Source organism: Apteryx mantelli, chromosome 8 (genome assembly GCF_036417845.1).
Source record: "Apteryx mantelli isolate bAptMan1 chromosome 8, bAptMan1.hap1, whole genome shotgun sequence".
NCBI lineage: Eukaryota > Metazoa > Chordata > Aves > Apterygiformes > Apterygidae > Apteryx > Apteryx mantelli.
In genome coordinates this window covers 16,213,066-16,472,597 of record NC_089985.1, presented here as the reverse complement: position 1 = coordinate 16,472,597, position 259,532 = coordinate 16,213,066, and the positions used below count along the sequence as shown (strand labels likewise).

Sequence of the window (259,532 nt, the reverse complement as noted above, 5' to 3'; positions counted from 1 at the left end):
AATAATTTCAGTTGGTAGAGGCCTGTCGAGGTTATCTGGTACAGCACCCTGCTCAAAGGAGGGCTAGTCTACATCAGGTTGCTCAGGGCCTTGTCTGGTTGAGTTTGGAATATCTCCAAGGATATTCTCTAACCTCTCTGGCTAACCTGTTCCAATGTCTGACTACCCTCATGGTCAATTTTTTTTTTCCTGATATCTAATTGGAATTCTTTTCACAGCATCTTTGTGTCTGTTGCATCTTGTCCTGTCACTGTGCACCTCAGAGAAGAGTCTGGCTCCGACTTCTGTGTACTCTCCCCTTAGGAAGATTGGCACTATTTAACCATAAACCTGTACACTGGTGCATCCTGAGGTGAAATTTCAACAGTTTATATTGGCTTTAAAATGTTCCATGCAGTGAAGCTGGTGGGTCCAGTATGAAGCCGAATTTGTTGCTTCTGAGGAGCTCTGAATGAAGCACAGAATGTAAATGTAAAAGGATCCTTCTCTTTAAAGAGCAGAACAGGGGAAAAATCAGGGAAGGAAATTAAAATTAGTCTCTAGAACATGTGTTGGGAATAGAATTCAGAGCAATTTGCTAAGCTTTAAGAGGTGGTGGTTTACTTTCTGAAATCCTGACATGAAATTGCTAGGTTGTAAAGTCAGTCAGGTACCATGGGCCTTGAATAAAATATCTCATATCACAAAGTGTGAAGCTAGTTGTCTCAGGGGAATTCTGGGTGAAGTGGATGCAACACTCAGTGACATATAATCTAAAATTTATTTACTAAGCAGGTTGGGTAGAGCAGGAGAATAGCAATTTTTATTGTAAGCTTTCTTCTAGTCTCTCTCTCTCTTTCTCTCTCATACACACACAGAAGTAAAGGCCCCTCTTCCTCTGGTTCATGTTAAACTGACACCATGGACCCAGGACAACAGGCCAGCCACTCCTGATGTGTGAGGTGCTGGCTGATGGTCTGGCCCCTGCACACTGTGGACTTAGACTTCTACATGGTGTTGGACATTTGCGTATGGAGTTCCCCCTCCCATGCCCAAAGAAGCTGTCGTTTTCAATCTAAATTAGGCTGTCAGTATAAGTGGCCACTGGCCTCATTAATCATGTAGATCCAAGTGACTCTCTTGATTTTCTCTTAGATTCACTTCATATAAAGGCCAGTTAATGATTGTCACCAGAATCTCCACCAACCTCTGGTCTACCACCCCAACTATGTTACCAAACTGTGAAGCTGACAGGAGTTATGTAACAAAGTTCATCTATCACTTCTTTGTTTCCCAGCTCATATCAGGTTAATCTAGTCAGAGCTGGGCAGAGGTAGTTGAGCTCTCACTTCTCTGAGCAATGCTTTCAGGTAGGCATCAACCCATGGCACTAATACAGAAGGCTGGCCTTGCTGAGCATCGTCCTATATTAAGGCCATGCCAAAGTGATTGTATGCACTGAGTATAGTCCTCTTCTACCTTTGTGTGGAGATCAGATCTTTTAAACAGCACCTGTATTTGTCAGTATTTGAAATCTGTTGCCTGATCAACAATTGCTGTTTTAGAAAAGATAACTCAGTGTTTTTCAGGGACTGAGTTACAAACACTGCCAAAATTTAGTGGCCTTTTCCTATATAGAGGAATGGGAATGTTCTCAGATAATGTGGGCATTTGTTTTCTTTTAGTTCACCTGTTTTGTTCCTCTTAGTGCTATACTAAAAATAGAACAAATTCCTCTGTGATAGACCAGTCTTTCTGAAGCACAGGAGACTTAGAAGGTGAGGAGGAGCTGGTAGGCAGACAGATGGACTCAGAGTGAAATCCAGCCTGCTTTGTTATATACCATTTGTGGGATGTGGGATTTTTTAGGTTGTAAGCCTGTCTAAACTCCATAAATAATAGTTAGTGCTTAGAGTAATGTTAGACAAGTATATAAGAACTTAAAATACAAATAAATGCTATGTGCTTTTAGAAATATTATTCATGTGTTTAGATTGCTGGGTTTTTCCAAGGAACATGCCATTGTTGCTTAAAAATTGGTTAGTATAGATGCTGATATTGGACATTTGTTAACTTGCATTTAGAAAAAAACCATTTCTGTAAAAGTGTTTCGAAGTTCTTTATGAACTGGAACATCAATGATAATGAAATTCAGTTAGTATATATAGTAATAACAGTATCTTTTGTTTCTCAGCTGGATGTCATCATTCAGTAAACAGAAGCAATGCCATGCATTTTTTGGGGGGGGAGGGGGGTAGAAAACACCTCAAAGTGGATTGCTATGCTAGTTGATCTTGTATCTTACAATAGTTCCTAGCAGCAAGTGCTTCAGAAGAGATGAGAAAGTCACAAGAAAGAAGATTATGTAGGAAACTTCACAGAAAGTAATCTTGAGTGTAGTATTATTGCATGAAGGTGGAGCTCAGTGCAGCCAAATTTGTCCTGCTGGTGCAGTCCCATAAACATGACTTTTGCCATTACTAGTAAAAGCGCACAGACTCTGTATTGACTTGACAATGCAGGGTCTCTAGGCTTGCCTCACTTGGCTTGGCTTGAGCTGATTTTAACTTGTTTAGCTGTGACAGCAGTTGTTTAGCAATCACCTTAGTGGTTGTTTAAATTTGTTTTAGTTTACCTTTAATTTATACTGGTAGCAAGCAGTTGTTGAACTATCTATGACTCCAGAATAAAATGTGGCGTGGCAAAGGGCAGACATAATGATGATAGCGGAGGTCCAAGACTATGAAAGGAAATCACAAGGGTCAAGCAGTGGCCACAGCAGGAGTGCAACTTGGTCTTGTCTAGGTACAACCAATTTTAGAGGTAAGAAAGAGAAAAGAGAAACTGAATAACTGGGATCCAGTAAAGGGAAGCGTGTAAGTGGGCTTCATTAAGAAAACGCAGAAAAGTACAAACAAGCAGGCCCCAGTGCTCAGGAGGGAGGGACGCCTGCCACAGTGTTACAGGTAAACGCAACAAACTGACAACCACTCGGGCCGGGTTGCATAAATTCCAATTTAATAAAATAATTGAGCAAGTCACAAGTAAGCAAAACAGCGCTGGGCGGCCGGGGAGTCTCCTGCTCCACCAACGGCACGCGCAATCCCCCCCTCACAGTCTCCTTATATGCAATTCCAGCTCCGGGTATATGTGGCACTTCCTGTAACTTCTGTGGTTGCGCCGGCTGTTGCTAGGGGGTCTTCTTCAGCCCTCTGCATTGTGAGTGGTGACCCTCAGGTCACGCATATATTTTACAACTTTCGAAGTCGTGCTACATTTCACAGTTGTGTGACATCGCCATCACCATATTAGGCTATCTAAACTAACATTGCCGCTTCCCTATCTCAACTCTCTTATCTCAGGCAGGGTACATGCCCCCACCACAGGATGTAGGATGTTCCCACAGATGTTCCCAAGGCTGTTTCTTACTTTGATGTAACCAATTAGCACACATCACAGTCCAGGATGTTTCAAGGCTGTTTCTCAATTTGATGTAACAAATCAGCACATATCACAACAGCACTGAACTCCTCCTGACGAAGACCTTGGGGCACCAAGGGCTCACTGCGACATTCCCCTCCTGTCTCACCTCTCTCCTTGAGAAACACTGGTGCTGTCAATCAGAGGAGCAGGGGAAGGGTAAGCATAACACCAGGGAAAGTGGCTAGGTAATATAGTATTGGCTCCACATATAAGGTGTTTTTTTTCCCCATAACAAGATTTTAGGTGTAACACTTTAAAAGCTAAGTGCACCATTTTGTGGTTTACAAATGGACCATGAGGTCTTGTTTATGGGCTTACTCATGCTCCTGTGTCAAGTTCAGTCTGAAAAGTGTTGTGGCAAGGAAAAAAAAAAAAGAAGAAGAAGAAGAAGCATTTTTGCAACAATTGCGTAATTTGTCTGTACATAGAGACTACTGTGTTGCAAGAAAATTAGGGTCAGAAGTTGCTGAACTCTGAGTAATAACCTTTGTAAGGGCAGCCTTAAAAGCTTTTGGAGTGAATACAAGTAAATGCAATTTGGAGTACAGAAAATAGAAATTTTGTTGCAGAGGACCTGTTTTATTTCTAAAGCTTGGAAATGACACTACTGAGCCTCACGACAGTGTTTCTGCTGTGGATGTGTTGTACTACACCTAAAGGTAATTTACCAAATGGAAATCTGTGCTTTTAACTGATGTGGCAGGTGACCGTCAAGAAAAATGGATTACAAAAAATTTAGCCAAACTGTATCACTTGTAATATAATTCCTTTCAGAAGTTCATAAAAAGAAATATAATTAAAAAGAATGTGTTAGAGAATTTTTGCTTTCTTTTTTCTCATATGAGCTTCTTTCTTTGCCTTGTGCTTGAACTTAATGGTACTCAGTAATGAACCTAATTGATTACAAGGCATAATGCACTCCAAATACATGAGTATATATAAATTTGTTTGTATTCCTTTTTACCTATTATTATTCTGAATACATGCTAACAAAAATGCAGAATCCTGATTTGATTTTAAGACATTATAGCTCTACAAAAACTCAGATATTTTGTTATTTAAATCAGTTATATGATACAAAATAATTTAACGTTGCCTTAAACAGATCTTCACTGAATATATGTTAAAATAACTCATTTTAAACTCAATAATCTATCTATTTAAATCTATTCTTCATCTCAAAATTGCTCTCCCCTCACCTCCCCTCACCTTCAAAAGCGCTTTCTGGTGCGTAACATTTACTTTCAAACATCCAACTTGTTTGATTTTAAAATGGTGGACTTCATTTTAGGAATCTGTGACAAAGTGCTTATTAAGCAGTACTAAAGAAGTATTAAGGTATTAAAGAAAATTAAGAATAGTGACTGCATGTGTAGAACTTACTTACTATGTTAGTATAATGATGGAAAACTATAACCTTCCTCCCTATACCCTTTTGAGAAATTCAGAAGTTTATTTACACATTCAGTGCAAATGTTTTTGGTTTAGTAAATCTTTTCAAAGCAAAAGGTGTGAAAATAATATAAAAGAAGACTATTTCTTGGAGCATGGAAATACCACTGTTTTTTAATACAGTATATTCCCAGATGTAGGGATATAGGTCATCTGAATATTATTAAAATCTTGTGTAGTGTCATTGTTTGCAGCTCTCAACACTGTTCCATGTCTACCAAATAACAAGAATTTGTCCAGAATTTTTGCAGGAGCAGCATGCAAGCACCACCTATCATTGATTTTGGAGAAATCAGTAGTGGGGATAAATCAGGATACAAGGAAAATAACAGAGTATAGTTAAATAACCAGGATCTGTGCATAGCTTCTGCCAGAGCAGCATGTGAAGACCCACCTGTCATTGATTTTGGTGAAATTGCCAGTGGGGATAAATCAGGATATGAGGAAAATGACAGAGTGCAGTACATGTGCAACAGCGGATACACTTTATCAGGCTCAGAATGGGTGACATGCCATGAAAAAGTCTGGACACCTGGACCACCAGAATGTTTGGGTAAGGACAGCTTTTATTGCTGGTTGACTTTTTAACAGTAGACAATTCTATTTGTTCTTAAAGTAGAAGTTTCAGAATTAGGTTTACATTTCTTGGTTAATTGCTATGTTTGTAATGCAATAATTAGTGTATTAAGATATCATTTCCTGTAGTTTCCTAGCTGTCCCTCATACATGGAAGTAGCACTGTGTGGTAAGCTGCTTTGCTGTCTTACTCCATTTTACTCCTTAAAACTCTTAGAGTCCTATAAAGTTCATTTTTAATCCTGGGTAATGGAGATACATATTTATTCCCACCGATACCATCAATTAATTATTTAGATGATTGCATTCTCTTGAAATCAGTGCATCTTGAGATCATCACTAATGTTTACAGTCTGTAAAGTTGTCTTTTATACATGTGAACAAGAATATGCTTTTAAGCTGTGCCATATCATTGATTATCTGTCTCATACTAAACATCCTGAATTTATTGTGATAGAGACCAAGTGTGTAAGTGACCTGTGTGTTTTATTTTTAAAATTGCTCAGGAGATGCTATATGAGCTAAAAGCCATCAAAGATTCATGCCACATCATTTTCAATTTTTCTTGTTTCCTGTAGCACCATGTTTCATTACAAAACAGCAACTGAAAGCCAGAAACCTACTACTCTCCCATGGCCGAATACGCACATTTTTGATTCAAAGTGGTCAGAAGCTGAAATTTATGTGCACGACAGGATATAAGCTCACAAGCAGTTCTGTCAGGAAGTGTATTAATGGGCACATGGATTTTCCTTCATGCATCTCTGGTAAATATGCACCATATTTGAATAATTTTGATTTTTCAGATACTTTCTTGTTTAGTTTGCAGTTGGTTATGTACATAAACTGCATCTGCCTGTATTATCAGAAACTGTTTTATCAATGGGTAGTTAATTCCCTCCACACGCCTTCCCATCAGCAAATGTAAATCTTGTGAGAAGTCACCAAAATTAGAGGTGCATAACGTGGGAGAATCTCTCTCTACCTCTTTACTTCTTAAATCAATGAAGGAAAATTGGCACTTCTGAAGTTCAGTTCATCTGTCAGTTTTGGATATCTGTATTTGAGGAGAAGAGTATGTTCTGCAATACTTATTTCTCTCCAGTGATTATGAAAGGAATCTTTCATACTTAGCTGAGATGTAAATGTCTGAAGTTTATGAGTTGAGTACAGGCCACCTGCATTCAGAAGATTGTTTCAGACATAATTTCTTCATCAAATATGTTTTATGAAGGCTTTATAACTGGAAAGCTACTTAACATTTATGTTAGTTACAAAGTGAAAAGCATTCTTATGATCAACAGCAATAACAGTGTCTTGGGCAGGACTGGTAACTGTCAAGAAACCTCTCCATGTAGGATTGTTTCTCTTAATGAAAAACCCTGTGCAGCTTCAAACAGCACTCTTCTTTACAAAGACAGATTTCAGTTTCATGCCTCCTCTTACCTTTGCTGTGTGTGTGTGAGGAAAAGTGGAGGAAGACTCTACTCTGAATGATGAGGATAGAAGGAATACTCTGTCCTCCTGTGCAATGAATGAGGCTGGTAAAGTTGCTGTGTGGTCATGTAAAGACCATGTTGTGCACCGTATACAATTGTAGTGTTGTTCTAAGGCACAAAAAGACATGACTCGGGTATCAGGAAGTAAGGAGAAAAAATTATACACTGTTGTATTTCCTATGGGCTGACTGCTTGCTATTTAGGTGTTTATGCCATTGCTGCCTATAGCCATAAGTGTCTTCTATGGTTGCTCTTCCTTAATACTTATGGAATAAACTTTTTGCAGGCCTGGACTTGCTGTTTCTATGCAGCTCCACAAAACCACAAGCTGTATCATAACAAAATACTGGCCAATTGACTCTAGCTTAAGTTGCTGACAAAGAAAGTTTTAAGCCACAATCTCAACTGGGTGAAAGACACAGCTCCAAATCAAGGGAAATATGCACAGTCTGGGGATCAGTTCTGCAATATATTTTTTGTAGATCTGCCCCATGCATAGAAACATTATAGTACAAGAAGATTCCCTCGGTAATCCTAGGAACAACTGAGTAGCAAGCAGCCATATGCAAATCTGCAATTTATATGCTAACCATTTTTAGAGAGGATGAACTTGTCATTTTTGCTTTCTCTAGAAAGCAAAAAAAATCTGTATCCATCCACCTGTCGTTGCAAATGCTTATGGAACTACATTGCCCTAAAAAGAATATGCATCTGGCTCCTTTGTGGAATATAAATGCAAAAAGTTTGATTCCATGGAAGGGAATAACAGAACTTTTTGTGACAATGGAATCTGAGCTACAGCTCCAGATTTGTTTAAGTGACAAACATACTGGGTTTTTTTTTCTTTGAAACTTGTTATTTTTAAGGAATTCCTTGTTTCTTATTCTGTCCTGTGTAAACTCACTAATACAGTGTGTTTATCTGAAATCAAATTACTGCTTTCACATCATTTCTGGGGGTTACCAAGACAACACTTACTTAGGCTTAGCTGAAATTTCAGATCCTCTGTTAGGCTCAATGCATCAGGCTTAAGCATGAAACAAAATTTTTGTTTTCCTTCTCTTTCCTCCCTGTTTGATCTCGGTGGAAGAATTGAAAACTAGATCATACAGCTGCAAGAGAGCTCAGATGATTACATCTACATAGACCGAGGTGCTTTTCTTGAGGTTGGATGCAAATCAGTTTTTTTCATAAAGAGAGCTAGACACAGGTATAAGAACAAAACACTCCAGACTTTCCATACTAGGTGCTAGAATGGAGGTGCTCTAAGACAAAAAAGCCTAATCTTACTTTCTCAGCCAAGATTATCAGAGCAGTTCAGAAATACGTAATGCCAGTTTTTATCTGGACAGCCATTAGTCTTCTCCAGGAAGAAAGAGGCTGGAGACTTCATTCGAGAGACAGCATGGGAATTTCACCAAAGGTGAAAGCTTTAATTATGTCTCTGCCTCCTTTTCAGAAAAGCCCCAGTCAGCACCATGCACAGGCTCTTCAAGAGAAAAATGGCATTTGAAGATTAAGAAATACATAAGAAATGTTTCTGCTTTTTGACCTCTGGGTCACATGCATGCATCTGCTTTCATTCACAAAAATAGATGCATGAACAAAAACAGAGTTTCTGCTCTATGTGAAAATATTCTTTCTTCAGTGGCTTGGGGACTTAGTATAGCGGTTGCTCTCTGGGATTCATTCTGTCTGATTCTTAGTTTCTACTTTATGTGACTATTTGAATATTATAAAGAGATTTGTTGTAGTAAGATCTTTTGTCGTATGGAATTCAGTGCATATACGTTCAACTTCATGTGTCAACTGATAAAACCTAATTTACAGATAACAAAAAATGCACATTATATGTAATAATTTAAATTCCCCCCACTCTACAGTAATATGAGAGGAGAAAGTATTGGGAGAGCCCTGACTCAGGACAGCTTGATAGGGATTTAATCCGCTGCAGGTGTCAGGAAGAAGTAGGTTATAATACTTCATAAGCTCTCTCCTGTGGTATTTTCATCATGTCATCAGAAAACCTCTCAGTGTTTTGGTGCAGCTTTACTAGTGGTGGAAAAAAGCAGTTTAGTTACAATTCTAGAAACTGACTTTCAGTATCCTGCGACAAGATAATGTCTCCCCTACTTCTCTGCCTGTGAAAATTCCCCTGTTCATCTTATGAAGGTTGTAATTGTGTCTCCTTGATATGAATGAGAAAATGGCTTTAAACCGGGCCAAAAAAGAGACAGAAAGCCCACATAGGAAGAAGAGAGGAATGGAGCTCTGTTGTTATTCTGTATCTTAAATATTTCTTCATCTTACTTTCAAGTTGTTAAATTTTGTTTACTTGAGGTTTTTTTCAGTTTTAGACTGCGTATGTCTTTGGAATATTAATTGCATTGTATTATTGTTCATCTTTGTTTTTTGAATTTAAAGAAAAGCCATGTTTGCCACCACAACCTGTAGAATGTGCTGAAGTTCCCAGGCTGGAAAATCAAAATTTAAGAGTGGAAAAAGAAGGGAAAACAACTTATCTGGCTGGTGCTAAATTTAAGTATGTTTCTCGTTCTGGATTCATATTAGATGGACAATCGGAGATAACTTGTTCTATGGGAAACTGGACTTCTGCTCCTACATGCACTGGTAATATCAAACAATACTTTTTTTTGAAGTGCACTTAGCAGTGAATTTGAAATTATTTTATATTGGAGCCTGAATACTAAGATACAGCAACTGCAGATTTTGCTGCAAAATCTTATCATCCCTCATGGATTTCTTCAAAGCAATCCTGATTGGGTGCAAGACTGAGTTTTTGAAGGCAGTTTAGGGTTTTTTTTTTAATATTCCTTTGGTATTCTTGCAATCTTTGTTCAGTTTCTGTCTCTGCCATATGGGTCATGGGTTAGTGCTTATAATCCAAGGATCTGTTTCCCACAAAGTCCGTTCGTTAGTGACTGGGAATTGCTTTGGTGCTTCTGTGATGGAAATCACTTTTGTGTGATTAGGGATAGAAGCCTCTACCAAAATTTCTTGACAGCAAGGAATGACATGCATGTCTAGAGATAGGATTAGAATCTTTTCAGTGATTGAAGTCCTTGTCTATTTAGAGTAATGACTTATTTAATTTTCCATATCCTACCTTTTATATTCCATATGCTACCTTTATCCACCATCAATGGGTGAGCATCCCAGTGTTAGAGAAGGCTCTGTTAAGCATGCTTTTGGTGGGAAGGTTACCCCCGTCTAGGTGTACCACATTATCAAAGTATCAAATGTGTGTATCTTTTCAGAAATGCCATGTGGAAGTATTCCAAAAGTTGCCAATGCCCAAATTGAAGGAAGAGACAAGGAAATATATGAGCCTGGTGAAACTATTCGCTACCAGTGTGATCCAGGGTTCCTGACTGTTGGCACTCCAGAAATTATTTGCAGAACAGGAAACTGGACATCACCACCCTTCTGCGAAGGTATAGGTTCTGCTTGTAAATAGTCTATGATCCTCCCTGGTCTTTGATGAAGTTAGCTAAAATAACATTGACCCATGCATGCAGGTGGGTGAGGCCAGCAGGGCCAACAGGTGACCTGCTTGGAATGACTGCCTGGAATGACTTGAAAGTCCTTGTTTCTGGCTCCTGAGAAGCAGCAAGCAAGAGAGTTCAGCAGCGATATCTATTCCCCTTCTGGACAGAAGCTTGTAGCTGCCATTGTGTGCGCTGCTAAGACAAGCAGAGAGAGGGTTATGGAGGAATGGGCGCTGGCTACAAAGAGTGAAATAACTGGCAGGATAATAGATTGTATTTTCACTTCACGGAGAAGATCAATTTTTAAAAGTAACTTCACATGGTAGACAAACCACCTCACTCTCCAGCCCTTTGACACACCATGCAATACAGCACCAGTCTGTTCATTTGGCCAATCTTTGCAACTGCTTTTCTCCTTTTAGTCACTACATGGAAAAAGTATTTTGTCTGGTGAAGCGTTGTGGAGTAAAGATCCTAGTGTCTTGAATTAGGCAAACAGTTGTTGCTCATGAAGAATAATGGTGTTCCTGAATGCAGTATTCTGTGACAAAGATGCTGCTGTGCTCCTATTCTTAAATGCACTTCTCTTTTCAGATGTTAGCTGTGGAGCCCCACCTGAAGTTCCCAGGGCTTCTATTGCCAGCAGTCAACATGAGAGGTATCTGCCTGGTGCCAGAGTGCAGTACGAATGTGAAACCAATTTCCAGATTATGGGTGTAAATTATGTCACTTGTACAAATGGACAGTGGTCACAAGCACCAACTTGCAGAGGTAGGAGGTCATACTTTCATATTGCCTGTTAGCATAGAAAGGACTGTATTTTTACCTGAATGCTTCAATGACTTTGTCTTTTTTACTGCTGCTTTCTTTGTATACCACAACTTTGTACTTGCTGTTACTCTCTTGCACAGCACTTTGGCTTAGCCAGATTGTTTGGCTTAGCCAGATTGTTTCCAGCAACACTGTAGACTTTCTCAGCAACAACAACAAAAAATCTGCCTGAGGAAACTGGGCCTGTAATTTGCCCTCTCCTACATTTGCACTCTCCTACATGGTACTATATTTCCCCAGAGGATGCCATTGTTTGGAACTTCAACAGAACGATGCGTAAGGGCTCTCCTCTTCTGTTCAAAGCTGTCTGGGAGTATGGACATGGGGGGATGTAGTAGGGGACAGAAATAGCTGTTCTTCTCCAAAGCTCCACTACGACTCCTTGCAGATCCCAGTAGAAACTCCAGAGCTAAAGTGTGTAGATGTCCTAGAGCTATGAAATGAGAAGAGCATTCCTGTGAAAAGGAATTGTGCTGTGCTCCTATCCCTGTCCCAATCTGTGGCTGCAGGGTGAGCTTAGCTGCTTAGCTTTCCTGCGCTTCCACGGAGCCGACGACACTTGCCTGTGCATGAGCAGTGCAGACTGACAAGCTCCTCCAGCGCTGCTGATGCTCCAGAGCGCTGCCATTCAGCATAGTGCCAGCTCCGCTGCCAGCTCCATGACTTTCAGGAAAGCCAGCATTCCCTGGGGAAAGACATGGGCTCCCAAGAAGGCTAATGTGGCTTGTCGTGCCGTAAGGTGGAGCTACAAAAAACAACGGGGTTTTTCTAGTAGCTCTTGCTGGTCCTGCCATGTCATGAGAGTCCCAGAAAGAGTGTTATGCTGCTGTTCTCACCCCTCCTTGTTCTCTCCATTGTGAATTCTTGGAGCTGTGACCCATTGGGGACAGCTCTCCCCACAGCAGGAGTCACAGCATGCTCACAGTAAAGAGCAGAAAGACTTCGCATACAGCATCAGTACCCTGCACTGAAAGTCCTTTCCCCTCTGAGAAGGGCAGATCAAACCTGAGGGAGTGAATGAGACATCAGAGCTGTGGCTGCTGTGGCCTTGCCATTGAGGCCTGTGGGGGAAAGTCTTGCTGAGGCACCGTGCACAAGCAGGGCACCAGGGAGGGTATGTGCTAGGCAGACAGGCAGTCAGGAAAGTTAGCATTTTCTCTCCTGTTCTGCGTCTCCTGCACCTGTGAGTCAGACAGCCTTTGTCTGGCACAAGTGGAGGCTTACCAGGGAAGCTGTGGATTTCTGAACTCTTCCTGGGCTGTAGGTCCCTTGTCCCACTGCAGCCCGGGATCCTGTTCAGAGCTCTACTGAACTCCCCTGGTTCACAGCCAGCAAGAACAGCCCTGCAAATATGTTTTCACTCCCTCCGTTTCAGGATGCTTCTCCTTGGAGTCTTCCTGTTTTAGACCCTGGAGGTAGTCTTCTGTGTGCCACAAGAAGTAGCCAGTTGATTTTACGTTAGCTACGTGCACTATCCAGTGGCTACCTGGGCGGCTGAAATTCCCAATGACGGTGGTATTATGCATATTGCAATATAGGCAGTAGGGGCTGTGGAAATTGCTGTTTCCACTGCTCTCCGGGCCAAGCTTCTTAAGACTTGTTTCCAGCTTAATTCACATTCCCTGCATTCATTTCACAGCGTTTTACCACTAACTGTCATGGCTGGGGATAAAAAGAAGAAACATATTGGGAAGACAAAAGAAGCTCTGGGCAGAAATTGCAGGGCTTGAGGAGTAACAAGACTGATTCCTCTAACTGCAGGTTATATACAGGAACACCTCAATGACTGCAAACGTGGTTTTGTCTCTTTTCAGATGTGACATGTGAACCTCCTCCAGAAATTGCTGGTGGTAAAGTTCAAGGTGTTAAAAAGTCCAGGTATTTGCCTGGGGAGAGAGCTCAGTACCAATGCTGGCAAGGTTTTCAGATGACTGGGGATTCCACTGTAGCCTGTCAGAACGGGACCTGGACAAAGCTGCCAAAATGCAGAGGTAGTTTCTCTCTCTCTCTTTATACCAAGCCTATGAAAATTCCCCTGTTCTTGTTAGGAGATTGTAGTTGCATCTCCTAGGTCTGAACAGGAGAGTGGCTCTGTTTTGGGCCAAAACCTTGTTGGGGATACTGTCATGAGGCTGGCTCGGTGGCATTTATTTCTCCAAATCTCAGTCTCCTTACTGTGCAGAAATGCCTCATCCTTGGCACACTCAGAAACAAGCAAAGAGTAGGAACTATTTCTGTCTGTCTTTGAGAACAAGGCCCACAGCTTCCCTGCTGGTTGACACTGAGAGGAGCGAACCGTACAGATGATGTGGAGGTACTTTGCTCTGTTGAAGGCCCCAGAAATAAGTCAAGTGACAGCAGGATTTCATGTGTGGGCTAACCTCATGCCGAGATAGATACCATGTTGAAACTGACTCTGTAAATCTGGTGCCTAGGACCTTTTGAACGCATTGGATACTCCCATGAGTTTTCCTCAGACAGACGGAAAGTTTCAGCCCCTGAACCAATGCAGCAGCATTTCACTGAAACAGCACCCCGCTGGGAGCTGAAAGGGGTGCAGAAAGGGCAGATGAATTAAGACCAGGCTCCACATTGTGGTTCCTGAACGTGGCGCCAAGTGAAAGGAGCATCATTAGCGGTACGGAAGGGTCTGGGTCTTCTCTGAATTTTTCCCAGTGCAAGGTCCATTGGAAGGCCAGGCTTTGCAGCAGTGCGGTGTTTGAGTGGGTTAAAAAATCTGTGAAGCCAAGATGCCTAGCTTTCAAAAGTGGTTAAAAACGCAGGCGTGATGGATTCTTGCTTGCATGTCTGGCGTTGCCCATGGCCATAAGCACCCGCAGAGCCCGAGGGCTATCCCGTTACAGCGTGCAGCAATCACCTTGGTAATAGTTCAGATCAGAGCTAACATACAGAAATGCAAGCAAGTTGCCCACAAATTGCATGCACGTAGTCTTTTCGGGCATCCACAAAGGACAGCGTGCAACTGGTGCAACTGGCGGTATTCGTGGCCAGGCCTCCATTGCAGTTGAATACTGATGGCTTTCCCTCTACTTGGAAATTTCCTTTCAGGGAGAGGTGAAAAATGTGGCCCACCTCCAGCTATTGAAAATGGAGACCTTCTTTCGTTCCCGCTGCAAGAGTATGCACCAGGTTCAACTCTGGAGTACAAGTGCCCAAGTCTCTATGTCCTGGAAGGATCTCGATATATTACATGTGCTGAGGGGCAGTGGACAAATCCCCCAGTTTGCTTAGGTATGTTAAAGCGTGTGCTGCACAGCAGAAATCGGCGGGACTTCTCCTGTTGTCTTTTTCTCAGACTCTGAGGGCCCTTCCAGTGCCGCTTGTGAAGCAGCGCTCGTGCTGGGACTGCGATGTTGACAGGGGAGAACAGCAGTGGGTTCTTCCTTTGTCCAGCAGAAAATTCCTCTTGAGGTTCACCAGCGTGGTCCCCTCTAGTGCCTGCTGTCTCTCCTCCCGAGATGGATTCAGGAGGAGGAGGAGGAGGAGGAGGAGGAGGAGGAGGAGAGTTTGGCTCAAGTGTGAGCCTGCGTGAGGGGGTCTCCATCACTGTGCAGGGCTCCTGAGCGAGCTGGAGCTGGAGGGCATGGCTGCGGTCATGTGACACAAGGCTGTGAGAGGGGAGGATGAGTCTGCGTGCCTGGCAGTCCCGGGAAACCAGAGTGGGGGCAAGTTCATTGCTGCCTGGCGATTTCCGCCACCCCTCAGCTGTGGTTGGATCCTGTCCTGTGTGACCATCAGAGTGGAAAGGCCTCTCCGTAGTTCTGCCTGGTGACTTAGGCATGGTCTTTCTTCCCTTAGGCTTTGATGTGAATAACTTTCCTGCCTGAAACAACAGAGGGTCAGAGCAATTAGCTGAAAGCATTTTGCCCCATGAAGAGTGTGCAATCAGGCTGGGCTTCTGCAGGCTCTAGGGAAGCAAATTACCAGTGGTGCCTCTCCATGAATTGACAATCTACTCTTCCCTTTTTCAAGTGGCATGTACGGCATCTGAAGAGGATATGAACAGAAACAACATTGAGCTGAAATGGGTCGCAAGAAACAAGCTGTATTCGAAATCTGGTGATTTTATTGAGTTTGAATGTAAAATAGGACATGTGCAGGACCCAGCATCTTCCCCATTCAGAGCACAGTGTGTAGAGGGGAAGCTAGAGTATCCGCACTGCAAGCCGGGAAGTAAGTCATCTCCGAGTCGGCCACTGCTTCTCTGTTGTTTTGTTGCATTTTCACTGTGGCAGCTGAGAGGAAAGCCTTAGGAAGTGTGGCTGGGGAAACAATGCGAGAGCCCCAGGGTGTGGGAGCCCCCTGTAAAGCTGCGGGCCGTGACGGGAGGTGTCCCCCAGAAGCCACCCCCCTGGAACACGTGAGCTGGCAAAACTCCTTGGAAAGGACCCAGGGGCCTAACTATTATTAACCATCAGGACTACTTGTGCTGCGCCTGTCTGGCCACTTCCAGGCAAGGCAGAAGAGCGTGTCCATTCCCTGTCGTGCTGAAGGTCCCCCACTGCTACTTCAGCAGTTTTGCAGAATCTCCTGATCTTCTTGCAGGTTTTATGTCCTCGCGTCCTCCCTGGCCACCTGTGTGTCTTGCAGGCAACTTGTGCCACGGTGGTGCACCACAAAATAGTCTGCACCTAAATGATCTCAGTAGAAGGTGGGCCTTGGGAGTCGCGAGGTCTGGCTTTGGTCTGGAGAGCTGTGTAGTATGAGACGGAAGCTTGCCTTGGCTGTGGGAGAGGTCCAGAGGATAGCCGGGCGGAGTATTTCTTGGATGCAGTGCATATTCTTTACAAAAACAGTCCTGTTGCCCTTACCATGGTGGGACTGAAGAGGAGGAGACCATTTCCTCGCTGGCTCTCCCAAGCCGGCCTCTTTACTTTTCCCCAGCGTGCTTCTGTCTGGCCTTGGCTCTCTTTTGCAGCCATGGCTGTGCCTCCTTCGCCCCCATATGGCCTTTCCAGGCCTTCCTGGGCTTCTCTGTAAGGAAGCTCACGCTTGCCTCGTCCTCGAATTTCCCCAAACCCCAATAGCTGCACAGTGCCGAAGAGCGTGAGCTGAGCAGTTGCCCTTCATCGCCTGCACCGTGTGTTAATGGAGGTGGGGGCAGTTGCGGAAGGGCCCCCCTGAGCCAGCAGTAAAGAAACCTTTTCTACCCAGGCGAGTAGGGATTGCCTGAGGCATTGGCCATGCCTGGCGTTGCCTGAGGGAAGCGTGAGGCTTTTCCTCCTGCCTGCCCTGCTTTTCTCCTCAGACTCATCTCCCAGTATTTGCCTGCCACGATCATGAGGGAAAGCAGCTAAGGATTTAAGTCTTTTGGGGAGTCAGCAGGTACCTGTAGCATCAGAGGATCAGTTGTGCAGCATGAGGTCCACAGGCAAATAATCAAAGTGCTTTCTGTTTTTCCAGAGAAGTGTACGGTGCTTGAGAGTGATATGGCGGAGAACAATATTCAGCTACAATCGAGCCTGTCAAGCACTTCCAGCTATCTCTCCAGGGAATATATTTATTTTGAATGCAGATGGTGGCACCAAAAAACTTCAAGGCCTGAGGAGTTTAGAGTACAGTGCTTGGACGGCGTTTTCAAGTATCCTAGATGCGACCGTAAGTCCTCCATGACGAGAACACTGTCAGGCTTGCTTGCCTGCCTGCCAGGCTGTGGGGTTTTTCCTTAGGCAGAAGGGCAAAGTCCATCTGAGAGAGCAGTTTTGTGCCCCTTCAGTGGCAGAGGCCTGTGGCATCCCGGTAAAAACCACCGGGCAGCGCTTAGAGGCACAGGGCGTCTGAGAAGGGCTCAGCGCCTCACTAACGCAACAGGAGCGTCAACAGAAGTGGACAACACGGTCATCCTCTTTGCAGCCTGGCCAGGTCTGTGAGTGGAGTAGCAGAAGCTCAGCTGAGCTTTGAGCTGCTGTGCTTCCACAGAGAGGTTTGGCTCCCATTCTCATCCCTGCCCTAACACCCGTGGGGCGTTTGGCCGGTCCCTCTCGTAGTGCCAGGCAGAGGGGGCGGCCCTCTCCCTCCCTCCTTCACCAGGGTCACGCTAGCTGCCTGTGGGCTACTCAGCACAGCGGCATGTGACGTACGCACCAAACGCTGTTGCTGAAGAAGGGGTAGCTTGGGTTACTTGCTGCCGGTGCTCCCATCTCCCACGCAGGAAGAGCTCTTGTCACTGACGTTCCCCACGCGCTGTGGTCGCTCTGAGCTGTTGCGTTGGCTTGCTGCGTGGTTGCCACGCAGGCCTTTGGGGAATGAGGCTTTGTGTTTGGCGGTGGGAGGAGAGGACCACAGCACTGCTGGGAGTTGTCGCAGGACACCTGCTGGCAGCAGCAGCAGCAAAGGGTCCGCAGAGGGGCAGGTTTAGGGTCCTTTTTGGCACAAGTACAGGTCTGTGTCTGTCACTGAGCTGCTCCCGTTCAGAGGACCCTGGGGCTCTTCCCTTCACCTTTCATCTAGCTGAACTCATGCAATGTGAATAGTTGGCGGCTTTGCTGAAATCCGCTGTGGTTCGTTGTGAGGAAGCACTGCTGTGTGCCAGGCTTGGTATTCACTCCTTCTCCCATTCTTTCTCTTCACTTCGCAGGGATGTGGGGATAAATGGAAGTGGCACGAAGGTGCCTGGCTGCAGAAGTGAAAGATGCCTCAACCAACCCAGTTATTAGAATTCAATCTTTCTTACACAGGATTTTCTGCTTCGCTGTGCTTTGTCAGTAGCTTAGGCAGTGTTCTGTGTTTGAATTCCTGACATTTTTTTTTTTTTCCTTTTAATATTGGCTGATTGCGTTTCCATTTCCTTTTTAAGCATTCTGTATTGATTTCATTGCCACTTTTATTAACAATTGCATCCTGAAATAGGCTGGCTTTGGTGGCCTACTGAGACAAGAATTAAAGCCTGCAAGTAATCTGATCATCAGCAAGCTGGGTGTGTTTGGCCTTGTCTGTTCCGAGCTGCTTCTCCATGCAGCTACCCGGAAATTAACCTTGCGTCGCGGCCGAGGGGAGTGCCCTGACCACCTAATGAGGACGAGAAGTGAATGGCGTCTCCTTTAAACAACTCGAGGCAGTCTCTGGGTGGCAGACGCCTATTCTTAGGGGGGGCTGTAAGCACCCTGGCACTTGGTGGAAGGGCAAGATGTGGACAGGCACGTAACTGGGATTTCTGGGAGGTGGCGGGGGGGGGGGGTGTTAGGGATAAGTTCTTGGTCCAGGTTCTGGATGGGCCGACCTGGGGCAACACACAGCTGCACCTATTGTTCGCTAACAGGAAAGAACTGGTTGGGGATGTGGTGGTCAGCGGCAGCCTTGGCTGTAGTGACCATGAAACAGTGGAGCTTGAGGCCCAGGAGGGAGTGAGGAAGGCAAGTAGCAGGGTAGAGAGCCTGGGCTTTGGGAGAGCAGGTTTCAGCTTATTCAGGAAGTGAGGCGGTGGGATTGCATGGGAGTCAGCTCTGCCGGGTAAAGGAGCTCAGGAGAGCTGGCAGGTCTTTAAGGACAGCGTCTTCCAAGCCCAAGAACATCCCATCGTGATGCTTAGGGAGACAGGCAGACGTATGCAGAGAGCGGCGATATCGGGAAACTCATGACAGGCCTCCAGGGCAGAAAAGAAGGCAGTATGCAGGAGGTTGAAGCAGGGACAGGCTGCAAGGATGAATTGTCAGTGGCATTGCCCACGCATGTAGGGACGGTGCTAGGAAAGCCAAAGCTCACCTCGAGCTGACTACTTGCAAGGGATGTCAAGGGCAACAAGAAGCTCCCCTGCCACTACACTAGCTGTAAAAGAGCAGACCAGAAAGATGTGGCCTCTGACCGAGTGGGGTAGGTGACGGGTGTCAGCAGACATGGCCGAGGCTGTGGGAGTCTGTGCCTTCTTGGCCTCAGTGTTCCCCAACAAGATCCCGCAGGCCTCTGTGCTTAGTGGCAGGGTTCAAGGGGGAGGAGGAGAAGGACCCGCAGTGGGTGAGGCTTCAGTCAGGGCTCACCTGAGGGACCTCGGCCCGTACAGACCTAAGGGGCCAGCCAGGCTGCATCTGAGGGTGCTGCGAGAACTGGCCTGCTGCTCCCTATCATCTGTGAAAGGTCGTGGAGATCCGGGGAAGGCCGTGATGAATGGACAAGGGCAAGTGTTGCACCCATCTTCAAACAAGGCCAAAAGGACAACGTGGGGAACTACAGGCCAGGCAGCCTCACTTGGGTCCCTGGGAAAAGACACAGCTGCGAGTCCCGCAGGAACGCCTTTCTGGGCACATGAAGGAGAAGAAGGTCACAGTCAGCAGAAGGACTGGTCAGAAGAAGGGAACAGCCAGCATGGGTTTGCCACGGTAAGTCCTGCCTGACCAACCTGACTGCTAAAATGACTGGATTTGTAAGCAAGGGGAGAGCAGGGGTTGCCGTTTGCCTTGACTTTAGCAAGGCTTTTGACACTGCTTCCCCCAATATAGGCTGCAGGGGTCCCTCCTGGCCTGTCCTGTTTAACGAACGTCCTCACCACGCAGAGGGGGCAAAGGAGTGGAGGAAGGGGCCGACAGGACCCCCGATGCAGGGCAGCACTGCAGACACAGTCGAGCCCCTTTGCAGTGTCTGAGCAGCGCACGCTTTTCTGACGGCCCCTCTGGGAGGCAGGGAAGGATGGGCTGGGTGTGCGGTTGCTGGTGGGGCGGTGATGAGGACAGCCAGCAGGACCGCCCAGCGCCCAGTCAGGAGCAGGCCGAGGTGGTTGTGGCCCCTCCCCAGAGGTCTGAGGAGCTTTCCTCAGCCCTGAGGCCACAGCTGTGGCTCCGGGCTGAGCTCCGGCAGGGCAGGTCTGCAGGGAGGGCAGCGCTGGGCGGCCTCCTTCAGCGGCAGCGAGCGACTCCTGGCCGGCCGGGCCGCTGCCCCTCTCCTTTTCTGTAATCCCCCAGGCTCTCCTCCGGCTGCTCACAGGGCAACGCCCGGAGCTGTGCACGCGTCCAGAGGGAGCGCAGGGGCTGAAGGGGCTGAGGGACTTGTCCAAGCTCGTGGCGAGCTGGTGCAGCTGTTTCGCTAGGGCACTGCCTTTGTTCCCAATGGCACATTGCATTCGTAGGGGAAGCACAGCATGAGCTTGTGCCCCATGTTAAGCAGAGGCCTTCGCTGATGCGTTGTTGGCGCACGCTGTGTCTTGTCTGCCAGCGGTTGTTACCTGTCTCCACAGAGACTCTCATAGAAGGGATCTGGAGATGCTGTCTTATGAGTTTCTTCATGCTGCTGTTTCATGCATCCCTTCAGGCTTCTGAGTTTCTCTTTACTGATCACAGCTTTCATCTGATGACACATTTATTTGCATATCTAGACATTTTTCCTGACATTTCCCCTGGGCTGAACTGTGACAGTGGCTGATCAATATTGTTGCTGTTGTTACATGATGAACAAATAAATAAACCATTTGTGTGTCAGATTGTTGTGGAAAACTTCCATGAGTGGCAAGCATGCACTTAGTAATGTTTTCATGGAACAGAAATTGCAATTCCAATATTTTCTAGAAGAGTTTGTGGTAGAAGTTTTTATTTATTTATTTATTTTATTAAACTGAAGGAGAATCTGGGGATAAACAGGTTGGGAGGTTTTTCATTCACAAGGAGTGGGAAGAAAACAAGTTTTCCTAAAAGACAATTCCTAAATGGGAGAAAAAGACCCAGATCACTACCTGTACTTAAGCAGTATAAACCAGTATGAAACAGAGGATCACCTTTGTTTGTAGAAAGGGAAGAAGAGAGAGAGGTTACCCAGAGAGACTGTACAGTCTCCATCCTTGCAGGTTTTCAAGACCTGCCTGGATAAAGCTCTGGGCCAATGGGGGGTGTGCTCAGAGCTGACCCTGCTTTGAGCCGGGACCAGAGCTTCCCTGAGCTTCCTTCCAGTCTGAATTATTCTGTGATTCTATATCCAGAATTGCAGGCTGTTCTCATCAAGGAAGAGACACAGGTGGAAGGAGGCGAGGAGGAGAATCTGCTTGGGTAGATTCTAAGCCTGTCCCATGTCCTCCTGTCTCTAGCTTTCTCTCCTCCTCTCCCTTCATCTGCCCTCCCCCATTTTACAGAGCACTGTCCCAGCAGAGAGCAGGTTGGCAGGCACAGCCAGTGCACAGTGCTTCTCCGAAGTCACCTTTCGTGACACAAAAACAGCCATCTTACTGACTATACAGCCACGCCAGGTGAGATGACTGCACATGTGAGGACTCTTACTAATTGCAAAAGAAGCAGCATCCTAAACCTGAGGCCCATCTTCACTTAAAAGGTCTTGTACATGTGCTGCTGGGGTCAGCTTCCTGGATTACTGCTAAGTGCAGGCTCAGTTCTCTCCAGACATGGAGCAGGTAGGGGGGGGCGTGTTGCTCCACATGGAAACCTGAGCCGCAGCAGCCCCTGCCTTGCTGCAGAGATGAGTTGAACAGCTTCCTCTGGGGCTGGGCCAGTGCTGCCTGTGGAGTGGGAGCTTCCTGGACTAGCAGCACCAGGAAAAAGAAAGAGAGCTTTTCCAAGGCCTGTGTATAGCAATAGGCTGGGCATGGACTGGAGCTTCCCTCCATCCCACAGGAGGAGATAGATAGGTTTGGTGGAGCACCCCATTACGATCTGGAAGAGAGGAACTGCCATTCTGGAGAAGGTCCTGACCTCCAGCCTTGTAAGAGGAACGTGTTGCTCTGGAGCACCAGGCTGACCCTTGCCCTTCCTGTAAAGGTTCCCGCTGTTGGGGGGGGGGGGGGGGGGGTAGCCTGTAATACACATCAAGCTAACCCTTGTGTGGCATCTGGGAAAGGTAGGACTATTGTGTACTGCTGCACTCACAGGTATCCACAGGGACAGAAAGAAGCAGGATTCCCAACTATGCCATAATAGAAATGATATAAAGTCCTGCTGTACCCAACAGGCTCAGGGCTGGCTCCACATTGCACACAGCTACCAGGATCTGCTCGCAGGTTATGCTGGGTCCATTTATAACTTACCAAGTCATCCAAAGTAAGTATTTCCTTCTCTGGCTGATGCTTCCAATGGCACTTATGTTGCCTTCCTGTATCTTAGGTTTCATTTGAAAAAAATATAAAAAGGGGGTTTTTGTTTTCTTGATGTGTGCTTGTCCCTTTTGCCTCATGAAGCAAATACTTCCTAATGAGCTGTAGGAAGGACTTTCCTGATTTTTTCTGGTGGTTGAGCCAATGATGAAATATTGCAGCTCAGGTGTGGTCACTGTGTATCTACTGGGCTTTGTAGATGGGCAGTTTCTTTTCTTGCTCTTTACTTGTCTGAGAGGTCTGAAAGCCACTGTGGGCAGTCCACTAGCACCATGCAGCATGAAGCAATTTTTCTTTAGTTTAGTGATACCTTTGTCACATAGGGTTTTCCTTCTTTAACTTCACTTAGTTAACCTTCCCTAAGCTCATGAAAATGAATCAAACCAACATGCTCCATCTGTATACAGTCAGAGGAGCCTATGCCAATATTTACGCAGGGTATTAATGTGGGTTGATGGCTCCCTAAGGAAAAGAGCAAGAAATATTTTTTGTTCTGTGTTGCTTTTGTTGGCTAATAAGGGAGCTTTCAGGACAGCTAAAGCTTTGCTTTAGCAGCCCATTAACCAAATAATCGGGCATATTTTCTTAGATTAAGATGATATGAAAAGGTTTTTTTTTTTTTTTTTTTCTTATTGTTGTTTTTCCCTCCCCTCTGTGTGGCATGAATTCTGTGGAGGTCACAGGCGGAGGAAGGTGAGAGCAGGTACTGGAAGCAGGACTGCAAAACATTGCAGCTAAGTGATGATCCTCATTTCTTTTCCTGTTACTGCCTCTCCCTTGCCCCATGCTTCACAACATGTCCATTTGTTAGATTTTTTCTTGGTTTGTGTCAGAAAAACACTGATTTTTTTTTTCCTAAGAAGAGACCACTGCTAGAGTCTGAAGCATGTCTTTTAGTTTCAAAGCAGTACATAGTGCCTTAGAGAAGGCATGCTACTAACCGTCCCTGGGACATGAAGGGTTATTTTCTCCCCTTCTTTTCCCCTAACTCCCTGCCTCCCTCCCAAAAGACCTCAGTGGTTTACTGCACTCAGTGTTGGCCTTGCTCCGAAATTTTATATGTCCTTTGGTCTCATGCCCTGCTGCCAGCCACTGGAAGCACCCCACACTTGCACAGTGCTGCTTTTTATTGGGAAAACACTGCTCTGGCTGGGCTGGGCAACAGCCAAACACATGGCCTCCCTGGCTGCTGTCTCTGAAGTGAGCAAAGGCCGGCTGACTCCCTGCGGACAACCTGTTGTGCCGGGGTGCTGGAGAGAAGGGAGTCCTCCAGCTGAAGACTGATCGACTTGATGCTGGGGAGCTATGGGAAGACACTGGCATCACTCAGGGAGGAAACTGGAGTGGACATGTAAGCTAGATGGCCTCTGAAATAAGGGATGTGGGTACCTGTCCCTGCGTGAGGAGCAGTGTTTGAGTTTTGCAGGGTAGCCCTCTCCCATGCCCCCTGGGCAGGTCATTGCTGGACAGGGCTGGTTTGCTGAGCCACAGAGAGCCTGCTTGGCCTGCCAGAAGCCTTGCAGAGCCTTGGCTTGGTACTGGGATGAGACCTACACTTTGGTAAGCTTCCCGCTGATGGCCAGAGGGGACCTGTGTGGGCAGCAATGTCTGAGCTGGGCCTGCCTGGTGCAAGGTTCATTTGCACGTTCCAGATATGCTGGGAAATAGAGCAACTGCCAATATTCAGCATTACATTTGGACTGACTGGCTTCCCAAAAGCACTGTTTGTTTTCCTGTACTTGTTATGTGTTGCTCCATATGAAGTTTTCCGCAGAGTAGCTGTGGAAACATATGTGCCCTGTGACGTCGCAGAGAGCCTGAGGAGGGGCCCACAGGCCCTGGAGCCCCCTACGGCCCTGCTGAGCGAGGTTGTCACGCTGGCGTAGGGATGGGCAGGGCTCAGCTCTGAGAGTGAGTGTGTGTGTGTGTGTGTGTGTGAGATGGGCAGGGCTCAGCTCTGAGAGTGAGTGTGTGTGTGTGTGTGTGTGTGTGTGTGAGATGGGCAGGTCTCAGCTCTGTGTGTGCGTGTGTGTGTGTATATGTGTGTGTACATACACGTGCACATAGCTTTCCCTGACACAGCCTCTCCCTTTCTTGGTCCACGTAGTAAACTGAGCCTGGCAATCATGCTGTTTGGTATTCCTTCCCCTCCCTGTGATAAATAGCGGAGGTGAAAAGCCAAGTAAGTGAACGCAAACATGATGACTTTCCCTTGAGAATTGATATGTTAGTCTACAATCTGCAGTATTTGAAAGTAGTGGATCATGATTTTCGCATACACTGTCACAAGGCAGACAGCATAGCCCAGCTTCGAGTCATCTTGGAGCATGAATCTGTGAACAACTAAACCTTCCAGTGCAGCATTATTTCTGTAGCTCAGAATTTACTGTATGTATGTGCTCCTCTTGCCATCTTGTCAGAGGAGCAGGTGATCTGTTTAGCTGTCTGGACCAGGGAAGTGGGAGAGAGATAGATGGTATATTTAAATGTTCATTTTGAAAATAATTTTTGTTTGTTTGTTTTTTTAACTTCAGTGAAGCTTCAGGTTACAAAGCCTCACCCAGTGCTAGGGAAAATACTGCCAGCACTTTCAATGGAAAGGAATAGGCTACTGTAGTACATTTATTTTGCATTCAGTTCAGCAGCGTTACAAATGTGTGGTCTGCCATCTGCTGTTGACAACAGAGACATCCGCACCAGCCTATTGCCAGGGCCCAGAGCCGGACGCCTGGTGGAAATACGAATGCACAAAGCTGTATGGAACGACAGCAAAAGAATGAGAACCAATATTAACCACTATAATGGATACAGCAATAGTGATCTGAATTCCATCTGAACATGAGGAAAAACTTCTTCACTGTGAGAGTGACAGAGCACTGGAACAGGTTGCCCAGAGAGGTTGTAGCGTCTCCTTCTCTGGAGATATTCAAAACCTGCCTGGACACGATCCTGTGCAGCATGCTCTAGGTGACCCTTCTTGAGCAGGGGGGTTGGACTAGATGATCTCCAGAGGTCCCTTCCAACCTCAACCATTCCATGATTCTGTGATCTGAATTAAATTATTTATGACCTCTGCTGCAAACTCCAAGTAAAAACTTCAAATTATACAAAAGTAAGGATTCCTTTTGGCATCTCCTGCACAGGTGCACTGAAGGGACCTTGCTGGGAATCCTCATGCTTTTAAAATGAGCCTCCCTGGCCTGGTGGGAGAGCAGCGCTCTGCCCCGCTGCCGCCTCTTTACAGCTCCATTTCATTGGAAACCAGCTGCTGCATCGTGGCTTGAAATCAGTAGTGAAAGCACATCAGAAAATGGACTATCCCTGCTCAGTAATTAAGTTAAAAAACCCCTACATTATAGAAGAAAAAGTAAAGGCCAAATAGGTTAATATTATCTTTTCTTCCTTCCTTGCAATTCCTTCCTTCTCCTTCCTTCCTTCCGTTTCCTTCCTCTTTCTTTCCTTTTTTCTTCCTTCCTTCCTTTCATTCTTTCTTTCTCTTTTGTTTTCTTTCTCCTCTCTTTTCCTTTCTTCCTTCCTTCCTACTATCTGTCTCTGACTTATCTTAAAATTTTATGGTAAATAAGGATACTTTTTCTCAGAGAACAGTGTTCAGAGGGTCAATTGCCTTATCACAAATGAATTAAAGGGTCAGGTAGACATCCTTGCTTTTGTTCAATGGCACAACTGAGTATGAAATGTGTGTGTGTGTGTGTGTGCGTGTGTGTGTGTGTGTGTGTGTGCGCATGCATGTGCATGTTTGTATAAGTTAAACGGATACAAAATATGGTGAACGTGTGGTTGACAGAGGTGAAAGCAGACCAACGGTCCTGAATCGATCTTACTATGCATCCTGCCTCCCCTCCTCTCCCACTTGCTTCTAGAATTAAAAAAATGTGCATAATGATATCATAGATTTCTTGTTTGAATAATAACAACAACAAAACCAAAAAATGGGATAACTGTACCAAGACCGCTTCTGGTTGTGCTCCCTGTAAGAAATCAGGGTGAAGCCTGAAGCCATATTGGACCTGCAGGGATTTAAGGAACCCTTATATCATCTGATGCATTATTTTAGATATATTTCTCAGTAGACTTCCCCATCACATTAGGGAACCAAATACTATTATTTGCTTACATTCTTCCAAAGATACAGTTGTATACAATAGCCTCCTTCAGAGAGAGAAATACTGCTTTGTTAACAGTTGTGCAGATGGCAAATGATAGTTCAGAAGAAATTTGCAATCACAGATGGCCATCTCAGGCTAATGTTCAGCAGCAAATGAACGCTTAGATTACATGGATCTTTGATTAACATATTTGCCATCAATTAACTGTTATGAGCAGCCATAGTGCTCCAAATGGCTCAGTCAGGTAAACAAAAGCTATGCTTATTTACATCTGGTTTCTGGTCACTTTTAGAAATAGCATGTGAAGGATTCCAGCATCCCCTGTGTCACTGAAGGAAAAGGGAGGAATAGTTATGAAGCTGGTTATTGTCAGAACCTTGTTTTGTTGTTACCAATTACATGAGAAGTAGGGAAGGGGACCATATCATTTCCTAAATGAGACAGGTCAGGCTGTGATTTACTTTCATTTTAGAGACTGTATTTCATTTTCCATAAAAATAAGAAGGGCACTGGGAAACACTAACCAGACAAATCGTACAAGGGTGACTTGCACTTATGGTAGATACTGTGAACAATTTGTTCCAGCTGTTTACAAGAAATGAGACAGAATATGGTTTAGTGAACAAACTAACTCTTATAATAACAACACTTATAAAAATTATAATGCTATGCTTGTCTGAGAAAGCCACTCTGAACAGGATGCTTGGGATTATGCACAGGTAGACAAGTGATGGGCCACACAGTTCTTTCCCAAAGCCCAAGTATTGTTTACAGCAACATGCAGTTCATAAGTCAGTGAAGAATTTCTTTTTTTTTCAGCCAAAAAAGGTCAAAATATCTGCCTGTGTCCTTTCAGTTATGATGTAGTGCGGCTACTCTTGGCATGATCACAGTATCTAGAAAGGAGAGGTACTTCTTCTGGAGAAACAAGGTGTTATAAACTCCAGCAAGATCTGGATTTAATGGGTCAAGGACAATAATTTGTAAGCATAGAAACTGGTCACAGCCACCAGAATTCAAAGGCACCTTACCTTCCACTTTTATGAATAGCCTAGGAAGAACCAACTTCTTTTATTTATTCAAAAAAAAAACCAAAAAAAAAACCCCTCAAAACCCCTCCCTTCTGTGTAATGCAAATGCATCTGTTTTTGTTAGCATTAGCACGAAAACATAATGTGCCTTTTAAACTTTTCTTGTAAAAGTCATCTGAAAATACACCCTCACTTTGTGATTTGGAGCTATCAGAGCATCTTATACGGAAAAACCCTGGAAACAAACTCCTGCCTCCCCCTTCCCCCCTTACCATCACAATGAAATGTGAAAGCCAAATGATATTAAACATGGCTCTGCACATGAGTTCTGGTCCAGCAAAGAGTATCATCATTGATTTTAAAAGGTTCCCCAACCCTTTAGGGGTTAAAGGGTTCCCACATCCCCAACCAGTTCTTTCCTGTTAGCGAACAATAGGTGCAGCTGTGTGTTGCCCCAGGTCGGCCCATCCAGAACCTGGACCAAGAACTTATCCCTAACACCCCCCCCCCCCGCCACCTCCCAGAAATCCCAGTTACGTGCCTGTCCACATCTTGCCCTTCCACCAAGTGCCAGGGTGCTTACAGCCCCCCCTAAGAATAGGCGTCTGCCACCCAGAGACTGCCTCGAGTTGTTTAAAGGAGACGCCATTCACTTCTCGTCCTCATTAGGTGGTCAGGGCACTCCCCTCGGCCGCGACGCAAGGTTAATTTCCGGGTAGCTGCATGGAGAAGCAGCTCGGAACAGACAAGGCCAAACACACCCAGCTTGCTGATGATCAGATTACTTGCAGGCTTTAATTCTTGTCTCAGTAGGCCACCAAAGCCAGCCTATTTCAGGATGCAATTGTTAATAAAAGTGGCAATGAAATCAATACAGAATGCTTAAAAAGGAAATGGAAACGCAATCAGCCAATATTAAAAGGAAAAAAAAAAAATGTCAGGAATTCAAACACAGAACACTGCCTAAGCTACTGACAAAGCACAGCGAAGCAGAAAATCCTGTGTAAGAAAGATTGAATTCTAATAACTGGGTTGGTTGAGGCATCTTTCACTTCTGCAGCCAGGCACCTTCGTGCCACTTCCATTTATCCCCACATCCCTGCGAAGTGAAGAGAAAGAATGGGAGAAGGAGTGAATACCAAGCCTGGCACACAGCAGTGCTTCCTCACAACGAACCACAGCGGATTTCAGCAAAGCCGCCAACTATTCACATTGCATGAGTTCAGCTAGATGAAAGGTGAAGGGAAGAGCCCCAGGGTCCTCTGAACGGGAGCAGCTCAGTGACAGACACAGACCTGTACTTGTGCCAAAAAGGACCCTAAACCTGCCCCTCTGCGGACCCTTTGCTGCTGCTGCTGCCAGCAGGTGTCCTGCGACAACTCCCAGCAGTGCTGTGGTCCTCTCCTCCCACCGCCAAACACAAAGCCTCATTCCCCAAAGGCCTGCGTGGCAACCACGCAGCAAGCCAACGCAACAGCTCAGAGCGACCACAGCGCGTGGGGAACGTCAGTGACAAGAGCTCTTCCTGCGTGGGAGATGGGAGCACCGGCAGCAAGTAACCCAAGCTACCCCTTCTTCAGCAACAGCGTTTGGTGCGTACGTCACATGCCGCTGTGCTGAGTAGCCCACAGGCAGCTAGCGTGACCCTGGTGAAGGAGGGAGGGAGAGGGCCGCCCCCTCTGCCTGGCACTACGAGAGGGACCGGCCAAACGCCCCACGGGTGTTAGGGCAGGGATGAGAATGGGAGCCAAACCTCTCTGTGGAAGCACAGCAGCTCAAAGCTCAGCTGAGCTTCTGCTACTCCACTCACAGACCTGGCCAGGCTGCAAAGAGGATGACCGTGTTGTCCACTTCTGTTGACGCTCCTGTTGCGTTAGTGAGGCGCTGAGCCCTTCTCAGACGCCCTGTGCCTCTAAGCGCTGCCCGGTGGTTTTTACCGGGATGCCACAGGCCTCTGCCACTGAAGGGGCACAAAACTGCTCTCTCAGATGGACTTTGCCCTTCTGCCTAAGGAAAAACCCCACAGCCTGGCAGGCAGGCAAGCAAGCCTGACAGTGTTCTCGTCATGGAGGACTTACGGTCGCATCTAGGATACTTGAAAACGCCGTCCAAGCACTGTACTCTAAACTCCTCAGGCCTTGAAGTTTTTTGGTGCCACCATCTGCATTCAAAATAAATATATTCCCTGGAGAGATAGCTGGAAGTGCTTGACAGGCTCGATTGTAGCTGAATATTGTTCTCCGCCATATCACTCTCAAGCACCGTACACTTCTCTGGAAAAACAGAAAGCACTTTGATTATTTGCCTGTGGACCTCATGCTGCACAACTGATCCTCTGATGCTACAGGTACCTGCTGACTCCCCAAAAGACTTAAATCCTTAGCTGCTTTCCCTCATGATCGTGGCAGGCAAATACTGGGAGATGAGTCTGAGGAGAAAAGCAGGGCAGGCAGGAGGAAAAGCCTCACGCTTCCCTCAGGCAACGCCAGGCATGGCCAATGCCTCAGGCAATCCCTACTCGCCTGGGTAGAAAAGGTTTCTTTACTGCTGGCTCAGGGGGGCCCTTCCGCAACTGCCCCCACCTCCATTAACACACGGTGCAGGCGATGAAGGGCAACTGCTCAGCTCACGCTCTTCGGCACTGTGCAGCTATTGGGGTTTGGGGAAATTCGAGGACGAGGCAAGCGTGAGCTTCCTTACAGAGAAGCCCAGGAAGGCCTGGAAAGGCCATATGGGGGCGAAGGAGGCACAGCCATGGCTGCAAAAGAGAGCCAAGGCCAGACAGAAGCACGCTGGGGAAAAGTAAAGAGGCCGGCTTGGGAGAGCCAGCGAGGAAATGGTCTCCTCCTCTTCAGTCCCACCATGGTAAGGGCAACAGGACTGTTTTTGTAAAGAATATGCACTGCATCCAAGAAATACTCCGCCCGGCTATCCTCTGGACCTCTCCCACAGCCAAGGCAAGCTTCCGTCTCATACTACACAGCTCTCCAGACCAAAGCCAGACCTCGCGACTCCCAAGGCCCACCTTCTACTGAGATCATTTAGGTGCAGACTATTTTGTGGTGCACCACCGTGGCACAAGTTGCCTGCAAGACACACAGGTGGCCAGGGAGGACGCGAGGACATAAAACCTGCAAGAAGATCAGGAGATTCTGCAAAACTGCTGAAGTAGCAGTGGGGGACCTTCAGCACGACAGGGAATGGACACGCTCTTCTGCCTTGCCTGGAAGTGGCCAGACAGGCGCAGCACAAGTAGTCCTGATGGTTAATAATAGTTAGGCCCCTGGGTCCTTTCCAAGGAGTTTTGCCAGCTCACGTGTTCCAGGGGGGTGGCTTCTGGGGGACACCTCCCGTCACGGCCCGCAGCTTTACAGGGGGCTCCCACACCCTGGGGCTCTCGCATTGTTTCCCCAGCCACACTTCCTAAGGCTTTCCTCTCAGCTGCCACAGTGAAAATGCAACAAAACAACAGAGAAGCAGTGGCCGACTCGGAGATGACTTACTTCCCGGCTTGCAGTGCGGATACTCTAGCTTCCCCTCTACACACTGTGCTCTGAATGGGGAAGATGCTGGGTCCTGCACATGTCCTATTTTACATTCAAACTCAATAAAATCACCAGATTTCGAATACAGCTTGTTTCTTGCGACCCATTTCAGCTCAATGTTGTTTCTGTTCATATCCTCTTCAGATGCCGTACATGCCACTTGAAAAAGGGAAGAGTAGATTGTCAATTCATGGAGAGGCACCACTGGTAATTTGCTTCCCTAGAGCCTGCAGAAGCCCAGCCTGATTGCACACTCTTCATGGGGCAAAATGCTTTCAGCTAATTGCTCTGACCCTCTGTTGTTTCAGGCAGGAAAGTTATTCACATCAAAGCCTAAGGGAAGAAAGACCATGCCTAAGTCACCAGGCAGAACTACGGAGAGGCCTTTCCACTCTGATGGTCACACAGGACAGGATCCAACCACAGCTGAGGGGTGGCGGAAATCGCCAGGCAGCAATGAACTTGCCCCCACTCTGGTTTCCCGGGACTGCCAGGCACGCAGACTCATCCTCCCCTCTCACAGCCTTGTGTCACATGACCGCAGCCATGCCCTCCAGCTCCAGCTCGCTCAGGAGCCCTGCACAGTGATGGAGACCCCCTCACGCAGGCTCACACTTGAGCCAAACTCTCCTCCTCCTCCTCCTCCTCCTCCTCCTCCTCCTCCTGAATCCATCTCGGGAGGAGAGACAGCAGGCACTAGAGGGGACCACGCTGGTGAACCTCAAGAGGAATTTTCTGCTGGACAAAGGAAGAACCCACTGCTGTTCTCCCCTGTCAACATCGCAGTCCCAGCACGAGCGCTGCTTCACAAGCGGCACTGGAAGGGCCCTCAGAGTCTGAGAAAAAGACAACAGGAGAAGTCCCGCCGATTTCTGCTGTGCAGCACACGCTTTAACATACCTAAGCAAACTGGGGGATTTGTCCACTGCCCCTCAGCACATGTAATATATCGAGATCCTTCCAGGACATAGAGACTTGGGCACTTGTACTCCAGAGTTGAACCTGGTGCATACTCTTGCAGCGGGAACGAAAGAAGGTCTCCATTTTCAATAGCTGGAGGTGGGCCACATTTTTCACCTCTCCCTGAAAGGAAATTTCCAAGTAGAGGGAAAGCCATCAGTATTCAACTGCAATGGAGGCCTGGCCACGAATACCGCCAGTTGCACCAGTTGCACGCTGTCCTTTGTGGATGCCCGAAAAGACTACGTGCATGCAATTTGTGGGCAACTTGCTTGCATTTCTGTATGTTAGCTCTGATCTGAACTATTACCAAGGTGATTGCTGCACGCTGTAACGGGATAGCCCTCGGGCTCTGCGGGTGCTTATGGCCATGGGCAACGCCAGACATGCAAGCAAGAATCCATCACGCCTGCGTTTTTAACCACTTTTGAAAGCTAGGCATCTTGGCTTCACAGATTTTTTAACCCACTCAAACACCGCACTGCTGCAAAGCCTGGCCTTCCAATGGACCTTGCACTGGGAAAAATTCAGAGAAGACCCAGACCCTTCCGTACCGCTAATGATGCTCCTTTCACTTGGCGCCACGTTCAGGAACCACAATGTGGAGCCTGGTCTTAATTCATCTGCCCTTTCTGCACCCCTTTCAGCTCCCAGCGGGGTGCTGTTTCAGTGAAATGCTGCTGCATTGGTTCAGGGGCTGAAACTTTCCGTCTGTCTGAGGAAAACTCATGGGAGTATCCAATGCGTTCAAAAGGTCCTAGGCACCAGATTTACAGAGTCAGTTTCAACATGGTATCTATCTCGGCATGAGGTTAGCCCACACATGAAATCCTGCTGTCACTTGACTTATTTCTGGGGCCTTCAACAGAGCAAAGTACCTCCACATCATCTGTACGGTTCGCTCCTCTCAGTGTCAACCAGCAGGGAAGCTGTGGGCCTTGTTCTCAAAGACAGACAGAAATAGTTCCTACTCTTTGCTTGTTTCTGAGTGTGCCAAGGATGAGGCATTTCTGCACAGTAAGGAGACTGAGATTTGGAGAAATAAATGCCACCGAGCCAGCCTCATGACAGTATCCCCAACAAGGTTTTGGCCCAAAACAGAGCCACTCTCCTGTTCAGACCTAGGAGATGCAACTACAATCTCCTAACAAGAACAGGGGAATTTTCATAGGCTTGGTATAAAGAGAGAGAGAGAAACTACCTCTGCATTTTGGCAGCTTTGTCCAGGTCCCGTTCTGACAGGCTACAGTGGAATCCCCAGTCATCTGAAAACCTTGCCAGCATTGGTACTGAGCTCTCTCCCCAGGCAAATACCTGGACTTTTTAACACCTTGAACTTTACCACCAGCAATTTCTGGAGGAGGTTCACATGTCACATCTGAAAAGAGACAAAACCACGTTTGCAGTCATTGAGGTGTTCCTGTATATAACCTGCAGTTAGAGGAATCAGTCTTGTTACTCCTCAAGCCCTGCAATTTCTGCCCAGAGCTTCTTTTGTCTTCCCAATATGTTTCTTCTTTTTATCCCCAGCCATGACAGTTAGTGGTAAAACGCTGTGAAATGAATGCAGGGAATGTGAATTAAGCTGGAAACAAGTCTTAAGAAGCTTGGCCCGGAGAGCAGTGGAAACAGCAATTTCCACAGCCCCTACTGCCTATATTGCAATATGCATAATACCACCGTCATTGGGAATTTCAGCCGCCCAGGTAGCCACTGGATAGTGCACGTAGCTAACGTAAAATCAACTGGCTACTTCTTGTGGCACACAGAAGACTACCTCCAGGGTCTAAAACAGGAAGACTCCAAGGAGAAGCATCCTGAAACGGAGGGAGTGAAAACATATTTGCAGGGCTGTTCTTGCTGGCTGTGAACCAGGGGAGTTCAGTAGAGCTCTGAACAGGATCCCGGGCTGCAGTGGGACAAGGGACCTACAGCCCAGGAAGAGTTCAGAAATCCACAGCTTCCCTGGTAAGCCTCCACTTGTGCCAGACAAAGGCTGTCTGACTCACAGGTGCAGGAGACGCAGAACAGGAGAGAAAATGCTAACTTTCCTGACTGCCTGTCTGCCTAGCACATACCCTCCCTGGTGCCCTGCTTGTGCACGGTGCCTCAGCAAGACTTTCCCCCACAGGCCTCAATGGCAAGGCCACAGCAGCCACAGCTCTGATGTCTCATTCACTCCCTCAGGTTTGATCTGCCCTTCTCAGAGGGGAAAGGACTTTCAGTGCAGGGTACTGATGCTGTATGCGAAGTCTTTCTGCTCTTTACTGTGAGCATGCTGTGACTCCTGCTGTGGGGAGAGCTGTCCCCAATGGGTCACAGCTCCAAGAATTCACAATGGAGAGAACAAGGAGGGGTGAGAACAGCAGCATAACACTCCTTCTGGGACTCTCATGACATGGCAGGACCAGCAAGAGCTACTAGAAAAACCCCGTTGTTTTTTGTAGCTCCACCTTACGGCACGACAAGCCACATTAGCCTTCTTGGGAGCCCATGTCTTTCCCCAGGGAATGCTGGCTTTCCTGAAAGTCATGGAGCTGGCAGCGGAGCTGGCACTATGCTGAATGGCAGCGCTCTGGAGCATCAGCAGCGCTGGAGGAGCTTGTCAGTCTGCACTGCTCATGCACAGGCAAGTGTCGTCGGCTCCGTGGAAGCGCAGGAAAGCTAAGCAGCTAAGCTCACCCTGCAGCCACAGATTGGGACAGGGATAGGAGCACAGCACAATTCCTTTTCACAGGAATGCTCTTCTCATTTCATAGCTCTAGGACATCTACACACTTTAGCTCTGGAGTTTCTACTGGGATCTGCAAGGAGTCGTAGTGGAGCTTTGGAGAAGAACAGCTATTTCTGTCCCCTACTACATCCCCCCATGTCCATACTCCCAGACAGCTTTGAACAGAAGAGGAGAGCCCTTACGCATCGTTCTGTTGAAGTTCCAAACAATGGCATCCTCTGGGGAAATATAGTACCATGTAGGAGAGTGCAAATGTAGGAGAGGGCAAATTACAGGCCCAGTTTCCTCAGGCAGATTTTTTGTTGTTGTTGCTGAGAAAGTCTACAGTGTTGCTGGAAACAATCTGGCTAAGCCAAACAATCTGGCTAAGCCAAAGTGCTGTGCAAGAGAGTAACAGCAAGTACAAAGTTGTGGTATACAAAGAAAGCAGCAGTAAAAAAGACAAAGTCATTGAAGCATTCAGGTAAAAATACAGTCCTTTCTATGCTAACAGGCAATATGAAAGTATGACCTCCTACCTCTGCAAGTTGGTGCTTGTGACCACTGTCCATTTGTACAAGTGACATAATTTACACCCATAATCTGGAAATTGGTTTCACATTCGTACTGCACTCTGGCACCAGGCAGATACCTCTCATGTTGACTGCTGGCAATAGAAGCCCTGGGAACTTCAGGTGGGGCTCCACAGCTAACATCTGAAAAGAGAAGTGCATTTAAGAATAGGAGCACAGCAGCATCTTTGTCACAGAATACTGCATTCAGGAACACCATTATTCTTCATGAGCAACAACTGTTTGCCTAATTCAAGACACTAGGATCTTTACTCCACAACGCTTCACCAGACAAAATACTTTTTCCATGTAGTGACTAAAAGGAGAAAAGCAGTTGCAAAGATTGGCCAAATGAACAGACTGGTGCTGTATTGCATGGTGTGTCAAAGGGCTGGAGAGTGAGGTGGTTTGTCTACCATGTGAAGTTACTTTTAAAAATTGATCTTCTCCGTGAAGTGAAAATACAATCTATTATCCTGCCAGTTATTTCACTCTTTGTAGCCAGCGCCCATTCCTCCATAACCCTCTCTCTGCTTGTCTTAGCAGCGCACACAATGGCAGCTACAAGCTTCTGTCCAGAAGGGGAATAGATATCGCTGCTGAACTCTCTTGCTTGCTGCTTCTCAGGAGCCAGAAACAAGGACTTTCAAGTCATTCCAGGCAGTCATTCCAAGCAGGTCACCTGTTGGCCCTGCTGGCCTCACCCACCTGCATGCATGGGTCAATGTTATTTTAGCTAACTTCATCAAAGACCAGGGAGGATCATAGACTATTTACAAGCAGAACCTATACCTTCGCAGAAGGGTGGTGATGTCCAGTTTCCTGTTCTGCAAATAATTTCTGGAGTGCCAACAGTCAGGAACCCTGGATCACACTGGTAGCGAATAGTTTCACCAGGCTCATATATTTCCTTGTCTCTTCCTTCAATTTGGGCATTGGCAACTTTTGGAATACTTCCACATGGCATTTCTGAAAAGATACACACATTTGATACTTTGATAATGTGGTACACCTAGACGGGGGTAACCTTCCCACCAAAAGCATGCTTAACAGAGCCTTCTCTAACACTGGGATGCTCACCCATTGATGGTGGATAAAGGTAGCATATGGAATATAAAAGGTAGGATATGGAAAATTAAATAAGTCATTACTCTAAATAGACAAGGACTTCAATCACTGAAAAGATTCTAATCCTATCTCTAGACATGCATGTCATTCCTTGCTGTCAAGAAATTTTGGTAGAGGCTTCTATCCCTAATCACACAAAAGTGATTTCCATCACAGAAGCACCAAAGCAATTCCCAGTCACTAACGAACGGACTTTGTGGGAAACAGATCCTTGGATTATAAGCACTAACCCATGACCCATATGGCAGAGACAGAAACTGAACAAAGATTGCAAGAATACCAAAGGAATATTAAAAAAAAACCCTAAACTGCCTTCAAAAACTCAGTCTTGCACCCAATCAGGATTGCTTTGAAGAAATCCATGAGGGATGATAAGATTTTGCAGCAAAATCTGCAGTTGCTGTATCTTAGTATTCAGGCTCCAATATAAAATAATTTCAAATTCACTGCTAAGTGCACTTCAAAAAAAAGTATTGTTTGATATTACCAGTGCATGTAGGAGCAGAAGTCCAGTTTCCCATAGAACAAGTTATCTCCGATTGTCCATCTAATATGAATCCAGAACGAGAAACATACTTAAATTTAGCACCAGCCAGATAAGTTGTTTTCCCTTCTTTTTCCACTCTTAAATTTTGATTTTCCAGCCTGGGAACTTCAGCACATTCTACAGGTTGTGGTGGCAAACATGGCTTTTCTTTAAATTCAAAAAACAAAGATGAACAATAATACAATGCAATTAATATTCCAAAGACATACGCAGTCTAAAACTGAAAAAAACCTCAAGTAAACAAAATTTAACAACTTGAAAGTAAGATGAAGAAATATTTAAGATACAGAATAACAACAGAGCTCCATTCCTCTCTTCTTCCTATGTGGGCTTTCTGTCTCTTTTTTGGCCCGGTTTAAAGCCATTTTCTCATTCATATCAAGGAGACACAATTACAACCTTCATAAGATGAACAGGGGAATTTTCACAGGCAGAGAAGTAGGGGAGACATTATCTTGTCGCAGGATACTGAAAGTCAGTTTCTAGAATTGTAACTAAACTGCTTTTTTCCACCACTAGTAAAGCTGCACCAAAACACTGAGAGGTTTTCTGATGACATGATGAAAATACCACAGGAGAGAGCTTATGAAGTATTATAACCTACTTCTTCCTGACACCTGCAGCGGATTAAATCCCTGTCAAGCTGTCCTGAGTCAGAGCTCTCCCAATACTTTCTCCTCTTATATTACTGTAGAGTGGGGGGAATTTAAATTATTACATATAATGTGCATTTTTTGTTATCTGTACATTAGGTTTTATCAACTGACACATCAAGTTGAAAATATATGTTTGCACTGAATTCCACAAGACAAAAGATCTCATTACTGTCAAAATTGTCCTTGTTCAGCAAGGACAGCAACTGGAATTGGGAATTTTATTTCAGTAAAATTTATTTCAAATTTAAAATTTCTGAAACTATTTATCCCCCTTATCAGCAGATATGGAGGCTCTAAAAGCAGTGAAAGAGAAGAGAAACCATGTGGTATCAGAATTTTCCAGCTTAAAAATACAGACAGGCATGGCATGTTGTGCACATCAGTCACCAGCTGGCCCCTCATTTGACCTGTGCTTATCTATCTACTACTCATTTCTGAAAATCTTTCCACCACCTCTTAATGAACTTTTGCCAACAAGATATTATTTGCATCAGTAGTATTTTATCCATTGGTTTACAGAAGGGATTCTCAGCATGCTTTAGAATAGGTGGCCAGAGTTATGCTTTATCATTTATACTCCTGTAAGAGGTAAAGGCCAGAAGAAGGCGAGAAATACAGAAATTGTCTAGGAAATAATAAAGATAAAAAAGAACTACAGTCTGCTACTGCTAGTACTAAATAATAAATACTACTAGATTTTCACCAGGATACTATTAAAGACCCCCAGTCAAAACTGAGACTCCATTCTGCAATATACTAAAGGAATAATTTAAAACACAGTTCCTGAGGGACTACCTGAAAGTTTTACATGCCACCTTAGATAAGTCTGTTTGATTAAGAAGAGTTCCTGCCCGACAGTTGGCACTTTCTTTAGCAATTTAGATACTATTGCTTTTCTGCAGTTACTTGTTCTTGACACTCTTAACAAATATAACTTTATCCTCCTGCTAGTGATGATTGCTAATTTATAGTAACATAAATTTGTAACAACACAAATAGAAAAAAAAATGCACTACTGACCAATACAGCGTGGTGGTGATTGCCATTTCCCATGTACACATGTTATTTCATTCACACCATCAAGCTGGAAATTCTTCAGACATGAAAACATTATTTTACTCCCATTCTTGTAATTTCTTTCAACTGCTATCTGTTGAGCACCAGGCAGCTGAGGTGGAGGTGGGCATGAATTCTCACCTAAGGACACATATTCATTTTATAATAGAACATAAGACAAAGTATAACAGTTCATCACAGATTACAACATTAGTAACCAAGAAAACACTGGCATTATGTAATTCTTCAGCAGCTATCTCAAGCTTTAATTAATATCATGATCATTTTGTATTGCCTCAAAAACATCTGAGCTGCCTTCAGATGCTCAGATGCTGTAAAACCCATAGAAAACACAGTCAGAAAAATACACGATCAATATATTTTTCTGTGTGTGACAATTGTAGTCCCTCCTTTCCCTAACAAACAGCCGCAAACTCTTGCCTATCTTGTGTGTTTGCCCTGGCTTTCTCTCTATGGTGAGTTACTACAGGAAAAAATGACACAGCCTCTGGGGTTCTTTGGTTTTTTTTTGTCTGTTTGTTTGTTTGTTTGTTTGTTTTTGGCAACCTTAGCTCACAGTAGAGCTAAATAAGCACCAGGAAAGGGAACAAAGAAACAAAACTGAATTTTGCCACTCCAGGAACAAGGGACTTTTCTGGCCACAGGAAACAAAAAGGGAGAGGAAAGAGGCAGATCTAGGAAGGAGGAGACCTGGAGAGCTGGATTTGTTGCTTCTAGTAGATCCAGAAAACTGGGAAAGTAGGGACATTTGGGGCATGCTCCTTCAAGCAGCTGCCACTCTGTGTACTTCTCTCACTTCTGTGCATCATTGCCCATGGATGTGGTGAAATCAAAGCATTCAATGAGGCCACGACTGTTTTTACAGCCCCAGTACTCCACTATCAAAGGCAATATCCTGCTTTGCCTAAACATAAAGCCAGTTCCACAGGCATCTGACTTTTGGTAGGTAGATAAGGACAGTCTCCTCTAGGTCTGTGCTTTGCATTGGCCAACTCAACTTCTTTCTTGTTGTTTCACTAGGAAGTAAGTGGGAAAAAAAGAAGGGAAAAAAGAACAATCAGGAATAGAAAAGCTTTGAATTTTTACAGGAAATAGAGGAACTCTGCCTGGAGCTTGAGGTATGGGCTACTCATCTGCATTAGGGTAAATCCCTTTCAAAGAACCATGCCTAAATTTATCATTGCATCTTTTCTCACATTAGAAGTAGTTGATTTTTCTGTTCCAGTTGTTAGAGATTAATAAAAGTCTGCCTCACTAAAATAGTGTGTCTCTAACTCCAGCTAACTGTTCAAATTTCAAATGATTCCCATTATTACATGACTATCCTTTAGCATATAATTAGGTATGCATACATACGTACATACACACACACACATATACACACACACACACACACACACACGAAAGCATATAAGCATTTCCCTTTCAAACTAGTGGCACAGTGATGCTAAGAAGCATTAATAATTAGCATTTAGCATTCCCGCAGAAAAAGAAGAAATTGTATGCAAATCTAAAAATATACCAATGCATTCAATCTCAGGTGACCATTTTCCAAACATACCAGTTGCTTTTTTAATATTGCTGTCATTGGATTTACATATATAATGTATAACTTTGTAGCCTCCAGTCTCCTTATTTGGCTTGGGAACATGTTCAGTATTCACTATCTCAATATCCACTGGAGATACACATGTACGAGATGGACCTAAATAAAACCCAACATAAACAGTTAAAAAATACAGTTAGTGAGGCTAATATGCAAGTATGCATTTACTGATGAAGAGGCCATCAGTTTTATAATGCATGTCCATGTGAAAATGTTTTATTTACTGTAGTCTGAAATAACTCCAAAGATTCCTAGATGACAGGAACAGAATGATTCTTTGTTCCTGCTATTTCAAGCAGAGAGTGTTCCCACTCACAGAGCAATTATTTTTAAGTAGACAGGATCCCTTTTGCTATGTGCAGTAATAGAAAAACTAAGCATTCTTTTCCTAAGTCATAACCGGCTCCTGTGTCCTTGATTTGTGCTTCTGAGAGTTGTAACACAAACTACTTGTGAAAGCTAAGCAAACTGTGTTCTGTGTCAGGTTCTAGACGTTTAATGTTCTGAGACATTGAAAAGTGAACACTGAAAGTTCAGATGTTCAGAATCTTTCACAGGAAACAGCAAAATACTATGAATGGATCTGAAGAGGACCAGTCCCTGTCCTTTTAGAAAGGAGGTTGGTAATTGTTCTTGGGAGCAAGACTAGTGTACAGAAGCTGCCCACAGAAGTGTTGGGGACTCTGATATTTTAATACATTTCCTACTAAAATAAAGTTAATAGAAGAATTACCTTTACATATTGGTGGTGATGGAAACCATCCAAAGTAATAGCACTGAGCAGAGGTAGGTCCCACTCTTCTGTAATTTTTTGCACAAGCAAATCTCACAACATCCCCATTGCGATATTTACCCTCCTTGGGGGAAACATCTCCATTGGGTAGTATCAGCATTTCACATTCTATTGCTATGAAGAAAGAAAAAACATTTCAACACATAGCATAAAACCTCCAAAAGTATATGAAATACTACTGACTAGAACAAAGCCAAAGAAAGTCTTAAATAAAAAAAGCTTCACAAAGTGTATACTGTTACACTAATTAGCAAACACACAAAAATCTTTACCAAGACACTGGGGCTCTGGAATCCATTCACCATTTATGTCACATCTTGCAGTACCAGTTGTCATATTATTTGCAGTTTGATATCCATCTGAACATGCATACTCAAGTGTATCTCCAGGCAGGAACACAGTTTTATTTGTGTGATAATTCAAAATCTCATAACGAGGTATTCTACATGGTTCTGTAGAATTAAACCAAGTTAGTACATTCTGTGAACCAGAAACAATGCCCTTTGAAACCACCATTTCTGTATGTATTTTAGTGTATGCTAGTGAACTATTCAGCATATTTAAAACAGTAAAAATTCTGCATTGCAGAATACGGGTATAGAATACCATAAGGAGTGCATTCATATTACATCTCTTGCATTAATTTTCAGAAATATGTGTCTAAAAGTAATGCCTAACATAAATATTTCTTCCTTGGATTCAATTCCTTTCCTTCTTTTGCTGTATTATGTAATATTACTACTGGTGTCACTTCACACACATTGTACCTATGTTCCCCTAGGCCATTTGAAAGGGGGTCAGAATCCCCCCCCCATAAAATCCAGCTAAAGGCAGTCTGAAATAAAAGGGCAATATAAAATACCAACTAAAATTGGTCAGTATTATGAGTCATTGTATCACAACAGTGGAAGATTAAGTCTCTTCTTTTAGTATCCCACACCTCTGTCCAGGAGAGGAAGGGAATTCTAAGATGAGAAAGGCAACAACAGTATGGAGGTATTTTCAGGAGTATCTACTCTGGTGCTTTTCACAGATGTCCTTTCAAACCACAAGGCAGGCAGTATAGCCTATTCTTTTATTTATAGTGATAACATCTTTCCAAATAATGGATCATATCTTTTACTACCTTGGTTGCATTTAAATTAAGTTCTTGACATAATTCCCAGGTTCATGGCCATTTCTTCCAAGACCTTATTCTCACTAGTGTGAAAGGTGCTCATCTTCTAGTCCACAAGAAGGGAGAACAGAGTAAATTTGGGCATATGCATTTTATAGCAGATAAGAATCACTGGGAAGGGCAGTGATTATCTACTTCATGCAACAGAGGATCCAAAAAGATGGTTTACCCAGAAGACAGTAGACATCTTCCCTCCTTACCCAATTCCCTTCTTCTTTTCTCTATTTATTTCTTTGAGCCCCAGAAAGGCCTGTCTCCGGAGGCTCAGTCCTCTACTTGAGTTTCCCTCTACCCAGCAGAGGGAGAAACTGTACTGATCTAGATGACAAAAACCAGAGTACCTAGGACATCTTGTTTGTGCCAGTAACAATGGCAGAGAGCTCTGAAGCCCTTATGCTACTCACTGATGCACTTTGGAGGAGGTGTCCAGCCATTCTCTTTACACTGTATCAGTCCTGTTTCTTGTCCTTCTGCAGTTACATAGTTAATATGACACCTATATGTCGTCTTCTCCTGTAAACGAAATGTTGCCTTTCTCATGGTGAAATAACCATTGTCAAACTCAATATTCTGGCATACTTCTAAAACAGAAAGACAGAATTTCTTCCAGATAAACATTGCTAAACCATATGCTTACAATACACATAAGAAGGAAAACAGCAGTAGGGTTTAGAACATTTTTAAGAGCACATGAATTTCTGCCTCTACATTGAGCTCTCTTCCTGAGGGAAAATTGAAAAAGTGAAAAGTTCAGTTACCAGCTGGTACAGCACAAATAGGGACAGACCAGGGCTAGGGTGTGATTTGCAGCAATCTTTTATGCTTCCTAGACTATATGTCCACATCTGGTCTCCACTAGCAATGAAATTCATGTTAGGCATGCACTATGCTGTGCATGCATAAAGACCTAAGTGCTGAAGGACCTCGTGTCCATATTGCAAGTGAGGCACTCCAGAGGTCACCCCATGGTGTTCAAATACACCCTCAGTTCTACTACTTCAGAATAATTCCAGTGGTGTACTGCAGCACATACTGCAGGACTAAAGCAAATTTGTATGAAGGGACCCTTTCTTGCACACTAAATCATTAGTGTAGATGCACTCAGTGTTGCACATGATTTCACTGTCATTTGGGATACATTGTTTAAGCCAATCTAACAGCATGGAAATCAGTCACCTTGGTTAGAGGTTATCATTTTGTACTCTGGGAGAAAACTTTTGCAGTATGTTCTTTACTATTAAGTCATTCTTTGAAGAAGTTTCTTCATTTTAGGGAATTAATATTATAACAAATAGCAATATTTGTGCATTAGAGAGTCAAATAAATAAAGACATGGAAAAACTAAGACTTTGAGAAAGACTAGGAGATGTATTTGAATGTTGGGGGTGGAGGTAACGATACTTCAGTGCAACAGCTTCAGGATTTTAAATTTCACATGTGATTTTGAATTGGTGTTTATACCAGAGATGCCCACTACTACCTAACACTTGAAATTATACAACTTTATTTTGCCTGCTCAGGACTATGTCAAATGCTCAGTGGCTGTCCAAAACATTCTCTGACAGGTATCTCTTTTGGGCTAGTATAAGTTTTCTAAAAAAGATATTTTTTACAGCTTGAGAGAAGGACGTTAGGCTGAGTTATTTCCTTTGTCTGTATTAAATTATTATCTAAAGTATTTTAAGTTTCTGTAAGAAGTTCTAGCAATTTCAGGCTTGGGAGAAGTACGGTACAAAACCTCTAAACAGAGTTAGCAGCAGTAACCTTCCTATTCTCCCTGGAATGATGCCACATGAAAATGAAGCAAGAGAAATAGGGATCAGGTGGCATAGCTAGAGGCTGAAATGAAAAGAAAAGGATAGGCTGCAGAAAGACAATGATTACTATTTACTACATTATTGCACTACTGTGCTATCCAGGATTACACGACTGAAGACAAAGAGGACATCACTCCCACCCCAGAGCTTACATTCCAGAGATCAGAATAAGTCATGTGTGAGTATTTTACAGAGTTACATCCTGCAAGTTTGTATAGCCACTGACCTCAAAAGCATGCAGGGATGTAACAAGTCAGCTGTGAGAATCACAGAACTGTGTTTTGAGTTGTAGAGCACCTGAAATTAGACTTATCTTAAGCAGTGGTGATGGATTAATGTGGCTGATGTGATGATGGATTTATTGCTTTTAGCTAGGAACCTTGACAAAACATAAGCACTACTCACTCTTACGGATACATCTTGGAGGAGGTGACCAGTCATTCTTTGTGCATGTAACTTCACCATCTTGATTTTCAGGGTTATAGTCATCACCGCAGGTATATCTAATTCTTTCACCTTCCTTGTAAACATTCTGTCTATGTAGGAAATAACCATTTTCCAGCTGTCTCACTTGACATATTTCTAAAGAAAAAAGGTAAGTACATTTAACCACTGTAATTCATACAACTAAGACTGAGGAAAATTAATCCCTAGTAGTTACTGAAAAAAGGGTCCTCCTAACACCTTTCTGCATTGTTCCATCCCCAAAAGACATCCATGTTCAAACCTAAATCAAAGCATGTTTTCTTTCACTGCCCTGAGACTAATGAATCATAGGAACAGGAGTGCAAGTGACTACACAAGCTGCTAATAAGTAGTCCAGTAAACCATATCCCTTACCTAGTGTTCAAGGTCAGCTAACTTCGGTGTATCTTGTATCATGTACACCAGCTCTGGTTTGGTCTGCTACGTCTCTAAAATCTTGATGTCTGCACTGAATCATTTTCAGCATTCACCTCCAGGAGGCTTTACCATCTCTGTGCAAATGTATCACCCTCTCACATATTATAGGTCTCTCTTTTTTTTAAAACAGAATCTGAGTATTAAAACAAAAAAAAAATCCTATAGAATACAGGCAGACAAGGTCCTCAATTTCCAGTATACATGGGAAAAACATATGTGATCGCACTGGACTAAGTCTATGTTGAGGATCATACATTGGTATTTCATAAACCCCAAACTAAGCAAAAAAAAGAGATCTAACAAGGTGATTTACATTGTACCACAAAGCAGCATTGCCATGGGACAGTCAGCATGATGACAGAGAAAAACCTGTGCTTGGAGATTGTGGAGGAAACAGATAAAAAGGAGTAGGCATGGGCTGTAATGCTTATCATTATTTATGAAGGTTCTGGTACTGTATACAAAAATAAGATAAACCTTTCCACATATAACAATGGTGTATTCCATTCCCAACACAGCTTACAACCTAAATTTAGATTTGACAAAACAGATGGTATGAGAAGAAAGCCAAATGTTTATAGCAATATGATCAGGTAGTTGCTCTAGGCAGGACTATGCAGTGGCATCAGGTAAAACTAGTATTTTTTATTTCTCATACACCAGCAGTTATAACAAACAAAGCTGCCTATTTCTAAGGCAGGACCCACCAACAGAGCATAATCTCTGTTGACTGTCACCCATACATTCCGAAGAAAGCAACCAGGCGTTTTTATGTATGTAGTTCTGTCTTAATAATTTCTAGAGATAAAATTAGGGGACCACTGGTACTGAAGTATGTAATTTTAAGTGTAGGTTAACCAATAGTCACGTGTTTTCACACATTTTTGCCAGACTAGGAAATAACATTTCTGACAAGAGAGGAAAAAGAAATGTGTGCTTAGAAAAGTGGAGTAAATGAAACCACCTTTTACACAACATTGACATACTTTTTACTGAAAAGACTTCTCTCTGCAAAGCCCAAACAGATTGCACAAGCAGTTTCCAGACCCTGCAGTGAAATCCTCATTGCTCTGAACCAATGAGATCATTTCACTAACAGTGGGACCAAGCTCTACTCCAAACCTTCCGATCATACAAGAAGTCATTCTTAATCCAAGTCAGCATTTGCCACAGATGAACCCCTCAAACCAGCTTTAGCAAGAGCTAAGCATGCTGACTCCACAGCTACTGACACTCTCAGCAGCCCAGAAACAAGGAAATGGCTGAAGGAATGCTGCATCTGTGTTGCTGTAGTAACTTGTCCTTTCCTACTGGCAGGACTCCACTCATCTCCTGTGCTGATCTCCACTCCACTGAGTGTCAATCACTTTTGTAAGCCACTTCCAAGCCCTACTGGTAGGTGTGAACTGTACTGTGACTGAAGATGTGTGTTAGAAGAGGAAGCCTCAGCTTGCTGGTTTAAATCTGCTCCCTATAGTTGTTTCATTAAACAGTGTATCTGGATCTCTTGCTGCATCCATGCTCACTCACAGTGTTTTGCAAAAGCATGCCACCTTCCCAGTTCCAAATGTTATTGAAAAGGATCAGGGAATGAATCTCTAGACAAAATCCCCAAGTCGCTGAAGAAAGAATATATTCACACAGAGTAGAAACTCTGTGCTGTGCATCTGTGTGTGTGGATGAAACTAGATGCTTGCATGTGACCCAGAAGCCAGAGGAGAAAAATTTCCTGTGCTTTCTCAACCTCATGGATAGTTTCAGGAGTATAGAATCTCCCAAATCCAAAAGAGTCACTTCAGCCTCTCTCATTTCAGAGTGAAGAGGGAATCTTCATCAAGGGACAGTTTCAGCTCTGCAGATGGCATGAGAGCCTGGCTGCAGTTCCAGGGGTCAGCTGAAGCAGTGATACTTCGACAAACTGTCCTTCCCTCCATCTTGTACTCCATCAGCACAACTTTTGCTGCATAGACCTTCACAATTATAAAAGAATTAAGCATACAGTGGAAATGTACTTACTCAGGCATTTTGGCTCTGGAAGCCAGCCCCTTGCAGAACAGACAACTCGAACCCAGTTTTCTCCACTCGGGGTTGAGTAACCACGATGACAGTGGTAATCAGCTTGCTGCCCAATCTGCGCTGGAAAATAACGGTTTCTGTAGTACTCCAGGGTTCTGCTTAACGCACCATTTTCTATAACTGGGTAGTCACACGGTTTCCCTTGAAATAGAATGTAACAGCAACAATATCAATGCGTGCACTGAAAAAAGGCACAATACACAAAATTCTTGAATATTCATTCAGATTTAATTTTGTTATGTGAGTGTTTCCTCAGACTGACAGAATTCAGGACTGTACACCTTGGCAGGTCCCAAGCAGTGCAGGAATCATATCTCTGTGGTTTTGGTGTCTCTGTCAATTTGTATATCCATGCCGGTTGCCTAAGTTTCCATTGCAGCCAATTGAAATCCAATCAATATTCTCAGTGGACTCCAAAGGCTGATTCATGAGACCACGTAAGCATTTATTTTATAATGAGACAACTATATTTTTTAGAGTGCCCTGACTAAATTGACTATAATGACCTTGATGTGAGCCCAGACAACTACCTCAGATTTAGACACTGCACTGTAGACTCTTAAAATTAAGGAGATGACTCTAGTCACAATGTTCTTTTGTAAGTGTTGGTTCCCACACCAAAAGCTCTTCCTAGCTCTTCTGCTTTAGATTTTAAAACTGTAGTGTTATTTCTTCTCAGTTCCTTGAAAGAATTGACCCTTTTCAGGGAAAATCCAGGGGTAAAAAGGGGCGACTCCTAGTGGTTTTCACTCACAGTTTTCCCAGAGCATCCCACTTGGCCGTGACAGGTAGGTTACTCCTGAAGTGCCCTGATCCAGAGCCCATATCCTGGGGGAAGGGGAGGTGGAAGAGGGATGACCCACTGAGCAGACCATGCAATAATGAGTGAAGTGGTCTCAAGAAGGTACCTGAATTTCAGCACCCACATGTACACAGAGGAAAGATTGATCTGCTAAAAATGCATTCTTCTTGAACAGCTCGAATCATCTTATCAAAAGGTCCATTCACAAGACTGATTTCTTCAGGGTTTCTCCCACCTCCTTCTGTTTTCTAAGTTTTTTTTTTTTTATTTTCAGTGAAGAAAGACCAAAGACCACCAGATTATGAAATTAATTACTAATTTCTGTTTTTATATTGTGCCCACACAGCAAAACTATCACTGCAATTCTGTGTAAATTTAATCCAGGAAAGAACTCATAAACAATCAAGAATATCTTAATTTGGTATTTGACAGATTATAGTAAGTGGAATAGACTTGTGATCATTTATAATACACTAAAACACAACTGAAAGTAAAAATCTAGAGCTGTGATAACTATGATGAAACACGCCTTCCAGCCTTCAAAGTCTTTATGTTTTGGTTTGGCTATTTTACCAGGTACTGTGTCCTCTTACCTTGGCTGGCATGCTACTCCTCAGTTGGACAGATGTAACACCACAAGTCTTCCTGTCAGAGAGCTGACTATAGCACATTTTAACATATAATCTTACAAATACAGTAATAGATAATACCTGAATTTATAAACATGATGTAGATATAAAAGACCATACCATTGCTTTTATGGCTGATTTTTCCAAAACCATCAAAGTAAGCTTTATAAGACCAAGAAACACAATGAATAAGTATCTTCTATTTCCTCTGCTGCTGAAGTTTTTCTCTTGGCCTCTTTTTTACTAAGATATTTTGAGAACAACAATTCTGCATATTTTGTCTTCACTCATGAAAGCCACTTACCAACACATTCTGGAGAAGGCACCCAGCCATTCTTGGTGCATTCAGCTGTGTTTTGGCCAGTGACTACTTTAAAATGGTATCCAGAATTACAGTGCACGGTGATTACAGCCCCTTCTTTGTATACGTCTTCTTGAGGCCCAAAGTGCCCATCAGGAATTCTTGGAGGAGAGCATACAATTTCTAAATACGAAGAGAAAAACAAGATGCTTGTCTGAAGAATATCTTTATAACTATTTTTATTGTATTAGTTCTTATCTTCACAGTATACAGACCGTAACTGCATAATATTGCCAAAAAGAGATTTCTTAGGCCAAAGAAAAGGTTACAACTCTCTCCCACTTGTGGAAGTATACTTGTCTGTAAGAATAGACTGTCTCATTGGTGTAGAAGAGAAGAGAGTGATAGATTTTACTGAGGTATTAGGAGGTTAAAACTTAATTGCAAAGGGAGTGGTTGGAGTAAGAACTAAAGGTGATCAAAACGAATTTGACTAGTCTTTTCCAGTAGGTCATGCCACAGCTGGAGCCCAAAATGCCTTATGCTGGACTCACCCACAGCTCTCTTGGGCTGATTTACGGACAGCATCCCAAAGGAGGCTAGGTTTATTGGCAGGTCCTAAAGAGAGACACAGCTATACTTAACTACAACCTCATAGTTCAAAGGCTGTATGATCAAGATCAGGGTGATGCATTGGCACTGGAAATATTTCACGTGAAAAGCTGAGAAAGGAGAAGGCGGCTATTCTGAAAGCTCATGACATCTTTATGCCTGGGGAAGCCAGGCAAACACATTCTTTAAAGACTGGAGGCTTTCTTTTGTTTTTATTATCTACTTCCAATTCAGAAAATCACACCAACACACTGAGGCCTGGAAAGGGATGACTACATGGTCACTAGAGGTTGGTCCTCCTGCGGAGTGAAGGTGGGTGAGTTAGTGGTATGCATGTACTGCTGGATCGTGTAGGTTCAAGTGATAAGTCAAGCAGGACCCACATCCACTTCATGGTGGCATAAAGCTATAGGAATGGAGCAGGAGAGAAACTGTATTTTATTTTTCTACTACCGAAGGATGTTCTTTCAGGGGACTACTATGTCTGAGCATGTCCCAGTTAACAGAGTCCAGCAGAACAGTAGTTGAAAGAATGTTTAGTTTGGCACTTCTCAAAAGCAGTACGTTGCAAAACCACAGGCAATGCATATTAATTAGTACCATTACTAATCTTAAAGCAGAAAGTTCAAGGACTGAGTGGGCACCAAGATCGACTATTATTTATTACTAAAGGAGTCTTTCTGGATGAGGTTCTGGGAGGGTGGGTGGTACATAACATCCTATGATGTTGCCCTGTTGCCAACATTTTTTTCAGTTTCAAGTGTTCTTTGGCAATTTCTTGGAGGTGTTTCAAGGCATAAATGATTTTCCCCAAATTTATATCAAACTATTTCAGCTAGAACACAACGTGCATATTTTGTTTGTGAGATCTGGAGTTCTAATTATAGTCTTTAAGGTCTGTGGCTGAAAGAAATTAAAGTTAAATCCATGACCCATACTGCTGAACAGGCACAGTCAAACAGGACTAGCCACAAAAGTCATGGATTTGTCATCTTAATTGCACAGAAGGCATTTGCAAGCTAGAAAGCATGAGAGAGTTCCAGCACTGTAAGAGATCCTCAGACAATTCCTGATTGAAAGTTTGAACAGCATGAACGCTGTGGCTGTGCAATTACAACGCTGATGACATTAAACAAGCTGCTGTCCTTACCCTAGGCTAAGAAAGCTTGGACAAGCTGTCATGGACAATGACAGCATTCAAGCAGATCACATTACTTCGGTCTGCATGGTATGCATGTTGTATACTTTGGTATATAACACTTCATGTCCAGACTGGCTTTTTGGGTTACTGAATTTCAAACTTATGCTGCACACAATTCTCAACATATTGGCTGTGTACATAATCCTATAGTTTTCAGCTTTATGTACACTCCAGCACTATACTCCCATTATAATTTTCAGTTTAGACACTTACAGCCACTGCTGGACTACTTATCCTTCTGAAAATGGACTACTTCGTGTTTGCTTATATTCCTTTGGAAATGCTTGTTTCAATCTCAGATCATTCTTCCTACAACCCTCTTTTACTGTTTCAGAAGAACTCTTGAAAGGCAGCTTACTACTTTATGTCAGAATTTTAAATTGAGGGATACTTTCATAATTTCCCAGTCATTTTTGCAAGGCTGCACAGTAAACTAACAATTTCTTTCTGAAATTCTGTCCGTGAAACAGAGATCACCTGTGAATTGTTCCTCTTTGGTTGGAACTGCTTCACCAGAGCTAGTTGTCTGGAAATTTCCAGAAAGGATATAATGATTAGCAAGCAGATGCTCAGTCTGCCAACACCATGGAAAGGCTCATCAGGACACTGAGGCAAAATGCAGACATCTGTTCAGTAGGTTAAGCAAACTTCTTAAATGTTCATACAGGGAGAGCTATTGAGTGTAATTTAACTGAACGGATAGTACTATGGTCTCAGGTACTTCAGGTCTATGAAGACCTGAAAATGCATTAACTTGGTAATGAGCTAGGACTATTTACTTCCCCCAATCCTATTTATACTGTTACAATTCACGTTATCAAATATTATTTCTTAATCCAGTTTTCTAACTGGATATAGCACAGCCATTGATTTTCACCAGCTATGCTCATGTAAACACAGTGACTTGGGCTTCACTTACAAAAGTATTGAGTCTTGATGTGAAGACACTAGGACTTAAAAAAACCATACCTTTAAGAAGCTGGTTTCAAATGTTAATTTCCCCATGTCACTACAAATTTCTGATTCCTTCTGCATTTTGAATTTGTCTGGTTTTAATGCTTTTTTTTTCTGCATGCTTTAATATTCTTTTGTGTCTGATATTTCCATTCCTTAGCTAAAACACTTTTATCGTCCTTTGTAGAAGGTAAAGAGGTTCAGCTTTAGCCACCTTATTTGTCCAAACTAGGGATTTTTTCTAATCCATTAATAATTTTTCTATATTCTCCCCACCAATAAAGAATCTTAAAAAAAACCCAGCTACTCATGCTGGATGATATATTTTAGCATCAATCTCATTTATGCAGCATACAGCAGCAATTTTATCTTCCTAGACCTATTTAACTACTCACCTGCTCAAGTAACTAAAGACTGAATTGCCTATTTTTGCTATGGCTCTACATGGAAAGCTCATATTCAGTTCTTTCATTCCTTTACTGTTCAATCCTTCCGGATTAATATCTTCATGGGATACTAGTCAGATGTATATGGAATTGTTTTTTTATGAATAAACTCAATTTGGCATTATTAATCTTTGAAAATATTACTTCTAAACACAACAGAATGTGAAAAATAACTTTAGGAAAGGCTGACCAGTGCAATAGGGGGTTGGAGTCCATCCTGATTCAGAACATTGTGCTTCAGATCTTTCACCATATCTGTATCCTTTATCACACGAAAACCGCAGTCGTTCAGACTTCTTGTAAGATGCCTTTGGAGAATGCACATATCCATGCAGAATTTCTGGCACATCACAGGTAATTTCTGAAGTTGACAAAGACAAAATTCATGTTTTTTGCATATTTTTATTCACTAAGAATAAATGCCTATTAGAACAACTTTTTTTTCATCTGACATCACAGAAATTGTATTATGTCAACCAGAACATTTGCATTTGGGAACTGTTTCGAACTTATCCGAGAACTCTTCTATGACCTGATTGTGGGTGCCAGGAAGAAAGTATGTATGGAACAGCACAGCAACAGTAGCAAATTAGTTCATAAGACAGATTTCAGGGCTTTGCTTTTTAGTGGATCTCAGCATCAGAACATAAGGTAGAGGACATTCTAAATTAATCAACTAGGCTAGCTGAAATTCTGTATTTTTCATTTTTCAGATAATTTAATTTCCTTGTAATTTCCAGCAACCAAAAGCTTTCTTGTAACCAGTACAGGATTAGTAAAATTATGGTATCAGCAGAAAGAGATTTAAAGTAACTGGAAAATTGACACTAGAATGCCTGATTACCTATACGAGAACCTCAGTATCCCCAGCTCCTGGCTAGACCCAATAAAATTATTCAGACCTTGCAGTTTCCAAAATCCCCATTTATAAGCCAGAATTCCTTTGCTGGATCTACTTATGCTTGGGATGAAATACATCTCATTGGAAGAACTGGCATTGTTTAATAAAATTCACCATATCTATTCTATAAATTTTACAAGCGCATGTGTTTAACCCCACTTTATGCTGTTCAAGTTAAAAAAAAGAGGTTTCAAAACTGCAAAACTTAGCACTGAAACTGTGAATAAACCATACATGTATATACATTCTGACATATGTAGTCTGCTCTTTAGAACATATGCTTCCTTATCAGATACAAATAGATAATCTAAGGAACTTGATGGACTGAATATTAAACAGAGTGATTGTTATAATATGCTTTCTGGGATAATTCATTCATACATACTGACAATCCAACTCCCATCAAACTCCATTTGCAAAATGGGAAAAATAACCCCTTGTACCAGCACAAGCTGGGGGTTGACTGGCTGGAAAGCAGCTTTGCAGAAAAGGACCTGAGGTTCTTCATGGACAAGAAGTTGAACACAAGCCAGCAATGGGCCCTGGCAGCAAGGAAGGCCAGCAGCGTCCTGGGCTGCATTAGGCAGAGCGCTGCCAGCAGGTTGAGGGAGGTGATCCTACCCCTCTACTCAGCACTGGCGAGACCACATCTGGAGTGCTGTGTCCAGTGCTGGGCTGCCCAGTACAGGAGAGACATGGACATACTGGAGTGAGTCCAGTAAAGGGCCATGAAGATGAGTAAGGGATTGGAAAATCTGACAGATGAGGGGAGGCTGAGAGCTGGGATTGTTTAGCCTCCAGAAGAGAAGGCCTGGGGAGAAGGGGAGTGGATCTTATCAATGTGTATAAACAGGTGATGGGGGGGAGTAAAGAAGACGGAAGCAGACTCTTCTCAGTGGTGCTGAGTGACAGGATGAGAGTCAATGGCACAAACTAAATACAGGAAATTCCACTTAACCATAAGAAAACACTTCATTACTGGGAAGATGGTCAAAAACTGGAATGGGCTGCCCACAGAGGCTGTGGTGTCTCTTGTGTAGTCTCCTTGGAGATGTTCAAAACCTGACTGGACATGGTCCTGAGCAACCTGCTTTAGTTGACCCTACTTTGAGGGACCTCCAGAGGTCCCTTCCAACCTCAGCTACTCTGTGATTCTGTAAAAACAAAATATGAATTAACCTTTTAACTTGTCCAGACATATTAGTTTGAACAAAGAAAAACCCATTGCGATTTCTTTATATTTTATGTACCTTATGAATATGAATGAATTACAATCATACTTGTTTTTTAAACTAGCTTCACATCACAAACTGTTTGTAATTACTTTGGTTAAATCAGCACTGAAGTGACTGAATCTTACACAGACATACCTAAGCCAGTTTCAATGAAATTGATCGCAGTCTAGCAACCATACAGCTTTTAATGAAAATGGGGAACAAACAGATGGTCCATTACGACCAACATTCTTTGAAATCTCTTGCTTATCCTGCTTCTTCTGCATATATGTAATGGAGATTGTTTACAGACAAACTATGCTTAATTTCTGCAGAATAAAGTGAAAGCTTTGTAGTGTCCCATACAGTAACCATTCCCTAGAAGTCTGGGAGTATAAAGCTTTTTAATCACAGATAGTAAACTCAGTAATAGTTTTCTTTTTACCTTGGCACTGAGGTGCATCACTACTCCATTTTCCATTTGAAGAGCAATGTATTTCTTTAGATCCAACAAGCTTATAATTTTCATTACATTCAAACTTTACAACCTGGCCAAAGGAAAATTCTTGGTCTAGCTCAAACACACCGGTCGTAATTCGTCCATTTTCTGGTTCTCTTACTGGCAAACACTTTGCCACTGTAAAACAAACAAACAAACAACTCCAGACATTTTAAGGTCTATTCTGTTAAGTGAATTGACACACAAAAAAGTTAAAATACAGAAAAATCACTGTAATTACCTTAAATTTTGAAAACAATATTTAGCCTTATTATGTATTCAGATATCATTTTCAACAGTCATAATGCAAAACCCTAAGCAGAAAGATAGACTGAAATGGGAGGACGCTAGTATGCTGGATCTCATTATCCTGCTTTCTGCTCTTGCAGGCTAAAGACAGTGTCCACAGAACCAGGTGACCTCCTGAGGTCCCTTCCAAGCTGAATTATGCTGTGATCTTATGAACTCTTATGGATGGTAGGTAAACCTTTACTGATATACAAGGCCATAAAACCTTGGCAAAATAGGTTCATTTGCCTTAGAGTTATGCCAAACGGAATTTGCTATAGACTAATGGTCTGGAAAAGTGCTGAGCCTTATGGATTGACTAGAACAATTCAGTTACTAGCTAAAAAAAACTAGTTAGAGATAGTAGAACAATTGCATTACTAAAGTAAATGAACACGATGTATGTCAGACATGGATTTAGACCTCTTGTATCTCATAACTGTGTAACTGCAGAAAAAGGAGGAATTTATATATGTCATCAGATATTTCTTATTAAGTGGGAAGTGACTGAGATCACAGACCATTTTTAAATGTTCACACTGATATCACTGAGAGCGTCTGAAAGTGCCTGGTGTTTTGTCTACCATAGCTCCTGCTTTTCTCTGACAATGTTCTCTATCTTATGTGCCATCTGCCTTTTCTATGAACTCATCTTCTATCATCTAGCCTCCTCACAATTACAACATTATACAGGATATGTTCTTTCATAGGCAATTGCATGTTAACCTAAAGAAAACTCCTCGGTCGTGAAGGATAAATCTTATGAGGACTTTGGAATTGCAACATCTTGGTGACATGTGACAAAAATGTTGGGAATCATTGTTCTATATTGTGCAGAGAAATATCTGTATGCCTAAAACTGAAGACACTCAAAATCCAGTAAGCTGAATGGGGAATATCTGAGAACAGCTATTAGGAAACATTAAAGCACAGATACCTAACTCAAGACAAGAGAAAGACACCTCCTTTCAATTAGTTATTCTTAACTTAGATACCCTTTCCTGAAATTAGGTGCCAAAACGCAGAGAGAAATTTCAAACCTACACACATATACTAAAATAGACAAGTGGTTAAAAATGACCTCCGGGAAGAGAGGAAGCCTCTTTTCATAATCATGCAGGTTTGAAACTGGTAAAAAGGTTTCCAAATTCAGGGCAGTATCCCAGCCACCCAGTCTGAGGACTTAGGTCCTGGGGACTGGGTCTCTTTCACTCTCATTCTTTCTTACTGAAGTTGTTCCACTGTATGCTAATAGAGAGAGGAACCTTTAATGAAATCTTAATGGCTAGGATATTCACATGAGTGAAGGGGAAACGTGTGCTATAAACACACATACATTCATACACATATTCAACGTCTCATCCCAGATGTCTTTTGTAACCATGTTTTGCTTTGTTTAACATCTACTCTATCAGGCCCTTCAGGTGAAGCAGAGCTATAAAGCAGTATGGGGGGTGACAAGCAGTTTTGTGAATGCTTTTTGATAAAATTTTGAGTGCCTACTTGATTAAAGCGGTAACTGAGCAGGCATTTTAAGAGTTTCACTGATGCATAACTTGGATTTAGATAGTTGTATGTCTGTGTGAATTAATACTTCTTAAGCTGAGTGGTTATTTACCATCACAAGCAGTCATGGTGGCTGCAGTGTTACTCATAGTCAGTAGTGAGATCACAGACTAGTTCTAGACAATATTAGACAGATAAAAAGTCAGTTTGATAAAGAATTAAATGTCAAACTCCATTTACCTTCACAGTGAGGGACGTCATTGCTCCATCCGTCTGCCTGACACTCACGGTAATTTCTTAGGCTGAGCATCCGGTATCTTACCAAATAAAAAGCAAACAGTTCTAAAATATAGCCTCATTATGTGATAGAAATAGCAGTGCTGCTGTTATTGAAGCAAAGGAAGCAGGTTTCATATGTTCTAGCATTGGCTAACGCAAAACATGACAAAAAAACAATACTTTTTCTACCTGTGTCTACCCTATTTTGTTTTTTGTACTTGCATACGGCAAAAATAGGAAAAAAAACAGAAAGTAGGAAGTAATAAAAAAGATGCCTTCTCTTTTGTAGAGGTACCAAGCTTTGTTTCATCAGCCCACATAACTAATAACCTAAGGGTGATTTACACAATTGTTGGCAAGTGGAGTAAAACTCATGTTCTTGTGCTCCAGTATGACTGAAAGCTAATGGACAGCATTGGAATATGACTTAATCGAAGACATATGTATCTTATGCTTTGATGAGTTAGTATTATCTCAGGTTTGAGGGCATTACAGTAACACTGACATGGCTTCAGGTTAGCCTGGAACGTAGTCAGAGTAAGTACAGCTAGTCTGAAATGATAGTGAAGAAATATTTAAACTGACTGCACCTATAGGTTAGGGAGAATATTGATTTTGGAACTTGAATTCATACTAGACTAGATTCATTAATATATTCACACAACACAAAGGCTGCAAAAATATGGCTAGGCCACAATATCATGCTTATGGCTGATTTGCATTTCAAGAGGAAAGAAACCAGTCATAGGCTTACTTAGCTAAGCACAATACTATATATTTGACTTGCTGCAGATTTTATTGGAGAGGATGCATAGAAGAGGCAGAGAGAATTTCTTCTAAGCAGTTAGTGAAGAGATGTTATTGAGTCTACCAGAATTTTCTTCTTCTTCTTCTTTTTTTTACAAAAAAAATTATTTAATAACTCACACAAATGATTTAAGTAGGACTTAATGCATTGTGCTCTGAATAGGTGCCTCTCTAGTATGACCTGATGAGTCCTCCAACATAACTGTACCATGACTGCCTATTAGGAGCACTGATTCCGGCATGCAAAGCTGCATTTTTATCTGAACTGTCTGGCTGGTCAAGTCATGAGGCAGCTTTACAGATAGATCACTGGTTTTGCATTCTACCCAGACAGCCATGATTTCAAGTCAGCCACAGTCTGATCCATTTAGGCACTTCGGAGGAGACTATCATGTGCACAAAGTTCAGTTACTCCAGTAGCACCAGACATGAGAAAGAGCTCTGTTTAGTATTCTTCCTGTAATTGCAACATTTAAAATTAAACAATAACTAAATATTTTTAAAATATTAGTAATCTGTAGCTGTTTTACAGACAACGAATCTATTATTGACACTTCTCTTAACACCTCATGTTAACACCCACATACTGAATATTTAAATAAATATTACCCATCATCACATCTGTACTCAACTCGGGCACCAAATACAAACTCCCTTCCATTGGTAAGTTCAAATGAACCAAACTGAATATCTCCAGGATGTCCACAGGGCTTATCTGTCCAAAAAAAAAAAGGAAACAATATTATTTACTGCATATATAAGGATGTGAAAGGTAGCACTTTTCTAGTAATTTGGAGACAGTATTTTCAAAAGTACTCTCAGCATTAGCTGACTAACTCCTTTTTTTTAAATCACTGTCTTCAATAAGAATATACTTGGATTAAGGATTTTTTTTCCTTTTTAATTTAAATAACAAATTAGGAGCTTTTATTCCTTTAAAAAGACTGATCTCGTTTTATGACAAATTTAATGGCAGGATGTAATTTCAGCTTTTCATACAACTTTCAACATAAACTAGGTACAATGGCTTCCACTCTAGAAGCCACCCATGACTGGAAATGAAATACCGTTAGTCTGATGGGGACTGTGCTGAGTAAAGAAGGAAGATCAAAGGCCGCAGGAGTCCTGTGTTCCTCAGTCCTTTTTGCTCCAAGTTCCCCATGTGACTGTTCTTGTTATCTGGCCCTAACTATTTGCACTGAATCCCCAGAAGAACTGCACAGATGAACACATCAGCTCTCTGATTCACTCACTTTTGATGTTTTTATAAGGACTGATGTTTTTATAAGGACTGTAAAATAAACTAATGTAAAAAATATAAAAAATAAGTATTAGACCTCCTCAGAATAAATCCTTCCTGGACCCAGCCAGACCAAACATTTGTATATCCTGGAGTATGCCAGCATCTGTAGTTTTTTAAGGAAGAGATGAGTGAGTAGGCTCAGTCACACATGCTTCAGTGTGACTCAGAGAAAACAGGCAATCCCATGCGGGCTAATCAATTTTGCTGTCTAGCGTGGCCTATCCTGAAAAGGGGATGAAGCCACTTAACCCATGGCAGACCATTTCCTTTCTCCTTCCGACTGAGTCTTGCCAGTGTCAGCACCTGCTTGCTGTGTGGCAGTATTTACTAAAATCTGTTACTAAAAAGAAGCACCAAATTTTGTATAATTGGAAGGATCTGTGTGCACTGATTAGTTATATAAATACATGTAAAAACAAATTTTTTTAAAAGTTAAATAAATAATAAGTTAAATAAGTTAATAAGTTAAAGTTAACATAAGTTATTATAAGTTAAATAATATGAATATGTTAAGTTAAATAAGTTAATATATATTGTTTATGTTAAAGAGGATTATGTGGAAAATAGTAACAACTTTATTAATTGATTTTTACTCATGATTTATTTTAATCTCTGTTTGAATGAAACATGGAACTTATTTTATATTACTAAACCAAACATTTGTATATTATTAGTAAAAACTTTGTACATTAGATATGTAAGAAAAATAAAAGCTAGTGTGTCTAAACTTTACAGTTATTTATTACAGAAAGGAGGTATCTGTTGACTAATAATAATAAAGTTCAATTTCTTCACTAGTGAATTCTGTATGAGGGTGAGAAATACTTCCAAACTGTTAACATGGTATACTAAAAATAGTAACAGCAGCTCTCATCCTTATCATGAAGTTTCCTTCATAGATTATAAAACAACATGGGGAAAAATGCTGTCCTACTTCTTTTAACTCCAACGAATTTTTCAACTTCCAAGAAATTATATCTTGCATAGAACTAGTTGAACTAACTAAAGAAAAGACAACATTGTCGCTTGGCTTGCATTCAAAGGCTGAGATAGTGCTTTATTCTGCTTAGACTGTAAATTTCATCCATGCAGTGGTCTTTTTTTTTTAACATCTCAGAAGCAAGCCTCTAATAACTTAATAATTTAAAGTATTTACATAGGTATTAACATAATTTGCAATAATAAGAAAAATAATTTTTAAAAATTCTGACTGTAAATGGCCAGGAAATAACAGAACTATTTTTCAATATGCCAAAAAAAAATGCTTTTTCAAACATGCAATTTGTAGGAGATAAACAGTGACTACTTATTAATTTTTATTTAATTTAAAGGCAAAAAAGTCTCTATCATCTGTTTAATAGACTTCTGTGTAGTGGTACCTTAGCTTATTGGGAGTTAATTTGTGTCCCAAATATAGTACAGTTGTATCAGCTAACCTAATCCAGAAATACAACTGCACAGGCATAGATATAATGGTACTATAACCAGAACTATCTTGGGTATCCTTAAAAAAAATTTCTATTCTCAGAGCAAATAAACAAATTAGGTTAATAAAGCTGGCCTAGTGTATGACTCTCCTATGCAAAGGGGAAAAATAAGTCTTCGGTCTGGAGAAAAGGAACTTCTAAAAATGTTTCCTTATGCATACATGCCTTTTAGGATGATATTTTAAAGGATGCTGAAATAAATAATTTACAGGTAAAGATACAACTGTAAATTCACATTGACATCATTGGCAAGGGATGTGATATGCCAGGTCAAATGTTTGCATATATATTTTGCATAAATACTTACTTCTGCATTCTGCCCATGGGAAGGGTTGTTCCCACACTCCATCTGTACACTGAAACATAATACGTCCAATTTTTATATATCCAGGCCGACACTTGTATGTTGCTTGAGTACCATGTGGATAGGGAGGTTTGTCCCATGTTTCGGTAGGCACTTCTTTAACTCTCCTAGGAGGAGGTTCTTCACAGGCTAAAAATTAAATAGGTAAAATGTTGGTGATTGAAACACATGCTACATACTCCAAAATACTTTTAGCAATAGAAAAAGTAACAAGAAGTCCTGAGGACAGTTGTGATCAAACGAGTATATCTTTCCTACTTAATCATAAAAAAAGGAAACTACTAAGTTGGCACCTCTTGTAGGAATAGAAATAGACACTTAGAAGGCCATAAAAATGGTCATGCACATGCCAAAAAAACCACACTGGGCAGAGTCATCATCCATGAAATAGAAAATAATAGCATCAGAGATTAGTGCCCAGTTCTAACCCCAGACACCTCTCACCCTTCCATCTGCAGAAGCTCCTCCATTTCAGTCCTTCCATCACCACAGAGGAGAACTCTATGCACACCAGAGATTTCCTTTCAAACTATTTTCTTTTGCAGCCACAACAGTCTCTGACTTACATTGAGTTCATGCTGCACTTGATCAAGTTCTGTCAAGTCTCCCTTAGCCTTTACATCCACTAAACTTTCTCTCCAGGCTGAGGTCACCTGATTTTCCAAAACTTATTTCCTCCTGTCCATGGGATAACTTATCATAAGATACTTGTCACAAGCTACAATTAACTCTTGGTATTCACATTGACCTTTGCTATCTTCAAAGCATGTTTCCTCAACTTGGCAAAGGGATTGTCTGATATTACTCTTTAGATCAATGTTACACAGTCTTTTTCCAAAAGCTCCTTATTGGGTCTTCTTCAGTGTCCATTAAATGTATAGCCAGGGCCATATGATTTATACAGAATGAACTTGAATTCATTTCATTAAGAAGCTGAACAGCATGAGAATGGGAAAAGCCAGACTAACAGGAAAAGAAACAAAAATCAGGAAGCTGTTAATGAAAGACTAAATGATCTTTCATATGAATCTTTTTTTTGTTTTGTTTATAAACTTTGACCTAATTTCAGTGACTAATACTCTGTGCATCTGTGACTGAAATTTACTTATTTTAAAGGTCAAAGATTTACCTACAATAACAGACTCTGGGCATTCTACCTATTTAGCCTATTTTACATCTGAACAGCAAAGGTGAGAATTCATCAAGAATAAATAACCTGTGAGAACCGAGGATCTGTGAGACCTGGGCAACCTGTGAGAAATGAAGCCTTGGAAAAGAAATGAAACTTCTGGACAGAAAAGAAATGGGAGGAAAAATATCCACCAGGGAGGGCAATTTCTTGGTGAGTGAGATACGTTGCTCTGCAGAGAGCTTGCACAAAAATCCTCTCACCAGTTAGTTGTAAGGCCACTGACATTTGAAAAAGTAGCAGTATTCTCACTGGTGCTTTCCTAAAAACTGTCCAGGTGCTGCCTGAAGGTGCAACTACAGAAAAAATATTTAGGATCTTTCCTCATGTGAGGAATGTGAAATTATGGCTTGCTGAACTTAAATGAGAAGCCCACAACCAGTGAATAGGAAGAAGAGTTTTCTAATATGTGGTGCCTGAGCTGAATAAAGCTTAATCCTTCCATATCAAAATGTGGAAAGTGAATTTTAGTTTAGTTGTACAAAGACACACTCTTGAACACTCACTATTTTTATTTCAGTCAGTGGAATGCCTACCAAATCAGAGGCATAATTTTAGAAAATTTGTTTAAAAAATTGGGAGAAATATTTATTATCCCCCAAAAAATCTGTTTAAGTGTTCTGTAGCTATGGCATTTTGAAAATATAAGGAAAGAAAGGTTTCTAGGGAGATCTAATATCTTTCTTTAGGCTGGCTTTGGTATTCAGAAAAAGCAGGCAAGCTTTTGAGGACACTGCTGAGCTGATAAAGGAAGGGTGTGCCCATAGGTTCATCTTTTTTTCAACTACTTCAACTCTTCTAAAAAGAGGTATTACATTTTTCCTACTAATGATTACATTCGAGTAAAAATTATTGTTCTCTCTCCACTAGAGGGTACTACCATACTATCAGAAAAGATAGCAGTGACTTCTGCTTTTATTAGCAAGACTCATTAAAACACATTCACATTTTAATACCTTTTTTGCAAAATGCAGGAATGAGCAAAATGAAGAATACTTCTCTAGTTGGCTTTCTCTTGCAAATGTGTTAAAAATGGAATTACAACAACATACCATGATCGAATTTGTAAAAAATTCATAAAGAAGCTACATATTATGCTTTAGATGTCTGTGATTCAAAAATCTGAACTATTATTGCTTTCAACTGCATTTGTTGCAAAATAACAAATTTTCTGCTTCATAACTCATAATTTGATCTTTTTAACTTATATTACATTTCTTCCTTACAATAAATGGTATGTGAGAATTTGGTCTATTAACTGATTTCCGTAACATAGAGTAATACTCTGCACATAGTAGTAAGTTGCTTAAATAAATCATTTGTGGAGAGTTTACTGTGACACTGTGTGCCATGGTCCAAGAAACTTTAATTTTTTAGTCTTTAGTGACATTGAATTTGAAGATTCTGTGATTTCTTTAAACTGTTAGAGATTTCATATGACAGCAACCCAATCAAGCCTAAATTGAGGATAACACAGGGTAATGTTGGATGTTCAGGTTGAATTATCTAATATTTAAAGTACCGAACACCAGCAAATCCAGTGACGGAAAATGCTTTGCTAAGACTGAACTTTCTGCTTTATGTTGTGTTCTGTTTTGTATGCTCTGCATCCTATCTTCTGCAATGATGCAAATCTGCAACAGTACACATTTTGGGTCACAGTCGGAAAGCTGAACACAGGCCACTGAGAAGAGTGAGAGTTTCTCTGTTCTACTCCTCCCTTACTTCTGAGCTGTATTGTTTTTCTTGTCTGTAATGTAGAATGGAGCCTCATAACTCCTCCTTGTTTACATTAAAAAAAAGAAAAAAGAAAAGAAAAAAGATGATCTCCTAATAGTCTCTTCACCATTACTAAGACATATTTTCTTCTGGGTTTTGTTCCAGCTCTGTGTTTGTTCTTCACCACTGCTGACCTGGTGTCAGACTATGTGATGTCTCTATAGCAAGCACTACTGTCAAGTGTCACAGCATGTATATGCATATTTCTGACTACAGCTAATTGTTCCCTTTTTCATGCAGTTTCTCAGTAGTTTGCGAAACAAATCTTCTGGCAGGGTGGACTTCAAAGCTATATTCATTACATCATGTATGATCTCCATACTCACCAAAATTTGGAATTTGATATTTTTATATTAGAAAGCATGGTCTAAATGTGTATCTTCAAATTCCTTAGTGGAAAACCAGGATAGCTGAAATTAATCAGTTAGTACTTCATATGTGATTTGATGTCAGTTAGAAATAGCTCAAGCTGCTTTCTCAGCATCATTATACCACTAGCAACATCAACAAAGGCAAGCACAAACTACAAATTCAGGCAGAAGAATTTTTCAGCCCCTGTGCAACAACCCCGATCTCAAAGAACTCACGTAGACTTTCCATATGAAGCTTGCACTACGAACCCTGTATGACTGATGGTAATAGTTGTCCCAGCTGAATCAAATATTGCTACATTCACATTCCTTTGCAATCTCTCTGATCTAAATAAAGTATTGTGAAAAGAGAGGGCAAATTTAGGCAAACTTTCTTTCCAAATTCCAGAATTTTTCTAGACTTTGCAAAAAAAGTAGACTTTAGTAATGGTGCTTTGAAACAATATGTATTATAAGTATATATTAAAAATGTAATACATTTCATTAACCTCCTGATTTTTCAAATAAAATTCTCTTTCCTATCAGCTATTTTTAAAAGAATAACTATCTTAAGGAAAGAGCCTAATTCTACAGGATTCTGAAGTAAAATCTAACAGATTTTTAAGTTATTGATTAATAAGGTCTTCATAATCTTCACATAAAATTAAAAAACAACCTGAATTGAGCAAAGACCCTTTCTCCAACAGTCCATGTATAAATCCCTGACAAAAAGCAAAGCAATTGAATTATTGAACATATAGGTTAAACAATATAAACACAGTATTATAAAAAATAAAGTTTGTGTGTCAAGGAAAAGAACTTAAACACTGAAGCAGAAAACATCAACAGCAGCCAGAACACTTGATACCTCTTTAACCACGGACAAAAGTGTATCTGTATATGCTTATCTCATTTAATGGATTAAAATAGAACAAAACAAAGATGTCACTTAACACATACGTTGTAAACACTTACTCAGTCAATCTAGTAATCATTTATTTTTCTCAGATTATTTTATAGATTATTCCGGACACAAGAAATACACATTTATTGAGTACCTGTCATTTTAGTCTACCAACTATTTATAGATATTTATGGGTTTTAGATGTTAAAATAATTAACAAACAAACAAACATAACAACAAATGAGTTATCTGGCTCTAGTTTATAGGGATAGTAATCACTAAAAAGTTGTGCAACAGTCTTTATCCAAATAAATAGGTTAAATAATACCTACGGCAGCATACTAAGTACTGAAGGTTCTACATACTGCCACAGCAAATCTCAATTATTGTTGACAGAGCTTCACTAAAATAAACTACAATCTGAACATTTCATTAAAAAAATATTTTAATAACATTTTCCCAGTATAAGAAAGTGGATTTTTTCACATTAAAAACTTACCTCTTTGTGCAGCACAGTATATCCAAAATAACAGCAGAACCATATAACCCAGGGGTGACATTCTAGTGACTCAGAAACACAGCAAACACATTTATAAAAGCAGCTAACTTTTTTGATTACTTTGCGTTATATGCACTCCTATTTTACTCAGTAACTGCTCCTGGGACTGACCTTGCAAAGCATTTATACTTTGATTTCAGCAGTCACTTCCTCTAATCCTCTTGCAACACACAACTGTTTCTTTTTTTTGCATACACATATTATGCAAACTTTGCTAAATGAATAAATAAATAAATGCCTGGTGATTTCATTTGACACCGCCCCTTCCTGTGTTCAACTAGTTTTTACATCATACCTCTTTTTTTTTCATATTAATCCCTTCCATGCTCAGATAAGCTTATTCCTTTTACTATCCAAAAGAAGTTGCTCAAATGAATTACTTTGTGATTCCCTGTGTTTTATATGCTCAGTTAAAAAAATGAATGGAATTAAAATTATTTGTGTATGAAAATGAACTTCTCCGCTATAGGAATATCATTCAAGATATATGCTGAAAAAGGCAAAGTGATTTACTAACCTATAGGTTTTTGCATAAGATAGCCAATTACCCAAAACAAAGGAAAGGTACTAAATCAAATAAACCTAGGCTATGCTGAACCATTTGTTTTGGTTTCACATTAGAAACCGTAGGGTGAAGAAGATGGGAATGAATATAATTGTAATATGGATAATGAACTGTCTTAAAAAAAATAAAGATTGCACTAAAAGAGGAACTATAGGGCAACATGGGGGGTAACAGTGAAAGTCCCCATGGCTTGATGTTAGCAGCAATTGTATTAATATTTTCATTAAAGGTCTTTGGCTTTTGTAGAGGTGAGCCACAAGTGGAAGTGTGGATTGTGCAAAGAGAATTGTTTGATTCTGAGACCTGGGGAGAAATGTAATTGTGCAAAGTGCTCTCAGGAGACAGACACAAAACAGCTGCAGACTGGATGCCCCATAGCTATGATGGCAGACTGACATGGAGCAGGCACAGATCAATCTTGTGTATGCTCCCAAAAGACTACATGAACATATCCTTAAAACCACTGGCTTAGCCAACTGAAATAAAAGAGAGTTTGTTTAGAGAACAGATCCCAAATCAAACCCCAATACCAAAGCAGTTAACTTTTTTCTTCTCAAAATGGAGCTGAAGTTAAATTATTTCTTGAATGTCTTTTTTTGTACCTGGGCTATGTTGTCAATTACCAGTGCAGAGTAAACCAGGTCTTAGTGAAAACTGACATTCAGCTTTTACACCTGCGAGAAATCTGCCAGACAGCATCACATCTCTGCTTTTCCATCCTCACTTTTCTCTTGCCATGTGACTCGTATGTGCAGACTGAACTCCTGCCCTGCTCCATGACCCTGTGATGACTGGTCTGCATCAGTTTTGAGGTTCCTGGCAGTAAAGGGTGTCTAAGCAACAAAGAGATCTTTTTGTACCTAGCTAAGTTGAATTCTTGGAAAATTGCTCATGGGAGAGAACTGATGAAGTCTGTGATCCCTTTTGTGCTGTGGTAGAGAACCATATGGTGGTACAGACAGTGGTGCTCTAAGCACACAAGGACAGTCTTGCTTGTTTGTCCTTCTCTGAAGCAATCTCATGCATGTATGTGCGTGCACATGCTTCTGTGCCAGTGGGCTGCTGAGTGCAAAAGCAAGTTTCCTTGTAGTGGGGAGGGACTGAGGATGGTTTAGCCTTTCCTGTCACAGCAAAAGTACTAACTGCTTTTCAAATGTAGCAGTGACACTGCTGCTTTCCAATTCCTCAACTGCTGTGCCAAGCTCCGGGAGCTGGAGAAATGCTGAGGCACAGTGCTGGTAGGCACTCAGGTGCCAACCAAAAGAAGGTGGCTCGAACCAATTAGCAGGAGAAATCCATGCTGTAAGCATGCCCTCATTCCATCATTTCTTCAGTTTTTAGGTGCTGTATTTTCTGACATCATGAGGCTTAAACCAGTTCTGGCTTGAACTGTACACCTAAGTAGTCGTGCAATGTCCAGGAAAGGCAGCTGGATTTTACCTATCAAAGCAGAAAGATTTTACCCATCTCCTTGCTTGGAGAATTGGTGCGAGTGCACTCAAACATTGTTCTGGTCACAACCAGACAGTCAAGATATTACCAGGTATTTCCTCTAGTAGCAAAACTGCATGTCTAGGCAGCATAGAAAAGCATATTTCCTAGCACAGGAAAATTCACGTAGAAAGGGATGTCAGGAGGGCATCTTGTCCAACCTCCTGCACAAAGAAGAGTCAGCTATGAGGTCAGACCATGTTACTCAGGGCCTTAGTCATTCCCTGCTCAATTCTGGGGGCTAAAACTAATATTCAAAGTGTTTGTTCAAACCTGAATGATTTGTTAGGAAGCCTTTTGGTGATATGAAGGCAGACCTGAGGAAGTCAGTGTCTTCCAATAGAAAACTAGTGATAGGTAATGAGGGGAGCTTAGTCACTGCTGGAACAGCATCTCTGACCACAGTGTAATTTCATTTGCACGTGACAACATGCTTGCTGTCACACTTCCAATGAGATCATTAGGGTCCATAGAATTCTAGGATCTGCCACTGAAGGGCTCAAAAAATCTTCACAAAATGGCCCTATCCCACTATCTTACTGGTAAAATTATCTTTCCATTGTCAATAGCTGTCTTTCCTCCCACTGGCAGACCACTTCTGCAATTCATAATGACACTGTACATCATGTAATATCTACAAATATAACCTAATGGTGTCACAGGGAAAAAAACTGCTCAGTTCACATAGGTTAAACCAAATCAGGATCAAACTGGTTTATTGATTTATTAATGACACACAGTAAACTGGCAATCAGTGAATAAGATCAGGATCAGTGATGCAGAATCAGTATCAGCAATACAACAGATAACATTTTGAGTCTAATATTGCGGCTTAAGAAAAAACCTTCAAAATTCTGAGCATCCCTCTATCACTAACAGCAAAAGTTCTGATCACCCAAAGTTATGGGCACCCACCCAGAGTTTTAGTATATACTCCCTCTCTCACAGGCCATGTGGGTTACAGGTCTGTTCCCCCCCCCCCCCATTCCGGGGTTGCAAGTTCCCATACTTACACCTCTTATTGAAGGGGGGGTGCTTAATGTGTTCCTGTGCTGCTCCTTACAATCTGCTAATGCACATGCTGGGAAGAAAGCACCACAGGAGGCCACATACGTGCACCCCAGGTGTAGGTCCCTACTGCTGCACCCCACAATGGCACTCCCCTAGCTGGATGCAGGTTGCTGGCAGCATTCCCCAGGGCAGATACTCTGCCTGGCAGAGGCATTATTATCCCAGTGGGGCGACTTCTGATAGTGTCAAACCAGACTGCTCTGGTTTTGACTGCTGCTCTGTTCACACTCCAAAGTCTCTCCCTCCTGTTACAAGTTTTCATGCCCCCTTTACACTTCCTTCCAAACTGAGACCTTATTTGTTTGAAAAGTCTCCCTGTAACTTCCTAGTTACTGTTTAATCTGGCTGATGGTTCTCAACCCCTTTAAGGTGAGCAGCTGGGTTATGCACTCTCTGGGGTATGCGACTGTTTTGGATGTTTGTACTCACATTCCTATCTTAACAACTGTTGTTATTGAGGCCATTTCACCAAGGGTGGGCCATGCAAGTATCCCTGCACATGGAAAAGCAGTATGGGGAATTCCTTTAGCTTATTTTAATGTAAATCAGCTAACAGCAGGTGTTCAGACAGGGCTTTGCAGAAATGATGGTAGACATATGTCCAATTCTAAAAGTATTTTGTACCACACTATCAGACTACATAGATGCTACTATGAGATCATACTTAGTATACAATGTACAGAGAAAAAAAATAGGACTGCAAGGCTTCTCCTTTTGATCATCTACTTGGTACAAAAGTGTTGTTTAAGTACCAGCTCATTCTCGTACTTTGGTGTTCTGTAGTCAAAAGCAAAGTAAAAACTACCTGAGTGTTCCTCACACAAAGATGCTCTCCTGTATAAAAGCAGCTGTCAGTATTTCTAGTTTAAATGAAGCCCTCCTACTTGCAGCCAAACCACTGGAAGGCACTGATAACTGGCACAAGTTCTCACCATTTCTCATCAGCTCCCTCTCCCCTGCTGCAGTGCTGTCATCCCTCCTGTTCCCAGTGCAGCTTTATAGTTTTTTTTCAGGTCACCACAGATGTCAGATCACTGTGCCAAGGCCAGGTGAAGTGCTGTAGTGGATGCTTTTGGATCTATGCTGTGATGGTTCAGCATATGAGTAGATGGATCAGGTCATAATGTGTGTCCGATTCCTAGAATAGCCTTAAAGGGATCATGCCTGAAGTGTAGAGTATTGCTCACAGGACTATAGTAAGCATGCCCTCTACCTGCCCTGTGAACACTGTGGCAGGCTCAATTTCCCCTCCCATCAGGACTTCCTACATTCTTGCTAACAAACAAAATGCAAATAGCAACAATTCCTACAACTGCTTCTGCTCCTGTTCTTAGCCACAATGTCAGTTTAATCAAACACATAGAAAAGTGGTGGGGTTTTTTTGTTGTTTTTGTTGTTTTCTGATCCTTTCAGAGGAATTATCAAATCAGAAAAATCCTCATATTTCTCTTTTGGTGCTAGCTTTGTAGTTTTCAGTGTCATTAAAACTCTGCCCTCACTTTGGGATATCTCAGTGTACCACTCTCGATCACTATCAAACCTTCCACTCCAGCAGAATGGTCTGCCTACTGCAGGAGCAGTTAAAAAACAAGCATTGAATGGAAAGATAGAAGGACTCCCAAGAGTGTTTTCTTCCCTGAAGTTTAAATAAACATTTTGCCTGCAGTGTTTGTAACCCAAACATTGCATCATTGTACTCTGGAAGGTGTATCAGACAGTAAAATTAAGAGGCAGGCAAAAATCAGCAGGCAAAATATACAATAAAAAGTAAATAGGATCATTAAGGCTTTCAATTTTTATAAACTGAGATATCTGAGAAAGACAAGATTTGTTTAAAAATATGTACTTCTTTTGGAACAAGCACTTGGAGTGGTTTTTGAAAAGTTTCATTATGTATTAGTAGTATCCTTCAATGGCTGTGTATTCTTGAAGGGCAATTAAAACTATTAGCAGCTATTCCTGTTAGTTCAGCACGTAACACAGCAAAGAGGTGTCGTGAGCATTTGTTTCTGTAGAAATGTAATGTAGAAACTTAGTTGACAATACAGTTATTATTCATGGTACGGTAGCACACAGACACTTCCCCCCACATGCTGTGCTGATGAACCAACAAAAAAATGGATCTTATCCCAAAAAGCTAACAATCTAATAAGCCATAACACACATACATTAAAAATATATATATGTTCACAACAACCTAACCCATTTTCAAGTTATTTTTGAGAAAAGGATGCAAAAGATCTATAGACTGGCAGTGCAGCAGTTGTTCTTTTGCAGCAAGGGAGAAATGTAGGAAAATGATGGCACTTTCAAATTATATGTTGGAACAGAGATTATCATTAGGGAAAGATGCAAGACAGAAGTAAACATCTGCCTAGGCAATGACACAGTAAGCATGGAAAAGTCAGGGCAGTCCTTGAAAGTGAAATGGAAATAAGCAGTAGACATGTAAGTAATAAAGTGTTACGGTCACAACAATGGGGAAGATAAACGACGTTGTTCTTACTCAGGTAGTAACTAAGACATAAAATTATGAACCTAAGGAGGACTGTATGTTAGATTACATGAAATAAATGTGCAAGAACTAGATATTGTGAATGTGAGGCTCTAAAATAACAATCTCAAAGTATTGTGGGCCCTGTAAATGATACAAAGTGGGCAATGTGTCCTTTGCTTCCCATCAACCTCAAGAAGCACAAGTATTGGGCAAAAGTAAAACAGAAGGCTATAACTCACACTTAAAGGTCATTTTTCCCTCTTGCCACTCAACGAGCAACACTTATCTAAAGAAAGGCCCAAGCCATAGCTGACATGCAGATCCTCAGTGAGTAGGCATCCTGGCCTGAGCATTGTCTTTGACTAGTATTATTAGTTACAGTGATGAGTAAATACATATATATATTTTAAGAGATGTATTTTAGAAGGTCAAAAGTTCAGTCAGGGAACTTAAATGTAAGAGGGCATCCCCTAGATAATCATTTCACACTGATGTAGTTTTTAGTCATATACCCCACATCACTAAATAACGGTTTGGTATCATGGTAGAGCCACTTCTGCCACCGACATGAGAAGCCAAAGCTTAATGTATCTTCCCACTCAAAATATAGGTCCCTCCTTGAAAAGGGGTAAAACGTCTAAACTTTAGAAGATTTTGAGCTGAAGATCCTAGTTCACACAGCTTCCTACAGCAGGGCTGCAAGTGGACATCTTAGTTTGCTGAAGTGGTAGGGTCCTCAAACACTTTTTTCCTATTGGCTCATTTAGCCTCGCAGCTCCACTCAGCCTGCTGGATACTGGGACTCTCAGCATAGCATACCTACTTTCTTCATATAAGGAATTTATATGTCACACTTCTGATTTGAAACTCTGCTTTTGTGAGTTGATGGGCTGAAAGCCAAGTAAAATAACACCTTGAAGTTCTCTTGTGAGCCTGAGATTTCATCTCTTTATATCGGTTTCAGATGAGTTCAACAAGAATAGTACTCTCTCTCTTTTTAATCTCGGTCTTTTTAGCCAATAATAATTACAATAAATAAAGTAGGGAAACAAGATTTCCAGTGTGATTATATAGACATATGCACAGTAGTACCTCATCAGGATTGGGGTGTTTGAGTCTTCTAAGATACAAATATTCAAAAAAAACCTTACAATCTCCACCTTTAGGCAGATGATAGAACAACAAAATTATCATAGAAAGCAACGACGGAGTGCAGAATATGAGAAATTCATAGCCATAGTCCTCTTCTCCTCTGAATTTTTCACCTATTATTTTCCTGCTTTAAAAAAAAAACACTAACAGATTTCTTAAAAATACTATTTTCTTACTGAGGAATATATCTTTTTCAAAGCTGAAACACTATTTTCTGAGACACAGAATTTATCAGAAACACAATACTTATCAGAAAAAACATTTCACTTCAAATTAGACCTAGGCATATTTAACATATAATGTCGTTATGCATTTTTTCTACAGAAGACTACACCTTTGCAAATATTTTGGAAGTGAAATTGCAGATAGAGTTAATGAAATACTATTTAAATATAGTTTACCACTCTAAACCCCAAACTACCTTGTGAACTGCGAATACTCAGAGTCCTCTAAAGATTACATTCAGCTAGCAAAGCTGTAAGACTGCCTCATGTGTGCTTTCAGATATTATCAGGACCCCATTTCTAGTCTTAATCCAAAAACCACATGTACGTACTCAAGTGAGACTTGATCACCTTGCTGAAATGTGAAAGCAGGGTCCCAAAAGTTCTCATCAGTTATAAAAACATCCAGATATTTCTTAATCTTGGGAAATAAAAAACAAACAAACAAACACACACCTAAGTGAGTACCTGAAAAAAACACTCCAAATAAGCTTGAGTTTTAGTCATTAACTTTTCAGTCAGAATCAAATTTTCCAGCCTGTCTAACCTTATGTCAGCATTAACAAATAGCAGAAAGTATGTAAAACTTGCAAAAACACCTGTGCCAATTGCTGTTTTTCACCACAGCCTAGACTACTCCTTATGGTAAGTAACTGTCTCATCATGCCCACTTCACAAGTTAACCAAATCCCCTTCAGACAAAGTTAAACTTCCTTGAAAGGACAGTAAGTACAAGTCACTCAAATTATAGAACTGTTTACAAGGGCTCAATATGCGTTTGCTTCATAAATTCCTCTTCTTTACCTTTTGTTTTAAAAGATTATCTTTCCCAGTATTCTTTCTCGACACAACCACCACCTAATACTATTATTTAAAAAAATAAAAACTAGGCTTAGGATGATAAGCTTATCAGTTGGGGAAGACACCTCTTACAGTCCCTGAGTCATGGTATACAACTAAACTGTGGAAGGAACACAAGTAAAAACTGTGTCTCAGTCCTATCTCAGCACCACAACAGAGAGGACAATCAATGCTTCTAGATGTTGAAATTCACCAGTTTATTGGGGGTGAGATTCTTCTTTAACTCTTTGCAGTCCAGGCTGGTTTTGATATCCATGAATAACTTTAGTTATCAATGCCAACAGGAAAGAATGTCCCAGGAAGTGTCAGTAATTAAGCAAAATAATATTAAATGTCCCTACAATCTTTTTGAGGCTAAAACGGAAAACTAAGCAGATAATCTGATTTAATACATCAGAGTATATAATTCAGATTTAGAAAAAGGGTTCAGAACAGCTTAAATAGAGAACTGTATTATTAACTTATTCTACATAGACTGCAACTGTCCAAAAAATAAAAAAAAAAAGTGCCAGCCTATGTTTTGTCTATATTTCACCAAAACTGAGTAACAAACTCAAAAATCTAAATACTTTTTTCTTCTTTCTGTACATCAATATGATCCAAGATTTATATAAAATCACCAGCAATAAACTAGATAATGCAGTTCCTAATCACTGCTCCATCTCTCCTGCTATAAGAGTGAACTTCAGAATCAGAGTTAACTTCCATGTAACACTTGGAAAAAGTCACCCACCCTGAAGTAGCCAGGACAAAATATTCATTAAAGTGTATTTTTGGCCCCCATGTCAGGGCTGCAGACGCTTCTGCCTGCTCTGCCTCCAGGGTCAGAATTGTCTCCTGGGAATACCTACACTTGTTCTTTGAAATAACTGAGCAGGGCTCACAGCTTTTCTTTAACACACAAGCATGGTAGAAGGAATGTCTAGCTTGAACATAATGACCTTGTATAATAGCTCATATATAATAGCACTTGTCTCCGAGTGGATGATTCAATGTCTCCTCAGCTTGAAGACTTTCAAAGCTACATTTCCCAGGTGTCTTGAGAATCTCTAATCACAGTATTGAATTTAGCTACCTAAAAATCCCAGCTCTGTTCAATTTTATATACTTAAAGCTTTTTAGAGTGGCCATGCCTCATACTGTCAGACATGCAAAAACACAGTTAATTTTATAAATGCAAAGAGTTTATATCATTTAAGAGAATAAAATTAAGTTTCTGTATAAAATGCATCACTATGGTCTCAGTTATGAATTTGCTCTGCTCAATTATTTGCCAGGTTGCCAGTTTACCAGTTAGCTAATGCCATTTTGAAATGCATCTCTGTGGTGGAAAAAAAAAAATCCAAAAGCCTTCTACAGCTATTTGTCTCCTCCAGTATAAAAATAAATGTTAAAATGATCAATTAAAATGAAAAAATTAATGAGGCTGCTATAAGACACAGTACATCGAGCACTAATTTCTCATCCAACCTATGATTCATAGACTTGAGAACAGGACAACACTTAGTCTAACCCCTATTTAACTTTTATAAAAAATCATTATAACATACAGGCTTATGCCCTCCTCCCCCCAAATGAATGGATAAGCATAGAGATCAAGGACATTTGGACAAGATAAAAAGACACCAGGGCAGACAGAGGAAACAATGTTTTTATAGAAGAGACAGCCTGTTTAACTAGAGAAGCAGCTGAGGAAGAAAGAAATTGGTTGCACATAACATTCTAAAGAAGAAAGATCCTGTTTTTTTTTTTTTTTTTTTAATTAGAAATTTAGAGACATCTGACCTCAGAATGCAGCATGATAAAACTGGCAAGGACCTGATGGCAGGGGAATTCATTGTTTTATTTATTTCTCCTGTCAGCCAAAGCAAAGAGTGACTGACCTTTGAACTCTTGCTACATATGTGCATCTGTTTTGCTTCATCTAATAAGCCTTTCTGAAAAGCAGACTATAAACTCAGAATGCAACAAGTTCTGAAAAAGGGTAAGCATCATTCATCAGTGATACCAGTGACTTAGAGGACTTGGGACACAAGATCCCATTCTCCAAAGCAACAACAAACAGAGAAGCTATGCTCAAGAACTCTGTACTAAGGAAGCAAGGGAAGATGCATTATCTGTAACAACAGCACAGATGTAATGCGGAGCAGCAGTAACTGAGTCCTGAATTAGCCAGCTTGGTTACCTGTAGAAACTCTCCCGCAGCAGGATGAGGCTCTGAGGTGGATTTTCAGCAGGGTATGTTATTATGTGGTATGCCCCAGGCTGCCATAAGTTAGGCTGATTTGTGCCAAACCAGTTTTTAAAACTACTTTAGCTCCTGCTCAGAGACCCAACTGAATGGAAAATAGAAGGCCTACTCTCCCATACAGAATATGTACGTATGCACCTAATGAAATATGTGGTATTTAAACCACACTTAGGAAATAACTTCTCATTTATCACTTACCTCCTGATCCAGCAAAGAATAAAAAAACCTCATCCACACTTAAAAACCACACCAGTGTAATTATATTGCGCATCAATGTCATTCTAGTAACGAAATACTACAACTGAAGAGCTTAAGAGAAGAGATCTAATATAGGAGGGCAAGTCATGACAAGCTGGGAAAAACGTAGCAGTGAGTATTTATTGTTTACCAAAACCACGGCTTTAGATACTAAGTATAACTATAATACATATGACAGTCTAGATTATAAAGAATCTAGAAGAGCACATCTAAGAAGTCCCTCAAGATTTTAATTTCATGACAGTGTATTCAACCAAATCATTATCATATTGGTAATAGGTACAATAGGTACTTGATCAATGACAGGAAAAAAACTCAACTACAACAACAACAACAACAACAACAAAACCTTCCTAGAGTGTCACCCCACTTTCAATCATTGTCAACAAATTTAATCTTTTGGCTTTGGTTTTCACTGTGCAATTAAGAGGCTTTAAAGGGGTACAATATGACGTAAGGCTACTTTTATTACTTGGAAACTATGATCATCCACAGACTATTTGTTCACGTTTAGCAGTATCACTCAAAAACCTTACAGTCTGATCTTTCTCAGAGATGTTACTACAGGAGAAAAGTGTTTTGCTTGGAAAAACTGCAGTTAGAACATGACTTGTATTTTTAGTCTTTGACCAAACCGCAGCTAAAAATTACAGGCTTGAACTAAAAAAAGCAAAAATAATAGTTAAAGGTGAGATTGGCAACTCAGGGAGGAGCTATGGGCTACAAATCTTTTCAGGCTTAGACCAGCTCAAATACACACCAAGTTATTAGCTTCCATGCAAAAGGAAAAGCATTGCAATGTCTGATTTCATGCCCTCAGTTGATGGTCAGATCTGCATTTAACTCAAAATACCTGAAATACAACTTTGCTCATATACATAGATATACAAGATAAAATATACAAATATTTTTTACAAGTAAAATAAATTTTGCATTTTCTAAAGTAATTTTTATATCAGTATAAGATTTCAGATGTGCAACATGTAGCCCTATCATAAAAGTATAAATGGAAAATTACACTAAAAAAGGAAGTAAACAACTGCAAAGCAAAGTGTAAGAGAACACTGATACATAACAGTAAGAAGCACTTTGCTGACATTTGTTTACGCAGTAAACTAAAGCTATAGTTTAATGAACACTTCAATGTAGCATAAGTAATTACTGCAGCTGAAAGAAGTAGGTTTTCCCCACCTTTTGACTTCTCATTACTGCCTCCATGCTGCTCAGCTGTGGCTGCACCAACTCTTTTGCCAGCACGTACCCTGAGCCTGGTTTCAGAAAACTGTCAGAAATGAAAACTAACCCAGAAAAAAAACAAAAATGATTATTTCTCAGCTGCATGAGCTCTGCAGGGTGGGAATAAGTAGCCAGGGTTGGCTGGGGGGGAGGGGTACAATGACCCATGGGGTTACAATTAACCCGGGGGGGGGGGTTAATCAGGTCCAGCTCACAAGGCTTATTAAGCTACTGTCCAAGCAATAAAATAAAACCATTTAAAAATGCTTTGAAGTGCATCCAGCACTACTCAAAAATCTCAGCTTTTCCTGTAGCACAGTAACTAATTAATATCCCTTTGCAGGGACGACACTGGAAGTGTTAAAGTAGTTTCTCCAGATTCAGAGGTCTCTCTCACTCTTCTTTTGGTAGAAGCTCAGGCTTTGGGGTGGGGTGAACCTCCTCTGCTGGCAGTCAGTAATGTTAGCACCACAACCACCTATCAAAACAATTCCACCACCTTTTCTTTTTCTTTTCTTTCTCTCCAAACAGGGCCTGCACCACTGCACCTGATAATGTAAAACCAAAAGCCCTAGTAATTGTGTACATTGACCATTAGCTTAGCACATATGCACCTGAGGTTTCACAGGAGCCGGCACCACGCAGAATCAAGAAGCCATCTGTCCAAACAGGGGCAAGTCTGATGGACTAGAGATGAGCAAGAGACAAAGTCATGAAAGGCCCGAGTAAGCCCGGATGAGCCGCCAGCAGTAACCAGGGTGTGTGCAGAGGCTAGCTAGCGATACAGCAGCCTCAGCCTAAAAAAAATTTTTTAAAGGTGTGGGGGGGGAAGGAAAATCCACCAAAGTACAACACTCCAGAAGAAGAGGCAGTACACCACTGTTTAAATTTCGGGGCCTAGGGAAAGGTATTTCTCAAGCAAGCCGCACGTGGCCCAAAACGAGGCTCCCACCTGTGGGAGGGAGGCCGGTGACCGAGCCCCCTAACGGCCCGCAAGGAAGGGCGGGGCCGGGGCCGCACGCGGAGCGCGAGGCCGCTCTTCGCCCCAGCGACCGTTTCTGCGGTCTCCGCGGGGCCCCCCTGCCCGGCGCACGAGCTCGGCTGAACCGCCGCCCGGGCAACGCGGCGCCGCAGCCGGCGGGTCGCGGCAGGCGCCGGGCTCTCCCCGCAGCGGCGGCGGCCGGGCTCGGCTCGGCTCGGCCCGGCCGCCCCCGCCCCACGCGGCGCTCCCTTAGGGGCCGGCTCCGGCCCCGCAGGAGCAGAGAAGCCCCCCGCCGTCCGCGCTATTGCCGGTGCTCCCATTGGCCGGCAGGCAGAGATTCCCGCGTCGTCACTGGAGCATGCTAATGAGCGGCTCCCCCCATTGGCTGGCCCGCCAGCGGCGGCTCCGAACAACATTTGCATGGCGGTGGACGGCTCTTTGTTGTCAACCGCGGCAGGCGGCGGGCGGTGCGCGCGCGCGCGCTGGCGCTCGCGCTGGCGCTCGCGGCGGGGTGGGTGGGTGGGGGGCGGGCGCGCGCCGCCGCCCGCCTGCACCTGCCGCCCCTGAGGGCGGGCCGCGTGGAGCCGCAGAGGCGCGCGGCGGAACTTTCAACCCGCGGTCCGTTAATCGCCGTTAGCACCCTTAGAGCCCGGGGGGAGGCAGGGGGGTCCCGTCCCTCCTCTCAGCCGCCGGGAGACCGTCCTCCCGCCGCCTTTGTGTGTGCGCGCGACCCCCGCGCTCGCCTGGGGGCAACCTGTTCCGCGCCCCTCGCCGCCCCCGGCGCGCCTGGGCTCTCTTTTCTATTATTTTATTTTATTCTGTTGTTTTTCCCTTTCTTTTGGCGGGGGGCGTCGCTGCCCTCCCAGAGGGGAGCGGCGGCGGGTCTTCCCGGCGGCGGGCAGCATGGTGGACCTGGACAGTGAGGTGCCCCCGCTGCCTCCGCGGTACCGGTTTCGGGACCTGCTGCTGGGCGACCAGGGCTGGCAGAGCGACGACAGGTGAGCGCGAGGGCCGCGGGCGCGCAGCGGCGCCCGGAGGGCAGCGGGGGCCGCGGCGGGCGGCGCCGCCGGCCCTGCGCCCGCCTGAGGGGGCGGCGCGGCGGGGCCCGGCAGCGGCGGCGGCGGCGGAGCGCGGTGTGAAGGCACGCACCTCCCGGGAGGGGGGGGGAGCCCCGCCGAAAACTTTCCCGGGGAAGCGAAGCGGTGCCGAGGCCCCGGGGGGCCGCGGCGCCGTCCCGGAGCCGGGCGGGGGGGGCAGGACCTCCCTCTTCGCTACGGTGGGAGGAAGGTCAGGAGAGGCGCGGAGCCGTCTCCAGGTGGTAACTTGAACTGGGGCAGGGGAAGCCCCCAAAATACGGTTTGGGTGCTCGTGGAAGGGCTAGCTGCCGGGGTCGTGTATGTTTTTATTATCTAATATGCATGCTCCTTTACGTGCATTTTCTCTTTATGCTAGGATATAACTACCGTTCAGTACTCCTTTATAAATTATTTTGAGGATCGCCAGCATCTTCAATTCCAAAACGATTTTTTTTAAAAAAAGGGATTTAAGTTTGTCCCAAACAAGTCAAACAGTGCCTTTAAAAGAAGGAAAAAAATGCGTAAATTTTAAGTAGCAGGCATGTGTGTTTAATTTTAAAACGCTAGATGGGCAGTACTCAACACCAGTACCATCATGGCACTCGATTTGGCCATGCAACCTAGTGTACCAATAAGTTATTGCATGATCCCATCTTGCAAAAGTATGTGCGAGATCCACTTTGTAGTAACAGCTCATTTTGGTTAAATGACAGAGAAAAATAAAATTGTCTACTGATACCTAGTAGCATGTTGGATTGATTTTAATTTATTTTATATTGTCAGAATTAATCATGTTTTAACTTGGTAATCAGAAACTTTGATTTTAATGCTGGTCTACGTTTTATAGATTTTTAGCTACTTTCCTAAAGAAAGAGTCTCATTGATTGGTAATCACACGATCATACAGATACTCAACTAATTATTACTTTAGTGTAGGAGAATATGATATATATTGAAGCAAATTATGTTTATTCTGACATTTATGAAATGGTGAATGACATCTTCAAATAATAATAAAAAATAAATGCTGTTGGTTGGAAATTACAGCATTATAAGTAAGTTGTATTAGTCAAGCATAATGGAGAGTTAAGGAATATGTTTATCAAAGCATAATTTTTATATTTAAAAATATTTTGAAACAATAAGAAGTATTTTCTGTATTCCTAATTTCTGATCACAGTATTAGTTGTGATTTTAGAATGAGTTGTCCTTAGCATTTTACACCTACATTTTATTTTTTACTGGAATAGGAAAAAACACCGAGCTTTCTTGTTTTATCAACCGTTAGCCATAAGAACCCTAACTAAAATAAACAAAATATTCTTTATACAACTCTTTGGACTGCCTGTGTGTCTTGGCACTTTTGCCAACTGTAGTTCAAACTTCAGTCAAGCACTTCCCTGATTTCAGTTCTTTGACTTTCTTAAACATAAAATTAGCTTCTATGATCTCAAATAGGAAACAATGTGTAAGAACTTGTGCAAACCATAGCATCAATGCAGCTATAGAAATTTCTGTTTCAAGACCCTGTGCACTTAATAAAATATATGTAAACAATCCTTGGAAAATATTCACAGCAGAATTCTAGCATAACAATCTTATAGGGCATGATTATTAATGGAAAATTATAGCTAAGGACTAGTGAAAAATGAATAGTTAACTTTTCACTATTTCATTAATATTGAATAAAAGCATGCAAATATTACAAGACTGACTTCTGGCCACTAAATTATTTCAACTGATACGTAAGATAGGAACTCAGGACTGGAAATGGCTGGCGGAAATGGCTTTTCAGATCTTCAGGTATTGTCCTCTGCTGGTGCTGGTCACAGTTGTGGTGTGGCTGGGAGTGCTGTGCAGTTTTTTCCCCACGACATAATCAGGACTGTGCTCTGCATGAGGCTGCGATAACAGCACTGTTCTCCTCCAGCTCTGCAAGTTACCATAGCAGTCTCTTTTGTTACTAGCTTTCCATTAACTGAACAAAGTCCATTCTTAAAAAAAAAAAAAAAAAGAAAAGAAAAAAAAAAAGGGGGGTATTGCTTTTTGTTTGCCCACCTTACAATGGAATCTTGCCTGGATTCTTGTTTTTCTGTATTGGAAGGTACCACTTTTAATACCAAAACATTAATCCAATCCCATGTCCCTGGTATTTTGCAGTTATCCATTATATCAAAAGCATATACATTCTGCGTAGAAATATTGTCAAAGGCAATATTTAGAATATTAGACATCATTTTAGGAAATATTTAATGAGAGAGACTACAGGCCTGTGGGCACTCAAAGATGAACTGCTTATTAGTAGTACTGATTAGTGACAGGAGTGATATTATACAAGTATACCGTATTTTTAATAGATTTTTTTTCTTTTTTTACAACCTTATATAAGTAGTATGAGTTTGGTTTTGATGAAGCAGATTTCTTGTGTCCTAATTAGTGTGTAATACAGATACTGCCAAAAGTATTGCTTGTACCTCATTCAATTGAACGGACATTAACAATAAATGAAATAGCTGAGCACTAAAACATGGTTGAAGTAGCCTTATAGTGTGGTCACACAGTGGCAAGTGATCAGGATAATGCATTTGAGGGATTACTGGCCCTTGACTTAGATGCTGAAACTAATTTTGTGCATATTTCAAGTTCACTGCAACTTCAAGTTGCTTTCAATTCCTTGCAGTCCAATTTATACCAAGGGTTTAAATGGAAACGTTTACGGTCCATGAGCTTCAGGTCTGTTACCACCTAAACTCTTTGTCCTCATTCTCTTTTTGATTTTCCTAGTCTGTTCATCTTTGAGGTTTCTGTTTTCTGACTGATACAGCTCTTTTCTCCCTCCACTCTGTCCTTTCTGGCAAGATGTTGGCTCCTTGCTGGCTGAAAACACAAGCAGCTGAGGAATATGTAAAGCCTCTCTCCCTTTCCTCTCGGTACCATATGCAGAGCAGTGCACAGGAGTTGCTGCAATGCAAAATTTACTGAGAAAGCCTCCCTACTTAAACCAAAATAGCTGGGTCTGGAAGAAGCTTTCATTGCTAAAGGGTAGAAGAGTTTTCACAGGGCTTATCAGCGAGGGTGGACCATGCACTTCATTGGACGGGAGGGCCCAAATCAGCTGTATCAAGATATTGGGCTTCTGACTCTTGTGCATTCAGGAAGATCGACAAATCTTCCTATATTTAAAAATACAGGTGCCCTAAGTTAGATATATTTTAAAGTTATTTAATGTACCTCACATAACCAGCTCTTGAAATACCTTCTCCTGTGAATGACCTTCCTGACTTTTTCTATCAATTTTCTATTTAAAAAAATGCTCTAATGAAAAAGTTATTCCGTTGTCCCACCAGGATGGGAAACTTCACCACAAAGTTGAAAGTTACCAAAAAGTTTGAGTGATCTGAAACCAAGGATTGTAAACCCAGAACTAGGAACTGACTGGCTATTGACATGTTGGCAAAGTGCTGCATCATTTGAAATCTCTAAACTAAAACACTGTTTCATCTTTCAGATTGCAGAGAGGATATCAGTATTTGCAAAAGCCTACATAACACAACTCTTTCCATAAATCTGTGCATTTCTTCCTCTTGGAGTCAAGTCTCCCAAGATTGAGTCTTGGTATATAAACTGTATCAGGTGTATGTATCCTCTCTATTCTTTTGGATGCCTGTTGAATCTTCAAAGTGAAGAGGAGATGTGATCATTCCTCTGATCACCCACATACTGTCCAAGGTCCTGTGTTAACAAATCTCAGTTTCAATGGCATAGTTTGCCAGAAAGTCTTATGGTAGTACTTAATAAAAAAATATGGTTGAAACTATATAGACCTCTACCTCCTCTTTTTTGCTTATAGTAAAGATATATTTCTAATGTAGTCATCTTATTCAATTTTGAGATCTTACTGGTTATGTTCTTTAGGAGGAGAATTTGATCAGCTATTTCTTTTAAATAATCCTTTTCATTTATAAAATGCATATGCAGAGTTCTGCTTACCTGAATATAGTAGGATTCTGATTCAGAAAACTTTGTTCCTAGATCCATACCTGTTTGCAGGCAGATCACTAATCTTATTTTCTCACAAGGACTTCTCTTACAGTGGAGCTTCACTCAGGCTTCTTTACCTTTTTCAGTACCTAGTTCATGGTCCATTTCTTACCTTTGCTTCTGCATTAAAGTAACATCCATTTCACTGCTTTTGCGTTTCTTTCTCAGTAAAATAACTCAACTTACATAGGCTAGTTTCCTAACCAAGCTTGTAGTTAGCCTCAGTAACAGATGGGTTCTGGGCTGGCTGTCATATTCTGCAAACCAGCAAATTGGATTGTATATTATTTTTAATAAAAGAAGTTGCTGTGTGCACAAGGACATGGTGAATCTTTGGCAAACACAATTTTTTCCAAAAAATAAATTATTTCACATAATTCATTGACATTCTTGAATTTGCTGACTTGTTTTTCCTGAAGAAAATCAAGAGTTAAAACCAATCTTGGCTTTTGGAAGGATGGATTTTCAAAGGACATGGTCCCCTTTGAAAATTGTGGAGATAAAGTTTGATGCTTATAGCACATAGGAATCCCAAATTTACTTTTTCTGATTTATAGCTGAAATTTGCAAGAGATCTCTCTTTAACTTCATAAGGTTAGATAAGGTTAACTTGATAAGGTTAGATTTCTGGGCTATTCTGAGGCAATCTTTTCACATAAACTTATCATTAGGTTATTTGCATTTTATATGGAATAATTAAATATTTACTCAGCGAGATCCTTGGGGTAGTTCTTCCTTTTGTAAGGTGAGACAACTTTGTTCCTCTTACTATGTAAAATATTTAAATATTGCCCTGATTCATGTGGAAGGCAGCAGGAGAGCATGAGAAAGATCAACCCAGTAGCTAGAGCATGTGTATGTCATATGGGTGATTTCTGCAGCAGGAAGGGGAGTGTATCAGGTTTTTTGTGGCCACATGAATATTCCAAACACTGGGCTAGAAGGAAAGAGAAGAGCAAACCTCTGACTTTTTCACTGATTTTGTAACTCATCAAAATCCCCTTTGTGAATCTCACATTTTACTTTCATTATTGAAAATATCTGAAACTGAAACAAACTATTTTGATTTGCTGAAAATTCTGAAATATTTGTTCGTTACCATCATGATACAATTTGTTTTTCAGTTTGTCTGCCTGGGAAGGGGGCAGAAAGAAAGGGGGAGCTCAGGCCCCCCTCTCCTCCCGTGCAACAAACATGTATTAATTCAGTGAGGTTTTATTCAAGCATGATCGTAACAGTAAATTATGTAATAAAACATTTCAGTTTTTGTAAGTCTTAATCTTATTAGCTATGTTGAAGAGCAACACAAAACATGTCCTACTAAGTGAAGACATGTTTGAAAAACATGACATGTTTAAAAGCTGGTAAATTGCTTCAGAGGAAGGGGTAAAAGAGAATATTTATTTTAAATTCTTGTGTAAGCTTTGGGTAGATACAATGAACAGGTTATTCACAAGAAATATTTTCTTTTGTCACCTGTACTTTAAAAAAAGCCAAGCCAGAGAATGCTAGAGGTATAAAGAAAGAATTCTAAGTTAAAAATAAAAAAGCATTTATAGGCTATGGATATCAGTGCTTTTTTGGTAAGGTCAGTCATATAAATTCAGTATCTTGCAGAGCAGAACTTATATTTCTTAAACCCTTTATGCACACGTTTAACTCCGTGTCTATTCTTTAGAAGATATAGAGGCTGCATTTGTTTTAGCAGTAAATTCAAGTGAGGCAGGAATGTTCCCCACCATTGAAACATGGCTGCTTATACTAGTAAACTCTTCAAATTTTCCTTGTTAGACTTTGGCCAGCTTCAGCTACCCAAAACTCTCTTGAACAGTTCCCAAGGATGATTTGGCGGTTTGAGTGACCCAGGAACCACTCCCTGCAGGAAGGTTGCAGATAGCGACCCTGTTTGGGAGGCTGAGACTGTTTACTGGTATACATGTAGGCTTTTTTGTGCCACTTAATATCAGTGCCTAGGCACATTCAACTTACTGGTACAGATGTAGCCAGAATGGGTCAAAGTCTATTTATTACGGAAATAACCTCTGCACTTTAACATTGTGCTGATCATTCTCCCATCCATGCTGCTAGTTCTTCTCCTTCTAGTCTCCCATATTTACTTCACAGTCAGACATTCAGATAATGCATATATGGTGGACTGTGTTGCAGGGAGCTCCATGTATAAAGCACAGACTTGTTTATGCTTGATGTCTTTCTTTCTTAAATATACAGTGTAACCCTTAAACATGGGGAATAAGTGTTTTTTGTCTTAGAGCCCTTAAAAGGATGGAAAAGAAAAAGGGAGCCTGCTGTTAAAGAACTTTAATTTATTGGAATAATCCTTTTCCCATAACATTTTAGAGAAAGAAAAAGAGAAAGAAATATATGGATGTTTTTAAAACTTGCAGAATGAGATTCACTCTTATGACCTCATAAAAACACTGTATACCTTTTACACTTTAAGTCCCTTTGGGTTTATGTAAGGTCAAGCAGTAGGTTATGGCTTTCTTTGGACCTTGCACACCAGGGTAAATTTCATCTGCAGTAAATATTTCTAACAAAATTAAGAGAGCATGAAGTACACATTATTGTGTCAAATTGCTGAAATAATACATTGTCTGTCATATGAACAAGTCATTGTACAGTCATTCATGTCCATTTTGTACTAGTATTTCATTCTATTGCCTGTTAAATTTTAGCATTAGGTTCTATATAGACCTAATATGTTCTAGAAAAATCATTAATACTGTGCCACTTCAAAATCATATATAAAAATGGAGTGAAAGCAACAGAAAGTGAACACAAAAACCCAATACATTTTTCAAAATCCCAGATAAATCAAAACCTCAGATTTCATAACTTTTCCATTTGCTGTTCCAATAATTCTTTACAGTTTTACAATCATGGAACAAAAATTTACATTTCCCAGTTCTCTATTTTTTTGTACATATGAAACAAGACATATTAGCTAGTGCTGGGAATACATTTCAAATATTGCTCCTATATTGAGGTGAAAGATTTGAGTCATTTTGCTGCAGTACATACTTTCATGATGAAACTGTAGAGCTAAATATTACCTTTGTGTGAGAACTGTACTTACATTGGCTACTTAAAGGATTAAATTAAAATTAGGTTTCCTTTCTGATGTGCTTACTACTTAAATGAACATTACCATCTATTTGAAAAGGAAAGATTCAGATGATATAGAACACCTCCGTGCATCACTTGGACAATTGTACTGCTGGATGTCATGTTGACTAGTGGCTTTCAATGAGCAACTCCCTACTGTAAATCTCAGAAGGCACTTTAACAGTCATTTGTCACAGTGTGAATTACTAAGTAAAGCTCTCCCTTTGCTTTTCCAATTGGAAATCACCTGTGATTGTTAAACTAAAAGGGGATGAAAAGCCCACACATTTCTGAATCAAGTGATTTAAAATATCTGAGTCTAGATTCAACTTGCACAAAAATTCTATTACAGTTTCCTCGAAATAAACCTCCTCCTTCCTTCTAGAAATACTTCAGTCAATTTGGCTTCCTTATTTTAGAAAATATGTTAACTTTTATGAGTTCTTCCATTTAACAGAGGCTACAAAATAAAAGGTCTTAAGCAAATATTGTCAGATTTATCTTGATTTGTCCTTGTAAGTAAATATTCAAAATTAATAAAGTGTTTTAGAAGCCTAAATTCTATTTTCAAAGCTTGATTTTGATTGAAATCGCTCAAGATTGAAACAGCCTAATTCACTAGGATATTTAGTAAGTGTTTCACGTCATCTGCAATGAGACTCTGTACAATAATAGCTGGAAAGTTTGAATTGCCCTAAAACCTGAAAAAGCTGCTGGATGTACAGGCTCAAGCCCTCCCTTACTGTATAAAGGCATCTAAATTTAAAAAAGGATCAAAAATATTATTTGTGAAACCACTGCATTAGTCACAGAAAGTGGTCAGAGTTTAGACTTTTGTGGAAGGCCAAGATGCACAGTTCCATGTAAGTAAACTGTTAATATATCCCAGAACTCATCTTCCTCCTAAGTTTGCCTTAGGATTGAGTTCCTATTATAGATAAAAGAGGGAGAATCCATTTACTTGTGTGGAAGGGAGGAAGGGAAGCAATGCCTTGTTAGCCCTCTGTCAGGGGGGACTGACAGTGGGGCCCTGTGTCAGCCTCATACTAATTTTTGTTTTAGCATCATTCTCACAAAAACAATGGAAGCAAAAATAAATCGTATCTATATTGCACTTAAAGTAGTAAACACTTGAATTGGGGGAAGGGCATGAAAAGAGAAGAGGAACACTTCAGTGCTGTTTTATCTGTATTGCAGGAAGACTTTGATGATATACTCCAGCAAAAGTTTTTTAGTGGAGAAAAGGTTTAAAATGACTAAGCACCAAAACTCCCACAGCTCAAGTAGTCTTCCTCTGGGATGGTGTGCTGCATGGTTTTTAAACATACTTGGTACTTCAGTCTTTATTTAATTATTCACTTACCACTATGGAGCTCTTATTTTTCCATCTAGAACTTGATACATGCTACTTTACATCTGGCAGATACTATAATACTCCATGGGGACCTGAAGCAATTCTGTCCCAAATGGCTTCTCTCTTAATTTTATGATTATTATTTTATCACAGCCAATGATTATGATTATTTTTTTTATAACAGTGAACTTATTTCTGTGTTAAACTGTGCATTATTCTCAGAATGACTCTTCTATAACAAATGGTAGCATTGATTCATATTGTCTCCCTTTTATCCTGTAACAAGGAAATAGATATACTATCACTTGGAGCATCAGAAATGTCCAAGTTTTCAAAATATTTCTATTATATAACAATTTTATGAACCATTTCAGTGCTACACATTCAGTTTCTAGACTTTATTCACCAGTAAAGGTGATATTTTTTACTGAATTACATGATATGTATGGTACACCCAAGAACTTGTACTGATCCACTAAATGTTTCAAAGGTGAATTATTCATATTTTTTTCAAGTAAATGAGCAAGCTAAGTCCTTCCTAGAAGCCTGGACACCGTGGTCCCACAATCTCAGTGTCATTGGAGAGAATGCCATTCAGCTGCTGCACACGTTCTGCAGCACAGAAGATTTGGTACAGAATGCCTTAAAACAGCTGTTAAAGATTTCAGCCTCCCCCGTGCAGTCATCCGCTAATTATGTTAGCAGACAACTTCCTGGTGGGAAGTAGCAGTAAAACAGAAACATTCATTAAGAGACAAAAACAGCATTTATACTCACAGAGATAAAAACAGTGATATTACTGTTTACCCAGAAGTATCTCTTGAAGGACAAATCCTGCCTCCTCTTATAGGGATGTCTGTCAGGAACTGCTGTAGTTTTGTGGTAGAAAGCAGATTGCAAAGTCTGACATCATTGTGCTTGACTTAACAAGTGGCAAGCCATGGTGGATGGGGGAGGAAGGCATTAGGCCAAAACCATGTAGGAGCAAGTTATCTACTGAGTTGGCAAAAAGAAGAAAACTTTGCCTACCCCTCTGCCTGGGCCTGTTCAAGTTTCATGCTAGCTCTAGATGTTAATAATTGCACATATCGAACAGCTAGCATGAGGATCATATGCCTGGCAGGGGCAATTACAAGATTTGAGTAACAGTCCTAGCTGTGGGTTAGCTCTGCCAGGCAAGTCCTACCCATTCTCCTAGATACTGTACTCCAAGTCAAGCCACTTTGGTGTTCGGCAAAGAAAAGAGTTTGCCCTTTAGCTATATATGAAGTTAAAATTAATAGCAGTTGACTTCCTTCAAATAATAGTTTTTAAGTTACAGAGCTTCTTCAAAGTATAGCGATTGTTAAAATATTTAATAAGGAGTAAAGACTATAAAAGAGCCTCACTCCTTTATCATTCTTAACAGCCTAAAATGTTCTAGGGGGGTTTATGTTTTTCTCACTTTATTTTCTTTCCCCCCTGTGACTAAAGAAAACAGCAGCACAGAATAAAAACAGTGTTACCAAATCCCAAACAAATACAAATGGGAAAAACAAGCTGAGTTGCAAATGGAAAACTGTGGTTATATTTGTTCCTTATTCGACAGCCCCTGTTAATACTCCCCAATATTCCCTGACTCTGCAAGGGAAGATTTAGTTTCCCATCTTTGCACCAAATTCAAAAGAAGCTAATGGCACAGGTCAGTTATCACTGTAATTCTCACTATCAAGCATAGACAGTTAAAACAGACATGGACTAAAGGCTAAGCTCTGTATTTACCTGAGTGTACCCTCATGAAAAGTAAGCAAGCTATGTTTTCACTACATACAACAATGTAGCATTTGATTACCTGCTCCAAATGGTTTAATCAGTCAAACAAACAACTTCTAAAAAGGCATTTCTGTAGATGTTCAGTTTTTAATGATCATTTTTGTTCTCTTGATACTCATTCAAAAGAGACAACACAAAGTGGAACAAAATATTCTGTAACGTGCAGACGTTGATTAATCAACTAGTTTTTATAAAGACTATCAAGCTCTCTAAGTAGCTTTTTCACCCACCTAAGAATATCATAAGAAGGATGGTAATCTCACAAGAGCAGTGCCAGATATCTAATATCTCATTACCATTGAGGAATCCAAATTTTACAAATTGAATTCAGATAGTGACCCAAATGATCATTTATTTTTGTACCAAGACTGACAATAGATTGCATGAAAGTTACAATTTAGCTAAAAAATAGTTTAAATGATACAAACCACATTCAAAATACATTGAATTAATTTTTAAAGATTTGATTAGTTTCTGCTTCCCATTTTTCCTCTTATTTGGCAGTTTATAGATCAAAGTCCAGAGTCCAGGAAAAAATAACGAAGTAAACTAAATCTGTGCTGACATTATAAACTCATTAAATACAACGAATTGTGGCAGTTACTGGTTACAAAAAACTCAAGCAATGTGATTTGCATGTGACCAGCTGAATTTGTCCTTCATCGTGGTTCTTAACAATGGAATTTTACCATGACCTTGGCGAGTATTGCACGCTGTGGGGAGAACAGGACAGGCTACTAGAAATGTTTCAGAGTACAGAGGGAGTATTTCCAAGGGGTCGGGGGGGGGGGAACTTGGGTGTGCCTGTAATAAATAGGCAGCCTTCTGACATGCAGCTAGTCTGAGACTTTTGTGGCAGGCCTTAAATTTTGCTCTTAACAATTCCAGATGGAAGTGATCTGTTATAAGATTGCCATTATCAAAATTATGAGGTGAACCTCTTCCTCCAAGGCAAAGATGACTGGCAATGTAGGGTTGTCTAGCAACCTGCTGACATTTGACTTTATGCTAAGGTGAACTGAGGGTTTAGAAATTCCTTTCCTTTCTAAGACAGCAGTGCCACTTTACGGTGACAGAAAAGGTCCTATAACGAGAAGAAAGAGCTGGAAATACTACTGTGCCTTGTGTTGCCCTAGACATTTGGCAATTGGTTATCAGAATTCCTAATATCAATACAGCCAGTCCAATCTGGTTCATAAACACAGATCTCTCCTCGTTGTATCCATGTTCCACCTAAGACTGATTAGCCTAAAATATATATATAAGGCTTCAAAAACAAGATGATGGAACAAAACCTCTCCTAGCCCACCTCACCAACACACTGTTAGCTAAACAGATCTTTAATAGTTTGACTCTCATCAGAGCCAGCAAACTCCAAACTTTGTGTTCCTTTGGGAAGTAACATTTAAGGAAAAAATAGTTTTTGCATTGAACAAGCTAATTTTGTAAAGGCATCTGCTAAATCATTTTTTAAAAAATACACAAGGCACATTATGGGAGTTGTTATCCATTACTATTTTGAAAAATTAATACCAGGCACACAATTCTACCACCCATACTACTGATGAGTAGCACTTTAACATCTGAGTACTCTGTGATGTAAGGTGCTGCTTACCATAAAAAATGATGACAGCTTTGGACTTTTAAAATTTTGACAAAATACATAATTTAACTTGTTCTTAATCTAATGCAAAGACAATTAAAGCCATGTCTTCTGAAGGACAGATTAATCAAGAAGTGTAATAGATGACTGACTAACGAGACAGAGATGTATATGAAATTTGTGGTTACATGTACTGTGTTAGCCATAAAGAATGCAGTACCAGAGAGATGACATTTTAGAGATTAGAACAACTTTTAAAATACTTGCTCTATTATGTGTTCAAAATTTTTGAATCATTACAGCTTCTTAATGAGACATGTAACATTTTTATTAAAAAAAAAGTTAAACAATAATCATATGCGATGCTTGTACAGTGCAGAAAGCTGTGTCTGAAAAGAAGAAAGCAGTTTCACACTGCAGTTAGCTATATTACAGCAGTATGCCTATGTTAAGCTGCAAGTATTAGTTTAGCAACCCTATGTATTTTATCCTCCATTTGAATGGTAATATTGAAGCCAAAGGACCTTTAAATACTAGAGAATAAAGACAAATATGTATTAATGCGCAATTATTTTAGGAGTTGGCATCAGCATATGTTAAACATATTCTTCTCTTGTTGATTTGATAGAACAAACAGAGTCTCTGATAAACTTTTCTCTGTGGGAAGCTTCAGGCAAGACACCTGCATCATTTTGGGGCTTTCGTTCTATGCCTTTTTCTGATCTTTTGCCTAAATATTCTTCTTTTTTGTATATATCTGTTAAATTATCATCTTTGTGCTTTGTATAATTGTTATAAGTGTGATTGGGGGAGACTGAAAGAACACACATCTCCCAGAATTTCAGGGGAATAATCTCAGATTCGGCTCGGTCATTACTTCTTAGAGTTGCTGGCATGCTAGTGGCAACTTTTGGTGTATTGTATAAGTGTTTACAGATTGCAAGTCTTGACTGTTTGGCTTTGTAACTTAAGAAATGACACACCTCTTTGTAGGGCTACACTGGTCATGGCAATGTGTAAAAACCATGTGCAATATCACTTTTTTTTTTTTTCTTTTTCACTTTTTAACACTTCAGCTATATTTGGAATCTCAGATAACTTCTTTCTAGGCCTGCTAAAGTATCTGTGGGAAGTTCCAGATATGTTTAGTTTTAATTTTTTTTTTTCCTCCTGCAAATCAGACACAGGTCCTACAGTAATAATTTCTTAGTCTGAAATAAACAAATATTGCTAATATAAGTAAAGCACTAAGCAAATGAGAAACTGAGCAGAGTACAGAAAAAATGAATGAAACATGTAAACTACTTTTATCATATTGCTTTGGATGTCATATTTTTGCATCCTAACCTAATATGTTGCTCTTATTAATAGAAGAAATGCAGCTTGCAGAAGAAATGTTTGCAGAAGAAAATTGTAGTTTAAACAGTCTAATGTAAAAGTTATTTCTGTGCTTCAGTCTGTTTTGTGACAGTGATCAGTACAAATTTTTGGAATACAGTCCCAAAGATAATGGCATAAAATATTTTTAGTTTCTAAAATTTCAAAAAAATAGTAAATCTAGTATAAATAGCTTTAAGAATACTGTTATAAATTAGTAGTATTTCTCCTTTATGAATACTACTGGCTATGACCAGAGTCAAGAAAAAGCTATAAAAAGCAGACTTATTGTGCATTGGATTGTTTTCCTCTTAAATGGAGTTCACATGAAGATGAAGAATGATGAGAATTAGCTGGAAATTTATTTTACAGGAAAAAGACTGTGTACATTTTACCATACAACTTGGTCAGTAAATTTCCATATTGACTTTCAGTAACAGTGAAGAGACTAATTTAATCTTTCCATCAAAAGAAACTAAAAAAATGCTAAGTTATTATTATACTAAATAGTGGTTTGATGAGAATTGGCATGAGGGTTTTATTTGGAAGACTAATTTCTTCCAAGTTGAAAAATCTTTTGCAAGTACTTTTTTATTTCTCTGGTCAAGTAAAGATTAACTGCAAAAAGATCTGTATCAACTTTTGCTTTATGTCATAGTGCAAAAAAGAAATTCCAGCATTCCCTATTATGAAAACTAACATAGATAATGTGTAAAACCTATGCACAGATGGAAATACCCCAAAACACCCACTTCATTCCTTTGCCTTCTTCTCACAGTCACCCCTTCACCTCTGACAGATTTAGAGTTGAGCCTATAGTCTGTGGAACTGAAATACCAATGTTTTGTCTGTTAGATTTCCATACCTTAAGTGGATTCATGAGGAACTCTGATCTGTGCAGCAGGACTGTAGAATACTACATTAGTATTCTAGAACACCACTGTCTTGGCCAGAGTTTCATTCCTTGTGTGTCATTTAGTATTCATGAAAATACTGTAGAAGTACTAGATACATATGAAGAACATTAGCCATTAAAAGTGTTCTGATGCATATGAGAAATTGAGGGGAAAAAACATCACTTTTTTTTTTAGTAAACTGCAGAGAGATTTTCATCTTTTTACAGTAAATATCACCTTCTACTACAATTATTCCTGTTTATTTCAATGAGAATAATTATAGGTCAGTATGCTATTTGGTATGAGTAGAAGGGATTATTTTCAGTTCTGCAGAAGGTATACCAGGCAATACAGTATAAAGCTTTATGAAGCAACTTGTCCCTTATTTACTATAACTGCACATACATTTTTTGAATGTATGGAAAAATCAGTTAGCTTCATTTCCCTTGTCACTATGATAAATATAGGCACAATAGATAAAAGAACCAAACAACCAATCTGAAGGAATGCCCTGTGAATTCACACACTGATTTTTCTTTTATCAAATGTGAAGTAATAGTTTACTGTGCTATTTTAAGTCTCAGTTTGATAAATAGTACAGGTACATGTACATTAGCACCCCATACAAAGCTGGGAGGTATCTACACGTAATAATTACTGGCCTCATTCCCTGCTACTCTAAATTGAGGTTCATGGCGCATGAGAACTCATCTCTTTTACATTTAAATAGTATATTTAAAATGGCAATGCTACCCAATACATACTATAAGGTTCAAAACTGAATATTTTGTGCGACATCTTAGCAGCCAGGATTTGTGAAACCAGCAGTCATTTTATGAAATCTAGAAATATTTTAGAAGATTGAGAGGTTCAGAAGCCATGACATAAAAAAAGTCATGTGTATCTATCAAAAAGTTTAAAATAATGTATTAATTTGTTGTTATTCAGTATGGAGATGTTTTGGGCACTTTTGAAATATTACTATTCTACATGTACAATGCTAAACAACAGGCAGATACCAAAATAGTAGCTGGGCACTGTAACACTTGGATGGCTTGTAAACCTTAGGCACCCGTTCCAAGCACTGGTGCCTCTTAGCTAGAAGAATGTAAACTGGTTAACACAGAGTAGCAGGAGTCTGTGAAATCCAGGTATGTAACGAAGTAAGGCATTCCCATGATATTCCTTGATCATGAATTTGGACTTGGAAAGTACTCCAGGCAGAAGATCACCGTGTCAAATAATAAACTGAAACTTCTAACAAAGATTTTTGGGAAAAGCTTTATACCAGAATGTAAATATCCGGCATCAGAGATTAGCTAGCATTTAAAGGAGATGGTGTTTAAGCGGCTAAGAGAAAGATTTGCTCTCCACTCGTAATACTACAAGGAAAGATCCCTAATCAAATTACTACATTGTCCTCTAGCCATATCCCGAATGCATTAAATCTTACTCTGAAGTTGAACTAAGATTTTGATTAAAAATTACCAGGATAAGTATAAAAAAAGTAAAATTACAGTGTCAAGTTGATTCTCAGAATAAACAAAAATATTATAGGGATATATGTTTTAAAATTACTTCAATACAAACTCGTTGATAGTTTGGTGATTTTCAAAGTCATGAAAGAGATTGAGTCAAAGCAGCATAGAAAATTTCCTGTTGGTATTTGATTATCTCACCCAGAATATACACGAGTAGGATTGTTAGATAAACGCTGAAATACTGGCATAAACAAACTCTATAAATGGTTTAGGAACACAAAACCATTCTGATTGAAAAAGTAAATATTCAATTATTATTACTTTCAAAAAGATTATTTTCCCCCACATACAGACATGTAAATTGAAATCCTACTTGCATTTGTGATGTGATTACAGTCTCACTCCCATTTCCAGTGGAGAGGTTGTTCGCCAGTAAACTGGAATAAAGTTACTCTATTACTCTATAAATAATTTTCTTTCCAACTGTGCAGAATTGCTGAAAAAAGTGATTCTGAGAAAAACAAAACCGAATGCTGCAGCTAGACCTACTTATTTAATCTGAGTCTAGACCACATTCAAGCAATTGCTTTCTCAACAAATTTCCCCAAACCAGTCATTATTTCACAGCTTCACTAATGATAATAAGTGTCTGGACCATTTGGGAGAGAAGGGATTTTGCAGTCAATCATTCTAAGTCAAACTGAGAGAATCCCCTTCACATTAGCCAGTGTAATGTTTATTTCACAGCACTGAGCTATGAAAGCATAATTTCATTTTATAACTTGTTTTTTTGTGGTGACATTTTAGAGCTGGAGTGCTGAAAAAAGCAAATGACCCAAGACAATGCATGAAGTCCAGGCTGAGAAAGGATTTGAACCAGGATCTCAAAGATGTGCAACAGGAGGCCATATTTTCTCTTACCTAGCCATCATTACAGCAGATGATAGCATGTTTAAAACATAGGAAGAGGGATAGCAATGGTCTCTCTGCTCTTCCAGTGCAGGTGATGAATTATAAATCCTAAGCTTTCCATTGTCATTCAGATAGTTTCTTGATCTTCCAACTGTAACAATGCAATTTTGGGCCTTTCAAATCAATCACAGAAGTACCAGGAGGGAATGATAGATACACACAGTTTGTCTGGGCAACTAGAGAGAGAGAAAAAAAACAAAACAAAACAAAAAAACCCCAGGCGTTTGGGAATCTTTGGATTTTTGAATTGTACAAACTTGGAAGCTTCATATTTCTTTTTCTTCTCCTTATTAAAAAAAAAAGTATATACCTCTGATTTCATGGCAAAAAAATTCTAGGAAAGAGTGAATGCAGTGGCATATGAGAAAAACTGACATTGGGAAGTTACCAAAATAGACTAATTCTCTTGTAATAAAAGAATGAGGGTGGAAAATTGAACACATAGCAGGGTTGTATTAACTACTCTATGCCTTATGAGGATGAAATCTTAGCCCCTATTGAGTTAAAACAGCAAAGATCTCATTTAATGGAGCAAGATTTCACTTTGCATGTTAGTATATGGGGGAAAATAATCTTTTAAAAAGTAATAATAATTGAAAATTTATTTTTTCATTCCTAATCCTACCTTAATACTTATTATGCTAAGACCACTGTTTATCATAACAACTAATGTCATGAAATTCTGTATCTTCTGTTATATATTTAGTCATAAATTTTTAATAGCAAAGACTATTCTTCTGTTCTGTGTTTCTCAGTGCAAAGTGATGTCCTCATCTACTAGAATTCATAATGTTCTGGTAAAATAAATGATAATAAAGCCATCTGAGAAGTATTTCCAGAATCAGGGCCTTAAGAAATCTTTATTCAGATGAACTGAACAATGGATAGTTAGCCTGTTTTTTTTGTCTGACTAACCACAGTATTTTTGCAGCAATCTGTTGATTGCTCTTACCTCCACCTATAAGCATACCAAATACTTTGCTTCTCACACACATTACTGATATATAAAATATAATTCACAGAGCAGACATAAATGTATTTATATTATCACTTGCATGTCAGCTGTGTGTTATTTTACCAAGGTAATAAAGATAATTAAAAAATAAGAGGTAATCACTAGCAATTATATTGTGCAGCTACATTATTTGAACACTTAATATACATGCCAAGGAATATACAAAGTTCTGACAGCCTTTTCCCACTTCTCCCCTTCACCAGTGTCAAAGTAGCCTATCCTATACCTGAAGTATGTCTGCCCCATTCGACCGCAAAGTATTTGTCTCCCTTCTGTGACCAGATGTACAGCAGTCACACAATCTGGTTAATAAATGCTTATGATCACATTTTTACCTACATGTTCAGTATATTCACACAATAGGAAAAGAGTTGAAATATACGGATTTCTAGTTCCTTGTGTTGCAACAGAATATATGTATACAGGTTGCAAAATGCTTATTCATTGTTGCTGGTCGTTGTTATTTTAGTGTGCTTATGTCTGGGCTCAAGGCAAGCAAATATTATCTTGATTAGTCTGCTTCTCCTTTATGGGTGCAACAAGCCTCTGCTTTGCTACATCTATAAGAGGTTTTCTGGCTTATTCAGTTAGGATTCTCTCTGTTCTGGCTACAGGAACATTTTATATTCCTTTACAAAAAAGGCTTTTATCTATTTTATTTTTCTTCAAGTTATATCATCTTCCTATTCAGTAGATTTTTTTTTTCTCTTTGACTTTCAAACTAATTTACTTTTATTATACTGAATAAGTAAAAAAAAGATGGTATGTTTTCTATAGACATAATGGCATTGTTACTATACATTCTTTCCTAAAGAAAGTGACTTTTGCAAGCATTGGTGCTCTGTATTATATCCACCCTGTTTATTTACTTTTGGGGTTGTTTACTTCTTTTCCTCATTATAAGTATTTGATTTTGTACCTTCAGTATCAATCTCCAGAGAACCTTTTGAAATGCCTTATAAAAATTTAAGTACATGATGTTCACTTCAGAGTTCCCCCTTATCTATCTTTTCCAATTATCTCATAATGGAGCAGAGTGCTACAGCTCATGTTCTATTTATATCTGTCATTTGCTTCATTCCTAGTTTATTCCCAGGCTAAATCCAACTTGTAGGTCTTGGCATGGGTGCCATTTATTCTTTTTCATCTCTTGTTGACATTCTAACCAGTATTTATCTTCTTATCAATCTTAATGTACTCAGGGAGAATAATTTTTGTTAGTCATTTGCCATGATGCTATTTATCCACCATTTTTAAATCTTTACTTTTATCTCTAATATTGTGGTTACAAAACACATAAATCTGTTGTCCGGCATTGTAACCTAGTCTCCATGCCTGGAAACTTTTTAGAAATATTACAAGTATAACAACTGGAATGTATAAAACTAAGCAGAATTATGATACTCGTTAAAGAACATTAGCTGTAAATCTGAGACTACTATCCCCATGCATGTTGTTCACATCCAATTAGAAAATGCACTAAGATATTTGTGCTAAGAATGTAGCTTATACAACTCCACAAAAACTGAGAACATTCCTTACTAAGGTCTGTCTCTTGTCAGTTTAAAGTATTAAGGTTCTCTCCAATTTAAGTGGCAACAGAATTGAATCCTTGAGACTACTGTATTTGAATTTTTTAATACAAAACATTCTTAGAAGTCCATAAAGACAAAAAAATTCAGGAACAAAAGAGCACTGGCAGGAAGGCACTGGGATATATAAAAATCTGCTTTTGAACCTCATATACATCTACCTTGTATATTTATTTTTAATTATGTTTGGATACAATCCAGAGACCTTGATCAAGGTCTGAACACTGCAGGAAAACATAGGAACATATCATTCCCATTTCAGAAAGAATGGAACAGAAGTCTAGCAATGTGCAGTAAGTAGATGGAACACAGGACCAGAAAATATAGATCAAATATATATTCAAACAGTGAGGAATTCAGTGTACTAAACTACCCCAATCCTGAAGGCATGCAACAGATTGATACTGGAGAGAAGAACATTTGAAGGCAGCCAAGTTGAAGATGCAAGAATGTCTGAAAGAAAAATAGACAAGGTTACAGTGGTAACTGCCTCCGTCCAGACAGAACAGTGGGTTGATAACCTTCATGTGTAGGTATCTATTTGCGCAGATAGAGTAGAATGGGGGATGCAGCTCTTGGCTGTGGGTAACTGTTGCTTCTTCAGAATCACTTTAGCACAGAAAAAAGCAATAGATAACCTATAAATTCTCCTCTTGGGAATACTGTGGTTATACATCTTCTTACTTGTACATCTCTCAAACATAACTCTATGCCTGTAAAAAGGATTAATTTTGATTTTATGAACTCAAATGGAAATGGGGACCTGTATTATGCTTCATTTTAATAAGCCAGCAGGGTAGAGCACTGTTTCAGTTGACTATAAATTTACACAGGTGAAAATTAAGATTGTAAGCTTTCTAACTCCCCTAATAAGGGTGAAAGCTCTCATCGTATTAATCTTTTGCCAGTCACTTTGCTTATCTAGGCTTTGCTTATCTAGGTTTCTTTTAAAACAGAAGAGTGGCCACACTGAGACAGAGCGTTTAGTCCATTATTCAGCAGACTAAATTGGTCTCTTTAGTCAGTTTAGCAGACCGTAGTGAGTGATAAGGGGATGTACATAAGAGCAGAACTAATACACACTGATACTTATCTTGATATAGCCTCACTCTGGTATGCTCTCTTTCCCATCTCTCTCCTCTGTCAGTACTCCTCCCATTCCCATATTCTTCTCCCTATTTTATCCTTATCATCAATACAGTTATTACTGAAACAAACCAGCAGGGTTTTTTTAGTAATACCAAAGTGTTCCTGATGTTATGTTCTGAAGTGCTGAAATGTGTTCTAGGACTTTCACATTAGTCAATTGTTACAAAATCTTATTATCAGACAGCCTAACAGAAGCAGTGTGATTAAAGGAAGACAGCAGAGGAAGAGCTGTACTATCTTAGACTGGAGTAACTTGTGTTTCTGAAATGGACTTTGATTGAATGGTTATTAGCACAATCAAGTAAGCAAGTGATACATTCTGCTTAAACTACTCCTGCAGGAGCTCTAACAGAAAAATAGTGACTGATATATGAATTTTCATAATTCACTGGGAAATATTTTAGCACCTTATGGATCAGTGTTTAAGAATTAAGCCTATAAAAGTATCACCTATTTTTATACAATTAATTATGAACACATGATAATAAATTTGTCCAGATTTTTGAAGGAGACAAAAAATGAACCAAATTAATTAGTTTTGAAATGCTGAATTTATAAATATATGTCTGCCAGTTGCAAAAATTCTGAATGGATATATAAGAGAACAATGCATTATGGATAGCATAGATACTTTACAGAATCAATGGAAGGCCTTTCCTAGAAAACACACTGACTAAAGGATCAATAATGGAAATATATATAACCAGAAAAAGTCTCGGTGGTAATGTGTACAACAATTTATTATGCTAAATCAAGATTTAATTTTAAGCATAATTATAGATAACAGCAATTTTGAACTAAAGATTAGATGACACCATAAATAACCTATGCAATCATATTTATGGATGCATTGCCATGAGTATCACACTGTACAGTTTCCAGACAAAGTATTTTTGGTTGTCATTTCCCCACCCACCCTTTCCTTCCATTATTTTCATTCTTATCTGTGATACTGAGCCACGGCCACTTAACAGAAAGAATTGATCCGTAAACTTTGTGACAGCAAATTTATGCCAAAGTAAGTCTTCTGCACCACTATGAAAGGATGGTCTAAATCACTGCAAGCCAGTCTAACACTGCAGTTCCACTGAGGTCCTGCCTTTTCCACCATTCAGGAGCATCTGCTGTTTCTTTGCATTAGTTGTGATAATCACAAAAATGAAGGTGAATCTGACTGACAAGCTGATCCAATTGAAAACTCAGTCTCCAAACAAAAAAAATATATGTATATATTCAATCAGAGCAGATCTGACTTATCTAGAAATCACCCCTTTGTAAAGGGTGACATGAATGGAGTCTCCCTTGTGGAGATCTCACATTCTTCACCTGGCTTACACTGTTCATAAAATCACATACTGACTTTACAGAGTATCACTACTGTCTGTCAACAGCACAAGTCCATCTGACATGGTTGACAGAAACAAGTTTTTGTGTTTGCATCTAATTCATACTCAAATCTGTACCACTGGTTTACCTGGTAACATGCAAATCCAGTGTTGATTGGTGAATACTGATAGATTTAATCACAGCTGGCATGAAATTGCATTGCTGAGAGTAGTAGTGAGAAACCAGTTAATTACATATTGATAAATAATCAGCTATCTATCTAGTTCATGACTCAAACAGATACTGCATTTGTAAACTAAAAACTGCCTATATGACTTTCCTGAGAACCTGAAGTAGCTGATAAATATCAAATAGATGATTCACTGAGGACATGCATTTAACTACTCTTTCGTGATTTTGCTGCTTCTGTAGAGAGATCCTAAATATACACCAGTAGAAGACTTTCTGCTCAACAACACACAACTATGTATTTTCTATATTATGTATTCACCTAGCTGCATGTTTCTCTCTTATATACCACAACCTTAAAGAGTTTAGTTAGCCCGAATTAAAACTGGTAGACCTGGAAGGACAGCCCAGGCACAGCCTCATGTCCTAGACACCTTTATGCTGCCAGGCTTCTGGTAGCAGCCCTTTCTCTGTAGTCCGAGTATTAGAAAGCTCACACCAAAACACAAGCCTTGGGCCTCTTTCAGAGGCTGCTGTTCCCTGCATTGCAAGTTGGAAAAGTAAGGAGCCATATGGAGTGACATTGTGTAAAGTAGCTACTGACTGTAGATTATAATCCTGGGCAGCTGCTTTTATTAAGCCACTTTTGACTTGTCACCTTCTACAGCTTTCTCCAACTTGCCCTTAAGCCTCATTGTGGTAGTTGCAGCCTCAAAACCTGCATCCTTCGTAACAATTGTTTCTCATGCATCCCCCCCCTCCCCTTTTTTTTTAAAATCACACCTGGCAAAGTAATCAGTCAGCCTCATCATTTGGCCTTTGTGGATTACTGTTGCAGTAGTGATTTGGACTGTTGCACTTAAACTGTATTGCACTTGCCAAATAAAGATCAAGCCATTTCTCTGAACAAATAATACCTTCTCTCACTAGTGATATTAATGTAAAAGATTTGGTAGGACTAGGTAGAGGTGTACATGAATTTACCTTTCATATAGCATAAAACTCAGCCAGCCTTTTTCCTGATATATAAAATACTGCGAGAGAGTCTGCTGCACAGAGTCCTGGCGCTTAGTCCACACTCATCATAGTCTTCTCTGGAGGGAACTGGGAGATGACAAAGCAAACCTTGGCAGCTGTAGGATGCAGGAGGAAGTTGTGAAGATTAGGGATGGAAAGAAGGGAGTAAGTGGCAATGGTGGTAGCAGAAAGTAAAATCGAGCATCCTTCTCCCTTCCCATTCCCAAACTTAAGAAACTACACCTTCTACAGTGTTTGCTGAAGAAAACACACAAGGGGTCAAATAAACAAGGAATCAGAGGTGTGTAGGCATGTACATACAGACCGCAGATAGTCTCACTGGAGACTAAAATTAACACCTACTTAATTTTGGCAAAGTAAAGGTCTAAATATTTGAGGTTATAATGTATCAAAATTCCACTGTTCAGCTTCACATGAGTTGGCAGTAAGTACCACTGATACGAGTTTCTGGAAATGTAGGTCATGCCTGGATTGCTTTTGCAGAATAAGCACAAATGAAACCATTGTGAAGTGAGTGCCAAATTTTCATTGACTGGAGACAAGTTCTACCTGCAAGAGTTTTTCCACAGCAAACAAAATTTTTTGAGGGAATTGTGTGACTGAAGTTCAGAGGCATTATATTAGTAATGTGTCATAGGATGCAGCACTTTGAAGCTGAATTTTTAGATTATTTGCAACTGCAGTATGTTCAGATGTTACTTTCTCAAGGTTATTACTTCTAGACGGGTGGGATAATTATCTGCACATCAGTTTTATAATCGTTTTAGAGCAATAGGCTAAGTTTCAGGCTTCACTTTTCCTGCAAATACTAGTAATATAGACATTTTGTGCAAAACAAATCAAGTTTTGCTTAGATTGTCTTGAAGAAAACAGCTTTAGGAAGCAGAAAAATGGAAAAATCAGGTCAGTCTGAATGGGACCAGAGAAGTCAGATTGCTTAGGGACATCTATTTAGGTGCCCATTAAAAAAAAAAAAAGTGTGATTTTAAATGTAAAGTGTACTGATGTTTAGTTTTACACTTGGAAAGAAAGTCTTCAACATTTGAAGGACAAATGCAGTGTTGTTTTCTGAAACTGCTGACTAATCCAATTCATCTGATACTTCTTATAACTTTTCCTCAGTATTTTCAGTGAAGATGACCTTATTTTTGCCATTTTTACTGCTGAACCCTGTGGAAGCTGTTAAACTGCTAGGAATCATATTATCATCTCCATGTAGTTATTTAGAAAGCAATCAAGACCATTAATTTAGAGCAGAGAAGTATGGGAAGAAGCACACAGTTCCCAAAAGAAGAATATAGAGTATAGATTACATCCCACCAAGTCAATGTGATACAAAGGACATCATAATATCTTGCATAGTAGCTATAGTTGTGCAGGAAACAATTTTAAGACTACAAAGACATAAGTAGTTTAAAAAGTCCTATTTTAATTGCACCAGAAAACCCAAGCAATCAAAAAAAATCAAACCAAAACCATTATTTGGTATGATGAAAGCATTTTCTTGGACATTTTCAGAAGATTTTCAATTTAATAAACAAAGAGGAAATACAAAATATAATTACCTTCTTTAACAAAAACAATTTGCAAAAGAAAAACAGAACTTTGTCATTTTGACATAACATGTTGACATTTCTACCTTAAAACTCAGAATATTTTGTTTCTGAAACTTCTCTACTTATGAAATGTTAATTGTCCATACAAGCATAATGTAAAATCTGCTGTTTATACTGGATGCTGTAGTTTAAGACATTTTTTCATAAACTTACATTTCGTTTTCCATTTCCCTATAATTTACTATGATTTAGGTGAAAATATAGGTTGACTTACTAAGCCCAAAAATCTCATTTTGAGACAAATCTCCAGAAATTGAATTCTGACTGGACATAATTATGCTATGCATTTTTCCAAGAAACAGTTAATAAATGTTGGTTATAATGGAACAATACCAAACATAACTAACATAGTACAATGAAAACCAAAAGCAGAAGAGCCAGCAAACAGAAGTAATAATAAAGCAAGATAGTAACAGTAAAAAGCTGTGGAACTGTATTAGAGAACAATCAATATATCTTCTGAATCTCACACTGATCTGCCAGTTTTGTGTAAAATACACTGTGGAACTGAAATAGAAAAAAAATCCCTTTTGTTTCTGTTGAAAAATAGTAATGAAATATTTGAAGCAATGAGGACGTATTCTAGTGTAAATATTCTTACTATGCATTCATTTTACCCAACTCTAAGGGAAAAGAACCTTTCTATCAGACTTGATAGGAAGCTGGCTCTGTGTTTAAGGTAACATTAATGACTCAAAATTATCTTGTACACTTGGTCAGGTGATACCTGATTGGGATTCACCCACAAGGTTTTAGGTTCTGGTTCTGGATTTTTTTTAATCCATCTGTTTTTTTTCTTTGCCTTGCTGCTCCATTTAAAAAAAATTTAAAAAAATCTTAATTCCTTATATTTCGAGTAAAAATAACAATCAGATAAGCAATCTAATCTGCAAGGATACTATACACTAACAACTCTCAGCTTTGTCCTACTTTTCTACTTCTTGCTGTTTTCAAAAAGGTGCAGTCTGGATCACTAAAAAAGAAAAAAAAATAGCTGCCATGCTTAAGTGAAGAGAACTGTTTCATCCACACATACTTATTTTCTAATATATAAGAAAGGTGGCCATGCCCATAAACAGCCATATCTAAGATGAGCATTAAGTCTAAGATTTTTATTTCTTTAATATTCTAGAGATGACAAAATGTACCAGGAGAATTTAAGACTCAGTTATTTTTCTTTTTGTATGTGAGCTAAAGGTATCAGTAGATACCTTTCTATTAGAAATTTTTATTTCCAAACAAAAATTTTTGTATAGGGCTAATTTGTCTTGACAGTTGCAGTAGTTCTGTTTCTAGAGTTTGACTAGCACTATCCCAAGGATATCAGCACCTCTCTCCCTTCTGATTGCATAATTTAGAAAAAAGCTTTGGTACTGGAGTTCAGGTTAGCTATCATCAGTTTTCTGCTTCTGACGGGTTAGACATTCAGTTTCCTATGAATCCTACTTCTCATATGGGATGACAGCCATGAAGCTCTACACATTTAAGTGAGAGAAGGTTTGTAGGAAGGGGTTATTTTTAATTAACTGGTCTAGATGGGGAGGAAAAAAAACAAAAAACAGAAACCAAAAAACAGGCAAGCTCTTGGTATTCCTGCCTTCCTCAAAGTCTGTCTGAGAACTTTTCTGTCTTTTCCTTCTATGTATGTTGGTCTAAAAATATGATCTTTTTCATGCCTTGCCTACTAAAATCTTAAATTCTTCCAGAGTTGTTAAAAAAAAAAAAAAGAGAGAGAGAGACAGCATTGTCATCCTGCTGATTTTCTCCTAACTGTTAAAATCCCTAATTCTTTGTTGAAGCAAAAGATGAGCAGTTCATCAGGAGACATGCCAGCATTTTTTAATGACCTGAACCTTGTATTTAATCAAGGATCACATGTACAGTATATACCAGAGTGTAGAGAGTACACTACACCAGATATGTAGTCTATAGAAGCATGCTTTTTCTAAGAAGTGATAGTGGATAGAGTTTTTGTGCAGGAAGGTGCAAATTCTGAGGTTCCATTTCTGATTCTGTTATGGACTCACTGTATGTTTGGGAAAAAGTTCAATCTTGTATATTGATTTTTTTCCATCTGTAAAATGGGGATATTTTGTACAGGTCTAGTTAAATTGATCTCATAAGACAACTTAGTGGCTTAATAATGGAAGAATTAATTTGGTAGACAAAAATGGGTGTTTAGTATACAAGTCAACCTGCCACACTCCTGTTAACATCCCTCCTTTTTGAGGATTATCTATTCATTCCACACAATAGCCTTATAAGAGAGATGAGTACTACCTCAATGTTACAGCTGGTGAAACTGAAGTAAAAAGACTCAGTAACTTGACACAGACCACGTGGGGAAGCACTGAAGCTTCTGATTGATTAAAAAGTAAATTAACATCACTGGGCCACACTGCTGCCTGATCACTTCAAAAAGTTTCATTGTGAGAATGAAAAACATTCAGCAACTTTAAAAAGCTGTGTTTTATAGTACAGGATAATCAATTATGATGATTCACTTTTATTCCAAAAGTTAGAAATTAAGCAGAAGCCAAATGCTATACTCCATAGCTGGAATAAAAGGCAACTCCCTTAATGAATCACAATTGCAAACAATATTTGACATGTTTTTTGGTTGCAACAATCCCTCAACAACTGTGTGATTCATTACAACCAATATATGACATCAAAAAACTACTGTAATAGGAAACACTTAAAATACAGAGAAAAGGCAAGGTAAAAAAACTCAGTTCATAAACACTTTAACCAAAGGTGAGAGGTGAAAGAAAAATAGGAAGAGAAAAATGTGACAAGTTATTTGGTAGTGATTGGGCAGTGTGCTGTTAACATGTTAACTGGAACACTGGTCTTCCTGCCTCATCAACATTTTTCTGTGTCAAGTAGCCTTGACTCAAAGGTGCTGGCCACAGATAAAAGTAAGCTCAAAGCAGCATCCTCCAAACAGTATGCATAGTAAAAATGTGGACAAAACTGTTATAGTCATATTTTGTATATATGTTTGGACTGAAGGAACAAACTGAAAGCACTTCAGCAGAACACTGAGAAGACAACTAGTATGTCCCCCAAACTACTGCCTTGAGGATCCACATTTGTACCCTTTCCAGAACTTGAATCTTCAGTATCTGATCTGAAAGAGGTAAATGGTAACAAGAGTTTGTAAGTGATAGGCAGTTGTTCCGATGGATTTTTTTTCCCCTTTGAAATTGGGTGTAACTAAAACAGATGCACATTTGTTCCTAATTGGAGATTGACAGGTATTTATTCTGTAATTGAGGGGAGGAAGATAATTTACTCAATTTAGGACTGACAGTGTTTTTGTTTTGTTTTTAACTAAACAATGATACATAAGTGATGTCTGAACATTTAATGATGCTGGAGATAAAACTAGCCACTATATAGCATTAGCTGTTCTTTAAGTGTGTTCCTTTTGATTTTCAAAGAAAATAGAGAAAATAAGATACTTGCTAGTAGCCTTCTCTGAAATACCTGTACCAAACTCCCAAAATTGTACTGCAAAGTGTAGTCTAGTTATTGAGCATTATGCCGATAGCTACTAATAAAGTTTTGCTATGTGACTTTATAGCAAAAAACTTTTTTTAACATTTCCAAGTGCTGTATTTTGCTTAGTAAAACCCCACTCTAAGTTATATGTTGTTTTCCTCATGTTTACAAAACATGATGCTATAATACAAACTTCACAAATATTTCTAAGACATTATACATTATGCTTTCATAATTTAATCCATCATGAAATATATTTTTGTAATTGTACTAGGTCAGGTTTTCTCTGCGGTTGAATGAAGCAATTATCTATTTCACACATTGCTTTCTTCTCTTTCTCATGAAATCTGTAGATAGTGCTGCAGGCACTGCCAGTGGGTTCTAACAAACCTACTGATGTCACTAGTCAAGGGAATCATTCCCGTTAATGAAAGTTAGTGGTGCTAAGAGATTTCTATTTCCCAAATCATCAGTTCTGGGCCAACAAAAAGATTATATTAGAAGCAAACAGGAGATAAGTGCAGTCTATTAATGACGTGTTTTTGTATGCTGAATATTAGCAAGTGATACTCCCTTTCTGAAGTGTTCTGTAATCAAATACACAGATATGCAATAACTAATGATCAGCACAACTTAAATCAATTTGATAATTGTGTGGTGAAAGACTATCATATATAAAATCACTTAAAGCATCCTTAAATCACTTAAATCATCCTTGTTTCTACTTTTTTTTTGGTTTGTTTCTTCAACTTAACCACTCATTTATATTCAAACCATTCATAATTTTGTCTTAAACAAGCCTGCCTAATCATTTCTGTGAACACCTGTTCCTGTCTTTGTCTGGATAATCTCCATGACAATGTCCCTCAGTGTTTAACTGCTAGCTATGTAAGAGAATGGAAAAAAAATTAAATTGGGAGCATGCAGACTGAAACCAAACTTACCAAAATAAAATCTACTGTGAAATAACATCATATTTGAAGTGTTGGAGTAGCAGTGATACAATTCTGTAATTGTCTTCCATCTATTTTGTAGCACATAGAGTGGATATTATAATACACTCTCACTGTTAAGTTTCTGTTTGCCTGAAGAAGAGATCTCTTTAAAGGGCCATATAGCACCAACAGTGTAGCACCTAAACACCCATATGACATTTATACAAAGCTGTGGAGTTCATTGAAGCCTTGATAATTGTGGGCTATCCTAATGTATAATACTGGAAGTTGGCAGAAAATTAATGAAATAACAAGAGAGGGAAGCTAGGCATCTCAAAAGGCTAAGATTTTTCAAGATCACAAAATGATGGTTTAGCAGTAGTAAAGTCAATAGATATCCATAGCACAAGCCAAGATTTTGAACACTAGGAATTCAGAAGGGAAGAAATAACTTTCAGCATTACTATTAAGCTAAAAGATAAAGTGACAAGAGAACATGGATAGTTCTGACTAGAGGTGGTGGGAATACATCAGGAAAAATGTAAAGACAAGTGGAGGTGCTGGCTTGCTGTTTCAGGACAAATCAAAGCTGAAGAAATAAATTTTGGAGTTGTCAATGAAGATACTTAATTGCTGGTGCTATGGGAGAGAATGAGTTCTTCCCGCAAAAGAGAAAGTGGATGCAAAATGAAAGAAAGACTATGACCAAAGGCAAGGAAGGTTCCAAAGGAGAACAGAAAAGACTAGCTACCAAGAAAAAGGAAATCAGAGTGCTGAGTTACAATTCCAGATGGCGAGAGTGCAAAGAAAGGAGTGTTGAAAGCAAAGGGAATGAGAACGAAGAAAAGGAACCAAAGGAGTGAGAGTGTGCCATTACCTCAATGTTTTCGAAGAAAAAAAGTGAAATTCTGCAGCAGACAGAGGAAGATGGGACAGTGTAAACTCTGCAAGGGACTGGAGTAAAGGAACTTTGGAAGAAAGGATTGGAGATGTTCTTAAAATTGGGGTGGAGGAATAAGAAAAGAAGGAGTTGGAACGAGAATGGTGAGCAAATGGTGAGCTGAGAATGGAGCAGGAGGGGAGAGTTCTCAGTGAGCCAAAGGAAGAAGAAGGAGCTAGAATGTGAAGAGATGGAGGGCCACAAGCAATTCCTAAAACAGGCTTCAGGGTCAGGGGTGGTCTTCAGTGTAGAGCTGATATATACACATGAGTCTGCTTGGGGAAGCTTACTAGGATTTTTTGAGAGGGGCAGAGGATACATTACTGGTCTTACTACCATAACGTTTCAGCAGTATTGTTACAACTGACAAGTTAGGTCAGCATTAATACATAGCTACAAACTGAGCGTTTGCAATGAGTAGCAGTAAAATATTACAGTAGAAAATTCTGTTGATGTGAAATTTTAAGCCAACAACTTAAGCTATGCTGATATTCTAAGAACAAGCCTTTATAATTTCTTCATACTATATATGTGGGGTACCCAGGCAAGCTATATCATACTGTGTATGCCTGCCTATCTCAAAGAGGATAGGGTCAACAAGCAGGAACAGTTTTGTCGTATGAGAATGATCTGCCATCTCACTTTTGCTTTAGAGCATCAACAGGTGATAGGGACATGTAGATGTGATACAGAGGAATAGAGCATGTTAGACACATGACTCCTCCTTCTCATAAGGTAGTTCATTACTCATGAATCACCAGCTGTCCTGTTGCCTATCATAGTAAGGCAACCTTTCCCTTGAAACAAAAATTAAGTGCTTGTCGAATGGTAAAGAGGAAAGTTGGTACAGAAAAATAATCTCAGTAAAACAAGAGAGAAATTATCCTGATGAACAGAAAATACATTTTGAGGAGAAACAAAATATAAAGAGATATGGTAGTCTGTGATGAGTTATTGAGATTTTCACTCCTCCAACTAATATATAGTTAATCCAGGTTGACTGTGGTCAGCATGTCTGATACGCAAAATATTTTTTCAAGTGTCTTTTTGACAAGCAGTTACTAGCATTATTAAAAACACACACATACACACACATACACACAAGTCCCCTACCCCCCCTCCCAAGAAGCAAAAAACCTAAAAACAAAAACCACAAGCCAAAAACAACCAAAAAGCACCACAAAACCCCAAAGAACAAAAACCTCCCAAAGAACACTCCTCCTCCCGCCATATTATGCACATATATTTAATTGACACAATTACACACAACTGAATAGGATCTGAAACTCATGAAGCATAGCTCATTATTCAGAGATTTTCATGGTATTCAGACTTACATAGTTAAAAAGCCTCACATAAAGGATTTACATTGCAACAGCTCTATGCTGTATATATCCTACAGGTGGAACATTTTTACCCAGAGGTTAATAAAAAAAAAAGTGATTTTCAGGTGCAATAAACTCACTTTAAAAAGTGCGTGTGTGTGCTTTTAAACCTCTCTCCTCCTCCCCCCCCCCCAGTAGTTAGGTAAAACTTGTCAAATATTTTCCTTATATAATTTTCTTGCAACATTTAGCTTACAAATACACTATTCCTTAATGCATCATTCATATTTGATGTATTAACTTTCCACCTTAGGCAACAGATTTGCAACAGAAAGTGTATTTGCAATAAAGTCAAATATATGTTATTTGTAGGGCCACTAAACTAGAGAGATTGCTTTGAGATTTCTTTTCCCCATAGTAACATCATATTTTCTGTGAAATTTTTTGAAATTTAAATGTTTCTAAAGACAAGGAATACAAGTTGCAAATTCAGTGATTGCTACTGCACCATCACACCAATGGTGTTTTTTTGTTACTGGTTTTCATGTGCGCAGGATGGAGAGGATAATTTCCTTTTTAAATTTGCATGAGGACTGCAACCATTGCAAGAGTGGATAATGGGGAATTTAAAAAGAAAAAAGTATTTTTATTTCGTAATTTCAAAATTCTGTTTGGCCTATTTTCTGGTGCTATCTTGGATTTGTTTCAATTGGAACAAACACTGCTCCTTGGAAAAAATACAATAAAATGTGTTTGAGTGCACATATGGTTCCTAAAGCATGGCATTTTTCATGCATAGTTGATCCTTTATTCTTTAACTTGTGGTAACTCAATGCATGCTATTTCTATCTCCATTATTACTGATTCAGGCAGAATTCTTATGATGACACTTGATCTCTCTATGAATCCATGAATTATGGGTAACATTTTCCAGCTACATAATCAAGTGTAGGTATGTCCAGAAAAGCTTCACTGGATTGATTAATTCAGATTTGCTGATTTAGAAACTGATTTTCAAATCAACCTTCCTGTAAAAAGAAAAGATTCTCAAATGCATATATATATATATAGCATATAGTCTTTAAGTATTAAGATGATCAAATGTGTTTTTGTTGCAGGACGGTTTAAATTTGAACTGGACCATTAGACTGCATAAGTTGTTCTAGAGTAGTATGGCAAGAATTAGTCTGTGAAAATAAGAGATAATAGGTAATACTGCTTACTGTAAAGCAATTATTAGAAGGTGTGGAAACTGTGTTCTATCAGATATACATTCACAATGTTAAATATTATAGAGCATCTACATTTTATTTTAAGTTTTCAAACTCTGAATATACATGCTTAGTCATGGAATTTAGAGTTTCAGAACATGGTAGTGGAGAAAGCATCAGCCTTTGCAATACTTTAGAACATGGCAATGCAGCGCATCAGCCAGACAGTGTCTTGCGCTGTCACATCATCAGTGTTAAGCTAATCACTCATAGGGTCCTTAGTGGGGCAGCAGCATCACAAGCTTAAGGGAGAGATGGAAAGTGCTGGAAGCCTCAGTGGCGGCTCCCCTGACAACCCTGACATACTGCTTCACCAGGAAGTGAACATGTTATCTTGTAGTTTTGTGGACATACAGAATGAAGATCAGAGAGCATGTGGGACTTTAGTCCACTTTGAGGCATAATCAGGTGTAGCCTTGATACAATTAAATGACATTGCATAATGTTATTCTAGTTTTAATCATTTTGTATTTTGGTAAATAATAGAAAATTGGATAATGCAATTAGTAGGACAATGGTTTGCAGCAATTTTGGAATCTTTAGGTGATAAGAATAAGGAACAAAATACAGATCAAAACATTAATCTTGCAGATAGTGCTTTAGAATCTTGTTTGGAGATCATTTAAACTTGGTAAAAAGCAATTCAGACTAGTCACAGCTCGGATAATAAATGAAACTTTGAAACAGAAGGCAATTACAGTTCTAAAACTGGTAAATCTGGAATAGTTAAATCGAACAGGAACACCTGGGTAATATCTTCCTTGTGTCCTATAAACATAAAAGGAAAAATGATTTGATTCACCATTGCAAGAAAATGTTTCCTTTTATAATGAGAGGAAGAATTAAGGATAATGAAGCAAATGTAGCTATTGGATCTTAATTTAAAACCTGTGCAGTTTCCAAACATGTCATTTTAGTACACTGTATTTTTATTTAGCATACTTAACAAGAGCCATAGTGGATAATGTGTCTGAGATGCACTAGCTGTTCCAGCTATGTCAGGTTGATGGTGGCACAGTAAGCAGTGGGGGCTGTAAGGAGCCCAGTGACATGGTGGAAGGCAAAAACCCAAATGGAAATGTTTCACTAGATCTTGGAACTCAATATTCTGCAGTTCTTGACAGTGAGATGAATCGATATGAGCAACATAGTACAAGACAGTATTATATGGACATAGTTCTGCAGAGCTCTTGAAAATACTTACACTTTTCATAAAAGGATATCTGTTTATTATGAGCAAACCAATAAAGACGACTACCTTAAATCTATCAGTTTTAATTATTCTACACTTATTGGAAATCATCTTTAAGAGAATGCATGGCCCTATTGCAGACATGTTAGATTGCATCAGCATAGCGCATGGCAAATAGCTCCAGTAAGGAGTTAACTTAAAAACTATGTCCTGAGGTATTCAGAAAAACATTATGGTCTTGATCTCCAGAACTCCATCATGTCATGCTCACACTGTAAGGATGGACTACTAAATTAGGAAGCTGCCAACTGCAAGAGGAATAGCATCTCTTTGTCTTTCCAAAGAGTGGGAGCAAACATGGCTCAGATAAAAAATTACTACCATTTGTTTTGGGTTACTGTCATTCAGTATGGAGAGGAAATGAAAAACCTCAGAACTTTGTTTGCTCTATGTTCATCATGACCTATGCAGCCAGAGACTGATTTCCTACCAGAAGCAAATAGAAGGCCTCCTCAAGTTAAGTGCCAGTAATGGCACTTACTGCCATTTCCTTCAGCACAAGATGAAGAAGCATCATTTGACAAACAGTCTTGCTCTGTCATATTGATTTTGATGGAACAAATAGGCCTGGAAAGTCAAATGTGTTAGCATGACCATTCCTGTGTGAAGCTCTAAACAAATCAGAGTTTTGATTCAGAGTGCTTTGAAAAGAAGAGAGCTTCTACCTAAAACAGTCATCATTAAAATACATTAATCTTATTAGAGCTATAAGAAAAAAATGTCCATTTCCTTTTTTCACTATAAAATAGGCTCAGACAAAACACTTCATTTTAACACTTCAAATGCTTCATTTTTAAGCACTTATCTACACCCTAGGTAATAAAGAAACTTTCAGTCTTTTCAGGTTTGAAATCTAACAGGATTTCACATATATTAGATCAGCAAATCTCAATTAAAAAAACAACAAAAAAAGAAAGAATATTGTGTCTATATTACAAGGCTCTTTTTCTAGGAAAAAGAGCATGGAATGCCCCTTCCCATGAAGATTTAATATATTTAAATAAACGGTTACAATTATCTTCAGGTTGGCTCCATTTGTCAAGAAATAGAGCATAGACAATTTAGCAGCTCTCAGCATGCACATAGTGAAAAATCCTACTTATATTTTGTTTGTGAAGGGATTATTTCTGCCATATCTGCTGCTTTCTTACAAAAGAAAGGCAATTTGTAGATTTGAGGGTGCAAGGAAAAATTTTTACTATAGTAAAATATGATTTAGGAGTTAGAATGATATTATAAATAGCAATGGAAAAGCGGAGGCAGAATTAGTTAAGCAACTGGAGTTTTTATTGCAGACAGATTGGCCCCAGTTGTTTACAGTCATGAGAAGAAACACTTCGCATTAGTGTCCTTGACATGAATCAGTATTTTCCCTGCTATACTTATTTTTGCATTACATTCAAATGTACTACTCCAGTTATATCCTGGACCAGTTAGTAGAGTGTAATGTATACTTGTTTTTTGGGTACTTTAAGACACTTATATTTCAAAAGATTCCACTGACATCATTGTTCTGTTAGGTTTAAAATAGAAAGGACCTCTATAAATGGTAGTTAATTTTAAAAAGAAGCTTTAAAAAAGAACAAACTATCTTTTTAAAGAGAATCAGGTGACTACAGTTGTCTTTGTCAGATGTGTATCATCCACATATTTGTGCATTTTCCAGCGAAGAAAGAATCAATAAAACATAAGACCTTTCTTTAACTTCCAAAAGCAGCTTTTCATGGAGTACTCAATACCTACTGCATAGAAAAAGTCAGAAGAGATTAACTGACCACATTCCTGTACTTGTTTTCTTTGGGGGGGAGGGGGGTGTGGCAGGGATTTCAATGTTTCTGTCCTGGTATCCATCCTGAAGGAAGTTTTTTAAGTCATCAGCTTGATTTCTTTTCTGATAAGGGAGGACTGAATTATTATGTATTGTATATTTTTTATATATATATATAAGAATATATATATTTTTTTAAACACCAAGGAGAGGAAAAGCATGAAGCACAAAAGCTATGTTTCACTTACACTAAGTAAATGGAATTAAAAAACAATCCTACTCCATAATCCAGATGATTTGCATACACTGATCTCACTGATCTGCATGTATACCATTTCATCAAAACCAAAACATTTACATTTGCTTGAAACCAAATTTCAAATAACTATTCTGTTGCAGCAAAAATACTGTTCATTCACTCATTTGAAACATCTTACTAAGTAGTGCTTAATGAGTGTGTTAATATCTGCAACACCATTAGACAGTATAATAAACAACAAAATGTTCTAAACATTATTCAACAATTATAAGCACCCACAGTATTTACAGTCATGCCACCTTAGAGCTATAGTCATAAAACTTCTCTCCTAAAACAATTTCAGCCCAGTATATAACTGAATAGAAGATTTCTAGGGAGAAACAAGAAATATGAAATGGTTAGTGATTCAGCAGATGATTTTCTTCCTTTTGAGGCTATGCTGAAGAAAGAAAGAAAAAAAAACACCACACACACACACCACACCCCAACCTCCAATGCAGACCACATGGGTCATGGTGCTTTCTAATGTGTTCTCCCTAAAGTAATGTCTGTCTTGCAGCAAGTATTCGCTATACTATCAACTATGCTAATTAGAGAGAAGAGATGCAAGGAAGGCAAGAGAAGAATCCAAGAATGTCAGGGTGTACTGGTGGGGGGGCCAGAAAGTGCTTATTTGAGCCCTCTCTAACAATATCAAGTGATTTTTTTTTAACATTGAAAGTGAGGGGCAGAATTTACTCAAGCCCCTTTCCTGAAACACTCATTTTCTAGGCTACACTTTATAAAGGAAAGAGATAGAAAAGAGCAAATATTTGAGGTAAAATTTTAATCTTTATGAGACTACAAAGATTCGAGTAGAGTGAACATTCTCCCTAGAATTAAAAAATACAGTACTAGGAAAGAAACTGTATCCAGAGGCCTCTGTCCTGATCGTTGCCAATGGCTCCTTAAGCCATTTAATTGTGTTTCTTAAAGGTTAACACTCACCTACTAGTTCACCTAGTTATATTCACCTAGTTAGTATGCACTCAGCAAAATAATCTGTCTGGTAGTCAGAGTACAATGAAAGTATACATTGATTATATGTGCATGATAATACATTTCCTGCAAATACAGAAGACCAATACAGTTTTTACTTAAGTTTTAAAAGAGTCAGGGGAAGGAGAAGGAGGAGTTGAACATAGCAGTAGTGTTAGCAGCATTCATAATGCATTTCGCCATGGAAACTGCTGCACTGTGGAATCCCAGTCTGCTCGGGAGCACTGGTTGCTAAGGAAAGGGAAGTAGAAGTAGACAGCTGTTAGAAGGCTATCAGAGCCATTCATAATGGTAGTGATAGGAGGGCGATTAGCTCCCACATCCTCTTCCCTCATTGTCATTAAATCATGGCTTACTGTTAACATGTTGTTCTTTCATGGTAAGTGACTACTGTAATTTTCTTACCTAAAATCTGAGACACTAGTTTAAAATGCATAACAATAGTAAAAGCCACCAATATTGTGCTTAAATAACATCCCTCACTTCAATAGCTTGTGCCACTTTGTTTACCTACCAAAATATGTCCTTGAAGATTAAGTATATACACTTAGCATGTGACAGCTGCCAAGTCATGGGAAGTGTTTCCCACTAAAACTGTCATGGAGTTAACGACAATGAGTACCTTGGGAAATGTGCAGAGAACCAAAGCAGAACTCAGGCTATCACATCCCAAACCTACTCACCTGCTAATTAGCCCCTGGACATCCTTCTTTTACGTGCCTTAAAGTTCCCAACTATCTAGAACCATGCTTCTGTTAGTGCCAATGACTCCTGCAGTCTTGAACAGCACTACACTTTCTTTAACCTTAATAGAAGCCCAGAAACAGGCTGTTCTTCCTCTAATAGGCATTTTTTCCAGTCTGTTGCGAGTTTCTAGGACATTCCTATGGCTCAAGCTCCTCAAATTATACAGTTGCAATCCCTTTTATTTTAAAAGGGGGAAAGCAGATAGGTTTCTCCTCTTTCCTAATTCCAACCACTTAAAAGTTCTTACCTAAGAAGAGGTAGAGCTAGGTAGGGCAGGCAAGTTTCAAGCTGGTCCCCAGTAGGGTTTACTCTTAACTCTTTCTGTTGAACACATGCCATTGCATGGCAATACATTCACATTTCTGTAAGTTACAGAACTTGGCTCTAATAAATATAAATGCTTAAAAAAAGGTTATGTTTCTGCTTCCTTTGATTAGGAAGCAATGTAATTCCCTTTCTACAAGGGACACTACAACAAACCACACCAAAACTAAGTGACTAACTAAAATTAACTGATCCTGGTGAGTCATAGAGGGTCTTCTTTTATGAACTACTGACCCTAGCGTGATAATATCTAAAGCTAAGGTAATAAATAAGCAAGCGTGAAAAAGCCATGTATTTTCTCAGATGTCATCCCTTCTGAATCCAGAATGGAATTATCATGCAATTACATAGAGGTACAAAAATATACAGTATTAGACAACTACTTAGGGTAAGGGAGGGAGTATGGTTAATACTAAATTATATATGAGTTATTTCAGCAATGGCTTCACATGTAAGGAGGGAACAACTAAAGGCAGGATCCTACTGGAAAAATATACAACAATATATCTAAGAAAAAATAATCGAAGTACAGGCAGCCAGTGAAAGAGAAAAGACTACTGAGAAGAAATTCTCAAAAAAAGGTCAAATATACTTAAAGACAGAAAGATATATGCAAGTTTGCAACACTTATGGTATGCAAAGAAAGTGAGAGCTGAGGAAGGAATTCAGTTTTATGATGGTGCCACTATATTCTTCAGCAAAGTATAGCAGTTCTCAAGCTGGAAGCTGAACTCTGAAGAAGGTACAGAAAGCATGCTGGGGAAAGTGAAAGGTGGTTCATTGCTGAAGGAGAATTGGCACTGGTCAGGCAGATATGGTCATTTGGATGCGGCAGGGAGTTCAGTGAAAGTGGAGCTAGTGTTGCACTCAGATCTTATGGCAAGCAGTGCAGCCACACAACTCTGGAATGAGCTAGGTTTATTCTGTATAATTAACACCCACCTGCAGTCCCTGCAACAGTTTTCTCCCTTCCAGTTTGAAAACAACTGCATAAGTTACACTCACACTGAATGGAGGGACAGGGACATGAAATGCATCCTGGGAAGTTGGGGGGAAAGGGGAGGGGGAAGTAATTACTGTTGCTTTAGTATAATCAGGAAGCATAGTTATTTTCTGCACCACATAGCACTATGATTTTGCCTTCAGGTCTCAGTATTTCATTGTGACAAAAATGATGAATTCCAGAGAGGGTTGTGTTTGTTTAGTGTATGGCTACTGAATTAGAAGTGAACTCAACAAGCAAGCACTTAACCGAGAGACATAAACAAGGTAAGAAGAAGAAGAATCATTAAAATGGCAATTTAACAGGAGAGGAGTTAAAATGAGAAGGAAAGTTAACCTAAACATCAAGGCAATCTTCTTGACAAAGATACTTTAATTGGAAGATTATTCTAGTATCTGTATCAAAACTATAGATGCTTCTAACTTTAGAATACAGAGTGTCCAAGTATTATGAAAAGGATTCTACATGGAAAGGAGATGAACTAGATAAATTGGTTTTTGTTTAACTTTTTATCATTACTCATTCAAATCTGAGTGAGCTTTTGGCTGAACACTTGTTATGCTCCTCCAGTTATGTAGAAAAAAATTATTAGGGAAAAGTCATTTTGAAAAGTTATCACATACCTATCTTTCATGCTCAATTCTAATACTTCCTTTTATATTTCAGGGTGCAAGTTGAATTCTATATGAACGAAAATACATTTAAAGAGAGACTGAAGCTCTTCTTCATCAAAAACCAAAGATCAAGTAAGCAGTTAAGAGAAATTAACCTAAGCATAATTTTGATACTTTGGGTAGAATCCAAATCCATTGAAGACAATTGCAAAGTTCTCACTAATTTTCTGCTGAACTAAAATTTTACCCAGTGGGAGTCAGTTTTACTTTTTGAATGTTATGGAAATTCTGTATTATTTAAGCTTTAAGTGTATCTTTTGGAGAAGCAAGTATTTATAGTGATGCAATTTCACTTCTGTATGGTGATCAAGTCAACTTATTTACATGGATCTGACATTATCATCTTCATTAGCAAGTCACAACTTCGTCTAAGAAAGCAAAGCTCCTCTAAGATGTTGAAGAAAAAAGGCTACAGAAGTATCTAGTTCTTTGAAGTGTTTACTTTTATTGAGTATTCTTAATTACACTTCAAATCTGTATCTGTACTGCAAACCAAACAAATTTGGAGCGGAAACTCATGAGGAGGGCATAACATATTTGGAAAGACTGAGAAGTAGGTATCTCAGTTAGAAGTGCATTCCTTGCCTTTTAGTCCAATTTGATGCAGCTACATTGACACATGCACTTAAATTCATAGGCCATCATAGAAGATAGTGTGGAGGAACTAAAGTATTCATCTTTATTTTTATATATATATATCTCCATGTAACTGGTACAAAGGGGATGAAAATATTAATTGTCTGCATGTTATAAAATCTTGATTAGACAAGTTGAGTTGAGAGCTGAGAAGAACAGCAACTGAACTCAGTTTTCCCTATATGTAACAGGATTGCTTTTATGTCCATTCGCCCCGCACCTATAAAGGGAAATTACAATGGCTCCATACATAAAGCTTTTCTAAAAGAAAGTATGCATTCTGGCTTTTGTAATACAGTTAAGATAGGTCCATGGTTTTGTGTCTGGGAAAAGACAGACAGGGTAAGGAGAAAAAAATTACTTTTTCAGTGTACAATGTGAAAATAAGTCCCAATCCACAAGAGGTGGAAAGTAGATGTGGAAAGTTTTTAGAAATAAGAAACACCACAAAATCTTCTATCTTTAATAGCTAATATTACAGAAATATTAGTTTTACATTACAGGACAAGATCTTTTTACTAGTTGAGCTATTTTTAACTTTCCAAATACGACAGAGATGAGCAAATTTAACTAGGTTTACATTCAAAGTGTCACTGTTAATGCAGTATGACTTCTTAAATAGTTTTGGTTCTTATCTGCTTTTCCACATGACCTTGTGCTTCTCTTCAAGTACTTTATACTTTTATAATCTTCAGCCTCTGAGGTAGTTGATATATCACATAATGAAGTAAGAGACAAAGAAAAGTATGGTCCTGAACTAGAAAAGGGGTATTACTCCTAGCTAGAAAGGCAGTCTTAGAAGTTTGTTGGAAGCAGTAAATAGCCTTCCATTTGTTCTTGCACTGTTCCACAAAAGAGCAGTTTGATGCACTCTTGTTTATTTACTAAGAACATAAAGTTATGACCCAACTCATTGTAAATCTCTTTTTATAGATAAGATAGAAAGGTTCTGAATAGTAGCTACTTAATTGCTTGAGATAAATGCAAGAACCTACTTTCTTTTTAGTTAAAATGCAAGTGTGTGTGTGTGGGGGGGGGAATACATCTCTCCCTATATGCATATATATAATCCTACACATGCATACATGTGCGCACAAACTTTAGTGGCAGAACTGAAGACTAGAAATAGATATATTTCTGATTACTAGCACAAAAATTAAAGCATAAGCTTGTTAATTAGCATGAATTTGTGGCCATTCCTGTGTGAAGTGCTTACCCTTCTGGCTAAGCACATTAAAAGAATCACAAGTTACTATACTGGGACAACTCTATTAGGTTGTGATTGGGTAAATATGATGTATTGGTCCAAGGGACAGGAATTATTTAGAAGTCTATTTGAAGTAGGCAAGAGCAGGAAGCAACTGTTAATTCATCCTACTGGAGAGGAGTTAGTACTATAAACAAGAAATACAGTAGAGTTTTCCTGCTCAGTGTGCTTGATAATTGCTGGAGAAATCCAGATCCTGATGAATCCTCCTATGTAGTGATATCATATAGAAATGAGTTAAACTTTGTAGAAGTGTACTGTGTTAGTAATTAAAACAAAAACTCCAATAGTGAGCTCTTCTTGTACCTAGTTAGAGATACTTTCATTGTGAGTACCTTCTCTTCCTGAGAGATCCATAGGAGAGAAAAAACTCCAAGAGATGAGGCATGTATTTTCTACTGTTGAATTAAATAGCTAGTTCACGGAAAGTAAACTTGAGAAGGGGGGCTATTACTATACTTATAGTAGCATATGACATAGGTATGCCATTCCTTACCAGGATCTCACAGGTTACACAAGCACTACTGGTTCTTTTCATATACAAACTATAACTACAAACAGGAAATACAGCAACACTTCTACTCTACTGAATGAATAAAAAAAGACATGCACATACCACACAAAATATTCAGAATTAGGAAGTTTAGCCAAACCCTCTTACTGTTCATGAAGATCTTTGTTCTTATTCAAATACTCAAAATGCCTCCAAAATATCCTTTATCTCAAAAAAAACCTGCATGTGGGATAGAACCTACCACTCATTCCAGTGTCTTTTATATTGAAATTGGAGGATTCTGTCACAATGAGGTTTCAACAAGCTGGTAAGTAAAGAGATTACCATTTAAGTCTTGGGTGGTCTTCAATGAGACCATTGGGGGGAAAAAAAAAACCAACAACAACAAAAAACAAACTTCCTTCACATACTACAAATCCTCTTACCTACCTCCTATCATTGCTGATGCTACTCAGTTATTTTCTCAGTCTTTCAGAGAGTGCATCATATCAAGCTACAGATGTTTGCCAGACAGTTTTTAAACCATCTCTTAAGACTTCACAAGTGGATTTAAATAATCAGAGTTAGAAGCGATACTATGTGGTCTTGTCAACCAGAACAGCCAACTCTAGCATTTAGAAATTTTCTACAGAATACTGAATTATTCTAGTCTAAGTTACATACAGACTTGTAGCATGAAATATCAACCATTTCAGTCGTTATTCCAGTTTTGAAGTAGTTCTTTAAATTGAGAAAATAAGCCTTCATCTAGGTCCAATGTCAGCCTAGCTTCCAATCAATCTTTTGCAAAGCAAATGTATATTCAAGACAGTTTACAGTGCATCCAAAACATTTCACAAAGGTGTCAGCCAGCTACAGAGAAACGATAGCATATTAGTATGACTTGCTTGTACTTGCCAGGCAGACACACTGTATTATCACAGCTTAAAATGAGTCTCAAATGGAAAAATAAGTGAAGTTCCAATTCAACAGAGAAGGAATAAATGAAATAACTCATATCCTGGAGATGGTTATTAACCATATGTTTTGATCCAGCTTCTAAAGTCAGCTGCTACTGAGATGATTTTGCTAAAAGACAAAAAAGTTTCCGATAAGTCTTCAACATGTTATCAGGTCTATTGCAACTATCATAGTTACCTGAAATAAAGTTGAAAGGGAAGAGGAGGGAGAAGCACAGCTGAGACAGAGATACAACTGAAAGGAATAACAGAAGGCAATAGTAAAGTTTTCATCTGCTGTCCCTATCACACAGAATCACACAGAATCACTGAGGTTGGAAGGGACCTCTGGAGATCATCCAGTCCAACCCCCCTGCTCAGCAGGGTCACCTAGAGCACATTGCACAGGATTGCATCCAGGCACGTTTTGAATATCTCCAGAGAAGGAGACTCCACCACCTCTCTGGGCAACCTGTTCCAGTGCTCTGTCACCCTCACAGTGAAAAAGTTTTTCCTCATGTTCAGATGGAAGTGTCTGTGTTTCAGTTTGTGCCCGTTGCCTCGCGTCCTGTCGCTCGGCACCACTGAAAAGAGTCTGGTCCCATCCTCTCGACACCCTCCCTTCACATACTTGTACACATTGATAAGATCTCCTCTCAGCCTTCTCTTCTCTAGGCTAAACAGGCCCAGCTCTCTCAGCCTTTCCTCATAAGAGAGATGCTCCAGTCCCCTAATCATCTTTGTGGCCCTTCGCTGGACTTGCTCCAGTAGTGCCACATCCCTCTTGTACTGGGGAGCCCAGAACTGGACACAGTACTCCAGATGTGGCCTCACCAGGGCTGAGTAGAGGGGGAGAATCACCTCCCTCGACCTGCTGGCAACATTCACACTTTGAATCAGATCACCTCTCCAAATTGGAGGATTAATCTCTAAAATGCTTGTAAAGGAAGCAGCAAGAATTTGTAATAAAAGTGAAGGTCACAAGCAGTGCTGATGAAGTTTGATGTATCACTTTATACATAAAGTTGCCTGAAAAAAATAGCAGGCACTTGTTCAAACCTGATAAGGAAACATTAACATTTGATGTAGTTATATTTATTTCATGAAACAAACAGATTTTGAACTGTTTGTGTCAATTTCTTCTTTTAAAGAAGACAAAAGATGTAATACCATGGTTACAGGGGCACAGCAAAATTATAATCTCATTAAACAGTGTATAACTGGATAAGAGTATATGATTGATGTAACTGAATAGAAGTTTCAGGCACCAAGGTCAAAATATAGATGGAGACATTCTGTGCAAATGCCCATGCTACTTGAACAATCTGCCTATGTATGGGAAAAAAAGAAATCAAGTCAAGCAGACCATATTGATACACTGACAACATGTAAAATAGAGGACAAAAATAGTCAACTAGCAAACAGAAACATGAACTACTTGGTTTGCAAGGAAAAAAAAAAAACTGTTTTAAATTCCAGTATTCTCTGGTGTCTGCATTCCCTCCTTCCCCCATTTGAAATCTTACTACTCCATAGTGGTGAAAGAAATGCAATTCTTCCAACTCGCAGATGACACCCCTACCTATGAGACTACAGAATATTTTGACCAGCAAGAATAGTTATTAGTGGGCCTGTGTTAATTATTCCAGCCTTGCAGGCATGACTGAATATGCTCCCTATGACAGCACATCCTATTTCTAACAGCCAAGACACATAGAAGTAAGAGATGTGATCTGAAACAGAAGATAACTTCTATTCTCCATGAATGTTGTAACTCCTGACACAATCACATATTATAAAAGGCCTATCTTATTTCATTATATATATAACCCCAACCATGATGCACACATTATAGCTGCCTGCTAAGTAGATCTTCTAGATGACATAACATCTCTGAAATCCCTGCTTAGGCTTCTGTGGTACATAGCTATTCCTGTTCAGATATTCAGACCCTGAAGCACTTTTAGGCATAGTCAGGAATAGATTTGGGGAAAGCTTTATTGAATGCTCCAGTAGCTCTAGATTTTTCAGGACTGAGACTTCAGAGTTAAGAGCTTAATACAAGAGCCAGGAATATGGCTTCCCTGTATTGATTTAGCTTTGTCAGAAAGGCATTATTTCCCATTAGCATTTAACCAACACATAATTTCAAAAGATGATTAGAAGCTGTTCTGTTATCAATATAGAAGCATTTCAGATTGAGATTGACATTTATAGAGATAAAATCAGGAGAAATTGCAGATGATAGACTCTTGTACTTGCTTAAGAGTTAGACAAGATGAAATTGGTGGAGAAAAGAAGTCCCATTTTTCTCCACATCCCCCCCCCCAACATCATCATGTGTTCCACTCATTATAATAGCTTAGTTGGTATAGCAATCATTCATACTTCAGGAAGCTTCTACAAAAGGGTTAGTACAGACAAGCAATTCATATTTTCTTCAGCAACAGTTCAAAAAAAGCAGCAAGAAAGATTATAGCAGAGTCCAAGAAAAGTAGCAGGGCTCTTCCTATTGCAATAGTAGCATTACAGCACACTTACCTACCTTCCATAGCCCCTAGATACACTTGCTATCTCAATCCCTCTACTCTGCTCTGGGGAATAAATAGTCTGTGGCTAATTAGGCTTGATAAGTCAGCAGGAATCTCTAGGTTGATGTTCACAAATCTAATTATCACTAACAGCTGTGGGGCTTCTCATAGCTGGAACCTAAGCACAGGATTTAACCCCTGATTTACTGGTGACAAGATACTATAAAGGTCCCTCCAGTTCTCATATAACTGCAACTTCACAGTAGTAGTAAACAATGTTATATAATAAACCTTAAATTTTTGTTCATTGATTGCATGTTAGAATGTTTAAGGATCTGCTCTATATTTTTCTATGATTGCTGTAGGTTGCATTTTAATAGGATGGGAGCTAGATGATATAAAGGGTGATTTTTCAGCTTTATCTATGTTGCGTTATTTTAAGCTTAGGGCTGAGTAAGGTGAAGAAGTATGTAACGCCTTAAGATAATTATGGTTATTTCCTTAAAAGTGAATGTATTCACAGAGCTTTGGGTAAGCATAATGAGGCTCTAGTTCCTCAAAACATAGAACTAATTATATTGAGTTTATTGGGCCTACTGATATACTTGCAACACAGTAATAAAAGATACTATCTACCTATGGCTGGTGCAAATGAAATCATATCTGTGTGAGGCTCAGTCAAGGGTATTCTGCTTTGGATACAAGGATTCAGCTGCACAAAACTGGACTCTCGGTTCAGAAGTCTGAAGAATAATAATGCTTGAAAATGAAGTTGCCTTCCACCAGTTGACCTTAGCCAGCAGTCTGAACTTAAACCCTGAATGAAAGCTTTTAAAGCCTGGAGTTAGATACAGATATTTTCACGGGTGAAACTTTAAGACTATTGTATTTAATAACAAGACTGAGGATTTAAACTAATCCTGTAATGACTCCAAAACCTGATTAAAGTACAGTTAAGTTGCATTGCTGTAGAAAATGGCTCCATTAACTCCAATTAGCACTGAATTAAATTGCCTGTTTTAGAACCAAGTGTCTATGTAGATCCATTTGAAGGAATGCTGTCTTTGTGCAAACTTTTGGGTTTTAGACCTATATTTGTAGAAACTACTATAATTTGGGATAGTATTTGAGGCCTGTCAACTGGAATATTTCAATATTCCCATGGTCCATAGAACAAACTGTTCATCCAGTGTTCAAATTGTATATTCGGCGTGACTTTCAGATGTCCCGATTCCTGGACACTTAATTATGCAACTTCAACATTAAATAATTACAGTTTAATATTTTACCAATTGGCATAGTATTAATATATTCCATTTAAAAAGCTGCATGAAGACTTACAGATACCGATATCTGAATACTTGCCATTGTATATCCTCTGCCTATGATTGAAAGTATGTCTTCTTCATGTCATTGTATCTTGCATCTCAAATAACCATATGTAGTTTTGGTTCCCCTTTCAAAAAGAACTTATAAAACTACAAAAGGTCCAAATAATGGCATCAGCAAAGATGAATGGCATAAAATGGCCTTCAAGCAAGTGACTGAGTAGATCTTCACATTAAAACACAGACAGACTCTTAATCCGGAGATTTCTGGAACCTGGGAAGGTGTATTATATGTCTGGCTGGCAGGCTTGTTCTTGTGTTCTTTCCTGTGATATGCCAATGGCCAATATCAGAGACAGGTTGCCGGGCTAGACAGATCTTTGGTATGATGCAGTATGGCTGTTCTAGTTCCTTTTAAGTAGTTTTACATTAAAAATGGGTGAAACTATAAAGAACCTGAATTTCTTCATGTATTTTCTTTTCTTTTTAAAATAGGTCTAAGAATACGATTGTTCAATTTTTCTCTCAAGCTACTAAGCTGTTTCTTATACATAGTTCGTGTTCTTCTGGATGATCCTACACAAGGACATGCATGGTAATATTTTATTTGTTATTTGTCCTCTCAAAACATTGTTTAACTTGAAATATATGAACTGTATAAATAAATATTTCATATTCCACCAACAGGGATTTAGTTTTATGTCTTACAGATGTTCTGAATGAATTACAAAGCTAGTCATATTTTGAATGGGAATCATAAAAGTTGTGCAATGAAAAAGTAACAACAATTTCTTTTTACTTCACTGGCTATTTGTTCAGATACTGTGCATCTGATATAGTTGTGCAAAAACGTGTATCTTTTGGCTGTATTACTACAGAACATTTCTGTGTCAATTTATATTTATATTTATAAAAATAAAATTATAAACCTCTGGTTGCCAGTTTGTGCAACAATAATTTTAGGAGCTGAACAGAACAGTGACTGGTAGGTGAAAAACAGGGAGAACTGAGCCATGGGAAAATGGACAGATAAGTTGTGTTTTGGAAGAAATAATGAATGGTTTCCCAGACACTACATCTACCACACTGCTATTCTAAGTTTTGTAGTCATAAAGTGACTGACAGGAGGTATGCATAGTTAGTGTTCACACCAGCTGTAATGCTTCAAAGCTATTAAGGAGCATTAATCTTCCTCTTGGGCATGAAATAGCCCTAGATGGCAGCTTCCTTCTGCTGCCTCTAAAGAATGTATCTGCTGAGTCTTCCACTGAGTAGTAGTTTATCAAGCATCCTGCCAAAGAATGTGTATGCTCCTCAGCAGTTTTTTTCAGATGCCGAAATACATAACCCTTGCAATTTAATTTGGAAGTGCATTTGGAAGACACTGTATCATATATGGTTCTGAATTATCAGGGCCACAAATATTAGAACTTCTGCAGTTTTACTTAAAATGCCAGATCCTGGAGACAAGCAGATGAATACATGAAACTGAGCTTTCATGCAGATGACGTGGATGATAATTTTCTAGCCATTCTGCTTTCCCTAAACAATTAGAAGAGAGGGAGACCAAAAATACATTCTATACCCATGTTTTTCTGTGGTCCTAATGCGTGATTTTTGCATACCCATAATTGGCAATAAAGGTATTCTATGTGGATCACTGGATACTCTGATTTTTTTTGTGTGTTATACAGCCAACTGCATAAAACCAAAAAATAAACATCTGTCATCTAACAATTGTAGATTAAATGATAATAATTTATTCAATGCTGTACTTTAGTTGTATTTTCTATTTCCTAGTTTAAACTAGATTAATATATACAGATTTTTAAATTGATTTTCTGTCTAGTCTAAAATGTCCTATGTTAAATCTTCTCAGTTCTTCTACATGTTAATAAGTACTACTTTTTATTAACTTATCTGCTTTCACATGATTTGCTTCTGGCAGCCTTAAATATTGAAAGAAACAAGTCATGGATGAATATACTAAGCTTGGGGTGATAGAACTAGAATTCTTAATACACTGTTAGGCAAAGGACATAAAGTATGACATCTAATATTTGAAAATTAGTTAAGTCTAATAAGGGGAATACTGTAGAAAAGTTACTGCATAGTAGATACATTATGTTTTCAAGAATCAACTACAAAAGTGAAGTTAGTTAAAGAAAATAGGCTTTACTGAGCAGTGCATGAGAGATGGATGTGTGAATGGGAAGTACAGAGGATGCATTTGGGAAGCCTTATGTCAAAACTTATTGTAAGAAATCAGAACATCTTAAAAAGGGCCAGAAAAAGCTTCCTGGAAGAGCAAGAACTGCAAGTAACTGTACTTTTTGACACCCCCCCCCCCCCCCCCCCAGTATCTCAGAATGACTCTTCAAGAAGAGGAAATCTGTAGGGAAGAAACAAAGAATAAAGATACCACAAAACCTTTAACAATGATGGAGAAGAGGGACTCTCTCTTTGGAAATTTATACGCAGTGAGTCAGGGACTTCAGATTTTCCTAATGCACAGCTTTCTTAAGCTTCTTAGATATCTTGCTGTCTTCTTCACCTCCATCTTAGAGATTAGATTCCTGTCAAATTATATTCTTATTGAAAAACTAAAGCCATAAAAGTGAGCAACCTTTTACTTCTTTTATCTTATTGCTAAGAAGAAAGTTACTGCAAAAAAATATTAATTTTGCTGAAACTCAATATTCCATCCAAACAAATACCATACTTTTGCACCAACTTCTATAAGCCTTTTATAGTGAATGGGAGAAGGAAGGAGGCATTTTAAACTAATCATTGATTCCTCTGTGAATCTGAGAAGCAGGAAGCACTCATACTCTAAAGAATGACTCCTAGAATTACTCATATTCTACAGATCCCAAAATATTTCTCAGTTCAGTCTGGCCACTTTCTCAGTCACCACATAAATGCCAAATAGGTGGGGTGAACAGCATCTCCCTGTTATTGACATCAAAGTTCCTCTGAATTTTACTGAATCTGAATTTTACTTTTTACAAAGTTCCTTTTAGTGGCAACATGACAGGGCGCTACTGGATAGAGTATGATTTTTTACATGAAGATTTACTGTCTTCTTTATAAAAAAAGAATAAAAGTACAAGATAATTGAATAATTTAGAGAGAAGTCAACTGCAGTTTGTATCTAAAATGGCTTGATCTAACAAGATGAATTTGGTGTAATAGCAATGGGTTCTATGTGGAGTCAACACAATACTGATGGAAAGGCAGCAACTCCTAGTTACTTGTTTCACTTACAGCTTTTGCAAAGACTAAGAAAAATGCAAAAATTGTATGCCCCAGAATGTACTGAGAGTCCATTCTGCATGGACTCTTGTGTGTGATTCTGTATGAGTATCACAGATTTTGTAGACTTACTCTCGTAAGTTATGTTACGCTCATTTCATTGCGAGTGCTCTTAGAATCCCTAACATAGAGAAAACAGTATCTCGATCTGCCATCCTCTTTAACTATTGCCATGCCAATAATAACCTGCATTGTTACTACTAGTTACTTTTACCCTCTTGCAAATTTTTTGCTTTTTAACTGCTCTGTTCTCAAATTGGGGTCAGTAGATAATAGTTGCAAATAAAACAACCACACTTCAGTATTTCCTCTTCTAGACTCCCCAAGAGCTCTAGCTTACTTATATCTTCCATTACAGTTCAGTCCAAGTGTTGTGCATATTTGCCAAAACCCAGTTTTAATATGTTTTAAATAGAATACAGCAATTGAATGGGGTCCTTTGTTAGTGAAAAATTGCAGAGATCACAGTGACATCCTGGGGCACGGATACATAGTCTCAACAGTTCTGTGCAGTCCTCATCACGTCCTACTGATTGTTCTTGCCACTAGTATGTCCACTATTGAGCAATGTGGTCAATCATCCTCTCTCTGTGTTATTTCAGAATATATGCTGTCAGTGGGATGTTGTACATAAATTGTAGTGAGTGATATATGTTGATTTTGACCTTCAGGAACAATTCCCACAAGATTCTTCAAGCTGCTACTTTTAATACTTTGACTAGAAAAAAAATTAAAGCAAAACAATTTTTCATAAAATAAAATTACAGTGCAGGGTTTTAAACCTGACATTATTTGCCATTCCTCAGTGAGGAGCATACAAATTCAGGACTGGAAAAGATGTCTAATGTGAAACCAGGGAGATGCTTAAGTATTAAGACATTGAGAAGTGTGCGTAGGGAGCAATACTTTGTAATATCATGTAACAGTACAAAACAGCTGTATTAATTCACATACAGTTTATTACAAATAGAGCTGTTTTTAAAAAAAAATCTCAAATCCAAAAACTGAAAAAGATATATATTTAAAAAAAATGTGGCTAATAAAACATAATGAAGGGATTTTGTAAAAATCGAAACAATGATCTTGTTATTCTGCTTTTGAATAAATGATCCATTTGGTGTCAAAGCTTCCAGCCCAATTGCATAGCAGAAAGTAAAATTGGACTTCTTGAATCTAATTTAAAGTAATGCAATTTTGTAGTGGAAAAGAAACATATAGTTCAGATGTTTTTGTAGCTAATGATGGTTTCTGGCATGAAGAAGCTGCCAGTATTGTTTTGTTATGGGAACTCTTAATAAAGAAGTTAGTTAGCCTAAATGAGCATATTATAAGGCAAACTTATGTCTGGACAGGTAGAGCATATTAAAAAGTCAGAAGCATGAAAGATGTCAGCACTTCTATTGCTGGCAGCTGTACTTTGATACTTTTGTATTCACATGTAAAGATTTTTCTGCATCTTGCAGACTGCTTAATTCTCCAGGCCTTTCCTGGAAACTAAATTTTTAATAATTAACCAGCCACAGAGTGTAGTTATCTTTTCTGTATGTTTTATTCTATTTTGTTGTGTTTTAGTACATTTAACAGACCAGTTAGTTTGTTCCATCTCTGTATAACATTTATCTGCCTGAGAAATTTCAAATAAGTCAAATCTGCATGCTCCCAAAGACCACAGTTTTAACAGCTGTGCCAGAAAAACAAATCTGGTGCCCAAATGGTACCCCATTAATGTCAGTGGCTTCGTCCATATAGATCCTGAGGGCTTGAGAACTAAGCTACTTCCATAATGCATTCTTACAAATGCTGTGTTACAAGATCCTCTCTTGACACTGTGTCACAGCCTAATAAAAGAAACTACTTGATGTGCTGATAGAGTAGCCACAGCAAACATTATCACCCAGTTGCTTCTAAAGTGACAATTCTGGGAGGAGCGTTTTTCATCACAGACTCATCCCCATGGATTTATTGCCTGTCTTTCAGAAATGCTATGCAAGTTAGTATCTTTCATTTACTCCTTCAGGCACAGCAGCAGGAGTATAGGTGAGAGTTTAAGACATAAAGCATCCTTATTAATGGATACCATTTAGGCCTGTCCCACTCTTGTAGTTAGTAAAAATACAGCTATTACTAATCTGTGGTCCAGAAATCCCTTTCTCCTGATCTTGCTTGCCAGGGACAAGCAATGTTATTTTCCATCATTTATACAAACATATTCCCACTTCCTCACATGACCATTTAAAGGGAAGATTTGTACCAGCAATTCAAGGCAAGATCATATTGTATGTACATAGCAGCTATTTTTTTGCATAGATGTCAACAGTTTCTCACTTGAATTACTAAGGCTGCACAAATCCCCAGACCTCCTCACATGAGGATATAAACTATAGTTTGGTGCAAGCTTTCCTATTGAGAGTATAGCAATTACAGGTATATGTGCTCTTTCTATCCCAACCTGTTTGTGTGATAGGATTTCTAGTATCTCTGGATCTTCAATATTTATTGTGTACTTGGTTCAGCTTGAAAATATATTTTAAGTTATTTTGTTTTTAAATTGGATCTTGTTTGTAAATAAATCTTTTAAAAACGTAACCTGAAATGCTTTGTAGTACTTTATCTAAAACATATAGAACTAGTTTCTTAAAATTATTTTTGAATGTCTATATCCATTGACTAGTATTTCAAAATATTGAATCTATAATGTATTTTATAGAACAGTTCGAGTAATCCAATTAATGTCCCTTCCCCTCTCCATATTCTTCTATGATGGTGTTCTCATATTTGCTAATGGAAATGGACTTTGCATGGATATACTGGCAACCATCAGTAAGGAATTGAACCGGGGTTGTTCCAGTCAAAACTACACACCTGGAATGATTGATTGGTGAGTCCCTAATTTAAAAGAGACAAACCAAAAGTCACTTAGTGGTGGGAAGTGAGGGAAACTGGAAGACAGATCCTCTTTCAACAGGAATGTGAAATTTTAAGACTCCTTAGCTATCAAGCAATTACTTGCAAGTCCTACCACAAATAATTATTCCTCTGCAACTCTAGAATCAAAACCTCAAATTGAGGGTTTTTGCTTTCTTTCTAGAATCATGGGAGATGAACTAGCAGCCCCTGAAGCCAATAAAAGACTTTGGCATCACTGAGCATTAGATTACTCCCAAGGAAACTCAGTGATTGGCTCTGGATTAGAAAGACAAACAGAATGTCAATACTAAGTAGATAACTAGTGATTTAAAAATTTTATTACTGAGAACCATTTTAAAAAATAAGGCTGCTTTAAATTCCATTGACATGTACAAAAGTTTTTCCCTTGACTTTGGTCAGAACATTAACCAGATTTTGATTAATGTCATATTTATTTTCTTATTATAATGAACAGGTCTCCTATTATTTGGGTGAATCGAAGTTTGCCTTTATGGGGATTACAGGTAATGTATGAATGGGCAAACTATTTCCATTTAATAACCCTAGGCAATATTGATTTATAGCATTTTAGAGATGTTAAAGGATAAATGGAAAAGGTAATATTAACAAAGAATCTACTTGATGACTGAGTACAAAGAAAGCATGAACTAAACAAGATACACTGATGTGAGCTGACTGATTTCAATTTATATGAGGCTAGATGCTTTACAGATATATTCATAAAGTATTGAACATTATAATAAAATATTGTAGAATTAGGGTAGCATTTCTTTTAGAATTATCAAGCTCTGTTGGGTTTAGTAGTCAGTATTTCCTATAATGGTTAGTTTAAATTTCGTAATTGCCCAAGATTAGCTTTTGTAATGTGTTTTCTGGGCTTTCATATTAAATCCACTAGAAAACTGAAGTTACTTCATAATATAGAAGCCTGCATGTTTAGTATATTACAGTAGATGCATTACATAAAATGCTTTATGGGTCTCTGAGTGCTTTTGAAGTATGTGGTTCAGTTTTCAGTGTCCTGGAGCCTGCTCATCCAAGAGACCCTCTTTTTTACCCATGGACGGTGCTGCAGTCAAGTGGTGTTACTGTCCAGTGCAGAAATTCAATCATAATGGTCCTTTCTTTCACTAAGGGATGAAAGATTACTCTTGGGATTATTGTGCTGGGAACTGAGGAAGGGGGAGATGGTTTCATAACTGCTCCATAGCCTGGTCCATAGTAGTCTATATTTGTTAATCTCAAAGGAATGTTTCAAGATTGATGTTTTTAATGGGCTTCTGAAAAAAAAGAAACTTCCCAAAGGATGTAGTGTAAAGAGAAGGAGATTTGCATACCTAACCTGTATTATTATATTTTAGTAATTTTATTCCCTGGAATACTGTTTTTTTGTTGTTTTGTTTTCCTTTAAAAACCAGGCAGAACTACCTTGCTGCTTTTGGAAATCCATCTAACCAGCTAACTGAAAATAATAGGACTTTCAAGTGCTCCATGTCTCTTAAAAGTGATCTAACAGTTATTAAAATCACATGATTTATGGTATATATAAAATACTGTTTTACATAAAGTTCTTGATTTCTCCAATACTTCAAAACCATTTGTGGGAATTCTCCCAGGAATTCTTCCTGTATTTTTCTATTAAGAATTCCTTAAGCTTCTAGAGTGATTATACCATTATATTCTTGCACTGTGCTTAATGCAATGCCATTGTGATGATTTTTACTTCTGTGAAATATACTGTTTTACTAATGAAAGACTCCCTTGATGAAAATACCTTTCAAATCCTTGGTTAAAATATTCACAGTTTGAATAAATAAAGTTTGACCTAGACATCCACATTACTGTATCCAATTTATTTCTAAAATACTGAGAGATTTAATAGCTTGTGGTTACAGTCTTATATTAAAGCCTATACTTTATGCAGACAAATGAGAGTTTTTAAGCTTGGAGCTAAATGTTGTTGGCTGAGATGGTTTCAGAGGATGCATGGAAAAGCTGTTTTTTATTATCTTTAACTTTTCAATGTAATTTTTTATGTCATATATTCTTTAGAAGCCAGTATTAACATACATATTATATCTCTTCACTTAAGGTTTCAGTGGCTTTAATAAGTCTGTTTGAAACAATGCTGCTGAGTTATCTAAGCTACAAGGTAAGCACTTGTAGTTGCCTAACTTGCCTCTCCACTGTATCTAAAGCTGTAGGGTGAGCCCATGTCTTCTTTGGACTGCTGTTCCTGTTTTCAAATTAGTACAATGCCCCCGACATACATCTTCTCAGAGGCAGCACCTAACAAGAGAGAGATAGTAAGAAAGCATCAGTTTTCTGAAATACTCCTAATAATAAGAATACACATTCTAAGAGTAGACCACAGAGAACTGTAGCAAAAGCTTCCAATGAAATTCGTATAAAATAAGACAGCAGAAATAAGGCATAATTTACCACAGAAAGTAACTGAGATAAATGTTTCGGTGCCTGAAAATTCAGATGCCTATATTTTTGTCCACACTGATGTACTAGCAGGAAGTTGAGAAAAACACATATATGGAGGATGGCATATTGTCACAGGCAGCCCTGTTCTTGTTTCCCACATTTATGAGCAAATGGTAAATAAATATGTAGAGAGTGGAAGTAAGAAGTGCAGTTTCCGTTTTTCCTTTGTTTACTGGCACAGTCATTTGAAAACATACTCTCAAAACTGACCTTTGGTTTTGGATACTGATTTTTCAAGTGCACAGTTTTATATATCTATGGAGTTATTATACAATGGACACACAATTGTCACTGGTGTCAAAGGTATGGTTACTCAGTATCTATAATTCAAATTTCAGCCTTCTAAAACTGGACATCAGAAAACTAGGCCAAAACAGCCTTTTTTTCTATTTATGGGTACCTACCCAAATCCATCTTGGATGGTACTGGTACATCTTTGCAAAATGCCTTGAAATCCTCTGATAAAAGTATGTGAATACAATACATTTTTGTATTTGCTTTTTACTTAAAAAGTTGTATTTTTGTAATATTTTTATATGAATTTTCTTCAGATAATGCATTCATTTTGTTAAGCTTAGTGCGTTTTGGGCAGCCTGCATTCTGAATATCTTCAGAAAAAAAAGTAACCTCATTTATCCAAGTTTATATGAAAAGAGTTGGTTTCCAAAGCTGAAAATATCTCAGACCATAAACTATTTTTTAAAAAAATTAAGAATTACTGACATTCAGTTGCTATGAAAGCCACCATTAAAGTTACAGAATTGTACTTTATTGTGTTTATCAAGTCATTATGGCATGAATGTTTTCCTTAGTGTTCAACAATTCTAAGAGGCTTAAAACTGTCCACTGGCTAAAAATTATTCTTCTTAATCCTTGTAAATAGCATTTACTATTTAGGTGTTGTGGTTTACATATGCAAATCATTTATAGGCAGAAATAACCCAAATAAAATTAACACATCTAGTGCCAAAACCTACATTAAAAAACAATCATAATTTATACTGTCCCTGAATTTATTGAGCAGCATTTTATGCCTATCCAATGTGCTTGCACCTTGCACAAATTTCAGTGAGTACACAAAATGAAAGAAATATCAACAAGCAAGCTCCCTTGATCAGTTATTTTTTAGTGTACAATGGGTGTAAAGCTCTCCTATCCTGATTTGCTACATATACTTTTCACAGAAGAAAATGACTAAAGATGCTGTGGGTCGAGGAAGTTCCATAACATGTAATCAAAAGTTGAACACTCTTTGCAATTATTTTTGCATATAAGATAATATTCTTACGTGACTGGCTTAAGTTAATTTTCATACAAGTAATACAAATGATGTAGTTATCAGCTTCCTTGACATCTGAGAAAAAAATTGCCTCTACACTACCTTTGCATCTTACAAATTCAGGATCAAAGCAGAAGCCAAGCTGTTGAAGCAAATTTAAGATGGCTATAATTTCTACTCTTCTCAAGGGAATAAGAATAATATAAGGAAGAATAATAGTATTGAAATGTACTTTGGCAATCCACCCAATGCAAACACATCCCTCCCTCTGGTCCTGGCTCCATACTTAGAGTTGGGAAAAAACATCATGATAGAGCAAAAACCCCAGTTTTACACTTGTCCCAGGAAGCCAAAAGGACTAGTTATTTCACCCACTGTAAGGTCTTTCTGCACAGCCAGGGTGACCAAAGGAGTCTTGACACAAATCTGAGAGAGATTGCTTATTTCATGCCAACACTTCCAGAGCTTTTACAATTTCGACACAGGTGAGAGGACAAGCAGGAAGAAAACAAGAAGAAAAAGATGATTGTGTTTATCACAAACTGCCAGGATTTTACAGATAACCTCAGGGGAAAATAAAATAGTCATTTGAGAGAATGCTTCAAGGAATTTACCTTTCTGATACTTGGCTGATGAGTTATAAGAAATGATCTGACATGCAGAACAATGAGGAGGATAATAGGGCATCATGGTATTAGGATACACTTAAATGAATTTGCATGTTTTATTGCTTTTATATGGTGGGGGATGCAAAGAACATAGCACTGTATTACACAGCTGATCACTTGGATCCAAAAACTTCATCACTTGGATCCAAAAAAGTTTTACAGGCTGTGTTCCCACAGCATGACACATGACATGAGGATTTGCACATGGCCAAAATCCTGAAAAAGACTGTTCTACATCAGAAATTTTCATTGCCAAAATTCGTCACAGATATTTGGCAATCCTACTGTGTCACCAGTGCATAGGCACTCTTATCTACTTTAATCAGTACCATGTGTTCTCACTGCAAGAGAATTTTGCAGAAGACATGATGTACTTGTGCGTGAGAGCCAGAACGTTACAGCTGCAAGCATCATTAGGTCACTGAAGCACATCAGCACATGCATTTTGCCTGCACAGATAAATTATTGGAGCTTTTTCCATTCAGGGAGATGCTTTTATTCTACTAACAGAAAGACTGGATTTTACCAACTGAAGCTGAATTTGTATGTGAACATACACAAACCTGCAGCATCAAAAGGCAAGTTTAGCAATAAATTTTATAGTGTAGGTCATGCCAAAAGCATTGATTTATGTTCCTTAATCCTGGCTCTGTTTTCTCTTTAGAGAAGAACACCACAAATACAATGAAACATGAAACAAAGATCATTCTTTTCTAGAACTCAGAAAAGAAGGCTCATACATTAAAAATAAGGAAATTAGCAAAAACACGGAATGGGTCAGTTGTTAGTAAATTAAAAATTTGGAAGTCAATTTTTCTTTTGATTTTATTATTCCTACCAATAAAACCTCAGTCTATAGCCTCATAATTTCATTTCTGTTTACAGGGCTGCTGGCATACAAAATATTTAAGATTATTGAAGTATGTCTAACTTGTGCCAAGTATAATTACATTGGAGACATTAACTCCTGCCCAATAGCTACAATGGCTTCCAAATGTGAAAAGGAAAAAACAGAAGGATTTTATACACAATGTGGCTTCTGTTTAATTTCAGGGCTATATCAGACGGTTATTTTAACAAGAAGGATTACTTTGTCATTGCAGCTGAAATTATGGTGCTGTACTGCAAATTCTTGCAATATTATCATAGTATATGCTGCATGGTTATTGCATCACCTATGATGGATTCATGATATACAGAATTAGTAAAGCTAGAAGTTACTGAATTTTAAATACCTTTTTTTAATGAACGGATTTTCAACCTAACATCTAACCATTCACAGTCACAACTCAGCTGTGGAAGAAAAGTAGTATTATCTCCATTCTGTAATGAGTGGTAAGCAGATCAAGAGAACCCTCCCGCTTTCCTTGACATATGTTGGAAGACCCTTCATTTCAAGATAAAGTTCCAAAGAGCATGTACTGAAGTGTCTGTGGCAGAATTAAACTTTGATCTTTTAGTCCTAGTTCAAATATTAAACACTAGACTGTCTTCCTTCCTTTTCTCTCAAACCAGTTGTGAGGCAGAGGATTAAAGATAAAAGAAGATAAATACACTTGAAGGAAAGACTCTCCATAGAGTGCTGCTATCTTTCCCTAACTTAACTTCATTCCTCTTCTTAATGCTAACTTCTTAATTAGTTAATTTCTTAACAGTTATATTAAAATTAATACAGAGTAACACCCAAACCTCTGAGACTGAGTAACACACACAGGCTAATGAAACAAGATCAAGAGAAAATAAGCTGGCATCTTTTCCTTGGAAGACAAAACATAGCTACATTCCTCTTGGCTTTATATTTTGCCATGAAGTCCAATCAGAAGGCTGTACAGAGAATGGCTCATCATTCTTAGGAAATGTTAGTTTGGACTACGTGGCAGTCACTTGTGCACAGGGATAATCAAAATAGCTGATCTGGGTGGTAAAGTCTTCTGAGCAGGGCATGTCCTTTGGTCATATGTCTGTGCAACTCTTACACTGTGGTGAGGCTTTGTCTCTAATTTCTAGACAATCTTAGGTAATAAGCATTAATGTAAGAAAAACTTTGGCACCATCAAAAGCTAGAGCATTGTGATACAGGATTTTAGAGATTTAAAGGCTTCGAAGAAAAACGGACTAGAAAGAGTTGCAGATAGAAGAATTTGCCATCAGGTTAGCTCATTACTTGTACGAAGAATCACTGGAAAACTAGTATTGCTAAGAAAATAAATTCCTCAAAACAGGAGCTTCATCTCCTTATCTATCTGCAAGTGAGAGTTTAAAAATAGAAGTCAACTAACCTTGGAAGGATGAAAAAGCAAAGCGAGAAGATGGCTGTATATGATTTCAAGATGCCTAAAAATGCAATGGGAGGAAAAAGGAATATATTATTCTTTTGAAAATTTTGAAAAATTAATTTAATGTTCTTCATTAGCTGAGAGAATGAGCTGACTAGTTAATGCAATTAGAAATCTTCATCTGAGCTGTCTTGCTAAATAGGTCATAGCAAGGAAATATATGGTAATATGGAAACAGAGAACTGCTGTAGTAGAAATATAGATTTAAAAATATATATTTTTACTTATGAGATACATTTTGAGAAATAGAAGACATAGTTAGTCTGGAGTGGCCTGTCTACTCACTGTTTGACAAATGTCTTTAAATCAGTGGCAAATCATCCTGAAATTCAGATACTGGGAGAGACTTCACATGTGACTTTGGAATATTATGTATATTTCTCATTATGACTTAAGCCTACTGTGATTTTGTTTTTTTCCTTTTCTTTGAAGGGAAATATCTGGGAACAAATTCTGAGAATACCCTTCCTTCTGGAAATAATTAATGCTGTCCCTTTCATCATCACGGTAAACGTATTTGAATTAATACACTCTTGTACACTGCACTTCTATAGCTGCACAAATTAATACTCTAATTTTTATTGAAGTAAATGGGAGTCTTGTGTGGATGCTGAATTTATGCCTGTGGGAACAGAATTAGCCAAAAACAAGAAAGTAGTTTGCTACTTGAATAAAGTATTAATATAGATCTCTTTCCTTTCCTCGCAAAAAGGGGACAAATAAAAACCCCTGACTCAAGTTACAGCATAATAAACAAAATAAACCTGCTAGATATAAAAATTTAGGAATCTCTGGTGTCTGCACTGTAAACTGACTGTCCTTATTTTATCACATTATGTTGTATACAGTTCATCACATAGGAAGAAAAAATTTAATTTAAAGCCACATCTGACACTAGAAACACATTAATAATATGTATTTTTCCTGAGTGCTTCATTGTTGCTAGTTTCTTGAATAAAAAGAGCTTTTAATATGTATGTGTTGATTTTTCCTTCAGATTTTCTGGCCCGTTCTAAGAAACCTGTTTATTCCTGTATTTTTAAATTGCTGGCTGGCAAAGCATGCTTTGGAGAACATGATTGTAAGTATGACAAAAAATAGTAAGTATTTCAGAATTTCTATTTTTTAGCATATTGTTATTAGCGGGATCTTGCCAGTGTAGTCCACTGTCCAGCTTCGTTAGGAAACTAATCAGATCTGTAGTTAGGTTACAGAAATGGTCAAGCATTGCTAAAACTGCTTTCTGCATCAAAATTAGAAAAAATTAAGACATCAACTGATATCTTGAATTAGCATAAATTGTTACTTTGCCAACAAGTCAGGATGGCTGGTTCTTTTGCTACTCCTCTATTCATACACAGTTAGAGGGAACTGAATTGCTATACCCTAACTGGTCCTTGCAGCCCACATAATTTGTAAGCTAGACATCAGCGGACAAACCTTAAGGCAGCTAGCAGCGTTATCAAAATTATGGCAGGATGAACGAAGAACCTGTTAAATAATCACTGAATCACAGATGCCTCCTTTGCGCCCTTCTATGTGATCAGCAAATTCTCAGTGCATTTGAATGACTGCATTTTATGAGGGCACTATGTAATTCCTCTATAGAATTAGGTCATGCTTTATTAATTCAAAGCCAAAAATAACACCTATTTTCCGTTAATATAGAATGATCTTCACAGAGCCATCCAACGCACACAGTCTGCAATGTTTAACCAAGTCCTCATTTTAATATCCACCTTATTATGTCTTATCTTCACTTGGTAAGTGACCAAAACCCCTTTGTTTTCATTATATATATTGCCTTTTCTCACTTTACTACATGGTGATAAAAGAGGTTTAGTAGAAATCATGTGTTTAAATAAAAAAGAGTAATATATTTGCAATGAAAGTGTTAATTATAAGCTGGTACTACTGGAGTCCTGATACATTGGGGCTGGAAACAGTATGTGCATGCATGGAAGAGGGAGTCATTCTCACTCAAGGACATACAGACTATTCAAAAACACAAGGTGGTGGTGGTGGTGGTGGTGGGGATTTACATACACACCAAGAGAGCACTGAAGAATGTAGAGTCTCAACAGAAGTACCTAGACTCTCCTAATCTTCATCTGACTGGTGTGAAAGACAGAGAAAAATCCACAAGATCCCAGCCTTATCACTCTGATGATGCAGTCCTGCCCCCATAAGAAATACAGGGGGCAGCTGATAATAATATAGTTTATAGAAAGCAATAGATGGTAATAATCTAGATTCCAGAAAGTAGTAGACAGTAAATTCAAATACCCAAAATGTGTTCATCTGAGGAACATTTTGCTACAAGATGTTGAACTCTTTTAAGTTTACAGGGGTTCAAGAAGCATGGAGAAAAATCTGTTCATGGTATTAAATATAAAAATAATACCTTTGGCTTATGAAATTCGTGAGCTGCAGATTATTGGAGACTGGGAAAACATTCACAGGAAATATCACTTGATTGCCCAATTATTGTATTTTTCCCAAGGTGTAGAACAGGGCTGGAGAAAGATAAACTAAACTAGATGGGCCTTTGGTCTCACCCAATATGGTCATCCTTATATTCTTATAAAAGTGTAGGGGTGGTAATGCAGCCTGGTAGCTTACTTAACATACGGAATTTTTCTGACAGCAGTAGTGCCTGAGAAATGAGTGAGTGTCACATGTATAAAAAAATAGTTGCAGGAAGAATATGCATGTTAAAAGATAGTGTGCAAGGGGGCAGTGAACTGAGATGATGATTCTTTGTGGAAAGGCTAAATAATCTTTATTTATTTTGCCAGACAGGGTGCCTGTGGGTCAGTGCACTGATAAAGTTTGGTCTGTCATTTTGGAGACAGTGATTTGATTTTCTCTTACTTTATTTCTCTAGCTTATTCTTCTGATAGTCACTGTTATGTGCAGCTAACCATTTTTGGTAATAACAGTGTAAAACAGCACATGGCCTCTTAAGTTCTGTCCATCTTTATTCAAGAATAAGAGTCTGTTCTAGCCAGTGGCTAAAATAATGGTCCCAATTTTGCCCTTTGTCTTAGGGCCACACAATTGCATAACGACAAATGCTGCCAGTTATAAAGAAACAGTTCTTTGTGAGATTAAATTTCCTATTGAATATTGTGGCTCTTTAGGAGGAAATTTTATATAAATAAAGGCTACAATACTTGACCTAGGCTGCATAAAATGTTATCACTGTAGCACCTGGACATTTTGAATTGGCTCTAATTTTTTTTTTTTAATTTTTAGAATACAAAATGCTCTTGAGTAAAATATGCTTTCGTCTTTGTTATTGGCCTACTTCAGTATTCTACTTAACTGCTAGGCAAAATATGTATCCAGTTCTCAGTGAAGCAAGCTAGAAACAAGAATGTTTCCTAAGAACTCACTGTGAACATCCCTGATTGATAAGGTATAGAAGCTGCAGCTAGAATGCAGCATCATGTTCACTACCAGGCATTTTGATAACTGACAGTAAAACATGTAGAAAATGGCAAGCAGACCTCCAGTAATAATGTCTTGTCTCAACAGTTGCATATACCAGCTCATTATAGATCATTATATACTGACCTAGTATTGACCCTGCTAGACTGCAAAATAAGCTAAATATGATGAAAACACCCAGTAATGCAGTAACTAAGGAAATGAAGCACTTTTGGAATGGCTAAGAATAGCTGTTGAAGCATCTGCAGTTTGCCTAATACTGGAGTTCTGTTCAGGCAATTGTTACTATTGTTTACTTGAACAGCTATAATGGGATTTTTACACTTTTTCACTCATCTTTGTGTAATTTTACATTATAGAGTATATTTTAAAAATATCATAAAAATATTCTATTAATGGCCAAAATCACTTAGTTCAATATCTTCAATTATGTTACATTCTTGGTGAATTTGAGACAGTGCTTCATTTTAGGAGACATTATTTAGAGTTGACATGAGTAAGAAATGTTTCCTTATGCTGAAGGGTGAGCATAGTCCATTTCTGTAATTTGTCCACTCAAGGATGGCTTTCATCAGGCTGTTCTTGCATACTTTCTGCAGCAGCAAGCAATAACAGAAGAGCAGCTGTTACTCCCCAAACATGTATGGGAGCCAGCACTGGGCATATCTATACTGTGTAACAGAACACAATGCAAAGAACTCCTTGAGCTACCACCAGTCTGTTTTCATAACTACAGTTCAGTGACATTTAGAGATACTTTTGTCCAAGAAAATAGCATAGCTGCAATAACACGAAGGTAATAAGCCTACCTTAGTAGCTTGAATACAGTGCTTGTAGTCCCAGAGTAATTTCACTCAGCAGTTGGGCACTTTCCCCTCAGAGACCTTCACTGCCATAGGGACATGCTCATGGTGTCATTTTGGTGGCACAGATAACCACCCCTGCCAGTGCCTCTCCCTCCCCACCTTAATAGTCAATGAGGCAGTGACTTTCAGGCACAGCCTGGATTACACTATAACACTGCAGTCCTTCTTAGTGCTGGCTGACAGGCTTGCAGTTACCATCTGCCTCTATAGGAACACCGGCTTCTCAGCACTTCTGAAAGCCTGTATAATTTTACAACACAGAGTTCTGTTCAAAATCATGCTTCTTTAGCAGGCACATGGCTTCTTATGAGGGTTATGCCTTTTTATAAGAAGTGCAAGACAGAATGAGGGCCTGAAAAGGTTCCCTTTTTTACTTCGATTTTTGTACTTGCTCAATTAGACTAGTGCACTGAGAAAATGCAGCAAAAGTGCTCGCTTACAGCTTCAAGTGAGACCTGAAAGCTTTTATAAGTCTTATGTTGGTCCTTTTTATGAGAAAGTTTAAAACAAATTAGTGCTGAAACATAACTATTTTCCAATGATTAGTTCATATCTAACAGATATGCTGCTTAATCCATTTTTCATAGTTCTGCATATATTTTAACATATTTAAAAGTAGGCTTTTGCTGGGTGCCTGAGGTGGGAAAGAGATGCTTTTTCTTCACTCTGCAATAACAAAACTCTGTAGTTCTGTACTGAGTACAAAATAGCTGGATCAGTACAAGCCTACTGGAGTCCATATGTCTCCACTGATAATTCTGAGGATACAATTTTGCTGCAGAAAGTGTATTATAGGCTCTTTCCTGAGAGAAAAAAGGAGACCTGCTTAAGCCTATTGTGTGTTTACAGAGTAAGAGGATATTTATGTCAGAAGATACTTATGTCTGTTCTTCTGCATGTGTGCAAGCTGCGTGAGCAGCAAGGTGCCTCTCTGTCATATATCTGTCTAGAAAGAACTGAAATTATGCTTTCTGAAATGTGTAGGAGCCATTCAGTCCCCAGGCTCTTAGAAGTGCCTCAGCACATCCAGGACGCTGGGGAAGAACCTGGCTGGACTTCCCAGCCTCCCACTGGTTTACAACAGGGGAGAAGGTTAAGTGCAGCAAAAAACAGCATGTTTTAGTTCATTCTTCTAGTATGTGGACAAGTATAGCATTGAATTTGTTATCATTTGATTGGTTGTCTTTCTGAGCAGAAATACACCTTAAAGACTAGCTTAAAGGGTCTGTATTATATATGTACTAGCTACAAGAGAAAAGCAGTATTTCTAGAATTCTATAAAATTTATAAATGCATAAAAAGCGCTTCCTTTTTAACTTTGCTAATGTCTGCATATAATATGTTTCATCTTTCAAAACAACTGCAGTTCTACCATAGCTAGCAGAAACCTCACAGAAAATGAATTAAATTCTGCCTCACACACCATCAACAAAACCATCAGTTACATCTCCATTCTAGAATGTTATGTGTGATAACACATGTAGACAGATTCCAATTTATGTCTTACAATTGAAGTGCAAGCTTGCAGGTAAAAAGTTTAAAAAATTAAGGTTTACAGCTAATTGACTAATCTCACCATATTTAGAAAACCATTATTTGAGCTGTCCTTTGCACTCTGAATTTAGCAGGAAGAGGCTCCTTCTGTATTTTTATAAACAGCTAACTATTCTCTGCATTATTACAAAACAAAAAGTAATCACATAAAAAAATTTGTGCTCTATGCTGCCCTTTGATTTTTGATAAGGACTGTTTATAGATCTGGAGGTAGAACTGGTTTGCATAAACCCAACTCCACATATTTGTAGTTTTACAGTTTACATACGAGGATTTTTTCTCATTTCTTCTGATTTCAAAGATAGACTAGGCCACCCAATAATTTCTCTTCTTTAAAATACCTCAGTGGCCTCCTAACTATCTCCTATTATATATGTACTAAAAGAAGTGTCCTTTTATCTGACAGACTGTTCAACAATTACTATTGATAGAGTTTTAGTGAAAGTTACAGAGCTAGTCAAAGAATTTATTGTGTCATCTAGCCAATGAATGTTTGCACTTGTTTGTCAAATGAAATACTAACCACTTAATTATTTTGTAAACTCTACAAGACATATAACAGTGAATGACAATTTCAGGCGTTTTTCTATCACTCAGTGAATCATTATTAAGACTTATTTTGTTTTTTTAAATCAGTGTTAGTTGTATATCACCAGTGTAGTTTGTAATAAGGTGGCTACAGACTGAGATGTACATTTATTATTTTCGTACTTAAGACTTTAAGAATCTTGTATAAACTTTGCTCATGTCTTCATTGAAAGCTCACAGAGGTCATTAATAACATTCCTTATCCTTCAGTGTTTTCGACTTCAGAAAATTAGGATGCTTCCACACACTGACTTACAGAATACTCACAGTACACCAATACGGTAGCCTCAATGTCAATTAAACAGTCAAAATTCTCAGCTGGAGGAAACAGTATGAATAAGTTGCTTATAAGGATGAAAACAAATCCAGGCAATGGCCTACTCCAAACATAACAAGCCAAAAAAAAAAGGATTAATCCAAATCCCATCCAATTTTAGAGAAATTGGGAACCTTAATCTTCTGGTTTCCTTTATTATAAATAAGTAGAGACAGACACCTCAGAAGGTGGAGGATACAGACTCAAAGTGAACTGGATCACCACAGGGAGGTCTGTGCTTCTCTGTCCTTCTCTGTTAATTATCACAGGAGCCAACACTGGTTGTTCTCCAGTGAAGATGCCTAACATTAAGTAGGATGAACTCTCCCAGCCCTGATGGATTGGGCAATGTAGAATAAGATGGGGCTTTGGGTCTACAGTTCTTTCCATGCTGTTACATTTTGTTACACAGCACTCTCAGTGCTCAGGCACTCAGTTTATGATTTAGAGAGAATTTTTTGCATTCAAAAATAGTACAAAATTAAACTGTACTTCTGTCAGTTAGAAATAAACACTTGATCAAATCTAGTGATTCTCATTTGGTAAAGCCCACAAAAGATCTGAAGGACTATACAGGAGTTGCAGAATTTAAATGCCAGAACATTTTAGAACATAAATTGAAATTTGTAAGTAACTGCAAATAATATAAAATCAATCATTCAACTATCACAAGAATCCCACAAAGTATTAGATATGAAAGTTGTGTGCTTTTTTTTCTCTGAAATGAAGGAGATCTGTCAGGAACTTGCTTTCTTCAAAGAAAGGATCTTTATTTTCTATTTTGAAATATCTCTATGCAGTGCTCTCCAAACATAAAACAAACAAATAGGTCTTATGAGTAAGCCAGATAGCACGCTGTGAACACCTCCAGCTACTCTTGGCTGTCAAGAGTGACAGGTGCCTCCCAAATCCATTACGTCAACTTCCCAAGCCCTTGTCCTGCCTTCTGTTGCTGAAATCAGGGTGGGGGGAGTTTTCCTGTGAGTATAAACAAGTAGGATTGATATCTATTTATTTCAGACACTACCCTAACACTACCTTAAAACATGGAATGGTAAGAAGGTTCTGTAGCCTCTGGAAGGTCAATAACAACACATTTCTTAAAATATCCATTTGTTATTTGCAGGTTTACTCTATAAATGCAATTAAAGCTTATCTGAACTATTACTTTCTGGGAAAAACTGTGTACATGAACACAAGGACAAAATTTTCATCAACTTCATTAGGAGAGAAATCTATTTACCAATATATTGTTAATTATATTTTAGTAGAAGTTTGTCTCTGGAAGACTTCAGAGCTGGGCTCAATTTCTGGCATCAAAGTAGCAGTGAAAGCCTCATTGATTTCATTGTGACTGTGCCACATTTCTGTTTGTCCATGGTCACCAATTGATCAGGTGTTTCTAAAATTACATCTGTCTGGATATCATTAAAGCTGTAACAGTATTTTTTATTTGAGGGGAATATATTTGTCATTTGAAAAATGTCATTTGAAAAAAGGGAAAAAAAACCCTGAACATACCTGAACTGTAAATTCTGTCATTAAAAAATAACCCATCAGTAAGTATTTTAAGATTCAAACTATTAAACAGTCACTTAAGTAGCAAAGCAAACTACAGACTGCGTTCTTGGAACAGCTTACAAAGTTATGCTCTACCTCTTAGTTAGAGGTTGTTAGGCATATGGCAGGGACATTTGCTGATGCTACTGAACTACCATGCTTCGCATCCTATCATATTAATACAGTCAACCAACAGATACACATTTTTCTTCAGCACCTTGTCCTGCTAGGATGGTCAGTCTGTGGCCAGAAAATGGCACGGATCGCTGAGGGCAATTGAACATGAATCAGCACATTTTTACATACAAGTTAACTTTGAGCTTTTAGCAGGACCAGCACTCAACTTCCTTATGACAGATATAAGCAGTCAACAGGTCTTTAGCCAGAAGTAGTATTTCAAGTCACCATTTTACTGCAGAAAATATTATTTGGTATTTTTACATCCTGGAGAGAAAACAAAATGGACAAAATAGTCTAATGTTGTTAATTTCTTCATAGATTTTGAAAGTTTGCTGGTAACTAGTTACCGTGATGTATGTGACATTTTAAACATGTTGGCTATAATTATTTTATTGGGTTTGAATTCCACCGAAAATGGTGACTTATAATCCTGTGCTAATTTACACTGCTGCATATAAAGCATGTTATTTAAAGATATTTTTGCTGCTAAGATTTTGTCAATAGCTGAATAGCTGTAGCTGTTATAAATCAATATATATAGATGAATAGCTAAATTGCCTGGTTTTGCCAGTTGGAAACTAAGCAGTTGCCAGAGATACTTCTAGAATCTCTCTCATGTAAGGTACAGAAATCTTTAAGGTGGCTTTGCTAAAAACTGCAAAAAGATGTGTGAAAACCAAGTGCTACCACAAACAGTTGACAATCTAGCTTATTTAAATGAAACAAATAGAGATAAAATTCCTATTGTTTTTAAAGGAACAGGGACTTCCTGGATGGGCCATACCATTCTCACCTTTGTTAGCACTGGTGAGCTAGGTGATCTATCAGTACTCAAGGGCCAAAGGCTTTGAGAAGGCTTGATGAGAAAAGCTAGTGAGAAATTACAATGAGAAAATGTAATAAAGAAAATGTTCTGGATTAATACCCTTGTCTGTTTTTATACAACTGTTGTATTTTGACAATACATAAATATTCTCATACATAAATTTACTCTGATTTTTTTTTCCTCTGAATGATTAGTGTGGTATTTTTCATAATTAATTTGTTTAAATATTTTTACATGTTTAAGTTCAAGAGTTCAGCTCTTTAAAAAGCATATAGGTGATTAGTGCTGTCATTTAAGAATATAGGGTCAAGACTTATGTTCCTGAAAAACTGCGAAGTTGTTTATGAAAGGCAGAATAGAAATAGTGTTTATTAAAGGCAGAACTATGGAAGCCCAGTCCTGTTAGCTTATGGAAGCCCAGTCTTATTGGCTACCTATCAAACATGGTTTCTATGGAAACCTAGATAATTATACAGTGATTTTCATGCTATTTTCATTATTAATTTGGTAGTGACATAACATTTCCCTTGTTAATGCTTGTAGATGTTTCTACATAGTTATTTCTAAAATAATTCGGTCAACATCTTTCTCATTCTACGTGCAGGGAATTTTCTGTGCAACAGATGTAATGGAACATTTAAAGCTATATGCAGAGACCTGTCAAATCAATAATAATAATAATAATAACAATAATAATAATAATAATAGTTACCTATTTTCTATGGTCTGTGAAACAAAGTAATAAAGATTATTTAAAGAATTCAATCTTTTGTAGTCATCTTTGCTTCTCCTTTAAAGAAATTAAATTAATTAAAGAAAAATCAGAAAGACAATATGGTATCTCAGAAAGCTGCGTTTTACAATGTGTCTCTGAAATGGAGAGTCAACAACAGATCATTTATAAGCAAATCCTACTATTTCTTTTAATGTAGAGCAATACCTAATTAAGGAACTCCCTGCTGAAATTCATGGAGAATTCTGTTTTAGAAATAGAAGGTGTGATCCTATCCACAGATGGCTTAAAAACTCATTGCATTTCAGTAGAGAAAGCATTCTTGAGACATTTCTTATCAGATAATCTGAGTGAGCACTGGATCATATCTTCCAGTCACAATTGAAAGGATATGCTGAAGGACTCATCCCAAACCATAAAGGTAAAAGTAAAATAATGGCAAGTCCATCACCATATCCTATGTAGTGCAGGCTTCCCTAGAGTGTCAGGAAACACCAAAAGACTGGAAAATTACCCCAGTGAATTCCTAGTGAAATATCCAAAATTCATCCTGCCATTTTACCCTGATACACAAATTTCTGATATCTCTCTTTATAATATATATAAGATATATATATATGTGTGTGTGTGTGTATAAAATATTATATATAATATAGGAGTAAATAATTCTTTTGAGTGCTATCTGCGACTGAGATAATATAGCTCTGAGCCACATTCACCACTTTTGATTTGTGAAACAATTTCAAAATTAAATCATTTAATTTCAATGAGGAGGTATGTTTATGAAAAGATAATACAGGAGTAGCTGTTTTCTTTAAAATTCAGGAGGAAGTACCGTGGAATGTAGTTGTGGGGATCTTGGATATGTTTGCACATATCCAAAAAGGTTTTCACTAAGACAAGTAGTAAATTGCTATGATGGGAAAGTGGTGCTTAGGAAGAAAGCTTACAGAGGGAGAGTAATAATAATAGGAAGTTTCAGATTCACTAAAAGAGGAAAATAACAAATGTTTCTTAATTCTAGGTGTCAGATTTGTTATTTCCCATTTAGAGGCTTAAAAATCCAATCTTAAGGCATACCTGTTATTTCACTATGATTGACTCCAGCTGAAATCTAGTACAGAAAATTATACTTGCATTCTCTTAGGTACCAAATGATGCTAATAATTAAAGTAGTTAGTACAACTTCTTATTTTTATTAAAGGTGCTTTGAGAATATTTGGGAGAAATAAGCAATATTTTGCAAAACATCATACACTCTGAATACGCCATTGGGAAAACAATTTTTCAGCTGTTAAAATAGCCTTGTATTATCATGGCATCTTGTAATACAGTAATAATATTGCCAGATATCATGATAGTAAAAGGTTGTTCTGGCAGCAAAGACCAATTGCCATTATGAAGGGAGAAAAAAAGGTAACTGATTTTGAGTCAAGTAACATCTACAGTGTTGGAAGTTTGATTCTAAAAGACTGCATCTCCATAGCATCCTTTCCTTATTAACCATACTTTGAATTTTATAGGAGATACAAAATGAAATCAAGCTGCTGCAGTATTAACTAATTATGCCTTGCCAACACATGTGTAAAACAACACATAAAATTTCTCAAAATGAATTTAAATCCAGTCTTATCCTTTTGTAGGAACACAGCACAAGATAGAATGACTGTAAGGCATATGCAAAGCCTTAATTTAATTAAAAATTAAATTAGTAAAGCCTACTTTAATTTTCTTGTGGAGTAACTCTGTGTATCACACTGGTGCACATAAGAACAGAACCAGAGCCACAACATGTAATTCTGTAACTGTCAGATGAACCTTGTGAAGTAATAAAGGGAGATCTGGTGTAAACATAGAATTGCTGATCTGGAGAGCAAGGACAAATAAGAAATGTCAAAGAGAAATAGAATGCATATTCAATTATCAAAATCAGTTGCCATATTTTAATGTGTACAATCTCATGCATTCTAGGTAGGTATGCCTTCAAAAGTATTAGTACTTGAAAACAATCCTCGGAAAACAGGCAGAGTCACAGGGGAGACTTTGGGGAATCAGACATAGGGAGCCAATAAGGTAAACTCAGCAGGCACGCACAGACGTGAAAATTATTGGGTAAAGGGTCTTTAGTAAGCTTTCCATTGGTTTACACACGCATGCACACACACACCTGCTGATAAATCACAGATTTTTAAGTAGATAGTGTCTGAAAATGGAAATGTTACATTTGCAAAATGTGTGTGTTACCTTCAGAACAGGGGTGACAGGAATAGCTGGTAAAATAAGATTCAGGAATAAAAATAGATCTGGAATACAACAGGAGTCTGCAGATTGTGAAATAGTGTATCATCATATTGGTAAAAAAAAATCTTAGATTTTTCTTTGATTTGGGGGGGCTTGAACAAAAGCAAGTAAAGATCCCCTTAAGGGAGCAATTTAACATAAGTGTTAAAAACAACTATCTTTCATCTCTTTCACTGCATGAAGGCATTACATTTCACATGCTTCATTTTATCTTTGCAGTAAAAAGAAAAAGCTGATATCCAGATGCTCTCTTTGAGAATTCTGTATCACTTTAGACATTAGCAAATAGAGTGCCATGTGTAACAGTGGATGACTAGTTGTGTTGAAGATGCTGCTTCACCATTTAAAATTCAATGCCTGGCATCAAACCATCATCACTCACTATTCCTGGCTCAAAGATGAAGTTGTCATTAGTATGCAGACTTTAAAAAATATATATATCTTTCATTGACTGATTCATTAGGCTGACAAATTATTTGTTTTACATTACTAGGATTTGGTGTTTGTGATGGTTTATGCTAACACATTTAACTTGATTATTAGATGCCATCAGTTATTTTGGTTCTCTGATGAGCAGTAACACTTTATGCATAGTGATTTGATCACTTTTATTGTCTATTTCATATTCCAAGTACATTTTCAGAGTGTGGAATTTAGCAAAGTTCACATTTCTGAAATCAGGAAAGGAAGAGTTAAAAAAGATGTTGATGCAACACTGGCTGTACCAACAAAAGCTGGCATTAGCCACCAGGAATTGTTCACTCTCATTTTACTTGTATAAGGAATAATTTTATTGAATGATGAAAGGATGTATCAAAGGCTTTGGCACAGCTAGAGATGTGATATGAGATGATCTAAAAAGAAGATGAATTTTAGTGCATTTAGGACAGTGAATTTTGAAAGAAAGAGTTCTCATCTTTCTCTTCTGTATATTTGGTATTCCATTAGAAATTGCTATAATGTTTAGACAGATATTTTTCAAATGGGAAAACTAGATGGGTAAGCAATCTTCCAAACACAGTATCACATTTGGGTGATACAAAAATAGATGCAAAATTATATGTCCATTGCGCTTGGAGTCTCTGAAGAGGAGTAATGTCATGACAAACCCAAGATCACTTTGACATTCATCAGCATTTTGCATTCATTCTGTGTTAGATTATTATTTTTTTAAATTTATCATGGTGGAGGTATATGGGTTCCTCTAACTTACCTCTGTGTGATATTCTTCCCATTAGCCATAGTGACTTCATCTCCCATGCTGGAGCTGTCACATGACAAAATCACTTACTAAACTTAAATAAGGCAAGAATTAAAACTATGATTCATTATGAAACTGTTACATATGATCTTAATCTTTGATTCCTGTTTGTAGACTTCAACAAAAATCTTTAACAACACATACAGATCTGTCAACCACTTGACCTAATTATGACAATCAAATGCCAACTTGATGTCAAAAAGTGCTAAAGATAAATCTCTGAATGGTATCTCAGCTCCAATGAATTTGAATTTCTAGCACTGTTAACAGATATCACCCTCCTTTCTCCCCCCCAAATACAAATAAATGGCAAAGTGATCCATAAAATGCATATATAATGACGACTGTTGGCTAACAGCACTCTGAGTAGAGTTCCGTGTGTCCTTTGGCAATTAAATCCTTCTCCTAAGAAAAGTTAAAAATAGCAATAATTATATTGAGTTCATTACCTCTTGTGATGGCTATTTAATACTCAACCTTAGTAAAGTATTTAAGTATATACTTATAAAAGAACTCAAATGTAAACGTATAGTTGGATATATGCTCCCCTTCTTTGCAAAAACATAGCTGTACTTTTATGTTTGTGGTGGTTGTACATTTCTGCAATATGTATGAAAATTACATATATCCTGTATATTATAGTGGAAGTACCTGAGTCACAGCAATAAGGAAGAAAAAATAATTGCCATTCATTTAGTAAACACTTAAGTACAAATCGTGGGTTGACTTTGCAGACTGAATACTTAACAACAGGCATGAAATCAAATTGTCAGTTCCTCTGGGCACAGTACCATACCTAACTGCATTCCACAGGAAAGCAGTATGTTTACTAATATATTACAAAAGGATTAGGAAATCATACAGGGGATGAGGCTATTTAAAGTATCTATTGCAGGATGGTATCCTGTAATTGCATATATTCTACTGCTTTGCTTCACTCTAGAGTGCAAGAACAAAACTCTTCATGACATTCCAATATACCTTTTCATATTTTTGAGACATCTATCATTATTGGTTTACTTTTAGGATAAACCTTAGTGAACTGTTGTTTATTTGGAGAGAAAATAAAGAAAAAGAAGAGAGTGAGCACTTGTAATTAATTTGCTTTTCAGTTTACAGTGTGTTGATATCAACAAATTAAACACAGCCCTATATTTTGCAAGTTTGTTACCATTAGTGATGAGCAGTGAAAACAAAGTGAATGGGAAGAATTTATGCAAGGAAGCTCAAAATAAAATTGTTTTCTACCCTTTGATGAGAGGGCACAGATGCATGTGGGTGTATGTACATTTACTAGAGGTGGGTAAATACTGCAAAAAAATGACTGTAGATGATGTTTCAACTGTATTCCTTCACTCAATCTCTTTTTTGCTCACTCTGCTAATATCCTAATAAATATCCTAATCCTGCTAATATCCTAACATGCTAATAAAAAAGAAAAAAAAAGTAGCAAAAATTCTGCCAGATTTAAAGGCAAATGTGAAATACTTCATCTTGAATATTCAGAGTAGGAGGCTAAGGGCTGTAGTGAGTATGCAGTAAGAATAAAATTTTACTGAATATTCACCATGGCTAAGCAATTAAGGGCAAACTAAACCAGGCAAAACATAGCAGAGGCTACTCCACTGTACTCCTGGTAGCCACAATGATCTTTTATTTTCTTCCTTCCCTGACTTCATCTACTGAGTATTATCATTGTTAATCCCATCTTGCTTTGCTGGCTACTTGAATCAGCTCCTCTCTTCACTCATGTCTGCTGTTTTTCATCATCCTGGTAGGACCTATGCTCCTCATTTAAATGATGAGTACAATCAAGTACTATATTTTGAGGCTGTAGCTTGTGGAGAATTCATGTACCTGTCATAAACATACTTGTGATTATTAAACAGTCACACCTCATGCTTCAGAACAGTCCTGTGAGATCTTGGATTTCATTGACCTTTAGGAAGAGTTATATGCATAGATCCATTTGAACTCTAGCCATTGAAATTATCAGACTTGAAAGTTGTTCTCCAAGCAAAACCAAGATCAAAACAGGTGTCCCATAGAAGGAAACTCAGTTGGACTTAATAAAAACTCTTAGGACCTTTCAGGAATCTCTGACTATTGTAAAGTCCAGACTCTGTCACTCAACCAATACATTTCATTGAAAACACCAACAAGACTCCACCAGTGTACACAAAGGTGAGGAGCAGGGGAAGAATGATGATGAAATCATGGAGCTCACTGATCAAACAAAACAAGAAGCAGACAGCCCTCTGACTCATAGCTAGAAGAACTGCTAGGATTCCAAGCAGAAACTCAAACCATAAGGGAGCCTACTCCTCTGATGTATGATATGATACATTGCTAGCATAATTCCAGAGAGAGAAGGATTAGAAGAGTTTATTTCAAAGTGCCCTAAGAAATTGTTAGTAATTATCTCCTATAATTTTAGCTCCACTGACAACATGTATTTAATGTTTGCCCCCTTTTTGGTATTTCTGCAACCTAAGCATTACTTCAGCTTGATGTCCTTCACCTTGTATATACCTCTGTACCTGGTGCTTAATTATCTCTTATTCACAGGCAGCTATACCCTTGATCATTGCCCAAACAATTTCTCTTTAGCTAAGACTGTAGATGAGTAAGGAGACAACTTTGAAGTGGAGGTATCTTTCTAATATGAACACAAACAGGAAGAATAATTTATCTAGCACACATTTTCACTTATGCTCTTGGTTTTTGATAACATGAGTTATTATGAAATAAATAGATCTAGGTGTACCATACCATTATTTAAAAAAAAAAAAGTATATTTTAAGTTACACTGCAGTGCAATTGTCTCAATACTGCCCATACAGACACCCATTTAACCAGCTTGGGGAACACTTCTTGCAATGCAGTGGCACAGTGTATGCTTCCATTTTGCTCACTGCCTATTTAAACAATCTTTCTCTGTCTTTTAAAGATGCCACTGAATGTAACAGCCAAACTGGGAACAAACTCATAGAAATGCACATGCGCAGGATTTGATTCTGTTGCCGAGATCCAGCAAACCCCAGTGGCAACCTTCAGAGATGTCTGCACAATTACTGGTTAGATTCTTCTCTGCTATTCTTTAGATAGCAGTCATCCTAGCATTTATTAATCACTCCATCCCTCGCCACTACCCTTCACAATCTCAAGAGTTCTCCACAAAAATAAGGAAAATGATGACAATAACCCAAGACTGGAATGAGCTGATAGGAGCTGAAAGGAGTCAGAGAAATAAAGCAATACTGTTATTGATGTTGGCAAGGAGGCTACAGCTTTGACAGTAACTAGTGGCCTTTATTCTTTTCTCTACAGCAGTTGACCTCACTGGCAGAGGTAACAATGCTGACAACACCTATGCATATGAAAGAATTTTAAATGATGCCATATTTGTGCAAATAACAGCAACAAAAAACATTGAAAGGAAAGGCTCATGAAGCATAATGATAACAGAGGAAAGACCGTCAATGAGTCAGTGATTTCACAGCACAACTTGGAATGCAAGAAATGTACACCATTGTCCTGATGTGATCTGACTACAGCCATTTGCCTTAAACACTCTTTCTAAGCCTAAGTTTTCCAGAAGGGAAAACAACAGCAGGGAGTTTCCCATTACCTGAACTTCTCACCCATAAAAGGGTGTTTGTCCAGCATCCAGAGATGCAGAACACAGACATATCCATCTAACTTCTGACTTGTAAACAAACTTGTCTGCTTGCTACATTTATAAACTTAAGGAATTTACTGGGTTTGAGAACAGCACCACTTTATGAATTAAATAATATGCAATACTGTTATTTTCAATGATATTTTCAATTTATCAAAAATACTAGGGGATGTTCTTAAAAATAGTAGTAGTTGTGCACATCTGCAAAAGTAAATAATAGTGCAATAACTAAATTCAAAACTGAGCAGAGATTACATCCTCATATAAAGTTTTTGTATTCACTGATCTATACATATTAATTCATATGTAGAATGAACTCTTAGGTGTGAGCATAAACATTGTGTAATAGAAGGAGCACAATACACCTATATCTCTATGTTCCCACATAATTGCAGCATTTCATAGTGCCCTTCATTCTCTGTTCTAAAAATGTTCACAAAAGTCTGTCCTCTTCCATCTATTGCCTCTTCCTATCCATCTGCAAACCTCTCTCCTTTGTTCCCAGAAAGATTATATAAAGCACAGCAAGCAGCTGTCACGAGAAACAGATATTTCTCCTCAGTTTCTGTGCTTCATTTATTCACCCTTTAGTCTTCCAAATGCATATTCTATTGCTTTTCTTAAGAAGTGCTTTTCTCCCTTTTGGGTACCCAATGAAAGATTTCATAAACTCAGAAACATATGAAAAGCTGTTTCTGGTAAATGATACCCTATGAGTAGTTTTTCTTGCTTTAGTTACAAATCACATGGAAAAGGAAACCAAGAATCACAAATTTCAAATTTTTTATCAGTGCAAGCAATAACAGAAATATTGCTGTATGGAATAATCTCTCTACAAGCTAGACTTGTCCTTAGACAAGTGGGACCCGGAATGAGGAGGGTAGAATTTGGAAGGCCGCCTGCTTCGAGAGGGCCTCAGAGGGCCTGCTTATTGGCTCAGGGAAAGTCAACTTCTGAGATCAATCCTAGTTCTCCATGTGTAGTACCATGAAAAGATTATCATTATTATATTGAGCAGTCCTTTTACTAACTGGTGATGAAAGCAAATGAGAATGAAAATTTCTGGCAAATAGATGAGCTTAATGCAGACAGTGAGGATTGGCTGCAATAGCAGCCAGATTGTGAAAAGATTGTGAGAGAGATTATAAATAAGGCAAACAGGAATCAGTTTCTTCCACATCCAGAAGTTAAAATTTTCTTTTCTGACAGAGCTTGGGTATAAATCTACAATAGAGTGTATATTTTATGGAAATTTAAGCTGGAAAGCAAAGTTTTACCTGTGAGTTTTCTGAATGGGCTGCACTCCTTATGCCTGTTGTTAAGGTGGATATGACAAGTGGTATCTGCTGTGAATCAACTGCAAATTTTAGACCACTCTAGCCTGTATTTATGATTGGTCCCAGTTTCACAGGTCTGGAAACGCTCTTACCACAGGCAGATTTGATGCAGAATACATGTAAACATTAGAGAGGATACTTCAAGGACAGGAGCTGCAGGCTTGTTTAGAACAAATCAATGTTTGTGATGAGACTGAAGTAGCTAGGCTAGGGTGGAAACAATGCTGATTCACCCTCCATCAGAGAAAGTCTACTCTTGGAGCACAACTGAGCTATAACTAAGGTACATATGTTGAATTATTATTACAAGTTCTTTAATGCAGGCAGAAAGGATGAGCCTCAGGGGAGGATCATTCTATACTGTTGCTTATTCTTTCACTAAACACCTGCTACTCCTATCAGTAGAAACAGGACACTGCATCTTTTTCCCCTCTTCTTATCACCACTCCCCCGCAACACAATAAAGGAGAAAGAGGCAGAAGATCCTCAAGGGACCGGAATCCCATGCAAGTGCACAAAGTCTTTTCTTCATTTTTGACTCTAGCAAAAGGTAGGGTTGCAGACAGTTTTGTCACCTAATGCAAGAGGTTTTGAAGCATGGTCAACTCTGCAGGTCTTCAAATCACTGACTAACACTGTGTAGAATTATTTTAGCAAAATAAATTCCAACAATTAGTTGCAGGATAGCAACGTGCAGTTCATGGAATTTTGAGGAGCTTTTTACTGTTTTGAGAGAGCACAAAAAAACTGTGAGACTTCATCAAACCAAGGGCCTGCCAGCCGTGGAATATACTCGGCTACAGCTCTGGCTTTGATCAGAAAGTGTCAATGAATTGATTCCTGATATGAGAGAAAGACAGTTTTATGGAACTTATGCAGAAGATACTAAGTTCTCAAAGCTGCGAGGGACACAACTATAGAAGTCTGGGAAGCAGACATATACATGACCAGAATATATTAAGAGTCAGAGCACAGCGAGCAGATCTACATGGTGCAAGTAGGAGCATTTCCCTCTCCAAGGCTGAGGCAGAATTTTTACAGAGTTTATACAGTTTATATAACACATATTCTCACTTGGAAATTGTGGCTTGGAGCTAATGATGTTCAAAAATCAATGAAAACCTGAAAAAAAAATAGTGAAGAGAGGCCATCAATGTAAATCATAGATGCAGATCACTGGCACCTTCTCATCTGGGAATGTCTGAAAAACAGTAGGTGTCCCACAAAATCTTGATTCTCTGAAACTATATGTGGGAAAACTGTTTAAAATAATACTGGATGTATGTTTCAAAGAGTGAGAAGTGTATTTGCTGACCTGCTTGGTCTCTGTGGCTCCTGAATAGCTCAAGCAGACCTTTGCCACAGATTAACAGCTACACCTGACAAAGGTAAGGACCCAAAGATGAAATATATGATATTTAAAGATTTTCTGAGCACTAATAGAATTCAACATTTGGAGCTTTATTATGTCCTCTGATTCATGTGGCCTAGCAGAGACAGTTAGAATCATGGAAGCAGAGATGAAGAAGGTGATTGTTGGATCCTGGAAAATACAGCTGTCTCAATTTCTTTTGAAATATTTAGCTTTCCTGCACTTACGGGTGTGTGAGCCCAGCCTATCTTCTCCTAGAAGGGAGGACAGAATTTATTTGGATTTAATCCACTTACATAGAGGGGAAAATAATAAGGTGGCAAACTTTTCATAAACATAACCTTTACTACTCTGCAAAAGCCAGAAAAAAAGGTTCAAAAAATTAAGATACTTTATGCTATGATTTTTTTCATGTAACAAAAGATCAAATATTGGAAAAGGGCATAGAATATTCACAGGTCACAGTCTTCCAGCTAGGCTGGACAGTCCTCTAGTCACTTTTATTAACCCCCCACTGCTCTGAAACAATGCATTTTTAGTGATTCGATGTCAAGAAAAAATGCTTCAGTGGAAAAGTCTGAGAGTCACCCTAGATTATTTTATAACCTATTTACACTTTCTTGAGAAGTGGAGGATGTGAGTTTGAATTCACAGTCATAGAGGATGAATGGGAAGTTGGATCTTCCAGATCTCAGGTGGTGATCTAACCAATAATTATTAGTTCGTTCAAAAAGAAGCAAATAAAAATAATAAAAAGTGGTGCTTCCATATTGGATATAACCTGATTCTTGATCTCAAGGATTTTAAAAGAATGAGTTTCAATTTCTTTTTTACTATTGGCTTCTCCAAGTCAACCTTTCATGAATTAAGATTTTTTTAAACTAATCTTATAATTAAAATCCAAGTTTAATGTGTTTAAAATCTGTCAATTACATAATTAAACAACTTCTATAGTGGTAGTGGAACAACACCAGAAAGCTTTGCAAATGGCAAATAATTTTTAATGAGTTACCAAAAAACAGACTCGGGTTCAGACAGATATTCAATCACAGTCACAGAGGTAGTTTGCACTTCTTTTAGTTTTTTTTTCCATATCTATAAAGACTAGGATTTTTATTCCTTTCAGCAACAGTTTATACTAAGAGGACAAGTGTGGACTCTGAGTGCTCTATCACTAGAAAGTTAAATATATGAGTACCTGATTCTAATCAATATCTTTGTCTCCAATTCCTATTCTGAATCTACATGCTGGGTTAGTTTCTTCTTACACACATTTAACAAATATTTCGATAATGAATCTTTCACCTGTTAATTCAATTTAGCCATGTTGTTGAAGAGGGAATGTGGGTGGCTTGCCTAACAGCTATTACAACTTCGAGAGTGTTTCAAAACTCTATTGCAAGAAACATTCAGCATGATTTTCCAAAGCATGGTAAATCTAGTGTATACCACTTACTGAATTAAAGTTTGTCTTTGAATTTTTAAGCAGGACACACATAGTTTCTGTGTATCATAAATAGATTACCTATTTATTCTTCCTGAGAAAGATTACATAAACAATATTACCTAATTGTGTAACTCTCTGCAGGAGAAGAGTGTCTGGTGGTTGCAGTACTGCTTGCATGTTTCTATTTCCTGAATAGCTACTGACTCCTTGTGTGAGCAGACAGTCTTCAGGCTCTAGCAGGCTCGTAGATGAAGCAGTATTGACACACTGCATTTGCAAACTCTGCTTTGTTTACCATCAAAACCCTGGGGCAGACTGAAAGCATACCAAAATACAGATAGTTCTTTGGACTTACTGAAAAAAGTGCACAGATCTTTTTATGGAAATACACTGGGCAGAATGCTGCCCATAGTGGGACTATACTTATGCCATCCCAATGACTAGAGTTGTTTCATTGCAGCTCCACTTCTCATTTCTCAAAATGTAGCAGCAGGAGTAGAAAGGTTCTCACTCAGCTTCAGCAAATATTTATATAGAGTTAGTCATTTCATAATATCCTATTCTGCTTAACAAGCTGTTCTGCAGCTGCTGGAAGTCACATGGCTTGCTAGCAGAAGTTTATTTTTATAAGTTCAACTTTTGTAACTATTAGCTGCATATAATTCATTGGTCCTTGGGGAAGGAAAATGATTGTATTAGAGATCATGGATAGGCAATAATGATATCATCAGAAACGATCATTTTTGATGAAGATAGAATTGAAACAGTAAAAGGTGACTCTTTGAACTGAAGAGAAATTGAGAATTAGTTTCTGATGTGGCAGGATTGCTACAAAGAGTTCTGTATCCTTATCTCAGCTGAGGGCTTGATTCAAAGCCTGTTGAAGTAACCTGAGACTTTCTGTCCACTACAGTGATTCAGAAAAAAAAGAAGAGAAAGAGGAAGTGTTGTATGAAAACATCTACTTATCTCTGAAAAGGAAATATTCTGGAAAAATCTAAAGATTTGCATTTGGCTGTCTGATGCAGTGGCATTAGAGAACTGCAAAAAAATCTGAGATACTTCTCAAGTCACTGATTTTCTCTTTGAAAATTAGGAAGCCACAACATCCAGCAATATCTTTTTTGTCCAATCAGTCCTTACTTTGAATGTATTTCAGCATGTTCTACTGCACTCATAGGATCATTTGTTACCAATTAAGAATAGCAAGTATATTTCCCTACTGACTTACTTCAAAAGACAGTATAATAAGCTTCATCTTCTCTCCAGGCAGCATTTCTCCCTCAATCCTTTCAGTGTCTTGTAATTATCATTTGTAATTAATCTTTTTTTTTTTTTTTTTTACAAATAATCATTTGTAATTAATGTAATTAATCATTTCTAGGTGCTGTAATTCAGTTATTCCTACAGCTTGAAAACCTACCTATATGGAATGACAGTCCAGATTGAGACTTTTCATTGTATTTCTTAAAATTGTTATATTATACATGATATATTGTACCATATTCTGTCATTTTAACGTTTCAGAAATTGCACATATACTTAAACCAATCAATTTTTTTTCTATTTTAATGTTTATGGAAAATTGCTTTTCAGAAAATAAATACTTAGAAAAAACAGTTTTTGTAAAAGACCTGTGAAAGCAACACAAAGCTTGGAAAAAATGGAAGCAGTTGGTTTTCAGCAGCTTAAAACTTCAGCTTTCAGGGTTCTAAACAGGATATACACTTTGTTAGCAGAATATTTTCTGATTGTCTCTCACCTTTATTCATTTATTTCTTGTAGATTCCATATTCCTTCCCTTGTTCTTTTGTTAGACACCTTCATTAATTACACACAATTAGAGGTGCTAAGAAAGCATTAGGTTATTAGGTCATGGGTAAGCTGGTTAGCAACACCTTCACTTGTTCAGTTTGTAGGACCAGACTACAACGCTCAGTAACATCTCGTAGGAAAATGCTAATTAAAGTTCAGAGGACATGTATAATCATTCAGAAGCCAACATACAGTATTTCTATATGTACCTGATACTGTGAATGAAAAAAATGTCACTTTAATGTCACTCCAATTACATCAGCATTCAACACTGATTTTTGTGAAGTATAAATTGAGCGTTTAATGGTTTTCTGTATACTGATTCTACAAACACTGAGAATTGCTTTTCCCATAATGGCTAATTTTAAAATATAGGGCAAAAATTGCATCTGGTTCTACATCAGTGCCCCAGAGAAGACCGAACATCCCACAGAGACTACTTCCAGTATGAAAAGCTACTTGCCTCTGTACAGAGCAGGGCATTCTCCAGATCTAGCATTACTCCTAATGTTGCATTCACTTCAGGGGCTTATGGCTGGCACTGTTAATATTAATATTATGGTTAATATTAACATCCTAGGTAAGCAACAAACACCTTTTGCCAATTTCAGGCAAAACCCCTATATGCATTTTTCAGGGCTCTAAGAAATATTAGATCCCTTCTAGAGTGACACTGAAGTAGGAACTGTTCTATAGTCACATTTTATTTTGCTGTGAAGATTCAGGAAGCTTCTTTAAACGCCCTAGGTGAACTCTTCCAAATCTTCATGTCCTTAAGCAGATAGTTACAGCTACCACAGTGACAATGTACATCTCAAGTGCTGGCCCATATATTTCCTAAAAAGTTAACCTGCTCTTTTATTTTAGTACTACTACACACTGAACTCTACCCATAGACATCTACTAGAGTTGCTGCTCTATCAGCAGTTTTGCTGCTGAGGGTTGATTCCAGTTTTTCTCATAAAAAAAGAAAAATCTATCTTGTCTATGACACAACCATCAGATAATTTTAAAATAACACAAACACTAATTGGTAGTGCAGATCAATTTAATTATTAATTTGGTCTCACAGCATCATTTTACACTCAAATTTATGAAGACTTCCAAGACTTTAAGATGCAAGAAATTAGTGGTTTAAATGGGAACATTTACTCAATATGGGCTGCAGAATGGCTATATTTCTGAGTTTCAGATGAATGCATTTCAAATGCAACTTCTGTAGTATCTAATCAGCTAAACCTGTACCACAGAATCTCACTGAAGTTGATAAAATTCATCCCCCTTGATTTCAAAATATGCATTGGCTAGTCCTAGCAACTAGCTGCTTAAAACATTACAGAAGTAATTATGCCAGTTGAAGCTCAAAGTTAAAATCCAAAGAAAACAATGCTGTTGAGTTGTTACCTAATGCTGAATGCACCTAAGCATATCTAGCTTTTGACTCAATAGAGATCTGTTTTTCTCTCTCTCAAGTGAACACTTTAACCAGCAGACTGTGGACTGATTAATTAGGGCAAGGTGACTCTCCAGCTCTCCTGCTAAAGCTATGCCACTCTAAAGAACTCAAAATGCAACAAGTCAGAGAGAAAGCATCACTGTTGTATAGTGGCAATGATACTCAATGCATCAGAAGTATTTTGGACCATCTGCCTCCTCCTCACTTCTGTCTTCCTCTGTAATTCTAGGCACTTATCCTCAGGAGAGGATTTTGGACTGTTTCCCAAGTATGTGTACCCCTGCAACCTCAAGAGAGAGTGCCTAGTTTTCAGATAGAGGAAGGATTCAAATAGAGGAGGGCTTTCCGAGTTTAGCATTTCCTGTTGGCTGGCCAGCATTTACAGGTATGGGTCTCCCATTCAGAATGTTATTTAAAAGTTTAATTAGCTCTCCTAAAATCATTATTTAGGACCAAAAGTACCTCATTTTGATCTCAGGAATCTCCACAGACATTCTTGTAAGAAATTTTTAGAGGTCTAATAAAGTATATTTTTTAATTTTTGCATTTTTCATTATCAAATCTATTAAATCATTATTGCCTGCTTTAGGTAATTTTAAGTAAACAAGTTCCTTCAACATAGAACTACTTTTTTTGCTATTTTGTTTGTTGTACTTACCTTTTTGAGCATTTTTAGGCCAATGAATTGTCTATAGTATATGGTGGATACAGAGACTTTTTAAATGGGACTGTAGCAAAGACAGGTATTAACTTGAAGTGTTAAATGTCCAGCATAGAGAAAGGGTGGTGGGGAGAGTTTAGGGCACGTATACCACTATGTATTATTACACAGTTCTGCAACTGATATGGCTGCCTTCTCTGCAAGAAAAAAATGCATATAATGTTTTCTTGCTGTTGTACATTGATTTGCTCAGACTACTTGTGGTGAATCTGATTTTATAAATGTTATTATTTTTGCTGAATAAACCACACACAGAAGTTTTTCTTTAATTATTTAAATACTGTTACGATCCTATTCCTAGTATATCTCTTTCCACATTTTGCATAGCATTTTGTACAGCCTCTGATGCATTATTTTAGACCTCAGAAAGTTGTATCTCTAAATAATAATCTTCTTTAAAAGTAAAAATAAAGAAGTAAAAATCAGGCATATTTGGCACCACTGACAAATGAAAATACAAACTAACATAAAATTGATTATAAATAAGGATAGTTAATGTACAATATTTCCAAATTCCTATTCAAATTGTTTTTATTTTTGTGTCAGTTCTATTCCATGCTACAGCAGCATGATAAAAATCTGATTAACCTCACTGATTACTTTACTCCACAGTATTTGTTGATTTGTAATAGTAGGATGCTCAGAAATAAGAGAAAAATGGGTTTAAAATAAAATAAAAATATCTAATTCCTTGTTTCCATTATTCCTCTGAATTTTAAACTGCCTAGGTGACTTAACAACTCTGTAGGAACATTCCAATTTTAATTTTTGTATATATAAAATATTTGGATAATTCTCACCTATTTTTTTAATTTTACTTTCACAAAACAGTGATAAAAACAAAACAACTATAGGATATTTTTTTCTGTGATGCAGGGGACAGTAATACAGAGTTATTGGAATATGCCACTATTTAAAAACTGGATCCATAAGGTAACAATTCAGGCTGCAAAATATTTGTCTCGTTCCTTGGCTTTGCCTAACGTCATGATGATGTACAGCATCATCCAGTCTGATCTGACCATTCAGAACTCTGAGGTTCCATATAGACAGGCTATCTTCCAGCAGAAAGCCGTTGGAAAGCTGGATAGATGTGTCTGAACAGAGTATTATTATTTCAATCTTAACTGTTGCTTACTTTTTCAAGACAGCAAAAAATTCAGTTAAGTGATTGGGGGAAAACAGTGGGTTCCTGTAGTAGTCTGGTAAACGTTGCAATCAATCCTTTTGTGTATTAAATTCTTTTATGTCTTAGGAAGTGATTCACTTAATTTTTTTGAGGTGGCTTTTGTACTGCTTTTGGAGATAGGTTATTTACAAAATAGTAGTTAGTTTTGGCACATGCAATATTTAAGCAAACAAAGATTCCTGGAATTAGCAAAAAACACACAGTAAACAAAGACTAAACTCTCAAAAGTTCAAATGATACCTAACTAAACATGACTAATCTTCAGAGATTACATTATTTACTTTTTATTTTCAGTTGCATATGTAGTAGAGTGTTTAAAATCACACTTCTGTTCTCCATGCATTTGTAATAAATTTGCTGAGATCTGCATTTTCTTCAGCAGACCCCATTGTTTTGTTTTGTTTTGTTTTTAAAGTAATACTAAATCTCTTCTCCATTAAACTGGTTTTGTTGCCACTACTCACTTAAATCCACTATGAAATGACGGCCTTGTTGAAATTACAGAAAATTAAAATTGATGTAGAAAGGTGCTGAACTGGGCCCTATGTTTTAATTAGATCTTGTCTGAGAATTTATTACTACAGTGGTTTATTTTCTCCACAACTAGAAGGTGCTGTGAGCATTTGAATATTCCTTTGCTGATTGAAATCATTATGCTTGTCTGGGGATAACCAAATATATTATTTTTTCTTCATGGGATGAAAGAGGAGGAAAAATAAAGAAGAAGTAGCTCCAAATACCAACATAAAATATCAAAACAGCTGAAAGATGAAGTGTGTGTTACGGCATATTTAATTATGTCAGGAAATAGGAGAAAGCAGAACAAGAACATATGCTGGCTGTGTTGCTACATGCAGTATTTATGCATCTTTTAAAAGTAATGCTTAACATTTAGCAACTCACAAGGAAAATAAAAAGATGCTGAAACAATTATTTATATACAGAATCAGCTTGTAGCAAAAGATGTCAATAAGTCATGGGGAATGGAGTAACTAAGCCACGTGGACTTGGCTTTCATGGCCAATCAATAACTTTCCTCAGCGCACACTCAGGAATGCAGTCAGGCAGCCCAGATAGACAGGAACATACCACAGAGGTTGACTAACCTTTCTTCAAGTGTACTAGTAGTGAGATTAAAGTGTAATACTCATGGGGGAGAAGTTAATGAGGTAATAATTCATTTGGTAATTAGATTCCCACAAAGCTGTCTCTTGAAAGTCAGTTTTTCTGCAATTTTGTGATCTGTGGTTCTAGTGAAAATAAAAAGCAGAACAGCAAAACACCCAGTAAAATTAAGACTTGGTCACCTAATCTTGAGTTTATCGTTCCTTTGTTTTCAGGGTTAGGGCTTGATGTAAAATTTGGTAGAACTGCAGATAAGGTGTAAGTATGTTTGAGAAGAGAAGTTAGTTTTTCAAGAAGTTCTGAGAAGAGATGAACTTCTTCAGTGAAGAAGAAATAGCCCCCATGTACCTTTGCCTTTAATAGTAGTAACTAAATGTGAGAAGCTCTGGCTCATACCTACTGAGTTCAATGAAAGACAGCTTGAATCCACAACATTTATCAGGTACAACATGATTTTTATGGCTTCAGGGAATAGGAATATACAGGATCATACAGGAGTACACCTGATAAGATGAAATCTTTCTAAATACTCTCATTAAATTCAATGGAAATTTTGCTGTTAACTTAGAAAAGACTGGAAGGATTCATGATATATCCAGAACTTGTTATTTTCAGTTAAGCTAAAGGATGATTGGGTAGGCTGGCTAGGGAAAACTCATAAAGAATAATATTAATAAAGAAAATCTCTCCCTCATCAAGACTTGAGTTTTCCTAACAATAAGTTTTTAAAGAATTTTTTAAAGATTTTACAGCAATAGAACAAAGCAAAAAAATGCCTCTCATTCCTTGAAAATGTTAAAAATTCTGTAGCAGAATTCTTACATTTTAATCATCACGTCAGGTGGTGGAAGTATAAACGGTAAAACTGACCCTTTTGCTTACACAAACACCAAGCAATTTCACAGGCACCAGCATCAGAGAAAATACATTTCTACCAATGACTGAATCATCCATTATGCTTCAACACAAATCCATCTACAGACATTTAATACAACTAGTGGAGTGGTGTAATAGTCCTACCTGTTATGTGGGACAGCCATATCACTGTCTCTGTATAACTGCTACTTTGCTGGCCCATGTGACTTCAATTCCTGAAGTCAAGATTACATGTTTTATAGATTCACCTGCCTAAGACAACTAAAGAGAAGAAAATGCACCAGGGTGATCAGGAATAATAACAACCAAGAAATTAAAATCCATCACAATTTGTTTTTTAAGATTACATATAAATTATGGGAACAATATTAAAATAGGCATACTTGGATGCCTCTGCAATATACTCCATTCTTTAAAATTAACACTGGAAAAGGAGCTAGCTGAAAAGCATCCATGGCTGATACTAAAAGAAAGTGTTCTTCATTGACATTTTTCCAAATAGTCCCTCTGTTAATATTTTCAAAGCCAAAAATATAATTATCCTTAGAAAAAATAAGTTAAATGAAAAACTGGGAACATACTGACATTATAGAAGATCTAAATTACAACTCCAGTGAAAAAATGTGGGACAAATTGGGTAGGAATATAGAAGTATCAGTTCTGACTGAAGGCTGAAACTTAGGCAAACAACAGCAAAAAAACCTTTTTAGAACATTTTGAGATGTGTGAAAACTACAAATGCTAGAACTGTGAAAAGGAAACTGGGAATTTGATACATATGTTATGGAAATGCCACTGCCCACTGCTAAATTATTTTTGGAGAACAGAATAGAGAACAGCAGAACAACTGCTAAAGCTGTTATAAACACAGGGTCTCCCTGGCGATGCAAAAATCTTACCATGGTAGATATTAATGACTATTACCATCTGGATACATATATGAAGAAACCACCTTTGGTATGTTCTAGAATACTCACTAAGAAATATAGTATTATTTATCAATTACGTCTCTGATTGTCTGAGGAGGAATCATTTGCCTAACTCCAAGGAAAAGAGAACCACTATTCAGGGTGGTTCACATATTGAGAGATTTTCTTCACATAGGTGAATATACTTTAAAAGCTCAACTGATCTAAAGTGATTCTACTGTCTTAGAGCAGATCATATTTTAAATTTGGGAAGCACTTTATCATGGTGTGTTTTTTCAAAGTAAAATACTTTACTAAAATATAAACAAAAAATTATAAGTGATAAGTCCTGGGGACAGATTCTGCAACTGCTTCTCAGAACCAAAAGGGCATTGAGCTACGTGAATCATGCTGATTTCAAGGGCAATAATTACAAAGTAGATGACTGTTCAGTGAAAATCACTTTAGAATCAAACTATAAAATTTTTGTCTATTCAATTGCATGAACGAAAAAAGATGTGCTCCCATTTACTTGTTCACAGGAATGTTTGACTGGCAGGGCTTCTTGCATCATTCCTTCTTCTGCTATTAGAGACAACCATGCCTTATATTTCTAATCTGTAAATTTAGCACGCAACATCTTTATACTGGTTGGCTTCTTCTCCCTTCTACCTGAAGGCTGACCCTGGGCACTTATTTCTCTGACAATTGGATACCCTGCAATTCTCACGTTCAGTTTATTCTAAACAGTCAGTACCCATTTGTTCAAACATTATCCTTCTAGTATGCAGCACTTACTCTTGTACCTACTTCATACTAGTAGCTCTTGCTACACAAAGGGATATAGACCAACAGAAAGACTGGCAGATTTAAGGAAAATAATATATACAGTTCTTGGTCATACCAGCAAACTCTCCTTGAAAATTTTAAAAGATGTTTTTAAAGAATTTCTGAATGGCGGCAGCTATACACCATCTGTTTTGTTATGGTTTAGAAAGAAATTGCATCAATCCATGGTGTTCTACATATCACCTCTTACTTACAACAACCACTAAGCAAAACCTAGCAACATAGTTGAGACTGTCATATTGAAATAATGAAAAAATGAGTATTTTTTTTTTATCATAAATGACATGTGAAAATTATACTAATAACACTTGTGGTTTAATACTGATTCTTTCTCTTCTTTGAAAGAAATGCTAACTGATGTATGCATTCTAAAATAAATAATTCTCTGCACACATAACATAATCATCGAACTTGAATTGACCCTAAGTACAGTTTTTATTCTTCATGTCTTTATTCATTCTTTTCTACATAGTATTTGTGGAATTCAGCATCTGGAACGAGCAGGAAACAAGTTGACTCTCTTTGACTCCCTTTATTTCTGCATAGTGACATTTTCCACTGTGGGCTTTGGGGATGTTACACCCAAGATATGGCCTTCAAAGCTGCTTGTTGTCATTATGATCTGTGTTGCTCTTGTGGTGTTGCCCATACAGGTAAATGTGGATTTTTTTTCTCTTTAGAATTGTTTTTAAAATGAAATAATAATTGAAATAATTTACTGTTATCATTACTATGACATATAAAATGTTGGAAGGGCTAACATCTTTATACCTCTTATTCTGTGCACACAAAACTGAAATATTCTTTTCTTTTCCTCCTTTTCCCTCTGTCTGTCCTCTTATAGTTTAGAATTATACTGAAAAAAAAAAAAGCACAAACAACTGTTTTCTTGTGCTGGTGAAAGATTCTGGTTCCTGTCATGTACCACAGAGCCCTTCTCTTCATCCTAAGATTTGGTTTTGTTATTAATGGAACAATTTCAAAACAAACAGTAGCCAGCACTTTCTGTATGAGTGTAGCATTTCCTCTCCAGGCTGTCCCTGTTTCTAATCTTGGTTCTCTCCTCTTCCTCTCTTATTCTTACAGCCCAATGTTAACTTGAAAAAGTCTTATTAAATTTGCAACTCAAGCAAATTGTCTTCACAGCTGTGTGTGTAGGTACACACACACACGCGCACACACACACACACACACACACACACAGAGCCAACAACGCAGGAACTTGTAATTCCTACATAGGTTTAGAACTTCTAACAGTTTCAAGGGGAAAAGGCTGATTTGTCAAATCCAACTATTTCATGGAATTGTTATCGGTTTCGTTAAACTTGCACCAAACATCTGTTTGATTGTGGGCTGACGGAAACCTTGGGGCTTCCAGGGCAGCCCTGCCAAGACGCTGATTGACCCATACTTGGTGATCACAGATGACCTGGACCTCCTGCCAAAAAGAGGGATGCGGGAAGACATTGTGCACAGCTATCAAAACCTGCAGTAGCCCTGCTAGAATGTAAAGCTCCAACGTTTCTCACATGGCTGTGGTTTCCAAACTCTGCCTCTTTGACAGTGAACTAAAGCTCACTGTGAGCGCAGCACAGAAACCCTTGAAATTATCTGAACATTTTAATTATATCTAAATATTTAATGTCTGCATACACAAACATATGCACTAACACAATTATAGTTCCACTCAGTGGAGTAGAAATTTATTAAAATATATATTCTGTTGAAAAATAAATATGTTTTGTTTAAGAAATTTGAAAATTTCTTAAATTTCCCAAGAAACAAATTTCAACTTTCATGTAATTCTAATATACACTTCAGGCACCTGATACCAGGATGGTAAAACATAAGGTCTCTGCATTACCAGTTAATGACCTGGAATTTACTGCCTTTTTACACCAATTTACTACGATTAGCTATTTTACTTTATAGTCTTGTAGTGATAAAGGGGCTTCATATAGTGTTCCACATAGAATGTGGGAGGCATTCTCTCCTGCGCTTTTGTCCTGCTATGATATGAAACCACTTATTAGTCATGATTCAGTCTCTCCATCATTTGAATGGGGATGAGAAAAAACAGCTATCACACAGGCATATAGTTCAATTGAGCTCAGTATTAACTGTATATAACTTCCAAGAAGCTTTGAAATGGTATTTATATGTTTTATTAATAGTACAGATTGTTTAAATATTATCTTTTGCCTGAAGAATTCAGTCTACTAAAGCAATGCTCTTACATACTTAACAATTTTGATTCATATTTCCCAACATTTTGCACACTAGATTTCCCGTTCATAAGAGCACAAAACAGATTTCACTGTTAGCCTGCATATGATGTTCAGCTGGCAAAGATAAAATAGCTCTATTAAGAGCTGCCATGTATTTAAGTGGTATCTATGTTTGTAAAACAGGTAAGAGAGGGTATACAGATTTGATGGTAATATACAGATATTGTCACCTTCAGAATATTATAAAATCTGTGAAGAAAGTCATTGCCCAGACCATAAATAAAATGGTGCCTTTAGCAGAGTATCTATGCTTACAGTGACCTGAATATATGACAGCGTTTAGGCCACATGGCACTGGAAAAGAGCTCAGAAATGTGAAATACAGAAAGTAAATAAGGTACAGCCTTTATTCTCTTTCTAAAATCTTGTAATTTAGTGTCATCTCATATTTTAATGTCCCCCCCACACTATTTCTGAGTGCTAGAGACTGGCCATAGTGCTAAGTTTGTCAACCTTCCTGTCATTCATCTCACCCACTTACTAGCAAATTTTTTTTACAAAGAAAAAAGACATCAGGAGGAAAGTGCTCCTAATAAGATATTCAGGAGCTAAATACAGACATGAGCTGAACAATGAGACATTGTTAAGTCATGATCCAGTTGTACTGCACATCTGCTTGTCTATATTTCACTGACGTTTGGCATCTATTGCAGTTTGAACAGCTGGCATATTTGTGGATGGAGAGGCAAAAGTCTGGTGGTAATTACAGTCGACACAGAGCTCAGACGGAAAAACATGTCGTGCTGTGTGTCAGCTCTCTGAAGATTGACTTACTTATGGATTTCTTAAATGAATTCTATGCTCACCCCAGATTGCAGGTATTTTTACAATGAAAAAAAGAAAAAAAACTCAGTTAAACACTGGTACTTTGCAGACAGTCCTCTGAAATGGCTTTTAATTTGTAAAACTGCATTTGGGAATAGCTGACAGGATTGGGACTCTGTAATTGCAATAAGAACCAGAGATACAGTATGGATACATTCATTTTAAATTGAGATAAATGGATTAAACAGACAGAAATACTGTCTTGTTGAATTATATTAGTCCTTTTAGAAACAAGTATTTCCATGTAGCTTCCTTTTATTCTATCTCAAAATAGAAAATAAATGAAAATTGTTCAAATTATTTTTCCTGTTGTTTTGGGACTGCACCCAGAACTCCTCACAAGTCAAACAGTCTTTTGGTTTGGGCATTTTGTTTCATTTTTCACCAATGTTGTGAAGATTAGATCCTCTGCAGTTAAGAAATAGATATACATTAAATGACAAAGATCTAGATAGATTACATACAAGAGGAGATTTTCTCAGTGTATGTATTCCCTGACACTCTTAATGCAAAAAGATGTCGTATGAGTGGGTCCATATTCAGATCTGATCATATAAAATCTATTTATATTAACTAGTGATTTGGATTCAATATTGTTAGCTTTGCTATAGACCATTTCTTTTACTACATCTTCTATTTCCATATCTTTTACTAAGTTACCTGTGGTATCTTACTTCATTAAGTAGTGCAAAAAAATCACAAAACAAAATCCTCAAATGGCTAAGCAGCAGTTTGACAAATCCCAAATATCCCCCAAATTAATTAGCTAGTAAGAGACATAAGCAAATATACAAAGAAATCCAATTTTTTTTATAGATGTATACAGAAACTGAAGTCCAAAATTTCATAACTAGCACAAATAATGAGTCAGCCCCTATGATATACTGGAGACAAAGAAAAAAGGTCCTAATACTACTAATGTAGCCTAAAGGAGCTTTATATACATTCCCTTTACAGTCAGAATGGGAAGCTGGAGGGTACAGATGATGCACCGGATCCAATGCACTGTTGTCTGAAAACGTCTGTGTGTAGTAAGAAAGGCTTCTGTATTCAGCCTTTCCTAAGCCCTCGGTCATTCTCTTCGCTACACCTCCCATTTATCACTTTTTCATACATACACACACGTATACCTGAGAACAACATTACTTTTTCTGCACAGAGCCTGTAGCACAGGAAATAGGGTTTGGATTTGCCTGTTAACGTAGAGGAAAAAATTGGGCAGGTATTAAAGAGGTGGGGAAGATAATTTTGTTTGGATTGTGGGAAGCTTCTTAACACTTCCAGCTAGAATGACAGAAATGTGAATTGTGTTTTAAAAAATTATGTTCATATGGAAATGTCAGAATTGTCCAAAAAAAAAATTCTATCTGTACTTTAGTGGCCACCTTGAAGGCTTTTGTAAGCAGTGGACAACTCTTCAGCCATTTTTATTAAAGAATTCAGTATTTTAAACACCTGTATTCAAATAGTTTTTCTCAATGAAATTTGAGAATTATCACAAATGTTTTGGACATTCTGAGCTTCTTTTAAATTATCCTCTAGCAACAACAGATGGTAACATCAAATAATAACATGCCTATTCCCCCTTATGTTTTTGACAGGACTATTATGTCGTTATTTTGTGTCCTACTGAGATGGATGCTCAGGTCCGAAGGGTGTTACAAATCCCAATGTGGTCTCAAAGAGTTATCTATCTGCAAGGCTCAGCACTAAAAGATCAAGACCTGTTGAGAGCAAAGTAGGCAAATATTGACTAATACTTATTTTTTACTTCTGTTTCACATCATACTGTTTAATAAGTTTGACAGACAACACAAGCTTTGTTAGAAGGAAAGCATGTGTATTTAGAAAGCAGAAATCTCTTATATAATCTATGTAATTCCTAATATCTGAAAAAATTCAAGAGATAAATATTTGTAAGCTACTTCATTTGACCAAATTTTTCTTCACTGTCTTTTCTGTCTCAATTTTTAAAGGTGTTAAAACAGAGTGCATATAAACAAAACAATTTCTTCCAAAAACAGTATGGAAAATTACAAAACTGCCCGTTCCTTGAGGAAACATGGTAAAGGTCGGTAGTCCTCCTGACCAACCAAAGGGTGGAAAAGTAAACAAAGTAATGATTACCCTTTTAACCCATCTCACAGTCTTGTTTCCTTACCCAGTCCAGACCGATATTGCAAGCAACTACTCCACTGTGCCCCCATAGTCTCCTCCTTCAGGACCCTCCTCTTACCACACACTTCCACTTCTAGAAAATTTTCTCTGTCAGTTAATATCCAATAACATTAATCAAAACACATCAGTCAAACATATTTCCTCAAAAAAACCCCCAACACCATTGCTCAGTCACTCGAAGGTGGGAAGGAATTCACAGTGGAATTCACATAGGAGGATCGTCTCTTCAGACTCTCCAAAGAGAGATGAAGGTGATTCTTAGCAAATAACTGATTTAGGTAATCTGCATTGTTCTTTATAAGAACTTCTCTGTCTTCACTTAAATTAAACAACTAATACAGATATCTAAAATTAAGACAATACCTGCCTGAGAATTTGCAGCAGTCAGCCTTCCCAGCAGAATTGTTTCCAGGAATCAAATCAATCTGAGGAGTCTAGTGAGCAGGTTTTTTTCAAATTTCTGCCACTGAAAATACAGCTACTTCTATATCTGTTTAAAATTTGAAAATTCAGTAAAGCTTTATTCAGGATTAAGATTTTTTTTTAAAAAGAAAGTTGTAAGAGGTTTCCATTTTTGCTTTCCTGCTGATTTTAAGAAGGATTTCATGGTGGGATTTAGTTGGCATTTGTTCTACACACTAGGAGAAGAAAAATTATGCTGTTCCCTAAAGATAGTCATGAATTTCACTTATAATAACCTGGAGGTAGTCAACTGTGGAACTGTGCTTTTTCCTACAGAACATCTAATTGAATGTACCTGTCATAGAATAATTTTTAACCTCTCCTAAGGGAAGAAGCATAGTGGGAATTTAATAGAAGATTTAATATGAAATATAACCCAGTACCTAAGGTGTTTGCTATTTTTCTTTTTAATGAGAACATAAGGTACCAAGAAGATAACAAGGCACACAGTAAACTCTTCTAATAAATAATGTTTACCAACAAAAAAAATCAAAGTGTCTCATTATCAAAATTTATGCGTGTATTATACATGAAATGCAATGTCAAAATGACATGATAAAGGTTGCACTGAAAAAGTAAAGGAATACCAAAAGTGGGCTGACTGCATTGTTAGTAAATGATCAGAAAATTAAAAATTCTATTTTACCTTATATGCCCTAGAGCACAATTTGACTTTACAAGTATTATATTCATTCTTATTTCCTACCTTTTGAGAGCCTCACTTTGTGGTCTTGTGGTGTGCTCTGAACAGTATTTGTGTGGCCAGGTTTAACAAACAGAATAAATTCTGTCTTGTGATACCACACTGATGCTCACATTGTTCATCAGCAAGACTGGAACCTTTGTTTCTATTTGAGCATTTGAAATAATATAGTAACTGAATAAAATGGCTCTAAATCTCCCTTTCAGACTAGCACTAGAAAGTGAGTAACACTACTGTGCTTGGTTTCTTTCCCCTTCAGCTTTCTCCCATGTTCTGTCATGAACTCAAATATTTTTTCTCTTTCCCTGTACTCTTCCACTTTCTTTTAATAATCCTGTCACAAATCTTAATACTCTTAACATCCACTCTCTTTCTTTATCCTCTCACATCTTCTCCTTAATATACAAAGTCCCTTTAATTTCTGGCATCCTCTAGCAGTGGAACTATTGGTTTTTGTCTCAGATTCAGATTTTCTGGCATATAAAAATAGCGTAATTGCCAAAAAAAATCTTTTCCAATTGTTAGGACATTAATAACACTGTTCTCTCATAGAGATACTCTGAGTTCTAATAAATGGGTTCAGCAGAGATGCTATTAGCATTTCTGTTATCGACATTCATGACATTTATAGAAAGTTAATCTCAGGCTGTTATCCTTGTCATCTGTGGCTGAAATGATTCAAGAAGTTTCAAAAAACATTGCGGAAAAAAGAAGAGTGACTATGATCCCACGAGCCTCATTTCCTTATGAAACCATCCAAATATACCGTTGATCCCAGTTACCTCATCAGCTCTCATCAAAATCTGTTCCATCACTAATGTCACTGAATTTTCTTCCCTACAATTTTATTAAAGACCTTACCTTCCCACTTCTGCTCCTGTGCTTGGCTGAAACTACTCATACAGCCTCCCATGATTTCTTCCTAATCAAAACTCAGAACTAGCTTTCCATCCTCATCTCTCTTCCATGTCAGCTGCATTTGGCATTACTATTCCGGATATATTGATTTGTCTTTGTTACAATGATTTTTCCCTTTCAAGTACTCCAGCCCTTTGAGGCTCCCCCTGTCTTCCAACTGCTAGCTGCCTATGGGAAATCTATAAGGATCTGTCCTTACCCTTCTCTTTTCTCTATGCTTTCTCAGAATGATCTCACACAAAACACACACATTTAATCACTGTTTCTACAGTAATAAATTAAAACGTTGGCCAGTCTCTCAGACATCTCTTTGTGCATATTTATTAATCAACTTTAGTTTAGTTGAATTGTAAACAGATCTTAATTTTGCTACCAAACTAAAACGAGTATCGTACTGTGGATCCTAAGCTTGGAACCATCTTACCATCCCATGTAGGCTATGCCTGCATAGTGCAAGTGTTTTCTCATGCAAGCTCTCATTTTTGCCTCACTTAAAACTACTCCTGTGTTCTTCACATCGCCTCACATCCCTCAACCCTTGTTTCAGAACGCTCTGGAAATATTATTTTCATAATACATCACTTTGCCTCTCACTGCAGTCCTTTCCTGGCTTACCTTTCTTTTTGCATCAAGGCACCTACGACCTGCAACTCTCAGTCCTTACTGAGAGGTAACCTTCTTATGAACACATAATACTACCCTCTTTCACACAGAATAGATTAGCAGAGAAGTCTCATTGTGATTTCACCTGCACTCCCCCTTCAGTCTAGGAGGAATTTCTCAGAAGCAACTGCAATGTAACCCCAGTTTTCCATAACAACCTCTCTTCAGCCTGTTCTCTGCTCTAATGTCTAATGAGACCACTTTCTTTCATGCTAATTTCTGTGGTACTCTCACACTGTTTCCTTACGTTTCTCATTTTTGCATACACTTTTGTTATCCCTTGTCACATCACTTAAGAGCTTATCAAGACTGTTTTTGTTCTGTGTTTGTAGAGTACGCAAATGATGGGTCTCAGTCTAAGCCTAGGGTCCCAATGTGCTAGACTATTACTAGCAACTATCACTTCCATTTTCTAGCAGCAGAGAGACAAAAGGTATGGGAATCTCGGGTCCCTTTCCAGACTCCAGAATGGAGTTCTAATGGGCAGTGAATTATCTGCTCATTTTCCCCAAGCTTCTGTTTCATTGTTCCCCTTTCCAGGAAATCCATTCTGATCCTTCTGTTTCTCTTTGCCCAGAAAGTCCTGTTTTCCCAAGCAGGTTGACCAAGTCCCTGTTTCTCTACTTCCCTACACCAGTAATTGAAGTAGGATTCACTGAGGGGGATATTAAGAACTGAGGCAAGAGTGCAACAGCAAGCTTGCCTGAGACCTTCCGTCAGGCAGTTTTTCACCTCTGCTTCCACCTCAACTCTTTTTATTACATGACCAGTTGTACCCACTGTAGAATAATTAGGCATTAGAAGTTCTCAAAGAAACCACAGACTGAAAACAGTTAATTCATTCAATATGTGCAAACAAAGTTGTTTGTTATTTATCCCTAACACATTATTCCACTACATTTACCCATCATTCCACTAGCACCAGACAAGACAATTTTATATTATGGCTATTACCTGCCCTCTCATATTCATTCTTATCAATAACAACTCCCAAATATTGTGCCTTTACACAGTAAACAGACTGGTGCTACTTATCCACCTTTTAAACTCTCATGGCAGATAAATATTTTGCAGAATAAGTGTGTTTTAGGCCACACTGATGTTCTTCTTTTGGCACAGCTTCCACTGGCATTAGGAAAAGTTAGCTTGCTAGAACCTAGTCAAGAAGCACTGATAGGCTGTGTGTTTGTGCACAAGACAACTGCTGCTGACATTCAGATAGTGGGTGAAAACAGATAAAAGCATATATAAGACTATGAACTGTGAAACACAAGTCCACAGAAGTATTTTGTTGGCATATAACAGGTTTTTCTCCCCCCTTCTTCTAGAATGGATGATGCTGAAGCTTGTTTCATTCTGAGTAGCCGCTGTGAGGTGGACAGGACAGCAGCTGTAAGTTTTGAAGAAATAACTAAGAATGAGTGTGCATGCTGTGTACACTGTTACCACCCATATTCCCTCCCATAGCCTGAGACTTCTGTGTATGTAAGATTAAAATTAGCTGATTTACACAGAGATTTTGCATGAGTGGGATGAACTTCTGATCTCAATTAAGTTAATGGAAAGGTTTCTATTGGATTTGCTAAAGCCACGATTTCACAAATTCAGGAAATTAGATTTAATGTCTCATTTCACATAACATATCTACTATTGCTTTCTTATAAACTAAGTTATATGAACTCTACCAATGAAGTTAGGATTTTACAGTGTATGTTAGTTATATAACAAGTTTTTTAAAAAGCCTATAAATTTATATGCACACATTTTCTAGTACAGTACTCTTAAAAACTTATTTTATATGCTGAATAATACATTTTCATGCATTCCCTTTTTTCATGGAAGAATGGCAGAATATCATTTTAACATTTAGGTATCATTTCTGTATATTATATTTATATATATAAGCAATATCCTGGTACCTTACAGATTTGTTGACACTTGGTCATTAACCACTCCAAAGAGTAGCACTCAGTCAAAAACAAAAGTTTTATTCAAATTATTTGGACTAATAGCACTGTTTGCTCTCAATGTCTAATTCAGAGAGTTATATTTATTAAAGCAGAAAAGAAATATACCAGCTGGCTGGTATTTCCATTTAGAAGCTTGAAAGTATCAAATGCTTATTATGAACAAAGTAAGAATTGAATTCAACTTTATAAATTAATTTGTGACTAATATCAAATAACCAATACCTCTAAGAATATCTGACCATTTTTCTTATTTGCCAATTGGCAAGATTCTTTAAATAAATTATTATGATTTTGTCCATGCTACTGGTTATTTGCAGTCAGACTAGTTACTGTCCACAAAGGAAGACTGTTGATGCAACTACTCAGCATATCTGTGATGAAAGAATAAAAGCATTTTAGTATCAGCTAGAACTCATTAACCTAGTGAAATTACCTATTGATTGCAAATAACCAGGAAAAAAGTCACTGAGGAAGAAGCATTTATGAACACAACTTCACTATTTTCACCATGATTCACAAGCTAAATTATTGCACACTTAGCTGTCTTCATTCAATTCAATCTTGAACTACAAGGGAGGATGATCAAAATAGATTAAGTATGCACAGAGTTAAATTAGGATGGTTGCAAATTGCTTGACAAGATCAAACTTGTGTTTTCAATTCAGTAATTACAAGTTTCAGATTATCTCAATTAAAGAAAAAGTTAAGATAGTAATACGTGGAGACAAAGCAATGTGCCTATATAAAGAATTTTAATTTGATTTGTACCTGTTAATATTATCTGTTTCAGCCTGCTGTTCTACTGCTAGATTATAAGGAATAGAAATTAGTTTTCTAAATGTTAAAATTAGGAACAGGAAAACATAGGAAACAAAGACTTTGCATCAAATACATAGGGTTTCTCGATACATTGCCTATAACTTGTCACAATTACTTCCTCTGCCCTCAAAACCTACTTACTACCATATCTACACATACAGCTTATTAGAGAAGGAATGACAAAAGAAGCAACAAAAGCTGTAGTTAGCAAGAAGAAAGGATTATATCCTCTGTAGGAAAATGATCCCCTAGAAGCAAATTTTATTAAAAGTAACTGTTAATTTTTTGTAGAACATCACAATGCTGTAAAAAGTATTTTATTTCAAAGCTAAAGACTCTGGGCTAAACTCTTCACTTGCATAAAGCCACTGAACTCTCCAAGAAATGAATCTGTGCTCCTTCTGTGATATTCAGACTTTTCCTGAACTAATGGCATTGATTTCAATTAATCAGCAATAGACTTGAAAACAGAGTAGTGAAAGCCACTGAATGGGCAGCAAGTAGTCCTAGAGAAAATGTCAAGTAAGGCAAGTAGTCAGAATGTACTATTTGGAAGTGACAGAGGTACTAGGGTATTTAAGTATAAGAATAGATAGTAGTTCCTGTAAATACCTATGAAAATACCGGTTACTTCTGTGACACTGAAGAAAAATACTAAATTGCCTTGCTTAAATTAGCCATGAAGCTCAGAATCAGCTGATTCTGATTCAGATACAACATCTTGTTTCACAGAATATACTGGACAGTTGTAAAACAGTTCAGAAATGAGAAATCCCATACAATCAAAGGATGTGATTCACAGCCATTCTTGTACTTTGTACCTTTCCACACTTGTAAGGACATCTGCACTGACATAGGATTCACTTAGATGTAAGCTGTGCATCTCCACTCTGCTCATAACCCCTCCGAAGTTTATACCAAGAAAGGGCAATTTTCAGCTCTGCCAAGCTTTCCCACAGGGAGGCCAGTAGACTCCAAATATCTTCCATCCATTCTGGCCAATTCTATTCATTTTTGCTTTCAGAGCTACAGCCAGCTACAACTCTCTCCATGCAGCCTTTCTGCCCTCATGGCCAGTGTGCCCCAGGGAATAGCAAAATGGGACCTGGCACATTTTGGCACGTCTCTTCCAATACAGACCATTATCAGCTTTCAGTTATCACTATACCTGGAGCATCCAAAAAGGCAAATCTTACAGAAGAGACAATCCTGCTATCTTCTGCTGGGACAGAATGCTCTTTTGGGTGACTGGGTGGCTAGTCATAATGTGGCAGCAGATAGCAGATTGTTTCCCAGATAGAGTGAATAACATGAATCAAGCTTTTCTTTTCCTTTTTATTTGAATTTTATATATTTTAAGGACTTTCCTCCTCTATAATCAGTGCTTATGGGGAAGGCCCTTGTCTTGGCAGCACTGCATATACCAACACTTCCCCCTTTTGCAATTACAGACCTCAACAATCTGCTGTAAAACAAATAATATTCTTCTCATGGCCTGCCGCGCTCCAGAAAGCAATTTCTGCCATTGAAATCAACAATCACTCTTTATATTATAGAGTTGTGCCTTCATTCTCTTTACCTTTCAGAAAGTTTTCTTATCCAGGCTTATACTTAATGAAAAAATCTTCTCCCCACATGGTGATTCTTCATCTTTTGTAGCTTTCTGTGTAAAGCAAAGTGTAACTATTTTGACCTCTTAGTTCAGATGTTCACTTTGCCAAGTGCAAACAGGAGTTGATTATGCATGTCCAAACTCTCTGTCCCTTATTCCATCCTTTACACACTGTCATCTGTCAATTTCTTCTTCGCTCTGGCAAAAAACAGTATTTCTCAGAGAAATGGCAAAAAGAAATGATAAGAGAACATAAGATAGCAGGAGTATGACAGCTGAGGATAAGCTACACAAATGATGCTTATAGTTCAAAAGAAGGTATTGTCCTAGGCTCATGTTACACATCAAAGTCAAGTATGTGCTACAACTTCAGTAAATGCCACTGTTTGAATGAGTTAGGAGTTTTCCAAACAAGAAACGTTTGCTGGGAAATACCAGCTAATGAGAACTGGAACGTGTCCAGAAAATCTATCAGTTTCAAAAATGTCTAAAGAAGGCCAGCTTGCCTTGGGATTTGAGATCTCAGAGAATGCTTAAAAAGTTCCTTCAAAAAGCCTGCCATTAGGGTTCCCCAGAGCTGGGAACCCCAGGGTTTCCAGACCCAGCCACCTATGCGATATCCTGCTAGCTCTAGTCACATCTCAACTCTCAAGTCTGTTACAGGCCTGGGAGCTTGGCACTCCTAGAATATTTAAGATTCAGAGATGTCATTTATTCTGTGTCTCCATAGCAAATGGCATAAATCAGGAATATGAATTGGAACAGTGAAATTGGGTTCTGAGGGTCAATGTGGTTTGAAGTTTTTAAACAAGATGTTACCTCCTCCTCTCAGTTTTTGTTGTTGTTCAGATATCCTTTTCACAGGGAATGCAATAATTTACACTTTAAATAGAAAATAAGACAGCTTTTTGTCTCTGTTTTTTGTTTTATCTTACTGCCCTCTAGAGCTTTGAAATGAAATAATTTCCTCTAGTCACTACTAAGGAATATATTAATATAAGTTATGGTTTGTCACTGAGCTATAGGAAGTTCAATTTTAAGCCCATCCCAGTATCTGTCAATATAACTGCAACTGATTTTTTTACCCTACTTTGCCTGAGAAACTGACAAAGTGTTAGGAGTACCTTGGATCCTCTCCTATGTCTGACAGCTGTCAAAATAAAAGTTAAAAGATACATTTAGGAGATCCCTGTCCAGAACAGCTGTTGTTACTCATGGGATTTTTCAAAGTCCATGAGGATTCTTCTCTCCCCAGCTACAGTCCTCAGCAGAGGATCTCCTCATTTGCCATGGCTGCCACTGGTTGTTCATTGCTTGCTGTTTTGTTGTTAATAAATTTTAGCACCTGTTTGTTGCTTTTCATCCATGGATGCTTTCCAGAAGGAAAGTACAATACCAGGTGACAAGCAGTTACTTCATAAAAATTGTCAGCTGCTTCCTTTGCTCCCTTAGATAAGTAGGAACTTCAATAGTCGGACCAAGAATCTGCCAGCTTTTCAGAGTCTCCTACCAGACATTTTCTCTTCTCTGGCAAGACAAAGCTCTGCCAAATTTTATTTTATCAAATGTCATTTTGACATCTCAGACCAAGATGTAAGCTGCTCATCTGCTACAGTAAGCAGGACAGACATCTGTTTCACATATGAAGGATGTATTTTATTAAGCATTTTTTATTCTTATTTTTTAAAATACTTTCACCTTCTGACAAAAACAGTTATGCTTTCAAGAGAAATTTTTTTTTTAAATTCATGGAAAATATCTGAATAACATTGGGAGAAAAAGAGGAAAAGTAAAAGGATTGAAATGTACAATCAAAATGGTATTTGCTGGTACAGTTTTGCTTTATCACAGCAAATTTAATCTTATCTCATGTATGTAACATTCAGGAATGAAAAATATAATTCTCCTAGATTTTATTAAGCCTCAGTGATGTATCAATGAAGTAGTATTCAGGAAACAGTCCTTTCTTACCTCTTTTACAAGTCAATGAGGTCTGTGCGTGGCTGCTGTGGAAAGGACAGGGAGGAAACTAGTTATGTCAAACCCTATGCAATGAAGTCACATCATCACTGCAAACGAGACTGAAGATTATATTTCCCTGATGCCATTTGCATAAAAAGAGTAGATAACATATCTTCAACGACACAGGTTTTTCACATCTGTCCCAAACCTGCCTCCAAGCTTCTTGCTCATACTGTAGTGCTGTATCACCCCCATCTATCCCATTATCCAGCCATTTGCTACTTTTAAGGTATGTTGGCATTTCATTCCCTTGAGACAAAACAGCAAGAAACCCAAATGCAAAAAAAATCAAGACAGAGTCATGAGAAGTCATATGTGGAAGAGAAAGGGTTGAAAAAGTGACTGCAAAAGAGGAAAGCTTATAGCAAGTTCTGAAATCTGCTGGATGGGCACAGCAATCCTACATATAATCTTTCATAAGAGTGTTAATAAGATAAAATATAAACTAATTATTTTACCATCCTCAAAAGGTCTTCCTCTTATGACTCCATATTCCAGTATTTCTAGCGGAAAAGCTACTTGGTACCATCTCAATTGACATTAAAATATTACAGTTTGAAAATGTCAATTACATGCTGTTCCAGGCAGAGATTTTCCCTTGTGTTCATGAGTCTGAAAGCTTTCCTTATTGCTGATGCTGCAAACATAATGAATCATTCTTTATATTCTTTTTTTTAATAGCACCAATTTCATGACTAGGCAAGGCATTTCAAGTCAAATAGTTTCCTATGTGGAGCTCTCAATTATTACTTTTTATTTCTGAAACAAATAAAAACTGATGGTTAGTATGTTGAAATTAACCATATTTCATGGAATTCAATATATGAATATATTATCAAATACCTTTATGGGATAGCAGAGTTCTTTCTATATTTAAGTCTCACTTGACATATAGTAACAAGCACAAAAACTAAGTCTGTGAATTTGTTGTAATCCTGTGATCGGCAGAGGGCTAAATTCTGCCACCAGTTATGCATATGTGTTAGCTGCACAAAAATATAGATCTATTTTGATTCTTGGTGTTGAGCTGATAATTTGTGAGACTTATCACTAACCTAACATCTTAAATCCGGTTGTCTTCATTCTATATTACTCAAATGTGGAGTCTTTTTTGAAGTACATTGTCTAATACATCCATCTGGATTAATTATGCATGGCTCATCACTACCATCTAAGAGTTTTCACACAATTCTTCCACATCCAAATGTCATCCCTTTCAAATTATGCTATTGCTGATACTTGCAGAAGGGTAAGAGAGAGACAAAATACCTCACTGGGATCTCTTCCTCATTCCAACAAATAAAATAGGAGATTATAATAGGATCATAGTTTACTACAGGTAGGAAGCTCAGGAGGTCTTCAGTCCAACAACCCTTCTCAAAGCAGGGTCAGCTGTGGGCTCAACCAGGTTTTTCAGGGCTTTATCCAGTCAGGTCTTGGAAACCTACACAGCCTCCCTAGGCAACCTTGCTCCACTACTTGACTGTCCCAATGGGGAAAAAGTTTCTCCTTGTATCCAGTGTCAACCTCATTTCAACTTGCATTCCTTTTCTCGTCCTTTCACCACACAGCACTGTGAGGAGCCTGGCTCCGTTCTCGATAACCTCCCTGCAGGTACTGGGGGGCTGCTGTTAGGTCCCCATGAAGTCATCTCTTCCCTCCAGGCTGATCAAGCTTCATTCCCTCAGCCTCCCCTCACAGGACAAGTGCTCCAGCCCCCTGACCACCTAGGTGGCCCTCTGCTGAATTCACTCCAGATTATCCATGTCTTTCCTGTACTGCGGGGCTGAAAACTGCATGCAGTATCTAAATGCAGTCTAACTTGTGTGGAGTAGAGGGGGATAATCACTTCCCTCCATCTACTGGCTGTGCTCCTGTTAATAATACAGCCCAGGATGCTGTTGGCTGCCCTTGCTGCCAGGGCACATGGCTGGCCCATGCTGTGCTTGCTGTCTGCCAAGACCCCCAGGCCCTTCCCAGCAGAGCTGCTCCCCAGCTAGTCTCCGGTCTGTGCCAATGCAGGGGGTTACTCTAACCCAGGGACAGGACTCTCTCTGTGTCCTTGTTGAATTTCTTGAGGTTCCTGTTGGCCCATTCCTCCATCCTATCTAGAGCCTCTGAAAGACAGCCCTGCCTCAAGCTTATTGACTGTTCCCTCTGGTTTGGTGTCATCTGCAAACCTGCTGAGTGTGCAGTCCTTCAGCTCCTCCAGGTCACAAATAAAGACGTTCAGCACAACAGATCCCAGGTACAGACCCCTGTGACACCCCATTTGTCCCAGGTCTCCAGGTAGAGTACAACCACTGCCCTCTGAGCCAGATCATCCAACCAGCTTATACCCATATAGTTTTCCACCCATCCAGATGGCAGTATAACTTGGATATGAGAATATCCAAATGAATATTCTGAGACACACAATATTCATGTGCCCAAAAATATATCCCCCAGATCATCCTTTTGGTCATGTTTGAAGATAGCTGCAACAATTTATTTTTCTGCAGTTGTTGAGGACCTCCCCTAATTTTCCCATCTTTCAGAGGTGATAGACAGCATCCTTGCAAGGACACTGGTCAGCTCTCTCTGCACCTATCTGATCCTGTGGGCTTGTAACAGTCAAGTTCTCCCAAGTAATTCCTGACTAAAATCATCCGCTGCTGGTCATTCTCCTCCTCCTTTAAACCTACCTTGAAGCACAGAGTTCTGGGAGACCTTGCTGGTGAACACTGAGACAAGGAAGGCATTGAGTACCTCAGCCTTTTCTGTGTCTGCAGAGTTACGGATTTGTCTGTGTGTGTAAATATATAAATGGATGCGTACATAAACACACACACCAGCTGCTGTTGTATGGTATTAAAGTGAGTTATCTCACTTTCTGTAATGAGTTATCTCACTAATGCAGTCAGCAATTGAAGAGTCATCAGACTTTTCAGAGGAAGCTCTTTCTTTTTCTAACGTAACATGATGATTATTTGTATTTCACTGTCATCACCTCATACTCTTTATTTCATTTTAGGATCATCAAACCATTTTAAGAGCATGGGCAGTTAAAGATTTTGCTCCAAATTGTCCTTTGTATGTCCAAATATTGAAACCTGAAAATAAATTCCACATCAAGTTTGCAGGTAAGTGTGAGATTTCAGCCATTTAAACTGCTTGTTAATATTCTTTGGCAGTTTGTTGTATAAACACATAAGCTAAGTCAGATTCCCTAGAGATAATTACCACTTGGAAACAGATTTAAAAAAGTAAGAGCAAAATATTGTAAAAGACCATGCACTGTATATGTCATATCAATAGTAAAATGTCATGTTTTGTATTAAAGTCTTATTCATAAGCATTTAAAGGATTACTGTATTAGTGTTGTTATATAATGTGTAATGTAGAATTATTTCATATATAACACATTGTTACTCTATAATTAGAGATCCAGGTTGCTGTATCGAGATTAGCTTGCTGTATCCATGTCTTTAAATCATTTCTGTCATTTAAACCATATTATTACCAAGGGCCATATGAAGAGAACAGGTAAGAAAAGTCCAAATTTCATCCACACAAATAATTGAAAAAATACTGTCTTTCCACTGCATTTTTTTCCTAAGTGGTATAAAAGACATGATTTTATTTACTTTCAAATATTTTGGAAAGAAAAATAACATTTAGTTCTAGATCCAGTAAAATTAGTATCTTAGAAACTATGAATAAAAAGCAAAATGATCTTAAGAAACTCAAATAAAATCCTCTCTCTTAAGAGCAGATTACTAGCTCTAATTTGTCAAACTTTTTTTGTGGTATGTGGGTGGGTCTCACTTTGTCTCTTCATATATATATGTACACATGTATATATGTATCTCTATAAGTAGAAGCAAAACTTTCCATTTCAACTGTAACTTGAAAAATCAGCTTTCTTGAAGTATATTTTGAGCATGAAAAGATTGCTGACTCATGAAAAATTCAGAAAACTCTATGGAGAAATATTAGTCTCCTTCATCATCCCAGAATGTGATGAAAAAGCAAATTCCATTGCAGAGCAATTCCAGAGCAATAGTTAAAGCTGTAATTTTAAAAGCTACTGGATTTACCACTAGATTGGAAAGAAGGCAAAAAGAATCAATAACAGTCCCAAAGTCATAAAAGTGTAATCTTAAACTATGATATGGAACAGCAGGGAATAAGACTCATGCTGTGACAAGAATTATAGGGGTTTTTTTCCTCTCCCCCTTTAAAACAAAAAACACCAGCATAATCTCTTCTCCTTAGCTATGGTCACATTTCTTTATCCGTAACTGTGGTAAATCGTCATTCCTAACTGTATTATTAAAAGAACTCCATTATTCTTAATGTCTTGTCTCTGTAGGAGCTTATACATAACTAGACTTGCAAAATAGAGGTATTTTGTTCATATCTGTTCTAAATCTGAAATTGAGAATTTGGACCACACAGTAAAAAAAAAAACAACAAACAACAAAAACTCTTTTTGTAATATTTCCTTCCATTGAGCTTAACCAATCTGATATCTCACTGTCTTCATTTATGTTCTGTAGTTCCTGAAGGGTTTGAGGAGACATTCTGAACCTCATTAGCCCCCTCTAATATTAATTACAGAAGTACAGTATGGTAGGGTTAAATATTTGTATAGCACCTTACATCCCAAAAGAATTTTTGAGCTGATCAGAGAGATCACAGCATCCATTTCCACATGCTCTCTTGTGTGAAACAGTATCGTTTCCTTTAATATAGTTTCACTGCACAATAGTTAAGACCAGAGAATCACAAGCTTTCATACACAATTAATTTAGTCTTACTGATACAGAACAGGAGATTTTAAATGAAATTTTAAAATTGGCCAGGTTACCAACACTATATACACAACATCACTGGATGCTTACCTACTGCAAATAGTCAGGCCACCAGTAGTCTGAATCATCAAAACAACATTTGTTCACATACCTTTTCCTAAGAGAGCTCTATTTTGGTTACTAACCTAGTCCAACTCTGTTTCATTCTGAGATATGTACCCAGTGGGGGCTGCAGACAATAGCCCTATCCAGAGTCCTTACCAAGAAAATCTGTCATAAACATATGCAACATTTCTCTAAGTGCTTTTCTTATTATGATTCAGGACTATTTTACTACTGCCTTAATGCAAAAGCCTTCTTTTAAATTTGATTTTCCTTTAAAAAATGACTCTCTTCTTCTGAAGGTTTACTGGATCAATATTGTGCATTTTTATGAACCTGAAATACTCAGTAGTACAATTTCTTCATTTTTTTACACGCAGGTTTCCATTCCATAACTGCCAAAAATAAAGTTTCTGAATTTAGGGGGAAAAAAAAGAATTTGAGAAAGTTTTCCTAACAAAAGTTTAACTTTAACTACATGGAAAATCTCTAACACTATAAACCCAATTTTTCAGCAGATTATAACAGATTGACCAGTTGCCCTAGGCTGCATGAGACAGTCCTGAAACGTAGACCCTGACTGCAGCATCCCAAGAAATATCTCCAGGATGCTATTCAGTCTTAGACTTTAGAAACAGTATATAGGACAAGTACTTGTTATAATTTATTTCAAACCAGCACACAGGATTTTGCCTTTCTTCCTGTCTTCAGTGAGAGAACTAGAACTTACTCTCATTGTCACAACAAGAGAATGGAGATAGGGATCCCAGGTCTAACTTTTGCATTGGGTAATACAGCCTGTCAGAAAGGCATGTTTTCTGTCTTGTCACCTGAAGCCAAAGACACACCCTTGCATCCTGTTTTCTCTTTGCATTTGTTATTTTTTACATTAAAATCTAATTACCTTTGTTTAAAATGATAACTCACGTTAATACAGTGGAAATAGTTCTTTGTGCTTGGATATGACACTTCAATGGATTTTGAAAAGCACATGTCATAAGGATTTGCCCCAGCAAATTCTTTTGCAAGTTCAGAGTATGAAGACACTATAAATATACAGTCCCTAACATTACAGCTATCAAATCGGTAAGGAAACACTGTATCACCATTGTTAACAGGCTTGTGTCTTGAGCTGAAATACTATGATTACTCCTTAGTAATTTCCAACATATAAATGCCCTGACATGCCTGGCTTTTCTTTCAGTAATACTGCATTTTTCTTCACTGGCAGTTGCATATGGTTTTCTTATTCTTTCTGCTTTTCTTTCAAACACACAGAGCTACAAAAGGCCCTGTACCCTTAATGCATCCAGCTGGCTCTGCATTTAAGGACAAACATGAAAAGTGAAAATTGTCCACACCTTAGCAGTATCTGTTTATGCAGTACAGATACTGGAGAAAATTACATACTTTGAGTTTTATTTATAACTTCTATACATTTTCTAGCAAATATATTAATCACTTTTACCTTGAATATTTAGAAATTACATACAAACACAATTCCAGGAACTGGGGACATATTTTATCATTATTTATTCAAAATACACCAATGAATTATCTCGGATTGATGAAATCTGACATTAAAACCAAAGTAGTTTTTTAGAAAGGAACATAGTCCAGATTCACTGAAATGGATATTGAATGCATGCGATGATTAATTTATCCAATTACAGATAAAAAATAGGCTAATGGATGGGCAGTTTTCTCTATCTGGTTGGTAGTGATCACGTTAACTTATAAATTGACGAAAGTAAGGTTTCTCAGAATAATTTTGTCAGTTCTAGGACGTTCTTACCACAGGACTGATGCTGCAGGCACAAATCAGTACTTTGAGTATGTTTGATTTTCAGAAACGTTACAGAAGTCATAACTCACTGCACTGCATTACTGCATCTATTTGTGACAGCAACAAATTTTCTCTCAAAATATATTTTCAATAGAAAATATAGTTTCAGAAAGTCCTAAATTGCATATTTCTTTATTATGAATGCAATAGAAATACTTCTGTGTGGTAAAATGACTTGACATCTTTAAGATTCAATTCAAGACAAAGTGCATTTTCCTCTGTTGGTTCACTGCCACATTGAACAGGTAATTTGGTGATACTAGTACCTGATGTCACAGGACCTGAGGACTGGGAGAACTGTCACCCAGCTTCCTTCTTATCCACTTTAGAAGAGAAAGCATCAGATATAGTTCTACATAACCCTCACCACAGCTCCACAATAAGAGTCCCAAACATAAATATAAAACACAGTGACATTAAAAGCAAGCTATAATCTGTCAAATAATTGCAGAGACAAACAGGTTATCTTTGATCTGATCTGTGTGCAACTTAACTCCAGATAAGGAGGAGAAACCCACCTCTCCTCTTGTTTCAAATGGCTACAGAAAAGAAAGAAAAAGGAGGGCTTATATAACACAAAAACATTCATTTTAATAATATAAAAATGCAATTTATGAGAAAGCCAAACAATTCGTGCAATCTAGCATCTAGCTCATCAACAAGAGAAAACAGAGCACAAAATAGTTGGACAGAGAGAAGCAGCCTTATCAGGAGTCAGGAAACTTTTTAAAATGTGTTTGTATCTTCTGAGTCAACACCAATATTTACCCGCAACAGATAAATGAATAATTTAGCACAAAACTCTTTGTTCAATTAATTCATTTCCAGAAATGGAATGAAAATGGAATAAGCATCCCATAAAATCAGACACATTCTAACAATAAAGATAGGCATATTTCTGGAATAAATCAAAATTAGTTCCAATTATTTAAGATTATATTGGTCCAACCAAGAACAAAACATGTCCCTAATATATAGAGTTAACATCCAATTCTGCTCCATAACACTGTTGAGTCCTTATCATTTTGGATCCATAGAAATTTGTAGGATTAGATTTCTTAAAACCTAGTTTTCCAAGCATGTTTGCGAGGCTGACCTTGACATAGGCTCTGATGAAACGGCAGATGAAGTTTAGAAATAAAATTCAGAAGTAAATCTGAATCCTGATTTGGAACTTACCGAGCCTGAAAGCTGATGTTACTGTTTACAAATGAATATTTTACATAGCATTTGATTTCCTTTTTTTAAAATTCCTGAACAGGAATCAACTAGACCTGTTCTATTATATAATCTGAAAACTCTAGTTTTTAACAATGAATTAGAACAATATACCTAGTGATGAAAATTAGGGCACTGAGGAACCTGATGTTCTCAAACTACCACTGAGAATTTCATAAGCTTCAAAACACTTCTGAAGGAAGCAGGATATTATTACCATCCCCATTTTACAGATGCGTAAATAGTCATACTAGTTTTATTCTTCTTTTCCTTCAGGAACACAATTCTGCTCCTGCTGAAAATAATGTAGACTGGATAAAACCCTAAATCCAGAAAAAAATAATTTTATTTAGCATGCAGTAAATACCTTTACGACCTTTGAAAACCTTCTTTATGACTTTAAGTTTCTACACTGACAGGAAATTAATTAAATTATAAGTTTGCACTTATCCTTTCTTATACTTGCTTTAATATTGCCACATATACTTTAATGACATTAAAGAGTAACTATTTTCTTTTTCGTGCTATCACCAGCACCTTGATCTGAATTTTAAGCATAAGACATCCAAGCTGAATAACTTCATCCAATACTGTAAGCATGTGCAGAAGAGTTTGCATTTTGAAGTATAAGCCAATATAGGGGACTAAATCTAATGATTCTGTTGCTTTCTCTTCTCACTTTCCTCCCGCTAAGTACCATTAAAGCCCAGAAAAAATAGGTATGTCTATAGTACTGTTCCATCACAAAGTACTATTCTGCAGACATACTTACTGTCTTGTAAGGACTCTCAGAAACAAAATGCAAGTTTGTTGTATATGAAAGCCAGACAAGGATTGGGATAAAAAGAACATGAAGCTGTAAAAAACTGAAAAAGTAAAAACCAAAAACCACTTGCCTAGATGAGAAGGAGGCAGCAGTTTCTGGAGGAGATCAAATCTACATCACACGCTCAAGTGCAGTGGAAACATCCCGGAGCTACTGCCAGATAACCAATCTGCAAGCCAGCACAGCCTACCTAGTTAGCCCAGGCACTCCCCCACTGCCGTATCCTCGGTATGCTACTTCCTGGAAACAAAACTGTATCTCTGTACAATGCTTGATGTCTCTGTACCAGTTCATGCAAAGCTGCGGAAGGCGCAAGAGATATAAACTAGACTATATTATACAGGCTACTTTTACCACCAGTGCAGCAAGATAGTGGATGCAGGATCATAGAGTCATTGCATCCTCTCCATGTGTAGCTGCAAGACAGAAAGTAGGCACTGGATGGAAAATTAACTCTAGTCATCAAATCTGATAGGTAGCATAGATGGGGCAAATCATAAACAGCTACAATCCAGGTCCAAGTGGAAGAGGGAGATCCAGAGGCAAATTCACATTGTATCTTTCTTCACCATTTTATTAGGAGAGGCAGCGATGATTTTGTTCAATGGAAAGTATTTTTGTAAGAAAATTTATATCTTCTTTTTTACAGATCATGTTGTGTGTGAAGAGGAGTTCAAATATGCTATGCTAGCTCTAAATTGTATATGTCCAGCTACTTCTACATTAATCACACTGCTGGTTCACACATCAAGGGGACAGTAAGTATATACTACCATAAAAACCCTTGCAAAAGTTATAGCTGAGATTCTTTGGAAAATATCTTACCCTGAACTCCCAGGCAACCACAATTTTTAAAAAGAGACTGGAATTTTCAGAAGAATAGAAGTGTCAATATGTTTTACTTAAGATACTATAATTTCAAGGAGAACCCTCCCAGATATTTAACAACTTACTTCACACTATTGTGCCAATTGCACAATAGGAAATGTGAAAAATCTGTATTTCCAATTCAGTAGATTGAATTGTGGATATTTCACACAGTTCTACTTAAGAACACCAAAAAAACTGAAAAAAACTATTTTAATATATTATTTTGAAAATTTTTTGTACACATACATCAAAATCCTATTGACTGAGATTAAGAGATTTTTTTCTGATAACATATAAAATAGAATTTTCTATTCAGTGCATATATATTAAGAAGCAAGCAAACATAAATGTGAAGAGAGAGTTTAACACAGTAACCATGCTGTTGGAAATGGTACAAGATTACAGCGTCTCTACAGACTACATAGTAGGATCCCTCTATATTTACCAAAATAGGCATACCATATCTAGTACAATCTGTTACACTGCATTCTTGGAATAATAAGGTATTCTTATTAAAGCAGCACTGACAGAGAGAGGTGTTAAAGAGTATGTATCTGTAGATGCGGAGTACATGCATACAGACAGTACATTTGAGACTCTAGTAAAAATACATGTGTTTTATTGTAGTAACTGTGGGCCCAGGAATATCTTGACATTTACAGACAGAGTTATTTAACCTTTTATGTGGCATTTGCAATATTCCCCTGTGCCCAGGACAGGGAACACCAAGATTATTGCTAGAACTTTTACTACTGAGAACAGCAAATGTCAAGATTTTAATTGCACTCTCTGTACTAGAATCTGTTAATAAGGTGACAACCAAAAACATTTCCATGCCTCCCGAGAATCATGAAGGAATACATTCTTCATATACCTACCTTTCATTACATGGCATATACAGAATTCAAAGCCCTTTTTAATTACTCCATATTATAAGTACATGAAAGAAGAGTACTACTCTTAACAGCTGGCAGAGAGTTTTCCATCAGCAAATGATATATGAAAGGGATTCTGTTTTCTGCTTGAGGACTTTAGCATTTCATTTTCAACTTGAGCATATTCATCACTTATACAGATTCCCAACTATGATACAAAGTAGCTATAGTAGGCTTCAAAAGCACTTACTATTTCATTTGTAATCAGAATTAATTGATGTAATCAGAGTTGTTAATGTAACTGATTTCTGTAGTCTGGAGCTATGCTTTCAAAATTGGTTATTGTATACTAGAAGCAAGAAAAATATTTTTCATACAAATAGTCAACAGTATGCTTTGAATCCTACCTACAGATACATACAAACTTGCTATACAAGAATTCAGAAAGACTTGAAAACTAAAAATGTTTTGTTGCCCTTCTTCTATTTTATTCTGCACTCAGAGTATTTAATATCAGATAGGTTCCAGAATAGTTTCCTGGAAAAATGGCAAACATCAGATATCTTAGAGCATGCATATGATGCTAGACCAATTGCTTGAATAGATATGAGTATTCTTTAAGACCACACTATACTTGTAAAAGTTTAAAATAGAGATATTCAAGAGAAGGAAAAAAACTTAAAAAATATTTCAAATTTGAGTAGTCATGACTTCACAGGGCTAGAAATAAAACAGTTCAAAAGACCAAGTATTTTCCTCCAACTATCTCCCCTTTTGAAGTTTCAAATTTAGTATTTTTGCTACAAAATACAGTAGTTCCCAAAGTGTGTGTGTGGAGGGGAAGCTGTTCCCCTTTTACCCCTTACAAATTTCCAAAATTCCTTGGACATGATGGAATATCTTCTTGAAAGTCTAATGTTCTAACATAAACTATGATTTTATTTGTTCATTAAGTATTGTACACATGCACAAAGTTGTTCAATGTATTACAAAAGTCACCAAATCAAGCATTCAGATTTAGGAAATGAGGACAAAACTATCTTTTTGCTAGACTGCTCTGATCCTATGAAAAAACTAGTGTGCTGTGAAAACATTAAGTCATTTTGTGCTTGAGCATACTTGTTGCTCATAACAATGTTATGCAGACCATCCTTAATCTGGAAGCTTTGCATTCTTGAACATTTTATATAAGGAAGTATTGACTTCCTTATATAAAAAGGACAGATACTTAGATTATGGGCAGGCTGCAATGTATCAATTGCTTCCAACCTCGGGTAATCCTTTTAAAATCTATTCAAAGTCAACAGGATTTCCTTAATAATTGGTTCAGGTTTCCATTCACAGAAGCCCCATATCTGGTGAACTGCAAGTTTATAATTTTAGTTTAGTGACTGGGAATGTTTGGTCAAGTCAATATCACAGATAAGACTTTATTAAGAAGGAAGTTGGATTGATAAAGTAGAAGCATGAAATAAAAAATTGCTACTTACAACCCAAATAAATGAATAGTTGTTCACAGTCTTAATGAAATCTCATGGAGAGTAAGCTTTACCCCTTTCCTAGATCTCTCTCTCTGCAAAGAAATGGCTCTTCTATTTCCATAATATTTTAGATGCATGCAACTAGAGTAGATTATCAAGGCACTGACCAGAACGTTTCTTGCTATTTGGTATTTCTCTGGGGAAAAGTCATTCATTAAGACAGAATATGACTACTTGAATTCACTTCATTTGTTAATTTAGTGGAGCTATGATTTTAATCTAAAGTGGCTTATATTTTAATGGAATTGAAGAATAGTTCAGTGACAATTCATAGATTAAAAAATTGTCCCAAATTCTTACAAATGAAGTGCCAGCTATTATTTCTACAGATATGGACAGGGATTCTGTGTCATGTTTTTATTAACAAATAGTTTGACATCTTTAATAAATACAAATTCATTTCTGATCATCATGAAGATAAGTACACTGGGAAATTGCTAGAAATTGAAGGCAATAAATAGCACCAGAACACAACAAAAAAAATTATTCTGTATTATCCTAATTAAAAGGATAATTCAGTAAACAGTAAACAAAAAGAAACACATATATGTAAATTAAAAACATCCTATCTTCTGGAATTAATATGTGAGGAGACTGGGAAAATGCTCATTTTCTAAACAGCTTTGCCCAGATCATCATTAAAGGGAGGTTTTCTGCTGTTTATGTGGTCTTTCATACTAGTTTTCAGATTAAACAGATTATATATAAGTAATTTCATTGCCTTCTCAGTTTACAGAATCCAAGACCTCAGTTTGTAAGATAGCAAAAATTTTACCTTTAATCACAATCATAATTTTATTATTGATCTTAATTGCTAATCTTCATACTTATCGTTAAACATTTTTAATTTAGTAATAGAATTCTATTAGGGTTTATGTTATGATACAAGATATTGGAAGTAAATAACATTTCTGACTTGATGAACTTCATGTGATCTTTACAGAACAGCACCATGGGAAGCTTTTAGACAACTAACTGGAACCAAGCAGACTTTAAACAGGTGAACATTTTATTTTGGAGGGAAAAGTGAAATATGGAACAATTTTCTTTTATAGTTACATTTCTAGTTCTGTTATTTTATACCTAATGCACTGTTTGTTAATACTGTTGCAATGAAAATGGTTAGCTTATTTCCATTAATCTTGAAACAAAATATTTCTATGCTAAGGGTGGAGAAAAATGGTAAACTGAAGAAAAGCAGAACTTGTTTCAAGAAACTGAAAATGTATAAAAGAATACAGAGGAGCAGGTGCTAACGTTAATAGAAATGTTAGCTCCAGGAGGCAAAACACAGAGCACATTTGTCAGCTTTATGTCCTATCTGAGGTCTATCTACCCATGATATCCCATAAAGTTCTTGCAAACAGAACACTATTTCCACATGAAACTTAGTAAAGCTAGAGGTTCGCAAAGGCCCCAAGTCTGCAAGTTTTGATGTTACTAAAGGTTTGGAACATTTTCATTGACACTCCATGTAGATAAAGAACATTAGCTGCATATAGTAACAGATCAGGATAGTCTTAATGTGATTAAAGTAATAATTTCTTTTCTTACACTAGAGGAAAGAGGGCATTTACTTGTCATAGTGTACATGGCACAGTAACTAAAAACATCCTTTAGGATTAGGGTAAATACTGATGATAGGAAACTGGCAAGCAAACGTGGAAAAGTCTTTCTTACCCATAATGTAACCTAAGCCAAAGGGGTCTTTTCTGCATAAATTATTTTGAATAATTTTGAATATTTGAACTCTACCTAATTCTAACAAGAACCAAACAAGCTGTCATGGAGCATCTGGAGAGAGTGCCTTTATGAATAGAAAGCACACACTGCTTCACCTCTCATCTTGAAATTGCAGTGAATCTACTTATCATGTGATTTTTAACTAATTCAGCCATATTTCTCCTGATATTGAGGTACATAATCTTAAAATGCCTATTACTTAGCAGAAAATTCTCTTTAACGCATTAAACTAAATTAATCTCTGCACTTGAGTATTACTAAGCTGTAATCTCAAATATTTCTTTCAGCACAGTGGACCATTCTACTAGGCATTTGTAGTTTATATTGCCATGAGATACTGGTCTGATTAATGAGAATTTTACATTGCATTTTAAATTATTCTCTTTATCTGTACATGTTTCAGGGAGGGTCAGCAATCAGCAGAACAATGGCAGAAAATTTATGGCAGATGCTCTGGTAATGAAGTGTATCATATTAACCTGGAAGAAAGTACATTTTTTGCTGAGTACGAGGGGAAAAGTTTCACGTACGCTTCTTTCCATGCACATAAAAAGTATGTTTATTTTCTTTTCAAGGATTAAAAGCTCAAACAAGTAATTATTTGTTTTGTCCACAACATAGCTCTCTCTTTGAAATTGCCATATGACACAATACTCTGTTTCTGGGTTTAAATATCTGGCCACTAACATATTTCATGGATATTCTTCTGTAAGTTACATCTGGTCAGGTATAAGCTCATGCTGCTTCTGTATAACCCAACTCAGTCTGAGAGAATAGAATATAAAGGATATATAGGATAAATCAGACAACAAAAAAGACCCATACCTTAGAGACAGAGTATATTAAAACACCAGATCCCTTTCACTGTCCAAAACAATCTATAAAAGTGTTTTGGTTTTTTGGGGGTTTTTTTTGAGTCAGCTGGAAAACTGGCTTTCTCCATGGGTGCTCCATTGCATGCTCATTTCATGCAAAATGTTCAGTTGTAAGGTGGTACATGCTATATCCTGGTGATTACCCAAATTAAAAACAATTTCTTCTGTTAGAGTGAACCTTAAGAATGTTAACATATCTTCTTTCTTTAGGTTCCAATCATGCAGAGCTTATTCACTGTTGCTGTGTGTGAGGTGAACATACAAGCTAAACGTAAATCTTGTATATTCATATATATTTAACAAAATGAACCTATATCAAACCCTGAACACCGAGTTTTTTCTCATATTTGATAAGTGAGAAGATTTTTATTGCTTTAATTCCTCATTTTCTATCACCAATCAAGTAGATTTTAAAGAGTGAATAGCAAAAATGAATTCTGAAAATGGTTTCCATTACATATGAATAATGGAACACTTTAACATGATGAATACTTTCTCTCATATCGTATATCCATTCTTCTATTAATATATTCTCAGATGGGAATATTCAGCTGATATAAGAAATTAACTGGAACAGCAGTAGAAGAATATTATGAGGATTAAGAAAAATATTGGACTGAAATGCCTAGGGATTCATCGCTCTGTAAAAACAGTGTTTGATCAGAAGTGGCCTATTTAGGAGATAACATTTTTAAACATATCTGTTATCCAAAACTCTGCAAATATTCATAATCTGCAAAATATAAAAATACATGGAGGTTTACTTTTGACCCTGAAAATTCAGGTATATACGGAACTATGCTTAATGAACTATGCCTTTCCTTTTTTAATTAAGGTTTGGAGTCTGTCTGATTGGTGTTAGAAAGGAAGATAACAAAAACATTTTGCTGAATCCAGGTCCTCGATACATCATGAGTTCTACAGATATATGCTTTTATATAAATATTACTAAAGAAGAGAATTCTGCTTTTAAGAAGCAAGAAAAGCACAGAAAAAAACATGAATCAAAATTATCTTATCATGGAACTTCTAGGTTGCCAGTACACAGTATAATAGCTAGCATGGGTAAGTAAAAAAATGTTGATACATATTAACATGGATTAATTGTAGGAGGTATGGTTTAAAAATGTAGTTAACATTAACAAGAAATATATATTAACAGTCAGAAACTTAACATAAAAATTGCAACTTTGAGTGTGGAAAAACGCTTCCTCAGGTGTAGTTTGTTACATTTTAATATAGTAATTGCAAATAACCCGCATAGTTTTCCTTTCAATCTTTGGCTGCAAATGCAGACAATCCTCACTAAATATGGGAATCTCACTCACATGTTTTGACAACCACACTGAGAAAATACTTTCAACATTACTTCAGGGACAGTGGCTATCGATTTACAAGATACAGGATGTCGAACTTCCAGCGGACCTACACTAGCTCTTCCTTCTGAGGGAGGTAAAGAGGGCAGACGGCCCAGTATAGCACCCGTTTTGGAGGTTGCAGACTCAGCCTCACTTCAGACATGTGACCTGCTAAGTGACCAGTCAGAAGATGAAACTACCCCATCAGACGATGAAGTCTCTGCAGGCTTAGAGTATGTATACTTAATATGAACCAAACAACATTATCTGAAAAGCTAATATTATGAAAAACGGCGCTGATTTCAGTAGGAATGAAAATAAAACACCATTTGATTAGCGACGTTCACTTTAACTTTTGGAGGTACAGCTCGATTCAAGCAGTTGTAGCAAGCAGGACACGTAAAGGCCAGCTGCAGAATTATTTCTGTACCAGAAATGCTATTATCTGTTAGTAGACTGCTGTTATGACTGTTTTGAAATGAGAAAAACAAATTAACTTCTCCATTTACTGGAGATTTTCTACACTTAGTAATAAGGACCTAATTGTATATTGCAATTTATTTTATAGCATAGATGCAGGACCATTTTTCTTATGTTTGATAGTTGTAAGGATAAGACTCAACTAACCTGTAAACAGGATAAATACTTCTGTCCTGAAAATGCAATGATAATCAGATTACCCTTCAACAGGCTCGTTGAACACTCAGGGGCAGGTGTCCGAGTTCCAAATGTTGCAACAACAACAGCAACAAAAAAGTATGAGACAAAATTATTATTTCTAATTTACAATGTTTGTTAGTGTGTTACTGAAAGTAATGATACATTACTCAGACAAAACCAGAAGATTCAGTCCTGTAACTCTCATACACATGAGCAATTACGTTTGTTGGGATTACTGACAGGGATATTAAAACTAAGATGCACAACAAAGCCTGTGGCTCACCTAGCACTGTTTTCCATCTCCAACAGTGGCAAATATGAGAAGCCTCAGGGAAGATCATAAAACTCCAATAAGAAAAGTAATAGAATTAATTATCTTCAATCTTCAAATTGAAACATCAGGATTTATAAGGCCTGCTATTTTCCCTGTCTCTCCCCGACAGCTGTGGATATTCTGATCATGCATGTGCACCTGAAAACCTTTCTAATTCCTATTGCAAGTCTCATCAGCATCTCACCAACAAGAGGATTTGCCATTTTCAGATAATATACCAGAGCCAAGGGTATTTAAAACATATTCTAACCATGTTGAAAATCTATTGTTAGAGCAAGAAAGCAAACAAGAAGTTACTTGAAGTTAACATGTGCTCATGACCTCACTTATTCTTCATGAGTTTTTGAAAGGAAAATAGAGGAGGAAAAGTATAAGGCCCACTATTTTTCTTTCTTCTTTTCCTTTTTTTAGAAAGTTCCAGTATACATGTTCAAAACACTAGGACAGCATTTTACATCAGGCCATTTCCAAAGATGCCCGTATGCAAAATAAATAAATAAATAAATTCCTTTAGTATCCAAAAACATGATAGCTTTCACTAAATTCTATAGAATTGCCCTAAGCTACAAAATATATATTCCTTTGATCCTTATTAAGGATATAATTTGTTTCATGTACTTGACTGTTAGTCTACAAATAACTACCAAACTTAGGCATAGGTATAAACACTCCATAAAATATTTGATTAGCCAGTTGTGTTTTAGTAATTGACTATACTGGAAAACTTTTCTATTCTCCTAGGTATGCCAAAGGATACCCTCCTTACTCTCCTTATATTGGAAGTTCTCCCACATTTTGCCATCTTCTGCATGAAAAAGTGCCCTTCTGTTGTCTAAGACTAGATAAGGTAAAGGGAGTTTTTGTTACAGCATAAAACTGCATTCACAATTGTCTCTTACATTCAGCAGAGTTAGATTCTGGTTTCTACTTAGAGATAAGATTTGTTTAGCAACTCATAAGCTACCCATTTTCTCACCCTTTCCATCACCAAAAAACATTTGTGTAGGCCTAAGATCATCTCAGCTGGTATAATTTTCTATTTTTGATTGTAAAACTCTGTAATGTCACAGCTACATCTCCTTAGCTGTAATCCACTGAACTTGTTTCCTATTCTGATTTTAGGGGTGCCAACATAATTACTATGAAGATGCCAAAGCCTATGGATTCAAAAATAAACTGATTATAGTTGCAGCAGAAACTGCTGGAAATGGTTTATATAATTTTATCGTTCCACTCAGAGCTTATTACCGACCAAAGAAAGAACTAAATCCCATTGTATTACTCCTGGATAACCCGTACGTAGATTTTAAATTTATTTATTTATTTGTATTTCTTTTTTTGTGATACATTTTCAAATCATGTTACTGTTATTTTGATAGATGGTTACTCTTCACATGGCCAGCTTAAAATCAAAAACATTATGGCACGTATATCTTTGAGTGTGTTAGTGACAAAAATAATACCATGTGTTAACTGTCCTGTACTAAATCAACTTCTTGCTGATTACAAGTGGCCATTTTGAATTTAAATGTCCTTGTTCTTTGTGGGCAATATTAAAGCTAAATATTCCTTATAATACCCCAAATTACGTTAATATTATTGGATTGTGGTAAAACTAAATAACTTTATAAACACTGTAAAAAAATCAAGCTATGTAACAGTAGTTCAGACAACACAAACCTACTTTACATGAGGCACTTAGTGGCCTGGACCAGTTAGGCATATTTTTGTTACTCTAAGACTCTAAGATAAGCAGTTCTATAAACCAATAAGAAAACCCCTTTGTCTGCAATTATATAAAATTATGGAAGAATATTAAACCTGTACTCTCCAACTGTGCAGCTCCAAAATAAAGCATGCCTTAGCAGCTATATCATAGCCATAACCTCCTCTCCTATCATTAGGGAAATAAAGTGGCAGGAAGAACAGTTCCTGTGCTACCTTAATGCATGATCTTTTTTTTTTTTTTTTCCCTTGGATGCTGTACAATAAGCGTGAAAGTTACAGTTGTTAACATCCTACACTCCTGTGCCAATCTAACCCCCTATAGTAATGGCTGAAAAAACATCTTTGTTAGGCAGATGCACTAAATTGTTCCACTGAAGCTGAATTATGATCTCTAATCTCTGTGGTATGTTATTCACCTTCGGGGCTTGAAACAAAAAAAAATGGTAAGAAACCGTACTCCCTTCTTCTTATAAAATGATGCTTGATTACTCATAGTGTTGTAATCAATGCTTGGTATACTAGGATAGACATAACTGGCAGAAGATAATACTCTCCTTCTCAGCATTAAGCAGCTCCTTTCTCAAGTATGATCTCTTTATTACACTTGCATTGGTATTTCTCAGTCCCCTCTATATTATCCAAAGGTAGCAAATGGACTGCTTTAAGAAATGAATGTTGATGTTTATTTCCATGATTTTGCAGGCTAAAGATACATTTCATACCTTTGCTGTAAGAGATCATATATCCAAAAATTTTTTCTCAGATCTGAGAGTTATGTGATAGCGTTGCATAAAGCACAGCCATACAACGTGGTATGAGAAGATGGGTAGAACAGGATGCACTTAGATTTCTGAAAAATGAAAAAGATAGTAAAACAGATTGCTTTCCTTCTCCCTGTGCCTTACTAAAGCCAAAGCTCCTTTTCTATGGTTTACTTTCAGAAAAGGCTGTACTAAAGTGAATGATATGTAAAATGTTACACATTACCAGTGGCAAAACTTAAAATGGGCTAACCACTACATTACAGTAGTCGCCCACTAAAACAAATCTTTATTTAAAATTACTCCAGGAACCTTCTCTCCTCCACTTCTACCCCAAATCCCACCTGGAAAGAACATGTCCTCCTGAAAACTCCAGAAAAACCTTATCAAACCTCCTCCTCACAAAGACATGTTAGGAAACATTTCTTTACCTTTCCCCCAGATTTTTGTAGTATTGGAAATGTAGTATGGAAATGCATAGCTCACACTGGGTTTTAGCTCTATTCCCTGTATTGCTTTTTTTATGGGACCCAGAATTCATAGAACAGACCACGTGTCAATGTGCTTGACATAAGACAAAAACACTGTCATAAAACCTTAAAATTTACTTATAACATGATAGGTAGATACATCTATCTGTCAGTCTGCATAGAACAGCTAATGTGCAAAAACCTCTCTGGGAAATGCTCTTCTTCAGTCTGCCATCGGGTTGTGTTTGAATCAGAGGTGTTTTGCACCTGGAAGGGTATGTGCAAGGAGCACAAAGGAAGCAGGAAGCCTGTCTGGAGTACCAGGTTAGGAAGATCTCTACAGTGGATCTACATGGGGGGAGAAAGGAAAGAACAGCAGCACATCCCCTGACACAGGCACGATCTAGTACTATAGCCTACCAGGGTACTAGAAGTTGCTATCTCTCCTATGATATTTGAGGAAAAAAAGAAAAAAAGTCATGAGAAAACTAATACAAGGGATATATAGTTTTACATACATCTATGAGTCAAGAAAAGCAATCTTAAGGCACAGTTTCTCAGCTGTGTCTTTTTTCCATTTCTCAAAACTGGGGTTAGAAAGGTATCTACCACAGGTACAGAAATCAGGTAGTGTGAACATATATTTCCACAGACAGTATCAAAACAGAGGGAGGTAATGCCCAAAAGCAGGGAGACTGACGTCTCCCTTGCCTTGGTAAGCCTGTAGGTCTCAGAGAATGCAGGAAGCTTCAGAGAGTATCTGAACCTTCCTGATTAATCAAAGTAATTGCTTTTACTGTCATATCTGTCTGGAAATCTGTGGAATTCTTAGATTTCCTTGCATTAGCTATTTAAAATTTCAGACAAATTCTTGTATGGCAAGACTGATCATTTATAATCAGACACTGAATGAGACTTTTTCAAACACTTTGGTGCTGCTCAAGTACTTGCAATCTCAATTTGGAAGATACAAAAATGAAGGTTAAGCAGGTACAGAACATTAAATCAAACTATGATGAGGAGAAAAGACAATGGCAAAAGTGGCATGTAGCCTCTGATTCCAGGCTGACGCTTTTCCTTTATATGTATATGTTCTAGTTTATTATAAGTGATTTGTTATACAAAAATCCAGATCCTTAGTGAAGCAGTATATACCTGTGTTTGCAAAATAGAAATGGGTTTAATTATAATTTATAATATGGCATAAAATGAATTACACAAATTGGTAAAAGTCTAAATTATTATTGTAAAGACTTCTGGTTTGCAAATTTCATATTAGATGGTATTTAAGATTGGACATGCAAGTATACAGTGCCCTCTAGTGCTTATTCTCTTTTTCAGGGTAGTGCCTGACTTTGCATATTGATACCTATCTTTATGCTGTTGTCACATTTTAAGCCTAAAAATGCTTTTTCTCAGCATAAAGTAAAAACCATGGCTGTTAATTAAACTAACACCCTTAGTGTTGTTTCTCTCTACACAGCATTTGCAGTGAATCCTCTGAAAGGCCAGCATCTGTGGGGCTACAGGAATCTAGCTGAAAGGCACGGTGGTGCTTTTCGTACTCGCCTGAGGTGGAATCCAGGCCCCCATTCAAGTCAATGGGAATGTTGCAATTAACTTCACTGGACTTAGGACTTCAACCACTTTCAATTAAAAAATATCTCCTCCTTGCTGTTATATACCCATTTTCTCTGTTTATCTAGGCAATCTATTATGGCATGCTTATTCACCTATCTATACATTTCATGGGTTTTAAGATTTCAGTTGTTTTTCAGTATGAGAGAAGACGACACCCAGTAAAATTTATGACTGAAAAAACAATACAATAAGATATAGTATCTTGCTTTCCACATCCCTTTTTAAAAATAAGGTTTCATGTAAGATTATTGTACCATTGACTTGAATGGAGCTAATGTCTCTAAAACCAAATGATGATTGGGTTCCACTTCACATTTTTATTAAAAATTTTCACTGCTTGTTTTCATTTTTCTTACGTCATGCATTGGAATCATGCTTGTAGAGTGTCTTTGTCATCAGTCATTCATTTTTATAAGATATTTAGAATTGAACTGTGCCATAAAATTTCTGATTTAAGAAGTGCATTTATTAATAAATGTTAATTCTGATCACTCTTTATGATCAGAACAAACTGTTGATTCACAGCTTTCTGCAAACTTATTTACTGTTTACAATATTAAATTATACTGCCAAAGTTTTTAAAAGTTTTTTTTTTTTTTTAAACAAGCTACCAGTGTATTGATATTCTTTAGAAGAGATGCTGCTTTGTGATGTTGTGTTTCATTTTGTAATCCCATCTGCTGCTTAGGCCAGATATGCATTTTCTGGATGCAATCTGTTGGTTTCCAATGGTTTACTACATGGTGGGCTCTATTGACAAGTAGGTGAAATAACTGTTAGAAAACTTAACATTGTAGTGCTCAGTGGTTTGTTGTGTGTATCGTGATTGCATGCTTAAGTTTGGTGTCGTATTTGAAGATGATCTTTTTGCATGCATTGTTTGTGTCAGTGTGCTATAATTCGGGATTTCAAATTTCTGACTACTAAAGGATATCATTAGTGAAAAATATCTCATTCGTAGTTTACGTAGCTACAGGTAATACCATCAAAAGCTTTACTTGACATTATGGCTCTACATGACAGGGAATGCAGGTTAGTATCTTCAAAACAGAAGATTAAAATAACACTTAGGTGCATTAATATGTTTCTAGAAATTGCCAGATTATAGCCCTGATTCTAGTGTTATCCTATACTTAGTTATATGTTGGCTTGGATTTACTGACTAAGGTTTTATAAAGATAGCTACAGGATGTAGACAGTACTAATAATGGTAGTTTAAAGTGTGTCTAACAGTCTTCGCTTTCCACTACTTAAAATGTCACCTACTCCTACATTTCTGTCTTAACCTCTTCTAAAACATATTTTCAAATCTAGGTTTAGCAACATAGCTTTAATGTAAAAATCAGGCAGAAACAAGAGAAGAACATGGGCTCATTAGCTTTTTAGTAAGTTCCTATGTCTAGAGTGTCAATTCAAACAAGAAAATGGTTTGCTTTACTGCATAGCTAATACTGTGTTGGGTTTCCATGATGGAAATCAAGTAATTTTTGCCCTGCTCTGAGTTATTGGAATCCAGTTTTTCAATGGAAATTCTGGATATTGAACACATTTCATTGTTACAACATGGATTTTAAAAACACTCATTTACCTTGGTGATATCATAGCCATTGTGATATTTGCAATGATTCTATAGAAATATTTTTCACTTTCTAGATTGCCTCCCCCTCATCCAAAAAGGTGTCTTCAGTAGTCAATATTTACTAAAATTTCTCTCTTAATTCCACAACAATTATAAGAAGGATTTATACTGACAGAATAATTGAATTGGATCAAAGTATCCCAAATAATTAATAATGCAAAGTTGTTGACCTGTTTTTAATAACAAGGAAAATTAAGTTTTACTAAAATTTACTGGAGTTTTTTCAAAAAGGAAAATGCCAAATCCTTCCTAAAATGATTTCTTTTCGATTTCACAGCAGATTTTTCACATCAATTTTAGATTTGAATGCATAAAAATGAAGTGTTTTGAAACAAGTGCTAATACAGAATTCTACAGTGTACAGTTATAATAGCATGAACGTGTGGATCATTTCTGACAATACAGCAGGTGCAACACATCAAGTAGAACTGACAGTCATATTCTGTAGTTTGTTTTTCAGTGTCTGTTTGTATAAATAACAAGCCCTTTAAAAATGCAGTTCACACTTATTTCCTATGTTTCTAAACATCTGAAATTATGCAGAATCAATAGAAGTTGATCATCTTTATCATTTATCATCTTTAGCTCATAAATACAATGTAAAATTTGCAAAGTTCATTTCTCATTCAATAGCTGTGAAATAAATTTCCAAAGTGTTCAAAGGTGCCACCTTCTACCTTTTAGTGTCTAATATCTTTGTGGTTTGGTCACCTTTTATGAACTGTCATCCTCTGAAAGATAAAACCACCAAGCAATTTCAGTATTAACTTCAATTTCATATCTACTACTCCTTTTTATTAAAATATTTATGAAATGTAAAATAGATACCAGGAATTTGTAGAGTTTCTTATCCTGTATATATATATACACACACACACGATATATAAAATATATATTGTATATATAAAATATCATATGCAAACTCAGGAACCTGAAAACATCATTGTTGAAAAGGGAAATTTAATCAGGAAAAGTAAGGCTTAATTAAAATTATAGATTGAATCAATTGCAAAATGAGAAGCAATTCTTATGAAAAAAGGGCTTTTCTCTCTGGAAGTAAACAGAATGCTGCTAATATTTAATTTTCCAATTTCCCTTGGAAACCATGAAATTAACCCTTTCCTGTGAGATGAATTTTTGCTTTGATGAATTAATATTGTCTAATATAAATCATATAATTAAAAACAGTGTGGTCATCTCTAGAAGTTAATCCTTAGAAATCCTGACAACATTGCCATTAAAGGCAAAAAAATATACATTTTATGATTTGTACATTTCCTCCAGGATAATTATAGTAGTTACCTCAAAGATACTAAATTATATTTTTTAAATTTTGGAGCTATTTTATTTGGAAAATTTCTAGAAGATTTAGTTAATAGTTATCAAAAATCAGTTGCATTATCATATGATAGAAAAATTATAAGATGACATGGAAACACCACACTTCTTTATTATTATTATTACCACTTACTAAAAAATTGCTAGATACCTAGGTCCCCTCCCCACCCTTGCAGGGTTTATCATTACCAAAAAAAAAAAAAACCCACCTTTCTAAGCTTTATGAAAAGTGCTTGGTTTCTTCGCAAAATATTATTGTTAAAGCCCCAAACAAATGAAAAATGCTTCAGTTTGGAACTACTGCTATAAGACATAATGGGAAGTGTAACTCAGTTACCTGATGTTATTTTCTATGGTTGGGCTTCATAGGAGGTATTGTCCAGGAAGGTAAAGGGCTTTACTGATGTACAGCTGCTCCTAAAAGCATCATGAGAACACTTCAAGCACACAGACTAACCTTAAAGAGAAATGTATTAGATCTCCTGGTAGCAACTTATTAACATTTTGAAACTGAAATATAATTGACGTGGGGAAAAAACAACCCAAATCATTTAAAACCTACTTATTGCAGAAATAGTACCTGTAATGAGGTAGATAAGGTGTTGTAGCACAAGGGCATACAGTCTTCCCATGTAATTGTTAAAGGCTTATTAAAAAGTTGAAATAAATTTATCTTTTTCGTGAAAGGAGAGGGACCGTGGCAACCCACCGATATGCATTGTGTGATGTCAAGAAAACTAATTTTTAATATTATATAAATTCATTGAAACAATATACCTGATATAGATTACACTGGAAGTTGTGGTAGGTACACGGAGATAACAAAATGAAGGGAACCAGCAATTCAACATATAATTTACCAATTCCAGTCATCCATAATGTTTGAGTGTTCCATATTTAAGTTGCTTGTTTGTGTCTTTCTCCCTCTTTCTCTTCACAAAAGCCTAGATGACTTACTAAGATGTGGGGTCACCTTTGCAGCTAATATGGTGGTGGTGGACAAAGAAAGTACAATGAGTGCTGAGGAAGACTACATGGCAGATGCTAAGACTATTGTAAATGTTCAAACACTCTTCCGGTAAGAGATTTTGCAATCTATCACACACCATTGTCAATCATGAAATATTTAATAATGCCTTTGTATTTATCTGAGAAATGATTATTTTCCTTTCTTCAACTTAAGTTTCCCCTTACATGAACTTAAGTCTTACATGGGCAAGCCTCCTCTCTCTGCCCCCTGCTTAGTGGTACACTCAGCTTCTTGGCATACTGAGGTATTCACCTGAAATCTCAGATGAAATTCTGTACATCCCAAAAACTGAATGATAATTTTAAAAGTCATCTGACAGCTTTGCAGGAAGGGGAAAAAAGCTACTCTTGAAGACCTAGGACCAAAGATAAACGAGGAAGAAATTTTGCCTCAGTGCAGCAGTGTTTCACAGTAATACTAAACCAAGTATGAAAAGTAGATCATCCTAAAGTTAAAACTACCATTTTAGCAAGGCATACTATGAAGTTAGTAGTAAGTGTTCACATTTTGAATTTTTAATTTCGAACGAAAATTAGGTTTTTAGGTTAAACAGAGATCTCCTGATTTAATCTCTCCTCATAAAAGCCTCACTTAGTGTTAAATGTCTTGATTCAACAAGTACGGAATGATATATGCTACTATAAACTCTGAAAAAGTTCTTAGGTACTTTAAAAAAAAAAACCACCAAAAAACACCACACACACAAAAAATGCATTACCAGTTAGGTATGAAATACCTCCCTGATTTGGGGCCTAAGTCCTGCACTTACTGTGGTTCATTCTAATCACACGTGGGCAAGGATGACTCAAGGATTAGTCCTTTGCTAGCGTTCAATATCATTCAATATTGCTGCCCTTTTCTGTGTCAAAGCTTCTAGGTTTAAACAGAGATGCATAGCAAGTCTTTCGAATATGTCAGTTTTTATAAAAAACAAGCTCATGGAAACAAAAGTATTTCAATAGAGATTTTTTTTAAATTCAGCTGTGCGTGTCAATGTAGTTAAATGCAGCTTGCATTACTGCATGTGCTGAAAAGAAACAAAATCAATGTTACATAACAAACTTTAATTCTGTCCTTTTTAAAAAAACTTTGAGTTTTGAATATGCACCTTATATTAGCACAGGTGTGTGGGTTTTTTTCATAATCACATCTATATTAAATTTAGTAACTATCATTTAACTTAACCTATGTGTCATTAAAGTGTACTCAACCATATTGCACTAGGCCATCTCACTGAGGCTTTTGCATAGATCTCTAAATTTTCCAGAAATAAGTTTTCCCCAAGTATAAAATGGAAGAATTGGGTGAATAATAAATAAAAATTACAAAATACCCGTTGTGTTCTACCTTGTAAAAGGCAAAAAAAAAAAAAAAAAGGCAAAAAGAAAAGCGCACCAGTGCTATAGTACACACCATAGGTATACAACTAGAACTATCTAATCATTCAGTTGTCTTGCACAATGCTTACACTAGATGGCAGCTTTAACTCATATATAAAGCATATATCTGGCTCAGGATAATTTTAAGATTGCATGGTTCTTTTTAGAAATATCAAAGAAATCAAAATAAATATCTTGCTTTATGACTTAACACTGTCTTTTCAGAAGACTTTGTAAAATTTCAGAAGTACTGTATTTTGTAAATTCTTTTTTAATTTTACTACTTTACTAAAACACATACAATATGTTCGCTGCATCTTTATATAATGTCAAAGTTGCCGAAATAACTAAACTTTGGGGAGAGGTATGAGGTAATGGTATTTACCTGTTCTACAAAACAAACTGCATTCATTGCACCAAGGTAGATAGTTTGGTAAATAAACTTTAAGAATGCTTTTAAAGGTTTTTCATTATTTAACAACAGTTAATAATGTAAGAAACTAATAAATAAGAAGCTGTACACAAATTGTCGTGTTGAAGAAAGATTTTAAATCACTGAAATTTTGCTAAAATATGCTATTCCCATATAACATTACTGAAAAAATGACACATAAGTCACACTAAGTGAAATGATTCAGAAGATAGAGGCTAATCAAAGCCTTATTGATTTGATTGACTCAGATCAGTTGGCCTCAATAAGACTGCAGTTATGTCTGAAAAGATGAAGCAAGTGTGCTGCAATACTGATTGGCCTAGGTTGCCAATTCTAATAAACATTTTCTGACATTATTCCCCCATTTACATAAATTAGTAATCTCACTTTGCTGAAAGAGTTGTTTCCCCCCAACTTCACTTAGAAGATGGATACATCATTTAAAACATGACTGGGTTATTAGTACCTTTAAGGCTAGAAATTATTCCGTACCACTTAAAACTGTGGCACAACACTACCTTATCTGACTTAATTAGAGTAAAAAGGGGTAAAGAAGTGTGACACAAATAGTCACTCCGAATATAAAATGACATCTTTAATCCTTTGGATGGGAAAGAACAAGTTAGCATAGCTTAAAAGTACAAGAAAGATTTATTAGTTTTGTCCTACAGATTGTTTTCACTTTCTTGATATAAAATATGAAGCTAACCATTGAGTCCCCCATGAATCCACCTCAGAGAAATAGTGGGTTTCCTCAGGCAGACAGTACTAAAAAGAGCATTTTCTATTTCCTTTTGCTTTCTATTAATGGTTTTAACCTGTTGGTGTTTGGCAGTTAAGTTTTTAGTAGCTAACACTGTGAGTGCTATGTTTCAAGTACCTTAAGAAATCTATTAATAGGAGTAGACCTAAAACTTAATAATTTGAGTCAGCTCCAACTTGCAGACAAACCAAATAGGGCGCTAAGATGCTACAGCATTGCTTTCTAGGTTTATCTTCTTGGTTCAGGAAAACCTAGTGCGTCTCTCACTTGTTTCATGCCAAATACCAGTTCAGCAGCAACTCATGTCTTCCATTCATCTGATTAGGGCTTTCTCCTCCCCATCCAGTCCTTATTTACCAGAATGGGATAGAAAAGAGGGACCTTAGCACAGAAGTGACCTGCCCTGGTGCTGAAAGCCTGCAGGCAGTGTGTCTTACACCCAAGGCAAGGGGCCATCTAGCCTTATGTACCTGGACAGTCATTTCCCCTAATTCTGCTAGGATGCACTCTTAAGTAAAGTATGAATTTTGCTGATTCCAGTTTTAAAACTGATTTCCTAATAGAAATCTGTTTTCATAGCTTGGTGACAGACCAAACCCAGCTTTAACAGAAACCTAATAACTTGGAATTTCTCTGTAAGTTATGTACATTTTATCACTACATCAACTGTCTCCTGTCGCTGTTAGTTCTGTGTTATATTGTTAATATTCAAATCTAAATACCTGCCCCTTAGTACAGTAACACAAGAAAATTTCCAACCAGCAAAAGCATAAGTAATTATACACTGCAAGATACAGAACTAACGCAGAAGAAAACAGGATTTAAAGAGGAAATTCCTTCCTCAGAACTTTAACAAGTTTCTTGAACTACCTAACAGGTACAAATTCATACCTACAATGTATAATATCACCAGCACTTTACAGATTTTTGTATAACACTTGGCATACAAGTGAAGAGGTACCAAATTTGCATCTCATAGCTATGGTTATCATGTATTTAATCTACGCATGCAGAATCCGTTTCCTAGGTGCATAATCTGTAGTAGGCCATAAGGAAATCTTGTATAACAACACTGCACTACTTGGAGTTTGTATCAAAGTCTGATTAAAAGAACTAGGAAGCTACAGAAAATCCTGAGCATATGCACAATGCTTTTTAAACTACAGTGCACACAAATGGTCATCGTTAAATGATTCAAATTCTCACCAAGTTTGTCGACTCCATTTTTCCTTATAATGATCACATTTAATATTTGGTTATTCAGAGAGACATAATAACTGCTAACATGATAACTGCTAGCATTTCTACCATCATATTATCATAACCTGTTTAGAACGTTTGAGATCAAGTTATCATTACAAGTCTACAAATAATTTGTTAGATCTATAGTATTTTAGCATCAGCAGACCTACAAAACTATATTGCAATAAGGAGACACTAACATACATACTGGTAGGTATCCTTGGCATTCATCTCCCCATACCTAGGCTCTGCTTGCACTGCCATCTCAGTGAAGTTCCTCTCTACAAAACTGAGGGAAAAGACTAAAGACTTGACAAAATGCACCATGGATTTCATTTGACACTAACTTATTAAGTGCAGTTTTCAAGAAAACCCCATACAAATGGTTGATGAGTGGCATTTATCATTGTTACAATATGACAAAGCTGCTGGAGCTTTGTTTCGAGGTCTACTGTGCAAAAAAGCAAAGGTCATACCACATTGAGGTCACATCTGTGCAAGGGAAATTCAGCAAGGACAAATCCTGAACATAGGAAGGAATAACCCTGTGCAACAATACAGGCTGGGGACTGACTGGCTGGGGAGCAGCTCTGCTGGGAAGGGCCTGGGGGTCTTGGCAGACAGCAAGCACAGCATGGGCCAGCCATGTGCCCTGGCAGCAAGGGCAGCCAACAGCATCCTGGGCTGTATATTAACAGGAGCACAGCCAGTAGATGGAGGGAAGTGATTATCCCCCTCTACTCCACACGAGTTAGACTGCATTTAGATACTGCATGCAGTTTTCAGCCCCGCAGTACAGGAAAGACATGGATAATCTGGAGTGAATTCAGCAGAAGGCCACCTAGGTGGTCAGGGGGCTGGAGCACTTGTCCTGTGAGGGGAGGCTGAGGGAATGAAGCTTGCTCAGCCTGGAGGGAAGAGATGACTTCATGGGGACCTAACAGCAGCCCCCCAGTACCTGCAGGGAGGTTATCGAGAACGGAGCCAGGCTCTTCGCACTGCTGCATGAGTGAGCTGGTGGGTCTATAGAAATTTGGGAGAAGCTCAGACTGGATATACAGAAAAAACTTTTACCCTTAAGGACAAACAAGCAGTGAAGCAGGTTTCCTAGGGGGGCTGTGCAGCCTCCATCCTTGGAGAGTTTCAAGGTCCAATGGGATAAAGCCTTGAGCAACTTGGTCTGAGCTCACAGCTGACCCTGCTTTGAGAAGGGGGTTGGACTAGAGACCTCCTAGCTTCCTTCCAACCTGATTTATCCCATGCTTTTTCTGTAAACAGCATCAGCTTTGAATTCATTAGATTCTATAATAATCTCAATTATGTTTGCAAATCTTTGCTAATTAGACCAGCTGTTCATATTCACCCATCAGTGACATTCATTTGTTTTGGTTTTAACCAAGAACCTTCCTTCACAACTGAATCATTTGGGAGAAAATGCTTTATAATAGTGAATCACTGACACTGAGGACTAGGGAAAGTCAGGCAGCGGTTGCCATTTAGAACTTGCTGATTCTGAAGGTAATTTCAAGACATGCACAATTCTCCAAGCTGTAATCAGTAGCACAACATATTGGCTTTTTTCCTCATGATAGCACCTAATGAGGATCTCTTCATTAGTGTCCTCTAGTCATTTTATCCTGATGTAAACAGTATTTCCTAGGTTTGTTTGTGTAGTGAAGGGGAAAAAAGACATGTCAGTCAATCTGGAAAGATCTAATAAGAAAAGAGGGGGCTTATGTGATTGCAAATAATGCCACCTCATTCCTTGAACAGCAAGAAAATGCAGCAAATCTTATCAAAAGAGTTAATGATTCCAATAATATAAGAGAACCATACATCTCTATCCTGAAGGACTCAGTCTGTTTTCTGCTCCTTTTAAGTCTTATAAATGAAAAAAGTTAAAGCGAAGTTTTTCAAGAAGCAACTGATGAATCCAGATGCCCTCATTTAGAGAGCTTCAGTGGAGACACTAGATCATCAGAAATGATCAACATTCATTCCAAAACCAAAATAGGTTGCTTAAAAGAGGCTCACTTTGGGTAAGCAGAAATGTTAGAACTGAAGATTAGTAATCATCTTCAACATATGTGTACAGCAATTCATATCTCCATCAGTTGTAAAGCATTACCAGGTCTTGATTCTGTCTACCAGCATCATTTTTCAGAGTAAGTGAACAGAGACTTGGCCTTAGCAGTTAAGTGTTGCATATTTCTTGGCAAGTATTCCTTTAAATTGAATACCCTGATGTCATAAGCTAGGGTTTTATATAAACCCCAGTATTCTACCCAAGGTTTGGAACCTCTCTTTTTATCTAGTTTTAGAAAAAAGAAATTACCAAAAAGCTATTTCAGATTTTTAAGACATTTCCTTGTGTCCAAACTGATAATGTATATACTAATGCTTATTTTCTATGTCTATTTTCATAACATATTCATTATTTCTACAAAGGTCTTCTGTATCAATGCAAATTGTTGACTGTTCCACAAGAACAGAACATTTCAGGACTGATAAAGAAGGATTTCTTCCAGTGAAACAGCTATGGAAGCTAAAAATGCTTCAAAGAAAGGAACATCTAGATTCTAACATGAATTTTCAGTGCTAAAAAGCAAAAGCATCTGGTGTATCGCCTATAAATAATTACAGATTATTTGGGATAGCTATAATCATCACTCCACACTTTGTGCCGTTCCCTCTATTTCAGTTCTTCTCCTTAAAAATAGAGAAGCCATTAAATGGAAAGTCCTGTTTCATTTTTATATACTACATTCTGTGTCAAAAATCTCTCTGTATTTTCAGGCAAATAAACTGTAATACCCGGCACTTATTTTTATGTTGCTGCTACAGCCAGAGTGCAGTGGAGCACTTGTCAACTTTTGGAGATGCTCATTATTTATTGGGATGCTGATTTTCCCTTGCATATGACAATTCAAACAGTATGCTTGCCTTTCTGCCCCAGGAAGTACACTCTGATGCCCAGTAAAATACAAGATATTGCTTTATAGCTTCTGAATAGTGGAATTAGGAGCAACATCACAAGCAGACTGTTCAAGTAATACTCTTGTTTTATGTTATGAAACCAGACAGTTACTAAAAACTAGTTTCTATCTTTCTATTCAAAGTGGCCAAATAACCTAATTTTGGAGGGAGCTGAGAGAATGTTTCGTGATTCAAAAATACCCCAAGGCCATAAACCTGTCAGAAACTGCTAGCTTTCCCATAAGAGCACTATACATATTAATTCTGGAATTTTTACTTATTTTATCTGAATGAACCACAGGTCAGGATGCTTTAATCATTAATGGCATAATAATCTATTACCAGATGTAAATACGTACTTTCAGAATCAGTGGAACAGGATGCAAACTTACATGCCTCATTTTCTTAGGAAACTACTAGTCTAAAAAGGGAATACTCAAATAATAATCTGCGTTCTGTTCCAAATTGCTTAGTATTTGGGTAGCTTAAGTTAGAAATCTTTCTACTTCTCAGAGCCCTGAGGGCTGTGTGTGTGGTGGGCAGGTTCTTTAATCTGCTTCATGAACATCTGGGTAATGCAGCCAGATCAGAATTAAACTCTTTTCACTGCTTTTTTTGTTGTTGTTGAAAGTCTGAATTACTGTTAAGTAATGTATCTTTTTAAACTTACAAACATTTTATATGTGCAAATATTGCAAAGCAAGAATACAGGTATGCATCTGATTTGCTCAGCAATTTAAATTCTTGATCTCCCAAGAAGTGTTTGTTTCAGTCTGGGTTTCTCAGTCTGTGGACACAGAGTGCATAAATAGAAGCGAAGGGGAAAAAAAAAAAAGTAAATAGTCAATAGCCAATAGCCAATTCTAGTGTAATGGTAGTTTATATGCAACCAAATATTTAGTGAAGGCTCTATAGTTCGGGGTTTTTTTTGTTGACACATCTGTAGAAAACAGCATATTAGAAATTATCGAATAAAATCTACAGTAATTAAAATACATAGTTCCTTCCAGCATTAAAATATTTTATAAACTCAGCCTCTGAATATATGTTTGCTGCTGTTATTCTACAGAGAATGTTTCGTACAATTTTCTTGGCTATTATACCAGCATTTCATTTTGCCAAACGCCACAGTTCTCAGGCACTTAATTAAAAACATAGACATGAACACAAAACATAGCATTATTGTAGAGCCTTACAGTTGTGAATTGTTATAATTAGAGTTATAACTGTAACATTCTTTTAAAATACAGGTTGTTCTCAAGCCTAAGCATTATCACGGAACTAACTCACCCAGCCAATATGAGATTCATGCAGTTCAGAGCCAAAGACTGCTACTCTCTTGCTCTATCCAAACTGGAAAAGGTAAGAAAACCTGCTTTTTTATAAATGTAATCATTTTACTCTCTTCCTGGTTTTGTAAAAACTCTTTCAAAACAAGCGGAAGCAGTGAAATCACTTTCTAGTTGCAGGGCTAATTTAACAGATTTTTTTTTCCCTGAATTCTACCCTCATTTAATAATGAAATTTGATTTCTATAGTTCTGTCACTTTACAAGATAAAAATTAATCTACCAACCATTTTGACAGTATAGGTGAACACACATTTTACTTAAGGAAAATTGAATATTTTTGGATAACTGAATATTTAGAGCTGATATGATTTTCCAAGAAGCTGTCAGACTATTACAGTGGAAAATATTTAACTGACTAAACACTTAAATTACATGTTTTAACATAGTGCGTTTTGTACTCCAATTCAATTTAAAGGCATTGTAATTATGTATTATGTTAACATTTCCAAATATCTCTATCTGGTATTTGCTTTATCATGACAGTTTGAGAACATCAGTTGTCCTCTTCTGCAGGACTGTCCTACCAAAGATAAGGAGAGTAGTACTACTAAAATGATAGATAAACCCTTCATATTCTATACATTTTAGTGCATATATTGTTTTTTTCAAGCTGGGAAACAGGGAGGCTATATGGAGGTAAGTTTAATTTGTTTAGGAATGTGTAGCTCAATAGCCAGATCAATGTGTGATCCCAGCCTGTTCAAAATGCTATTGCTAAAACATTAGATAGAACTTAGGAAGTGATTTGGGGCACCTATTTAACTTGGTAGATTCCAAGGCAATCTTCTTCTCACAGATGATCTGACCTGCATACCTCTGGACTCCACAAAACTTTCAGCATCTCCACCAAAATCTTTCAGGCCTTTTTCAGGCCCTTTTCTGAGTTACTTTACCATGAAGCCAGTCTTCAAGGACAGAGATCTTTCACTCCACTAATTCCGCCCCCCCCCCCCGCTATCAAAGTAGACATTATTGCTAGATTCTCTCATGTAGCCCCCCCATCTCTTCACCTCATACATCTTATATATATTAGCAAATTTGAATTCATGCTGAAATCATTTTCATTAGACAGATTTGTCATATAATTTCCATTTCCTAGCTGTACAATAAATTTTACAGTATTTCATAGATTTGGGAGTAAATTTGAGATTTCAAATACTTTCAACTATTCATATAATGTTGATCTAGCCAATTTTAATGCAGATTTAGTGGAAAACAAGCTTTTCATACAAACTTAATCCCTACAGACCTATTCCAAGTTTCTTACATAAGAATGGAATTCTGCAATAATTCAGCCTGTTTGATGAGATAGGATAAGTATTAGAAGCATCAGTCTTTTATTCAGTTGACTATCATGCTTACATTCAACCACAAGATTATATATCACCTGGGTGATATTTTGTGATTTGTTGGCCTTTGAAACAGAATGAAGGCTTAATCTTACTCAGGTATTATTCACATAAGCACATAGAAAACAACTGCGAGGAAGTGAGAAAAAAATTGTTATACAATGAAAGAACCAGTTTGTAGTGGGAGGCACATCTTCATTTGGATTATAACACACCCACTACCCATAAAGGTTTGCACCTGTGGGTCCTGCATTTTAGTACTCCCTCAATGTTCATTGCAGGAAGAATAAGTTGGAACTGGAACTGGCTGGTATCATACATGGCCAGTTTATTTAGGGCATCAAGTGCCAACAGCTGGAAGGCCTTCAAGACTATGTTCCAACCTAGCTTTGTTCCTTGGTGTACTACACAAAATTTTTTGGCATACTCTCTTAATCCATACAGTTTAACTATAAGGGGAGGTAAGAATAGTAATAGCTTTCCCAGTATGTGGTGTCTACAATTGCTCCTGGAATACTTTATGGGTTGAAACCTATCTACTTCAAAGCCGTGAAACCAAGACTTCTAATCTCAGTCTTTTTTGCCTTACACGGGTTCCTCCCCTTCTTTTTATAGCAGAGGCACTGAATAACATTGTAAAGATTGTAACTTCTTCTACATCTTCATTTATTTATTGTACAAATGCAAAGTTGTGAATATATGTTGGAAGCTGAACAGTTAATTAACTTCCTATCTAAATTATGCTATGATAAAAGAGAGGTAGATGAATTATCTTAAAGGAAGAACATTTTCTTCATTGCAGTTGAAGTTGCCTGCTGTTGGTATTTCCCATTCATTTCATCTTAACATTTGCAGGGAGCACTTCACAGGTGGTGCTGTAGTTCATTAGACTTTTCAGAACTCCCTTATGCAAAATGAAAGGCAATTAAAAACTTGAGTGAAAATTATCTAATGCAGTCAAATGTACAGTTGATTGCTATTTCTGCATTAAGTACCCTTTTTCAGAAAGACTACAAAAGCCAGGGAAGTTACCTTCAGCTAGCAGTCAAACACACATGCAAAATCGACTTTGCAACGTAATGGGCTGCAGAATAAAGATATGCAAATCAGAGAAGTCCATCTGCTGTTACAGCTGCAAGTTTCCTTATTTTAAAAATAAATAAAACTGAACACCTCTCAGCACTGACATAAGAGAAAGCAATAACCCTTTTACACAGTGGAGAAAGGGGAAAAAAACCCCATAGCCTGAACTTCCAACTTATTGTCTCCATTTACCTTAGATTAGAAAAAAAATGAAGTGACCACACCACCTTTCTTGAAAGAAAGGATTTATAGTGTCCTGGATGAGATTCACACTAGTTTTCTTTGATTATTTTGTATGTAAATATTCTATGTATCCATTGAAGGATGAAAACTCTATGCCTTTGAACTGTCATTTTAAAATATGTGCAAACATGTATATCTTTTAATCAAACCAATACTCTGATTTTGTATCCTCCGCAGGAATAAGCACGTATATGTTAGGTGAGCTGAAATCTATTTTGGAAAGCCAAGTATATTTGCTGTGATATACAAAAAGGCAGGCTGATTTTCTTAGCTTCAATTAAGAAGAGGGCATGTTGTCTCCATTAGTATTTACTATTGTTCAGGTTGTAAACAGACTTGAAATAGCATCAAACAGTCAGCATGCAGTAATGACGTAGGGTTTTTTTTAAATAGTTAGATCAGTACCTGTTAACTGGTGTAACTTTAAATGGATCTCTATTGATTTAGATCCACTACAGTTCTGACTAAAGCTGTATAAACAATTAGCCCATTCATTTGGCTGCTGAACTGACAGATCTTTAGAAAGCTCTTCCAGATCAGCAACAGAAAATGAATCTGTTCTTGCTAGAAAACGTAGAACAGAAGAGATTAAGAACAAACAGCCCAAAATATCATAAACTATTCTGAAAGAGTCCTGTATGTAGTCCTGTATGTAAAGAAAGAGGCTTTCATCAGTCTTAAATCTGACATGGGCCACATCCTAGGTTTACCAAAGCTAACAACACAATTCACTTCTCCCCTAATACACCACTGCCTCTGTCACCTTTATATACTCTAGCACAACTCCCAAACTATGCCTCACTCCATATCTTGGGTCTTCCTTGGGGCAATTTTTGCAATGTCAGTTCACAACAGTTAGGGCCTACCATGGCACTTCCCATATTACTGTCTAAACTGAGACGAATATATTAAATCAAGATAGACCCTAGATCTCTTTAAACCACTGATGGACTGGCCAAAACAAGGTTTTAGGTTAGTCTGGGGTAGATTTTGTCATTGTTTTAAAGGAATATGTATTTATTTATTTTTTTAAGAAATAATTAAAAGATAAAATCATGATAAATAAAGAACCCTAAAAAGGATTTGATACAAATATAAAGAGGAGCTAGAAAAGAGGGAAATAAACTGAAAAGCTTATGAACTTGATCTTCTGGACAGAAATTCTCTAGTCTCTTTTACGACATGTAAACCCAGGAGAAAAAAAGTAATTAATTTGAAGTTAAACAGTATATGTAGGAGGTGTGGTACATGCTAAGAACTTAAAGACCACAAGGGTACAGTTGTTACTATTTAAAAAGAAACCAATAAAAATTCTGAACTTCCTAACTTTGAGCAAAGCCACAACCATACAGAGACAACTGAGGATGACATAAATATCTCAGTCTATTAACGGCTTTATCTTAAAATGTAATTTATATATTTGCAGTTCTACAGGACACACTCATGCCATGCTCTTTATTCATGTTTCTGGAGATGATCTATGCTGTTTCTCTAACTAGTTATATACCTTTCCTGATGACTGAATTCCAAAAAGTGTCAGGGAAAGAGCTGTGCAAGAGCATCACACTTGCAGTGAAATAAAACTGCTAGGGCCATTCTGACACATTTCTGGCTTCTATGGCTGCTGTATTCTCTGGAAAGCCAGTGAGAATGCAGGTAAAGCAGAAATTCAATGCAGCATGACTTAGTAAAAATTGTATTTCTCACTAACCTCTTAAGCAAGAGTGAAGAAAAAGCAAGCCTATAATAAAAGGCAGAGGGGGAACAATACAAGAAGTTTAATATAAAGAGGAAAAAATAAGCCTACAAGTTTCCATTTTAAAATAAACCAAATAGGAATGTTGTTTTCTCTATCTTCAGAATTTTGGATATGAACCAAATTAGTCCCAAAATATCGCTTGCCTTACCCCTTTCTTGGCACAATACCAGAATCTGCTGCAAATTATTCTAAACAGATGGAAGCATAAACATAATACCTTTAGGCACTTGATGTGAAAACAGTCACTTCACAGCCAGTTCCCTATAAAATATTTTATAGCAGGAATTTAAAAGGATTTAGTTTAATGGAAGGTGCGATAAATATGCATGTAATTTTAATTTCAAAGCACTGATGTAAAACAAATCTTACAACATTTGCCATAATGCACACCCAAATTTTAATTTATAATAGCAACTGCAGAAAAATATCTCCAACTTTGTCCAACTGCACTAAAAAGAAAAGCACTTAAGAGCTACAAAATAAATACCTAAGTTCTTGTTTCTGTGGCTTACACCAATAAGCCCAATGATATGCTTTTCTAAATAAGAGTGCTCTTTGTACAGTTAGATTGCTTTCTTTTTCAATTTTCTTTGTAAGATTACTCCCTACCTATTTTGTTGTTAGAAGTACAAAACTAGCTAACCCCCCCCCCACCCGTTGCTTTTATTATAGACAAAACCATCAGAGCACGTGTTGGGGGAGTATAAGTATGTATGTATTTCTTTGGGGAGGGGGGGGAGAGAATCAAAAGGTTCAGAAAAATGTCACAGAAAAAGAAAATAAAAAATATAGTATTGCTCCAACCACACAGGAACAAAAAATAAATTAGGAAAAAGAAAATCAACCTTGACCAAAAACAAGCAATTTTTTTGTGTATGCAAGACTCTATTTTGCTTCATTCCCTCGCCTATGTTGTGATTTCAAATTCATATTTATATTTGGTCTAATATTCCATAGAAGCAGCATAAATGTTAGCAATGAAGCTGAGTCGTGAAGGCCAGATTTAAACTCCTTCAGTCTAAACACATGATTGTTATTTCTGCATTAAGCACCCTTTTTCAGAAAGACTACAAAAGCCAGGGAAGTTGCCTTCAGCTAGCAGTCAAACACACATGCAAAACTGACTTTGCAACCTAATGGGCTGCAACCTAATGGGTCTTTTTAAGCATAATAAAGTGTTTGCTGTTTTCAGAAGTGATCTTAATAGCCTCTTGTCCAAAGGTTCCAAAACTGGGTTATAGCTGCAGTCTACTCCAAGTATTACGCAACAGGGGGTCAGACAGCCAAATACCTTTCCCTGTGCAGGCAGACAGCAGCTCGTGCCAGCCAACCACGCGGAGCTGCCAGAAGAAAGTCTTCCTCCCTCCCTTGCTCCTCACCAAACATTTCTGCCCCTTCCTTCACGCACAACTCTGGTGCTTACCTGAACACTTGGCAAGCTGACTCAATTTGCTAAAGTGACAGAAAACTGATAGGGGTGGGGAGAAAAAGCAGACAATTTTCTGCTGGGTTAATGTGTTGCACTGGTTTATCAAGCTGTCAGATGAGTACCAGGTGTAGCTGAGGAAGAGTAGGATATGTTGCTGTCTACATACCTTTAAATTTGGGAATGCTTGTTTCAGACCATTTTTGCCCTAAAACAACGTACTCTTAATATTATAATTTAATGTTAGGTCATTGGTCAGAATAGAGTAAAAGAAATAGTGGAAAATCTAATACAAGCTAGTAGCATTTGGTCACAATATAGAGAATGTTTGTAATTAAAAAATGGAGGTAATTAGATTTTATTTCCCTAATATTTTGAATCCCATTTAGTCTGAAGAGATTGACAAAGGTGGCATTTTTTAAAGGATGCATTAATGCCGCATTTTTAAGAGTTATTTTAGTGTGCATTTTTATCTGGAGAGGAAATTTTTTTGTGTGATATCCTTTTCAACTCTGCTCATCTAAAGCCATAGAAATCAACATGTACAACCAGTCTATCCAACCATGACAAACAGGGGTTACAGAGTGCTGCAATTCAACAAAAACACATTTGGATGATACACTAGTTGGTGCAGACTGCTCATTTGCATATAAATGTCTCTAATTTCAAGACATGCAACATTGTTGTACTTCGTGAACACATCTTATTCTTCATGACATTTCTGAACTGAAAGTTTGATATTTCCTCTCTTCTTGAAATAGCAAAAATCACTTTCAACCTATAGTTTTACTCTCCAATAATTAATGGAAGCACATTGTAGTGTCATTTCTATGCAAGAGAGATGTGGTAAGAAGAAAGAGGCCTAATTATAGTTATGTTCTGCTGCTTCTCTTCCTCAGAAGCATCAGAGCAAGGAGTTTCTACCTCAATCCATGTCTTATCTTCTCTCACATCGCCACTTATTCACTGAAATACCATTTCTTCCTTTCTGTGTCAGACTGTTCGAGTTTCAGATATTCCTAGTAGACACTCTGGGCCCGAATGAGAGTCCACTGTCAGCACCAAGAAATTTGGATCAGGAGTAACACTTGCTCTTCTTAAGCACAGTTCAAATCCCTCAATCGTTTAAAATGATCTGGTAGGATACACCCATACAATTCCAGAGAAGTGATGATTCAACCAATAATGTGCATTAATCAAAATCTTTCAACTTGAAAAATGAAGTACTGAACATAGATGCTACTTATTTGTGCAAAGAAACTATACTCAGAGAAAAGGGATTTTATACCCGTGATCTCTTTTAAAGTAATATCCGTTTGATGTTATTACTATAATCCTTTCAAAAACAATACTAAAATTATTTCTTATTTTTTAATTCCTGAACAGAAAGAACGGGAAAAGGGGTCTAATCTGGCATTTATGTTTCGACTGCCCTTTGCTGCTGGCAGGGTTTTCAGCATCAGTATGTTGGACACGCTGCTTTATCAGGTACTGTGAATAATGATGTGCCTCATCTTAACACAGACATGCATTGTCACCACCTATTTCCTATTTGTACTTAGTTGTTAGATGACCCTGTCAGTTCTCCTATATGTAAGGCATTAATGTGCACGCCTGTGCCAGAAACAAGGGCAAAATATCATAGCATACTCCACATGACAATGCCAGGTCAATCATCAACCCCAAACTACCTTCTCCTGTAACTAACAATACTGTTTTTAAACAATACTGTTTGTGAAGCTCTCCACAGTCAGGTAAGAGGGATTCTTCTCATACAGACTGGGCAAATCAACAGAACTGTTTGCATGAGTAATTCATCAGCCACCTCCATTTGCTGATACAGGACTCCATTACTTCACTGAGCCCTATCCTCTTACTCATGTTGACTAGACCTCCAGATCACCAGAATTAAAGTAACCCCATTCTGGTCCTAACAAGCAATATACAGTGGTTACAAGGTGACTGTGAAGAAAGGCAGCATTGAACTTTGCTGCCTCAAGAATCCAAGACTGAGCTGCTCATGCAAAAAGAAGTGATGACAAGTCAGTGGGGATAAGGGAAGGGCAACAGCCCCAGACAGCTGGGGAAACAATCTAACGATAAAGGGTTGGGACAAATGAAGATGCAGGTTTTGGGGTGGAAAGAAGAGAAATACCCCTATCCTGCAGCACTTGCCACCTTTCCACACACCCCAACACATCCAGATGCCCAAGCAGCAGCCCCCATCGCTCACCTTCAATGCTCTGGATATGCAAAGTAAGCAGCCGCACCAGGGCCCTCGTAGTCTGCTCACCTAACCAGCTTCCCACTCTGCCTATGCCTAGACGTAGCCTGTGGATGCATTTGTAGTCAGATGCTAAACACCCTTTCTGGGAAACTCATTAAGTGATGTTTGGTGCTTTAAAAGTGTTCAATTCTACTTAAAAATTAATTCCCTGAAGGAAATTTCAAGGTACAGAGAAAAATTCCTGGAGCTAAGCTTTTCTCACAAATTCATTAATATATAGAATAGGCATGTATGTGAATGGCTACCAGAAAATGAAGATTAGCCAACAGATACAAATCCCTTTACCAAATTTTAGATCTTTTAGAAAGAAATAAATTTGTTCATGAAGCATGTTTTTAACGCAAGATATCAACACTAAATATGGCACTATTTAAAAACAGTAAATAAATCAGGATACTTTTATAGAAGCAGTTTGTCATCATCATCAACTCCTTCCAGCACATAAATAACTTCAGTCTTTTATATTTGTTCCTAGCCATGATCAGTCATACTATGACTTGACAGAGTGAAACTATTCACCAGGAAGTGTTTAAATTAAAAAAAAAAGTTTTGTTTAAAACAAAAACCAAACCTCTCATTGTCCCTTATATACCACCCTTTCTTTCTTTCTTTGAACTCCTGCTACTTAGGACTCTCATTTTTCTAGAATTATCTTTCATATTCCAAGTCACAAATACTATGACAGCAAGTTCTCATTGGTTTTCTTCTTGGTCCCGTACTTTTCTAAATGATGCCTTTTTCTTCTGCATAGAAGGAACAAAGTAAACATCATGGGAACCAGTGAGGTTCCCATCTGATGACTCCTATTTTAGGCCAAAAGAAAAGCCTTTAAGATATCTTTAGGACAGCAACTAAAAAAAAAATGAAAAGTTAGTCATGCAAATCCATTAGAATATACTTGGCAGCCTAATGATAATTCTGTAGCATAAATGATGCAGCCAAGATAACAAATAATGAAGAACATGACAATTGTCCTCCTTCAATGCAGTACTGGAAAATTAAACACTTTATATGTCTGGCTCTGGAGACATGTTTGTCCCTAATTAGTTGGCTGAAATACAGCATAAATGCAGGCAGTACATATTTATTAGTTCAGTGTAGGGTTCAGAAAAACATGACTTACTGCAGTTCTGCCCAAATGAGCTGTAGAAGTTGATGTGGATGTGCTTAACCCATAAAAAATGATAGGCTGTAACATGTGAGTGATGTCTTCCAGGGACGAGGGTTATACTAATGCATTTTATGTAGCAAGTGGTGAAGGTTAGGAGCATGCTTTTTAATTAGTTACTACTGCTGAACTCGTTCTTTTTTGGATCATATTGTTAGACTAAGTAAAGTTTAAACTGAAAGAAGGGCGAATACATTGCTTTTTGCATTAGTTTAATTAAAATAGTTGAAACACTATATATCAAATTAAATCTGTCCAACTTCTGAGTTTAAATAAATTCAGATATTGTAACTCTTTAGAAAGGATTTATGTAACACCTCCATAAAGTGTTATATTCCTTTATTGAATGGTATTTGCTAGCTCTATATTTGCATTGAGCCAAAGCCACTAGTTGCAAGTCAAGTTGTAGACCAGAAACGATTGATAACCTGCCTTAAATGCTGCCCTACTACGCTTAAGAAGAGGTGGCAACAAACAGCCCTCCCACAGTTAGCAGAGCACACATATGGCCCTCTGATTCAAGTAGCCCAGCTGATAGGAAGGAACATCCATGATTTTCACAGGTTTATCCAATGTTTATCTCTGGCGTTAGGCTGTACTCTTACATTTAATTTGGTTAGTCATCTCTAATTTCTACCTTTTAACCAATCAGCAAAACCCCTCTGTCAGCAGATCAACAAGCCTGACCTGAGATAAGGCAGATCTACCCTAAAAAACAGGTGGATTGCCTAAGGCAAACTACTCCAGTTTGGATTAAAATAAGAGCAGTCTCCCCTTACTATTGTCCACTACTCAGTACTGCAGCTCCACATAACCATAGGACAGCATTTCTTTTGCACAGAAGATAGTTAATTATTATAACTTCACACAACAAGCCTAACACCTTACTTCTGTTGATTCTGTGTGATTCATCTTTGTTAGTTTTCATGCTGCTATAAAAATCATTATTATGCCTTAGTCTAAGTCCTGTGTGAGCATTGCATGCACACACAGAACCAAATAAGATACCTTATTCTCTGCCAGTAGATTCAACTCTCAAAGAAATAGCTATTTCTACAATGCTATTAACATATTTAAAAGGTAGCGATTGATTGTAAATATATGTATATGTACAATTTATTTGAAATTCACACAGTGCTCATGGTTACTTGCTCGTCTGCTCATTAAAACTTTTTTCTTTCTTCTCTCTCTTTCTAAAAATCTTGCAGTCATTTGTGAAAGATTATATGATCTCTATCACACGACTTCTGCTGGGACTTGATACCACACCAGGATCTGGGTTTCTTTGTTCTGTAAGTTTGTAAAAAATAAATAAATAAAATCAGATTATTAGAAAGTACCAGAGAAGATTCTGTACTGTCTGAAAAATGCTGCTACTTTCTTTGTACAGTGGTTTCTCTTATGAAAGTCCAAGAAAGGCCATCTGTTTCCTTTTTCATCAGAGAAGATATCATAAAAATTAGGTAGAAAACTTGCCCATTTTAATTACTTCCGAAGCAAAAAACAATCTCCATCCCCACACCAAGAAGAAAATCCAATATATTCTTTAAGGCGCAAAGGAAAATAGTAAAGACAGAAGAAAATTAGGAAAAGAGTAAATTATTTTATATGAAATAACAATGGCAGTTTGGCAACCAAATTTAAAAATTTTAAGTATTAGAAAACAGGAAGTATTAGCTAAATTATAAAGCCAGCTAGCACTTACTGCCTATGCTATTCCACTGCACTAATTTTCACCAGAGGTAATAAAGGACAGGACTGGATATTATATAAAGGTGTGTATGCTAGGTGAATTTAATTTAGGAACCAAAGGTTCAAAGTCACCTTGTTATGTATGTCAGTATTCCCCAATGCAGTGACAAATATATTTTTAAGTGGGTTAATCCATCTGCCTTTCCTTTTCTCCCATACCCATCACCTTAGGTGGCAAATAGATGAATAGAAGTTATTTACCAGTTGCCCTCTAGCAAAGTATAAAGAGTTGCAAGATGTTGCTCTCAAAAACGAAGTTATTCCTGCTCTGATCAATGCTGGTTTAAGAAGTGTTTAAAAATACCCAATACACAAGTATTTGTTGGTCAGTCATTAAACTTGTTACAGTGAAATGCAAGTGACGCAAGAAACACAAGTTGAACCTCTGGTAAGGAGCTCACACTGCAGGCTTACAAATATCTTGCCATAAAGCTAGTGCAATAGTCAGTGTTTGAGATTAACACCACTACGCATACAGGATATAAGCAAGAATTCTCAAGTTACTTTCCCCCTTTCCTCTCTGCAAACACTCAAATTCTGGTCTAAAGAACAGATAAGTCATGACATTCAAAATAATCCTGTGTTCTTCAGTCTGTCCATTTCCAGTTTTTTAGTGCTGCCAGTGCCTAGTTCATTCTTTTGCAGCTTACTCAGATATGAGCACTGGATGAGAGATGCCATGTAAGTTTTCACGTAATTTTAAAACTACAAAAAATGACAGAAGTCATTTCATAAGATGCAGCCATTTGCGCTGCAATATCTCCCCAAAAGGGAGAAAACAAAGAGAAGGGACAGTGTCTACAAATCTAATAGAAATTTCAGATTTTTTGTGGATTAAAGATGCAATGCTACAGTATGGTAACTACCAGCTGATGTTTAATTATCAAAATTTTTCAACAGTAGTATAGTGAACAAGTGATAAGTTCTCATGAAATTAAAGACTTCCTATTATTATTTGTTCAGATGAAAATAACAGAAGAGGATCTATGGATTAGGACATATGCCAGACTGTATCAGAAACTTTGTTCTTCTACAGGAGACATTCCAATTGGAGTCTACAGGACAGAATCCCAAAAACTTACAACATCTGAGGTATGTCAGTTTATTATACTTTTTCTTTGGATTTGATTACAGATACAACATTCTTTGGGCCTCATAACATTCTGAACCACTTAATAAAAGAATATTGGGAATGCAATGTCTACAAACGCACGGAACTCCAATAACCCACTGAAGGTCTGTCTCCCTGCGATCCCTCTGGCTACATGTACACAGTCACATATACTCAGGGCTCACATTCAGGTTCAGACTTCATGAATACCCAGACCCAGTCTACATACTGACTTTTATTCTGGTGCTTCTGTATAGGGAAGTGATTGATCAGGAAGAACAGCTTAGGCACAGGTAAGACAAGTAGTATTTAGCTGTAGTCTGAACTTGTATATACTGACTAATAGCGATATCTAACAATCTATATGACCAGGTCCTGTAACAGGTATGTCACAGGAAGGTTATGTTATATACCCCAAGAGGTGGCATTTCAGTATTTATGTGAATTTCTAACTAGAAATCAGCAACTAGAGAATAAATTCATGTTACTAAAAATATTATGGGATCTCTCTGAGTTTAGCTGCCAAACAGTGGTAATTTTTGTATATATGTATGTATATGTGTCTGCCATACATATGTATGTCTCTCCCAATACATATATAGGAGAATGACAAAACTACTGTGTTTCTTGACTATTTGGTCATTTCTTTATATAGATGCATGAATTTAGTTATCCCATACATTTATTTTACAAATTGAATAATAGTGCTTACAGTTCTATTTTAACAATAATGTACACACTGAGTTTCCCTTATATTTATAGGAATAATATTATGCATGCATTTCCCCAATTATAATTGCTTTACTCAATGATAGGCTTTAAAAGCCCAATTTTACACAGAGATGTAGAACTGAACAACTGTAGCAGAACAACACTAAAGCAAGCCCAAACTCATGAAAACATTTTGAGTCTTAGTGTAGCTGCTAGTTGAGAATGTTCTGTTCTGTTTTCCTGATTCTGACTGTAGTTAAAGAAAAGGTGCATGACATTTACCAGACTGCAGAAGTAGTTTCAGTTCCTTTATAATCATTGGAAGTTGGCTTCTTCAAAGTGTTAAGCCATTCAAAGTTTTCAGGAGTGACTGCTACTCAGCTACTGACTAAATACCTTCCATTCAGCTGCTTTCTTGTAACCAGTAGTGATAGACTCAGCTACATTCAAACTTAAAATATGATGCAAATTAACCCCTTGCCATCATTTAGGATAACAGAACATTGTAACATGACCATTTCAATCAATTTATGTTACTTAAAACAGATTTTTGCACACATACATTACGCCAGTTTAGAAAGGTGCCATCCCATTATCACTAATTCCCCAACTTGACAGATTCCTGTTATATGTCTTAAACAGGTTTATAATAAAGGTGAATCAAACATTTGTGAAAAAAGCTGGAAACAAAACCTCTCATTAAAGTATATTTCTATTTTCCAGCCCAGTCATACTCTGGAAACAAAACTGCCCATGAAAGTACATTTCCATTTTTCAGCCCAGTCATACTCTATGCTAATGGGAATTCAAGAATTTGGGATTGATTTTAAATTTATTCCACTATTTATTCATTTGCAGTAATGCCATATCCTTCCAGATGTTCTAACAGAAAGATCATTCATCAGGTTCCATAAGATTTTCTCACGACAAGTAGGCTTTGTTAAAATGACCACCTTTCTAAAATGTTTTTATGTAGTGATTATACGAGATACTACTACTATCTCCTACACAATGGTTGCTCCCATTGACTGTGCTCCCAATTATTTATGCTCCAAAATGAGACACAGAACTTTGAGGATGTAAATTTAACCATTTTGCTAAAACAACAGCACATGTAGCTTCTATACATTGGTGCCAAAATGATTGCAGATGAAATGTCTCAGCTGAATTATATAATAATTCTGACAGTTGACTTGCCCAAACCACGCTGTGCAGATCAGCCCTGGTTATGAATCCAGGTCCCTGTGTGTATTTTAAACTTGGGATTCTGAGTAGACAGTGAAATTATAGTAAAATAAGGAACTTAACTATTCCAACATGTGATATTAAAACAGCACAAGCCTTTTGTATCCATAAGAACTTTAAGAACATGAAAACAAGATTGCGTGTTTTCATAGCATACCTAAACCTAGAAATGCAGAGCACGCTTACCTTTCTATTGAATTTTGTTCTTAAAGTACAGATAAGAAATATTTTAGCTGTACTGGAAATGTCAGTGAATGAAACAGTGCACTTTTAGCTATGAAATAACTTTTACTTAAATAACAGGAGCTAGCTCAACTTTTCTCTGCTTTTTTCTTGTTTTGTTTAAATAACTATGCATCTGAAGATATTTCTGTGGTCTTAAATTCTTCACCCATCTAGAAGGGAGGGGGAGGGACTGCCTCTCTCAATATACCTGTTGAGAGACCAGAGTTTTTTTGCAAGGCAAATACATAATTATGGGGTTTTTTTTGTACTACACTACTGATTTTCACATTTGATTTGTGTGGCTTTCCCCCCTCCATCTACAAGCCATTTGTTTACGTGAGCATTAATACTGCTGTCTCATAGCCAGGTTCCTTAAGCCATGGCTCAAATGGAACTGTAAATTACAACACAGTGGAAAAAACCTTTCTCTCTGCTTCTGAAGTATCATCTCAAATATAGCTTACTTGATTTCAAATACAGACTATTTTTCTCTTATAAAAATTTTCTGAAATACAGAAAACATTAAGCCACTAACTGTAAGCTTTATCTTGAAGCAAGTACAAACATTCAGTTAAGGTTTATTTAAAAATAAGGATTACAAAAACCTATGTAAGACTCCACCAAGTTCCCTATAGTCTTTCTTTGTGGAGCACCCATAGCTCTCCAGGTGGCTTGTATGGCTCAACCAGTCATCTGTGCCACTACAGCCATGGCAGCTGATATTTTTCAACATAGCAGCATTAGCATAATCTATCAAAATCATCCCTTGGAGAAGAATATAGGCAGCATCACTGCTTGAAAAAAAAAAAAAAACACAAAAAGAACCCCCCACAAAAAAAACCCCCAAACTGGCATAGCTTTCAACAAGGCAGAGGATGAGCCAGATTAAGAATTCATTAAGTATGAATGAGTAAAATAAGAAGTGATATTAATGCTTTGTCCTCACATTCATGGCTGGATATTTGACTGTAGCTCCTAAAAGTTGGAGAAACAGTTGAAACAAGCTTACAGCCTATTGTGAAGAACCCATTTGGTGGCTTTTTTTCCCCCTCTGTATTTTCTCATGCCTTTTTGGTTTTTTTGGATGTAAACACACACTCAAATAGTTCTCTGAGGCAAGCTTCTTATTTTTCAATTAAAAAATGGTAAACTAAAGACCTTTCAACTGCTTTTCTGAGAACAAGTTCTGGGACCACCAGGCACCCGTAAAAATTAAATGGCACTTAACTGTAAATTCACAATTTTACCATAACACTGGGAACCTCTGGAGCCTGTAGTTGTGTAGCTGTTCAAGCGTGTAAATACCTGATCAGACAAGGCACAGATTTATTTCAGGATAACCAACAATTATCTTTTACAAAGAAGGAATTTCTTAAAACATTCAAATAGACTCTGAAACCAGCCTGGAATGCAATAGATAAGAGCAGTCCTACCAGGTTTCACAGGTAATTTGAAAGGTAGAGTTTTAATTAAATCAGAGGAAGAACTGGTGTAAAAAATCTCCTAGTTAAATTTTCAAATTGTGGGGTATTGGATTAAAGAGGGAAGAGTGGTACTGTCTTTGTTTATTAATTGAAGTCAAAGCATTTGGTAACTTTCTTTTTTTTTGGGGGGGGGGGAAGCTTAAGGTTGTAAATGAATGTGGTGTTTTCCTACCTAGATGCTTCAGCAGCTTCTTGCTCTCAGGGGGTGGGCACTTGTGAAACCCTCCCTGCTCCCAGTGGCACAGGAGTATTGCCTAACCTAGTTCTTTCCCAAAATAGTTTTAACTATCACACCTAGCTCTGCTTCTGCTATCTTTATAGGTAGATACCTACAAATGCTGAAAGCTGTGATCTTTCTGCAGAGTAATTCGTCCAATGATAGAGGAATTTCCAACTAGTTTAACTAGTAAAACAATATTAGCGTGAGCTATCATTTTAGCTTTCTAATATATTAAGCCAGGAAAAAACCCGAAACTTTTAAGTATTGTAAGATGAGAGTGGAGAGTTAAAGAAATGAGTTGCTAATTTTTCTCATGAATGATTCACTTTTAGCTATAGTTTGAAGGTTTCTACTCAGTGAACCTCCAAAGTGTATTTCAATTTGAGTTGAAGGAGACATACCAAACCGTTTGTACTGGACTACTAGAGGTTGCTGAAAGCCATCAGTTAATGGTTAACTCAAGTAAGAAGAACAAAATATGCAAATATTAATATTGCTTTACATACAGGTTCTCCTTTGAAATTTCCTTTTTTTGTATTAACCAAATCAGGAGCCCTTGTCACTCTGATAGTTATTATTCTTTTAAAAAGAAAGGAAGCTTCCAGTGGTCTAGTTGCTAAAGAACAATCACATCTAACATGCCACTCAGTGACATGGTCATATGATTCAAACTATTTCCATTTCATAAAAAATCAGATAAAAAATCTTCCTTGTTACTTGTGTAGTTTATTTTCTGTGCTTGCTGTTAAACCATCCACGTTTGCTCCTTCAGATTCACTTCTGTTTAAATTGTCTTTTGTTTTCTTTTTCCCCTTCCTTTGTCAGTCACGAGAAATGGCTTCACAAGTAAGTATTTGTTTACCATCTGCCTGTTCCAAGTTAAACCCAGGGAGTAAAATCCTTACTAGTTTTAAAAAACAGAATTGGATTAATATAGGGATTTTGTGCCAGCATATTTGATAAGCATCCAGCTGTTGTTATGCACACAGCAACGTGCTTATCTTTCAATAGCACTTGCAGGAAATGGAACTATGCAATGGATCATCTTTGATTAAATAAAGCTTAAAGCGTCATTGTTCTTTACACAAAAGTCTTAAGTATCTGAAAGCTGACAGACTGGGACTTTGAGAGAGGCCCTATGGAGTTAGGTGGCATGTCCCTGGGGAATTCTAAAGGTAACAGATTGTCTTTAGTCTGCTGTAAATAAGAGCTAGTCAATGCAAGGGGGAAAAAAATTAATGACTTCCTCACACTATCACACTTGCTTATGTTGAACTGTAAATTACAGACTCCAGGAACTCTACAGATGAGGGGGGATAGGAGGAAGAAATGGACCTCCTAAAGAAAGGTCATATCCAACACTGATGAGGACAACAGAATCTTGCCTTCAGAAGTTTGTTTTTTGAATGGGGAAAGGCCCTTAGAACCTCAGAGATCAAGAAATCAGTAGCTCTTCAGATAAAATTGCTTTGTTTACGAATCACTTCCAGCATATTGTAAACTCTTTCTGTTCTTTGGATTCATATTAGCTGAGCCAGCTTCACTTTTCACTTTAAGTAAGCTTTGCTTTATGCAATTTTTTTCAGGCTTGTTTCCCCATACACACACACTCAACCTTCTGAAATCACTCATCAGTAACTTGCTAATATGACTGCACTGCTACCAGTGAGGACTCCACTATTTTTTATTATTTCAATATCAGTAGAAGACTTACTTTCCAAAGGTCACAATGATAATTCAGCATTATAAAATAGTTTTGGAAAAAAAAGCTGAAAAATATTATTTAAATCCAACAGTGAAATTAAAACAATTTTAAAGTTGTCTCTTCAAATGTTTTCTGTTACATTCCCTACGTTCTTTTTGTATATGTTACAACTGCATACGTAGCCCGACTTATTTCAGTACCTCTGTATTTGTTTGTACAAAGTATGCTATTGGTCATACTCAGGTGCTGGGTGGCATGAAGAAACTACAGCAATAGAGGGCCAGATATTGGCCCTTCTAAGTCTTTTTGTTGTTGTTGCTACAATGGTAAAAAAGCAACATAACTTTGCTTGCATGTAGGAAATACGGATTACCTCCTTTGCAAGGGGTGTTCCAAGTCATGCTGAAAGCTATGGCATACCTCCCTATCATCAGACACACAGGCATTCCATAAATCAAGCATTGGGAAGTCAAAAATACTTGGGAATTTAAGAAAAAGGTAACAGTCACGTTGCATCTGTGGTCTTAAACAGGGCACTCAAAATCTTGCAAAGTTGAACTGTTACTTAATGAATCCACAATATATTTTTAAAAAGCAGTTATATAATTTGAATTTCTCAAAATATGCAAAGACTTGGAAGAATGCAGACAATTGATCCAGAACAGATCCCTAGATTTAGGAAATGCAGTACAAGAAGGCTAGAATCCTTATTTTCAGAATCAAAATGTAATCAAGAGCTAACTAATGCATAACTGATTTTGCAATTGAGAAATGTATTTACATTAAAAATGAGTATTTTACATAACAGGTCAAAGTCTCAAGTACAGGATGCCCAGTTCAGCAATGCTTGCTAAGCATCAATAGCTGAATCCCCTCAGCTCCACTGCAAACAAAACACATGTTCAGCTGCCCTACTGAAAAGAGGGGAGAGTATCTTTATCTGTTTCCATTTTTTAAAGCCCTGACCCCTCCTGTCATTTTCCTTTCAAGTCTCAAATCTCTATCAGTGTGGAAGAATGGGAAGACACTAAAGAACAAATTAATTATCGTAATAATCATCGTAACTCAACATCCAGCGATCAGTCAGATCATCCCTTGTTACGACGAAAAAGCATGCAGTGGGCCCGACGGCTGAGCAGAAAAGTCCCAAGACACTCTGGTAAAACAGCGGAGAAGATAAGCCAGCAGCGAATGAACCTTTACAGGAGGTCCGAAAGACAGGAACTTGCTGAACTTGTGAAAAACAGAATGAAGCATCTGGGCCTTTCTCCAGCAGGATATGGTATGATTACTGTAATACTTTAAATTAATAAAACATCAGTATTATGCCAGACATACTTATTTTTAATCTTCTACAGACTGAGGCTGCCATAGATGAAACTCTAAGTTTATGGTAATATTTTTATGTTTTTTACTGAGGAAAACCTGATGGAATTTTTTAAATCAGTTCTGTTGTGGTCCATTCCTATTTTCAGATGGAACACTCAGAAGACTGCATGTCAGTCGTATTTTACATATGAATATGTATAAGCTGAATATATAAACATTCCCCTGTCAATGAACAACTGTGCCATATTCCCCCCCACACTGAAATATAAATGAAGACAGAACTGTTGTGAAGTTCACTCATATGTTGAGATGGGGAGCTGGTTATATGTGAAGGATATTACCTTTTTTTTTTCCCCGTCATTTTTTTTAAATGAAGTGAAAAAGTGTCACATTAAAGTCATTTTTTAAGTGTGTTTCACTAGGTCTGTAGGTGCTGTTTGTGTCCAACAACCCCTTTTCCAACAAAGCCGACGCTGTCTTTTTAAAGCTATTGATGGAGTTCTGTGACATCTTTTTTAATATATGCAAACATAGCTGCCTGGCAACTGGATCAAAAGTTATAAGCCCGGAAGGCACAAAAAGTCATGAGTCAACATATATCATGTGTGTTATTTAGTCATAAGTCATACTTGCAGAAAACCGGTGACAATATCCATCTTTTCTTAGCCATCCTTAATGCAAAGTTTTAGAGAACATAGTTATTTCTCTGGAATTATTTGATTAATGAATCAAGGAATGAAAAAAAAAACCCCACAAGACTGAAGTTTTGCCTCCTTTTTCCAAAAGGAGTTTATATTTTACCTGTTACCTGGATTTTCTTAACAGCATAATTGTAAAGTTTGCACCAGGCTTAGTTACTCCTAGAGAAATTTAAAAAGACTCCTGCTCAGCTAGACTTGGAGAGCACCAGCTGAACAGAGCCTGGTTCATTACATTTTGGATTCCTAAGAGAAGGACACTGTCCAATACCTGTTTATTGAAGAAGTCAAATACAAAATTAAAAGTAACTTACTATTAGACAACCCCAATTTACTAATACAAGATTTTAAAAATAACACAGACTCCTGTAAGCTAAGAGATGGTTTACATTTGGATAACATTTCATAAGGAAAACTTCTGTCTTAAATTATTTGAATTCATATTTACATATTTCTTGGGTTGATGCTCCACCATCCTCATAGTAGCATGCAAACACTTTCAAGTTATGCATTAAGAAACATTAAACTAAGTGCTACTCTGTGTTGTTTTCTGCTCTCTCATCCTTTCAGAAAAAGAAAGGCATGGTTTATTTTAATAAATAAACCATAAATTTTTATTTATATATATTTGATGGGTTCATACCACTGAAATGCCCTTATGCAGGAAAAGGGAGACACAAAAATGTGAGATCTGTGACAGCTCTTAGTATCTGTGGAGGTTCATTCCACAGTTTTATTATTTACACTTGTATTTTAAAAGATACACCTGAAGCCTAAAGTGGAAAACAATGAGATTATCTAAAATATTATTCTGACCTGGAAAGTTACTATAAAAGTTCTCAAAACGCCACCGTTTTCCGTTATCCAATATCATATTCAACTACAAATAAAACAAGCCCTTATATGTTAGTGTATGGCCTGGGAGTTATCCAAGTTCTGTCTAGCTTATTCAAATCAAAATGCAATTAAAGTTGTTGTCACTGACTGTGCATGCCAGAACAGAACACACTTCCACCTAATTTTCACTTCAGATTCATTAGCCTCCACAGGGCTCAGTGAAATAACCAGGGACAGCTCTACTGAATACGAGAATGTAAATATGAGAAGGAATAAATATACATGTAACCTGTTTTCAGAGTAGATCTGCATTACATGACAATCTTTTCCCTGCTCCCTAACTGGATAATTACTATTCCCACTTACTATCCCCACTGTATGAGACTCTGCAGGAAGAATCAGGGCTAAATATTTTGCAGAAGCAATACAGATCCCAATAACATTTGATCAACCACAGAAAAGTGTTGTAAACTTGATTCATATTAATATGAGTCACAAGAAAACTTTGGTGGATCCCTGCTTTTCTCTTAAAATCCTAGTTAAAAGCCAACAGTAAATTTTCATTTCATTATTCAAATTCAATTCACTTCTACACCACCTGCAGAACAGCAAAATCTTGATAAGTAGATGCTTGTTTCACCTAACAACATTTATCTGCAATGTTTAGAAATTTTCATTATCGCTTCCCTATTTTCTTACAGATATGTCTCATTGTAGCGAAAGCTTCTACTTTGACCACCACAGCAACACCCGCAGTCTGCGCACGGATCGGTTTTACACATTCAGTCAGCTGCAGGCCTGGGCCATCACATTCCCACGGCCATCCTTCTGCCCCCTTCACATTCAGTAAGAAATTACATTAGTTTTTCATCCATCTTTAGAGCTAGCTCTCTCCCCACTCATTCTACTACATTTTAAGCACAGATTAGAAACTTTTTAATCTCCCTCTTCTTTCAAACTGGCAGGAATCATGCCAGTTCCCTGCAGGAGCTGCACATACTCCTTAGTATTCTCTCTTGGCAAGTGCCGGGAGTGATGAAAAACAAATAGGAGAAGAACCACATCCCCTTATGTAGCTGCACATGCTGGCACGATCTCTAAAGCCAATCTCCTCGTCTTCAGTGCTCTTTACTCTGAGTCTAATAACCCCTAAGATCTCCAATTTTAAATTCAATTAACACCAAATTCATTTAATTCAACCCAGACACAATATGTTGTTGGCAGTACAAACCTCTAGTAGAGGCATAATTATGCGAGTGTAGTGGTACATGTGCCTGTAGCTTGTACTTTGCATCAGGTTAACCTTACAGCAATGAGCTGTAATGTAAAACACCACTTCAGCTATATAACTGCATCCATACTAAGAGTCTGTATGAGTTTACCTAATTGTTTTCTAGGCAGATGTACTTACAGTGGTGCAAAAATATGTGATACAAGCTTGCTTAAAAAGAAAATACACATACTAGAAAACACCCAATATAGTAATTCTCAGCCTACAGACAGAATATCAAGAATGCTTCAATTGCAAAAAAAATTAGGAATCAAATTTAAATTAGAATACAGCCATTTTGTTTCAAATGATTTCCCCTAAGATGCTGAAGAGAGATTAGCATAGAAGAAATGCCCTCCCCCCTTTTTTTAAAAGCCTGACCAAATTAAGATTAGTCTCATTGCAACACTCCAGGAAACATATCAAGAAAAAAGCTAAACAAATATACTGAAATGACAGCTACAACAGTGTGATAAGACACTATTAGACAAAACCTTAACCCCTCCAACATACCAATGACAAGATCTACTTCATTTGCAATATATCATTAGAAGAATGGTTAAAAAGAAATAACAAGAAATACCAATTTCTGTTTATACAGTTTTCACCTTTCAACCCATTGGCATGGGTGATAAAAGGAAAAAGGTAACATCACTTACTTGATACATATGGAAAGCGGAAAAAATATATATATATTGACCAATTTGCGAAAGCAGATGGGAATACCATACAACTGCATTTAGCATTGGCTATCACTTGGACTCAATTCCAGCTGGGGATGAAAATCCCTACTTCCTAAATACCAACATAAGCGACACAACAGACTTTAATTAAACTGAAATTGTGTTGCATTAAGAATTGCTGCAAGTGTAAAAAATGCAAAAGAACATTTTTAGAACATTCAGAAAGAAAATACATCTCGTGAACTATTATACCTTGCTAAGTTAATTTCTCATTCCATTATTCTTGAGGCAAAGATAAGGCAGAAAAACCGTAAATGAAAAACTGAAGCCCTGGCACATACCAGAAACAGCCCCCAAACATCACAGTTCTACACACTCAGCTTCAAACTTGGGCTGTCACATTCTCAGTCGTGGCTCCTTCTCCCTCTGCCACCAGCAGCATCCTTCTCTCTAACTCACCTCCAGAATTAATCTCTCCTTACAAATTCTGCTGCACATTAAAGGTTGGGTAGAAACTTTAGTCTCCCTGTTCCTTCAAACCCATAGGAAAGTCTGTTGAAGCCAGGTGTGCTTTTATAAAAGAGATGAAAAAGCACAGGTGTCAAGATGAAGAACATGTTTATACTGATCACACAGATAAATTGCTGTGAAATGAGGATAACATGTTCTTCACCTGCAAAAGTATTTGTTCCATAGAATTTATCTGCCTCCACTGATTCTGGTGTGAAGAGCAACATGAAGCAATAGAAACCTGTATTGAGGTTTTAGAAAGCAAACACACATGACCCTGCTTCGAGCAGGAGATTGACAAGATGATCCCCCCCCCCCCGAGGTTCCTTCCAGCCTGAATTAATCCTATAATCCTAGATCATTATCCTTTTCTTTGTTATAACTTGGACCAACATAAGGACTATAATTGGGTTCTGAGTGTAGCACAGTCTGCTCTGTGCTGTTTTTGCAGATGGAAACCTGCTGCACTGCTTAAGGGACTACTGTGTTATTGCTGAGCAGTGTCTATATAGCTGTCAAACTCTCATACTGCAACTTCCTTTAAAGTGCATTCCACTGGCCTCAAACGTTCTAGAAACTTTATTAGCATTCAATGACTTCAAAACAGGATTCCCAAAGAACTGTCTCTGCCTCCTAATTCAGTGGAGCTGTTCCTGGTTGCTGACAACATGCATTTCTTCCACAGCGATGACAGGCCGTTGAACTTCCTTGATTACAGCAACAAAGCTGGTCGGAATGTCTGTTCATTTTGCAAAAGCAAGTTTTCTTACCACGTGGAGCTGAAAGGCCATACTTCTAGTATGTGCTAAAGCATATCAATATAGATTTAGTATAGCTTTGAACGTGAAACTGAGATTGCATTTCTTACCACCAGCGGACTGGCACTGAAGGACTGGTTCCAATACATGCCATCACAACTTTAAGTTTAAGCTTGCCTTGTACAACTAAGGAATATTGAATCCTTTCACTGTCCCAGATATTAGTTGCTCCATTTCATCATAAGCATTCATACAAGAATATAGTTTGTTAAAAACATTTTAACATCTCAATTCAAAATATTTTATCAGGCTGATATCAATCAAAGCTTTGGGTTCTCCCAGGCTTTTCAACATTGGCATCCCCTATGGCTTAGTATCCGGGATTAACTTTACTAGAGCGATCAATGAAACAATGTGACTACTAAAGGGCTTTTGGGACATCTTAATAATTTTGCACACCAGCTATTACTTAGAATCACAGGCTCAAATCCTAGCTATCTTTGTGCTTCCCCAACACCACCACATAGTATATTTTATGAGCATCTTTTGGCTGTGCTCTTTAACCTCAATCCTCTAGAGATTATAGGAAGCGAACAGTACTGTTTTAAAATATAAGCATCAATGCCAACATCGCTTTTCCCTGATAATATATTAACCATTCCAGAGGAAACTATCACTGAATGGTATTATATGTATGTAATTTATGACAGCTACTACATAAATCTAGCAGTATAGCTTTGGGGATCAAAGATACGCCTGAAGTGTGGCAAAGAAGAACATATTTGAGATATAAAACTTTCCTTCAGCTATTTTAATGTTGATTACTAAATAATAAAGTGAAAGCATTTTTGAGGTAAATGTAGGCCCATTGCCTACGATAAAGTGAGACAATTCTAAGTTATTTGTGATAATTTGATATTTTAAGAGCTGGTAACTCAAAAGATGCCATGTTAGATTGTCCCAATGCAAGTACAGTTGACAGAAAATCATGAAACTTATCAGATCACTTTGACTGACATCTGACACAGTTTTTGACGGCTCTATGAACCAAAGGCGATCTTTTATCAAATTAGTTTGCCAGAAGTGATACTCTCGACAATTTCTTTATAAATACTATAATTAATCTGGTATCTATTTTTTTTGTCCTTTAGATGAAATGAATGATCATCAGAACACCCTCTCTTACATCCTGATCAATCCTTCTCCAGATACAAGATTAGAACTGAATGACATAGTGTAAGTTAAAGCATAAAAAAGACCTGCAAAGTTTCTTGTTTGCACTTCTGCCTGAGTTTTATTGTTTTATTTAATACCTTCCTGCTAGAAGAAATCTGCACCTGAAAAACAATAAAAATTAAGATGGAGATTTTATTTAAACAGACATTAGATTTTATATATTGGTTTTTATATATAGTATATATTTATACACTATATATATATATATAGTGCACACGAAGCAGCAACCCCAGCTTTGTCCAGAAAGCTTTCTTGTTAGTCTTTTTAGAGGCTAGTGTTTAAACATCACTTCAAGAAAAATGATCTCACTACTTTTATCGTACAATTAAAACAAAAGCATTACATTTTAAGTAATACGTTCAGATTTTGCCTTTTGCAGTTGAGGGCTCCAGGTTTCAGCAGTCTACAGGAACACCCACACATCACACTGCAGTCGCTCAGCCAATACTGTCCCACCCATGCCTACGGGACGAAGATGATCACTGGATTTGGCAGCTGTAAGAAGGCCAGTTATAAACCCTCAGGGGTCTAGCAGCTGTTGACCAAAATAGACAGGCTTCTTACAGTTTTATTAAGGCTTATGACTAAAGTAATATTGAGCACTTTTACTTTATGGATTACTTATTACAGAGTTATTTGTGATTCAGAGCCCAAATTACTTATTTCGGGTACAAATCTTTGGTTTAGTTTAATCTAAAATAAGAAATACAAGAAAATCTGAATTTTTGCCCAGAGTCTAAGAAAAACTATTTCTCCAAAACAAAATATAATAGAATTGAAATTTAGTTTCCCAGGCCCTTCAAATTTCTTTTTTTCCTTAAACTTGCTCCATTGTCTTAAGTGAGTAAAGATACAGGCAGACCGTATAACAGCTCACTGTAACTATGCCTGAACCTAACTGAATATTAAATGAGCTATGAATGTGAACCAGGGATGACAGTCCATATTTAAGTCACTGTTCTTGTACTGAGATAAATCAAGCCATTGCATTGGTACTCCCTGCCTTACCCACTTGCTAACACAGCAAGCAATTTCACTGTCCTGCCCATCCACACCAGAAAGTATAATATTAATCATGGAAGAAAATAAGATTTTTTTCATGTGTTTAGAATATTCTTCATTTGGTTTTGATGATGGCATTGTTCCAGAACAGAGCAGACTCTTCCATGACTCCTCAGTTTCATTGCTTTTGGCCAGCAAAACAAACAAATTTACCAGTTTCATTTAAGTAGTGCTAGGAAAATCTAGAATAAACTTAGATGTCAAAGGTTATAAAACAAGAGTAATAAGTCTTTGTCATTAAGCAAGTAGATAGCATGAGAATATGATTTAGATAGGAGCAGCATGAGTGGATCTTTGAGTCCACTGCCTTTTTTTGTTGTTGCTTATACAAAAAGGTTAGGCTATTCGATTGTAGCAACAAGCTCTATAGAGAGAGAACATTGTGTTATTCAGTTTTAGCCAGGAAGAAAAGCAGAAACAGTATCAAAGCAATAGAGGCAGGTGGTCTTTCCAAATCATGGAGATGAGAATTGATTTTCTGGGGTACCCACCATAAAGCCAATGCCCACGGACTCAGAGGCCCATGCTTTGAAGAGCCACGAACAACCTGTTGCACTGTTACAAAGTGAGCTGGTAAAATATGGCAGTTCTGTGGGAAATATGGCAGTGGTTGCTTGCACACTTTTGGAACATGTTAGTTGCAGTTACTCAGCATTTTCCAGTTCACTTTTTTTTTTTCCCCCGATTTTTTTTCTGGATGTTCTAATTAGCAGTCTGAGGCAAACAGTGCTCTGATACTGAATGGTAGAAGTTCATGGCCTTTTTTAGGGGCTGTTTCTTAAGACCTACTGGAAGATGATACTGCAAAACTTTGCAAGCACCACATGGACTTCTAGTTTCTCTATCATAATCTACAAATAATCAGAAAAATTTCTCATTCATTGTAGAACCAGAAAGTGCGCGGGTTACACGCTGCATGTGCATTATCAATGCTAGGAGTTTCATTTGGCTGAGGAGGACAGACACACACATGGCACCACCATTTTCCAGGATGTGAGAGAGAGGATTCCTTCACATTTCTTTTTCTTGCATTTCTTTTTCTTTCTTTGCAAAAGCTGATCAAAAAACAGGATTTGAAAATAAAATTTTCACTGCCTTCAGTGTTACTGCACATCTTTGGACAAATTTAAAATACCAGGATTGAATCCAGTCATTGTCATCTTTTTATGAACATAGTGGCTTTGGAAAGCACTGGCTGACAGTCCAGAAAACTGAAATATATTAGTCTACAGCAGCACAAAACAGCTACTGAGTCAGTGCCAAAAGCTGTCTCAGTTTAGATAGTTTGTCAATAGAGACAGCTGCCAAGACAGTACAGAACTTACACTTACAAATTAGTGGGAAGCTCTTCCATCCTTATTCTAAGAAAAGTGATCTGAACCATTACCTCATGAACTTAAATTTAAACTCATGAGGCATTTTCCTTAAGGATTTGCATCTACTAGAAGTTCTTTCTCAAAGTAAGGGTCCATCTCCAGACAGTCAGCCCACACTAAGCTTACCAACATTGTGGTTTTTATTTATTGAGCATGGTGTCAAGACGTATCCCCTGGCTTCCTTATGAAATCCTTCTAGAAATAAGTCTGTGGAGCACTTGTCCCTTCTTTAAGGCATAATAAATAAAGGGGATACATAAGGGAATACAGAGTTACTGGCAAACTTGTGTGTTCAAGGACTGCAGTGGATACCCAGGAACGGAGCTGACATATCCAAAAGATCAAAGGAGCTCTCAGTCAGGTAGGAATAGTACCAGCAGTCAAAAATTAAGGTTTGGATGTGGCCAGTATGTGCAGATGGTTTTCAGGTGGATAAAATGTAAACAGCTTTTTTTAATTATCTGATGTGAGTGGTATATACCCAAGTACACAAGTTACCCAATAGGAACTAGACAGAGCACCTTCAAAATAAGGCTCAAACTCTTCCTCAAATCTTTTCAACAACAGTACAGCAGTAGAAAATTATTTTGTCCTTGCTCATGCCAAGTATTCTTAAGAGATTTTTTTTATTATTTATTTTATTTATTTTTACACAGATACTTGATCCGACCTGATCCACTGGCTTACGTTCCAAATACTGCACCCAGCCGAAAAGACAGCTTCTGCAATACAGTGGGACAAGACACCAGGGAAGAAACGCAACTTTGATACGTAACTCATCACAAAATTAAGAGACAGTTTTATACGTATATGTTGTTTTCAGTAACCATTTTGAAAACTATTTTGAATGGTACATTTGATTCAGATTTGGGAACCAGAGAAAGTGACAGTGGTAAGTGACCAACTTTAGAAACATGGTCTCTAGGAACTCTGATTTTAGGAACTGTCAAACTTGCAGCCTGCTCAATACAGTAAACAAACTTTGTTACCTTACTAGAATTATGAAAACTATTGCTGTTTAACCAATATGAACAAATTATTTCTGAAGCGACAGATTCCATCATAAGTTTCACTTAGAAGCTAAGTATATTTATCAAAGTGACAACATGTCAGTGACTAAGCTCCTGACCTACATCCTGAAGCCACCTGATGCCTGTAGAAAGACCATGCACAACTTGCAGCAGTAAATACTGTGTTAATACCTATACGTGCCAATGAGGCTTTGTGTGTCAAGAATCCAGCCTTTCAGATAATTTTCAAGCTTAGCTTGTCATCCATTTATGTTAGAACAATCTAGTAGCAGTCCCATTATAGCTTCTGGGACTGGGGTGTTAGTTTTGTGGACACAGATCAGGCTGCACAACACAGCCTAGTCATACCGTAGAGTTTCTGATCTGAGGCACATCCACTGAAAATGTAACTCAGAGGAGCCCATCTGGAGGAAATTTCCCATCATCTCACACAGGCATTTCAAATGATAGTAGTTTGTAGAGCAACAGAAGCAGGACTTCCTTTCATAGGGAGTATAGGAATTATGTAAAGGCAGCCCTTCTACCTATGTAGAAACTTGTAAGCTACTATCTATGCAAAGCTACAAACAATGGTAGCTGAGGCAGAATATAACCCTTTTAATCCGAGTGATTTGTCAGCGAGAAGCCTGTATAGATTATGAAACAGAAGCGAGAGCATCCTTCTAGGAAACATTTCATACCACAGATCCTTCCCATCTCCCTCAACATGCCAGAACTGCTACTGTCCAACAAAGCACATACATGCCCAGTCATTCAGATTACCATAAACCTGATAAATTTTCATATGAAGTTATGTATCATGTTGAAAATTAAAGAAATCTATTGCCCATTCCATAAAGTGAATAGAATACTAAGTTGCACAGTGGATTCAATTGCTCGGCTTTTGCATTTAGCACACAAGAAAGCATCTACTACTACGTCAAACATCTGAAGCTGCTACAAAATCTCCAGCCTACAGATACCAGAATGCCACAAGTTTTCGTCAAACTTTCTACAGAATAAGCATGCCTGTACATGGTCTTCCAAAATTACATTTTTCCTTTGCCATTTGTTACAGAAAGGGGAAAAAGCACACTTAAAAGGTAAAAGCCCTACTGTTATAATGATCTATATATACACCTGTTCCAAGAAATTTGGCAGGCAGTCTACAGTTGCAAAGTTGATTTCTTTGAACTCCCTTGATGTTCTACATGTACAGAATTTGAGTCTAAAAATCATTCTATTCTATTTTATTTGGAAAAGCAACTACATGGTTGTTTTTGTTCCAAAATATAAAATGCCAGATTGCCCAATGAACAACTCGCGGATGTGAGTATGCTTATCAGCGTTATAACATGTTGAAACTAAGTCACATTCACATTAGCAATGACAGCAAGTCTGCTATTATTCTCTCCCTTCTTCCCCATTCTTTTAAAACTTAACTACTTTTTGTTCCATATTAAGTCAGAAATCCTAAAGCAACAATTATTAAGAACAACCCCCCCCCCCCCCCCAAATCCACAGCATTCTCAGAGTGGACTGAAGTCATCACAGCATGACCATAAGAAGAGTAAGAGTTGAAGTTTTGAGAAGAAAAAAAGGTAGCTGGATAGCATAGTTTCTCAGCAGTTTTTTGTATCAACATATTAAAGCAGTACTAGGTTTCAGAATGGTTTCAATGGTTCTGCTTAGAGCCCATTATTCAGTGAGGTTTTTTGCACACACTAGTCATTTAATCAAGTTATTCCCAGCTAAAGATGAAATATTTCAAATATCATGTCCCTTATTTCAAATATCATGTCCCTTCAGGGCACCATGAAAAAAGAAACAATTCACACAGCAGCTTGGACTCCAGCCTACAGTTAAAAATACATTATATATATATATATATATCAGTATATGGAAAAGAATTGTGTACAAGACTGCGCAGAGCAACTATCTCAGAAGAGACTGTGTAATGTGAAAAAGTACCTATTTTTAATGCCTTCAGTGAGAAAATTCTATTCCAGTTGAATTCTCTAAAAAAAACTCCAGCTGAGTTCTTAAAAAAGTGTTCTCTCCAAATGTTAGAAGAATCCTTTGTTTCATACTGATGGCTTGTTCTGATAGAGCCAGAAGTAGGCAGACAGAATTTCAGAAACATGTCTACCCTTCAGCTGGCAAGCTAGAGCTGGCAAGCCAGACTGACCTCTTTCAGTGGGATCCACACACTTTGTCTACAGGCATCCAGTGGTCCTTGTAAACTGGGTAAGGTACCTACCACAGATTTAAGGACTCTCTGCTGCAAGATCTATAGCTAGGATTCAATGCCTGGCATTTAACAGCCTACAAACCAGTAGAAACAAGCAGTCAGGTAAACCCATCTTTCCACCCAGCTCAATGGAATTGCTCAGCTACAGTGAACAGTAGCATCTAATGTCACCTGATACTTCGCCATGCTTAACGAATTGTAAATTGCACATTAGCCCCAGAAGATTTGCTCAAGCAAACGGGAAGACAACTGGAGACAGATTGCAGTCTTCTCTAAAATTAATGGAAGGCAATCTTTCTGAGCAAGATATAACATTCAATTCTCTTCAAAATATGCTGGAAGATAAGCAAGGCAATAAAACTAAGAACAGATCTTCTGAAGCAGCAGTTCTAATAACCCATGAATAAACACAGTTCAAAATACATTGCCTTTGATGTTGGGAGTAGAACAGCTCTGTTTCCACTGGCATATCTTCACACACAGACTCCAAACCTTCAAGAACCATCCTGAGCATCTACATTCACACTGAGTGAGACATCCCTGTGATGGCCAGGAAGGAGGTTCCTTGAGGGTCAAACTGCAGGTACTCTTGTGTTCACATGCTTTCTTCTGATCATGATAATCAGAAGCACGATACATGGCTAGCTGGCCTGGAGATCAGATTGAGGAATGGTTCTCTCCAGACTCTGTGCTGGAGAGAGTGTGCTGAAGTTCTGGAGTCAGTGTGCCCAAACAACAGTGGAACAGAGGAGTTTTGTCTAGTGATAGTTCACTCAGTGGATACAGAAACTAAGAGTTATGATCACTGACATAAGCAAAAGATTTAATCCTAAACTATTTGTCAAGGATCAGATGGCCAGATAACCTATATTTATTTCTTTCTATCAGAGAAAATGGCTGATTAAATCTGTATTTAACTGTATATATTTTTTTCCTCCTAAACCCTTCTACCTATAAATTGACAACACCCTGCTTCTGTAACACACAAAGTAATTTGATCTTGGGAGACACAATCCCAGTGAAGAAAGTGATAGCAGATGATAATTACTTTTTTCTAAGTGAGTATCAAACATGAGAATTCTCTAGAAAAGGGAGATTTACCTATGAAAATGTGTTATCTGGTCCACAATTAAAAAAAAACCACACACACAGGAAATTTTATAGGTGAATGCAGTGCATTTCCTTAACTGTTTCACTCCAACTCCAGAACAAACATTAACTCAAATAAAATGGGACATTACATACAAAGTAGAAAGCATACAGCTTGCATTTTCAGAATCTGCAGCAGAATGAGTTAGTGATGTTCTTGCATCATTTTGACTTGAAAACTAAAAGAACAGTTATTTCCCAGCATACTTTTTCTCTCCCACAAACAGCTTCCTACTATAACTACTCTTTAACAGCTATAAAGTGCACAAGTATATTACTAAACTAATATATTACTAAACATTTTTTTTAAGTCTCTTTGTTTACCATTACACCAATAAAATGTTAAAGAACAAATGGATAGAAGGTTTCAGCAGTGGAGGAAAACTGAAATGATACGAAGTGCCAGCAGTAACAAACAGTTCTGTAGTTTGTAGGTTGCTAGCACTGACTACAACCATTTTGTAATTTTGGAGCACTGATGCATGAGGTTTTGCTTCATTCAATTTCATTTGCTATCGGAAGGAATTCAGTCACTACAGTCCAGAAATGAATTAATGAAAACCTACAAGCAACACTATGTAGCAACATCAAATATACAAGGTTACAGAAAAATCCCCTTTCTTGGCAGTGATATGATCTCAGAATTATAAAATAAAGTCATATATGCATAAAATATTGTTGCATATAGTTGATTTTATAAATTGGGAACAGCTCACCCCACTTTGGAAGAGATATTTATCACATTTATGTCTAAAGGCTGCACTTCAAGTTTTCATCCACTGTTCCATTTGCTTGATGCAGAAGATAGGTTGCAGGGTGACAGGAAAAGTGTTATGAATTCATATTCTGTTATGAAGGATGACCAAGACCTCACTGATAGGCACCTTGTGAAGTTAACTGAAAATATTAATGGTGATTTTATTACAGATTTCATTATTGCCTAAACATCTAACATAATAATGTTGCCAGTAACAGTAATTCATCACAAGTAAAAACTCCCACAACCTCTAAAGAAGCTTAAAAGCTTAAAAATAAGAATATTTCTGCTTCATAAAGAAAAAACAAGTATTAGGGGTTTCTACAAAGTCTTCTATTCTATAAATGCTATACTATATACTTTTTTAGCACTGTAAAATAGAATAAATAAGTTTCTTTGGATTTATGTCTCCCTGGACAAAAAGTAAAGGGTCAAGATATTTATTCTCACTCCCTTCTTTCCATAAGCTCATTCAACAGTTGTTTTACATTTTCACCAATGAAAACTTGAAAGTTGTCATTCTCTCTGTATTTGTCAAAAAGAGCTGTTTTTCTCCTGAGCGGTTCTTCCCTATATAACACAAATAAAGAAAATACGTTGAAAGGAATAAAGAAGTGCATTCAGAAGATTCTTGTCTATTGGGAGCTTTTGTCACTGGTTGGATGAACTCAACAACACAAAGCAGCATAGCCCAAGACTGTTTTTGCCACAGGAATGCCATTTGTCTCAAGACATGACAAAGGTCAATGCATTTTCTCAATAACAGTATCTAAGATATACGTCAAGTCTATGACATCTATATCAGCTTCTTCAAGCTTCAGGTTTTAATTCTTATCTACAGGATACTCAGTGACTTGAACCTGGAGTATTTGGAACATCAACTAACGATGAACAAGGAATGGAAGTTGCAACAAAACTCTCAGCTATCAGGGTGGAATGTGTGTGTAGGAGGTGGGCCAGTCCCAAGAGAACTCTAATAGATCACAGACCAGAACAATGGCTGAACTGCAAAGAGATATCTTTACTTTTAGAGGTTCTCATATAAGTACTACAGAAAGTAGAAGTTAATTCAAAAGCAAGAGACTCAATGGAGGAAAGGATGAGGTATCATATGCAACTAATGTTGGTCATTCTAGTTATTCCAGTACTGAAACTTACTCAGAAAACCACAGCCATAGTTTCTATACACATCTAGTATAAAAATCTACAGGCAGATATAGTTCACTTGGACAAATCAATCAGACAAAGTATTTAAGTCAATGTTTTTGTTTCTTCTCACGTATGAGTGTTCTACAATTGCAGAAATAAGCAATTAAGCTGATCTAATAACTCTCAGTACTCTAGTTACTACCATCTATATCAATGGGTACAGTTACAAGCTCAGTGTCCTGTCTGGGGACAGGAAAGGGACAGGAAACATGTCTTTAGCACTTTATTTTTTGCCAGTTAGACAGATGGAAAAATTCAGGGCCAATGAAAGGACTTTTCCTCGAACATAATTGAATTGCAGAATGGTCTACTGCAACAATTTTTCCCAATACCAATTTCAGCTACTGAGTTACTGGGCACACTGTTGGTCTCTAGATAGATGCTTTAATCAAGAACACATATTGCTTATGCTTCAGTATTTATACTAATTGTTATCTGAGGCACCCATATAGAAATAAATTATTCATAGACACTCCCTACACTTAGGCCACTGACAGAGACAAGATGCAATAATAAACTTTAGCAAATTGCTCCTTTTTAGAATATATCCATATTCCACCATTTTAGCCAGAAATTTAACAAGTTATCTATATCTAAACTCACAACAGAGCCAACTACAGCCTAAAAAAGTAAATTCTATTCCAGCAAAACCAAACTTGCTAAATACAATTCTTCTAATATATATAAAATTAAGTCAGTTAAGCAGAGCCCAAAGCAGCACTAAGGACCTTGAAGTTTTCCTACAGTGGGTGCATGCACAATCACTGCAATTTTAATAATGCAAAGCTGCTTGAAGCCTAGATTCCACCAGAGTTCAGATGTGGGTCTCATATCAGGTGTTTTCCCCCCCAGCCTCTTCCCCACTGGTTGCCTTAAGGCCTATTCTCCATCCACACATGCAGGATGAGGCCTCATACAAGACAGTCTGGAAACAGTCTTTTTATTAATTGCAACCAGGACTAATACACTCCAGTTAAGCATTCAAAAACCTTGGATGTAAAAGAGGCAGGAGACTAAAAACGGCTGACTCAGGGTAGGTTTACAAGATGACTCTAGCTGACAGCTAGAGACAACACACTCAGGAGGTAGATCTTGCTGTTCTCCTAAGATGCAAAATAGTTGAATTCCAGGCCTTATTCTAGATGAGTGTACAGATTTGAAAATGTTTCTACTTCCTAATTGACACCTGAACCTTATGGCTGGTGAGAACTTGGAGCAGAAATATGATCACCTCTCAAAACGTATCTAGACCAGGCTGAACAGAAGGTGTGAAGGGGAGATTCACAGCAGGAGAAAAACCTCAAGCTTGGAGTGGGATGCCTAGCATAAGTCATGTGCCTGTTTTCTTAACTTGTACCCCAAAGAAAAAGCATGTAGAGTCGAGTCAGGGTGTATTCAGTATATCTCTGTTAGGGAAGATCAGACTTCAGACATAAATTAGTCATCATCTTTGTCATTTGATCCAGCTGAGGCCAGCTCCTGAGAAAGGTCCTCTTCCAAGTAGGGAAATTTCTACTATTACAATATCAGAGGAGAGGTTTGTCCCCCATTGAACATGAAACCCCAGTGTATTGAATGAGACCGGCAAAGAGGAATATTTCACACATGATCATACTGCAGTACCAGAAGCAACTGCAACGCTGTACTCAAACTAGTCTGGGTAGTGAGGTGCAGTCTGTGACCATGAAGGTTCTGGAAATCAATGAATAAGGCATCAATAGATTTTTAGTAAGCTACAGACATCTGTTAAAAAGTTCAAAAAGTAAATACTTCATTTATAAAAGTTGCAGATGAGCTAGCTCTACACAGTTACAGCAGAGTAACAAACTGGAAAACAAAGAAGGCAGATGGGACAAAGTGCAGGAGCTTTTCAACAGGAGAATGGTTTGAAGCCTCAGAAACTTGATGTCACGGGAGAGGACTTCTGCATACCAGCAGGCATGTGGCAGCTCACCTGGGGACCTGTTCCAGGTCATTAGTCCTTTAGAAGTAAATGCTGTTATCATGTGCAAGGAGCCACTTCTAAGCCAAGCGAATTGGTACAGAAGCGACTTGCACAATGCTGCCTGATTACTTTGGCCTTGCCCCACTCCCAATCCTCCCCCTCCCTCAGGGCAAGACATGCTATTCTAACAGAAGTCAAAAGACGGATAGGATGCACAGCATTTTCAACTGCTTCTGACATGGCCCTCTATCAAGCTATGGAAATAGATTTTTATCTGTCCCTTCAATTCATCTCAGGTGCTAAGCGTTCCCACTAATAGGCTCATGAAATTCTCTCTGGACTATCATCTGGCCAGTCCAGCCCAGCTGAATCACATGGGGAGAAGCTTCAGACCCACCCCAGCAGACAAAAACCAGAAAGTAAGACAGGTGTGATCTTGTGTAAGCTTTTGTTTGTTTGTTTTTGTATTACTTGGTCTGATATTGCTGCAACTGACTGTAACAGGGATTCTTTCTGCAGGGAAGCTCAGGGACCGCCATATGCAACTTCCTCCTTAGTGGCCTAAAGGAAAGCAACTCCCTTCCCCCCCCCCCCCCAAAAAAAAAAAAAAGCACAGCACCCCACTAAATCCAAGTAAAAGTGACAGCTACAGACATACACAGACACTTTCTCCACCTTTCCTCCTGTCACAGATTTTTGCTTCTAAAAGCTTTGTCAGCAACAATCCCATGGCTGTGTTTGAATACTATAGGCAATCCACCACTTGCACCCCTAGCATATCTTTACATTATTGCCTTCCAAAGAGCTACCAATGGCCAAGCCTCCATCACATTACGGTAGGAGCAATAAACATTTCCCAAAAGTATTTAAGAAATTTGTAAATTTGTATAACATGAAAAATAAGGAGTTCAATACTGCTTAAGACCACTCAGCTATAAGCTAACTGTAAGCTTTTTAATTAAATGGAACCAGTGACCCAAGAATTAGAACAATCCACAGGCTTTTGAGCTGTTAAGCATACTTGACGCTCACTATACTTTTGCTATGCCCTTGCAATGTTCGCAGCATATAAAATACTATTCTATATCAAGCAATTTCAGTTTTAAGGTTGACCTCTTCAAATAATTTTTTTGATATGTCTAGAAGGAAGAGGAATACATTGCAGCATAAAAACAGCTAAAATAATGAGTTCTCTCCAGGCACCTTAAGATGGTATGCAAATGTTTGGAAAACAATCCTGATTATAAGTGCAAATCAATATAATATCTGAGGCAAGAGATTACTTTTTTAATTGGATTGCACTAGTCACTTTTGCTATACTTTGGATGAATACATCTGTAAGAAAAATAACTGCACTGAATAGGTGATGGGGAAGGGAATATTCCTACACACTGAACTATACAAGTGGTTATTCTAAATCAGATGAAGTCTGATCTGAAATTTTATAGCCTTCTCCAACAGCTTCTAGGGCACAGATGTCCCTAAGACGAAGATCAAGGGAGCAAAGTCTAACAGACAACTTTTTCTAGATCTGTGTAGTAACAAGCAGAGTAGTAAACAACATGTCAACAACCATAAAAGCAATTCTAAAATCTATTTGTTGATTAGTTTTTTTGGATTAATTATCTTTAAAAGCAAAACACATAACACATTACATTTTTACCAGCCAACATCAGAACTAGAAGTAGATAATCTTGTTTCTTTATTTCCTGAAGTTAGCCTTACCTGAGTGCAAGAGCCTATTTGCTGGGTGCCACCACGGTACTTTTCCAGTGCCCTTCCGACCAGAGCAGTAGGAGTGCTTCGGGCGTCATCAAGACTTTCCTGCAAAGAGAGGCCTCCGCCAGCACGAGGGCCGCGCAGCTCTCGCCTCTGCCGCGGGAGCAGACCCCCGCGCGCTCCCGGCAGCCCCGGCCGCAGCCCAGCCTCCCACGCCTGAAGCGACTCTCCCAGGCAAAGGCCAGCTCCCGACCTCCTGCCCAGGCTCTAAAGGAGGCAGGAGACTCAACCCCATCTCACCAATAACCAAAACACTCTTTCTCAGGAAACTTCTTCATAAATCTTTCCATTAGCATTTTGAAAGAGCCCCAGCTCACACCTAGAAACTTTTACCATGCAGCCCTGGCCCTTTCAGATCACCTACCACAGGTGCTCAAATTATCACTGTCCTTCTACTATTACTATAACTTTATTCATTTCCAGCAAGCCCTCTACCTCCCCTGTAACACTTAAAACATCCCCACAACTCCCTGCTCCCTTCCTGCCCCCCCACCCCCAATCTTGTACCTAAACCACTCTGATCAGGAGAGTCACCTGTGTCTGCAGCCAGCCTTAAAGAGTCAGCACCGTCTCTTACACAGGACCCAGCGACTGCACTTGCAAAGTAAAATTTACAGATTTCCCACAAGTACAACAACATAAACAAAAAAAATTCAAGTACTTTTGTACTGTGACTAATGTCACATCAAATCTCACTCACTTTTTAAAGGAGTCTTTATTGTTTTAGGGACAGACAAAAATGTTTTGAAATGCCTTAGGAAAAAAAAGTTACAGAGACAAAGCAGTATTTAACGGCTTGTTCTCTATTTCTAGTGCCAGAAACACAGCCCACAATATTCTAAATGCATAGTCATAATATGGGTCTCAATCTGACACACTCATTAAACTTCTCCAAATAAGCACTCTTTTTTGACTTAATTGGAAAATTTGCATCAGCAAGTATTGTCAGTGCTAGTACAGCATCCTGAATCAAGTCCTTTTTCAGTAAAAAGAATTATTACTCGAGTGCATCTTGCATCTGGTCCAAATGCCACTACAATCAACCAGAATCTCAGCACACTTTAGCTAAGTTCCTATCCTCATGTCATATCACAGACTCAGAGGATCACAGGAAGGAAGCTCAGGAGGGCTCTAGCCCAAGCTCCTGCTCAAAGCAGGGTCAGCTGTGAGCTCAGACCAGGTTGTTCAGGGGCTTTATCCAGTCAGGACCTGGAAACCTTCAAGAATGGAGACGGCACAACCTCCCTGGGCAACCTGTTCCACTGCTTAACTGTCCACAAAAAAATTGTTCTGTACATCCAGTCCGAACCTCTCTTCTTTCAGTCTCTGCCCTTCGTGTCTTGTCCGCCCATGACAACACAGCACTGTGAAGAGCCTGGGTCTGTCGTCTTGATCTATTTCCTTTGATTGAGGGAGGTCTCCGATGAATGGAGAGAGGTAAATGTTGCACCCTTCTTCAAAAAAGGACAATTTAGGAAATACAGGTTGGTCAGGCATGATATACACTTGGCAAATCCATGCTGACTGGGGACGTCACCACCTTCTCCTTCATGTGCTCAGAACTGTGTTCCCAGGCACTACATGACTTTCCCAGGGACTCAAATGAGGCTGACCAACCTGTATGTCCTAAATTGTCCTTTTGACAGGATTTGTAGACAAGGGGAGGACAGTAGACAGTCATTTACCTCAACTTTAACAAGACTTTCAACACTGTTCCCACAGTTCTTGTATTCAAATTAGGATATTACGGTCTAGACAGGTGGACAACTAGATGGGTAAAAATTGGTTGGATGAGGGTGGTGGTTAATGGCTTGCACTCTACCTGCAGCAGAACTCAACAGGTTTGCAAACTACACCAAATTGAAGGGAACAGTTGATATGCTTGAGGGCAGGGCTGCTGTTCAGAAGGACCTAGACTGGCTGGAGGAATGGGCCAACAGAAACCTCATGAAATTCAACAGAAAAATGCAAAGTCTGAGGAAGAATAATCCTGTGCTTCAATACAACCTGGGGACTGACTGGCTGGGGAACTGCTCTTCAGAAAAGGATCTGGGGGTCTTGGCAGACAGCAAACTGAGCTTGAGCCAGTAATGTGCCCTGGCAGCAAAAAAGGCCAACAGCATCTTGGGCTGTATTAACTTGAGAATGTACTACACAATACAAAGGTCCTCCATTTTAAACTCATATTGTACAGGATTTATTTATGGATCATAGAAAGTTTAAAATCATTTTTAGACAGGAGAAAGTTCAATAGGTCCCTCCATGGTCAATAGCACAGAAATTGGTATTACAGAACACACACAGTTTAGAAGGCTTTTCCTAACATATGTGCTGATGTGAATAAAGTTGTACAAAGATTTAGCTTTTCATGAGAGACTTGGAGGAGCCCATTATTTTTTAATTTTCCGTAAGTCTGTATGATATATTTTGCTGGGTATTCTAGCAACACATTTTTTGCCTTGTACTAAAAATCTATCAATAAATGGGTTTCATTTATTTCCCTGTCATGAAACATAAATCTTTTTCCCTTTCCAACTATATTTTTTCTTCTTAGTAAATTTTAAGTGTGTAAATGTGTACTAAATAACTAGATGTTAAAAGCTGGGTACAGAGAGTGAAAATTCTTCATCCAAGGGAGGCTTCCACCAAGTTTGTGTAATGTTTTCTCATTGAACATATATTACTAGAAATATGATGACTAGACCAGTCCGATTTTGTAATATTAGTTTTTAGCAGCCGTTTTTCATGACTGTGTCACATTTTCTACTGCAATCAGTGACAATGTTCCCTAACATTCAATTTTTGTTTACAACTCAATAAAAAATAAGCAATAGCAGTTAGCAAAGACACAACCTGAAAAACCTTAACGCAGTAATTTAAAACTTTCTGCATTATAGATAGAAACATTGGTTTCCTCTGAGCTTGTGTTCTATTATGTCTGAATAACTCCTTCCTACTCAACAAAACAAGGAAAAACAAACACTTGACAAAATGTAAATCATGCATTTCATACAAACAATTCTCATCTCTTTGTATATTCAATTTTGTCTACTTTTCTGAAAATGATCTCACTGCTGTATCTGATGTTTTTCCATTATGATAATAAATTATTTGTCTGGATAAAGATTAGTAGTCATAGAGTCATAAAAAGTAGGGATGGAAAATCCAATCTAATCCTTACCCCCATCTCAGGACAGATCACCTAAGCTATTGCTGACATGTTAGTGTAACCTAATCTTAAATTACAAGATGGCATAGAGAAAAGAGCTCTAGTTTCTTCAGGTCATATTGTTTGGTCATATTTCATTACTGATCAAGATTTCTGGTAATTCATGTTTTTCTCCTTTGGACTCTCTCTATATGGTTCAAATCTTTGGATTCAGTGAACACATCGAAATAACAAAACTGCTTATCGAGATATAATTCTATGAAAGGAAACTCAATCCATAACCTTGATTTCTAGAGGTGGATTTCCTAAAGAAAGTACATTTTGCATTCTTCTGAGCAATGACAGAAAGGAGTTATTTCTCCATGGGAAGACAGATAATTCATTTAGGTATCTCTACCAAACATCAAAATGACAGTGGGATTCATATCTTGCATTCTCACTTTCTCACTTCAGCTCCAACTGAAGTATTTGGTATTTATGTGATTGACATTTTGACTCCCACATGTATCTCATAAGCTTCCTGCAAAGTTACAGGTATTTTTTCTAGTTATTCAATTCACCCAGCTAGTTGGTCTACCCAATGATTATTCTGAAGGTCTCTTAATTCTTAGTGACACTAGCAGAGAGTTTATATTTTTGGTTGGATAGACATTTGGAAAGTAACTTACTTACATAGACATTTTTACTTTTATTTTTTAACCTTGCAAGGTTATTAAGTGTCATCTTATTTTTTACTTATCTATGAGGAAATTTTGTACATGGTTGAATTCCATTTAATGGAATGCAACACCTTGTTGTCAAAATACTCTATCAGCATTTTAATTTTCCTCTTGTTTATTATATCTCCATAATAAAAACTGAGCGGGTGCCTTGTGCGTGAAATGTTCTTCATATATTTGACGAGAGAGTAGTATCATTTGCATGCACTAACAGACATTTGCCAAAACCTGATGATATTAGATTTTCTGAAAAAGAACCATTTTTCACGCCTATTTGTATCACTACTGGTACTCTAGCATAGGATACTTCATATGCTTTATACTTCAATCACATTGAAATGCCATATG

At 37.9% G+C, this 259,532-nt stretch overlaps 3 protein-coding genes across 4 annotated transcripts; 2 read left to right on the top strand and 1 right to left on the bottom strand.

Moving 5' to 3' along the window:
* The first annotated feature begins 3,493 nt into the window (after positions 1–3,493).
* Positions 3,494–18,251, top strand: LOC106499721 (complement factor H-related protein 1-like). Of its 2 annotated transcripts, none has more exons than XM_067300769.1 (11): positions 3,494–4,121; positions 5,279–5,467; positions 6,069–6,257; positions 9,561–9,620; positions 10,268–10,444; positions 11,093–11,269; positions 13,144–13,320; positions 14,399–14,581; positions 15,323–15,523; positions 16,754–16,948; positions 17,928–18,251. In XM_067300769.1, exons 1-11 carry the CDS (start codon positions 4,061–4,063, stop codon positions 17,939–17,941), a joined length of 1,623 nt encoding a protein of 540 aa, XP_067156870.1. In that variant the 5' UTR covers positions 3,494–4,060; the 3' UTR covers positions 17,942–18,251. The 2 variants fall into 2 exon arrangements, with proteins under 2 accessions (XP_067156870.1, XP_067156869.1); XM_067300768.1 differs by having other exon boundaries at positions 9,414–9,620.
* A 10,053-nt stretch (positions 18,252–28,304) lies between these two features.
* On the bottom strand, positions 28,305–65,476 carry CFH (complement factor H). Its single transcript, XM_067300444.1, has 22 exons — positions 65,413–65,476; positions 60,635–60,820; positions 58,147–58,252; positions 56,692–56,768; positions 54,604–54,795; positions 52,234–52,404; positions 48,834–49,013; positions 47,039–47,239; positions 44,525–44,701; positions 42,707–42,883; positions 41,398–41,577; positions 41,066–41,239; positions 40,288–40,431; positions 38,670–38,846; positions 36,934–37,140; positions 36,111–36,287; positions 35,286–35,462; positions 33,235–33,411; positions 31,974–32,156; positions 31,032–31,232; positions 29,607–29,801; positions 28,305–28,627 (listed from the first exon to the last, which is right to left on the bottom strand). The coding sequence occupies exons 1-22, from the start codon at positions 65,471–65,473 to the stop codon at positions 28,614–28,616; spliced, it is 3,534 nt and encodes a 1,177-aa protein (XP_067156545.1). The 5' UTR covers positions 65,474–65,476; the 3' UTR covers positions 28,305–28,613.
* A 13,157-nt stretch (positions 65,477–78,633) lies between these two features.
* Positions 78,634–246,207, top strand: KCNT2 (potassium sodium-activated channel subfamily T member 2). Its single transcript, XM_067300442.1, has 31 exons — positions 78,634–79,058; positions 118,759–118,838; positions 126,476–126,575; positions 132,117–132,173; positions 132,678–132,726; positions 134,316–134,375; positions 139,432–139,506; positions 139,997–140,080; positions 140,668–140,762; positions 169,887–170,067; positions 172,356–172,520; positions 174,129–174,265; positions 178,780–178,843; positions 186,888–186,996; positions 193,312–193,420; positions 196,892–196,948; positions 198,095–198,244; positions 199,402–199,631; positions 199,941–200,157; positions 201,660–201,765; positions 202,041–202,213; positions 206,207–206,278; positions 209,439–209,573; positions 217,569–217,680; positions 224,916–225,017; positions 228,193–228,276; positions 229,700–229,828; positions 234,558–234,578; positions 236,428–236,719; positions 242,674–242,758; positions 245,853–246,207. Exons 1-31 carry the CDS (start codon positions 78,964–78,966, stop codon positions 245,962–245,964), a joined length of 3,537 nt encoding a protein of 1,178 aa, XP_067156543.1. The 5' UTR covers positions 78,634–78,963; the 3' UTR covers positions 245,965–246,207.
* The last annotated feature ends 13,325 nt before the right edge of the window (positions 246,208–259,532 follow it).

Bases quoted from the DNA above. Each gene is read 5' to 3' on its own strand.
- CFH (XM_067300444.1), bottom strand. From the start codon at position 65,473: ATGTCACCCCTGGGTTATATGGTTCTGCTGTTATTTTGGATATACTGT. The intron at 52,405-54,603 runs GTAAAAAGAAAA...TGTCAACTTCAG, and splicing joins TGATGCACCTCAGTGCCAAG to AAATTACCTGTGATGTGCCA. The intron at 35,463-36,110 runs GTATAGGTTCTG...TTCTCTTTTCAG, and splicing joins ATCACCACCCTTCTGCGAAG to ATGTTAGCTGTGGAGCCCCA.
- LOC106499721 (XM_067300768.1), top strand. From the start codon at position 4,061: ATGACACTACTGAGCCTCACGACAGTGTTTCTGCTGTGGATGTGTTGT. The intron at 6,258-9,413 runs GTAAATATGCAC...TTGAATTTAAAG, and splicing joins TTTTCCTTCATGCATCTCTG to AAAAGCCATGTTTGCCACCA. The intron at 15,524-16,753 runs GTAAGTCATCTC...CTGTTTTTCCAG, and splicing joins TCCGCACTGCAAGCCGGGAA to AGAAGTGTACGGTGCTTGAG.
- KCNT2 (XM_067300442.1), top strand. From the start codon at position 78,964: ATGGTGGACCTGGACAGTGAGGTGCCCCCGCTGCCTCCGCGGTACCGG. The intron at 132,174-132,677 runs GTGAGTCCCTAA...TATAATGAACAG, and splicing joins ACACCTGGAATGATTGATTG to GTCTCCTATTATTTGGGTGA. The intron at 206,279-209,438 runs GTAGGTGAAATA...TCTTCACAAAAG, and splicing joins ATGGTGGGCTCTATTGACAA to CCTAGATGACTTACTAAGAT.